General features: G+C 39.5%; 1 protein-coding gene and 1 non-coding gene across 14 annotated transcripts; both read left to right on the top strand.

Moving 5' to 3' along the window:
• The first annotated feature begins 12,482 nt into the window (after positions 1-12,482).
• BICD1 (BICD cargo adaptor 1) lies at positions 12,483-220,441 on the top strand. Of its 13 annotated transcripts, XM_060026145.1 has the most exons (11): positions 12,483-12,695; positions 100,920-101,132; positions 153,618-153,770; positions 160,178-160,603; positions 171,030-172,121; positions 176,140-176,291; positions 178,861-179,178; positions 180,141-180,334; positions 208,143-208,151; positions 216,728-216,803; positions 220,354-220,441. In XM_060026145.1, the coding sequence occupies exons 1-11, from the start codon at positions 12,483-12,485 to the stop codon at positions 220,439-220,441; spliced, it is 2,934 nt and encodes a 977-aa protein (XP_059882128.1). The 13 variants fall into 13 exon arrangements, with proteins under 13 accessions (XP_059882128.1, XP_059882127.1, XP_059882130.1 ...); XM_060026144.1 differs by lacking the exon at positions 208,143-208,151; XM_060026147.1 differs by lacking the exon at positions 208,143-208,151 and having other exon boundaries at positions 178,861-179,068; positions 180,169-180,334.
• LOC132434683 (U6 spliceosomal RNA) lies at positions 175,385-175,487 on the top strand. The gene has a single exon (XR_009521398.1). It is a non-coding gene; the product is annotated as a U6 spliceosomal RNA (small nuclear RNA).
• Positions 220,442-243,793: the final 23,352 nt, after the last annotated feature.

The raw sequence follows: 243,793 nt of genomic DNA on the forward strand, positions 1-243,793 counted from the left end.
TGTGCTCAGGAGAGGTTGGTTACTGAGCCCTGATATCCCATCAGATAGACCTGCACTTGAACAACAACATGTTCACCAGCACCCTAGGGTCTACACCACTTTCTTCTCAGAGATATAGAGATATTGCTCCTTCCCGAACTTGCATTAAATTGATAATTGCCGCACCAGAAGGCATTGCTGACTCCCTCATTCATTACCCTGTATGAGCATCCTCTGTAAACACGCCCTAGGACATCAGTACAGGAGAGGGGTGGGTGAAGGGGGAAAGCTCCTATATCTAGAGAGAAAAGGTTAAACTAGACAAGCTTGAGATTATTTTAATAGTGCTTACACATGTGCACGTGAACGCACACACACAGAGGACACAGAGTACTGGAAAAAACTACACCTCCTTCAGGGATTCCACCTAGTTTCCCCTCCTGCCCTCTGAATACATGTGTTGCCCAGGATCCATTCTCAGCCCTCATCTTCATTTTAGGTAATCTTGCTGGGCTTTTTCGGCTTCCACACAAATTCGGGTGCATATTAGATCCGAAATCTCCACTATGAGCCTTCTTGTAGTTTAATGACATCCATAATAGTTACCACATAAGAAGCACATGTAGTTTCCCAACTATAAACATTTTATCTTTGCTTTTGTCCCTTAATCTCTAAATTCTTGATGAATATTGTTCTACTGTAAGAAGGAGGGTCTTGGGAGGGAAAAAGAAATTACCACTCATAAACCTCGTAACCACTCTATGAAGGAAGTATACTCATTCCTATGTATAGATGAGAAAATTGAGGCTTGGAGCAGGTAAATACCTTGTACAAGATCAAAGAGCTTGGAAGGAAGATGACTAAGGATTAAAGTCAGGTCTATCTATTTACCTAAGAAAGAAGGTTGATGGTTTCATGTTGGGGAATCAAACTTCTTATTCCCAGGATTTGGGGTAGTATGCTAACCAGGAAATACTAATTCTCCCCCCAGGACATGTTAGTGTGTGAGACTAAGTCACCATAAACTTTTAACCTTTTAATACTCAGTAAATGCTGTGACCTTCTAGCTTCATCTACCCTCTGATATACCTGGGACCTCAGGCTATCTGGCAAAAAGTTATATTACAGGACTCACACTGTAAAGAGAAACACTCTTCCTCCTGTGTGTCTCCTTTACCCTCACATTACTACCATACTACTGCACTCCTGACACCAGATGTGTCAGTTTTCCATACATCAAGCAATTCTGCAACACCAGCTGGGTGTCCTACAACTTAACTAATTCTGACACTACCTACCTGGAGATAGCATCAGATCCCACAGGTTAAAGGCTCAGTCCCATAAAACTGTCCTCTCTGCCCCTCATGTCAGACACCAATTGAAAGTCTAGGTTGTTACCCATGCTTCCCACTGTTGCTGAACCAAAGTTCATGCACCCGATGCACAGTGAGGCCAAACAAACTGAAACGTCAGTTTGGAGCAGAGAAAGGGCCTTACTGCAGGGGCCAACCAAGGATAATGGGCCACTAGTCTCCAAAGACTGACTCTCCAATGGGTTTCAGGGAAGAATTTTTAAAGGCAAATTTGGGGTGAGGGCTGCAGGGTATGTGACCTTCTTTTGATTGATTGGTGGTGAGGTAACAGGGTGATGTTCCAGGAATCTCAATCCTCAGCCTTCTGGTTCTGACCAGTCGGGGGTCCACGTACTTATGCTCAGCCTGAAGTTACCATCCTCCACCTGGGTGGGGGCCTTAGTTCCTGTAGAAGAACACAGAGACGTGTGTCAGATTGTTATGTATATCCCTTGAGGAGGAACTAGGGCTCTGTTTTATCAAACTGTTTGAATCTGTCCTGTTTGAACTCATAGAAGGTCTAGGAGGCTGAAGCCTTTTTCCTACAAACAAGAAATAGGGGACATGGTCCTGCTTGGTTTCACCACCAGCTTTACCACCAGGTTTCAACACCAGGTTTCACCACAATTAATTGAGAGTTTAGTTCCCACATCCCAGTCTTTGGTTTGGATTAGTTTGTTAGAGCAGCTCACAGAATTTAAGAAAACAGTTTACTTACTAGATTACTGATTTATTAAAAGGATATAAGAAAGGATACAGATAAACAGTCAGATGAAGAGCTACATAGGGCAAGATCTGGAAGCGTCTCAAACACAGGAGCTTCTGTCCTCATGGAGTTGGGGTGTGCTACCTTCCCGGCACATGGATGTGTTCACCAGCCCAGAAGCTTCCTCAGCCATACCCTTTCGGGTTTTTATGGAGGATTCATTACATAGGCATGATTGATTAAATCATTGATCAACAGTGATTGATTCAACTTCCAATCCTTCTCTCCTCCTTGGAGGTGGGGAGGTAGGGCTGAAAGTTCCAACTCTCTAATTTTGATTGGTCCCCTTAGCAACCAGCCCCCTCCTTAGGAACACTTCAAAAGTCACTTATCTCATTAACATAAACTCAGATGTGGTTGAAAGGGGCTTGTTATGAATTTCAAGACACTCTTTCACCTTCATGGATCTGGAGCTATTCAGGAACTAAGACCAAATACTATAACAAAAGATGCTCCTACTGCTCTTATCACTTAGGAAATTCCAAGGGTTTAAAGAGCTCTGTGAAAGAAAAAGGGACAACCAAATATATATTTCTTATTATAAGTCACAATATGACACATTTCTCATTTCAAAACTTACCATAGAGCAACAATAATCAAGACACCATGGTACTGGCATAAGGATAGACATATAATCCAATGGCATAGAATTGAGAGTTTAGAAATAAACCCATATGTCTATAGTCAACTGATTTTTGACAAGAGTGCCAAGACCATTCAATGGGGAAAAAAATCGTTTTTAACAAGTTGTGCTGAGACAAATGGATATAAAAGATGAAATCATACCCTTACCTCACTCAATATATGAATATTAAATTCAAAATGGATCAAATGTTAGGGGACCAAAACCGCCCGCCCTAGCCAGGCAAGATAGTAGACACTTGCATGTGTTACCTTAACAACAGGAGGTCCTGGTAAGGAATAAGGAACAAGTTACCATCAACTGGAAGAATTCGGGAAAGGTCAAAAGGAGAGGGGAGATGCCAGCCCATATGTCCTACCAACCTCCCAGAATCCTTCTCGCTGGAATCCATCTTGGCTGAGTGATGCATTCACCACCAGAAAGGACCCTGAGTCAGAGTGACTGGCCAGAGACACCCCGGAAACTAACACCATTACCATAAAATCTGAGACTGCAAGCCACATGGCAGAGCAGTTCTCCTGGGTTCCCTTACCCTGCTGCTCTCCACCCGGGTGCCCCTTCCCAATAAAGTCTCTTGCTTTGTCAGCACGTGTGTCTCCTTGGACAATTAATTTCTGAGTGTTAGACAAGAGCCTACTCTTGGGCCTTGGAAGGAGTCCCTCTTCCTGCAACACAAAGACCTAAATATAAGAGCTAAAACTATTTAAATGCTTAGAATAAAACATTGGTCTAAATCTTCACCACCTTTGATTTGGTAATGGGTTCTTAGATATGACACTAAAAGGAAGGGAAACGGAGGGGGTGAAGGACACTTACTGGCAGTTGTACACACTTTTTAAACCCAGTTAGCCAGATCCTAGTCACTGGCAAGTTACTTAATGTACTAACTTAAATGGCCACATTTATTACGTGACCATGCACACAGCAAGAAATTGGAGATGCATTCATTATAGAAGAAGGGAATAGATGTTGAAAGACAGGTAGCAGTTGGCCATATGCCATGATTTAACTCATCAGCTGTCTTTTCATTAATATCCTCAATTTCCTTATCTCCTAGTCCTCTTACACACTCACTGACAAAACTCTAATCCTAAATTGATACAGCTACTGCCATCTCTACTCTTATACTTGGTCTTCTGAAAAAAGCCATAAAACTATGTGGCTTTTAGTGTCTCTATAAATTCATGATTTTTAACTTTGGCTGGGCTTTTTGACTCAGGTGGGTGACAAAAATTTATTCAAAACCAATCTTTATAATTCTTTGATCCACAGCACCTTGTAAAACCTTAGATGGATTTATCACTTTAACTGCTAGCATATAGGTTTTTAAAAAAATTATTTATTTAGTTTTGGTTATGTTGGGTAACATACAGTTTTGCTCATTAAAATGGTCCTCAAAATAAACTTTATAAAAAAGAGGAATTGGTATTCTGAAACAGGTGACTCAGAACATTGCCTCAGATCAAGAAAATCAAGGCTGGTCAGTGGAAAAATTCTAAAGAAAGAATACCTGGTAGTCAGAATTTTTTAGTCTTCTTTTAATGAAAGAATAAGTTATATTAGCCTGTGTGCTGCAGTGTGCTGTAAATTCTTCTGGTTCTTTCCAGCCAAAATAAACAGAGGGTAGATTTAATAATGAAGAAAGAATTAATGAGGTGAAATTGTCCCCCAAAATAGGCAAATGCTGATAACAAAAATGGTAAAAATCAAGAATTTCGAAGAAAACATCATTCAGAAAGTAAAGCAAAAAACAGATGGAAAAATGCAATCCCAACTAAAATTAAATTGAGTGCTATTAGATTACCAGTGCCTTTCTGGTGGGAAGATGACAATTATACAGGCTGTGGCTAAGAAACAAACCCAGAGAATCTGATCGCCACTGATTTTGAAGATATAAAACAGGGTGTGGCTGTTTCCCCCCCCACCCCGACACAAAATACTCCAGCTTTTATTAATTAGCATCATGCATCTTAGAAGAGACAAAAGATGAGGTAGCAGACCTGGGAGAACTCCCTGAATAAACACACAAAACAGAGCAGACGGGCCTTAGGAAGCCATGTGAGCAGAGGGAGGCAGCATCTTCTGGGAGTGGGCCTGGACCCAGGGTTGCTCCAGGATCTGGACCAAGGGCAGCCTCCCAGAAGGCTAGTATTTGAGCTGCTTGAAAATCAAGTCCTGGCTTCAGAAGGCATTGATGGGGGAAAACTCACATCTACCTTTAGTATGCATTTGGCGGTCTCAGTGAGTGAGGTGCTTTTGAAGGGTGGATTTCCCACCAGCAGTTCATAGTAGAGCATTCCAATGTACCACAGATCCACCATCTTATTGTATGTTTTCCACCATCTTATTGTATGTTTACCCCTCCATTGTTTCTGCAGTCATGGAGTTGTCTGCTCAGGCTGTCTCCACATTTGAAACTTCTCTTCACGCTTTAATCTATTACAATCTGGTTTTCACCCTCTGTTCCACACCAGCTACTCTTGCTAAGAACATGCACCTTCGAGGGATGTAATGTACAACATGGTAAATATAATCAACACTGCTGTATGTTATATATGAAAGTTGTTAAGAGAGTAAATCCTAAGAGTTCTCCTTTCAAGAAAAAAATGTTTTTTCTATTTATTAAATTTTGTTTCTATATGAGATGGTGGATGTTCACTAAACTTATTGTGTTAATCACTTCATGAGGTATGTAAGTCAAACAATTATGCTGTACTCCTTAAACTTATACACTGCCAATGTTATTTCAATAAAACTGGAAGAAAAAATAAACTTCTGGGAAAAAATTTTTTAAACGACCTATAATCTGAGAACTATAAAACATTGATGAAGGAAATTGAAGATGATTCAAAGAAATGGAAAGATATCCCATGCTCTTGGATTGGAAGAATTAACATTGTTAAAATGGCCATACCACCCAAAGCAATCTACACATTTAATTCAATCCCTATCAAATTACCCATGACATGTTTTCACAGAACTAGAACACATAATCTTGAAATTTACATGGAACAACAAAAGACCCCAAATTGCCAAAGCAATCCTAAGGAAAAAGAACAAAGCTGGAGAAATCAGGCTCCCTGACTTCAGACAATACTACAAAGCTACAGTAATCAAAACAGCATGGCATTAGCACAAAAACAGACATATAGATCAATGGAACAGAATAGAGAGCCCAGAAATAAACCCATACACCTATGGTCAATTAATCTTCAACAGAGGAGGCAAGAATATACAATGGAGAAAAGACAGTCTCTTCAGCAAGTGGTGTTGGGAAAGCTGGACTGCCTCATGTAAATCAATGAAGTTAGAACACTTCCACACACTGTATACAAAAACAAACTCAAAATAGTTTAAAGACCTAAATGTAAGACCAGATATTATAAAACCCCTAGAAGAGAACACAGGCAAAACATTTTCTGACATAAATTGTAGCAATATTTTCTTATATCAGTCTCCCAAGGCAAAAGAAATAAACACAAAAATAAACAAATGTAACCTCATCAAACTTAAAAGTTTTGCACAGCAAAGGAAACCACAAAATAAACCAGAAAAGACTACGTGCACCCCAATGTTCATAGCAATACTATTTACAATAGCCAAGACATGCAAACAACCTAAGTGTCCATCAACAGACGAATGGGTAAAGAAGATGTGGTGTACATATACAATGGAATATTACTTAGCCATAAAAAATGAAATAATGTCATTTGCAGCAACATGGATGGACCTAGAGATTATCATACTGAGTGAAGTAAGTCAGACTGAGAAAGACAAATATATGGTATCACTTATATGTGGAATCTGAAAAATAATACAAATGAATCTAATATATACAAAACAGAAACAGTCTCACAAACATAGAAAACAAACTTATGGTTACCAGAGGGGAAACTTGGGGGGGAGGGATCAATTAGGAGTATGGGATTAACAGATACACACCGTTATATATAAAATAAACAACAAAGATTTACTGTATAGCACAGGGAACTATATTCAATATCTTATAATAACCTATAATGGAAAAGAATCCAAAAAATATATATGTATAGCTGAATCATTTTTCTGTACAGAATTGTGAATCAACTATACTTCAATTTAAACAAATTTAAAAAAATAAAATAAAGTGTATTATACTGAAAAAAAAAGAAAGAAAAGAAAAAAAGAGAGTACCCTCTTCTGTGTTCCAAATTCAGTGACATTTCTGTGTCCACATCTTACTCGACTTTGATCTCTCAATGGCACTGACTTGGTCCTTATTCTTTCACCCCTCAAACCTTCTCTTCTTTTGTTCCCTTCAGATGTTTCTCTCCTGGTTCTCCTCCTATCCACACTGACTGGTCCCTTCTCTGCAGGCTTTTCCTCTTCAATTCAGCCTTTACTAGGGGTTCCTCAGGGATAGGTCCTGGATGCCTTCTCTTCTCTATTTAAACTCTTTTCCTAGACAATCTCATTCATTTTCTTTGCTTTAAATACCATGTAATGCTAATGATTTCCAGAGGAGAATTGTTTATACCTCCCAAGAAGTCTTTCTTAATTCTGGTCTTACATCCAATTTTCTGCTTAACATTTCTATTCAAATGTCTCAAAACTGTCTTGAACTTAATATGTCCAAAATAGAACTCTTAATCTCCTGAAACTCCCTCCTAGTCTTTCCAATCTAACTAATGGCAAACCATAATCCCAAATGCCCAAGTCAGAAAATTAGAGTTTATTCATGATTCCTTTTTTTTCACTCCATCCTACGTCCAATCTTCAACCAAGTCTTGAGACTTCTTCCATCCCCTCTCCCAATATATCTTGAATCCATCCACTTCTTTTTCCTACTGCCACCACCTCAGTCCAGATCACCATTTTTTTTCTCCTGGACAATCACAGCAGCTTCCTAACTAGTGACCCTACTTCTATCTTTCGATACCTCCAAACTTTTTTACTCATAGTAGTGATAGTCTTAAAATATAAATCAAATAATTTCATTCCTGACTAAATAACCAATAACCTCCCACTGTGCTGAAAATAAAACCCAAATTCCTCTTTTTTGTTTTTTTGGGTTTTTTTGGCTGTTAGGCAAAGGAAATCTTCTGAACAGATTCAGGATCTCTATATAAATTCCAGGGCCATCAAAAACCAAGAGAAGTGGAATATTTTAGCAGAAAGAAGCAATTAAGAATTCTATTCAAGTCTTGAAGAGTTGAGTGCCAGGCCAACCTTAGGCACAAATGTGAATCAGATATTTGTCTTCGGTTTTCCTAGCCTTCTCCTTTTCAACCATTCAGTTCCTTCCTCGGTGTAACTCTATCAGAATCAGGAAAAAACAAAAAGCAAATATAACTGTAAGTTTAAGTTTACTAACTTTTTGCTTTTTAAACTTATTTCTAATTATTAGATGATAGACTTTATTTATTACCAAAGAAGTTTCAGACATCATTGAGGGGGATTAGAAAGAAGGGCAGAGGATTTAAAAAGTCCTTTCTGGGAGGCTCAAAATCACAACTCATGACCTATCAGCTCTTCTGACTTTAAGCCTGATTCAGTTAGTAGGGCTATTTAAAGATTTTTCTAGTACATGCTGAGAAGCTACACAGAAGTATCTTGTCTCCTCTTGTTTCTGTGTGTTGTGAAACTCATTTCCCTTGAAAAGTTTTTTACTCTGTGATTGTTTGCACTTTGAAAGACCAGATTCTTTTTCTTTTAAATTGAGATATAATTGACATATAACATTATATTAGTTTCAGGTGTGCAACAGCCAAATTCCCTATTCTAACCTGCAAGGTAGGCACAGTATCTGAGTGTGTCTCCAGTGTTGCCTATCTCTCTAATGTAGTCTTAGGCCATCTCCCTTTTGCTTAATCAGCCTCCGCCTCTGATTTTTATTCTTTGCACTCACCAAGCTCTTCTCTGCCTTAGGTTTTTACATATGCTGTTTCCGCTCCTTAGAAAGCAATTCCTCTACATTTTGCATATCCCATTCCTCCATGTTCCTTAGATACTAGTATAAAATCACTTCTTCAGAGAGATCTCCATTGATTATCCTGTTATTTCTTTTTTCTACCTCAATTTTATCCTTATTTTTCTTTAAAAAACAAACACACAGATGCTGCTTATTAGGTGTTAAATACTATTCTATTCACAACAATCTCATCTGTAGATTAAATTATTATCCCTTCTTTAAGGATGAGGCAACTGGTGGTCCAGTGGGTAAGACTCCATGCTCCCAATGCAGGGGGCCCAGGTTCGATCCCTGGTCCCTAGTTGGGGAACTAGATCCCACATGCATGCTGCAACTAAGAGTCCACATGCTGCAACTAAGAACCCACATGCTGCAACTAAAAAAAAAAAATGCTGCATGCTGCAACTAAGACCCAGTGCAGCCAAAAATAAATAAATTAAAAAAAAAAAAGAAGGATGAGGCAACTGAGGCACACACAACTAATAAGTGGTGAATTGGGATTTGACCCAAGCAGACTAAGCTTGTGCTCTTAACCACTATGCTGTAACCTGCCTGTCAATGTCACAATTTGGAATTATTGTATTAATTTGTCTTTTTTGTTGTTGCTGTCTGTTTTTTATTCATGTTATTGTCTGTCCCTCCCAGAACATAAGCTCCATGAGTCAGGGACCCTTGAGCACTGACATATTATTGGTCATTGATTTCACAACGCCTAGTGTTATATCTAGGACATAGTGGGTACTTTATAAACATTGGTTTAATGAATGAATGAGAGCAAGAGAAAGCAATATTCATGCTGACAAAGTTGGTGAAAAGTTGGTTTGAGGTGCTAGACCACAGCAATACAATTTTTTCCTAAATATTTGTTAGAATGTTGCATAAATGATTGGAGGCTGCTAGGATAAAGAAATATGAAGGAACCCTGCTTCTAGGAATGATTTAAGAAATTATTTTCTAGATACTTGTCATTGATTTATATACACATATATATGTATGTGTGTATATATGATATGTATGACATATATAGGAAGAAAGAAATATAACTGTGAAGTACTGGAAGAGTATGATGTATAAGGAAATGTTTACTTTTTTTCAAGTTTAATACGAACATAGAAAGGATCAAAGTTGTAATAAACAAAATCTTAAAGTATTAAATAGTGTACATGTCTGAATGAAGTCAGGCTGAATATATTAACAAAAATATATCAGTCAGAAAAATGGGGCAGGATGGAGCATAGGGAATGGGTGGCAATAGAAACTCAGAAAAAGAAAAGTCACAGAAGAAAACTCCATTCTTAGTTCTATCCAAAGGAAGGGGAGACACAAGCAATCTACTCCAAGTGTTATGACCCCTTTGAAGGGCTGTGCTTATACTTTGTGGAGTGAGGGACCGCCAGGGCATCCTGGGAAGAAGACAGTTTTAGCTAACTGCAATTACAGCTTCCTCTCTCTTCAGCAGTTCATGGTCATTCATCATTGTGACAGAGAATGGGCACTATAGGAGCACACAGGGGTGGGGAGGGGCGTCTCAACTGCAATGAGAGCAAGCCTGCACAGGTGGAATGGAATTCACGGTGATCCAAAGTTTCAAGTGTTTTCTTTCTTCCTTTCCCCCTTTCCCTTCCCTTCCCTTCCCTCCCCTTCTCTCTCTCTTTTTTTGATCAATCACAAGAGAATATTCTGTTGTAATTGTGAGCATGTGGAAGGAATCTTTTTTTGTACGTTTTCAGAGACAGTGAAAATCACATCCAGAGAACCTATTAGTCAAGGCTTTGTAAGGACACTGTCATTTGCTCTTCCACACCATCAACCATTGCTTTTTTTTTTTTTTCTTTACCCTGGGCACAACAATGGGAGAGTCCTGCATTCTAACTCAGAAAGAGCGTGTGTGTGTGTGTGTGTGTGTGTGTGTGTGTGTGTGTGTGTGTGTTGAACACCTCTTGGCCACTGAGAAACAGCTCTGTGACAAGTGCCACCAGGAGACAGGGAAGGAACTGGTCAGATCCTTGATCTATTGATCCCACAGCCTACGAGTTACACAGAAATAGTTCTTTTTCTGCTCCTATTGCTTCCTTTCTTCTTGGTTGTTCTCTATGCTCATCTCTTCTTCTTTACCCTCTTTCATTCTGACTTTGCCTTCATCTCCTTTTGTGACTCTTCATCCTCACTCTTTGCATTGATTAAAGTGGTCATTTTACGAGCATATAATATGTAGTTATTGGTTTTGTTTTAGTAATGAGTGAAGGTGAAGCCAACATAATGTTTCAGGTTATGGCTGTGGAGTTACGGTTAAATTTTGGCTTCACCAGTTAAGAGTTGCCTGACTTTGGGCAAATCGCTCAACTTTCCTGTGCCTTTCTTTCACCACCTGTAAATTGAGGATAATGGTTCCTACCTCAAAGAGTTGCTGTTAGGATGGGAGAAATTTCATGTACCATACTTCGAAGAAAGCTTAGCACGTGGGCTCCAGAACTATTAGCTCTTATTATTTTAAGAATATTTATTGTAGGGTACTGTTGATACTGTATAGAGGGAATTTCATGCAGTTTTCCTTTATTGAAGAATCCATAGAATAGAACTACTGGGGCAAGAAATAATTGTACCCAGAGGCTTCTGGGTGCATGCATTATAGAGATCTTTTTCTGAGTAGTGATGTTGTGATAAGCTGGGCACAGAAAGCTTGGGTGAGGGCAAGCAATCTTTAGCAAAGACTGTCCTGTAATACGGTTATTTGGAGAGAGCGTGAGGTGAACCAGGCCATGTAGGGAAAGGAGGGGAGAGATGGGAAGAGGAAGGAGGCGGAAGGGGCGGAAGCGGGAGCGTTGCGCGGGGGCGTCTGGAAGGCTTTGGAAGCACAGCGTTTGGGTGCAGAAGGCCAGGGAAGGATGCCGCGAGCCCAGGGGGTGAGAAGGAGGATGCGCGGGCCCCGAGCGCGTTAGTTACTGTTTGCCTCTCTTTGAGCAAGGCGCCGATTCCAGGCAGCTTCCTGAGCTTGGGCTCACGTCGTAGTGAGAGAGCCGGGCGCCTAAGCCATTCTCCGGGGCTTCGACGCCCACCAGGGCAAAGCCCTGGGAGGAATTCCTGCCGGCGGCGAGCAGGGCGGGCCGGGCCAGGCCTGGCTGGGGGTCCCTCCCCGCGCGCGTCCGGCCGACTAGGCATCGGTCCCGCGCACCCGCCGTGCCGCCCGGCGGGAGGCGCCTCCGGAGGTTTCCGTCTGGTCCCTGCCCCTCCCCCCGCGCCGACTCCGTCCGCCTCCCCGCCCCCCGTTCGGAGCCCCGGCCAGGCGCGGAGGGAGGGAGAGGGCCGACGCTGCATCATTCCGCACCCGCTGCAGCGCGGCCGGACGGAGCAGGTGGAGCGGGCGGGCGCGGCGAGCCGGAGCGCGGGGCCCGAGGAGACTGCAGTGACGCTGCCCGGAGACATGGCGGCTGTGCGTCTCTGAATAAGCAGAATCGGAGCCCCTCGCAGCCTCCGGCCGCCGCAGCCTGGCCATGCCGCACGGCTGTTGACCGCACGCAGGGGCCGGCCCGGAGGACACATGCCGCAGCAGCTGCTGCCTCGCCCCTGATCCTCTCCCCTGCATTCTCCATGTTGCATTTCTCGCCGGTTTCTCAGGCGGTGTAGCCGCGGCTGCCGGAGGGGCAACCGGGGCATTGCTCTGCTCGTACATCCAGCTACACGTTTCTTTTCCATTTTCATCCTTCCCTCCTTAGTTCCTTTTCCCTTCCCCCGCCTGCTTTGCATCCATCTCCCACACCCCGTTACCCCCTCCTGCCTCCATCCGCCGGGGCTATGGCCGCGGAAGAGGTATTGCAGACTGTGGACCATTATAAGACCGAGATAGAGAGGCTGACCAAGGAGCTCACGGAGACGACCCACGAGAAGATCCAGGCGGCCGAGTACGGGCTGGTGGTACTGGAAGAGAAGCTGACCCTCAAACAGCAGTATGACGAGCTGGAGGCTGACTATGACAGCCTCAGACAGGAGCTGGAGCAGCTGAAAGAGGTGAGTTGCCTGTCACCTCTTCCTTGCTCGGCCCGGTCCCCCTCCCTCAACTCCCACTCATCTTTTATAAAGAAGTCGGAAAGGATGCTATTGAAAGGACTGTTTCTTCGTCTTAGAGCTCTTTGTAGATAAGAGAAGATTGAAAGTTCATTGTTTTACCCCCAAGAGAGAATTTGCCCAGGAAATGAATGTATAAGCTGGAATTTGGGAGGCGATGGCTGTTCAGGCTGTGCGGGAGGGAGATTCATAAGAGTCCTCAAGCCTCAGCACTCTAAGGCGACATTCAGCTGGGCTGGAATGCGTAAATCAAACTTCTCAAAACTGCTGTTATATCACGTCCAGGTTTCAGTAACAATCCCATAATCCACAAAGTCGATGAGTGGGTTTGTGTTGAGGACCCACGGTTTCAGGTTGTAGAACCTATGGTACCTCAGCCTTCTGCTGAACATAACCACTCCTTGATGAGATTGGGAACTGTCATTAGGAGAACTCCTTGCCAATCCCATTTGACAAAGACTTGAGCAATCTTCATTCTCCTTGTCTTTAGTTATTCTTGTCATCCGGCAGCAGGAGAAAAACAACTCTACTGCTGGGTGTTGCTGCTGCCTTGATTTCACCTCTGAGTGAGGGTGGGCCATGCCCAAAGTCTTAAAAGGTCACCCTGAACAGGGAAAATTTAATTCCCCTACAAATGGTGTGAAAGAATGGTATATATCAGATGCGTGGGTAGCCGTGCATTTCACATAAGCCTCTTCTGTTTGAAATGACTGTATGTATAAAACCAGAATGTCACAAATGGGCCATGTATATATAACACTTGTCCTCTTTGGTCTTTTGGTATTTGGCTTCTTTTAAAGACTGGCTAATGTATTAGAAGAAAATAAGTAGTGAATATCAAAAATTTAGAAGAATATACATATTGTTGAAGGAACTCAGTCTCTTTTACCCAGTTCCTGGGGTACTATGGGTAGCATAAACGTAAAGGTACACACCGCTTTCTGTGTGGCATGTCTTTATTTTTAGGTGCATATTGGCATTTAAAATATTATTTCTAATTTGCTCTGTACACGTTTTTATTCCTATAATGTACTTAAACAGTTTTTCAAGGGGTGTCTTGTGTTATTACATTTAAAAAACATGATTTATGACAGATCTAATCAATTTGCCTTCTAATTTCGTACATAATATGGTAAGCATTTATAGTTTCAGGTATGTCTTATTTTTATTCTGATGCCTAGATGCCAGAAAATAAACATATGGTGAAAACCCCAATTAGAAATCTGATTTTTTGTGCATTAGGCTGTACCTTTCTAGTTCATTTTGTTGTTGTTTTGTTTTGTTTTACCATGTACACGTCTATTAACTACAGCTGGACTTAATGGTATTTTCCAACTTAGATTAGGTCTTAAACTGGTATGTTTGAATTCAGTGATGCTAAACCTTGTGAAGTCAGGAAGGTGATGGTAATTTTCAGAGATGTTTTGATGTTGTCTACACTTATCAACACTGCTTTACCAAGACAAGGAAGTGCAAACCAGGCAGTGTTAGCTACCACCTCCTTGATAAAGATGGTAGACTTAATTTAATGGAATGGACTTTAACTGTTAACTGGCCTTCCTGCTTGATTCAAACAACCCTACTAGGGTTTTTCTGTGTCATTGTATTCATCGTGCATAGTAAACCTTAATGCAATTGTCTTTTGCCTTCACTAGACCATGAGCTCTTAAGGCAAGGAATCTGTCTTAATTTATATTGCATCCAAAGTCTTTAACACAAAGCCCAGCACATAGTGAGCATACAATAAGTATTTTATGAAAGAATAAATTTATACTGGAAGAAGATATACTTTATCAAGCATTCACTAGTGCATATTGGTTAGTGTCGGAGAAAGACTAAGAAAATTGAGGAGTATAGGAAGTGATTAGTATTAAACACTACCTGTATTACTTTCATCAGCAGTAATAGGAAAAATGACAAAAAATGTTTCGTAAGAATGGTGTAACAGTGTTTTCTTAATAGAGAATAATGCAAATACCAATTATAATTTTTTTCTGTAAAACAGTGAGGTGTATTTTGTTTTGTACAGCAGGAGGTTAATAAAAGTTTATCAGGATTATTTTCGCCAGATGATACTTGTTTACATATGTATTTTGAGTTGCATTTGGCATAAATATAATTTAATTTTATGTTCTCAATGAACTGGCTTATACTATTATATAAAAATGTATTTTAAGGTAATAAAAAATCATTATATTGATTATTTTATAGTGAGACCTGTGATTTTGATCCTTTAAACATGATGTATACTTTAGTTGGGAGTATTATTTAAATGAGCTAAATCAGTCTCAGTAATGTTTCCTGTTTGAAAAGTAAATCCAAAATAATTGTGCGAACTAAGATATTGCAGTGATGATATCATATAGAAGCCATTTTTGAAAAACGCGTTTTGTTAGCGCTCTGATTTTTCAAAAGGAAGTTTTGTTCATTTGCAGGTATATATAGGAAGTGATGTTCTTGCTCTATACTATAAAACCAAGTATAAAATCTTTGGTTTATTTCCAGGCTGTTTCAACAGATATGATTCATTTAAAAGTAATTGGACCAGTTTATGGGAATGTCAACAGAAAAATACTGTGCTAAGTCCAAGCTGGACGTTAGTAATTTGCAGTGTCGCGACACGGCTGTCTCTAAGGTCATGTTGTTTTCAAGAGTCAGCACCCAGCAATGCTGCTGCCCTCCTTCCCAGGCTGTATACAGCTCTGACAATAATGCAGGTGAGCAGTATTGCTGAAGATGTGTAGAATCAAGATGATGAATTCATTAATTTTTTTCTAGTTATTTTCTTCCCTAAGTCTGGATTGCTCTTTGGCTTGGCCTCATATCATTAGGGCTCTGCCCGGTGCCTACATGACTACTGTAATTCTGAAAGAACACACTTGAAAGGAAAGTACTAATGATGTGAAAAGAATGACTTCTGAGATCATCATAATGTTCTCCTTTTCATTATCTTTGGGGAGCTGGACAAAGCACATGTCCACTAGAATATTTAATCACGGCTTTATGATTTCATGAATAATGCTTGCTTTTCAGTGGCCTGGGGGGCACCCATGCCCAGTTATGTTCAGGGCCTGGCTGATTGTATGTTTGGGATATGTGTAAATCAGCACTGTGCCTGTCACCCAAGCCAAAATAGTGTTTGAAGAAAAGTCTTCTCTACGATAATTTGAAACTTAAAAATAAACATTCATTAAAAAAAAAACCCTAGAATTTAAGGTTTTTGTTTTGTTTTTTGTTTTAAAAATGTTTTAAATTTAGAATGTAGTAAAGTTTTAAAAGATCCCCTTAGAAAGAAATGATTCAGCATTCCTGGTAACATTTTAGAAAACACATCCATGTGACAACTTTAGAAAAGTTTTGCAGCTGGGATACAGTGGACTGTCTACTAAGAATCTTCAACTCATTTCCTTGCTCATTTTCTCAACCTGATACTAAGGATAGACACCAGCTGCTAAGGAAGCACTTTGTGGACACAGAGCAGCTTTTCGTCTTAGAGCCAACTTGATGCTTTTTCAGGACTATAGTTAAATCATTCAAGAAATAAACACTGAACTTACATACTTTTAGAGATTGTCACATTAGGGACCTGACAAAAGCCGTTTACCTGAATTCATCTTTAAACAGAACTAATTTTTTTCCTCTTATGCTTAGAAAGATTGTTAGTTTCTCTTCTCTTTGTAAATTCTAAATCATAAAATCATATGAGGAACCCCCCCATATTTCTTTTCCAGTCTATGAATAAACATAGAGAAAGTTAACATTGAATTTATCTATCTAAGCTAGTATTTTTATCTCTTGTTGTTTTTAAAGAAGACATGTTATACTTATCACATTTATTATCAAATTAATTAAAACATCTAAAGTATATGGACATATACTTTTGGAAAGTGTTTATAAGCAACCTCAACAAACAAGCATAATCACTTTAATCATATTTTTTTTTGACCCAGTTTCTCTAACTTGTACCATTTTTCCTTTTTATTTCAACTCAAGGTTTCATCCCTGGCAAAGTTATTTCTCAGATACCATTTAGCAAGATTTTATAATCTCTCATCACATTAATCATATTTGCATGAACATGTACAGCAGCCATGGTTTGAAGATTTTTTTCAGAATTTTATGCTTACAAATATTCTTCCCTATCTTCCCAATAAATACACTTGTACTTTATGGATATTGCATTCCAAATTTGAAAATATGATAATTAACTTGCATGTTGAAATATATAGAAAAGACTTTCTTACACCTAAGATTTTACTTGTAAACATGGCTTTGAAGAAGAGAAGGGCATGAAGCGGTGCATAGTCTGACTGTGCACCTAATTCATTATGCTAGACTTCCCTGGCTCTCCAGTGATTAAGACTCTGTGCTCCCTAATGCAGGGGACACAGGTTTGATCCCTGGTCGGGGAAGATCCTGCATGCCGCATGGCATGGCCAAAAAAAAAACATACAAAAAAAATTCATTATGCTAAAGGAGAAGTAGCAGGAGATGAAATTGGGAAAGTGGCAGTGGCCGTATTTTGTCTTAGGGATGGGGAACCATTAAAAGGAAATGAAAGGAAACAGTAACTGTGTTTGGTGCCTTACATTTTATCGTTTAATCTTCAAAGTAACTCAGAGGCTTATTGCCTTTTTTTACAGATAAGAAAATAATTAAAGTAATAAAGCATTGAACTATGTATACAGCCCCATTTAGGACTAGGCACTTTGTATGCCTAATCGGTAATTCTTATAGCAATCCTTCTACAAGGTAGATATGGCTTGCATCATACAGAAGAGAAAACTTGGTCTTAGAGAGGCTATGGGTCCTTCTCAAGGCCACAAAGCTAAGTGGTGAAACCTGGTTCAGGAAGAAGCCCACTTTCTTTGCACCTTACTACCCTGACATGCTCAAACACCTCAGTCAACATGCAGTTAAAAGGTCATGGTATTGGTCGTAGAGGGTGGATTGGAGCTGTGCAGAGACAGTAGGGGTAGTGAGGGGAGGACAAACCTGAGGGCTGTTTAGGAGGTGTAGGGTGGAATGCGGTGTTGGATGTGACTGGGTGTGGAATGTGAGGAAGAGAGTAGATTTGAGAATATCAGGATGAATTAGAAGGTGGTTCCATTCACAAAGGAAGGTTCTAGGGGGAAAGAGCAGTTTCAGAGGGTAAAGTTGATGCCTGAGTTATATGAGGTTTTTAAGTTCATGTTTTCTTTTAAGGGGAGGAATAAGTTGCATGATAAAATACTCAACTCTCAGTTTAATAAGACAAATGAATAATTTGTGCAATTGGTTGTCATTTTATTCAAACCTAATTTCCAGAATATGGAATATATGAACAGTTTAATGATGTTTTCACAGTTTGTTTGCATTCTTTTTTCTTTTATTTATTTATTTATTTATTTTTGGCTCTGTTGGGTTTTCGTTGCTGTGCGCAGACTTTCAGTTGTGGTGACCGGGGGCTACTCTTCCTTGCGGTGTGCGGGCTTCTCATTGCGGTGGCTTCTCTTGTTGTGGAGTATGGGCTCTAGGCATGTGGGCTTCAGTAGTTGTGGCTTGCGGGCTCTAGAGTGCAGGCTCAGTAGTTGTGGTGCACGGACTTAGTTGCTCCGTGGCATATGGGATCTTCCTGGACCGGGGCTTGAACCCACGTCCCCTGCATTGGCAGGCGGATTCTTAACCACTGCGCCGCCAGGGAATCCCGTTTGCATTGTGAATTGAGAGATGTATAAACTCATAAACAATGGTCAAGAAGCTGGCCTGGCACAGTGAGGAAAACCAGCCCTTGCAGACCTCTAGGGTTAGGGGTGCTGGAAGCAACGTCACTCACCTCCCACTGACTGATACTTGAGAGTACATTACCACTTTTACTTTTTTCTTTCTTTTTTTGGCCGCAAGAGTTTGATTGCCCTTTAAAGGGCAATTACCATTGTGGGGCTTCCCTGGTGGCGCAGTGGTTGAGAGTCCGCCTGCCGATGCAGGGGACACGGGTTCGTGCCCCGGTCCGGGAAGATCCCACATGCCGCGGAGCAGCTGGGCCCGTGAGCCATGGCCGCTGAGCCTGCGCGTCTGGAGCCTGTGCTCCGCAACGGGAGAGGCCACAACAGTGAGAGGCCCGCGTACCGCAAAAAAAAAAAAAAAAGAAATTACCATTGTGTAATTATGACAATTTGTGGCAACAGTCCCAGTTGGATAAAAGCATAGACAAATAAATAGTTTCCCCTTCCTCTCCTCCCAGTTCTGTCTCTATTGCTAATACTTGGTGCGTATTCTCTTATACTTGTTTTAAATAACTTTAAACATGTGAATCCATATGCACGCTTCTTTGTTGTTCTTATTCTTTAGTTTTTATAAAAATGGACTCATGCCGTGCGTATTACTCTGTAACGAGACATTTTTTTTTTTTTTTTTTTTTTTTTTTTTTGCGGTATGCGGGCCTCTCACTGCTGTGGCTTCTCCTGCCGCGGAGCACAGGCTCCGGACGCACAGGCTCAGCGGCCATGGCTCACGGGCCCAGCCGCTCCGCAGCACGTGGGATCCTCCCAGACCGGGGCACGAACCCGCGTCCCCTGCATCGGCAGGCGGACTCTCAACCACTGCGCCACCAGGGAAGCCCGACATTTTTAATAGTATATCCTTTCAAAATACAGATATTTCTAGGACAGGGCTGTATTTTTAAGGCACTGGCGTTTCAAGTGTGAAGCAAATGGGACTGATTAGGGAAGAAAACCAGAGAGCCTCAGGGAGTGTGGTCGGCACTGGAGACCAGGAGAGGTGGGGAGGTGGCCCAGGGTCTGCCCTCGGGATAGCTTGGGTGGCCCTGTGAGAGAGAAAACTAGTGTAGGTGTGTGTGAAAGAAACTGATGGGATTTGTTTGGTTGGCCCATGGCAGGCCTGTGATATACCAAGGGAAAAGATGGGAAGTTTTATGGGTGAACTGGAAGCGATTTTGATTCCTTGTCTACTTGGCTGGTGTCAGACCTACGTGGACACCATAATAGGTGGCTGGTTTCCAGGGCCGGCAAGAGCTGGTCCTGCAGTGTGGCCACATCCTGTCCATGCTGGGTCTTGGGGAGAAGCCAGGATGATGCAGGCAGTTGGGCCTCATTATGTTAGCCCATCTTTGCCCTGTGACAGTTGAGTTTTTTTGTTTTTAACTTTCCATAAAAAATTATTTTTATTATTATACTATTTTGGTTGTAATTGTAAAGATAATTTACTTTTATTGAAGACAATAAAGTATACAAAGGTATGAAGAAAATTAAAACCACCCATAATTTTTATTAGTCCTATATTTTTAATCTACATTGTCAACTATTTTACATTATATAACCAATCAGAATTTTTTTTTTTTTGCTTTAGATTGTCCATTACTTCTTTTTCTTTAAACACAGCCTTCATCAGAGGCATGTCCATTACTTCTTGTTCTGTTACATTTATTCATTCAAAAGTTTTTCTGAGTGGCTGCTATGTTGACACTATGCTGCTTGCTGAAGATAAAAGGTTGAGCAAGACAGACAAGATGGAGCTGCCTGAATGGAGCTTACGGGGAGATAGTCAGAAAGCACACACGCGTGTCAGATGTGAGAAATGCCACGAGTGAAGAGATGGGGGCTGGCTGGGGAAAGCATGATCAGGAAAAGCCTCTCCCAGGAGGTGACGTCTGAGCCCAGACCTGAATGATGAGAACGAGCCAGTCATGTGGAGATTGAGGGAAGTGATTTTTTAGGAAGAGGGACAAGTACAAAGATTGTGGAACTCTGTTGGTAGTTGTTAGGGGAAATGGTGGGTGACCATGCCCTGTAAAAATAACCATTCATATAAAGAAGATGTGGTACAATGGAATACTACTCAGCCATAAAAAAGAATGAAATTTTGCTTTTGCAACAACATGGATGGACCTGAAGGGTGTTATGCTTAGTGAAATAAGTCAGACAGAGAAAGACAGATACTGAATGTTATCATTTATATGTGGAATCTAAAAAATAAAATAAATGAATGAATGTATCAAAACAGAAACAGACTCACAGGTATAGAGTACAAACTAGTGGTTACTAGTGGAGAGAAGGAAATGGGGAGGGGCAAGACAGGGATAGGGATTAAGAAGTACAAACTACTATGTATAAAATAAATAAGCTACAAGAATATATTGTGCAGCACAGGGAATATAGCCAATATTTTATAATAACTTTAAATGGAGTATGATCTGTAAAAGTTTTGAATCACTATGTTATACACCTGAGAACTAATATAATATTGTAATCAATTATACCTTAATAAAAAAAGGAAAATAAAAAAAATCACCATTCATTTGAAAAATGACCATCCATAAAGTAGTGTATTGCCTTTAGATTCTTCACATGAGATTTTGGAACTGGACATCAGAAGTATTTGTGCAGAGCTTAGATCCCTCTGAGGTCTTCTTTTTGAAGAGGTGACTTTCAATACAGATTACTCATTAGGATCAGCTGGGTGATTTATAAAAATACTGCTGCCTGGACCCCACCCTGAGGCAATTCAAACAGTCATTGGAGGTGGAGAGGGGCTTCAGTATATTAACCCCACTTCCCTCATAGGTGCAACTAGGGCTGAGAGCCTCTCTCCTAGAAACTTCCAACTCTAGGAGTAAATGACTCCATAGGAATAGAAGTGTTTGTAAGAAAAGCTGGGAAGTCATGAGCCATGAGGTATGTAAACCTCAATGGCACAGTCGTTTTACTTCTCTGTTTTCTATAAATGAAGACACTTGGGAAAGCCTTTCAGAAAACCAACAAATGTCATCAAAAACTTAACTATGTTAAAATGTAAAATAGATAGCTAGTGGGAAGCAGCTGCATAGCACAGGGAGAACAGCTGGGTGCTTTGTGACCACCTAGAGGGGTGGGATAGGGAGGGTGGGAGGGAGGGAGGGAGACGCAAGAGGGAAGAGGTATGGGGATATATGTATATGTATAACTGATTCACTTTGTTATAAAGCAGAAACTAACACGCCATTGTAAAGCAGTTATACTCCAATAAAGATGTTAAAGAAAACAAAAAAACAGAAAAACTTAACTATGTTAGACAATTAAGATGCATGCTAAAAGTATATAATTTTCGATCCTTCAGGGTTGTTTGAAGCTTCCTTTAAAAGTTATTTGTCTCCTTTGTTGTGTCTGTTTTGTTGCTCTATTCTGTTTGCAGTTGTTTATGCCAGCTTTACAAATTCATAAATAGAATATTAGAAAAGAATTGCTTTGATGGATTGATCTTTAACTTCTGGGGTTATTATCACTTGTTCTTTTGGTTATACATGCTTACTGTTTTCAAATATTATTTTATGGAGAAAAAGCACTACACTAAAATGTAGTATTTATCTGGTATGTTTCTATCTTTATATTTAGAAATGAAAAAAAGAAACCTGTTTACATTTATGGGAAGTACACAGTAACAGTAGCGATTTCCTTAAGAATGTTTTGTTGCGCAGTTTGGTGTGGGTCTGTAAATAGAAGGTTCAGAATGATGGGTCTTTGTTTTTCTCCTGGCATACTGCAGACTAATGTGGAATCAAATGCCACTGCTGAAGAGCTCTTAGCCATCAATTTTTGAAATTGAAAGAGGTTTATATTATAACATGAATGTGCTTTGTTGATAAGCCTCACTGATTGCCATTCTCTAGATAGTTTTAGGAGATTTTTTGAAGTTGACCTCCATGTGAGGTAATTAGATGGAGACAGGATAAGTGTAATCTTGTACATGGCTTCTTTTGATGAACTGAAGACACCACCATCTTACAGATTATCTTTTTGGCATACATGGCCATTTTCCCCCCTTTAAATCATAATCTGACATTCTTTCTGCTAATGCTGGTATGTGTGCTGAGCCTTTAAGCTCAAAACCTCAAGGAAATATAATTAGGAAGAAAAAGCAACCACTAGAGGGAGAGAAAAAAGGATATAACACACTTGAAAACTAATTATAAATGCTTTAAAATTGTTGGCCCTTTGGATTATATTTTTAAGTTGATAAATGTTATTAGTGTTGGTGATTCACAATTAACTATGGTTTAATGATCTCATTCTAATGATCTGAACATCAAAAACCCCTTTCGTTAATATTTTAAAATAATTTAGAACTAGGACCCTTTTTTTAAAAAAATTATTTATTTATTTTGGTTGCACTGGGTCTTAGTTGCGGAAAGGGGGCTCCTTAGTTGAGGCTTGCCGGCTCCTTTAGTTGTGGCACATGTGCTCCTTAGTTGCGGCTGGTGGGCTCCTTAGTTGTGGCATGTGTGTGAGATCTAGTTCCCTGACCAGGAATCGAACCCGTGTGCCCTGCACTGGAAGGCGGATTCTTAACCACTGCGCCACCAAGGAAGCCCCACAATTACACTTTTAGACAATGGTTATAGTAAGACATTTCAGGAAATGACAATGCTAAGAACTGTCATCATTGATCAATTCCAAATGAAAACTTTTTAAGTTGCATTTTAATTTGTGATGCTAATGTGATTTAGAAATATGGACACCAAAGTAAATATCGTGAACAGGTAGGTCATTGCATAAAGCTAACTAAGGTTCACTCATTCTTTTTTACAAAAACAATATATTCAATACCTCCTATGTGTTAGGCACAGATCTAGGTGCTGAGAATACAGCAGAGACAAAACCCAACAGGAATATCCATGCTCATGAAGTTTACATTCTGTGGGAGAATGGAAGGGGAGACAATAAACAAAATGAATAAGTGAAATAGAATGTTAGATGGTCCTAAATGCTATAGAGAAAAATAGAGCGTGAAAGGGGGGAGATGGCCTGTGAAGTGGGGAGGGATCAGAGAAAGCATCCTTGAGAGGGACGGGCAAAGAGGCTGCGTGGCTGGAGGGGTTGGGGTGGGGTGTGAATAGTAGATGAGGTCAGAAAGGGAATGGGTGTCAGTGATGCAGCAGCTTTTAAATTGTTACCAGGACTGTGGCTTTTACTCTTGAATGATAGGGGAAACTTTTGGAGGATTTGAGAACAGGAGACCGTGTCCTACTCCTTTTTTCCCCCACATGTGTGTACATTCAAGGAGACTGTAACCTCCTTCAGGGAGAAGGAGATCAAATTAACCTGGTAGCTCATGAGATTTGTCGCATGCTTCTCCCTGCCTCCCCCACAGCGAGTGTGTAAGAGATGTCTGTGGTATTGCATTCATTTAGGCTGGAAGAAAAAGGTGAAGTAATTAAGACAGTTATTTTGAAAAGAGGTTGAACTAGACTACCTGTTTTAAAAGTAAGCATTTGTTTGACCAATGAAATCAGTTTACTAAAAAAGATACTGTGTTGACTTGCCTGGGTCCTTGAACCATAATCTTTACTTAACTTTCTTCTACTCTGTCCCTTATTCTGGACGATATGAGCCATTTAGTAGACCTTAGTCTAACGTGACGTAAGGACAGTTAAACATTGTATTACTGGTTCTGTGCCACAGTTGATATTCTAGTTCCTGAGGGACTGGAATGGATGCTGGTCATTCATGCATTCATTCATTCATGTATTAAATAGTTAGAGAGCATCAGTTATATGCCAAGTTTATGCTGGGTGTACAAAAATGAGGAAAACGTGGTCTTTATTTTTAAGTTAGTTATTTGCTGTTAGAGGCAAAAGACATGAACAAATGTGATTAAGGTGTTTTATTGGAAAGATCATGGGTTTTTGAGTCAGAACAAACTGTATTTGAATTTGGTTAGTAACTCTGTGATCTTAGGCTAATACTTAAAACCCTACGAATCTCACTTTCCTCCTCTGTGAAATGGAGGGAGATAGTAACTATAGATAGTAACTATATAGTAACTATTAGTAACATAGTTACTAATCCATCTAAAGCATTTAATGCAGTCCCTGACACCTAGTAAGCACCCGATAAATGATGGATGTGATGGTGATAATAATTCATCATAATAACAAAATAGTAAAAATAATAATGTGTTGGCTGTGCTTGATAGGACACGAAAGTGGAGGGCAGCAAACTCAGGCAATCAGAGAAAAGTTTCTGATCAGGGCGACGTGTGAAGGGGCATGGAGAACAAGGAGGGATTTTCCAGGCAGATGAGGGGCAGAGTCCTTCAGGAAGAAGAAACAGCCTGCAAAGGAGGGAGGATTGCAGCGATCGTTGCTCTTCAGCATCTGTGTTGTTGCAGGTGGCATTTGAAATGGGATGACGGGTGGGAGATGGTTTGGGGAGAGGCGATGAAGGGCCTTGGAAGGAGGCTTGTCGGTTCCCCCACCTCGGCTCCGGCGTGGCTGACCATGGCGACGTCTGCCTGGGAAGGCTTTGCCCCTGAGTGCCAGGTCCCAATGACAAGATGAGAAGTACCTCCACCTAACAAGGGGTCTGGAAGTCTCTGCTGCTCCTGTGCCCCGTTTGGTGTGTTTTCGGGTTTGTTTTAGCCTCCTGGCCTCTTGTGAATTGGAGAGTGGCAGGTTCCCAGTCTTACCCCATTGTGACCAGGTTGCCTAGCTGCCCCTTCAGTGAGGGTCCTCAGTGCCACTGTCCTTCCGTGTGGCTGGGCTGCTTCTGCTCCTGAGAGCCCTCATCGCTCACCCACCCTCTGATTCCTGACTCCCTCGGCTCTGAGAGCCACAGGCCCTGAGGTCTTGACGTAGATTCTAACCTGTCGACCAGACCCCGCATGTTGAGCTCTGTCCATACTAGACAATATTTCCTCGCTCGTTGCCTTTGCTGTTTAGGACTCATGGCTGTTTTCCTCCTCTCTTGTCTTTTCTCTCAGTTGCCATTGATTCAGCTTCAACCTCCATTTTGCTGCTTTTCTACGAGTATCTCCCTTATGCCTCTGCAACGGGGTCAGGCCACTTGTGGGACTGCTAAGGAGCTTGATCTATATACCATGGGAAAAGCATCGACAGTGTCAAAGCAGGAGAGTAATATCATTAACTTTATGTTTGAAAACAGTGATTTTTGGCTTTGGATTCTGACTACAGTGGTCTAGGACCTCTGACTAACCCTTCTGCTGGGAACAATGAAAAATGCTAGAAAAAATATAAAACTAGCCTTTAAAATGCATGAATGAATTGACTTCTTAGTAAGAATGCTCAGAGGCTACATCTGAATAAAAGCAAGAACCTTTAGATGTAAGCAGTACATCAACGCTTTTGCCTTGAGTGCCTTTATTACCTGTAGCTCTATAAAAATTCTGCCCTTGGTTATTTTGTTCTTACCAGAGTCATGGGAAAAATAAATTTCTGCACTAATTCCCAATTAACTGGTCTATTTAATAATAAATAATATCATACTCCTGTAAAATTTAAAACTTTTATGGAAAAGGCTCAGATGAAATATTACCTAAGCTGGAATTCATTTCTTTTTATCAACTTATCTTTTTTCATTTTTCATATTATGAAAAATGTAATTCTTCCTCTTCTTAAAAAAAAAACCTTTATAGTGTTATTTGTGTTCAGATAGTTTTAAATCAATAATTTTCTCCTTATGTTTATAGCTTAATTATATTTTCAAGTCAAAACTATTTGAGGTTTTTCCCCTTTATAATCTAATATTAACAATATGGAGTAAAAATTCAGCAATCCAGCATCACATTTAAAACTCCCTGTTTAACATTAAAAAGTAAGACTTCTCCAGTCTCTTTTTCTCCTTGTATACTTTTCTTTCTCATCTTTTATCCCTTCACTTTCCATTAACTTTACACCAGAATATCAAGGATTTAATGGATCATGAAAGAATGAACTCTAATTAGGAGAAAATCCCTGGGAACATTTATTAAATGTCAATGTGGAGGAAATCTTCCTAAGCAAGATATAAAACTTAGAATCAAAAGGCAAGCCTGACACATTTGGTTACATAGAAATTTTTTTGAAAACTGAGGTAGGCACCACAAACCAAAGTGGAATACAGACAACAGATTGGGAAAAAGAAAGAGCAACATGATTGATTTACAAAGGATTATTATCCCTAGTATGTAGCTACCCTGAGTTGATTGAAAACAACAATAATGCCATAGAAAAAGGGGACAGACTATAAGACAAACAGAAGAGGGTTTGCAAATAATCAATAAATGTGTAAAAAGATGCTCGATATTGGTAGTCAGTGAATGCAAATTAAATAATAGTGAGTTTTCACTTTTCTACCAATCAACTTAGAAAAATTTTAAATATTGATAATATACAGTGTTTCCAAGTGTGTGGAAATGTGAACGTTCTTGTACATTGTTTGTGGGAGTATGAATTGCTATGAGCTTTGAGAATGTGATTTGGCAGTTTGTATTAAGATATAAAATGCACACAATACTTGTATACCAGTCCTCAAATACCATGCATCAAAGAGAAGCACTGGTTAGCATTTAGTGTCTAATTAGACCCTATCTAAATGTGTGGAACATAAAAGGAATCAGATTATACTCATTCTTCTTGCATATCCTAACAGATTTCTGTATGTTTAAATAAAATCATATCTTAAAATCTAGATGTAATTCCACACATCCCCTCTTATCACTTCTCCCTTAGCCCATTTCATAGACCTGGTTTGAACTTTTGATTTAGTGCTCTCGGAGTATTTTTTTTTTAACATCTTTATTGGAGTATAATTGCTTTACAATGGTGTGTTAGTTTCTGCCGTATAACAAAGTGAATCAGCTATGCATATACATATATTCCCATATCTCCTCCTTCTTGTGTCTCCCTCCCACCCTCCCTATCCCACCCCTGTAGGGGGACACAAAGCACCGGGCTGATCTCCCTGTGCTATGCGGCTGCTTCCCACTAGCTATCTATTTTCGAAGTATGATTTTTTAAAAATTTATGTTGCAAAAAAAAAAAAAAAAAAATTTATGTTGCATTATTTTTCTACTCTTCTTGGTCTTGAAAATATGTTTGTGAACATTTTTGACAAAAAGTGATGCTTATTCTCTCTTCGGGTGGATTCAGGAGTTGCTCCTCTCACAGTGAAGGGACCACCACCACCTATGCTTATTGTTGTCCTCAGAAGCAGTCATGCCACTGGACTCCTGACCCTATTGGCAGAAGAAGTAACACATATACTCTGAGGTTTACAAAAACTACTCATAGGAAAACCCTCTCTCACATTCTGTGAATGAGTTAAGTGATGACTTGGGAATTTTAAACTGTTACCTCTCCGTATTTATGTATTTACGTAAAAATAAAAGTTGTGGCATGTAAAAACAACTCTTTGAGGGAGAGTCCATTGCAAAAAAGGAAAACGACATGGGAAAAAAATAACTAGAAATGAAGGTTAGATGACACTGTATGTCAAAAAGAAGCTTTTTAAAAGAATTCCTAATCCTAAATAGAAAAATTACTATGGACGTTTATTTATTTCACAGATGATTATTGAACACCTGCCATGTCCCAGGCATTGTAGTTAGGTGCTGGGGGTACAAAGTTCCTGCCCTCGGGGACTTGACATACCAGTGGGGGAGAAAAGCATAAAAGAGTAAGGAAATAAAGAAATAGTTTTGCCTAATGACGTGTGCTAAAAAGTGAAGAAAGCAGGGTAAAGGAATAATAAGACTGGCAGGTATGCTGGGTAGGCTATTTCAGAAATGAGGGCCAGGGCTTCCGTGGTGGTGCAGTGGTTAAGAATCCGCCTGCCAATGCAGGGGACACGGGTTCGAGCCCTGGTCCGGGAAGATCCCACATGCCGCGGAGCAGCTAAGCCTGTACACCACAACTATTGAGACAGCGCTCTAGAGCCCTCGAGCCACAACTACTGAGCCCGCATGCCGCAACTGCTGAAGTCCGTGCGCCTAGAGCCCATGCTCTGCCGCAAGAGAAGCCACCACAATGAGAAGCCCGCGCACCGCAATGAAGAGTAGCCCCCGCTCGCTGCAACTAGAGGAAGCCCACACGCAGCAACGAAGACCCAACACAAACAAAAATAAATAAATAAAATAAATTTATAAAAAAAAAAAGAAATGAGGGCCAGACATGGCCTTTCAAAGGAGATGACATCTCAAGTGATGAGGATGAGCAAGCCTGGAAAAGATTTCAGTGTCTGGGGCTGAAAGTAACTGCAAAGGTAAAGGTAAAGACCTTGAGGTTTGAATGAGCTTGGGGTTACTGGCGTTTTGGGTGCAGTAGTCCTTTGTAGGGTAGAACTGTGCGGTGCATTGTGGGGCTGTGGGGCTCCTGGAGGGTGGTGAGCATCCCTGGCCCTGCCCACAGTATGCCAGCGTGTCCCCACTCTTAGGTCATTGTGATTACAAAAGCACTGTTGCTGTACATCATGGTGACTATAGTTAACAACAGCGTCTTATATATTTGAAAGTTGCTAAGAGAGTAGATGTTGGTTCTCATCACAAGGAAGAAAATTGGAACTATGTGAAGGTGATGGCTGTTGACTTATTGTGGTAATCATTTTGCAATTATACATATAACAAATCATGTTGTACACCTAAAAACTGGTACAATGTTATGTATCAATTATATCTGAATTTAAAAAGTAAAAAATAAAAAATAATAAATAAATACAAAGAATAAACCAAAAAAAACACCCCCACACCTTCCAAACACCTCCTCTCCCCGCAGGGTGGAGCCGTACTACCCTCCATAGAGAACCCCTACAATATGGAGGGAGGGGCTGGTGTGGATGTTAGAGAGGAGGATGGAGCAGTGGACAGCGACCAGGACCTTGAGCCCTGGCAAGAAGTCTGGACTTTATTTTAAGCATAACGGGCAGCCTCTGGAGTGATGTGATCTGATAAATATTTCAGGAACATCACTCTGGCTCTTTCTTGCAGACTGTCGAAGGAGTGAGCCAAGTGAAGAGGCTGTTGCAGTATTAGGTGATGGTGGCTTGGGCTGGAGGAGATCTACTTGGGGGTGAGAGAAGAATGATTCAGGATGCATGACGAAGGACTTGCTAACTAATTGATCGGGAGAGCAAAAGAAAGGGAGAAATCAGGATGGCTCCTGTGTTTCTTTATAACAAGCTAAGAAGAATATAAAGAAATCATATGATGAGGTATGAAAATGAAGGAATAAATAATATTTCATGATTAAATTTAGGAGATGAAATATTTCATATTTATTTGAATTTGAAAATTCTCACGGATCCCGATTTTGATGCTTTGCTTAAAAAAGAATTTTAAAATATGTCTGCCAAAGCATTTAACATTTGGAAAGGATTCATGACTTGGACAGGAAAACAAGCATCATCCTATAGTTATTATACTCTGTGTTGTAATTTACTGGACTTAAGTTGGCTACATTTCATGATACACATTGTGTGTAGTCATATTTCTTCCTTTTATTACGAAGCTAAAATGTTGTCATTTTTCTTCCTAAAACTAAAACAAACTATCCATATATATACACTTCTGACATTCTGTGAAGGCAACCAACCCACTCCATTTACTAAAATGGATGTCAGTATTTTTTAAACTAAAGAGTTAATCATTTATAGGAAGCAATGTGTGTACTCTAGATTAGAAACATGGAGACTGGGGCATAAATATATCCTTAAACTGAAATTAAAGTAAAAAATGTGACTAGTACAAATAACAGCTTTCTTTCCCCTCTGCTGTGGATCTCTTGACTCGCTTGCAGTGCTAGATCACACTGTAGTCCCTGAGGACCAGGGAGGCAAGTGTACCAGACTGTGAAGGAGCTGATGTGACCTTAGTCTGCATTAACAGAAACACTGTCCAGAATGTGATGGTAAACGTCTGTCCATCCGCTCCTGGAATATTGTGTTCTAGGTATAATGATCCAGGCACCAATGGGTGGCAGATACGAGGATACAGAGCTCAACTTAATATGAAGAAGGACCTTCCTTTATGGAAGGCTAAGAGCAGAGGGAAAAGTAGCAGGTTTTCTGAGGAGAGAGACTTCCTTGTTGGCTAATGGAGATGTTTAAGCAGAAGCCAAAAAGCTGTTTGGTAGGGATGTTAAGGAAGTGAGTCAGGCATTGATGGATTTTGGAATGGAGGATGTCTAAATTGTTTTCAGCATTGTAACTCTATCATTAAACATGGCTGTCTTACTAATACTGCAGAATTAAAGTCCTGCTGACAACAGCTGCGCCAGCCCTGCTGTTTGTTTCGCAATCGCTGCTTGGTTGTTAAACTCTGCAGGTGAAATAACAGAGTGACGGAGAGCAGTGCCAGTGAGATGGGCTGCCTCTCATCCAGAGTAGAGATCACAAACCGGTACCCCATAGGCAAAAGCCAGCCCAGTGATTTAGAAACGTCTGGTGCAGGGAGCTTCCTTTTTTACAATAAGGAGAGTCATGTAAAAAAATCTGTATTTCAGAGCTCTCTCAAAAAATTGGAAGATTTCACAAAGCCCTGGGCCCACATTTGTTCATGACATCAGTGGGCTGGAGCTGAGTCCCTCTTCTTCAGAAAGGGCGTGAATCTCCAGTTCACCACAGTCCCCACCATTCCATCTCATCCATAACACCTTACTGTATCATCCGTCGCTTCCTTGTTGACATTTGAGGTTTTATTTTGGCTGTGTGGCTTGTGGGATCTTAGTTCCCCAAGCGGGGATCGAACCTGTGCCCCCTGCAGTGGACGTGTGGAGTCCTAACCACTGGGATGCCAGGGATTTCCTTGACATTTGAGTTTTGACTTCTGATCAAGACACTGACACCCTTGCCCTTCTATGGAAAAAAAATAAAGAAGAAAGCAAAGTCAAGAATGAGAAAGCAGAGGAGTTGGAGGCGGGTCATCATGCCTTACCAAGAGCCCTGGACTTGGATTAAAAGGACGAAATTTTACTCTGAGTGTACCTCTTATATCTCAAAGCCTACATTTCTTCATCTACTGAATAGGAACAGTAAACAGGACTATGTTTATTTTTGAATGAGATGGTAAGTGCAGGACCACCTGGCACATAACCTTGCCCAAAGTACATGTTCTGGTTAGCTGATGTCTCTCTATGCTCTCCTGTAAAACCCAAGGCAACTCTAATACCTTGTTCAGTGATTTTTGATTTTCATGTCTGTTTTCTCTTTGTGTCTTATTCAACTTTATATCACCAAGCACTGAACTTGACTTTTTGATGAATGGAGTGAATTTTTTTTTTTGAACAGGATTTTTAAATAATTAATTTTATATTTGGCTGTGCATGGGCTTTCTCTAGTTGCTGCTAGCAGGGGCTACCCTTCGCTGCAGTACGTGGGCTTCTCATTGCAGTTGCTTCTCTTGTTGCAGAGCATGGGCTCTAGGCGCGTGGGCTTCAGTAGTTGTGGCTCGCAGGCTCAGTAGTTGTGGCGCGTGGGCTTAGTTGCTCCGCGGCATGTGGGATCTTTCTGGACCAGGGATTGAACCCGTGTCCCCTGCGTTTGCAGGCGGATTCTTAACCACTGCTCCACCAGGGAAGTCTCCAAATGGAGTGAATTTTGAGAGTGAGGGAAGAGAGAACAGAGAAAGAGGAGACGACTGGGCATCTCCTTCCTTCCCCGTTTCTCAGATCCCCCTCCCCTCCTTCCTGGATCCTCAGTGTCCTAGTCCTGCCCTGAACTCCAATCTCTCTAAAAGGATGTCCACCCATGCTTACCTGGACCACTGTGTGCCCAGTTTGCACATTCTTAAATTCATAAAGTGGTTCTTTCTTAAACATATCCCAGTTCTTTATTTAAGAGCTTTATTATCAGGTTTGCTTAAGACTCCTGAAATAGTTACTAATACCTGGAGGTATAGCACTGTTTTGGTTTATCATGACTCTGGTTTTCACTGAATACTTAGTATTTTAAAGTGGTTGTTTTACTAACAAGTTGTTTTGCTTTTGTGACCTGAAACAGTACTCTCAAATATTTACTGTGGTGATACCTTACTCAGATATATAATTTTTCTATATTTTTCAAAAAGGAAAAAAATCATAGTAGAAAAAAGAGAACAAGGTAGCATGTTTGGTGGTATATGTTTCAGCAGGAGCATCTGGCCTGATTATCTTACAACATATAAAGCCTTTCCATACCTGATGTCAGCATGTGCAAGCAATGTTACTTTTTGTTACTATGTTATAATAATACTTGGGTGTATCTGTTTGATTAAATGGACTGTTTCTATGTTTCCTAGCAGTGTGGCTGTAGAAAGTGTTCTAAACACTTTTGTCAGGAAACCCCAGTTTTAATTCCAATTCCCTATTTACTGGCTAGGAGCCAAGACCAAACATTTAAACTGTTATAATTGCTAAATTGTGTTCGCCCCGGACCACATACAAGGTAGTCTGCTAAATATGTACTCTGTCTGATCTCAACACCCTCAGTAGTCTACGAAGTAGATGTTTTTATTATTTCCATTATATAGATGAGAATATTGAGTCACAGATGGATTAGGTAACTTGTCTAGTTAATGATGGAACCAAAATTTGAGTCAGGCAGTGTGACTTCAAAACTTGCATTTTTAACAATAATAATAATATCAGCAATAATACTACTGTAAGATAGAAGTAATAGCTTGGACTTACATAGTGCTGGTTGTGTGACAGGCAGTTCTCCAAGTGCTGTACATTCATTTAATTTATTCAACCTCATTGAGCTGTGCTTTCTTAGTTCATAGACTTGTTATGAGTATTAAATATGAATTGTGTGTGCTATAGAAATTGTAAATTAACTCAATTTCTTGGGTGGCATTATTGTACATTCACACATAGGAATGAAGAATTTTATGATTTTTTTTTTTTAATTTTATGATTTTGAGGGGAATTCCCTGGCAGTCCAGTGGTTGGGACTTGGCGCTTTCGATGCCATGGCCTGGGGTTCAGTCCCTTGTTGGGGAACTAAGATCCTGCAAGCTGTGGCGTGGCCAAAAAAATAAATAAAAATAATTTTATGATTTTGATTAATTCACATCCTTTAAAGTGACCAGGAAGGTAGAGTTTGCTGCATGCAGAAAGGCTGCATTTATGTTAATTTAATAAAACAGTATGATAGTAATAGCTTGGTCCTTCTCTAGTAAGTTTGTAGTTAAATTTTCATTTTCCTTAAAACTTTTTACAAGATAGAATTTACTCAGGGCTGTTATTTAGTGACTGTATCATAACTGAATAATTGGAGGGACTAATTATCTGTCTTGTGCCCTAGTCCCTGTGGTTGCTATGGTGACTGCTTTAACAATGTTCAGTTACCTTGACTGCTGAATTAGGCTTCAGTGCATCATCCCTTGTTTAAAGCCATGTTTTCCAGGGTGGAACCACTCTGTTTCTGTAAATTTGTGTTTGTTATCATCTGAAAATTTTTAAGGCCGTCGTTTTATGGCCTCTGCTGTAATTTTGTGTGTGTGTGCAGCATGATGGTAAAAGTGAAAAGCCCTTAAATTAAATCAGAGTTTAATCCATGTCCTTAAACTAGATGGTAAGCTGCTTTAGGCCTTTTCCTATCCCTTACACCTGGTCCCAGCTCAGTAAATCTTTGCTGATTGACTCTCAAGTTAAGGATTATTTTTATAGTAGCATATGGTAGGCTTAAAAAAAAATACTGGTAGTTGAAAACTTGTTGGCATATATCCATTTGCAGATTTTTCTAGGTCTCATAGAGAAGCAGCAGAACCATCTGTCCCTGAACCTAGGGTGGATGTCAGGCGGTCTCCTTTCAGTTGCACTGTCTTTGTAGTGGATTGTCTTGCTGTGCTGTAATTAAGCCAGCCGGTAGGAGTCCCTGTATTGAAGGGGCCCTCTCCCTGCTGGATAAGTACCACTGCCTTTGTGTTACATGCCATGTTATTGTGGAGTGGATAATTTTTTTTCCTGCATGGGTCTTGATTTAATAGCAGGATCCTCTGAGCTTCTTCCAAGAAGCACCACATCTCCCTGAAAATAAATGGAGGATGAATTCTTTCTTGAGATCCTGAAGACTATTAAATAAAAGCTTTTCTTTTTCTCATGTTCAAAAATGCTAAATGTTTATAATTATACTCCCAGTGAGCAACTTGGTTCACTGGCTTCCTTCCTGCTCTGGCAAAGGTAGTTTCTTTTTTTTTTTTTTTTTTAGTTTTTTTAGTTTCTTTTTATGGCAGAGAAATTTTATAAAAATGTAATATTTTAAAAAATGCCTAAAAGTCAAGAACATAACATCTTTATAAGCCTCTCACTATGGGCTAATAAAAGAAAGGCTATATATGAGACTGTTATGCTTGGATTTGAATATCCTTTATTCATCTTTTCTCTTATACTTACCTTCATAAAGCCTTGTGTTCCCTCCTACAGGCAAGCCTCCCTCCTCTCATCCATTCTCTTACCTCCTCACCCCTCTCCTGCCAAACATTCCACTTATCTGTTTGCTGCTCTTCTCCGTGGTAAGCAAACTTTCTTGTATCTTAACCTCCTCCCAGAATATTCTTTCTGTCTCCTCAACTGGGCTTACTTGTCTCCCCTGCAGCCTCCTGTAGAAGATATTGCTTGTTCTCTTCCATATCCTAAAAATCTAAGAATCCAGAGCCAGTGGCATATTCTCCCCCCACCCCACTGCAATCTCCAGACCATTATTCTTCTATCATTGCCTCTATTTTTGCTATGCGTCCTGTCTTTAGTCTGTTTTGACTGAATAATTCAGTGAGAAAGAATAGACTCAAGGAAAGAGCTAAGATGGGGAGACACAAGTGGGGAGTTCTTCAGCAAATATGTTATCGTGTGATGCTTTTAATTTTTTGTGAGAACCTATAACTGCATTCATAAGCACACAATTCTTTTTTATTTTTATTTATTTATTTATTTTTTGCGGTACGTGGGCCTCTCACTGTTGTGGCCTCTCCCGTTGCGGAGCACAGGCTCCGGACGCGCAGGCTCAGCGGCCATGGCTCACGGCCCAGCTGCTCCGCGGCACGTGGGATCCCCCCGGACCGGGGCACGAACCCGTGTCCCCTGCATCGGCAGGCGGACTCTCAACCACTGTGCCACCAGGGAAGCCCATAAGCACACAATTCTGACTACATGGCTGAGTACAAAGCAGCTCCAAGAATAATAATATAAAGTTTGGATATTTAACTTCAAGGTAGAAATAATAATAGTCCATGGGTAAGATGCATAATTTTACCTTGAAATGTGGTAAATCAAGTCAAAATGGACCTCAGTTTTCCAGGAAGCATTTTACAGAACTTTCATTTCTTGCCAGAAATCTTCCCAGGCCTGACCTTTTGAAGTCTGTTATTGCTCTGAGGATGTATCAGTAGAAACAAACATGTGATTAGAAATGTAGATGATTAAAAATGCTGGCATTGGGACTTCCCTGGTGGCGCAGGGGTTAAGAATCTGCCTGCCGGTGCAGGGGACACGGGTTCGAGCCCTGGTCCGGGAGGACCCCACATGCGGCGAAGCAACTAAGCCCGTGTCAATGAAGACCCAACGCAGCCAAAAAAAAAAAAATGCTGGCATTTATTTGTGGTCACAAGTGTTATTGACCTGTACACATAAGAAATAGAAATCTACTGCCTTCTTTTCCAAAAATCCTTACTTATTGGATAAGTAAAACATAGAATGTCATACCATTTTGAATTTTTACATTTTAATGAAGTTGAAGGGACTTCCCTGGTGGCTAAGACTCTGAGCTCCTAATGCAGGGAGCCCGGGTTCGATCCCTGGTCAGGGAACTAGATCCCACATGCTGCAACTAAGAAAAGATCCTGCATGCCCCAGCGAAGATCCTGCGTGTGGCAACTAAGACCTGGCACAGCCAAATAAATAAATAAATATTAAGAAAAAAAGTTGAACAACTTTTTTTCATGTTGTTTACCATTTTAAATTCCTCTTCTGTTAGATTGTTTTGGGGAGGTGTGTCCTTTGCCTTCTTATCAAACTGCATGTCCGTGCTTCCATTGAAAGAAGTGCCATATAGTTTGAGAGGACCTTTATTTTCTAAGAAGACTATGTGATTAAATGTTTATAAGAACTAGATCTACAAATAAGAAGCAAAATGTTGGGTTTTAATTTCTTTGGATAAAAATTTTACACATATTTCCTCATTCTCACAGGGTTACTTTTTTTTTTTTTTTTTTTGCGGCACGCAGGCCTCTCACTGTTGTGGCCTCTCCCGTTGCGGAGCACAGGCTCCGGACACGCAGGCTCAGCGGCCATGGCTCACGGGCCCAGCCGCTCTGCGGCATGTGGGATCTTCCCGGACCGGGGCACAGGCGGACTCTCAACCACTGCGCCACCAGGGAAGCCCAGGGTTACATATTTAAGAGTGTGTAGTTTTGGCATTTGAGGAAGCAGAACTGAAAAAAAAAGACATTAATAACTGCATTAACAGCATGGTATATACCGGAGGACTATAAATGTGGTGACTTAAATTCAGTGATTGGAAATTTAACATTTTTCATTGTAATTGAAATCTTCCTTAGAACATACATGTTTCCTTGACTCAGAAAGGAAAATACGTTGAGGAAATTTCACTAGTTACCTTATAATTCTGTAAAAATCTGTTACCTTTCAAGGGTATAAAAGTTCAGAACCAGGGTTCTCTGTTTTGCTTCTTTGCCCTGAGTGAGTGGTTACCTTTTCTGAGCCCTTGGCTTTCCTTCTGTGAACAGAAGGCACTCCATCTGCTGTTTTAAAGTGGAGATTTACAATTCAAACAAGACAGTGTTTTGATCTTATACTCGTGTGTTCTAAGATAGCCACTTAAAATTAAGAAAATGATATTATTCAAGATCTTACTATCTTTTTTGTAACCTATTCAGAATTTATATTTTTGATTTTTTTTGTCCTGATATGTATTTTTTGACCAATTTGTTGTGTTTTTGTTGTTAAGTTAAACATGTATGAAAAGATGTCTCAGAACAGTATCCTATATTTCTAATGCCCAATGAGAAATTTGATTTGGACCCCCTCCTTTGGACAGACTTTTGAATAGCACTTACCACAATATCCTGTACATGTTGGTTTTCTTACCTTTTTTTACTCCCCATTCTTTGTAAACTTTGTGAGTCAGTAGCCTTGTCTTACTTGTTTTTGTCTCTCTCCAGGGCCTAGCACACAGTAGGTAGTCAACTAATGTTTGTTGAATGAAGACCTAAATCATAGTCTGGTTTTTAAAAGGAATAAATTTTATCATGTTTTCCATTTTGCTGAGGAGATAATGGATTCCTTTATCCTATTATTCCTATATCCCTAATGGGAAGGAAAAGTTAAAATAAAAAACATAAAAGTCTCTTCACCTTCCTCTGCATAATGGTCAACTCTTCAAGCATCACCAGGCAAGACCTGCACCGTGAGCCGGAGGACACAGCTTAGACTGTGGAGCTCACATGTTAGGATGAATTGTATGAAATTGCCATTTTTGTAGATCAAAATGATAGAATATTGTAATTCCACATGGTTCAGCCTAATGTATTAAACAAAAAGGTATGGGTGAGGGCTTAAAGTTTAATCCATTTTGGGAATCTATATTATCTGAGAACAACTGATATACACAAAAAGTCAAAGCAAAATTAATTAACTTAAGAATTAGGACCAACATTTCATAGTGGATAGTCAGGAAAAAAAAAAAAGAATTGATTGGAATTCTTTATTCTTATTTTACATATGAAACTATGCATATATTTGTGAAAATATGTTGGAAAAATAAAAATAAACTAATTCTTCAAATTGAAAATGAATGGTTTATTGTTACCTATGGTATTTTTTCTCCACAAAAAAGGCACATTACAACAGCCTTCACTTCACATCTGACTCTATGAGCATTTCGTTAAAGAGATCTCAAACTAAATTTGAGGACTTCATTAACTTTCCAGGGGTTAAAAAAATGCTTAAATCATTACTTTCTTATGAAGCATCCAAAATATAGTCAGGCTTTCTTATTTTATTTTCTTCAATTGGTAACAGTCTAAGTCTGTAAAATTCTTATCTATCAGGGACTTGGGGTGTTATTGGAGCCCTCTTTTGTGGATTTTATGAAATCTTGCATCTTTTATGGACCTTATGAAATCCTGCACAGTTTGAAATTTTATAGTGAATTCTGTTTGCATTGCCTTTGCTGTGTCCACAGCACCGTTCCATGAGACAAGTACAGAGACACTGATTCTCCAACTATAAATAGTTCTCTCAACTCTACCCATTCCCCTTATCCTGCTTCCTTTTTCTTCGTGGCAGTTATTATCTCCTGATTATATTTTTTGTTTGTCCTTTGTCCCCTCCCATAGTTTCCAGAACATCTAGTTTTATATGTCTGCATAACCTTTTTAAAAAACATCTTAACTGTGAAATATGCTATATATACAGAAAAAGTACACAAACACAAATGTACAGTCTAACAAATAATATAAAGCCACTATTCATGTAGTCATCACCCAGGTGGAAGGAATAGAATATATGAGCACCCCAGCATCTCCCTTTGTGCCCCTCCTCCATTGCAACTCCCCCACCCTAGGTAATCCATAATTTTGGATTTCCTGTTTTATGAAATGCCTATTTAACTCTTTAGCCATTTGAAATATTAGGTTATCTGTTTTTAAAAACATGGTATATAGGAATTCTTTATATATGTTCAGAATTCTAGTCTTTTATCATTTGTATGTGTTGCAAATATCTCCTTGTACACAGTGATTTGTCTTTTCGATCATAAATGATTCTTTCCAAAATGAGTATTAGCATCTCACAATAGGACAATGGCTTTTCTGCTAGCAAAATATAATATTTCCCCTTTCTCTTCATGAAAAGTTTTTTAATACAGTACCAGTGAATATACCAGAGGTATAAATCCATGGCAGGTGTGAATGCCAAAGATTATGGTTTAAATCAGCAAAATATACCTTCTTAGATACTAGAAACATTTTGTCAAATGGCCTCTAGCTTTATGTGGGCCACTTGAAGAATCACCAGGAGATGTTATACAGTAAAGTTAATCCACTTAGGATAACAGCATTTAGTAATTGCTTTCATTAATCAAGGCAGGTTAATTTACTGTCTACTTGCATAATAATGTCAAGAAATCTGTTATCTACTGAAATCTTTTATACAGAAAGTTGTGTCTGTTTCCTTCATTAAGATTAAGGTTCAAATACTAATCCAAATTACTCAGAATCACTTTCTCTTCTTCACCTTTCTGACACCCCCACTCTCGTACAAGAGAGGCCAAACTGCATTATCAGTCATCCCAGAGCTCAGAGCTCTCTTCTTTTGTATTTAGATACCATCCATTTACTTTTATGGACAGTTACCAATGGCATTACTATGGGAGGGGGCACGTGAAATTGTCTCTTATCTAGAAAAAGAGTTGGTTGTCTCCTGATGGTTGAGTGATATACATAGATGTTGAGGGAGACCTAAGTTTTTTGAAAGCAGTATTCCTTAATTCTTGTCAATGTTTTCATCAGTACCACTCTGCATGTATTATCTCTGCATATCTTAGCACTTTGTTTTGGACATTTTGGTCTTTGCTTCTGCTAAGTAAAGCAGAAGCTTTACTTACTTACTGCTTACTTACTGCTGAGTAAGAGAGGAACAAGAAAGTAAAGAAGCCTTGATGCTAAGTACATCCATTCAGTGCCCACAGCTACACAGTATTGAAATCATGAGGAATGCTCTCTGGCACAAGTTAATGGTCATGGATATGACAGAAGTGGTAGAGGAAAAGGCCATGGAGAGGTACAAAGTAGGAGGGATGAAAGGATTCATCCTTGCTATCAAAATCTTATATTTATATTCCTAAATCCCATTTCTTCTTTCTTTTGACTATGATTTACTGATTACCAATTAAATTACCAGATACTATGTTATTCCACAGGAGATCCTGAATATCTTTAAGTAGCTCCTAGTCTTAGAAGAGGAAAGGAGGAGGGAGATGCTAAAATAATTATAATATACTCTTACAATACACGATGTGTTGTGAGCACAGAGAGCCAGTAACTTTACATGGAGAAAATCGTTTTTGAGCTGATCTTAGAGGGCCAGGTTGATAGATTTTGATGTTCAGTTAGATTTGAAGGGTTAGGGAGAGGGAGTTTTTCATTTGTTTGGTTGTTTTAAGGCTAGATGAATATTATTTCTATAAATGACAGAAGTGCTAGAAGACAGCAGATTTCTGTTTTCTGTATATTTATACATTATGACAGTTCACTTACAGACACACTCATCCTTGTACATAAATTATTCATATAATGTTTACCTTTCCCCAGTCTGAGTTGGCAGCTTTGGGCACAGAGATCAGGGAGCCAGCTCCTCCTTCAGTGGGTGTTTGGGTGGAATGCTTTCAAAGAAGTTCCTTTCTCTTGGCTCTTTTTTTTTTACCCCCTAGTTCAAAGATCTTGATTAGACATTTCTACTTGTGTCATACCTTCCTGATCTATTGATGTCCAGGAAATTTGATAACCGACATTTTAGACTTGTTTAATCATTTAAAGGAGCTTTTAAAATAATAAATGACTCTCAAGGCCAGTTTAGTTTTGCTGAGGTGAAGATCACTATTATAATTAGAGTCTTTGATCTAGTGAGGTAGAGAAATTTCTGGTCAAATGATGAACTGAAGACTCAACACATGTGCTCAGAAAGTTTTATTTGTTCCTCTAGACATCTTTCCTTTTTTTGTGGTGGTATTAGACTGATATTATATATTGGCATTCTGTAAGCCTACTTTGATAAATCAAAGTAGAGATAAATTGTGTTTTCAGCTAATTGTGTTAGCAATTGTGTATCCCAGCAGGTGTTTACTAAGTACTTACTATATGTGAAACACTGTACAGGTGCTAGCCATACAAAGATGAGCAAAACAGGTATGGGTTCTGTCTTCATAGCACTTAGAGTTTAGTGGGAAAAAATGGAATTAATCAGTTTCCTATATTTATAATTACAAATGACATACACATACAAATAAAGGCTCTCTCATAATCCATTCGTTCTTCTCTTTCACTCTTCTTCCTAATTATACCATCTGCATAAGTTAACAGTCATTTGTCAGGCTTATTTAGCAACCAACTTTGCAATTTTCTCTAGCACATTTTTGTTAGTAATTGCCGTTACATAGTTACTCTTACATGTTGGCCAATAGTGCTTCAGAACCATGATGGCTTCCAGATATTCAACTTGGGAAAGCATGTGGATGGAGAGGCCATGAACCGAAGTAGAGAACATAGGAGAAAAGATTTGAGACTAAGAAAAAAATGTTTTGAACACATGGAGTTTAAGGGAACTATAAGACATCGGAGTGGAGGTACTCAACAGGCTAGCGCAAATACACTTCTGAGTCTCAAGGCTAATGAGAAAGCAGGAAAATTGACAATAAGGAACCATTAACATGGGTCTTGCTCTGCTTGTGCAATATTTGATGTCCAATTATTGCATATAAGTAGTTCTTGAAGCCATGGGGGTGAATGAGATGAAAGTAGAGGAAGAAGGAAAAGAGCTATGGATGGAGTCATTTTGGATATTTGATTACTTATCAGACAGCTAAACTACTTATTTCTTGGTAGTGAAGATTTACCAAGAAGAATTTCTATGCTATTTAAAGTAAAATGATTTGTGATTAAAATCATTCAAGTTCATTGTTCACTGCTCACTCGATTTCTGTTTTGTTTTTTAACGTCTGCTTCAAGGCTACTCTCTTTATAGTTTCTATGGTGATGATTTTTAAAAAACTTTTTCAAGTTTTCTTGAAACATGAATAAGTACACAATGACTTAGTGAATGTGGGCTGTGAGTAACTGGCTGTACGATTAACAGCTGCCATCTCAGGCAGCACTTACAATGCCAGCAGCATTTTGAGAGCAAGTCTGAATGGACCCACTTGTAATCTGCTATGAAAAACCATTTGTGTATAGTGTGTTTCATTTTTTAATGTGTAAAAATAAATAAAATTAAAGGATTTCTATACAAGTCACATTTGGTTTTAAGTTTTACTAATTTCTATATGTAAAAATATAATGATTATGCAAATTGAACGTTTTTGACGGCAGCTGTTAATGATTGTGCAAATTGAAAAACAAAACAAAACACTTAAAGGGCTGGAGGAGAGAGGGAAAAATCTCAAAGAGACAGCATGGGCAGCAAGCCTTGACAACAATCTTAAGAAAAAATATCTGTATCGACAGCAGCAATCCAAGGTAGCTTTGTTTAAAAAGGGAAGCAAAGGGCTTCCCTGGTGGCGCAGTGGTTGAGAGTCCGCCTGCCGATGCAGGGGACATGGGTTCGTGCCCCGGTCCGGGAGGATCCCACATGCCGCGGAGCGGTTGGGCCCGTGAGCCATGGCTGCTGAGCCTGCGCGTCCGGAGCCTGTGCTTCGCAACGGGAGAGACCACAGCAGTGAGAGGCCTGTGTACCACAGAAAAAAAAAAAAAAAAAAGAATAAAGGCAAGACACTGACCCTATCTGAAGAATTCTGGTCACATGATCACAAGGAACATGAGTAACCAGTTTGGGATTCTGCAGTAGTCCTAGGAGATCACTTTGGCCTGTCTGAAAATTTTCTCTAGAGAAATGAGAGAAAAGCACACATTTTCTTCTTGACCTTGAGAATTTATCCTGGTTTGCTATGTACAAACAGGAAGATCCCAGGAGTTGCCCAGTCAGTTTTAGAGAGGCATGTGGATGAAGATAGGGATTAGAAGAACTGGGCTTTGGGGCTGAACAGGGAGAATGATGATGTGAAAGCACTTACCCAGGAAGATGCTTCTCTTTAGCTGTACCAATGTACTGCTTATTAACATCCCTGAACTCCTGTTTTTGCTTTTCCTTGTTGTAGATAGGTAATTTCCAGGGCTGCTGTGTAGTACAGCTTTGGAGAGTAGTGATGGAAGTGCCACCACTGATGTTATGCAGTGCAGATCTGCACAGCCTGACACAGAGGCCTTGGGTTGGTCCATGATGGTGCTCAGTGTATGATAGTCTAATATCCCACTAGAGTAGAGGTTTTCTCGTATCATATGAAATAGATAAGAATATGCAGGCTGTTATCCAGAGACAGTAGTCGAAAGAGGAGAAACCTTTCCATAGGTAAGGAGGCAGACAAGACTCGTGGTAAATTCACTGACTCTTCTTTCTGAGCATTTCCCGGTCATTTTCATTATGGCCCTTCCTTGTAATCTTAGTATAAACTGTACTCTGCTTCTGGTAAATCTTTGTACTTCAGCAAACATTCCAAAACATGTAGGGTGCACTGGCTTTTGTCCTTCCTGTAGACATCAAAACAGACGGTGGTGGCATTGTCAGAAAGATGGTAGCAGACACAGTTGCCTAAAGATATTAGATTTCCTTGCTGTAAAAGAATACTGAGGGCTTCCCTGGTGGCGCAGTGGTTGGGAGTCCGCCTGCCGATGCAGGGGACACGGGTTCGTGCGCCGGTCCGGGAAGATCCCACATGCCGCGGAGCAGCTGGGCCCGTAAGCCATGGCCGCTGAGCCTGCGCCTCCGGAGCCTGTGCTCCGCAACGGGAGAGGCCACAACAGTGAGAGGCCCGCGTACCGCAAAAAGAAAAAAAAAAAAAAAAGAGTACTGAGATTTATGTGACTGGAAATTCCTGCTCAAAGCATGTGACAGTGTAACATATTCCAATACAGAAGTACAGGGTCCAGCTTTCTCACAGCTCCTCACCACTCATGGAACCTGCACAGATTCCACCAGTGGACAGCGCCTCACTTTCTTCTTTCTTAGGCAGCCTTTTTACCCTGACAGCCCTTCTGACTGTTTTGGAGTATTCTGCTGCATGCCTCCCGCTCACCAGGTACAGCTCATTAATTACTTGTATACAATATGTTGATTGCATTATGGTACAGCTTTGCCTAAATCACGTTTTTCATTCTTATTAATTTGGAGACATGTACGTGCCAACCCAAGCATAGTAAGTTGCACAGTATTTATTGCAAGACTAGATGAATTGAAGGTCATGTTTCCAGGCATCCCTAGGCTTTTAATGTACATTATGGTTACTTTGTATTGGGTAATGACTAGCTAAACTTTATCAGATCCTCCCCCTGGGAGCTTGTGAGACAGGGAGGAAGGAACAGAAGTGCCAGCAGTGGAAGCAGAGGCAGCAGAAGGAAGACGAGCAGAGTCTGAGAGCAACTGAGTCACAAAGTGAGGGATATCTGAGTGGACTCAGGTTGAGGGGGATCCCTGCCTCTGCTTGCACATCTTCTTCTTTCTTCCCTGCCTTTGGTTTGCCGTTTTCTCCTTTCCCTATGGCCATGGTGGAAAGTGGATGCTCCACAGTTCCTGAGATTAGACGTCTTTAGTTTAAGCAGTCAGCAGAGACTAGTGTGTTTAAATCCCAATTGCAGCTGCCAAGGAGAGAGAAATGGAGTGGCCCACCTGGGATCAGGTGTTGCTGTTGGTCCATTTGGCTATAACCAGAGAGATTTATGTGTGCAAACATGGCTGCTGGGACCCGGTTCTGAGAAAACAGAGATATGAGCAATGTGAGAATAAGTTCTCCTATTTAAGGAGTTATTCTATAGGAATATATCCTAATCTTTTATTTATTTTTTCTTTTAAAGAAGTCAGACCTACTTCATATAGTAATAATATTGAATATCATAAAAAAAATGCACAGCTACATCTGGTTAGATTTTTTTTTTTTTTCTTTTTTTTTGCGATACGCGGGCCTCTCACTGTTGTGGCCTCTCCCATTGAGGAGCACAGGCTCCAGACGCGCAGGCTCAGCGGCCATGGCTCACGGACCCAGCCGCTCCGCGGCATGTGGGATCTTCCCGGACCAGGGCACGAACCCCTGTCCCCTGCACCTTGTCACTCTCTTCCTCCAAAGTTCCCCAAATGCTCTTTATCTCCCCACTCTGTGAATAGGGACCCAGGTTAGTCCTTGGCCTCTGCCCTTCTTTTTCACTCTTTTTCATAAGTTTTTCCAGCGTCTTGGTGTCGATGAGGCATGTTTCTAGCCTTGACCTCTCATATAGCCATTTTTTGTTAGACACAGTTGCCAACTGAGTGACAACTCAGTGGCTTCATGTAGCACAATTACTAGTATTCCCATAATTTTGTCAGTGTCAGTGAAATTCTCCCATTTCACTAGGCTTAAACTCATTTATCTTTGGCAACTTTTCCTTCATTGAGTCCCACTACCAAGTCCAGTTGAGTTTTCCTTTGCAGCGACTGTAGGAATAATTCCTTCTTCTCCATTCCTTTTGTCATGACCACAGATTTTCACTGGAATATCTTCAGTATTCTCCCAAGAAGGTTTTTTTTTTTGGCATTTGTTTTGTTTTTTAAAACTTCTGTTTTAATAAGTAGTTCACAGACAGGAATTACTTGAAGAATTACTCCGAGCTCCATAACAATCAGTATCTGAAGTGGTCTGAAAATCTTGAAACATAAAGGCAAGATTTAGTGTAGAAATGTTCCTAGGTGATTCTGATATGTACCCTTGGTTAAGAATTACTGCTCTGTTCTTCCCTCCAGTTCGTCTTACTCCCCATTGTTAGATCAGTTTTTTAAATACCACTGAAATCCTTCCTTTGCCAGCAGCCTCCTCAAGTCTGTCAGCTCAAGGTCAAGCTCCTTAGTCTGAGATTCAGCACTGCTCACTGTTCCTCCAGGAGAGCCCTGAGCTCTGAGCAACTAGTATTTCCTTTATCTGTCATGTTCGTATTCACTCTTGTGACTTTACTGGTCTCAATAAAGTAGGTCTTTCTTAACTTCCTCAAGACCTGCCTTCTCCAAGCATTCCCAATGAATGTAGCTCACTCATATTATTCTTTCCTCTCCCCAAATTCCTGTGGTCTTATGGCCTGTACAGCTTATAACCCAGTACTTAATTATGGACTGTCTTGTATGCATGACATATTTTCTATCAAAGTAGATTTTCAGTTTCTTAAGAGTAGGAAAGTATTTGATATCCTGTACACAGTCCAGTATAGCCTGGCACTATAAATCAACTTAATCATACACTAAATGATGTCTGTACTGATGGATTGTGGATAAACTTCCTGCTTTATCCTGTATCCAATTAAAATGATCCCATTTATGGTTTTCCCCTAATTCAAGCATTTTACCCCATATTGTTTCTGCAGTTAGGCAGAGAGGTGAGCATCTGTGAAATCAACCATTTTGCTTTTCTTACTCAAAATGTGATTTAAAAAAAAGTTGTGGTTTTCTTAAAATCAAGTATCTTGAATGCCATTTATTATTTTTTTTCAGTTAATCAACATATTTTTAAATTTCTTTATCCACAGTGCAGACAGGGCCCTAAAAGAAAATGTGAGCTTTGTCCGCAGCTGTACCCTATCAGCCACTAGCAGTCTGATTGCATTATTTCAAAGGCATAGCAATTATTTACACTCCTTATTACCCAGGGGCATTTCAAACTGTTACTGAAATGCATCCATCCCTGGAGTAACCATCTGTGAATTGTAACACCATAAGGTAGAATGATGAGCAGCTACATCTAATTGATATGCAAAAAGGAGTTTCAGCTGTCCAGCTATGGAGATTAAAATTCATCCTTTAGTAGGCTATTTCAGCCAAATTTTTGTTTATCATATTATCTAGTTCAAGGACCTGTTGTTTTAAGGTTCGCAAAAAGAGAAATACAGCCCTCTTCTCCACTGAGATAAGAACATCTCAAAATGAAAGCATCTTCTTTAACAAACGTTTATTGTAAAAAATTCAAACTCTACAGAGAAAGGAAAGTTCTTGTAAAATGCAAGGAGGTTGCTATCATTGTTGTAGAATAACACAATAGCAGTCAGTACATTTCTTTCATACATTTGCTTGCACTCCAAAATTCCTGAGAGGAAAAAAAAAAAAAAAGCTTTATTTTAATGTTTCAACTGCATTAAAATAAAAGAAACTATTGGGAGGAACATTTGTTAAGATAGTAAGATATATTCCCCATATTAAATGGGTTTTATAACAATGACTTAAAGTCACTGAAAATTTTCTCCCCCTTTATTACAACATGTAACCCTGACAGGGTCTCTTAAATTAGCTGTCTGGCTAGAGGTACTAAGCCCTCCCAGTGACGCCAACCCTTTTGGAATTATCTAGGAATCCTACAGACCAGCTCATACTTCAGAAAAGTTGTTCTGTGGTGATTTATAGTCTGTGTGGAGAATAACACTTTTAAAATGTAGTGAGGTCTTGAAATAGCCCTGCTGTTGCCGCCCGCTGAGAGAGAACTACTCTCCTGAGGTCTGCCCCAGTGGCTGGAAGGAAAATAGCAGCTCCTTGTCAGTCTGTGGCAGGAGTGGATTATCAGACATTTGTAAAGAGACAGCAGCAGACTCAGGCCTTCCAGCAGTAAAATTGCACTTAAATATGGTTGCTCCTCCAGGGTTTCTGTGTGCGGTATTAAGGCACACTGCAGTCCAGGCAGCAGGCAAACAGCTCTCCTTGAATATCTGTGTGTGCAAAGTGCCTGCGCTCGTCCTGCCTATGCCTGCGAGGATGCAGGGCCATCTTCTCTGCTGCTCAGCTCAGCTCAGTCCCAGCCCCTGGGATGAATTAATAATGGGATATAGCCGAGAGCAGCTTTAGCCTTGGCTTGGGTTCCCAGCTATCATGCTGCTGAAGTCTAAGGATGCGCTTAAAGTAATCGAAGCAAAGCACAGCAGGGATGTATTAGCTCAAGATGAGGCACTCTGGGAGATCACTGTTAACAGCGTTGTGGGAGTTATTTGGCACTGGAAACCTAGACCATTTCCTAAAATTTCAAATATTTTTTGGCATTTTGGGCTCCAGATATTTAGTATTCTTTTTGGAAGAGCTGTTAGCGGCCAGGCAGTTTACATTTTGAAATTATGCTGTGATGACATCTCTAAGCTTGTCTTGGTGTTACTTACCACCAGCAGGACATGTATGTATTTCAGAACACGTATGTTTAGATAAACCAGGAGAGCTGCTGTGACACAAACCTGGAAGCAGTCAAAGCAACTTTTTATATTCTTAATAATTTGAAAATTGCTTGTATTCAAGAAAAACTCCCAACTATTTGAATTCTCCTCTGCAAACAGAAAAAATGCTACAAAAATTGTTACGTATACATATATACAAACACACATAAAAATATGAGCGTGTGAGAGATTTTGTTTCCTGTCATATAGTATGTGATAACTGTGTTTTGTGATGTGTATCTGTGGTGCTGTTTACCAATGTGTTTTTGATTCTGTATCTTAAGATTACTACCCATTTTACATATGAACGGGTTTGCAAGGCAGAAATAGAGACACAGATGTAGAGAACAAACGTATGGACACCAAGGTGAGGAAGCGGGGTGGGGGGTGGGATGAACTGGGAGATTGGGATTGACATATATACACTAATATGTATAAAATAGATAACTAATAAGAACCTGCTGTATAGCACAGAGAACTCCACTGTACAGTAGAAACTAACACAACATTGTAAAACAACTATACCCCAATAAAAAAAAAATTACTACCCATTTGACAGTATTGACCCTGTAATGTTGTGATCTAAGAACAAATTTCAGGAAATACTTACATTTTAGCTCTCAAAACAATTTCTCAAAATGATGGTACTGTTTTATACTGAATAAATGTTACTGCCTATTATAGAAACAATAATTTTGACATTTACAAATCAGGTGGTATTTTTGTAATCAAGCTAATTCTGTGACTTAACAGATTACTTTTTACAATCATTTAGTCCTCAAAAGTATCCTGGGGCATAATTGTTATCTTTGTGTTTATAACATTGTAAAAAATTTGCTTGAGGATGCACAGCCAGGAGAAGTAGGACCCAAACCCAGATTTCTCAGACATCAAATATTGTGATCTTTTGTACCATGTTGTCTTCCAAGAAAGAGAGTAGTAGACTCTAGTTTAGACTTTTAAATTATTTATTCCTTAAACATATTCCTTAAATTATATTAGTGTAGTTGAGTGTTTAAGAGCATGGCTTCTAGAGTAAAAATGTATGGGTTTAAGTTTTAGGTCTGTTACTTGCTAAACCGTGTGAAGTTACTTAACATCCCTGTGCTGCAGTCTTCTCATTTGTAAAACGTGTGCGTTACCTTGTGGGGTTTTATATATTTGTTTACTTATCTGTACATATTTATCTGTGTATACATTTACACATCCTTTTTTTCCTCTCTCTCTATAAATGTCTAATAGAGATATATATACACACCCCCACCCCTAGGGGTGTATACCTGTACAGAATGAATTAGTATGTATTCGTGGTTCTTAACTGGGAGGAATTTTGCCCTCTCCTTTCCCATCCCCCACCTTGGGAGACATTTGGCAGTGTCTGGAGACATTTTTGGCCATCCCAGCTGGAGGTTGCTATGGCATCTATTGCATACTAATAAATGTCTTATACTGCATTGGACATCCTTCCAAAACAAAGAATTATCTGACCCAAAATGTCAGATAATTCAGGGCTGAGGTGATTATCTCTGGATTAGTATAAATTAGCTATTGTCAATCTGAATACATTTGTGTGTATGTGTGTATTATATATACGTACATATATAGAGAGAGAGACAGATACACACATATGTATGCTAAATGAGTCAGTAAATACAAAACACTTCGAACTGTTACCTAGAATATAATTACAGTAAGTCCCCTACATATACATAAGTCCCCTACAGAACCTTCAAGTTTTGAACTTTCAAAGATGTGAACATGCATTTGCATGTCCAATCACATAAGTTAGTTCACGTGTCTGGCATACATTGTCACATCCTTTACATGTGGTTGTGCTTTTGTGTACTTTACTGTATAGAGTACAGTAGTACAGTATCTTTATTTCAAGCCCAGGATACCCAGAAGCAAGTGTAAAAGCAGCAGTATGTAGCCGATTGTGTTAGTTGGGTACCTAGACTAAGTTTGTTGGACTTACGAACAAACTGGACTTCTGAACGTGTTCTCTGAACAGAACTCATTCATATGTAGGGGACTTACTGTACTGGTATGTATGTGTTAGTCATAGTTATTGTTTTTCTAAACCAAAGGTCTGGTTTTCACAGGCTTAAAACCTAATAAATATGGATGTTAATTGGCATATGTTTTTAAAATATTAGCTATTGATTCAGCAGATGAAATTCTTTAAATTACTCTTGTCTAGTATTATGATTATTTTGAGTCTAGAGCCTTATTTTTATTTAATTAATTAAATTAATTAATTTATTATTTATTTTTTTGGCTGTGTTGGGTCTTCATTGCTGTGCATGGGCTTTCTCTATAGTTGTAGTGAGTGGGGGGCAACTCTTCGTTGTGGTGTGTGGGCTTCTCATTGCGGTGGCTTCTCTTGTTGTGGAGCACGGGCTCTAAGTGTGCAGTCTTCAGTAGTTGCAGCATTCGGGTTCTGTAGTTGTGGCATGTGGGCCCTTAGAGCACGCGGGCTTCAGTAGTTGTGGCACGGGGGCTTAGTTGCTCCATGGCATGTGGCATCTTCCAGGAGCAGGGACCGAACCCATGTCCCCTGCATTGACAGGAGGATTCTTAAGCACTGCACCACCAGGGAAGTCCCTAGAGCCTAACTTTAGAGATAAGTACTTGATCCCTGCCTCTATGCGTCAATCTGAATTTCCTTTCTTAATGTTTTTTCCTTTTTGTGGTACCCTTTGATGCAAAGGTTAATGAAGGACCCAGGCTCACTCATATGGATGCTAAGGAGTTTACCTTCTCTAGAAGGGATGAGATGTCAATAGGACAAACCTCTTTGCCTAGGAGCAAATTCAGGTGTTGTGCTATTATTTTGGATAGTTTGTATTAATAGATTTTCAGACCTATCTCTAAGCATTTTGGGGGCCTAGGACAAGAGGACAAATGGAAGCTCGCTCAGTCTATATCCAAATATTAAAAGTGATAAATCAGTGGTTCTCCCCACATTTTCTGCTTATTCTGGAAGGAAACAAGATTCCTGGACGCTCAAGGGTACCTATTGGGTGGTACTAGGAGGCATCTGATCCCAAATCTTCTTGCCACCGTTTCTTTATCTTCTCAGTATGACAGTTTATTTCCTAGGTATTCTCTCAGTCTCTCTCTCTTTCTCCTTTTTTTCCTGTCTTCATTGGTCACAGCTTAGTGAATTTCACCTTGGAAATTTACTTTTTCACCTATTCACATTAAAAAAAAAAAAAACGGTTTTCACATATTCACTTCACTGTCATGATTAAGAACATGGGTTCTGAAAACTGACTACCTGCGCCAAATCTACTATCACACTGGCTGTGTGATTCTGGGCAAGTTTAACTTCCCTTTGTGTCAGTCTCTGCATCTGCAAAATGGGGATAATAATAGTACTTCAGAGGGTTGTTCTGATGCCAAATGAAAATATACATGTAAAGTTGGTAATAAGGGTGGCCCCCTACAGCGGCACCTTCAGTACCTGAAAGGCCTTTGGCCAACAGATGTCACAAAGTTTATTTAATATTAATTTGACCATTAATTATTGGGTGCCTTACTATGTGCTAAGGGTTGGGGCAGTGATATAGTTAAGTAGTTAAGGTGTGGGATTTGGAATTAGACTGCCTGGTTTTAGATCCTGGCTCTTCCACTTACTAGCCTTGTGACCTTGGGCATGTTATTTAACTTCTCTGCGGCTCAGTTTCCAGATGTAAAAGGAAAATAAAAATAATAGCAACACGTTAAGGTTGTTGTAAGAACTAAATGAGTTAATATGTGGAAAGAATACCTGTGGCACATAGTAAGCATTCAACAAATATTAGCTATTCATCTTCTTCGAACTCTTATGGTGGCACATTTGGCCCCTGTCCCTGTATGCAGAGAAGTTCATGTACTTTATTTGCAAACAACCCTCCATGAGTCTCGTGAGAGCTTCGCTTGCGACTCTATGCAACTTTCACACTTGTACAGAACTCTGTTACAGCCTCTGTAATATCCCAAAGTGTCATTTTATAGTACCTCCTCTCTGTCCCCACTGGTTTATGAGCTCTTCAAATGCAGGAACTTGGTCTTTGGTGTTCTTTTCCTAGGGCTTTGTACAATGCCTGACACTCTTGATTAAAAATGCTTAAGAAGTGTTTGTTGTATGAGTGAATGAAAAAATGGGACCAGTGATATGGGTATAATTTGTACACCATCAAACAAGTTTGGTTTACGAGTTTTCTAGCATATAGATTAGCTGGTAAGATGTATGTTTTTGGAGAGGCCAGATGGGGAGAGAAGGGGACAGAGAAGTTGCTAGTCAGGCATACTGACAGCAAAAAGTGACTACCAGTAGGAAGGAAGTCAGGGAATGAAGGGAGAAAAACTACAAAAAGTGTAGTGATCTAGGCTATTTATTGTATGTCAGTAATGCTACACATCCCAGTAGCCCTGTTGGGCATTGCTGTAACGTCAGTAACCAAAGTGTCACCTGTGTCCTCCCAGTCCTGTTAGCTTCAGCCTTTACTATTTTTCCATCTGTTAATGCAGCACCCACAACTTGGTCCCAAAAGCCTGTCCTGGCAAGAAGTGTTCAGGGAGAATCAATCCACCAGCAGGTGGGATTCTGGAATTGTCTTGCTGCCAAAGACCCAGTATTTGATGTGTTGCCATCATTGCTGCTTATATATGCCCCCAAGCAAAAGTCCCCATGTTAACCATCCTCTCGCTGGGGACTCTAGGTTGAACTCTGCCTGTTTGCCTGGTGTTTTGACAGTCTTCCCCAATTATCTTGCCATCCCTGTGCCCAGAGAGGAAGTAGGGCAGTTAGTGCCTACCTATAGTTGGGATTCCCCTTCAGCAGGAGTCACACGGCTGCACTCCTTGAACACAGAGCTTTCCTTGTGTAGGATGGTTTGGGCCTAACAGGCTGAGGTTCGAATCCAAGCTCCACCATTTCCCAGTTGTCACTCTTGGAAAGTATGGATCTCTCCGAGCCCCGGATTTCTCACCCACAAAATGGGGACGATATTGCCCAGTTGTAGCGAGTTTAGATGACATGTACATACGTATGGCATCTGACACATACTAAGCACATGGTTTAGTTCGGCACATACTTTGTATTCAACAAAGGGTAGGTTATTGTCCCTCCCGCTGCCGTGTCCCAACCACTAGATTTGCTTGCTCTGGATGTTATCCTCTTCTGGAACCAAGCCTTCCTTTACCAGGCAGCTTTGGCTAATCCCCTAGCAGTAAACGTTTCCAGCATGCCTTACACTGCCCTTTTTGACAAGAGGTGTATAATACCCTGTGTTGTTAAGAAATTGCTTTATCTTTAAAAAGCTAAGCTATCTCAAGCTAAGGTATCTCTTAAAATCTATCATACGCTTTAGTAATATTTCCATAAGTATGGTTAAAAGTAACCACTCTAAAAAAAAAGTAACCACTCTTATTGAGATTTTGTTCATTTATCTTGAAAATGGAAGTGCCTCACTTTAAAAAACATTTTTGGGGGCCTCAGTATAGATTTTGGACAATCAGGAAGCATCAGCTTTTCAATATTAAATCTGGCTAAGAAGAGCTAGCTGATTCAAATTAGTTTTAATTCTTATAATCTGGTATGAAAATCTAAATTGTCTTGAAATACAGTGGTGCCACTAAAATTGTTTTTGTGTTTCATATTCATTCATTCATGCAACAATCTAAGGTTTATTAAGTGCAAGAAACTGAGATGGGTAGATTCTCCTGTTAATGATGAAACATATTTTTGTATAATTAAGTTTCAGATCTTTCTCTCTCCCTTTCTCTTTCTCTCACATACACACATATACATATATGTACTAATTTTTCCTTTTCCTCCTTATATAGTTAAAAGTTAAAACAAATGAAGGTAGATAATATTTCACTTGTACTTAAGCACTATCCAAATTTGCTTTATTTGCAACAAGACTATGATATAACCTTATAAGTATCTAACATCATTTATTAAGAAAAACTTTTTACGGGATAGGTTAACTCTATGACTTGATGAGCAATATGTTTATCTTTTCTCTGGAAGCCTTAATGGTACAGTAATACCCAATATTGCCCATAATCTGCTCAGATCCAGAAAGAAAAATGATTTGAATATAATTATGTCTTCAGATTACCCTAAATCCAATCTTACATGACTTACTCAGCCCCCCCCCAACATGGTAAAAGATATGAGCCTGAAGACACCCGTTGCCAAACCATTACTCATCATAATGCTGAGTAGTAATCCTTCCAAGCTGAAAGATGGCATACCATATGACAAGTGAAAGGGAGCTGACACTAGAAAGAACATTAGTGAAATCAATATTATTCAACCAGAGACATAGACTCCATTAACAGTATGTCAATATGACCAGTTATTTTCCACAGCACTGACATCATGATTGTATTTTTTTTTCTTTGTCTTTAGGAGAGAATAGTTTTGCTTACGGTAATTGTTGAATTGTAGCCATATGCTAGAAGGTCTTCTTGGAAGTTTTGCATTGTCATCATTACTGGTTTGAATTTGTCTTTATTTGATATCTAAACTCCTGATTGTAACTTACCTTAGTTTGAAGGTTAAGATCAATAAACTGGACTAAACATTCAGTACGTTGATGTGAATTCTAGCAATTCTTGATGATTTTCACTGCTCAGGGAATAAGATGAAAGGCAAAACTTTGAGTAATCAGAATTTGTAAATAAGTATTTATTTGTATAATTATTTTGTTAATATCTGCTCCCACAACTAGGCTGTAAGCTCCCTAAGTGTGGGGACATGTATATTTTGCTTGTCATTGTATTCCTATCACCTAGTACTATGTAGTGTCTAGCAAATAGAATGCTCTGGATGAATATTTTTTAATGCATCTGTGACTCTTCATGGATTTTTGTTCAGTTTTCTGATATTGGGAAGCTGTCAGCTTCAGTTATACCACTATAGTACATTATACACCACTATAGTAAAGAAGCCGGCATGATCAGGAAACTGCAGATACTGTTGCTGGTTCCAGAACCATGCCCTGCCTGCTATAATATGCACAGTAAATGGATGCCCCATATCACACCCTTCAACAGCCATGAAGTGAGGGAGTTGACACTGCAATCTCTGGTAGGACTGTAACCGAGAAGGAAAATTCCTCCATGACCATGCTGGATAGCAGAAACAGCTGTAACCTTAGCCTCACTTCCCCTGGCTAAATCCCACACAGGTGTGTCTACGGTGACCCTAAATCGCACTCAAAAACCTACCTGCAATACAGTCTTAGAAAATGCAAATTTTAATATTCCAGCTTCTGCTGGAAAGAAGGCTCATCAGAAAGAACTTAGAATGGGCTTCCCTGGTGGCGCAGTGGTTGGGAGTCCGCCTGCCGATGCAGGGGACGCGGTTTCGTGCCCCGGTCCGGGAGGGTCCCACATGCCACGGAGCGGCTGGGCCCGTGGGCCGTGGCCGCCGGGCCTGCGCGTCCGGAGCCTGTGCTCCGCGGCGGGAGAAGCCGCAGCAGTGAGAGGCCCGCGTGCCGCAAAAGTTAGAATGGATGTTAAGCACCAATCTGCTGTATCCATTGTACTTCTTAAAAGTTTACTTTCGTTTAGCAATCTTTGGAAGAATGCAATGTAAATTATGATTTTTCAATGTCAAAAAATAATTGACATGTATAGGGTAGTGGTTAAGAGTGCGGGCTCCAGAGTCATGCTATCTGAAGTCAAATCCTCTTTCCCCTCTAGGTGTCCAAACTTCCAGATCTGTAAATGGGTATAATCTTGTTTCAAAATATGAATTTGAGGAATGAATAAGATAAAGAATGTGATATGCTTAGCACATGCCTGGCTAATGGTAACTTGCCAATAATGTTACCTGTTATAATTCTAACCCTTATTCATCAAAGCTTTGTCTTCTAATAGGAAAGAGAGATTCTTTGATTAAAAAATAAAATTTGGGGCTTCCCTGGAGGCGCAGTGGTTGAGAGTCTGCCTGCCGATGCAGGGGACACGGGTTCCTGACCCGGTCCGGGAGGATCCCACATGCCGCGGAGCGGCTGGGCCCGTGAGCCTTGGCCGCTGAGCCTGCGCCTCCGGAGCCTGTGCTCCGCAACGGGAGAGGCCACAGCGGTGAGGGGCCTGCGTGCTGCAAAAAAAATAAAAATTAAAAAATTAAAAATTAAAATTAAAAGAAATAATAAAATTTGGGGACTTCCCTGGTGGCACAGTGGTTAAGAATCCACCTGCCAACACAGGGGACACAGGTTCGAGCCCTGGTCCGGGAAGATCCCACATGCCGCGGAGCAACTAAGCCTGTGTGTCACAACTATTGAGACAGCACTCTAGAGCCCGTGAGCCACAACTACTGACCCCGCGTGCCACAACCTCTGAAGTCCACGTGCCTAGAGCCCGTGCTCCGCAACAAGAGAAGCCACCACAATGAGAACCCCGCACACCGCAACGAAGAGAAAGCCGCACTCACCACAACTAGAGAAAGCCCACGTGCAGCAACGAAGACCCAACACAGCCAAAACTAAATAAATAATACATAAATAGATAAATTTATAAAAAAATAAAATAAAATTTGAATTCCATTGTAATAGAATTTTATGTAAGAATGTAACAAATCTCATTTAATTCTTCCTGTTTCCTTTTCATTTCATTCATGCAGTAATTGAGGGTTTATTATGCACAATGTACTGAAGTAGGTTGATACTCTAATTTTATTTGATTGATATAAATTCTTAATACATGCTCATTGTGGAGAATTTGACAATAAAGAAGTATATAGAGAATAACATTAAATTACCTATAATCATACTATACAGAGATAACTGTTGGTAACAAACAGTTACCAACAAAGTTGTTTTCCTGTAGTTTTCTTTAAAAGATAATATATATTCAGTTTGTATCTTGCTTGTTCACTCAAGGTTATATTAGGAGCTTGAAAAACTTTTAATGTCTTGATAATAATATTTAAATGGAATGAAGAAGTTGCTGTTTTCAGTTTTTCAGTATTATAGTAATATCTTTTGAACATGGATTCTAGTGCTTACCAAATACTCCATGTGTCCCTTACATTTACCAACTTACTTTTTTTTTTTTTGCGGTACGTGGGCCTCTCACCGTCGCGGTCTCTCCCGTTGCGCAGCACAGGCTCCGGACGCGCAGGCTCAGCGGCCATGGCTCACGGGCCCAGCCGCTCCGCGGCATGTGGGATCCTCCCGGACCGGGGCACGAACCCGTGTCCCCTGCATCGGCAGGCGGACTCCCAACCACTGCGCCACCAGGGAAGCTCCCCCAACTTCCTTTTTAGTTGAGTTAGGGTCCTGAGACTAGTTTTAGACAATGATCTGCGAACAGAATTTGCTAGTGTCACTTATAAGCCAGCATGTTTCCTTTGTCCCTTTCTTCCCCTAATGAAATGAATTTGGAGAGGTGTGGTTCAGATGACATAGCTGGAGGAGAGCCATCCAATCTACTTTTTACTTAACTGAGTGAGAAATAAACATTTGTTGAGTTAAACCGTTTAGATTTACAGGTTTGTCTATTATAGCAGCTTCTGTTAATTACTCTGATAATTCGTAGAATTTGTCTTGTTTTATCAATAGTATTGATTTACTATTATACTTTTTTTTTTTTTTTGCAGTTTTAATGGCCAGGCTATTATGCACTAATTCTCAGGAGTTCAGTTAACAATCAGTTCTTGGCACTATGTAAACTGAAGATGAATCATAATATATGGTTCAAAAGTGAGACTAAGGATAGTTGACTACCACATAATCTATTTTGTCTTTTTTCTCTTTTTTATTGACATCAAACCAGGTGGTATTTTAGACTACAAAATGTTCACTGCATGGAGGAGGGTAAATGGACTGGGAATCTCCCTGTTGTCAAATGAAAGTTTATGGTATTTGTTATAGAGGTAGTTGGGGTAATTAGAGAAAGCCAAATATAACGTGTCTCTATCTCTGTTCCTTAGTTGTGAGGGTCAAAGTGGGAACACTGCAGTGTGGATTCAGAAACACATTTCAATAGCACGTTGATAAAGAGAAAGATTGTTCTTCAAGGACCTCAAAGGACAAAAGTGAATCCATTAACACTCTAGAAAACAATTTCACTACTGCAGTGGGGAAAAATTCAAGAGGTAAAATGGATTTTAGAAGGTCACTGGAGCTAATTGTCAGTATTTCTGCTCTTCATCAAAATTATTATTATTATTTTTTTTTTTTTTTTTTTTTTTTTTTTTTTTTTTGCAGTACGCGGGCCTTTCACTGTTGTGGTCTCTCCCGTTGCGGAGCACAGGCTCCGGACACGCAGGCTCAGCAGCCATGGCTCACGGGCCTAGCCGCTCCACAGCACGTGGGATCTTCCCGGACCGGGGCACAAACCCATGTCCCCTGCAATGGCAGGCGGACTCTCAACCACTGCACCACAAGGGAAGCCCCAAAATTATTTTTAATGAGCTCCCTGATAGCTGTGCATCCTGACAGTGTAGGTGAAATGGCAAGTCTGGGATCATAGGGGCATAATTAGATGACACTGCCCTGCTTTTGCTGAACCAGGGGAGATCTCCCCTAGAGAAAGATCCAAGGAGGGGGACTATGACAGGTTAGATAAAGCATTCCTTGGGGGCTTGAATTTTACTTCAGACTCAGAGGAACTGCAATAATGATGAATTGGGTTCATGAGTATATATACTCATGGTATCAAATAAATAGAGTATATACACTCATAGAGTATTATGAGAACAAAGACTAGAAATACTAAAAGAGATATTTGAAAAGAGACTGCAGGAATTGACCAGATTTGTATAAAAGTATTTGAGGAGATACTCTTAAAATTTTTTTTTTTTTTTTTTTTTTTGTGGTACACGGGCCTCTCACTGCTGTGGCCTCTTCCGTTAAGGAGCACAGGCTCTGGACGCTCAGGCCCAGCGGGCATGGCTCACGGGCCCAACTGCTACGCGGCACGTGGGATCTTCCCGGTCCAGGGCACGAACCCGTGTCCCCTGCATCGGCAGGCGGGTTCTCAACCACTGCACCACCAGGGAAGCCCCAAAATTTATTTTTTAAGAGGATTTGGCAATTAGCCTCAAACTAATTTATAACTTGACTGATTTGAAGATTTGCAGGGATTCAACTATTCAAAAACAACAGTAAAACGATGCAGAATACCTAGAAACCAGAGAGAACTACATGTGGACCCCTTCAAGAATTCTGAAGGGGCTCTTTGTAAAAGGAGATTCATAGGGCTCTCCTGCTGCGGGAGAGGAGGCCACGGCAGTGGGAGGCCCGCGTACCGCCAAAAAAAAAAAAGGAGATTCATAGATAATCTTTATTGAATTGTTTCTATGAGAAAATTGTTTCTCAGTTAACAGACTAAATCAGGCTACGAGTTTTCAAAGATTGTTACAATTTATGAAACTGCAGTAGCTCTCAGATGGGGGCTGTTTTGTCTCCCCTCCCCCTCCCACAGTGCCTGGAGACATTTTTGGTTGTCACAACTAGGGGAAGGCTACTGGCATCTAGTGGGTAGAGGCTAGGGATGCTGCTAAACCTCCAAACATCCCACATTGCACAGAACAGACCCCACAACAAAGAGTGATTCAGACAACGATGCCATTACTGCCCAAGTTGAGGAATATTGAGTTAAAGTAAACCAGGGAACTTGTGAGTAAATGAAAAAAGGGATAAAATTGGGGGAAGTGAAAGCTAACCACATTTGTTAAGCCTCTACCCAACACAGTGCCTGAAGCGGGGTTATAGATGGGATGCCTGCCTCGTTGGGATCATAGTATCAGCAGTCCCTATAGTCCTAGGTTGGAACCCTTGGCTGCGGTTTCTAGACCTCTCTACTCTTGTTACCAAAAAATTGAGAAGAAGAATAATATTTGCCCTGTAGGTTTTCGTGAAAATTCTATGAGAAAACATAATAAGTGCTTGGCATGGTGTCTTATAATCTTTAAATGCCTGGTAAGTGGTAGCTGGTATCAGCATAGAAATAAATTAAAAAGCTGTACACCACAATGTTTGCATTGGTTATCACCGGGCCATGAGTTTTAGCTTTCTTTTTCTCAGATTGTATTTTAAAAATTTCTACCATAACATGCATTATTTTCATAAGAAAATAATAAACTTGTTTTAAATCAATTCAAAAGGAAGCTTCAGATTCCATATCATAAATTCTAAATATTCTTTTCTTTTTTCCAGAGTCAAGTCTAGGTTATGTAGACCACCAAATAATCAGATATTTTCAGCTACTACCTAATTCGTAAATGTATGAAAGCTGTGTTATTGGAATGAAATGAAAATAAGAAATAAAATTATTGTCAATATTCGGAGATAGAAAAGCAAAAATGCATTTATGACAGGCTGGAGAATACATAACAGGATTTGGGCCTGCTGCAGTTGTTCATATATATTCATGTTTTGCTCAGACTTTAAAATTATTTCTCCTTTTACGGGCACATAGCAATTATAGGGAAGTAGCTGAGAATCATTCTTATTTGACATTGATCTTCCTAATGTCATGTCATATGTGAAACCCAGGAAGAGTCTTTCGTAGTGTTTAAGAGCACAGATTCTGCAGCCCAGCTTCCTTGCATCATATCCCAGCCTTGCAGGACATTTGGTTTTCTCCAAAACGTCCATAAGGCATTTGGTCCATGCCAAAAAGTGCTTGAAATTTGATCCAGAATGTCCGTGAGCATATTCGGTTTGTGCTAAGTGGTTTGAACAGGACCAAACATCAAGGACCTTTTGGTGTGGACCAAATGGCTTATGGACGTTTTGGACAGAACCAAATGTCCGCAAACCAATCTCAGCCCTACCACTCATTAGCTTTTTTTTTTTTTTTTTTTTTTTTTTTTTGCGGTGTGCAGGCCTCTCACTTCTGTGGCCTCTCCCATTGCGGAGCACAGGCTCCGGACGTGCAGGCTCAGCGGCCATGGCTCACAGGCCCAGCCATTCCGCGGCATGTGGGATCTTCCCGGACGGGGGCACGAACCTGTGTCCCCTTCATCGGCAGGCGGACTCTCAACCACTGTGCCACCAGGGAAGCCCTCATTAGCTTTTTGATCTTGCGGAAGTAACAACTTCCTTGTGAGTTAGTTTCCTCACCTTTAAAAAGGAAATAATAATGTACTTATAATATTAAGGTTAAAAGGAGATGGCATGTATTTATATTTATATAAATAAATGTATTTTCTTCCCTCTAAACAACACCTGGCTTATAATAGGGCCTATGTAAGTGTTGGCTGTTATTATTGAAAGTTGGATATATTTTTTAATGTCTATCTTTTATACCTATTACGGAGAAGAAATTCACAATACTAACTGATAAAACAAAGATAAGTTTGATAGACACTCTTCAACGTGTAAATGAGAAGTATCAGACTGCTCTGATACTTTATTAGTATTAATTAATTCAGTTACAGGATTGCATTCTATGGCTTATTCATGCTGTCAGTTACATCAGATTATGTAATGTATTTTAGAACTAGCTACTAACACATGACTGAGCTTTTGCAAGCTATAGTTCTTCCTCACCTCCCACTGTTTCTCAAGGAGGGCCTTGCATTTCCATTTGAATAGTGAGATAAACCTGAGAATGCATACTTTTGTGTTCCTGGTGGGAGAGTGAAGGATTCAAAGTTCCTTTTTTCCTGGTGCAGTTTCTTGTTCCTTGTTTTTCTACTTACCTGGTAGGACTTGGCCTCAGTGAGCCTTCTGCTTTAAAGGGCCCGGTTCGGGACTGAGGAACAAGGCCTGGTGAGGGTCTAAGGGCAGAGAATGGGAACCAGTTGCTCAGGGTGGCTCTATCCTGACCTTGAGAGAGAGGAGTAGGAGGTGCTGCGAGGCAGTCCTTGAGACTGAGGTGAGAACAGTTACCTGGCATTTGGCTGACAGGAACCAGAAAGTCAAAGCAGTGGATGGTCACTGGTAATATCGGTGCTGAAAAGATTTTTAGGCTCAGATTGCGTCAGCAATGCTCAGCAATGTAGAAACTTTGGATGTGAACCAATCACTAGGTCAGGTTCCTGAGTGGATCCAAAACAGATTCGTGAGAAGAATCGTGACTTTGTGCCTGTCTGTTCTGAGGAGATGGGACTGCCTTGCACCTGGATGTGAATCCTGGTCAGGAGCTCTCATTCCTTAACAGAAGATGAACTCTGTTAAGTCTAAGGACCTGGGCTTAATTAGGGCTGCAGGCTCTGTTGGAATTGTACTGGGTACTGTCAATTTTCTCAAAAGTTTAACTGAAAACATTTTTACGAAGAATAATATATAAAACAATATGTACTCTAATACCTAGCAGGAGTATAATATGTATTTGTTGAATTGTTGAATCTATTCTAGGCATTTGAAGTTTTATTCTCTAGGTTAGTGGCTTTTGAACTCTGTCACAGGATCCTTCTGAGGAAGAGAGACAGTGATGGGAAGGAGAGGTGCAGCTTTGCCTCAATCTGCTGTATATACAAGACTTCTCTAGAAGCTTATCTTCTTTGAAGAAAAGTTTTCTCTAGCAACTACATTTTGAAAACCACTCTTGTAGGCAAACGACATCTGATCCTTGGATCACCTAGGTCATTGGATAGCTTTTATTGGAAAACTACCCATGTTGCTTTAGCTTCCCAAAGAAACACCTTCACCAAATTGTGTTTAAAAGTTATGCTTTTAAATTATATTTAACTATGATATGAGAACTACCTTTTCCTGTGAAACCATAGAATATGGGTCCTTCTTACATGAAACATGTCTCTGAGTTTAATCCTAAGAAAAACCTTGTTTCTCTAGAAAATAATTTTTATTCTCTGACAATGCACATTATATAACTATTTTATTTCCAACTTTCCCTTAGACATCCTGAAATTCTGAGCTACATTTTATGCACAGTCCCAGAAATGATACTGACTTTTATGATTGGAACATTTGTTTCTTCTTGTTCGTTACCTATTTCCCCCTATTTTTATTATTTTCTTTCTATTTTTATTATGTATGCCTCTTTGCAAGCTGCCTCAGATGCTTTTGGAATGAGGCAGGATGTAAATTCAATAAATAAAATAGGTCCAAACCACTTACAAACAAAACCTTCTTGGGATGGAGCCTAAATATTACTTATATAAAAAGATCTAGTTCCACACCTTCTACAGGAATACTGTTTGCTCATTTCCCTGTAGTGTACTTTATTCTTTAAATATTACAGTATTTTAGTTAGCATAATAGAAGGTTCATGGATCTAGTTTCTGGGTTTACAGCAAGTGAAGCCTTACTTCCAAAGTGTCACTTTACAGATTATAGTTATTTCCTAGACTGGCATATTTTGTGTGTCTAAAATTTGGCAAAGGGTCTTACTGGTTTGAACATAGATTAGTGGAGCACTGAATTTTAGAATTTGAAGAAACGTAAGAGATCATCTAGCGCAGTGACTCTCAACTAGGGAGACATTTGGCAGTGTCTGGAGACATTTTTGTTATCAGATCCGGGCTGGGTGCTACTGGCATCTAGGAGTGGAGGCCAGGAATGCTGCTAAGCACCCCGCAGTTTACAGGGCAGCTGCCACACCCAAATGTCAATACTGCCGCGGTTGGAAACCCCGATTTAGTCCCATCACATAATATTTCAGACAAATTGAGGCCCACAGAGGTTAAGTGACTTGTCCTTCAAATATAAGATTTAAAATAATCACCCAAATTCATTCTTTTATTTTTTTTTAATTTATTTATTCATTTGTTTATTCTTGGCTACGTTGGGTCTTCGTTGCTGTGTATGGGCTTTCTCTAGTTGCGGTGAGTGGGGGCTACTCTTCCTTGCGGTGGGCGGGCTTCTCACTGTAGTGGCTTCTCGTTGCAGAGCACGGGGCTCTAGGCGCGCCGGCTTCAGTAGTTGTGGCATGTGGGCTCAGCAGTTGTGGCTCACGGGCTCTAGAGTGCAGGCTCAGTAGTTGTGGTGCACGGACTTAATTGCTCCGCGGCATGTGGGATCTTCCCAGACCAGAGCTCGAACCCATGTTCCCTGCATTGGCAGGCGGATTCTTAACCGCTGTGCTGCCAGGCAAGTCCCCAAATTCATTCTTAAAATAGTAAAATGATAAGAAAAAATTTTTTGAGACTGAGATCAAAACAAAGATGTTCTCTATGGAAGACTGTTCTGAAAAATTCCGTACCCTCTCTGTGGGTGCCTCTGTACAGGAACATTGTACATTCCTGCCCTGTTGAAGTCAAACATGGCTCCTTGACTAGTTTGGGCCTCTGAAATGTGAGACAGATGTCCTTTTCAAGTGGGAGACTTAGGGGCACTTGTATGATACGCGGTGTTCTCTCTTCCCTCTGCCAGCATGGTTGGCAGTGCTCCAGGCAGGGCAGGTCTGTTAGCCTACTCTGAGAGCCATAGCCAACCCCTGATGGGGATGTGGTGGGAACTAGAAATTAAGCCTTTACTGTCATTTTAAAAATGTAATCACATCATAGATTAGGTCCCTAGGAAGTGTGATATGCAGTATTCCCACATAGAACAAGATTTTGATGCTTTCCTTTCCTTTATAACTTAACTTAAGATCTTGCACACACAGCATTCAGTACTTTTTTCTTCTTCCACGTTACCTCACCCAGGGCACCCTTTATTCTTACCCATCTGGAGTAAATATAAGGCTTATGTCACAGTTATGGAAGAGCTAGCAATATAAATGCTTTTCTTTTTTTATTTGTATATTTGTATTTTTAAACTTATAGCACTAAAACTGCTGGAACTGAGCACTAGTCCTTAAGACAGATTTTTCCTTCCCTTCTCCCTTCTTTGCATCAGTTTTCCCTACCTTCTTCCTTTCCCTACTTTAATATTTGTTTCTACTTAGGACTGAATGCTAATGTATTCATTACTGGCTGGCTTTTATCTGCCTCCATGTGGTAAGTCTAGAAGGACCATTTACCCGAGGAGGACAGAGTAAGTGGCTGGTGGAGTATCCTGATTATTGTTAGCTGGAGTCACCAAGCTGCTGGGATCTTTGTGAGAGGGAGGGATTAGTTTGCTTTTATTCTGGGTACTGGTGATATAGAGATGAAAAGACAAGGTTTCTTCACCCAGAAACCTTAGAGTCTTTAAGGGAAATAGACTTACCAGCAAGCTACTTTGTCTCCTTATCCTTAAACTCACTCTTGGATCTCTTATAACACTTTTCTTTTAACATCTTTATTGGAGTATAATTGCTTTACAATGGTGTGTTAGTTTCTGCTTTATAATGTAGTGAATCAGCTATACATATACATACCATCCCCATATCTCCTCCCTCTTGCATCTCCCTCCCACCCTCCCTAACCCACCCTTCTAGGTAGTCACAAAGCACAGAGCTGATCTCCCTGTGCTATGTGGCTGCTTCCCACTAGCTAGCTATTTTACATTTGGTAGTGTGTACATGTCCATGCCTAACCCTGGTTTTCTGGCTGGAGGAGTGAGGATGGCTAAGGAGAAATGGGAGGAGTTGAGTTTTTTTTTTTTAAGGGAAACTAGTAAAAATATATTGAAAAAAGTGATGTTAAAAGAGTCTAAATATTTATGTAAAATAATATTATTGGAAAAATTCCATATAATGATAAAAATGTGTAAACAGTATAAATGATTAGCTTAGTGAAATTATTTGCAGCTGTTAAAAATAGTGACATAGATGTGTTTAGAATGTGTATGTATCAAGGGCTTCCCTGGTGGCACAGTGGTTGAGAGTTCGCCTGCCGATGCAGGGGACACGGGTTCGTGCCATGGTCCAGGAAGATCCCACATGCCGCGGAGCGGCTGGGCCCGTGAGCCATGGCCTCTGAGCCGGCGGGTCCAGAGCCTGTGCTCCACAACGGGAGAGGCCACAACAGTGAGAGGCCCGCATACCGCAAAAAAAAAAAAAAAAAAAAAAAAAGAATGTGTATCAAGTAAAAATTCAGATTGCAGAAGTGTATGCATATGATGACCCTGTCTACAAAGTAGATATATGCATATGCTAATGTGATTGTGTGATGATGGGCAGTTTTTGGTTTGTTTTTTTATCTTATGGAGAAAAACAGCAGAAGTTATTTTTACAGGTATCAATTACTAAACCACTTACAGTGTGTATTACCTAAATTATACTCTTCCTGGTATAGCTGTAATTTCATAAGATTTAGTCATATCTTTAATTACATAGTAGGCTGATAGGGGAGAATAATCGCTTCTTATGTGTCACTCTCAGAACTCAGAATAATTCTGATTCATAATATCAAGAGATCACCATTGAACACAGCCTAAATGAGAGAATGGGCTCAGCATCAAAGAGGTCAAAGCATGAGCTTTAAAAAGAACAGGCCATGGTCAAAGTATTGTCCACTGGACTGCAATGCTGGTTGCCTGCCTGTTGCAACTAAACAGGCTTGACCACAGTTCTCGCTGGGACTTAAGCTGCAGTTTCCAGGAAAAGGACAGAAAGGTAAGATAGGACAGGACCAGGGTTAAAGGAAACTAATCTGTTTGCTAGATCAGCAAATCAGTCCCTGATTTACAGAAATTTAAGATTGGATTTGATTCAAATGTGATTAACTTCGGTTTGATTCATGCTGGAGACTCTGCTCTGGGATATCCTGTCTGGTAGACAGACCACCGAAGCAAGAATCTCATGACTTATTAGAAAGTCAGAAATATTAGAAAGGCAGGCAGGTGGCCACTTGTTTGGTTCTCAGTAGTCTCTAAAGCTGTGCAGGAGCCTGGCGACTGACTGACCGGGTAGGTAAAAGGGCCGGCAGCTCTCCCCGCTGCTGTTGTAGGGAGTTGCTCTGTTACCGTTGCTGGCTGTCCTGGCGCACTGCAGGCTGGCATCTGGGGGTCACTCAATTCAGCACCTTCCAGCTGGGATGAGGGAAGTTTTGTCTTGCATTTTAGTATAAGGGGTTTTATTTCCAGGAAAATAGCTGTTCCTTACTTAAAACAGCACTCCACTTGTAACAGATAGCAGCCTCTTCTCTCCACATGGGGATAGGTTTTGGAGAGTGTAAAATATTAACCTAAAGAACGTGAAGTACTTCATAGTTCTTTTAAGGCCACTGAAAAGTAAATAATCCTTTAAGAGGGGGTTACTCCACAAGTGAAGGGACCATGCTTTGCATTTTTTCTGTGTAAAGTAGTCTGTGCCTCTGTAGAAACTGCAGGCCACACCTCGAGTGATAAAGCAATTCTGCAGCGAAACCCATTTACACCAGATTCTGGATGTCATTCCCACCAGAAACAATTCCAAGAACATACTTATATTTTAAATAAATGATAAAAGCAGTTTCTAGATGAAGTGTATATTACGAAGTAGAAACTTTTGTTATTGGTATATTTATCAATCCATATTAACCTAAGTTAAAGCTAATAGAAAAATATTGATCCCTTCTTAAAATAGATAAAACACATTTTGAGGTAAGTTGTTTTTCTTCCTATTTGTGCCAGTGCTTAAAATCTAATGATACGATAAGCTTTCCTCAACCCTCTTAGGGTCCTTGGCTGGACCTGAAAATTAAACTGACAAAGACATTAACAATATAAATTTTGTGTGATACTTTCATCAGGAAGTGAAGACCCGAAGAAACTATTAAACCTGAGTATTTTTATAATACTATTTTGAGCAAATTTGATGAAGAGTGGACATTTGTGGAGAAATATGGTGGGTCAAAGTGTATGAGATTACTGAAGTAAGCTGGGGGAACCTTAGCAAGGCCTGATTCTTTGGATTTTTCTGTGTCCGTCTGTCTCCAGAATGAAGGATGTGCCTTTCTTCTCATAAGAGGAGGGCATGTCTCACATGAGAGTTTTATGACCTTCCTTGCCTCTGTCATTTTCTCAAACTCCTTCATCCTAAAATATTTGATATGCCAAGGTACCATATTTTCGAGCAGCATATCCTGAACCCCAACAGTAGGTTCAATAGTAAAGGAATCTAAATTTCTACTTTCTTGATACCAAAAGCATGGAAATAAGCAAAATATTTTCATAGCTATACTACTGATTTTTCAAAAAATATATATGCAGTTTGTGTGTTAGGCTGAATTCATATTTTTGTAGTAGGATTAAAGGGGAACTTAAAGTGAAGGATTCCCCTGGGATTCCCCAGGCAAAGAAGCAAAGCCCTATTTATTCACTGAGCCCAACTGAGCCCAGACTAGAATTTCTTTCTTAGACATCCTTTCCCTTCTGCAGTGCACAGCGAGTGACGTCCAGACGGGGACTTCAGTGTTTCTGAACTCCTTGGCCCGATAGTCAGCTCTAGTGATCTGCTCAGAGAGCCCTGAGAATTTCTGTCTAGACCTTGCAGTCACCCACTGAGACATGTCTTCTGGGTCTGCTTTCCCACGTTCTTCGTAGATGTGTGGGTGTATTCTCTAATGTCTTCTGGAAGAGTCTGAGCTGCACTTAGCCTTCCATCTAAAGAGGGACTCAAGATGCCTTAAAATAGGCACCCGTCACGCATCTACTTATGATTCTGGAGTAAGGCCTTTCTCTTGATGTTTCCTGCGATCAGATTTCCAAATATGCTTTTCACTTGGGTCTCTTCATTCCCTTCTGCAAAGGGTTTCCTACGCAAGGTTACCCTCATCCTGCTGCAAGTACACGGTCCCCTCGAGGAGTCTAAAATAGAGCCTTTCCTTCAGTAATTCACAACTCTGGTCTCAACAGGTTACATTTTCCTCCTAATATTGTCCTGCTAAATCAAATGTCATGCCGTCTTCCAGAAGATCACCATTTGTAAACATTTTATTAATAATAAAATTTGCATTTATTGGACACTTATTTTTTTAACATACATGATCCCATTTAATCCTTACAGTAATGTTATTAAGGGACATTCGCTTTCTCAGTCTGGGGTGTCAGTGACTCCTCATCCCTGTGTATCCCAGCTTTTAATAGATTGTTGCTGTTGGTTCCTGTCACGTTCTCTTGTATGTACGTGTGTATGTATGTATCTATTAATACATACACATTTAAAAATTTATTCGACTGTAGCTTTAGAGGAGCGTCAGGAGGTAGAAAAAATAAATGTTTTCAATCCATCTTTACGTGGAAGTTGGAATATTACTTTTTACAGTGGAATCACGAATGAATTTAGGAATATTTTTAGCATTTGAATAGATGCATAAAAGAACTAAAGAGTTGTTTATTAAAAATTCCACTTTTTACTAATTTGTCGTATTGAATGCCATGGTGTGTAGAAATTCTGGCTATGAAATGAAAACAGTTATTTTTAGACTTGATTTTTTTTCTAATTAACATTTGAAATCATTTAAAGTTACTATTAGGAGCCCTTCATTTTATGCATATAAATGCAACAAGACAGCTGGTTATCTTATGCATTACAGGAAGGGTTATGTTTTAGCACATTCTCAAAGTCAGCTAAGCTAATTGTCAAAAAATATTTCTCACTCACCGGCTTTTGGAACATAATTCAGTTTTCTTAGCAAATTTTACTTATTATTGGGATATACTTGTTATAATTCTAACAGAAAAAGAACACTGACCTATGTAATTTTAGTTGTCATTAAATTTGTCTCTTTACATCTATATGTACCTCATCAATTTAGCCAAAGCAAAAGCAAATCTAGAAGTCCCTGCACAGCAGATTGCAGGGGAGGAAGTATCTGCTGATGTGTCTGCACTGTAAAACCCTGCTGTCTGGTGGAATTATGATAGTAATTGCTCTAAGATGCATCCTGTTTACAAAGACTAATGTTGCAGCTGTTTTTAATTAGCTGCTACAAGTGAAAACTTGCCAGTGTATGCTTGTTAGAGCTACTTAAACTTATTCCATTCCAAATAAAGGAGAATTTAAAGATAGCATGGTAGAACAGGAAACTGTTCATTAACAACCAAGTTCAGAGAGGTGGTGGTAAATATCTGAATGTATCCTTCTGATTTTATGGCAAGGAGAAAAACTCAATTTCCTGTGGTACAGACAATTATGTTCTGTATTGTAGTTTTCCAGTTTTTTCTTATATCTATATTTCTGTCCTGAGCAGATGAATCATTCTCGAGGAAAAGGCTCTTTGCAGTCCCCACTCTTTGGACTGTGCATAGAAAATACTTACATGAGGTTTGTAGTATTTCCATTCATAAAGGTTTTAGAAATTGTTTTGAGAAAATCAAAAGGTTAGAAATGAAGGAGAGTTAAAAGTGTTATCATGAAGTTTGGTGACTATCATTCATAGAGATTTGTTCAGTGGGTTGGAAAAATCTATGTTAATTTTCTTATTTTCTTTGATTCTACAGGCCTTGAGGCCATTTTGCCATTAGTTGTTTTTTTTTGTTTTTTTTTGTTTTTTTTTGTGGCCTCTCCCGTTGCGGAGCATAGGCTCCGGACGCGCAGGCCCAGCGGCCACGGCTCACGGGCCGCTCCGTGGGATCCGCTCCGTGGCACGTGGGATCCTTCCGGACCGGGGCACGAACCCGCGTCCCTTGCATCGGCAGGCGGACTCTGAACCACTGCACCACCAGGGAAGCCCCAGGGAAGCCCCTACTATTAGTTTTAAAATGGTAATATTGATGCTCATAGTCAGGACCATTGAAGAAAGCTGACATTTTAAAATTTTTTAAATTAATTTATTTTATTTTATTTATTTTTGGCTGCATTGGGTCTTCGTTGCTGTGCGTGGGCTTTTCTCTGGTTGCAGTGAACGGGGGCTACTCTTCTTTGCAGTGTGCGGGCTTCTCATCGCGGTGGCTTCTCTTGTTGTGGAGCACGGGCCCTAGGCGTGCAGGCTTCAGTACTTGTGGCGCACGGGCTTAGTTGTTTCGCGGCATGTGGGATCTTCCTGGACCAGGGCTCCAACCCATGTCCCCTGCATTGGAAGGCGGATTCTTAACCACTGCACCACCAGGGAAGCCCAAAGCTGAAGCCCAAGAACATTTTAGGTTCTTGTAAAGAGTTTAAATCATCTGTGATGGTATCTAATGCAGTGCCTTGCATAGAGAAAACGTATTTATTGATTTGATTTCATGGTACACTGATGACACTGATCTCTTGCTACTCTGTGGCCTTGAATAATCAGTAATTGACTGTCACTGAAGTGTTATATGACAGATGGTTGTTTTCCATCCTAGGTGAAGACTTAATGAGAATTTACTTAAAATAACAGCAAAGAAACTTAGACTTTAGAAAAGCAAAACAAGGATGATAAAAATCCTTTTGCTATAAGACTCCTTTTGCCTGAAACTTTGGAAATAAGTAGATAAATTAGATAGCTAAATTCTCTTTCAGCTTTTGATTACTTGATTTTCATTGTTGTTTGCAAAGTTTATGAAACCTAAATTTTCTTCAATTCACAAAATGTGTTTTATGGTTGAATAGAAGAGCCATAAACTTTTCTATTCCTTTTAGCTACATTCCTGCAGAACCACATTTTTGGTTTTCAATATGATTTGTTGAATTCCAGAAATTTATCTATAAATCATTTGTTAGGAACATGTTATTATGTATAAGTTCCATCCAGATGGAAGTCTCTACCCTTTCATGGGCCTGGACTAATAGTGCCAGAGAACACAGAAGCAGACCCACCCCAGGCACCCCCCTCCTTCCCTGGCCTTCACTCTCTGGCACAGCAAGCAGCGACTCCACTATCTCAAGCCACTGGTAGAGTCCCTTCCCCAGGACCTGGGAAGTAATTTTAGCCCAAGGTAAAGGTTGTGCCTAATTCAAATGATTGCTTTTGTCACATTCTCTACATTCACAGGAATGTTTTATTATTAATCACAAATCATAAGCGATTCCTATTCTTTTAAAATGCTTCTAAAGAGCTACATCCACTGCTATGATTTTGATGCCTTAGTAGTCGCTTAGGCTAAGCTGTGCTCTGGTCAAAAACAACCCCCAGCATTTCAGGGACTTGCAACAGCAAAGGTTTATCTCTCATGCTATACCTCCATTGCAGGGAGCTAAGACTCTATTCCACGTCACTGTCATCCTGAGACATAAGCTGAAGGAGCAGCCCCTCGCTGAGGCTTTGCTAGTCCTTCAGCAGAGAGAGAAAAACAGAGCGGAAACTTACAATGGATCTTAAAGCTTCTGCTTGAAAAGGATGCATGTCATGTCACACACATTGTACAAACCCAGTCAGATGGCCGCTCTGGGAATGTGCAGTCCTGCAGAGAGGGCCACCACAAGCCATGCAGCCAGGCCTGGCGTCAGTGGGGCAGGGTTGTATAATCATTCCATGGTGAGGGGCAAGGAATACTTTTGAATAATGTTACAGTCTATTACAGTTATGAAATCTTGAGACTGGCTGTAAATACATTCTCATGTTTCTGTGATGAGGTCTGAACGTTGCTGACTCCTGGCAGAGATAGCCCTCTGTACTCACCATCCCGTTTTATTCTCTTCCTGGGCCTATAGGAAGATAGCCTTTCTCAACCCCTTTGCATCTGTTTGGGGCCAGGAGACTATTTATACCCAGTGGATTAGGGGAGAAGTGATGTGTGGCATGTCCAGACCTAGCTCCCATGCACCTGACAAAGTCCATTCTCCCTAACTCCCTCCCTCCCTCCTTTCTTCCTTCTCTCTCTCTCTCTCTCTCTCTCTCTCTCTCTCTGTACATTGACTGGGTGAGTACAGAGGGCCCTATCTCTCCAAATCACTGCTCAGAGGCAATGTATCCAGGAGAACCGTCTGTCCAGAAACATCTACTTTCAACTATGGGTTAGAACAAATGAACTTTTGTTGTGTTAAGACACTGAGATTTTGTGGTTCCATGTTTCTGTGTTACCCTGTCCTGATCAATATAACCTTCCTTTTTGGTTTACTAGAGTGATGTACATTTTGTAGTGAAGTGGTCAAATACAACATAACCCCTGAAATTGCTGAATGTACATGCACAGTTCTACTGTGGAAATATAAATACGTGACCAAAGAACTGATTTTAAAATTTTATTTCATTTTAATTAATTTAAATTTAAATGGCCACATGTGGCTAATAGCTACCTTATGCGACCACAGAACCTTGAGAGTAGAAAGTTTTTTTGGCTATGTGATATATTATATAAATCTTCCCACTATCTCAGCAATCCAAACATAAAACCAACACACTGTCTAAATTAGACACTTTCTGGGTGACTAAGAGACATAAAAATGAGCAGCAGAAAATAGCTACATCTTTATATAGTGTTTCATTGGTGATGGTTGCGACATTGGAGTACTAGTCAGAGTTCTTTTCTAGTACAAATTGAGATGAAGGGTTCATGTTAATAGCTTCCAAATATAGAGTGCAGAAGAACAAATGGTGGAATGGACATTTTTTGTCAAAGTATAAGTGTGGTCTTTAATGACATAAAATAAATGTAAAATGAACAAGACTTCACATTCATATCTGAGTTTCTTCATTGTGAAGTTTGTGAGGTATGTTAGAGTTGATAACTTTGCAAATGGTGAGCCTTTGCTTAAATCTGTACTACATTTGCAGAGGTGCTTGCAATGCTGGGAACCACTTACAGGTGTTATAAAAGACTAAGTTTTTCTATGTTTAAAGGACTATTTCAAAGGAGCTGAGTCACGTAATGAAAAGAACATTGGATTCGGAGCAAAATGTCTAGATATTTGTGTTGTCCACTCTCACTAACTGGCTATATGAATTTGGGCAGGTTATTTAAACTCTCTGGGTCTCAAGTTTCTTCCACAGTGAACTTATGAGCTTGGACTACTCACCAATCTCTAAAACTCTATGGCTGAACGTCCCTCTATGTCAGTCCTTTTTTTTCTCCTTAACCATTTGTTGTTCACATGTGGAAAGGAGGTATTAGAATGAGCCCACCCATGTCAACATGACTTAACTCTGCTCCAGGAAATTCTTGCCCAGAAAGATGAGACAGTAAATTAATAAATAGCTTCACTGTTTGCTTCAGGGAATTCTGCAGATCAGTTTATCAGGACAAACAGTTTGCTCATCTGGGCAAACAGCTCTCTTATTAGAATAATATATCATTCACCTGGGCAAACAACTTGACGAGTACATGGAAGAATGACATTATGCATCGTGGTCTTGAAAGTGAATCTGCTATAAATGCTATCTTATTTTACTATCTAACTGGCACGAAAATATCTTAGTATGTGAGTCTAGCATGTATTTCCTATCTAGCATGAGACTCTACATAGTTTGTATATGAATGAGGTTAATTATAACGAAGTTAATGAAATCATAGTCATTGAGTTAATTATAACAAGGTGGGTGAGCAAAATCAGTTTTCTATGTCAAACAGTTTACAACTTTATATAAAACAATCACTTGTCTGTAATATACGTTCTAAGAAATTCAGTTTTCTATGACAAACATACATACTCTTAAAGTTACAGCTTAAAGCCTTTGTAGTTTGAAAGTGCAGACCACAGAGGTTCCCAGACATTACTTACCCAACATTAAGAGCTACTTATTAGTTTAACAAGAGACAGGGCATGTGCAAATTTAAACTTAGAGCAGAAACTTGTGCCTTTTGCTTAAGTGTTCTTTGTTCAATGTGCTCTTTTTGTTGTTGTTGTGGAGTTTTGTTTTTTTTAAACATCTTTATTGGAGTATAATTGCTTTACAATGGTGTGTTAGTTTCTGCTTTATAACAAAGTGAATCAGTTATACATATACATATGTCCCCATATCTCTTCCCTCTTACGTCCCCCTCCCTCCCACCCTCCTGTTCAATGTGCTCTTAAGAAAGTACCCTGAATTCTTAAATAACCTGTGTCCAAGTTCTTTTTCTTGAAGTTTCTCACTAAATACCTTTATCACCCATGAGTTCTCTCATTAATTTTAACTAAGCCTGAATTAAACTATTCTCAAGCTTACGATTGTTATTTCTTCCTGAAGACCAATAGGAAAAGCTTTGTCCTTAGGTTCACAGTTTTACCTCAGGAATTTCAATCACAGATCTGAGAGCAGCTTGTTGAGGATATGAAGTTAGAACTTAGAATGTGCCCTGAGAAAAGGGTCCCGTGACATTCACATCTGTTGCTTTGACATGGCCGTTTTGATGTGGAAGCATTTGATATAGACTGGAAAGGACACAGTTTCAGTCAAAAGAAGTTACCAAATAGTGTACAAAGTGGACACCGTAACCTCCCGAGCCTCCCCCCACTGTTGACCAGCCTGTATGTTGTATTCTTTTTCCCTTCCTCCCACCTGTTCCCCTACTCCCTGCCCTGCCCTGTCCATGTTGGATACTGTGGCGGATCAGAGATGTGGTGAGGCATAAAATCAAAGGGAAGTGTGAGATGTGTTGAGGGTTAACTAACATCTGGCAGGCCAACCACGTGTGACCAACATTAGAAGTTTACCAGCCGTCTTCCTCATCTCAGGAAAAGCCACCTGTCATTCAAAGCAAAGCATCTTCTCCTTTCTGAGGTTTTACCTGTATCTTTGATGTCTGTACCTCAAATTCAACTTCTCTCTTTTCTCCCTAAAAGTTAAAGGTATTGATGGGAGTAGGGGTTAGGGTGGAAATGTTTGGGCCTGTGGAAGAACAATTCATCTTAGTATTGGTTCTAAGAAAAGAATCTGATTATGGTTATCAGATTACTACAATCAGGCTGAAAGGACAAAACCTCTAATGTTTTCTTATTGACAAAGGAATTTTCAGCACTTTACCAAGGAGGGTACATATAGAGACTTGAAGACAGCTTCCTTGACAGCCAATTGGTATGTATACCTTCAAAATTAATGACTATATTTCCCAAGAAATAGGATTAACCTTATGAAGTCTGGATGTCTCAAAGTAACTTGCTACAAACTAGTTAAGACACTTTTATGATGACAAGGTACAGATCAGCCATAGGTAAGAAAGAGCCTTCAACAGCATGAGTTAGGATTTATAGTCTTAGCATCTTCCAGTCCTAGGTATTGTGACTAGCCTCCACCTGTATCATCGAGCTGTAACTCTCTAACACAAATCTCTGAGTAACAAGTATGCATCATATTTTTAAAAATCCTTTATAATGATGATTTTGGGGAAAGGACCAAATATCCTTGAAGTTCTCACAGGCTTTTTAATAACATTTTTTGGGAGGAATGATTATACGAGTAACACATATTGCTAAATGCTCCAAAAATACTGAAAAAAATAGTGAGGAGGCTGAAAGTCCACCATAGTCAGAGTCAGGGTCAGGGATGAATGTTGCATTACTTGATAATAAAAAACAGCAATTGTGCATTTTGACAAGGCTGTCTGAATACCCTTCTTTGTAGCAGGGTACTCCCACTTGTAATTCTGTTTCCCCACCCACGTCCTTCCCATGTGGTGGTTGAGAGGTACCTCTAAGCCTACTTATTTCATTGTCTCACACTTCCCCTTTAGTTCTTTGTACTGCACCAAGCTCTGCTTTTCTTAAATTGGCCCCCACTCTCATGGCCTCTGATGGTCCGTAAACAAGAACTGTTCATCCTCTTCCCCTCCCTCCAAGGCCTTTGCTAAACTTATCACCCTCAGTTTCCTTCTACTTCCTTCTTGCCAGTTCACAGTCAGTGTCTTCCTTTAAGACCAACATCACAAAGGAGACTTCAGGTTTGAGCCGTGGTTTCATCAATTACTGAACCTGTGTTTCTAGACAAGGTTCTTAACTTTAATTCCCCGTGATCTTTTTTCCCTTTGATATCATGGGTCAAGCTATTGCTCATTTCTGCCTTTATTGATATTTCAGTTTTTTTCCATTAACATTATATACTGTGAACCCCATGAAAGGTCAGCATTACTATGCTCCTGAGTAGGACTGAAATTCATGTCTTTAGAAAGAAATGAATTTGATGCTAGTAGGGATGAGTTGTAGAGAGAAGTAAATGGGAGGAAAAAAGGAAGTTATTGTGAATTAGAACAAAATTTATTAAGAGTTCTTATAAATTTCTGGCAAGAAAATGTTGAGGATAATTAAAAGTTTAAAAATTATGTAAGATACTATATCACTTAGAATTAGGATTCAGCAACTTTTCACAGAAAACTCAGACAGGAATTGTTTAAACATAAAAGTCCAGAGGTAAGTAGTTCAGGGCTAATGTGGCAATCCCATAGTCACAAGAGGCCCAGGCTCCTTCTTACCTTCTTTTCTACCATCCTTAGTCCTGGTTTACATGCCCAAAGTCTCCCCATGGTCACAAGATGCTCCTGGTGCTCCAGCCATCATGTCCACATTCCAAGCTGAAAGAAAATGGAATGGCAAAAGTGCACATCTCTCAACTGATTCAGCCCTCTTTGAAAGAGATTCCCTGGTTTCCACCTACTTGACTTCTGCTTACATTTCCTTGAATACCCCTAGAAGCCAAGGAGGTTAGGAAAAGTAGTCTTTAAACTGGGCACATTGCCACTCCAAATAACATCAGCATTTCCTACTAAGGAAGAAGGAAGAGTGCATATTGTATAGGCAACTCACAGGCCCTTCCACAATAGCAAGCTAGGGCACAGATAACCAGATGATGATTTTGCTCTAGTTTAGGCTAAACAAGCTCATATCTTTCTCTGCTTAAGCTACTTCAGTACTTCTTAACTTCCTATAAGTTCACAGCAAAAGTTTCCTATTATTTTATTAGTGCTTCTTATTATATTCCTTAATTCTAATTTCTTGCTGCAGTTCTGCTATACACAGTCTGGGATAGTTGATGACCATTCACTGGGCTTTGAATCCTGGCCATGCCACTTACCAGCTGGTGACTTAGGCAAGTTACCTAAGCTTACGTGCAAAATAGGAAATGTCATTTGTTATTATAAATAATGCTTTTTAGGCTGAGACAATTTTTAATTGATTTTTTATTGAAGTATAGTTGATTTACAATATTGTGTTAGTTTTTGCTGTACAGCAAAGTGATTCAGTTATACATATATACATTCTTTTTCATATTCTTTTCCAGTATAGTTTATTATAGGATATTGGATATAGTTCCCTGTGTTATACAGTACAACCTTGCTGTTTATCCATTCTATATACAGTAGTTTGCATCTGCTAACCCCAAACTCCCAGTCCATCTCTATCGCATCCCCACTCCCCCTTGGCAACCACAAATCTATTCTGTATGTCTGTGAGTCTGTTTCTGTTTCATAAAAAAGTCTATTGTGTCATATTTTAGATTCCACATAGAAGTGATATCATATGGTATTTGTATTTCTCTTTCTGACTCACTTCACTTAGTATGATAATCTCTAGGTCCATCCATGTTGCTGCAAATGGCATTATTTCATTCTTGTTATGGCTGAGTAGTATTCCATAGTGCATATATACCACATCACCTTTATCCATTCATCTGTTGATGGTCATTTAGGTTGCTTCCATGTCTTGGCTATTGTAAATAGTGCTGCTATGAACATGTATCTTTTTGAATTATAGTTTTGTCTGGATATATGCCGAGGAGTGGGATTGCTGGATCATATGGCAAGTCTATTTTTAGTTTTTTGAGGAACCTCTGTACTGTCCTCCATAGTGGCTGCACCAATTTACATTCCCACCAACAGTATAGGAGGGTTCCCTTTTCTCCACATGCTCTCCAGCATTTGTTATTTGTAGACTTTTTTTTTTTTTAACTTTTATTGGAGTATAGTTGATTTACAATCTTGTATTAGTTTCAGGTGTACAGCAAAGTGAATCAGTTATATAATACATATACATATATCCATTCTTTTTTTTTTTTTTTTTTTTTTTAGACTTTTTCCCCATATAGGCCGTTACGGAGTATTGATTTGTAGACTTTTTAGCGATGGCCATTCTGACCAGTGTAAGGTGGTACCTCACTGTAGTTTTGATTTGCATTTCTCTAGTGATTAGCGATGTTGAACATATTTTCATGTGCTGCTTTATGGCCATCTGTATGTCTTCTTTGGAGAAATGTCTACTTAGGTCTTCTGCCTATTTTTTGATTGGGTTGATTGTGTTTTTGTTATCAAGCTCTGTGAGCTGTTTGTATATTTGGGAAATTAAGCCCTTGTCAGTTGCATTCTTTTTTTTTTTTTAATTAATTTATTTTTTCACACACACACACACACACACACACACACACACACACACTGTATTTTATTTTTACAAGAGATAAATAAACTGACACCAAGCATTCTCAATGGATGACCACAGCAAAATCAACAATGATTGCAATTACCAAACATGAAACACACTCATACTATGTCATAATATTGACATTCAGTCCAGTAATCCTCCACTGTAACAGTTCCTTTACTTTGCAGTGAAAATTGATTTGTATATTTTTTGCCTGTGAGTCCTTGTGGGATTTTCCTTTTTTTTTAATTCAAACATAAAGTCACAAAAATTATAATCATCCTCATCAGTTCACTCAGTCCCATGTAATTAATTTTTATTTTCACCTTGATCTTTTGTTAGCACTTTTATAAATTCATCAGTTTTCCATTAGAGTTCTGAAAATGCTTATTCATTCAGTTCAGCAGTATACTCAGTTACCAGAATCCTGTACTTTTCAGAGTCTTTTCCATGAATTACTTGAAGATGAAACCCTTTTATAGGAACACTTTTGCAAAAGCATCAGAGTACACCCAGAACTGTCTGTAAATGACAAAAAACTTAAAAAAAGAACATGGTTAAAGATTTGATGAAAGTTCATAATAATGCAATATACAAGGAAATTTACTTATTTCTGAGATATACATTTTAAAGTAATAACTAGAATTATGACTTATAACATTATACCAAAACATATAAGATTTTTAGAAATTTCATGTAATGTCTGAAACATTTATATTAACATATTTCCATACAAATAACCCAAAGAAATTTTAGTATTAGTTGTTTGTTTGTTTATACCACAGGTTCTTATTAGTCATCAATTTTATACACATCAGTGTATACATGTCAATCACAATCGCCCAATTCAGCACACCACCATCCACACCCCACCACAGTTTTCCCCCCTTTATGTCCATACGTTTGTTCTCTACATCTGTGTCTCAACTTCTGCCCTGCAAACCGGTTCATCTGTACCATTTTTCTAGGTTCCACATACATACGTTAATATACAATATTTGTTTTTCTTTTTCTGACTTACTTCATTCTGTATGACAGTCTCTAAATCCATCCACATCTCAACAAGTGACTCAGTTTCGTTCCTTTTCATGGCTGAGTAATATTCCATTGTATATATGTACCACATCTTCTTTATCCATCCATCTGTCGATGGGCATTTAGGTTGCTTCCATGACCTGGTTATTGTAAATAGTGCTGCAATGAACATTGGGGTGCATGTGTCTTTTTGATTTATGGTTTTCTCTGGGTATATGCCCAGTAATGGGATTGCTGGATCATATGGTAATTCTATTTTTAGTTTTTTAAGGACTCTCCATACTTTTCTCCATAGTGGCTGTATCAATTTACATTCCCACCAACAGTACAAGAGGGTTCCCTTTTCTCCACACCCTCTCCAGCATTTGTTGTTTGTAGATTTTCTGATGATGCCCATTCTAACTGGTGTTACCTCATTGTAGTTTTGACTTGCATTTCTCTAATAATTAGTGATGTTGAGCAGCTTTTCATGGGCTTCTTGGCCATCTGTATGTCTTCTTTGGAGAAATGTCTATTTAGGTCTTCTGTCCATTTTTGGATAGAGTTGTTTGTTTCTTTAGTATTGAGCAGCATGAGCTATTTATATATTTTGGAGATTAATCCTTTGTCCGTTGATTCATTTGCAAATATTTTCTCCCATTCTGAGGGTTGTCTTTTCGTCTTGTTTATGGTTTCCTTTGCTGTGCAAAAGCTTTGAAGTTTCATTAGGTCCCATTTATTTATTTTTGTTTTTATTTCCATTACTCTAGGAGGTGTATCAAAAAAGATCTTGCTGTGATTTATGTCAAGGAGTGTTCTTCCTATGTTTTCCTCTAAGAGTTTTATAGTGTCCGGTCTTACATTTAGGTCTCTAATCCATTTTGAGTTTATTTTTGTGTATGGTGTTAGGGAGTGTTCTAATTTCATTGTTTTACATGTAGCTGTCCAGTTTTCCCAGCACCACTTATTGAAGAGACTGTCTTTTCTCCACTGTATATCTTTGCCTCCTTTGTCATAGATTAGTTGACCATAGGTGCGTGGGTTTATCTCTGGGCTTTCTATCTTGTTCCATTGATCTATGTTTCCGTTTTTCTACCAGTACCATATTGTCTTGATTACTGTAGCTTTGTAGTATAGTTTGAAGTCAGGTAGTTTGATTCCTCCAGCTCCGTTTTTTTCCCTCAAGACTGCTTTGGCTATTTGGGGTCTTTTGTGTCTCCATACGAATTTTGACATGATTTGTTCTAGTTCCATAAAATTGCCATTGGTAATTTGATAGGGATTGCACTGAATCTGTAGATTGCTTTGGGTAATATAGTCATTTTCACAATATTGATTCTTCCAGTCCAAGAACATGGTATATCTCTCCATCTGTTGGTATCAACTTTAATTTCTCTCATCAGTGTCTTATAGTTTTCTGCATACAGGTCTTTTGTCTCCCTAGGTAGGTTTATTCCTACGTATTTTATTCTTTTTGTTGCAGTGGTAAATGGGAGTGTTTCCATAATTTCTTTTTTAGATTTTTCATCATTAGTGTGTAGGAATGCAAGAGATTTCTGTGCATTAATTTTGTATCCTGCAACTTTACCAAATTCATTGATTAGCTCTAGTAGTTTTCTTGTGGCATTTTTAGGATTCTCTAAAAATGACATGTATAGTATCATGTCATCTGCAAACAGTGACAGTTTTACTTCTTCTTTTCCAATTTGTATTCCTTTTATGTCTTTTTCTTCTCTGATTGCCATGGCTAGGACTTCCAAAATTATGCTGAATAATAGTGGTGAGAGTGGACATCCTTGTCTTGTTCCTGATCTTAGAGGAAATGCTTTCAGTTTTTCACCATTGAGAATGATGTTTGCTGGGGGTTTGTCATATATGGCCTTTATAATGTTGAGGTAGGTTCCCTCTATGCCCACTTTCTGGAGAGTTTTTATCGTAAATGGGTGTTAAATTTTGTCAGAAGCTTTTTCTGCATCTATTGAGATGATCATATGGTTTTTCTTCTTCAATTTGTTAATATGGTGTATCACATTGATTGATTTGCATATATTGAAGAATCCTTGAATTCCTGGGATAAATCCCACAGGATCACGGTGTATGATCCTTTTCATGTGTTGTTGGATTCTGTTTGCTAGTATTTTGTTGAGGATTTTTGCATCTATATTCATAAGTGATATTGATCTGTAATTTTCTTTTGTTGTAGTATCTCTGTCTGGTTTTGGTATCAGGGTGATGGTGGCCTCATAGAATGAGTTTGGGAGTGTTCCTTCCTCTGCAATTTTTTGGAAGAGTTTGAGAAGGATGGGTGTTAGCTCTTCTCTAAATGTTTGACAGAATTCAACTGTGAAGCCATCTGGTCCTGGACTTTTGTTTGCTGGAAGATTTTTCATCACAGTTTCAACTTCATTACTTGTGATTTGGTCTGTTCATATTTTCTGTTTCTTCCTGGTTCAGTCTTGGAAGGTTATAACTTTCTAAGAATTTGTCCATTTCTTCCAGGTTGTCCATTTTATTGGCATAGAGTTTCTTGTAGTAGTCTCTTAGAATGCTTTGTATTTCTGTGGTGTCTGTTGTAACTTCTCCCGTTTCATTTCTAATTTTATTGATTTGAGTCCTCTCCCTCTTTTTCTTGATTAGTCTGGCTAATGGTTTATCAATTTTGTTTATCTTCTCAAGGAACCAGCTTTTAGTTTTATTGATCTTTGCTATTGTTTTCTTTGTTTCTGTTTCATTTATTTCTGCTCTGATCTTTATGATGTCTTTCCTTCTGCTAACTTTGGGTTTTGTTTGTTCTTCTTTCTCTGGTTTCTTTAGGTGTAAGGTTAGATTGTTTACTTGAGATTTTTCTTGTTTCTTTAGGTAGGCTTGTATAGCTATAAACTTCCCTCTTAGAACTGCTTTTGTTGAATCCCATATGTTTTGGATTGTTGTGTTTTCATTGTGATTTGTCTCTAGGTATTTTTTTATTTCCTCTTTGATTTCTTCAGTGATCTCTTGGTTATTTAGTAATGTATTGTTTAGCCTCCATGTGTTTGTGTTTTTTACGTTGTTTTCCCTGTAATTGATTTCTAATCTCATAGCGTTGTGGTCAGAAAATATGCTTGATATGATTTCAATTTTCTTAAATTTACTGAGGCTTGATTTGTGAGCCAAGATGTGCTCTATCCTGGAGAATGTTCCATGCACACTTGAGAAGAAAGTATAATCTGCTGTTTTTGGATGGAATGTCCTATAAATATCAAGTAAATCTTTGAGGTCTACTGTGTCATTTAAAGCTTCTGTTTCCTTATTTATTTTCATTTTGGATGATCTGTCCATTGGTGTAAGTGAGGTGTTAAAGTCCCCCACTATTACTGTGTTACTGTCGATTTCCTCTTTTATAGCTGTTAGCAGTTGCCTTACGTATTGAGGTGCTCCTATGTTGGGTGCATATATATTTATAATTGTTATATCTTCTTCTTGGATTGATCTCATGATCATTATGTAGTGTCCTTCCTTGTCTCTTGTAACATTCTTTATTTTAAACTCTACTTTATCTGATATGAGTATAGCTACTCCAGCTTTCTTTTGATTTCCATTTGCATGGAATATCTCTTTCCATGCCCTCACTCTCAGTCTGTATGTGTCCCTAGGTCTGAAGTGCGTCTCTTGTAGACAGCATATATATGGGTCTTGTTTATGTATCCATTCAGCAAGCCTGTGTCTTTTGGTTGGAGCGTTTAATCCATTCACGTTTAAGGTAATTATCGATATGTATGTTCCTATGACCATTTTCTTAATTGTTTTGGGTTTGTTTTTGTAGGTCATTTTCTTCTCTTGTGCTTCCCACTTAGAGCATTTGTTGTAGAGCTGGTTTGGTGGTGCTGAATTCTCTTAGCTTTTGCTTTTCTGGAAAGCTTTTGATTTCTCCATCAAATCTGAATGAGATCCTTGCCGGGTAGAGTAATCTTGGTTGTAGGTTCTTCCCTTTCATCACTTTAAGTATATCATGCCTCTCCCTTCTGGCTTGTAGAATTTCTGCTGAGAAATCAGCTGTTAACCTTATGGGAGTTCCCTTGTATGTTATTTGTCATTTTTCCCTTGCTGCTTTCAATAATTTTTCTTTGTCTTTAATTTTTGCCAATTTGATTACTATGTGTCTTGGCATGTTTCTCCTTGGGTTTTTCCTGTACGGGACTGGCTGTGCTTCCTGGACTTGGGTGGCTATTTCCTTTCCCATGTTAGGGAATTTTTTGAATATAATTTCTTCAAATATTTTCTCGGGTCCTTTCTCTCTCTCTTCTCCTTCTGGGACCCCTATAATGCAAATGTTGTTGCATTTAATGTTGTCCCAGAGGTCTCTTAGGCTGTCTTCATTTCTTTTCATTCATTTTTCTTTAGTCTGTTCTGCAGCAGTGAATTGCACAGTTCTGTCTTCCAGGTCACTTATCCGTTCTTCTGCTATTGATTCCTTCTAGTGTAGTTTTCATTTCAGTTATCGTATTGTTCATCTCGGTTTGTTTTTTAGTTCTTCTAGGTCTTTGTTAAACATTTCTTGCATCTTCTCAATCTTTGCTTCTATTCTTTTTCTGAGGTCCTGGATCATCTTCACTATCATTATTCTGAATTCTTTTTCTGGAAGGTTGGCTATCTCCACTTCATTTAATTGTTTTTCTGGGATTTTATCTTGTTCCTTCATGTGGTATATAGCCCTCTGCCTTTTCATCTTGTCTATCTTTCTGTGAATTTGGTGTTTATTCCACAGGCTGCAGGACTGTAGTTCTTCTTGCTTCTGCTGTCTGCCCTATAGTGGATGAGGCTACCTAAGAGGCTTGATGGGAGGGACTGGTGGTGGGTAGAGCTGACTATTCCTCTGGTGGGCAGAGGCAGTAAAACTTTAATCCAGTTGACTGTTGATGGGTGGGACAACAGTTGATGGGTTCCCTCCCTGTTGGTTGTTTGGCCTGAGGCAACCCAACACTGGAGCCTACCTGGGCTCTTTGGTGGGGCTAATGACAGACTCTGGGAGGCCACATGCCAAGGAGTACTTCCCAGAACTTCTGCTGCCAGTTTCCTTGTCCCCGCGGTGAAACAGAGCCACCCCTCGCCTCTGCAGGAGACCCTCCAACACTAGCAGGTAGGTCTGGTTCAGTCTCCCCTGGGGTCACTGCTCCTTCCCCTGGGTCCCGATGTGCACACTACTTTGTATGTGCCCTCCAAGAGTGGAGTCTCTGTTTCCCCCAGTCCTGTCAAAGTCCTGCAATCAATTCCCACTAGGCTTCAAAGTCTGATTCTCTAGGAATTCCTCCTCCCGTTGCCGGACCCCCAGGTTGGGAAGCCTGGCATGGGGCTCAGAACTTCCACTCCAGTGGGTGGACTTCTGTGGTATAAGTGTTCGCCAGTCTGAGTCACACACCCACCAGTTATGGGATATGATTTTACTGTGATTGCGCCCCTCCTACTGTCTCATTGTGGCTTCTCCTTTGTCTTTGGATGTGAAGTATCTTTTTTGGTGAGTTCCAGTGTCTTCCTGTTGATTATTGTTCAGCAGCTAGTTGTGATTCTGGTGTTCTCACAGGAGGGAGTGAGAGCACGTCCTTCTACTCCGCCATCTTGTTTTCGACATCTGTCTGTCGCATTCTTGGCAACCATTTTCTCCCAGTCTGTAGGCTGACTTTTCACTTTGTTTATGGTTTCCTTTACTGTGCAAAAGCTTATAAGTTGGATTATGTCCCATTTGTTATTTTTGCTTTTATTTCTACTGCCTTAGGAGATTGACCTAAGAAAACATTGATACGATTTATGTCAGAGAATGTTTTGCCTGTGTGTCCTCTTCTTGGAGTTTTATGGTGTCATGTCTTATATTTGAGTCTTTAATAGGCTGACGCAATTTTTAAAAATTCAAGTGAAAGATCACATTGCTTTACATGGGGAGAAGACACATTCAAAACATATGTTTCATTCACTTTGGTAACCAATAAGAACTGTGTCCACGTACAGAGCAAAGGAAACATGTCCAAGAAACGTTTTTCTTTTCTTACTTGATTAGAAATAAAAGTCACTTGATCTTTTCTCTTCCATCCTAGTCACAACTAAGTTTTAAGAAAATCCAGGTCATATTGATAAGTCCAGGTCAATACTGCTTTTTGCAAGATCAGAAATGTTCCCACATTACATTCTTTAGGTTTCAAAAAGCCTACTGTACTTATTCTCCTGGAATAGTGTGAAATAACCCTTTCCCTGAATGAAAAGCTTCTTTCTACAGTTCTTTCTTCTGAAACAAGGCTTTCCTTTTCTGAGCCCTGAACTGGAATAATTTCCTGGGGATCCCTCTTATCTAGGGGGATTGTAGTGAGGTCACTGCCTGAGCTGATTTCAGTTCATTTTTTTGAGATGAATTGTATGAATGCCTTCACAAGTCATCTTTTAAAGGGATAGACTTGCATAAAAATAAAACCACCAGATTTCTTCATACAGTATAATGAGGTCTTGACATTCCAGAGATTTGGTACCTAAATGCATAGACACTCAATGAATGTTTGTTGGAAGGAAGGCTGGTGGAAAGGAAGAAAGGAAGGGAGGGAAAGTTAGAAAAAAATTTTTTTTTCACTGGAGATAGGTTTGATTTTTAATTGGGAAAAGGAATGTGAAATTTATTGTTGTTATACTTGCGAACCCAGAATATAATTTATGATGACTTAGAAGTAATTGCCTTTTATCTACATTTTAATGCAAAAACAGTCATTGGACAAGATGCAGAAAAACAATTTACCTATATTTTATACATGTTTTGTTCAAAACACCAGAATCAAAAAAAAAAAAAAAAACCCAGAATCTATAAGAAATGTTGAAGAATTTCTTTGTGGTTATTATACTCATAAAATGTGTGCATTTGAGTTTTGCTTCTGGACAGACATGTTCTGCTTGACAGTCTCTTTTGAGATCGCTTGCTGAGCACATATATTTTTCCTTTTGCTGATTTTAATGTCTCTGTAGTTTGCTTGGTGGCTGTTGTAGTAAGAGACTAGCTTCTAACCTATCCAAAGGAGGCTAAGATGAACAATCAGAAATAAGATTGACCAAAAACAACAGCTGGGGGACAGTGGCTGTCCCACACTTTTTTTTTTTTAAATAAATGTATTTATTTATTTATTTTTGGCTGTGTTGTGTCTTCGTTGCTGTGTGCGGGCTTTCTCTAGTTGTGGCGAGTGTGGGCTACTCTTTGTTGCGGTGTGTGGGCTTCTCATTGCGGTGGCTTCTCTTCTTGCAGAGTACGGGCTTTAGGCGCATGGGCTTCAGTAGTTGTGGCACACAGGCTCAATAGTTGTGGCTCATGGGCTCTAGAGCACAGGCTCAGTAGCTGTGGCGCACGGGCTTAGTTGCTCCACGGCATGTGATATCTTCCTGGACCAGGGCTCGAACCCGTGTCCCCTGCATTGGCAGGCGGATTCTTAACCACTGTGCCACCAGGGAAGCCCTGTCCCACACTTTTGATCCCAAGATTTCTTAGGGTATGTCTCACTCTGGCAAAAAAAGAAAAACTCGGAACACCAGGAGGGCCAAGGGAGAGGGAACATGGGTGGCTGCCAGCCTGGGCAAATGCATTCCTTTTGGTTGAGCCAAATTCATGAGGGTAGAAGACCAGATCCTAGCTTGAGGCCCAAACCCTGATGAGTCAGAACAAGTGTTCAGGACCTCAAGGGCCTGGTAGGCAATGGTGGGCAAAGATTTGGATGTCCTGAACTTGCCTACATTGTGGAGGTGGGGTGCAGTGGGTAATTTTTTTTCTTTTTCTGCTTTTTGGTATTAACTATATTCTCTTTAATAATCACATACATTACTTACAAAAAGGAAAAAACCCTAGGTTTTATGTATTCACTGACTAAATTTCAAAATCAGTATGGATTTGCTCCTTTTCTAGGAAGTATGGTGTTTTCATTTAATAGATTGCCATTAGTGTACTTTAGAAGCAGCATCCAGTTTGATGCAGATATTTCAAGGTTTAAATAACTTAATGAATAAGGTTTAGTTGATGCAAGGTACCCCTTCTTTCTCAGGGGACTGTTCCTCACCTCAATACCTTATGAATATCAATGGAGCATTATGGGATAGCCTAGAAACAGGCACAGTTATGTCAGTATGATTTACGGCTAACTTGGCACTCGACATCAATGTAAAGGAGGGGCGGGCAGTTCATTAAATGGTGCCAGGGAAATTGATTCTTCATATAGAAAATAAAGTAGATCTGGACTTCATTTCATACACAGAAGTCAATTTCAGGTGGATTAAGAGACATAAACATGAAAGGCAAAACGTTTACACTTATGGGAGAAAATATAGAATAGTTTTACGACTTTAGAGAAGAGAAGGGTATTACATGAGACACAAAAAGTGCTAGCCAGAAAGCAAGAGATTGGTCATTGGACTACCTTAAAATCAAGGACATTACTTCATGAAAAGACATCACTAAAAGAGTTGGGAGAGGCAGAAGCCATGAACTGGGAGAAAGTATTTGACTTACATATAACTGACAAATCATGAGGAAACAGGAAATCATCCTTCAGACAGTGAGACCCCACTTCATCAAAAGATACTGTAAAATGAGTGAAAAATCAGGACATAAATACTAGGGGGAGATATTTGCCATGCATATAGCTGACAAATTATTAAAGGGGGTAAAAAGCACTCTGTAGAAAAATGAAAAAAGCCTTTAATAGAAATTATACAGAAATAGAAATGTGAATGGTCAATAAAAATATGAAAATGCTTAGCTTCATTAATAATCAGGAAAATGCAAATTAAAACCACCAGAGGATACTATTTCCCACTCCCCAGAGTGGGAAAAACTTTAAAGTCAAAAAGTCAAGTAAGAATGTGGAACAACAGGAACTCTTAGACACTGTTGGTGGCAGTGTGAATCAGGTCAGCCACTTTGGAGAACCCTGCAGTCTTGTCAGGAAGTGTTGAAGCTGTGTGTGATCTATAGCCTAGTCATTCAGCTCCTGGCCCACACCTTAGGGCAGTGGTTCTCAACCCTTCCTTATGTTAGAATCTAAAAATGAGCATGTCAGAAATAGGCCTTATCCCAGACGTGTGGTTACCAAGTTGTATGCGTAGGTGCTCAGGGGCACCACCACAAACCCACAGAGGACCGTGGGGTATTTTGCATATTCGAGGGAACACTGTGATACTTGGCATCTGCTGGACACTGTGTGAACTACTAACTCAAGATAGTTCAGTTCACAGTTTCCTTGTTAGACTTGCTCCATTCTTTTCTATTATGCAATATTTTACAAAACTAGATTTTTCAGTGGTTGCTCTAATAAAAAGCAGATAGGAAACCATAGGAAAATCAATGTGGAACAGGAAATGAAAATGGCAGGGTTTGAGAAGTTGTACAGAGCCTAACAGGTGCACCTATCCCATTCGTAAGTAATTGTGGTTATTTAAGAATGAAATTAAAATATTTTTTCTTTCAATTTTTGCACATTAATTTTTCAGACAGCTAATACATCATTTGGACTTAAAGACTTAGTAAGTTGTTTGGAACTAACTATTTAGAAAATGGAATTGTTTGGTATTTCTTTTGTCCTAGGAATGCCATTAAAAAAGTTTTGAGACATCAAGTGGATCTTGAACCAAGAATGTTTGAGAATCTCTGTCCCAAATTAGTTAACTCAGAATATTTGGAGTTGGAGTCTGTGTGTCTTTGTTTTTAAAAACTTCCCAGGTGATTCTAATGGCCCCTAGAGCTGAGAAGCACTGCTAGGGAAACTCTTACACATGTGACTGAGGATAGTGCTATTCAAAGTGTATCTGGAGACCAGCACTGGTTTGCACATTATTTCCTACAGGTCTTCGTCAGGATGTAGTTTATATTAATCACATGTTCAGTGAATAATGGTACAGTTTTTGTAATCCTTTTTTACCCCTATGTTACGTTTGTTCTGGTTAAATTTATTGAAATATAATTTTCTGTCTGTTAAATCTAATAATAAAAAATTGGATAATTGGATTCTGGTAAGGATACAGAGCAACATGAACTCTCGTTCCTTGCTGGTGGGAATGCAAAATGCTAAAGCTATTTTGGAAGACAGTTTGGTGGTGTCTTACAAAACTAAACATACTCTTACCATATGATCCATTAATCATGATCCTTGGCATTTACCCAAAGGAGTTGAAAATATATCCACACAAAAACCTGCATACGGATATTTATAGCAGCTTTGTTCATAACTGCCAAAACTTGGAAGCAACCAAGGATGTCCTTCAATAAGGTGAATGGACAACTAAACTGTGGTACATCCAGACAATGGAATATTATTCAGTGCTAAAAGTAAGTGAGAGATCAAGCCAAGAAAAGACATGGAGGAACCTTAAATGCATATTACTAGATGAAAGAAGCCAATCTGAGAAGGCTCCATACTGTATGATTCCACCTATATGACATTTTGGAAGAGGCAAAGTTCTGGAGACCGTGAAAAAGTCAGTAGTTGGCAGGGGGATTGGAGGGTGGGAATGAATAGGTAGAGCACAGAGAGTTCTTAGGGCCGTGAAACTACTCCATATGATACTATAATGGTAGCTACATGTCATTATGGCTATGTCCAAATCCACAGAATGTACCACACCAAGAGTGAACCCTAATGTAAACTGGAGTTTGAGTGATTATGATGTGTCAATGTAGGTTCATCAATTGTAGCAAAAGCACCTCTCTGTTGGGGGAGGCTATGCATGTGTGTGGGCAGGGAGTATATGGGAAATCTCTGTACTTTTCTCTCAATTTTGCTGTGTACCTAAAACTGCTCTAAAAAAAGTCTTTAAAAATCATTGGGGCTTATATTTTGTGCTTTTCTTCTAATATTTTTCTAGTAATTTACTATTTACACGGTTTTATTAAAATATAATTGACATACAACAAACTGCACATATTTAAAGTGTACAATTTGATGAATTTTGACATAAGTATAATTTGTGAAATTATTATCATGACCAAAATAATGAACTTATCCATCAGTGCCTAAAATGTTTTTATGCCCCATCATAATCCTTCCTTTTTCGCCTCCATACTGCTTCCTCAAGCTCCCCACAGACACACACACACACACACACACACACACACACACACACACACACCCCCTCTCCTGGGTAACCACTCATCTTCTTTCTGTCACTGTAGATAAGTTGTATTGTCTAGAATTTCACATAAATGGAATCTTACAGTATGTACTCTTGTCTGAATTATTTTGCTCAGCATAATTATTTTATGATTCAACCATGTTGCATGTAACAGTAGTAGATTCCTTTTTATTTCTGAGTAGTATTCCATTGTATGAATATACCACTTTTTTTTTTTAATCTATTCACCTGTTGATGGACATTTCAGTTGTTTTCAGTTTTGACTATTACAAATAAAGCTGTGAACATTTGTGTACAAATCTATATGGAATGAAATGGCTGGGTCATGTTGTAGACGTATGCTTACAGTAACCCATTTTTATTGTATTTTGCAAAAGTGTTAGTCCACCAAGGATTGGATATAAAACTGTTTCTTCACAAAATGTATTTTGAGAAATACTAGCCAGGGAGATGTGCAAAAAACTGGATGCAGTGGATCTAATCATCCATTGTTAGGAGAATGGATTATTAAAATGGGGTATATATTTATTCAGAAGACTACTTTATAACAATGAAAATAGATGAACGATAGCTACACTAATCAAAATGGATAAATTGTAGAAATTTAAAGTTGAGTTTAAAAAGCAAATTGCAAAAGAATGCCTATGGAACGATTCCATTATACAAATTTAAAAAATAAACCATATTAAATAATGTTATTTACAAATTCATACATATATGGTAAACTATAAAGAAAAGCAGGAAAATGGTAAATACAAAATTTAGGATAGCGCTTACTTGGGGAGGTTGGGGTGCAGTGAGGGAGATAGGATGGGTAGACAGAAGCTTTTGAGGCTAATGGGTCATGGTCTATTTCTTAAACTACAGAAATTCATTTTGATGTTATTTTTTGTGCTTATACTTTGTTATAAATTTTCTCTTGTGTATATTCAATATATAACAACAAAATTTAGAAAAATCTCTGAAGAGTTGAAAAAGGAGTTTGTTAAGCAAGATGGAAGGTACCAATTATGAACCATCAAGGATAGAAAAAAATCCAGGCTTTAAGTAAATATATATTTGAATGATAGGCTATTAGGTATTACATTTGGAAAAATCAGGGGCATTAAACCAATCATAGAATATTTAGTTAAGAAGTATAGAAAATATGGTATGTTATTTATTAGAATGATGCCTTGTAGCCCTGTAATATGATGATTAAATCAGTTAAGGATATGTGGTAGATGTTTAGAAAAACCTATGGTCAGTCACATCAAGCTAAAAATGCATGTTTTTAATTTTTGTGATAAATGAAAAATGGTTTACAGAATGAAAAATCAAAATCAAAAATTGGTAATGAAATAACCTATGTTTCCCAGATGGATGGAATTAACTGGGTAGGAGTTAGGTTAAAAAAGCCAGAAAAAAAATGGGGGAAGTTAAGAAAGAAAGAGTTGAAAATTCTCACCAAGAGAAGATAAAATGGAATTCTTTGATAAAATCAACCTTAGGGCCTATGCCTTGAGAAATTTCTGTGTTTTGTCTTTTTACATTTTTAATGGCTTAATAAGAAAAATGATACATCAGAGTTCCCTTTCTGGTAAGAAGTTCAGTATTTCAGAAATGTGTGGGAAGCTGCTCTCCATGAAGAGGTGAACGGCCTGCTGAGTCATGCACAGGCCTGGGAGAACCTTCACACGGGGACGCAGCAGCCTGTCAGTGTTGGGTGGGGAGAGAGGGTGGGGACCGATATTAATAAGCATTTACTGTGGATTTTATTTATACCTCTTATCTGATATCCTTACCTTTTAGACCTAGTCTGTTTTTATTTTTTTAAGGTAGACATTATTATGCATTTTCCATATTTGGTAACTGAGACATAGAAATTCAAAACCTTGCCAAAGATTGCAGAGGAGGCAGATTTAAACCCAAATACATTTGATTCCAAAGCTCACCTTTTTCCTACAATTAATAGCCAATACTTACAGTGAACTTACTGTATTTGTACCAAGAACTGCTCCAAGTGATACACAGATTTTCTCTAATCCTCACAACAGCACTATCAGATAGAAATTATTATCCTCATTTTACAGATGAGAACACTGAGGCACAGAATGTTAAGTAACTTCTTCATTGTCATACAGTGAGTAAGTGGCAGAGTTGGTCCAGCTCAGGAGCCAATGTCTTTAACCTCTTTTGCCTCTTATGAGTACCTGTGCCTTTAAAGGATCAGGCTTCGTTCTGTCAGGGAAACCTTATGGCTCCTAATAAGGTTTGAGCCATGTGAGTCATGGAAAGGGATTTCTCCCAGCTGGTTACTTTTCGATTGTCTCACTTACAATGATCCCTTCTTTTCTAATTGGACCATACCCGCTAAGACACTTTGCTGCTGGAATATAGTGGTTTGGGAAATGTTTCTTAGCCAGTTCAAACAAGTTTAGCTAGTTTATTCCTATTTTTTGTGTGTGTGCTTTATGAGGTCCTTTGGGCTCATTGTTTTCCTCCGAATAAGAATGAATCCTTAGTAGAGCTTTTAGTCCTCTTAAACTCTCAAACTTCATTCTTTAACTTGGACTTTCCTTAAGACTTAATTTAAAACAAATGGTAATTAAACATCATTTAAACCATTGATGGGATTATAACTTATATCCTTTCTACTCCAAAAGTATTTGAAGCAGATTAAAACAAAAGAAACCAATACAGTGGGGGTAAATACACCTCAAGAGTGTAGAGAAAACAGGAGATAGTTATACCAGAAACTTAAGTTATTTTAGTTCATTGCTACAGAGCATTTAACGCTGAATTTCCTGGCAGCTGAGGCAACAGAAATACAGTTGGTCAAATGATTTTTATTATATGTTCAAAGAAGATAAAGTAGTTCCTTGGGGAGGATGGGTTTTAGTGATAGGCCGTTTGACAATCCTTTCCTTCCTCCAAGTTAAATTATGTCTAAATATTCCCTGGAGCACTCAGCTCTTAGTGCTATAGTGGAGACTTTAAGGAACTGCCTCAGATAAGTCTTTGAAGACACGCCGTGGCTATGCTGTAATTCTTGCTTAGCAACACTTCAGTTTAGCTTTGCTCCTCTGGGGAAAGGCCAGGTTCTGGCTCACCTCCTCCTTTGTTCGGGTCTCTCCTCAAAGGTCACCCCCTTCTCTGATCGTCCTCTCTAAATGAGGCTCCCTCTGTCCACACCTGCCTGACTATCCCTGCACTGTCCAACATGGAGGCCACTAGATATGTGACAATTAACATTGATTAGATTACATAAAATTAAAAATTTAATTCTTTGGTCATATTGCCCCATTTCAAGAGCTCATTAGCCACACGTGGACAGTGGTTACCGTACTGGACAATACAGATACATCATCGCAGAAAGTTCTATTGGGCAGTGCTGTTTTATACTTTTACTCTGGATTTCATTTTCTTTTTAGAACTTTTCCAACATTATGCTGCATGCTTACTGATTTATGTTCCACTAGAATGCTCCCAAAGGCAGAGATTTTTTTCTAGAATATTGCTAAATCCTCAGTGTCTAAAGCAGCGCCTGTTACAGTTCTCTGTAAGTACTTACTGAGTGAATGAACAAACGAATGAATAAATTTTAGTATTTCAAAGAAGAATGTTTTGTCTAATGTCCTCGAGTGACCTAGTATACTGTTGTCACAATTTTTAAGATGAAAGAATGAAGATTCTGTAACCAAGGATCATATTTTAAAGATAATTTGATATTATTAAATATACTAGCCGAACTTTTGTCTTTCATATTGTGAAGGATAATAAGCATGAAAATTCCACTTAACAGTTAATATATTTTCCTGAACATGAAGGTAAAAAAATACCAATTTTCTTGGGATTAAAAGTCCTGCGGGGCTTCCCTGGTGGTGCAGTGGTTGAGAGTCCGCCTGCCGATGCAGGGGACACGGGTTCGTGCCCCGGTCCGGGAAGATCCCACATGCCAAGGAGCAGCTAGGCCCGTGAGCCATGGCCGCTGAGCCTGCGCATCCAGAGCCTGTGTTCCGCAACGGGAGAGGCCACAACAGTGAGAGGCCCACGTACCGTAAAACAAAAAAAAAAAGTCCTATGAGTAGAATGAGAAAGCAAGGTACTTATTATATAGCTAAATGAACTTACACTGGCGTGTGACTGAAAGCAACTGTGATACATTGTGATGGACTATATTAAAGATGATAATTGTGCAATTATAGCTACACACATGATAGAAATCATAATACATTCTAAAATTGTATAGAAATGTCAGTTTACCTCAATTAATTTCAAATAAAACTATTCATGAAATGACTGCAGTGCCTAAAAGGAATTTGCTATCTGAACAAAATATAACTAGAAGCATGACTGCCCTAGGTTTGCCTATAAATAGACAGCAAAGCTAGTTTTGTGATTTCTGCCAAGTGTGCAGCTTCAATAGCCTTGGAAAAGATTGTCTCTCGTCTCTTGAGTCCAGCTTTGTTAGGAGATACTTGGAATGGTGGTGGAGGAGGGAGGTACCCGGCAGAGCCAGACAGGTCTGGTAAATCAGCTTCAACAATTAGGCAAATGATAGTTGTCAGTTGGCTGTCATGCCCATTCCAGTTACCAACAATTAGGAATTGAGTAAAGAAGGAGTTTTTTCTCCTTCACCCTCCCTTTCTAAAATGCAGATATTTTCTGTAGTGTTAGTTCTCAGCGTATTTGCAAATGCAGATCATGGGGCATCTGTAGCCTGTGCTGGATTGGTATTATTTTTCTATTTCAAGTAAAAAAAAAAAAAAAAAAGCACCATGGTAAATGTCCTTGGATAACCTTACATACTTTCAAATCAGGTCCAGTGAAGGGCCATGTTCCTCATAAAAATAATGACTAGGGGCCTCCCTGGTGACACAGTGGTTGAGAGTCCGCCTGCTGATGCAGGGGACATGGGTTCGTGCCCTGGCCCGGGAAGATCCCACATGACGCGGAGCCATTACCACTGAGCCTGCACGTCCGGAGCCTGTGCTCTGCAACGGGAGAGGCCGCAATGGTGAGAGGCCCGTGTACCGCAAAAAACAAACAAACAAAATAATAATAATGACTAACTTTGGAAACCCCCATGTTCAGTTAAGTTTTCTGAGCTACAATAAATATGAATTAAGGATTCATCAAAATGTTTATATTTTCAATTTCAATTCTTGACTCTACTTTGAAGATCTATTCTGTGTATATATCTAAAATTTTTTATTTCCTTTGGTGCAGGATCCAGAGTACAATTCTTAAAACTTTACATCAAGGGTGGAAAGATAAATTCACTTGCTATTAAGACATTAGGGGTTGTTTTAGCCACCAAGAGAGCATTGCCTGTGTGCTGAGAATAATGTGAGAACCATAGGTTGCCTAAGTCTGTTGATCTTACTTAGGCAGAGTTAAGAAAATGGCCCTGTGAAAGTTTTCTGTTACATAGATGTGGGAAAGTAGTTGTGAAAAAGAAGCAAGTTGACGTGCTTGACACACAGTTCATGCTAATTTGAAATTTTACCAATACTTAAGTATGATAGTCAGGGTTCCTTTGCCAGTGTGAGGGTCTACTGAAGACGTAACCAGGTCACCGTGGGGAGATGTGCTGCCAGATGTCTCCCCTCCAAAGATTTTTTAATGGGTAATGAATTCAGAATTGACCTCACAGAATCTGATCATCACTGATAGAAAAGCAAGGTAAACATCACTTCCAAAGACAATTTTTCATCTGTTCATAAATCTATATGCTTATTATCACATGTAGAAGCTTGGCTACTCAAATAAGAATTTCTTTCTGTCCTGAGACTGAGCAAGCCAAACACCAAGAGTATTCTGCTCTGAATAGATGAACATCAATACTGAAATATTTCTTTCTCAGTTGATGTTTAGGAATCATCTGTTGATTTTGATCCATGTAGAGATTCTAAGGAAGATAGTTTATTGAGACATAGGCTTGCAGGTTATTTTTTAATTTTCTGTTTCTGTAGTATAATTTGGAGATGAATACCAGATTGTCTTTAAAATCACTAAATCATAACTTTATGATGTCCCTTTTAATGATTAACCCAAACCTTTTCTGCCTTCAAGTTTGTAACAAATGTGAAACTGAGTTTCAGAGGTTAATTCCAGCCTTGTTTCTTTATGACCTGTACATAGTCCAGAAGCATCATTTTATGACAGTTAAAATTTTAAAATGTATATCACATCATAAAGCCATAGCACTTCTAATTGAATAGTGACCCTTTGGTGTTCAAGTACACATGTTCTTTATAACTGTATGTGCCAGTATTTTATCAAACCTATCAAATTCTTGAGGGCAAAGACTACATTTATTTACCTAGCTTTTTATTTTGAAATAACTCTAGACATAGAAAAAGTTGCAAAAATACTACACTGAATTTCATGTACCCTTTACACAGCTTCCCCAGATGTTAACATCTTACATAACCATAGTACAGTTATGGAAACCAGAAACTGACATTGCTACAATATTATTATCCGATATAAAGAATGTATTTCGGGACTTCCCTGGTGGTCCAGTGGTTAAGACTTCGCCTTCCAATGCAGGGAGCCATATTGTAACAAATTCAATAAAGACTTTAAAAATGGTCCACATCAAAAAAAAAAAAAAAAAAAAAGAAGGGGGCTTCCCTGGTGGCGCAGTGGTTGAGAAATCTGCCTGCCAATGCAGGGGACATGGGTTCGAGCCCTGGTCCGGGAAGATCCCACATGCCGCAGAGCAACTAGGCCTGTGAGCCACAACTACTGAGCCTGCGCATCCGGAGCCTGTGCTCCGCAACAAGAGAGGCCGCGATAGTGAGAGGCCCGCACACCGCGATGAAGAGTGGCCCTTGCTTACCACAACTAGAGAAAGCCCTCGCACAGAAACGAAGACCCAACACAGCCATAAATAAATTAAAAAATAAGCTTAAATCATATGGGCTTCTAAGAAGACCTCTGCTTAAAACAAAAAAGAAAAAAAAGAATGTATTTCAGTTTTGCCAATTGTCCTAAAGTCTTTTTTTCAGGTCAGGGTCCAATCCAGGATCCCATTCTGCATTTAATTGTCATATTTTCTTAGTCTCATCTAGTCTGGAGGAGTCTTCCTCTATTTCTCCTGACCTTAATACTTTCGAAGAGTCCTGGCCAATAATTTTGTAGAATGTTCCCGTTTGGGTTTCCTTGATGTTTTCTTATAGTAAGAATTGGCCTACTCATTTTTGGCAGAAATACCACAGAAGTGACTCTGTTCTCCCCTCAGTGTGTTATACCAGAGGGTACACGATGTTAGTATTTCTTGTTGCTGCTGAGCTAACTTTTGGTCACTTAGTTAAGGTCTGCCAGGGTACTCCACTGATCAGTTACTATTTTTCCCATTGGAATTAATAAATATCTTGGGAGAACATGCTTTAAGACTATGCAAATATCCTGTTTCTCGTCATAGTTTTTGCCTATTATTTTATATTCCACTGATAATCTTTACCTGCAACTATTATTACTTGGTGTTTGCCAAGTAATATGCTGATGTCAAGTAATGCTGATGTATTTGATTTCTATTAGAATTAAATGATTTGAATCCTACTGTAAAGAAGAGCTATTCCTTCTCTTATTTATTCAGTTATTATATTAATGTGGGCTCATGAATATTTATTTTATTCTATGGATTATAATTCATTACTATAACTATTTTGTTTCACCAAATTATCCCATATTTAGCCCTTGGGAGCCCCTTCATGTAGGCTCTCATTTTTTTTTTTTTTTTTTTTTTTTGCGGTATGCGGGCCTCTCACTGTTGTGGCCTCTCCCGTTGAGGAGCACAGGCTCCGGATGCGCAGGCTCAGTGGCCATGGCTCACGGGCCCAGCCGCTCCGCAGCATGTGGGATCCTCCCGGACCGGGACATGAACCCGTGTCCCCTGCATCGGCAGGCGGACTCTCAACCACTGCGCCACCAGGGAAGCCCCACATCATTTTTTTAAAAGCATTTTGTTACTTACTCTTTGGCACCACATGATGCACCAAGTTCATTTTGCTCCAGTGAGAGACTCCATCATTTCTTCCAAGAGCCCTAGTTCTTTTAACTGGAGATTGATATTTAGAAACAAAATTTGGCTGCAGGGTTTGCTGACAGAGCTAGGAAATCTGTATGCACACACACACACACACACACACACACACACACACACACAAGCACCTTTCTCTCTCCATCTATCGACCTATCTCCCTATTAAAGACTATCCTGATAATTCTAATTACAACCCAGTACCACTAGTTTCCTTCTAGACTTCTCCCTTTCCTTATTTGTAATGCCTTTCTCCAAGAGGGAGAAACCTGTCTTTCATTATCCATAATATATTTACTTATTTCCTCAGCCCTAGTGTACATGTAAAGAAGTTTCAGAATTGTGATTCCATAATCCCTGTGAGAAACAAATTTACTAACTATACTATAGTGTTTGGGTACAGTTCTTTTTGTTTTTAGCTTTACTGTGTATAGCAAAAATACTGATTTCCCCAATCAGTTTAGATCTTTTCTTCTCAACCTTTCAGTGTGGTCCTGTTCTTCATTTGCGGTACAGCTGGATTCATTTGTTACTATTTGTGTTCCATTTGGGTACCTGGACACATAGAGGCTGATTTTCATTATTATTTATTTGGGAGGTATGTGAAACCTTACTGTAGTTTTAAGAGTCAGAGCGATATGAAAAGGCATTCTCAGAAAAGTGTGACTCCTATGAAATGTGATCCCTTGTATAGTGTTTCATTCCCTCATTCTTTCTACCCCATTCCCACTCACCCCCCGTAGCTTACCAATTTCATTACTTTCTGGCTTATTTTTCCGTATCTCTTTTTCCACAGATATGTTTTCTTATACATTGGTTGCATTTGAATGTCTTTTTGTGGTACCGGGCAGTTTGAAAGCTGTTTGGTGATTTTTCTCTCTTAAGGGCATTGTTCATAATTGGTATATTCTTACCACTAATGTATTAGAAAGCTAATGAAACTATTTTCTTTCTTGAAAATTTCTTTTGGGATTTTTTCTGGAATGAAAATGAGAATATGAATTTTGAAGGTCTCATTAGCACTGAACTGTCTATTCCTTAAAAAGATTTGTCTAAAAAATGGTAACATAAAACAAGCAGCAATGTTTTTCAAGTTTTAACCTGTTTTATATATATATATATATATTAGCAAAATAGTTAAAATTTTTCTTTCTCAATTGAATTTGAATTATTTCAAGTGTCAATGAGAGCTGCTAGCCTGTTAGATGAACTATGTACTTTTTGCTTCTGGAAGTCTTGCAGAATACCTTTTCTTTTACACAAAGTAAAACAAATCATGTTCCCAAGTCTGTTGAATAGTGCAGTGGTGCATTTCACTGTGTGCTCTTTTTCTTTCCAAATCCTCTGCAGGCATTTGGGCAGTCCTTCTCTATCCACCGTAAGGTTGCTGAGGATGGAGAGACTCGGGAGGAAACACTTCTGCAGGAGTCGGCATCGAAGGAAGCTTACTATCTGGGGAAGATCTTGGAGATGCAGAATGAACTGAAACAGAGCCGGGCTGTGGTGGCCAACGTGCAGGCAGAAAATGAGAGGCTCACAGCCGTCATGCAGGATCTGAAGGAGGTAAACAAACAACAAACATATTCCCTTTGAGAGAGCTGTGGGAGAGAGAACTAAGATGAAATTCTTCCTAGGAGGGAGGAATAAAACTTTTTCTCTAATCAGAGGAGCTGTATTAAACAAGAAGCACTTGATGCCAATGCTAGCAATTTTTCTGCTTTTTTGGTGAAATGACAGCTTGTTCTGAGATGAGCTTTTCTCTCTCTTATTGTTTGTTAAGAATTAAAGTCTATTTATTGAGTACTTAGGAATTGGCCTTGCTATTTCTGCGAGGTGTTTAAAAAATACAGTGACCCTAAGGTCACTTCCTCCCTTTTACCTGTTTCAATACAATGTGGAGAGGAACAGTTGGCTGTTATGCTCGGTGTCAGCACTAATTCAAAATGAATGTGGTGTTAGACTCTCCTCACTGGGGAGAGAGATCCTGGGGGAGTGTTCTGAGGGGTCTTAGAGTCTGGTGATGCAGAACCATAAACTCTTCTTCTGGCTGTAGACAAGCAGCAAATTATAGCTGGTATGAATCAGGTTAGGAGCCTTCTTCAGTCCCCAGGCCCTCCCTGGACTCACTCTTTCCCTTCAGCTTTTCACGTAGCAGCGTCATATGCCAGATGGTTTCAGAGTGGCAGAGTCATTCTGTGCTGGAGGAAGGAGGTAATGTTGGGGACAGAAATAGCCAAAAGCAGCTTCATCCACCAAACCCTTTTAAGAGCATTTTTGAAAACTTCATATTAAGTCGTTCACTCCAGTTTTTGATTAAGAAAGCTATAGAAGAGGTGCAGATTTCCTCTGATTCCTACACCAGTGCAGTGGAGGTTGACAAACAAATACCGGGTCCACTACCAAGTGGGCTCATTAACTGAGCGGTTTTTTTTTGTTTTTTTTTTAAATTTATTTTTGCCTGCGTTGGGTCTTGTTGCTGCACGCAGGCTTTCTCTAGTTGCAGCGAGCGGGGGCTACTCTTCGTTGTGGGGCGCGGGCTTCTCATTGCGGTGGCTTCTCTTGTTGCGGAGCATGGCCTCTAGGCACGCGGGCTTCAGTAATTGTGGCTCATGGGCTCAATAGTTGTGGCTCGCGGGCTCTAGAGCTCAGGCTCATTAGTTGTGGCGCATGGGCTTAGTTGCTCCGTGGCATGTGGGATCTTCCCAGACCAGAGATCGAACCTATGTCCCCTGCATCGGCAGATGGACTCTTAACCATTGTGCCACCAGGGAAGTCCCTAACTGAGCATTTTGATAATAGAAAAAGGTCAGATGAAAAAATTGTTTGATATTGTGAAATATAACCAAAGTAATCCACTGATACCTTTCTCTCGACATTAGTGACATATTAGAAATAAAGTTTCATTATTATAACATATAAGTTGTCCAAAATTTACTGGAATTTAATCAATAATTTACATTTGCCTGTGTCCATATTACCATGAACTCAGTGAATATTGACAGTAAGGTTTCTGCTTTACCTAGTTCATTGTCTTTGCACATGCCCCAGATATAGAAATATGACTCTGGAGACAAAGAAAGGAGCCAACCAAGGGGAATTTAGTGTTGGGTACCAAAAAGAACATGAGAGTTTTCAGGATGCCCTGCCTCATTTCCCTCCACTGCAAATGATTGTTAAAAAACAGAGCCCATCTCCAGTTCTTCATTTGATGCATCTGTATGTGCTGGGTCTTCACCATCACTTGCTTATCCTTTGGAGTACCAGACCTCCTCCTCCAAGTGGACTCAAGGTCATATAGTGCCATAGGCCACCTTCTTGGATTAAGCAAAGCCCAGAACATCCACAGGCAGAGACCTCAGCAGCCATGGGCAGCAGGTTCACGTGGCAAGTTGGCAGAGAGGCTGTGATATGGGCAACCTGAGGGCCATGGGCACCCACATGCAGGTGGTTTGTGTATAAGGACTGCAATCAATGAGTCAAGCAGTCTTGATGGATCCTCTGAAAGCTACACAGCCCCACTGTGCGCGGCAGTTGCAGCTGAGGAAAGAATAGCAAAGGTTCAGGAAAGGGTACCACAGATGTTTTCCTCTTGGGGCAAGACAGTGGAGATTGATGGAACATCCTCACTTACATACGCCATGCTTGAGTGCAGTTTCCAATGAGTAGATTTATGATAAGTGGCAGGAGTTGATTATTAAGAATGAGGATGCAAGTTAGGAATAAACTGAGGCCACAAAGGAAACAAAATGCTGAGAAGCCCTTCATTCAGATCAGTTCTCAAATTTTAGTGAGCACCAGAATCACCTAGAGAACTCATCAAAACACTAGTCTTGGGGCTTCCCTGGTGGCGCAGTGGTTGAGAGTCCGCCTGCCGATGCAGGGGACACGGGTTCATGCCCTGGTCCGGGATGATCCCACATGCCACGGAGCGGCTGGGCCCGTAAGCCATGGCTGCTGAGCCTGCGCGTCCGGAGCCTGTTCTCCACAACGGGAGAGGCCGCAACAGTGAGAGGCCCACGTACCGAAAAAGAAAAAAGAAAAAGAAACAAAAACAAAAACACTAGTCTTGGGCCCCCTAAAATTCTGATTCAGTGTACTAGGTGGAACCCAAGAATTTGCATTTCTAACAAGTTCACAGCAGGTAGAGACCACACTTTAAGAACCACTAATTTAAACTTCTTTGCCTGGCTTAAAGCTGGGCATGGGGGTATCATAAGGCTCACAATTTGGGGAATTGCTGGATGATCACTTGGTTATAATTCTTCGATTTCTATGCGTTTTCAGTAGTTGATTTGCCGTAAGAGAATAACTTGTTACGTCCAAATTTATGTATTTTTTTAATCTAAAACAGCTCAAGGCAGTTTAGCCATTTGGATTTGTCAATAACTAAAAGAAAACAAACAAACAAACAGGTGGTCAGTTTCCTGGTCTTCTAAGCGTGCCAACAATTTATCTGTTAATATTCTTTCTGATGGGCTGCAAGCTAGTGAGTGGTATTACTATATCCCAGAGCCCTGCTGTTTTTCATGCAGACATTGTTTTAATGTCGCTAATAAAATTATTATTAGCATGTAGGGCTGAGGACATTTGTAAAAGGAGAAAAGGAATAAATTCTATTTCTTGGTATGTTGATACAGACTTTTGATGGCTGATGTTAAGTTCAAATCCCAGATTTGTTTTTATCGCAGGCTTAGTTTTGTTTGTCTTTTTGTATTCTGGGTATTGATTGGTGCATAGTGACTGGAAGAGAGATGATGAAACAGAAAAATCATGACCTGAGGGACCATGAGAAATAGACAAGGATAACCAATAAAAAGCATAGTAAATCATCAGCTTGACAGATGCTGTGTGAATTTTTTTTTTTCTTTTTGGCCGCACCCCACAGCATATGGGATCTTAGTTCCCCTGTCCAGGAATTGACCCGTGCCCCCTGCATTGGAAGTGCTGAGTCTTAACCACTGGACTGCCAGGGAAGTCCCTGTGTGACTTTAATAATTAAATTAATGGAATTATTTTTATTTACTAAAAGGACTAATCTCTAATTTCAGTAGGATCATTGGTACTGGCAAAGGTGCCCGTGTGTGTATATGTGCTGTGTGTGTTATGGAAGCTTTACACTCATATTTGCACACACATATGTGTGTATTTAATTCCACAGTCAACTTCTTTATATGGTATGTATAGGACAGTATAGTGGAAAAAATGGAAACATTTCTGAATTAGAAAATCAATATTCTAGTCTCAGCACTGCTAAAAGTTTTAGAATTATACTCACGGTATTTGTCAAAGATTAGTATATAGTAAATACACAATAAACATAAACTGTTATCATTAATAACTTTCTGCATCCGCCATAGAGCTATTGTTGAAATTATCATTTATTATGTAGATCCATATTCTTAGGTTAAAGAAACATTAGGTAAATACCTCTTTGAATTTATTGCCTTGAAAATTCTTTCCGTTGAGATATGAATCAGGTGGTAGGAATTATAGGGTTTTTTTTTTTTTTTTTTTGCGCTACACGGGCCTCTCACTGTTGCGGCCTCTCCCGTTGCGGAGCACAGGCTCCGGATGCGCAGGCTCAGCGGCCATGGCTCACGGGCCCAGCCGCTCCACGGCACGTGGGATCTTCCCGGACCGGGGCACGAACCCGTGTCCCCTGCATCGGCAGGCGGACTCTCAACCACTGCGCCACCAGGGAAGCCCTATAGTATGTTTTTATTATTGCTTTGGTTGTTAAAAACCTCCAGCACTATGTGTCACTATAAAACCTAACTTAGATTTTTCATATAATTCTCATTTTTAAACATTTTCATCAGCCTTATTGTATATGTGTTCCTAATGGTAAACTGCTTTAAATAAGATTTTTAAGTACAGGGAGTATAAAGAAAAAATGTCACCCAATCAAAGAACCAAATCGGAGTTAATCTTAAACAAGTTAGGGGTTAATCCTACAGGTCTAGTAACAGGCAGGGGATGGGAAGGGGGGAATCCTTGACCAGCATCATTTCGGTGAAAGCTAAATGACAGCAGATCGATTACTGTAGTGCCTAAGCACATATTGAGTAAACAAGTTTGAATTTCATTTTTTTATCTCAACCTATAGGTCTAAAATACTAGAAGATATCCTGAATTTCACTGTACAGCCATGCCACTGTAACTACCAAGAGCACATGGCTTCCTCTTCTGAATCTTTCCTCAAGTTAATGAAATTTCTGGCACAATACATGAAGCTTTAGTACAACAGCTAAATTTCTAACTAGTTGGTAACATTTTATTAAGATATAGCCATTTTATATTTCAAAAGCTGCTTAATCCATATGATCTTTATCACATTTGAAGCTCCATTTTTTTTCCCTCATTGGAATATACAACCAAACTTTATAATCCACCAGCTCAATTTTCAGGAATCGATTATAGCCACATCTAATAAACTCTTAGGCCATGAAGGCCCCTAGTGATTATTTGGTAAAGCCTACTCCCAGATCAATAATTCTTTCTCCAGTAACCTGGAATGGCCATGTAGCCTTTACCCAGACACTTCCATCACTATGGAGATGGTAAACTATGAGTCCTTCCAAGGAAGGGACTGTCTTTTGTTTGTCATTTATCTTGGTATCCCCAGGACTCAGCACAGTGCCTGGTCAAAAGAAGACATTAAAAAAAGAATGTTTGTTGAGTTGAACTGAACAGAAATAACATACTTTAGGAGTTAGCTACCTCTGGTTTGAATTCCACCTGTGCCACTTACCAACTGTGTGATATTGGACAAGTTACATTTGTTCTGTAAGTGTCACTTTCCTCACTTCCGACATGGAGATGGTAATACTAATGTACGGGTCCTATGTCAAATGCCGTGCACAAAGGAGATGTTAAATTACTGTTCATTCCTTGTCTTCCAGATCCCTCCCAAGGCTGCCCATCCTGTTGCTTGGCAGCTCTAATTGTTAAACTGCCCTTTTTTGTTCAGTGAAAATTGACTCCCTGTAATTTTCACCAACAGGCCATATTCCTAGCCTCTGGATCTACAGAGAATACGTTTTTTTGGTTTTCTATTCCACTTCACAATTTTAGCCCATGCCCAACAGCTTCAAATATTTGGAAAGAACTATCTTGTCTTCTCTTTTTCAGATTAAACATATCTAGATCAATTAGCACTTCCTCATGTGACATGGTTTCAGGATGCCTCAGCCAGCATCCTGTTTATTACCTTCTTAGACTGAGATCCAGTGTCTCTTAAATATGTCTGCTTTTTAAAAACAGACTATTGACTGTCTTTACCCCATTGGAAATTTTTGAAAACGTGAACTGTTGGATGAAGGGTTGGAGTTTCTCATCTTAGGGTTTTCATCTTTTTGGATTTTCCACTTTGCAGTCATACATTCATTCATTCATTCAACAGAGGTCTCTTCAGTGCTTGCTATGAGCCAGATGCTTGGGTGCTTGGAAGCATCAGTGAACAAAAAGTCAACAAGGAGTGGTTGTTTTCAATGTTAAAACAACTAAATGTGTTCAGAAACTATTTCCTTCTACTCTTTACTATCTGTGGAGATAGTGAGCTGTGTTTTAAATCTTTTTTTTTTTAACATCTTTATTGGGGTATAATTGCTTTACAATGGTGTGTTAGTTTCTGCTTTATAACAAAGTGAATCAGTTATACATATACATATGTTCCCATATCTCTTCCCTCTTGCATCTCCCTCCCTCCCACCCTCCCTATCCCACCCCTCCAGGCGGTCACAAAGCACTGAGCCGATATCCCTGTGCCATGCGGCTGCTTCCCACTAGCTATCTACCTTACGTTTGTTAGTGTATATATGTCCATGCCTCTCTCTCGCCCTGTCACAGCTCACCCTTCCCCCTCCCCATATCCTCAAGTCTGTTCTCCAGTAGGTCTGTGTCTTTATTCCTGTCTTACCCCTAGGTTCTTCATAACATTTTTTTTCTTAAATTCCGTATATATGTGTTAGCATACGGTATTTGTCTTTTTCTTTCTGACTTACTTCACTCTGTATGACAGAGTCTAGGTCTATCCACCTCATTACAAATAGCTCAATTTCATTTCTTTTTATGGCTGAGTAATATTCCATTGTATATATCCATTCATCCGATGATGGGCACTTAGGTTGTTTCCATCTCTGGGCTATTGTAAATAGAGCTGCAATGAACATTTTGGTACATGACTCTTTTTGAATTTTGGTTTTCTCAGGGTATATGCCCAGTAGTGGGATTGCTGTGTTTTAGACAACATATACTATAGATTTAATATTTGTGTCCCCCAACATTCGTATGTTGAAACCTAATCCCCAAAGTGATGGTGTTTGGAGGTGGGGCCTTTGGGGGTGATTAGATCATGAGAGTGGAGCCCTCATGAATGAAACTCTATAAAAGACACCGCAGAGAGCTCCCTTACCCCTTCCACTATGTGAAGACACAGCAAGAAGTTGGCCATCTATGAACCAGGAAGTGGGCCTTCACCTGACACTGAATCTGCCGGTGCCTCGATCTTAGACTTCTTAGTCTCCAGAGCTATGAGAAATAAATGTCTGTTTAAGCCGTCCAGCCTATGGTGTTATTGTTATAGCAGCTCAAATGGACTAAGACAACATATAACATTTCGTACAGTAAATTACACTCATCTTAGTCTCTCGTTAAAACTACAGATAGGTGGTACCTGCTGTGACTAAGCAAAAAACATCTAAACAGATTAGATGCCATGGACCTCAGCCACCAGCACACAGTCACTTTATTTAAGGAGAGTCCTTCAACCACTCTTTAAAAATCAAATTGCTTCTACTGCATAAATAGGTGGTTTGGTAATAGTGTGGAATTAGAAATCAGGATATCTGAGTTCAGGTCCTAACTTGACCGTTTTACTAGTTCTGTGATTAAACTTCTCATTTTCCATATAAACATTATAATAACGCCTCTTCTACTCCTCATGATTTTTATGAGGAGAAAATATTTTTCATGAAAGTGCTTTACAAGAAGTAGAGGACTATGTTAGTGTTATTTATTGTTTTCACAGTTTGTAATCGGACTTATTCTTACACAGCAAGACAAAAACAACAAATTTAGAAAGATGTATTGGGGTCTACTGTCAGAAGGCCCCAGCACCTTTTGACAGTAGCAAGAAGTAATGTCTGGGGCTTCCCTGGTGGCGCAGTGGTTGGGAATCTGCCTGCCAATGCAGGGGACACGGGTTCGAGCCCTGGTCTGGGAAGATCCCACATGCCGCGGAGCGGCTGGGCCCATGAGCCACAACTACTGAGCCTGCGCGTCTGGAGTCCATGCTCCGCAACAAGCGACGCCGCGACAGTGAGAGGCCTGCTCACCGCGATGAAGAGTGGCCCCCCCGCTCACCGCAACTGGAGAAAGCCCACGCACAGAAATGAAGACCCAACACAGCCAAAACTTAATTAATTAATTTTTAAAAAAAAGAAGTAATGGCTGACACCCTGACACCAAAAGAAGAAACAACACATGTTTAAAAGCCAGTAGGCTGAAAGAGGAGAGCTGTCTGGGTGTTCTTACTATCAGTGTAAATAGCCTTTCGTACCTGGCTGGTTCTCAAAAGGGTCACTGCGTTATTTCTCAGTACAACATCGAATGTGCTTACTGATGGGGAGAGGTTAAACTATTTAAGTCATCCAATAATAAAAAAGCTTTTCTTATATTCTCTGAGGTTCCTGGTTGAATGATTGGTCATTGAGAGCTGTGTTTACACATAGCTGAATGAAATTGACACGTCCAGCTGAATGATGATTTTCCTGTTCTGTAAGGGCATGGCTTGACTATAGCTGCAAAGTTATTTCCCTGGTACGTCCCAGTTTCTACTTGTTGGGAATGGACCTCACACCTCCCTGGAATGATGCAAAGTGTCAAACAGTGAAGAATTATCACTCTTTTAATTGGTTTAAATAACTAACAATAATATCATAGCTAACATTTATGAGAGCTTATCATGTGCCAAGCACAACACTCAGCATCTTACATTCATTATCTCATCTAATTCTCTTAAACTTACGAGGCATGTACTGTTTCTATCTCCCCTTTACAGATGAGGCAGAGAGGCTGACAACTTGTCCAGCAAGCAGTCAGGCTGGTGTCCTAAACCAGGCAATCTGACTCCAGAGTCCCTGCTCTTAACCGTGTTAGTGCCTGCTTATTTGTTTATTGATTCCACTGGAGAGAGCTTTTTTGTCAAAAAGTTCTTTCTAACACTTGCTGAGCTGCAGTAAACAAACATCCCTATTAGCATCATAAAGGAATTTGAAAGCAGTGTAACAATATACAAACAATTCACCTTTGAATAATTGTGATTTGATTGTGCCTTTGGGAAAAATAATTTACATTAATGGGTTTGTTTGTAGAATTAGTTTAAAATTACAGGCTCATAGAATTTTTTTAATGTATGTGCGTATAGTCCTGTGAATTTTAACAAATAGAGATTCATGTAACCACAGTTATGATGCAGAAATTGCATCATCCCCAAAACCTCCCCCTGTGCTGTGCTACTCCTTTGATAGCCTTCCCCACCCCAGTCTCTGATAGTCATCTGGTTTCTATCACTGTAGTTGCGTCTTTTCAGGAATGTAGTGTAAATGGAACCATACAGTATTTAACCTTTGAGAGTGGGTCCTTTCCCTTAGCATAATGCCTCTGAGATTCATCTAAGTTGTTGCACGTCAGTTGTTTCTTCCTTTTTATTGTCAAATACCACTGTATGGATATACTACAGTTTGTTTTTTTTTTAATCAATTCACCTATTGAAGAACATTTGGGTTATTTTCAGATTTTGGCAATTACAAATAGAGCTGCTATATACATTCATGTACATTTATATTTTTATATGAACGTAAGTGTTCATTTCTCTACGGTAGATACCCAGGAAAAGTGGAGTTTGTGGATGCAGATGTGGTACGCTGGCAGATGTGAATGCGGACAGTCTTTGCAAGTCCTCTTCAGGTTGCTTCAGTTTTCTCACTGAAGGAAGCAAGGCCAGCAGCTGACAGGGAAGATGGGGGAGGTGTTGGGGATTTGAGGAGAGAGAAGTGGTGAGATAATCACTTAGAAGAGTGAGTCACTAAGATATGATCCTAGGAATGAGCGGCTGAAGCAGGTGAAGGTCCCTCAAGAGGAATTCCAGGAATTGAGATCACCTTTGTGCATATTAAGAATGCCAGAAATTGAGACCAGGAGTTCTGGAGACATTGGCAGTGAACCAGGAGCTGAAGTCTTAGAGAAATAAAGGGGAATGAGTTGGAGTTTACTAAGTGACAGTAACAGTGCTGAGTAGTGGGTAGTATGCAGTGTCTATGCCTACCCTGCTGCTACCTTGTCCCCGTAGGAAGTTACTGTTAATTTGTTTTGTTTTAATGTACATTTACTAAGTAAAAACAAAAAAATCTCGGTATTCCCTGGTGGCGCAGTGGTTGAGAGTCCGCCTGCCGATGCAGGGGACACGGGTTCGTGCCCCAGTCCGGGAAGATCCCACGTGCCGCGGAGCGGCTGGGCCCGTGAGCCATGGCCGCTGAGCCTGCGCATCCGGAGCCTGTGCTCCGCAACGGGAGAGGCCACAGCAGTGAGAGTCCCGCGTACCGCAAAAAAAAAAAAATCTCATGATGACATGAGATTTAAAGCAGAGGAATTTTAAGGGTGGAGGAAGAAGAGGGTGAATGCTCTGAAAGCAGCCAAGCGGAGCAAGATGGGCACCCATCTCACCTCCAGGCCTGTACTTGAGAGAGTTGCAGGGGAAAGTGTCCCCAAGGGAGAATCAGCTTTCCATTAATAGAGGAGTACATTATACACATCTGTAAAATCACCATGCCTGCTATAATCCCATATGCTCATAGAGTCAGTGAATATTGATTAAAATGCATGCCTTGTAAGGAGTGTATACATTTAATTTCTCTTTTTAAGGGTTGGAAGTACTTTTTTTCCTATGATTTGGAAAGTTGGGTGGTTGTATTTGTCAATGAGAAATAATACAACAGCTTTTGAATAGCTCTCAAAACGTCAGTTGATCTTAGTCAAAAATATCTTTAGCCTTTCTGAGCTTATTTTGGGCAGGCGATAAGGACCTGCATCTCCATAATCCCAAACATTCTGGGGAAAACTTCAAAAATGAAAGCATATGTAAATGTTTCCAACATCCAAAATGTTGGACAGCATTTGGACACAGCTTCAAAATAGTACCATTTTCATTTGTGACTCTCTGCCTTAGACAATGAGAAGGGGCATAAACTTCTGGCCTGATATGACAGTTGCATCAACTTCCTGTGTAATAGCCAGTCACTAAACTAGTGCCAAATGGAGAATTAAACGGGAAACTGCAGGGAAGGTCGAGCTAAAGTTAGAAATGGTGAGAGAGCTTTGCTTGGGGCAGGATGCAGAAATGGCAGTTCTGGAGCTGACATAGGTTAAAAAATAAAAATTTGTTTTTAAAGTATTCATGTGTAGTTTCTTTACTTTTTTTATTAAAGGTAATTTTTATCAGTTATCATTCATCATTTTAAAATAAGCAGCAAAAGGCAGACTACTTTTTAAAATGTGTGGTATATACTTGGTGCATATATCATTTATATATGGATTTTATATATATGGAATATATATAATATATATGGATTTCTTTCCTTTCCTCTCTCCCTTCCTCCTGCCCTTCCTTCTTTCTTCCTCCTACCTCCCCTTCCTCCCTTCTCTTTCCTATCTTGTGAATTAGGGTCAAACACCAGCTTTCTACCTCTTGGAACATAAAAATAAAGATCTGTGCACAATCCATTTTATACACATTGATTCTTGGACTAAAAATAGCTTGATTCAGTTTCAAACTTTTTCTCCTACCCGAAGCTCAGATTTTGCTCCCTGTGCGGACTGGGTGGAAGGAAGAGTAATGCACAATCAGCATTTCTGCTAGAATGCTTAGTGGACAATTTTAATCTTTTTTTACATCTTGACCTCTTTCCAAAGAACATCCTGGTTGGCAGATCTAGCCTGATTAAGATTCTGTTCAGGTATTTAATTCTCCTAAGGGAATTTATAGCTTAATCTAACAATCAACGATACCTGAATCTACTCAGAACTTAATTTCTTGAAGGTTATAGGAGACTTATACTTGAACAAGGTAGAAAGAGCAAACTAATGAGTGAGCTTAGCAATATAATGAGTTTTGATATGTATCTTGAATTATACTTTTTAATGCTTAATCAACAAAGATATTTAAAAAAATACTATAGACTGAATCATACTAGATGCATTAATATACCCAAACTTTAACTTCCAATTTGAATTAAAGTAGAATGCATCCCATAAGAAAGGCTGTCCATTGGTTACCTACTTAAATAGCTTTCTCATCACTTGTTCACTGATATTAAAAGTAAATTAGGGCTTCCCTGGTGGCGCAGTGGTTGGGAGTCCGCCTGCCAATGCAGGGGACACGGGTTCGTGCCCCGGTCCGGGAAGATCCCACATGCCGTGGAGCGGCTGGGCCTGTGAGCCATGGCTGCTGAGCCTGCGCATCTGGAGCCTGTGCTCCGCAACGGGAGAGGCCACAAAAGTGAGAGGCCCGCGTACCGCAAAAAAAAAAAAAAAAGTTAATTAGGGCTTCCCTGTGGCACAGTGGTTGAGAATCTGCCTGCCAATGCAGGGGACACGGATTCGAGCCCTGATCGGGGAAGATCCCACATGCCGTGGAGCAACTAGGCCCGTGAGCCACAACTACTGAGCCTGCGCGTCTGGAACCTGTGCTCCGCAACGAGAGGCCGCGATAGTGAGAGGCCTGTGCACCACGATGAAGAGTGGCCCCCGCTTGCTGCAACTAGAGAAAGCCCTTGCACAGAAACGAAGACCCAACACAGCCAAAAATAAATAAATAATTTTAAAAAAACCCAGTAAATTAGAAATAGTTTTCTGATAGTTTTGGTTTCACTAAAACAATTTTTCAAAAAGCAGAATTATACAGTCTCTTCTGAGGCTCTCACAATATTCATAAACCTTACTGTCTGCATTACATTTTTTTAAATCTATAATATTAAGGGCTTCCCTGGTGGCGCAGTGGTTGAGAATCCGCCTGCCAATGCAGAGGACGCAGGTTCGTGTCCCAGTCCGGGAGGATCCCACGTGCCGTGGAGCGGCTGGGCCTGTAAGCCGTGGCCCCTGAGCCTGCGCGTCTGGAGCCTGTGCTCCGCAACGGGAGAGGCCACAGCAGTGAGAGGCCCTAGTACCGCAAAAAAAAAAAAAAAAATCTAGAATATTAAAATGTGTTTCCTAATGGGCCTTGGCACATAATTTCAAATATGCACATTAATAGATTGACACTATTTGTGGGCCAAATTATTCCTGTGTCGTCTTGTGGCATACGGGAGAGAGTATCTGTCTAAAAATGAAGTCGAGATTTGGCTACTTGTACAGAGAAGTGGCCAGCAAGTGTTTTCTGGATGGTAAATTCAGTTGTTAGAATGAAAAGGAAGCTGAAAGGATAACAATATCTATCTTGTCCCAACTGCTAATGATAATGAAACTGGGCCTTGAGAGTAATAAAAATCTTGCAACTTTATTTGAATCAATCTTTCATTGGCATTGCTTGCCAATGAGATGTTGTTTTACAACCTTTTTTTCTTTTTAACTCCTTAGAGAGTGGTTCAGACATTTTTTTCCCTAATTGCCACAAAACAAAATACTGAGGAATAAGATTTTGTAGGGTAGTGTTGAGCTTGGGAGGATCACAAACCATTATAATATATAAGTTTTTTTTTTGCTTCCCCAGGGATTAATTTTTACCCCCTTGGGGGCTGCTGTAACAAAATACTTCAGATGTGGTGGCTTAAAACACAGACTTACTGTTTTATAGTTCTGGAGGCCAGAAGTCTGCAGTTTAGTAGGCTAAGGTGTTGGCAGGGTCTTCTTCCTCTGGAAGTGCTGGAAGTGTGTCCATTTCCTCTTCTAGCTTCTAGGACTGCACTTCATGCATTCATTGGCTTATGGCCCCTTTCTCTACGTTTCAAAGCCTGCACAGCCTAGCATCTTGTTTCAGTGTCATATTGCCTTCTTCTTTTGTGTCAAATCTTCCTCTGCTTCCCTCTGATAAGGACACTGTGATTACACTTAGGGTCTACCCAGATAATCCAGGATGATCTCTCCAACTCAGAAATCATAACTTAATCACATCTGCAAAGTCTCTGTTACCATATAAGCTACCACATTCACAGGCTCTAGGGATTAGGACCTAAATATTTTTGGAGGCTTATCACAGGGGTGATACCACCCCCTACTGGAAATGCATATTCTACACCATTAAGGAAAAAAAAAAGAAGAATAAAAGATAATAAATATGTAACTTCTGCTAGGAATCAATTTTTTATTATATCCCGATCTACTCGGGGCACTTGCCATTAGAACAGAGTATATGTTTAAAATTAGTAAGATTCAGAAGCCCTAGAGTTGGTGATGCCCATCTTATTACGATGTACTAACCCATCCATTTATTTTGCATCACCCTTTCTGCTGGAGCCAGTCAGCAGAGAAGGGCATGAGTCACTCCAAGGTCAGACAGTGTTATTACCTAACTCTTATTGTAATGGGCAAATCCACCATTAAGCTTCAGACTGAGAGAAATACTATTGAGTTGGCAAAAGCTTTTCATGTGTACGTGCAGATAGTCATATGTAACCGCAATTTTTCAGACTCTGTGGCAAAGAGAAATGAAAAATCTGATTTTTCATTTCTAAATACACAGCCGATTAGAGCCTCTAAATACACAGCCGATTAGAGCCCTCTGAGAAACATTCAGTGGATACCACTTGGCTCTCCAGCCTAAGTATTATTAATTAAAGACTCGATGCCAGGGTCTTCTTTGTTTATTGTAATTGCTATCTTAGATGGCCTTGAAATTGATCAGTTCTCTGTTAACAATCCATGAGTTGTACTCCCATTTGAAATGAGTAGAGGTTATCGTGGAAGTTGAATAATATATTTAATATAATAATAAAGCTTGAAATCAACAAAAATCCTTATGAAGTCCAACTGGATTCTTAGTGCTCTGCTCCAACTGCTTTTGGACTTTCCCTGACACATTCTAGTGAATCATGGGCTTAAAAACAGTTGTAGGGACTTCCCTGGTGGCGCAGTTGTTAAGAATCCGCCTGCCAATGCAGGGGACACGGGTTCAAGCCCTGGTCCAGGAAGATCCCACATTCTGCAGAGCAACTAAGCCTGTGCACCACAACTACTGAGCCTGCACTCTAGAGCCCGCAAGCCACAACTACTGAGCCCACATGCCACAACTACTGAAACCCACTCACCCTAGAGCCTGTGCACTACAACTATTGAGCCCACGCAGTGCAACTACTGAAGCCCACGTGTTCTAGGGCTCCCGTGCTGGAACTACTGAAGCCTGTGCGCCTAGAGCCCGTGCTCCACAACAGGAGAAGCCACCACAATGAGAAGCCCGGGCACCACAACGAAGAGTAGCCCCCTCTCGCTGCAACTAGAGAAAGCCCACGTGCAGCAATGAAGACCCAACATGGCCAAAAATAATAAATAAGTAAATAAACAAACAAATAAATAAACCTTCTTTAAAAAAATAAAAATAATAAAAACAGTTATATTTGCCCTTATTCTTGGGCAAATAGGACCTGAGCATCCTAATCTTTTTTAAAAACAGGATTGCCAGAGAATGTTATTGAAGGCTAGTAATATATCATTTCATGCTGGATAAAGCAGATGCACAAAAGAAAAATTGTATTCAGTAAAATTCCTTACAAATTTTTTACTTAAAACTTTGCAAATAATTGAAGTTAGAAGCTTTGGATTTTGTTTTTAGAGCTAAGTGCAGGTTTTGCAAGTGTATTCATCTCCGTATTTGCCAGGGTTTAACACTGGTTATGCACATAATTAGCTGAATAAACTTACACATATGATTATCCTTTCTGGACCTCAATATTGTTATCTATTAAGTGGAAATAAAAGTAACACCTACCTCTGGCGGCTATTGTGAATGCTTACATGTGATGCACTTGGCACATAGCAGGCAGTGACTCAGAGCTGGCTGCATTATTGCATTGCATTTTTTCATTGCTGTTTGTATACATTTTTAAAATGTATTTAGGATTATTTCTTTTTTTAATTTTTATTATTTATTTTTGGCACGCGGGCTTCAGTAGTTGTGGCACGCAGGCTCAGTAGTTGTGACTCACTGGCTTAGTTGCTCAGCAGCATGTGGGTTCTTCCCAGACCAGGGCTCGAACCCGTGTTCCCTGTATTGGCAGGCAGATTCTTAACCACAGCACCACCCGGGAAGTCCCTAGAGTTATTTCTTAAGAATAGCATTCCAGAAGTAGAATTACTGGATCAAATGGTACAAGGTTTTTTTGTTTGTTTGTTTTAAGATCACACACATAGTTATATTGCTTTTATAGAGGATTAAAGCAATCTATGCTTTCATTAGTAATAGAAGAGAATTCCCATTTCACTGAGCCCTGGCAAGCATTAAGCTCTTTCAGGTTGCTTATTTGATAGCTGAATGGTGACATTTCAGTATTAATTTATAAGATCATTATTGGAAGGGACATGATTTATCTTGTTCATCACTATATCCTAGCATAGAGCTTGGCATATACTAGACACCCAGAAGAACAAATGAATGAATAAGAAACTTGCCACTTTCATTAATTAGGGGAATAATAAATGAATAAATTCATTAATTAAGGGGTAATTTCTGTACCTTAATTTTTTGCACATTTATTAGGTTTTAGTTTTTCTGTTATTTATGTGTGCTCCAAGAAAGTTTTGATTTTTTTTAATGATTTGCTATGAGTATTTCCCCCAGTTTATTTGCCTTTGGATTTTATTTTACTTTTAACATATTGAAGTTTTGGCAGTTCTGTTTTTAAATCTACTGCTTGTTTCCTCTGAGATTCCTTTTAGTGGTTTTAAGCGCAGATGTTTCTTCTTCCTTCTTCTCCCCTTCATTCTTCTCAAAACTATAAAACTGTAATGTTCATTTATATCAGTTTTTATGTTTTAATTTTTACTTTTAATGTTTTAGTCTATATGAGATTCAGCTTCATGTGTGGAACAATGTGAGAGTTTAAATTTAAAATGTTCCCCTAGGACTTCGCTGGTGGTCCAGTGGTTAAGACTCCACACTTCCAATGCAGGGGGCAGGGGTTCAATCCTTGGTCAGGGAACTAAGATCCCACATGCCACATGGTGAAGCCAAAAATAAATAAACAAATAAACTAATAAATAATAAAAATTAAAATGTTCCCCTAAATGGCTAAATGCCCCAACACCATTTATGCCATGAGGCTCCTCTTTTAATAAGAATGTTAAATTCTTATCTATACTTTGTGTTGAAACTTATCAAAACAGTTTAAACTAAGAGAATTGCAATAGATTACAGTCTCAAAAAAAAAAAAAAAAACCCAGAATATTTTTATAATGTTAGAGAGCAAAATAAATGAAAAGAATGAATTATTATTAAAGTTATTTTCAATTCAAGGAATGAAAAATAGGCATATTTACTACATTATTACTATTTCCTATAATATACAACTTTTGTGATTTGACATAGATCTTTAAGACATGATTTATAAACTTACAGAAATGGCATAAGTCCTGGGGTTAAAGGTTTACATTTCTGATGAGTCTCAATATTTTTACTTTGAATATCAGGAAAATACAAGAGTATAATCAAATTTAATCTTATTTTCCCCAGCTGCATTGGTCAGCACTAGGATTTGATGAGCTTCCTGCAACCTAAATATTCAGTAGCCTAAGGGTTTCTTATCAGGTTTTGAATAAATAAAGCATTTTTTTTGGTCTGAGTGGGTTTCTCCATAATTTCCCTTTAATTAAAATTGATTCCTTTTTTTGGGCTTCCCTGGTGGCACAGTGGTTGAGAGTCCGCCTGCCAATGCAGGGGACACGGGTTCGTGCCCCGGTCCGGGAAGATCCCACATGCCGCGGAGCGGCTGGGCCTGTGAGCCATGGCTGCTGAACCTGCGCGTCCGGAGCCTGTGCTCCACAACGGGAAAGGCCACAACAGTGAGAGGCCCACGTACCACAAAAAAAAAAAAAAAAAAAAATTGATTCCTTTTTTAAAGACACTTGTATTTTCTTTTCTAAAAGAACTCCTACATTATTCTGTCTTCACTATATTGTGTTTTTATATCCTCTCTGTCCTATTTCTGGCCTATTTTGTCTTATTTCTATCATATTGTGTTATTCTCCCTACCTATTCTAATGCCAGAGATTCACTTTGTAATTATTGCCATGTAGCAATATGTTAAAGATTACTGGTACTATTTCTCTCTCTCTCTTTTTTTAATGTTTCAATTATTTTGGTCATTTTTAGTTCATGTTTAAATGGTCAGGTTCAGTTTTTAGATTATCAGTATGCCTGTATTCTTGATAGATAGAACAATTTGTAAGACAGGCTCGGGCTCCCCCCCCCCCTTTTTTTTCCTGTGCTGATTTAATTTTTTTTTTCTGGGAGTAACTTTAAAAATCCATTAGTTCACGTGTCTCCAGGTAAGAAGAATCCTCCTTTATAAACTGTTCCAAAATTAAAATCATCGCTTTCATATACATTCTCTAAAATGAAATATGGAAACCAAATGATATTTACAACCAGAAATTTCAAAAATCAATACTAAGATTCTTTTGTATTTGAAATAGAGAACTAGTAATATCTACTCATAGGATTTTCCAATCTAATCTTTTTCCTGCTAATGGATGCTCAGTCTGACAGAACTCTTAAGGACCATTTCACCCTGTGTCTCTCTCTTTGCCCTTCCCCCTTATGCAAATAAGATGACCCTTATATCCAATCAAATCGTCACAACAGGTTTTTCATCATTTTTAATGGAATGTCAGCTTTGCCACCCACTTGCCTGATACCCAAAGCCTTTCCATCTCCCTTCAATCTGCAACAGAGAATAGTCATCAGAGGCTGTCATCAGAGAGAGTTATCTTCAATTGCCTACTTGTTATTCTATTCCTGTCAAACACTCAGCTGACAGATATTCAAGGGTCATAGCCCAAGTGACAGGCAATCTGCCAATTCCCACATTTTCCCTTAAGTTTTAGCCTTCTCTTGATATAAAGTATTAGAAAGCTGTACACAGTTATCAGCGGCATGATGTGATGTTTAAAAATAGGGACTCAGAAGTCAGATAAGGGTTGAGTTCAAATTCAGGCCCCACCACTTACTTTCCAGTGGAATCTTGTCTAAATCTCATAATCTTTCTAAGTCTTGTTTCTTTATCTTTACAATAGGGTTAAAAATAATGGTGAAGGAATATATTTCTCTTGATAAACCAATGATTTTTTTTAAACCAGATAACTAGAATTCAGTGACTCTTTTGTGTTTCCTTTTTTACTTGTTGTCTGGGAAACAGAGAGCTCACTCAGGTTAAAGCTCAATTAAGGTGAGTACTTGGGCTTCCCTGGTGGCGCAGTGGTTGAGAGTCGGCCTGCCGATGCAGGGGGCACGGGTTCGTGCCCCGGTCCGGGAAGATTCCACATGCTGGGGAGCGGCTGGGCCCGTGAGCCACGGCCGCTGAACCTGCGCGTCCGGAGCCTGTGCTCCGCAACGGGAGAGGCCACAACAGTGAGAGGCCCGAGTACCGCAAAAAAAAAAAAAAAATGAGGAGGCCTGGTCAAGATATTGCTGTTTGGTACAGGAGCTATTTGCCCAGGTGAGCAGTCTGTTGTCTAAGATTAATTGATTTTCCTAAAGCAAACAGTGAGTTGAATTACTGATTTTTATAGTCTTATCTGCCCTGAGCAAAGTTTCCCTGGAACAAACAACTAAGTCATGTTGACACAGAGGTCTCAGTTCTCAGTCCCAATAGCTACATCATGTCAGTGCTTGTAGTCATGCTTCTCAAGGATGTTTGCTGCTTTTTTTTTTTCCTAAAATTTCATGTTTTAACTGCCTTATTATGTAGACATATTTTATTGTAATGGCCTCAAAACATTTAAAGCAGAAGGTATAAATAATAATAATTAAAAAAAGAATAAAAATGATAGTATAATCCAAATCATCAGCAGGGGCAAAGAAAGCAAAAGAGGCTGTATAGTGTAATGGTTAAAGCATGGGATCTGGGTCAGACAGACCTGGGTTTTAATCATGGCCCTGAGCAAGTTACTTACCTCTTGCTGTCTCAGTTTCTTAATTTGTTAGATGAGCATAATATTGCCAAATAGGGTTACTTTGAGGATTAAATAAGATAGTGCAAAGCTCTTGGAGTAGTTAAGTGCCCAATAAACAGTAGTGTAAGAAAAAAGACTGAAATCACAACTTGGCACCACAGACATTTTAAAGATTGAGCATTGGGTTGAAGCAAAATTGAGACTTGGAAAGAAAAATTGTCCCCTAGCATTTTTTAATAAAGAAACATGAACTACAGAAGACAAAAAGTGCCTAACTTTAACCTGGCACCTGTTAAGTTTAAGAATTATTTAAAGAAAATCACAAAGCCCTGATTTGGTTAACTTCTCTGAGGTCTAATTCCAAATTCCAGAGCTGGAGATGGACATGGTAATCGCTTTAGTCTTAAAATTAGGACATCCAAAGAGCAGCCAACATTGCTTCCATTTCTCTCTCTAGTAGATGGAAAGACTTTTGCCAGCTGAGTGGCAAGGGTGGAAAAGGAATATTAAAAATACCCACTGGTCTCATTTTATTTTTGAGTCAGAAGGGAAAATTTATGAACTGTTGCCTAACTTGACTTTTCCATTTTAGAGTAGAAGGAATGTTCAGATTGAAAAACAACTACCCACTGGTAAATAAGGCAAATAATACCTTTGAGTCTAGGGACACTTAAATGGCCTTTTAATTTGTAGTTATTTCTCTTCCTTCTCAGGATAACTAGGAGAAGGATGGGGGAGATTAGTCTCTAAAGAGGAAAAGAATTTATTATCTCTACCTTCAGAAATAACACTATAATTACATGGCAGATTTCCACCAAACCACTTTTTAAAAATGCACTTTTCTACTGATTAGGAAGGACTATTAAGAAAGCATCTTTCTAGTTATTTCATATTTGTAGTTTTTTCAAGTGCTTATTGGTTTTGCTTTCCTCCTCCCACTATTCTGCATTCATCAAATATTTATTGAACACATTTTATTGCCAGGTACTCGTGTAGGCACTGGAGATACAGCAAGAAACAAGACAACATCCTTGGTCTTGTAAAACTTATATTCGTGTGAGTCAGATGGACAGTAAACGTAATTATAATATTCTGTCCCATTGTAAAATGGGAAATCTTCATGGAGGGACTGGGTTCATGTGTTGGGGTGGGGTGACATCAAGAGTTCTGTTTTGGGGCTTCCCTGGTGGCGCAGTGGTTGAGAGTCCACCTGCCGATGCAGGGGACACGGGTTTGTGCCCCGGTCCAGGAAGATCCCACATGCCGCGGAGCAGCTGGGCCCGTGAGCCATGGCCGCTGAGCCTGCGTGTCCGGAGCCTGTGCTCTGCAACGGGAGAGGCCACAACAGTGAGAGGCCTGCGTACCGCAAAAAAAAAAAAAAAAAAAAGAGTTCTGTTTTGATCATGTTTGGTTTGAGATGCCTATTAGATCTCCAAGTGGAGAAGACAACAAGTGGAGAAGAAGAAGATAATTGGACATGTAAGTTTGGAGCTCAAGGTAGAGGCTGAGGCTAGAGAAAGGAATATAGGAGCTATCAGTGAATAGATGACAATTCAAGCCATGGGTCCAGATGGGATCACCTATGGACTAACAAGAGTCAGACCTCAGACACTCCAATATACAGAAGTCAGTGAAGAAAAGAATGAGTCATTAAAGGAGACTGAATCCTAGAGATAAATGTGTTTCCAAAAGGAGGAAATGAAGAACTGTGCAAGGAAGATGCAGCTAAGAATTGATCACCGATTTGGCAAGATGGAGGTTGCCGATGACCTTGGCAAGAGATTTCCCTGGAGTGGAGGAAACCAAGGCCTGATTAGAGTAGGCTGCAGAGAGAATGTGAAGAAATGGAGATAGCAAGTGTAAACAAACTTAGTTCAGGATTTTGCCATGAAAGGTAGCAGAGGGATGGGGGTAATATTATTTTTGCTTTCTTTGTTATTAGTTCCTTCTGTGGTGGTGGTTTATTTTAATGGGAGATGTGTGTTTGTTAACTGATGAACTTTAAAGAAGGATAAATTGGTGATGAAGGAGAGAAGTAGGAGGGATAATTGCAAAAGTGAGGTCCTTAAGCAGGTGAGATCTGCTTTCCTGATATGCATAAAGATGCAAACCTTAAAATGAAAAAAAAAAAAGACTGTGCTGATTTCAAGAACTCTAAGTTAGAACAGGGAGAGGATGGTATGGGTAGGGGAAAGGGGGAACTGGGAATCTGAGGAACCTGTATGTTAGTAACATTTTCTAGGGAGAGGAACCCCAGGTGCATAGGGTAGAGTATAGTAACAGCTGGCCAACAAAAAAAAAAAAAAAGGATTTAAACAAGCGAACTTCCTGGTGTCCTGGGATGAAAAAGTGAGCCTGGCAGGAAGCCTGATGTGTACAGGGATCTCTATAAAACAAAATATGGGGCTTCCCTGGTGGCGCAGTTATTGAGAGTCCACCTGCTGATGCAGGGACGCGGGTTTGTGCCCCGATCCGGGAAGATCCCACATGCCGCGGAGCAGCTGGGCCCGTGAGCCATGGCCACTGAGCCTGCGCGTCCGGAGCCTGTGTTCCGCAACGAGAGAGACCACAACAGTGAGAGGCCCGCGTACCGCAAAATAAAAAAAATAAATAAATAAATATATATATATATATATATATATATATATATGTTCTTATATGTGTGTTCTTTGAAATAGTTTAATTGATCCTGTACTGTGGTTAACAATATATAAATCTACTTTAAAGTAAGTTATTGATCTGTCTGTGAATGTGTCTTTCCTCTTCCCTCTTCCTCTCTCATCTAGAGTTAAAATAAGAGAGAGGAGAGTTTCTGGTTTGATTTTCACAGAGGAAGATGATACACATCATTATGGCTGGAGAGGGAGGGAATACTAGGTGTCCCTGAAAACATTCAGATGGAGTCTAAGTTACAATGCTGTGGGTTTGGGACTGTTTTCTTAGAGATCACTAAGGGGTTCAGGAGCCTACAGATGAGTTTGTTTGTTTGCTAGTATTTTAAATTTTATTTGGTTAATTGGCAGCATTGAACTGAAGTTGTTCCATTATTTTATTTTGTTCATTTTTATGCACAAATATCTTCCTATATGACTTGATAATATCAATCATTTGCAAGTGATTCTGTTGCACCACCAGGTTGGGTCCCAGGAATGCTGAAGCATGGGTCCTACAATAGAGACTGGAAAAGGACATAAACGGTATTTAATAATAAATGCTGTCGAGGTTGGTATACCAGACCATTTTGGTGAGTGACCCACTCCTTGAAATAGGAAACACAAGATTGTTCGGAGAGCCTGTATGATAGAGAGGCCTAACTATTTGAATGAAAATACTAAAAAGCGTATCATTTTGTTAATCCCACAGCCTTAGATCTTCGATGCTAAAAGGACTGCTAAAACCAAAGCTTGTCCTACACTACATTAATCACAAAGAAATTCTGTTTAGACATTGAGTCAAACTTTCCTGACTATATTGCATACAGGTAGTATTGTGCACTCTGCAATTTCACCTTTACTGTTCAAATCTGGGCATCACCACTTATTAACTGTGTGGATTTTGGGCAAGTAACTCCTTTGTGCCTCAGAGAAATAGGCACAATAATAGTGCCTACCTTAGTGGGGTATTGTGAAGATAAAATGCAATGCATATAAAACAATTAGAACAATATCAACGACATGGGTTAGATGTTTTTTAGGATTATTGCATTGTGATATAATAAGATGACTGTCTAGAAAACACTGTCAACTTGCAGTGCATATTTATCACTTAGTTAATTTTAAGAGATAATGAAACGATAGGGCAATGATGGCAAACTTCTTGACAACTCAGGGATGAGAAATGAAACTCAGGTGTTATCTTGTTTTTGCCTTTCACTAGGTATTCTGCCTACTTTTCAAAATTGTGTAACTTTAATCTTTATTACATACAGGCATATTCTCAGCAAGTTTAGGCCACCTTATGTAATTGTAAGGATGAAACTGCAAACTCAGTTTCTAGTCCTTTTGAGTTTGTTAGAATCAATACAAAATTTTCCCTCTTTGAATTTTTTCTTATGTTTACCTCATTATTTCTGGCTATAATAGAAAATTTTCTTTAAAATTATTGCCACTACAAAGGGAATTATAGTTCTCAAAATGCCAGTTAAACACAACCCTTCATTGTTGTTTTTATATATTTTTAAAGTTATATATACATGTTAAAATACTTAAATGAAGTGAGATAACATACAAACGAAATCTTTCTTCACACTGCTCAACCTCCAGCCCCACTCTATAGACGTAACCACTTCTATTAGTTTGCTGTAACAAATTACCACAAACTTTGTGGATTAAAAAATTCTTTATCTTACAGTTCTGTAGCTCAGAAGTCTGAAATTCATCTCCCTGGGCTAAAACCAACATGTTAACAGGGCTGTATGTTCCTTACTTGAGGCTCTACGGGAGAATCTTTTTCCTTTCCCTTTTCAGCTTCTAGAGGCCACCCACATTCCTTGGTTCATGACCCCCTTCTTCCATTCTCAACATTGGCAACATCAAGCCAAATCCTTCTCACACTGCCATCTCTCTGGTTCTCTTTCTCTGTCTCTCTTCCACTTTTAAAGACCCTTGTGATTACACTGTGCCCACCTGGACAATCCAGTATAATCTCCCTATTTTATGGCCAACTGATTAATAAGTTTAACTCATCTGCAACCTTATTCCCTTTTATTACCTAGTTTCCCTCTAGTGCAATTAAAAAACAGCAACGACCCAGTAGATAACATTGCTTAAAGAGCAATTTCCTTTCTTGTTCTTCTTGTTTAATTGTCTGCTTTTCTTCACTCTGAGCTCTTGAGAGGCATTTTTTTTTTTCCTACCAAAGCAAAAGCATTAAGATCCATTTAGTGCTTTAATTGAGACTCATTCCCTCTTCCCTAGACTAGATCTTGGCCACTGTATTAGTCTTCTCAGGCTACCATAACGAAATATCACAGACAGGGAGGCTCAAACAATAGAAATTTATATCTCACAGTTCTGGAGGCTGGAAAGTCCAAGATCAAGGTGCCAGCCAATTTGGTTTCTAGTAAGGTCCCTGTTCCTGGCTTGCAGATGGCTGCCTTCTTGCTGCATCTTCACATGGCTTTTCCTCTGTGCTCCCACAGGGAGAAAGTGAGCCAGCTGTCTGGTGTCTCTTACAAGGGCACTAATCCCCAAGACCACAGCCCCATCCTCACAACGTCATCTAACTCTGCTTACCTCCCAAAGGCCTCATCTTCAAATATGGGGCGTTAGGGCTTCAATGAATGAATTTGTGGGGGAAGCAATTCAGTCTATAGCAGCCACAATGGTCCAGTCATCTGGATGGAGTTTGAAGAAGCTCTATCCATGCCAAAGCTGTATCTCTTTTTTAAAATAATAGAGGCATAATTGCTGTGACCCTTTTAATGACCATTTATTCTACAAATATTTCTTGTTTGTGTCATATCACTCACTGGCTTAAAAATCTCCTAATGATGAAAAGCACTGAACTAGAGAACATATCCAGTCTTTCTCCTGTGCTCTACAAGGCCATGATCAGGCACCTTGCTACCTCCCAAGTGTAACATATCACCCTTCTTCACCCATACTGGCTCCCTTGCTGCTTTCTTCCTTATGGCCTTTGTTCTTGCTGTTCACTCTCCCTGCAACGCTTTGCCCCAGATAGCTTATTCTCATCATCCAGGCAGAGAGAAAAGAGAGGTGGCAATGCAGTGAATCACACACAAGCTGTTAAAGCTTCTGCTTAGAGGTGGCAAGCACTTCACTTCCACTCACATTTCATTGGCCCAAGCAAATCATATGTTCATGACTAATGTCAGTGAGAGCATTGTATGATCTTCTACAAGGGAGAGGCTCAGAGGAAAGGGCATTAAATATTTGACCACAAGAGAGTGACCAATAACATCTCTTTCTGCAGAGTAGGTTTATAACAGTATTACTCTAGGATGGAACACCCAAACTGTTTGTCGATGGGCTGTCTTCAACACACATACTTGTGCTGCACCTCTGTTTTGTTTTGTTGAACTAGTTGCCACCATTTAAAAATCATGACATTTCACAAAGATGCAGATTTCTGGCTTCTCTTTGAAATCTAACTTTTTTTTTTTTTTTTTTTTTTGTGGTACGCGGGCCTCTCACTGTTGTGGCCTCTCCCGTTGCAGAGCACAGGCTCCGGACGCGCAGGCTCAGTGGCCATGGCTCATGGGCCTAGCCGCTCCGCGGCATGTGGGATCTTCCCGGACCGGGGCACGAACCCGTGTCGCCTGCATTGGCAGGCATATTCTTTTTTTTTTTTTGCGGCACGCGGGCCTCTCAATGTTGTGGCCTCTCCCGTTGCGGAGCACAGGCTCTGGACGCGCAGGCTCAGCGGCCGTGACTCACGAGCCCAGCTGCTCCGCAGCATGTGGGATCTTCCCGGACCAGGTGAACCCGTGACCCCTGCATTGGCAGGTGGACTCTCAACCACTGCACCACCAGGGAAGCTCTGAATCTAACTTATAGCAAGAACCATTTGGAGCTGAGTGGCATCACCATTCTAAATGGGATATACACTGCAGTGGTGCCTGTCAAACATTTTTGACATCACCCACAATAAACAATACATTTTACATTGCTACCCAGCACTCATGTGCATGCATATGTAGGTGTACACACTTGTGTACAGGTATACACATGCATATACATTTCCAAAGCAGGAGTCCATGAAACAGTGCTTATTGTTTCTGCAGTGCATGCTGATATCATCTATTATATCCTACGTTACCTTTTTCTTTCCTTTTTTCAAAATGTGGAATCAACCCTCTAAATTGATTTCACAAACCACTGCTAGGTCACAGGCCACAAGTTGAAAACATTGCTCTCGATCATATTACTTGTCTGCTGCTCCTCTGAATGCTACTGGTTGGTTTTCTAGACTGAATTTCTGTCTCAGCGCTTCCGGATTCCCAGAACAGTTTGTTGTGTGGGTGAGCAGCAGCTGTTTGCCCTCACAGATTTAAGCCCATGCAGTTACTGGCTTTGCCCATGGGTCTTAAATAAAACTTATAGCCCTTGAATACCTGGAAGTTTCTATTATTACCCTTCCCTTATTCGACTTTCTAGTTCAATTAAAATAGTTTTTTTACTGCCTGGTCAGGGCCGTCGCGGGTAGGAGCCGCAGTCATGCCCGGATATAAAGTCCAGGAAAAGCGTGTGGGCAGCGGGTGCGCGGGCGTGTCTGACTCCGTTTAACTACGTGCTCCAGGAAGTAAAATCCTCTCTGCCGTGTCTGAAGGAAGGAAACTGCAAAGCTTTGAAATATTCATTTTTTTGAGTGTAAAAGATCAATGTTGGATGCCAGATCAAGATTCAAGGAAAGAGGGCTTCCCTGGTGGCGCAGTGGTTGAGAGTCCGCCTGCCGATGCAGGGGACACGGGTTCGTGCCTGGGTCCGGGAAGATCCCCCATGCCGCGGAGCGGCTGGGCCCATGAGCCGTGGCCGCTGAGCCTGCGCGTCCGGAGCCTGTGCTCCGCAGCAGGAGAGGCCACAACAGTGAGAGGCCCGCGTACCACACACACACAAAAAAAGATTCAGGGAAAGAAAAGGGTATTGATACTACTGTGTTGAAACCAGGATGAAAACAACAAAGGGTTTTCTCTGGTCATTAAAACAGAGAAGCCAAAATAAGAGACATACTTTTTGTTACATCTGTTCCGTTGGACCAGTTTTTTCCTCTATGGAACACTGAAGACAATGTATGAGCTCTGGTTTTCAATATGTATAAAGTAAATGATTCTCTTGCTGTAAGTTATTTTTGGAAGAAAAATTTAATTGAACAGTTATGGGGACTTCCCTGGTGGTCCAGTGATAAAGAATCTGCCTTACAATGCAGGGGACGTGGGTTCCATCCCTGGTCAGGGAACTAAGATCCCACATGCTGCGAGGCAACTAAGCCCGTGCGCCACAACTACTGACCTCACACGCCTCAAGCAGAGAGCTTGCATGCCACAAACTACAGAGCCCATGCACCCTGGAGCCTGCGCGCCACAACTAGAGAAGAGAAAACCTGTACGCCACGACTAGAGAGAAGCCTGTGTGCTGCAATGAAGAGTCCACAACTAAGACCCGACGCAACCAAAAATAAATACTAAATAAATCTTTAAAAAAAAAACGGTTATGAGCTGAGGACATAAGAGATGTATTTTAAGAATTGTTCTGAAGCACAGAAAATGGAAAGACTTATTTTCAAACTTGACTCTGCAACCAAATGACACAATCTGTACATCCATTGTGAAGGCCACGTATGGGACTATTAAAATCAACGTGGAACCTGGTGAGAAAATGTCTATCTGGAAGGTTTAGGATAAAACTTTCTTTTATTCAGTCTGTACTATTCAGTTCTAAAATAAATTGTGTTTGATTCCTTAGAGAAGGAAAAAAAATAGCTTTTTAGGCAAAGAGACCTCTGATTCAAAATATCACAACTTCCTGGCTGGGCTAGGGAATAAAAGACAAATGTAAGTGAGTCTTATTGTAGGCGCAGGAAGGAGTATTCTCAGAGGATGAGCGCTGTGAATGGTGACTATTACCTAGGGAGGCCCAAGTACATGGTTTCCACAGATTGATTCCTCTATCTCATGCATTCATTTAACAAATATTTATTGATCACCTGTGTGTCAGGCCCTGTGCTGGGGAACTCATACAAAACTTGTACAAAGATCTCCTAGATGCACACAGTATAGATAGTAATCATTTATTTCTGTGTTCTATGCCTTCCTGTTTCTTGTTTTCTTCCCTTGACCCAGAAATTCATCCATTGTCAGAGGGCAATTCTGGTTAAATGTTTGTCACTCAGATGTGTCCTCCTGCTCAGATCTTTGTTGATTCTTACTGCTGTCTGTATGTATATGTAATGGGTTTATGCATGTTGTTGTAGGGAGAGGGTATGGGGATGATGAGACACTAAGTAAAAGTCTCTCAGCCACTATGACACAAGCAGCATTGCTATAAAACCAAGTGGAAAGAGGTTATGCTAAAAGGAATGAAAACAGTGTCTGCCTGTTTTCATGGAGTTCAGCGAGGCTTTCCATTTTGAGAACCAGTGCCATTTTGATACCGAGAGGATTCCACCACCTCCATGGTGTTGGTCCCTGGAAGAGATTCAAACACCTAAGTAGTATTGGCACCAGGTGTACCCAGCATAACCAGGCAGCAAGGCCTTGTGGGACATGACGGGAAAGGGCTTATCAGGATCTTCCAAGGCAGTAGTAAGGCTCCTTCATCCCAGTTGGGAGGCAGCAGAAGCTTCACAGTGGACATTGCTGGATGGTGCCGGAGCAGGAGAAGAAGGAAATGGCTAACATGTTTGTGAGTCCAGGAGGACAGCTAAAAGAGACTCCCAGAAATAATTATGAGGATGAGGTGAGTTCATACTTAGAGATATTGCAGTAGCTGGTAGACACAAGAACCAGTAATATATAGCTTGTTACTGTTAAATGTGGCCCCAGGTTAAGTCGTGGGTTTACACAGCAAGGTTATTTTTCCTTCTCTATGTATGTGCTTCACCTAAAAAAGGCCTTTTATAGAAGCACGAATGCAGCTCATTACCAAAAATGCTTGAACACTGGCTCCAAACCTTCCCCGTTGCCTTAACTTTTTTTTTGTCTTTCTCTTGTCTCCTTTTCTGCCTACCCTGTTCTTGTTCTCTTGTGTCTCTATCCAAGCCTGAGGAGAGGAGAGTCATGAAATCCTTGGCTGCTCTGTTACCTGTGTCTTCTATTTCTATCTTTTTTCTACTCATCCTCCCATTTCCCTCTCCATCCCCATCCCTTTTACTAGCAAGTCCCTCCCTGATGTCCTGGCCACCCACCCCCTTTAGGTGCCTACCACCCTTAGCAGTAGCAAAACAGCAAAAAATAAGAATAACTGAAGGGGGTATAGTTGACTGAATTATGGCCCCCCAAGTATATGTCACATAACTCAATACATGCTAACCTCTAGTAGCTCAGAATGACTTTATTTATAATAAGGGTCTTTGCAAATGCAATTAAAGATCATGAGATGAGATCATCCTGGATTAGAGTGGGCCTGAAATCCAATGACAAGTGTAGAAACAGATAAGAAGAAAGACAGAGACACAGGGAAGAAGGCCATGTAAAGACAGAGGCAGAAACTGAAGTTCTGCTGACCCAAGACAAGGAACGCCAGGGGCCACCAGACACTGGAAAAGGCAAGGACGGATTCTCCTGTAGTGACTTCAGAAGGAGTGTGGCCCTGCCACCTCCTCAATTGCAGACTTCTGGCTCTAGAACTGTGAGAGAATAAATTCTGTTGTTTAAGCCAGTAAACTTATTGTAATTAGTTATGGCAACCCTAGGAAACTTAGACAGTGGGAGACCAAACAGCACCAAAGAGACATTTATTTCACAATTGGTGAATATTTTAAAATAAGAAAAATATTCTAGAAAGGAATACAAAAATATTTTCAATCATTAATAAATAAAGGAATGCTTGCTAAATAATTATTTGTAGTACATTTATAGAGCCAGTTCTCACCTGGCAATAAAGTGCTCCTAAAGTTAACACATAAACAAATTGTTTGAGACTCATAATACATTTTTTCCTACAGGAGTCATGGGATATGGATATTTTCAGATATTAATCCATAATAATTGTTTTAATTTTAATCATATGTAGACTATAAATTTCCTGAAGCTCGGGATTGTCCTGTACACATATAAATTTCACTGCCTAGCAGACTGCTTTGCATATGATGGGCCCCCCAATAAACACTCCTTGAATTTTTAAGCACCATGAAGTAGTGTTTAATAGCAGCTGTTCTGGAGTCAGATTGCAAGTCTAAAAATCCTGGCTGTGCCACCTATGGAATGTAAGTCATTAAGCAAATTATCTCTGTGCCTCAACTTATTTGTTTATAAAATTGGAACAATAATAATAATAATACCTACCTCATAATGTTGTGAGGAGTAAGTGAATTATTACATATGAAGTGCTTAGAATTAAGAACAGTACTTGCGTACCAGGATTCAATAAATGTTAAATATTATTAGCTCTAAACACGTCTCCCCAACTAAATTACAAACTCTTTGAGATAGAGAAAATGTCCTATGCTTTTTATAATCTCAGAACCTATACAGCTTTTGCATAGTATATTCATTAAATTAGTATTTGTTGAACTAATAAAAGGGATGAATGAGTGAATGGTTACCTGTTTATAATACCTTCTCCCCCCAAAATCAAATACATAATCAGTAAAGTTCTAACATTTGTTTCAGTAAAAATATATTCAGAAATTAAACAATTAAACAATTGTCAAAGAACTACAAATATAATTGAGAAGAAAAGAAAAGAAAATTACTACCAATTGTGAAATTTCTCACTGTATTTCAGCCCCTGGAAGGCAGCGACCTTGTCCTATGTTTCTTTGTAATTCTAGAGTTGTGCATCATGTTTTGTTTCCTACCCAGGAAGAACACAAGGAAGCACGTATACAGATTTCTGGAGGTCTTTCTCTATGTAGATCACTCCTTTCCAGAATTCTACCCTGCAGCTTCCGTCCACCTCAGCTTCCTGACCTCTGAACTCCTCACCTCAGCGGGGCCTCTGAGTTCTCTGGGTTCCCCCTTCCTGCACCTGCAGTCCAGGAATTGACTCCAGGCAGAAAGTTGGGGTGTTAACAGTACTCATCTCATCTGTTTCCCTTCCAGAGATCAGTCTTACAGGCCTCTTAGTGTCTGAAAACAGCTGTTTTGTATATTTTGTTCAGTTTTCAAATTGTTCACAATGAGAGGTTAAGTCTTTGTTGCTTTATCAGGGCTAAAAGTAGTTCTCAAGCAAGTGTCTTGGTTAAAAGAGAAAAAAAAAGGTAACTATAAACTAAGACATTTAAGTTCATTCCGTTGGTTCTTTTGTTGGTTAAGACTTACAGTGCCATTCCGCAGTTTTGAAGAGGTTCTGCTAGGCAAATTTTCAGTCTCGGTCAGCAGTTTGCTTCAAGGGTAGACCCTTCCATCTTCACTTCTGGCTTAAATGAATTAGAGTGAAGAAGAGAATTCTAAAGTACAAAGACTGTACAACGTTGCCTGCCCCAAAGCACATATCTGATAGCTTGTTAGGCAAGATGGTGAGTAAGAATGTCATCTCTCTCCATTTATTTGTGCGTCCATTCTTTTTTTTTTTTTTTTTAATTTATTTATTTATTTATTTTTGTGGTACGGGGGCCTCTCACTGTTGGGGCCTCTCCCGTTGTGGAGCACAGGCTCCGGGCACACAGGCTCAGCGGCCATGGCTCACGGGCGCAGCCGCTCCGCGGCATGTGGGATCTTCCCGGATCGGGGCACGAACTCGCGTCCCCTGCATTGGCAGGCGGACTCTCAACCACTGCGCCACCAGGGAAGCCCATTGTGCGTCCATTCTTATACCCTTAGTCTATTAGGATCCTCTATTGCTTTTCACAAATTGGTTTAAACTTTTAACAATGGTATATACAGATTTTCTCATCTAAGTACAAGGCCATTTCTATTTAGGTTATTTCTGTGCAATCAATCATTTCCCTTCCAAGATCATAGCCCTATAGTTGTGTCATACATAAACAATCCATTTTAATAGAATGCCGTGGGGGATGGGGGGAGGGCAGATAAGAGTCATTTCATCAAAGAAGTGTATTATATCTACTGGAGGGTCTTCTTGTCTGAGAAACTGGAATTATGTTTTTCAAAAATTATGTTTTTATGGAATTATGTTTTTCAAAAATTTCAAATTTTACTAAAATTGTCAATTTTATAACAGATGATTTTCTTTTCAACATAATAATTATCTATTGTGATAGCAACCGGACCACATTCTGAAAATTCATTTCCTTGTTAATTTTGACCTGACTCTTAAAAGCTCCTTTATGTAGCTGCCAGGACAGCAGTTGAACCCCATCAATTAAAAGATATTTGGGGACCACCTATGGTCCAAAATCCAACATAATCACAGCTGGGATAGAAGAATGAACAAGAAGTTAATGAATAATACCTCAGTCACTTCAGGGAAATTAAGCCCTGCCCAGAAAACTCTGGCCCTGAGGCTTGAAATCTGTTATCTACTGACAGGACCCTCCAGTATCCCAGTACCTTCATGGTTCCATTGTGTCAGCACAAGAGTTGCTGGTGACAGAGACTGGCAGGTGTCAACTGTCTAAGGCATTCTGTCTGCTGGGTTGTTTAGTGTCTCTTCCAGGGTAGATGTTTTCCGATAAGTGTTAATATGCAGTACAAAGATCTCCATACTACGTGACTACTACCATAAATCCACCCATACGCCTCTTGTCCAGACCTCCCTGTCCCCAATCTTTCAAACTTTCTTCTGGGCATATATATATATATAATATATATATATATATATATATATATATATATACGCACATACATATTCATATATGTGTGTGTGTGTGTCTATTGTAAGCAAAGCATGTAAGTTCAAGAGAGCAGAGATAGTCATAGTTTGTTGTTGTTGTTTACTATATCCCTAGCACTTATAATAGTGTCTGGCACATAATGGGCACTCCATGAGTAGTTGTTGAATGAATAAATACTAAACACAAGTCTTTGTCAATATGTGTGAGAAGTATATTCCTAGTTAGAGGCTTGCCTTCTCGTTTACTTTATTGTAAGTTATACTTGGAAGAATAGAAGTATTAAATTTTAATGTAGTTAAATGTATCAGTCTTTTTCTCTACAAGTAAGCCATCTTTGTTTCTTATTTGAGAAATTCTCTGCTGCAAGGTCATAAATATATTCTAATTTTTCTTCTAGCCCATCTTTCCCCTATGGATCTGCAGTGACATCTCTGTTGTTTATTAAGTTTCAATATAAATGTGAGTCTGTTTCTAGGCTCTTTATTTTACTCCATTGTTTGTTTGTCTGTCCTATTCATTTATTTGTAAGTGCTGGACAGTTATGTCATTGAGTAGGTAATAGACCAACCTGCTATGAGCATCTCTTTTCTGGATGAACTTCAGCTGTTGTAAATTGATTTTTTTAATCTGGACCAGTGGTTGTCAAACCTAATGTGCATCACAATTGCTTGTTAAAACAGATCTCTGGGAATTCCATGGTGGTCTAGTGGTTAGGATTCGGTGCTTTCACTGCCGTGGCTGGGTTCAATCTCTGGTTGGGGAACTAAGGTCCCACAAGCTGTGTGGTACGGCCAAAAAAAAAAAACACCCAAAAAAACAGAAAAAAAAACCTAGATCGCTGGAGTTTCTGATTCAGTAGGCCTGGGGTGGAGCTTGAGAATTTGCATTTTTGACAAGTTCCCATGTGTTGTTCTTGCTGCTGGTTCTAGGACCACACTTTGAGAACCTCTGTTAGCGATAATATGACTTCAAGGGAATTCCCTGACAGTCCAGTGGTTAGGACTACACGCTTTCACTGCCAAGGGTGTGGGTTCAATCCCTAGTCGGGGAACTAAGATCCCGCAAGCTGTGCAGCCAAAAAAGAAAATAATAATATGACTTCAAGTCGTCATTATTTATTTCTTTTCCCCTAGAATTAATATGTCACTAGATTTAAATAGTATTGTATATTAATATTGAACATCATATTAGGAAGGCAGATTTACTTAAAACATAATATTGGAAATAGACATGAATACATAATATTTTGGACTTAAAGTAAACGTTGCTGTGATTTTTTTTAAAAGAAGTGTAAATATGAGTGCTGTCCTCCCAGACTTTGATAGTAGGAGTTGTTGGGGGTTTTTTTACTGTAAATTATCTTCTTAGACTGAAAATGTAGAGCATATTCCTCTTCAGACCTAAGTACTATATAGGAACTATAAGTTGAGTAATTTAACAGGATATTCTCCATAAGCAAAAAATGACTAGTATCATTTTTACTAGTCTGTAGAGCTTTCTGATTTGATATTATCCAGAAAGAAACAAATTATAGAGAAAACATATCAGCAAAGATAGGTAAATAGTTAGTGCATCATTTTAGTATTTCTAACAGTATTATAGATGAAATTATAAATTCTCTGGATTTATGACACTTTAAACTTGCCTTCTGAATGTCACCATAAATCTGATGGCTGAGACACTGGTCAGTAACTTATCAGGAATACATACTAAAATTATTTGCTTTGATTTTTTATAAATTTATTATTTTTTTTTATTTTTGGCTGCATTGGGTCTTTGTTGCTGTGCGCAGGCTTTCTCTAGTTGCAGTGAGCGGGGGCTACTCTTCGTTGCGGTGCGCGGGCTTCTCATTGGGGTGACTTCTCTTGTTGCAGAGCATGGGTTCTAGGCACACGGGCTTCAGTAGTTGCAGCATGCGGGCTCAGTAGTTGTGGCACACAAGCTTAGTTGCTCCGTGGCATGTGGGATCTTCCTGGACCAGGGCTTGAACCCGTGTCCCCTGCGTTGGCAGGTGGATTCTTAACCACTGCACCACCAGGGAAGCCCCTATTTGCTTTGATTTTTTTAAATGCTATTTAATTTTATGTTTGCTTAAAATTGACTTGTTTTAAGCCAGTCATATGGTGGGCCCCAGGCATATATTAAATTACAATTGTGATTGATCCAAAATATTATTTAGATTTATATCCTCAATTCACTGATGAACAATATTAAAATAATGAATAAAATATATGGGTAATTTAAAATAATACAATATATCTTCAAAATCTGAATATAACTGGTAACATTTGTGTTATGGCTGATTCTTTACAAAAAGCAGTTCTGGTTTACTGAAAAATTCTTATTTTAAAAGTCTGTCAGTCTGATTATTTCTGGAGAATGTGAGCTTTACTGAAAGTATAAAATTTAATAGGAGTGGAATTAAATAACTAAGGTACCACCAAAGAATCAAAGATATCTCACACATACTTTGATTAATCAAATGGTGAGTGGGAACATATTTTATCTCACTATGTAACTCAGTGAAATGTTAAATAGGTAAACAAAGAAGGTAATTATCTGGAGTTTTTAGGTAAGATTAAAAATATATGAAACTCCAACAGAATACTCTTAGGAAATATTCCCCCCACATACACACTGAGTTCATTTGGCTAATAGTGATTCTTAATATATATTTTATAATATTTCTTTGGCCTGGGCCCACAGACTAAATGCAGACATTTCTCAGTTAGTCATTTTCAGGTTTGTTGCCTAAGATGCTAATTGAAATTCAGGACAGGGAAAAATACATCACTGGCTTTTGTGTATCTATGAAGGATCTTCTTATTAGACTTTGTTCCGTAAAAAAGCTTCTCTTCTCTGCAAACTGAGAAGGACCCTATGTGTGAAGTGTGTCCAGTCGTGTCTTCAAGAACAGTGTAGACACCAGTCGCTCACCAGCCGGAAGCCCTCATGCGCTCTCCTCAGCAGTGACCCCTGACCATCAGGTGCCAAAAGAAGATGCTCACTCACCTTCCAAAATTCTTTCCCAGGGCGGGGGGAGGGGGGGGGGGAAGGGAACCATCCTTCGAGCTCCTCTATGGGACTCTGAGTTTCATCCCCCAAACACTATTTTCTCCCTGAATTAGTGTCCTTTGATACGTTGAGCCAAATAAGATAGTACTCAGAGCTTGAGGCTACGGCCCCTTAGTTCTCTGTTTCACAATGCTCCCAGCCTCTTCCCGAGTTTGGAGGCCCAGAAAATGAGGAATTCATTTTGATTTGGAGAGAACTCTTCGTTTTCCCCTTGCACATTTTATTCTTTTTGTTTCAGTCTGTTTTCTTTGGCTTTCTGCCAGAAGCCAGGAGCCGAAGCCAGGGTGTCTTAATGAAAAGAGCTCAGAATTAGGATCTGGGGTACCTGGAGCTATCATTTCCTACTTTGCGACCTACCCCAATTTCCTTTATCTCTTTGGGCCCCAGTTTACTCATTATTATAGTAAAATATACACCACAAGTTCTTTTTATTTATTTGTACCGTATTTAATTACCAACAATTAATATTATATATCAGTTATATATAGTTGAATCATAGCATCCTTTTGCTGTCTTTTTTTATGCCCGAGAAACTTCCTTCCTATGTCTGATAAGTAATATGTAAGCGGCTAAAACAACTTTTATTAAGACATTAAATAATCAAGATTTCCCACTTCAATAGTACTATAATTGATTTAAAAATTCACTTTGAGTGATTGTAAAATAAGTAATGACAATAAAGCAGTAGTTATTTTCATGTAAGAGAGAAAAACCACAAGATTTAGAATCTACTTACCTTCACCTGCCAAGAAGGAAAAATGTTATTGAATATATTGATTCAATGAATGTATATCTTTCCGATATTTCAAATATAAACTGAATTTCTGCCAAGAGAGTAGTATTCAGATATTTCTTTTGTTTATCTTGCCTTATAGTACTTTATTTGGTTTTAGAAGTCTACCTGCAAAGATGCAGCTTGTAGAAAAATATTCTAGTCCAAATGTTTCTTACTGCTACAGAGTGTGTGAAGAAAATGCCTCAGAATATTCTCCTAGGAAGGCAAAAAAATTCCGATGCAGCTTGTAGCCTTGACACCTCTGTTTCCTTTCAGGACTGACTAGTATGATCTGCCTTCTGGTGACTCAGCAGCTCACTCTCATCTGAGTGTGCAGGGTGTGAGCGAGGGGGGCTGCACCTTGTCTTCTGTGTAGTGTCTTCCTGGATGGTTGCTGGAATTTATGATTCTTGCATTCCGCTCTCCTAGCCTCAATTTCTGTTTTTGTTTGCTCTTACTGAAGTTGGAGCAGTTACACAGGATCAGATAATTGAAATGACTCACAAGATTCCAAAGGGTATACTCTTATAAGACTTCGTAGGAGCAGAAAACTTTTTCCTTCTTCGTTTCTCAGTTCTTTGGCAGGTCTCATAATTAAATTGACATAAGACAGATTCACAGGGGAAAAATATAAGGGGACCCCATAAAATATGAGACTCCCCAGCGGCCAGGTAATCGAGGCTTATGTACCATCCTGAGCTAAGAAGGAGGAAGTAGGGGGTCTGGAACTTCAAAGGAGAGGAAAACAATTCACAGAAGCTGAGAAGAGCAAATGTTTGGTAAACAAATGTTTGCCATGCCACGCAGACAAGTTTTCTGACATAAAAAGTTGTATCTGGTAATAGCTCTCTTCCTGGTACAGGCCTCGGATCTAAATTCTTTTAGACAATTAAGAGGGAGGTAAAAAGCTCCCCCTAAGTCTGCTGGACCCCAATGTCTTCAGCTCAAAATAATCCACATCCCAAAATGGCATATACTGGGGTGGCCTATTCTGCTCTCCCTCAGCTTTGATAAGCTAAAGGATTGGTACAGCAGGAAGAGGAAACAAGCAGAGGTCTGACACTTCGAGACACAGCTCCAAGGCCCTTTCTTAATACCATCTGATGTGTCTTGTGTTCATGTTGTGAACAACTAAGATACACGCAAGATACTTGTTTTCAGGGAAGTTTACAGAAGAGTCTTTTATACCTGGCTGCTCTTATAGCTAAAATTAGGCAATATAAACTATGGAGCCAAGTACCAATCATCAACCTATAGATTTTCTATAAATAATGTAGACAAACTAGTAGAATGTGTGTCAAGGGAGTTTCAGATTTAAGCAGCACATTGTAAGTCACTAGTTACTCCATTTCATCCTATCAGGGTCCAGGGTCAGTCACAGATGTCTGTGATCCCTGGAGATGAGCTGAGAATGACCTTTAACTACAGATTAACCCCAACCTTACACAATAGTGCATTTTCTTTGCTAGTATTGCTTTCCTCTCACCTGGACTTTATCACTTTTAAATTTCACTACCTAGGTTTTCACCTATCTCTCAAGTTATCACTCCTGCCATGCCAAAATTCCTTTCTCTAGGTTATTCTAAAGTTCAGTTTCCACTTATTTCAAAGCAAGGGGGAAAGCCAATACCAGGAAGATGTTGGTAAGGAGAGTTCTTTTTGAAACTTTAATGTAGATTGTAAAGGTAGAAAATTGATCACCTTTAATAATTACCTAAAAGATACATCTTGGAATTTCTTAGACTTTTAATATAATTGTTGAAATCAGAATGCCAGTCAACTTAAGAAAGATCAATACTTCAGGGTTTGGAACTTACATTTTAATAAGCACATATACAACTGGATTCCTGTAGCATTCGTTAGCCTGTAGTACTCACACATCCAGAATATCAAAAGCCTTCATAGAGGAAAGATTCTGGAAACAGTGTAACAGTCAGAGTAAAAGTTATAGCTTTGCCTTTGCAATGAGAGCTTTTACCTATGAAACTTAATAGGCAGTGAATGTTCAAAATGTGGGCACCTCTTGCTAATATTACATCATTATCTCCAGAATCAGTTCTGAGGAAATTTTGCAAGAAGTTATGTATTGAAAACAATAAAATAATTTATTTTTCAGAAATAGCACCCACTAACTTATTATACACTGGGGAAAATTTACTAAATCATTTATATTGCTATTCATTCCTTATTTCATAAAGAGAAGGAAACTATAACGTAAAGAGAGAGTTTACAATAATCTTGAATGGATGGATGGCTACATCCATTCAAGCAACAATTCACTTTAATAAGCCATTTTTAAGGAAGCAGGGCTTAGTGGTTAAGAACATGTGTTCTAGATTGAACTCCTGACTCTGCACTTATTCTTGAACTTTGGGGAAATCATTATATAACCTACCCATGCCTCGGTTAGCCTAGCTGTAAAATGGGATTTTACAGCTCATAGAATTGTCATGTGGGTTAAAAGGTTAAAAGAGTTTTATATTTCTAAAATGCTTAGAATGGTCTTGGCACATTGTAAACATTATTTAAGTGCTTATTAAATAAATAAATTCTGGCTTGTAACTGAAGAATGCTATATGAGATACAGATTCTAGTGATATGTATGTGTATCACTAGGCGTGATGTATGTGATATATATGTATATATATACCACATACACATCCACATATATAAGTAAAATAATTTTGTTATGATTAGTCCATTATATAATTGTGTTAACCATGTTCATTTTCATGTGGGAATAAGTTGGTTCTATAGATAAATTTTGAAAATAAGCAAGATATAAAGGAACTCTGAAAGTATACATAAGCTACTAAGAACAGTGGGTTGGGGGTTGAGGGGTGGGACAAGTTGGGAGTGAGATTTTTACTCACTGCATATATTTTTATAATATCTGGCTCTGAGATCAGTATCTCCTCGTTTTTTTTTTAAATTTTTATTTATTTATTTTTGGCTGCACTGTGTCTTCATAGCTGCTTGGTCTTTCTCTAGCTGTGGCAAGTGGGGGCTACTCTTCACTGCAGTACGTGGTCTTCTCATTGCGTTGGTTTCTCTTGTTGCAGAGCATGTGCTCTAGGCATGCGGGCTTCAATAGTTGTGGCACGCAGGCTCACTAGTTGTGGCTCACGGGCTCTAGAGCACAGGCTCAGTAGTTGTGGTGCACGAGCTTAGTTGCTCCGCAGCATGTGGGATCTTCCCGGACCAGGGCTCGAACCCGTGTCCCCTGCATTGGCAGGCGGATTCTTAACCACTGCGCCACCAGGGAAGCCCTCCTCATCTTAAATTATTCATATGATGAGCTAGAAACATGTCTACATGTTGACTGTTTTCTCAAAGAATCTTCAAATGGTTAATGATAAAGAACATTCTGAAGGATCTCCAACACTGTCCTACAAAAGCTTTTTTTGTTTGTTTTGTTTTTCTTGTTTTGTTTTTGTTTTTTGGCCACACCATGCGGCATGCGGGATCTTAGTCCCCTGCAGTGGAAGCGTGGAGTCTTAACCATTGGACTGTGAGGAAGTCCCACAAAAGCTTTTAACTGACTTTTTAAAAACTACCTCTTAATGAGGATGTAGGATGGCTCATTACAGTTTACAAAGTGCTTTTAGAAATGTTTTCTCATTTATTTATGACGACTCTGGAGTTGAGTAGAAAGCTATATTTCTGTTTTATTTTTAATTTTTATTTATTTATTTATTTTTTGGCCACGCCATGCGGCTTGTGCAATCTTAAGTTCCCTGACCAGAGATTGAACCCGTACCCACTGCAGCAGAGTCCTAACCACTGGACTGCCAGGGAACTCCCTATTTTTCTGTTTTCAGAGGTAAGAAAACTAAAAGTCCTGGAAATTTTTTGCTGTAAGACAGCATTCGAATCCAGGTCCATGTCCAGAACTATTTTTACTCTTCCACCCACCTCTTTGTAAAATAGCTGCTTCTCTGAAGCTGTTATTTTTTATACTATTCCATATATTGAAGACTTAATTTGAGTAACTCTATTCACTAATAGTTTAGGCTTTCTTCTTTATTACCAATGTTTGGGCTAAACTTTGTTTCCTGGATAATAAAGGTGTTTTGTAGAAATAAAAATAGACAACCAAGTCAGACCAGCCAGATATCCTGTAAAAGTTTCAGAAACCATCTGGATGAATAACCAATCAGTCAGCCTCTACTATATGCACATACCTAAGGAATAAACAAAAATAGTGTCTCTAATGACCTTTAGTCCCTTAAGGGGTTAACTTGTATCTTCCAATCAAGTTATAAATTATATCAATTCCCCCACTTTCTGTGCAGCGTTTTTTCCTCATGATACTTATCTCGCATTTTGTCATTTTTAATCCCTTCTCCTTTCTCATCCCTCCAAATTTTTTCTTTATTTCAATGTTCACTTCCATTTTTTAAAAAATCACTTTAAGTACACACCATTACTTCCATTTTTGATCACTTCTTTCTCTTTCATGGTGTTTCTTCTCATTAAACATCTTTATATAGTGTGTTCCCATGGTGATAGGCATTAAAATTAATTATTATAATGAATGATTTTGAGACTATTGATGCTGTTTATCTGTTGGGTTAGATCGTTCTTTACAGCAAGGTCACAATAAAGTCTGTGAAGCTGCAGTGAAAGGATATTTGCTAGAGATCGAACTATTTCTGGAATATTTGTGAACTCAGATGTTTATTGCACAATCTAGATTTCAAATCTGTTTAATGTATTATCTAAATTTCCCTTTTCCATTTAATAAATTATTATAGTAATTGTGTAATCAGGGCAGCATGGATATTCATAATTATAAGGAGATACTATCAGTAAAGAAAAATTGTCCTGCCATCTTTAAATTTAAAAAAGAGAAATTTTAAAAAGAAAAATCAAGCAAGTAAGCAAGGGGTAACTAGACTATTTTGGGAAATGATCATGGTTTCCTGACTTCAAGTTTGATTATGGAAAGAAGAAAAGATTCCAGTATTTTATATCTGCAAAAGCTCATTCCAGAACAAATCAGTATATTCAGGTTACAATACCCAGGTCACAAAGCCACACTTTCACTGATTAAAAAATAACTTCCAGTCCACTGAGTGAACTTTAAACGATCATACTACTTTGTGAAACATAATAACTCAATTACTGGATCTGATATATGCTAGATACTGCCAGCACAATTTGCTTATTATCATGTGAAATACATTCATGCTGCAACAAAACTGTCTATAGACTTTGCAAAACAAAGATATTTTATCAGTAGTAACCAAACTATTAAAAATCTTACACATAGTCTCAAAAGACCACGTACATGATTCCATTTATACGAAATGGACGTGGATTTTTTTTTTTTTCCTGTGTCGAGCAGCTTGTGGGGTCTGAGTTCCCCGACCAGAGATCGAACCTGTGCCCTCGGCAGTGAAAGTGCAGAGTCCTAACCACTGGACCACCAGGGAATTCCCTGTAATTTATTTTTGAGGTGATGAAAATGTTCTAAAATTGATTGTGGTGATGGTCACAACTCTGTGACTATATTAAAAACTATTGAATTGTATGCTCTAAATGAGTGAATTTTAGGTATATGAATTATATCGTAATAAAGTTGATACCAAAAAAATTTTTACACAAAATGTTTTCTGTAAAACACATGTTCCACCCAACTAAGATGCAATGTAAATGTTTATTAAGCTATTTTTTTTACTTAGAATAAATATGTATTATTTTAATGTCCTTTTTATACAAGTAAAAGAAGGAAAAAATGATAAATCAGGGTATAAGAAAATCAGTCATATGTTATTTATTTTGTGCCATTTGTTTCAAATGTTTACAATAAAAGGGCGGATTTTATGTTGCTGTTAAGATTTTGCTTATGAGAAATGTTTGAAATGAGGCATTGAAATGTGAACTGCTTGTGAAATGTCTGGTCCTTGATTTCTAATGGAGGCTGATATCCCATGGGAAAGGTGCTGATATTGCTTCAAATTCAGTCAAGGATAGTTAACCCTTCATGGTGCCGCTTTCTTCAGAACAAGATTTGCAGATACCTTCAAAGTGAGAATTACGAAGTCTTGCTTTCGTTATGGCTTTATTACTCTTGTATAGTCATTGCCAGTCAGGACCTGATAATCTTGTTTCACCCCTTTTTTTTTTTTTTTTTTTTTTTGCGGTACGCGGGCCTCTCACTGTTGTGGCCTCTCCCGTTGCGGAGCACAGGCTCCGGGTGCGCAGGCTCAGCGGCCATGGCTCACGGACCTAGCCGCTCCGCGGCATGTGGAATCTTCCCGGACCGGGGCACGAACCCGTGTCCCCTAGCATCGGCAGGCGGACTCTCAACCACTGCGCCACCAGGGGAGCCCGTTTCACCCATTTTTATATCTATTCACTCCTTTGCTTTTAATTTCATGTCATTATTTAAATCTGATGATCCATTCAGCCCTCAGCAGTTGGAAGGGATCTGGAGTTGTGCTATAAAGAGCTTGGTGGTTTACCCCAGTCAGCTGTACAGATACTATCATTTTCTACTGTCTCAGAGTAACATTTTCCAAGAACATGGTCTGTGGATTGATCAAAATGCTCCTTTTAAAAGACGGAGATCTTGTAGTCAAAAAAATTTAGCAAATGCTGCATACCACGTCTTACTCTTACAAAGTCTCAATACATGCTAGCATGTTAAGGGCTCTGAGAAGTCCAGCAGAAAAAAATACATGTGTAACTTTAACTTATATTTCCTAAACTTATGTTTGAGCAACTCCCAGTAACCCTGCACAGAACTAGCCTAATGAAGAGCTCACTATGGACAATGCTGTCCTGAAGTGGTAATCCTCTCCTCCTTTATTACTCTTTCCCAGCCATGGCAAATCTCTTTTTATCCGTTTTCTCACGGAGCATGTTTGTTTTAAGCCACATTTCAAACTCACCTTGTTTGTTTGTCCTAGCTATTTCCCAGTTATTAAGTCTGGATTGCGCTTGGAGATGCTGCCTGTATGGTGCTCTGGATACCTCCTTTTCTTCATCGATAGCTCTCCTGAAGACTGTGAAACCCACGTGACTGCCTGATAGAGCAATTGGTCTTCCCTTATTGTGATTTCGGAAGAAGATCCCAGTGTCCATCAGCTTATTATTGGCCGATAGCATGGAGACATCACAGTGTTGATGTCCCTCATTAACTGTACCCATTCTTAAGAGAGAGAGTATAACAAGTCGTGTCAGTCCTATAGTATATATCTATGTCTGTAGGAGATGTTTATCGAACCCTCTTCTTGGTACAAATTTCCACAGAGATGGGATAAAGTATAAATATGCATGGAATGTGTGTCACCAAAAGGGTTTTTAAACAGTGGAGAATTTTACCTGGGGCCTGCTTTGCAGGTGTGCTTTTTTTTTTTTCCCCAATCTATGAACAGATACGAAATGTACAAATACACCTGAACTTCTTTGGCTATACTCAGCTAAGCTCATCCTTCAGAGACTTCCCAGCTTTCCTCACATTACCACCAGTCCAACTCAGGCTAGAAGTGATGAGTCTGAGCTGTGGGATACAACTACCATGAGTGACGGGCTCCCCTGGATCTGGGGTACTGTGGGGATGAATTACTGACAACTAGTGAAGGACATCTGTTCCTTCTGACATCTAGTGAAGGAAAAATAGCCAATATCCAGCAAACAAATAAATCAAATAGTGATAAACACTTTTCAGACCATTAAAACAGGGTTATGTGAGTGTGACTGGGCAGCTACTTTAGAATGAGTGGTCAGGGAAGTCTTGTGGAGATGACACTTAAGTTGAGATCCTAATGAAGAGACAGACAATGTGAACAAGGAGAAGGAAATCCAAGCAGAAGAGACAGCTGGTGCAAGAACTCTAAAGCAGGACCCAGCTTGAGATGGTTAAAGAACCAGAAGTTTGGGGATCGGGGGCATGATGTGTCCTTGGGAGAAAGATGCAGGATGAGCACTTTATGTGAGGCAAGAGTCAGGTCCCATAGGGTTCTGTTAGCCCTGGTGGGGATTCGAGAATCATCAGCATATCGGTGGTATATCTAAAGCTAGAGGCCTGGATGAGGTTGCCTTTGGAGAGTAGCCAGAAAAGGGAGGGGCTCAATATAGATTTGGAACACTTGACAGTAGAGGTTGAGCTGAGAAGGAGGGGAGGAAGTCAGAAGGGACTGCAAAGAAGCAGCCAGTGAGGTTAGAGTTTAGATGTCTGGAAAGCCAATAGAAGAAAAAGAGTTTCAAAAAGGAGGGAGTGGTAAACGCTGTTGAAGAAGTGGGGTAAGAGGATGGGACTTCCCTGGTGGTCCAGTGGCTGAGACTGCGAGCTCTCAATGCAGGGGGCCCAGGTTCGATCCCTGGTCAGGGATCCAGATCGCACATGCCTCAACTGAAAGATCCCGCATGCTGCAATGAAGATCCCGCGTGCCGCAACTAAGACCTGGCACAGCCAAATATATAAATTTTTTTTTTTTTAAAAAAAGAAGTGGAGTAAGAGGAAAACGCAGGTATGGGCACCAAATCCAGTGGCAACAACGCAAGTCATTGATGACTTTGACAAGGGCAGGTTCAGTGTTTATTGGAATGGATTGAGAAAGGGCGATCATGACTCTAGAAACAAATATGGATGTAAAGGTCAAGTTTTGTTTTAAGACTGGATTTACTATCTTTAAACTGTATAAAGTATTGATAGATTAAAAGAAAGTAACAGGAATGGGAATAGGAGCCATACCTCCTTCTGCTCCACCCCCACCCCAAGTAAATATGAGGCAAGATTCTCAGGGAGAGAAGAGACTGATTGTATGAAGAGAGAAGTAGGAAACTTACTACACTGTGGATATACGGTATGATCACTAGACAGTGCCAAAGGCCTGTTTGAGATTCAGGACTTCACCACTCATATTAGGCACCATTCTGATCCACATAATACCTGGAGGTTATTCCCCTGACAGGAAAAGAAACAGGCATGGAGAATTAGTAACCTTGGCCAGAGTTACTAAGTGTTGGAGTAGGGGTTTGAATCCAGGGAAGTTTGGTTCCGAGCCTGGACTCTTCACCACTACATTCCACTACCTCTTTGTGAGTTGTAGTTGAAACCATGTGGCATGGATTTGTATTTTCTCCAGTTCTGTTTAGCTTTGGGCATAACAAGGCAGAAAGTTAGGCTCTATAATGTGTTTGCAAGACAGTAAGTATGTGATGATAGTATTGGGTTGGCCAAAATGTTAGTTTGGGTTCTCCATAGGATATTACAGAAAACCTGAGCACGCTTTTTGGTCAACCCAGTAGAATCAAACCTGGGTAAGGAGGGAAGTGAAAACCCAGGGTTGCAGGTAATGAGCAAGCTGGAGATCGAAGGATAGCAAACCTTGATGTGGTGGAAGAATGGCTGGGTTGGGAGAACTGGAGATGATTTGGAAGAATAGGAGGTAAGTTATTGGTAATGTGGGTTAGAGAGTAGATCACCTGAGTTGAGGACGCTGAGGACCTGAGAGGTCAGGCAAGAACTATGGTCCACTCCTCTCACCAGCAAAAGAGGAGTTAATCTTTGGCCAAAAGAAGGAAAGTAAAGATTATGTTCTTAAAGTGCCAGAACTGGCCAGCAGTGGCAACTCTCCAGGAGAGAAGTGAGAAAGTCAGTACTGCATACCCCATCCTTTCCCTTCTCCATCTGTCTTCCTTCACTCCACTCACAGATCCAGAAATTCCTGGTTTGACTATCCAAATTAACACTACCTGTAATTATTAATAAGACATCTTTAACTCTCACATTAACTTTATTGTAAAATTTCTTCCTTTCTTACAACTCCATTTTGATACTTTTATCCTTATTAGGCCATTGTTTTTTGCTCTTCTTCTTTTTATTTTTTTCATTTATTATTACATCAATCAGTGACTAAGTCCTGTTCATCCTGAGATGTCCCTCAAAATTCCTCATCCTTTTCCTCAAGTTAAGGGGCTGCTTAGCTTGTTCTCTGTCCACCCTTCCAACTCTCAGAGTGACTTTTTAAAACATAGGTCTGATTACATGGCTACTTTGTTTAAAAGACTTTGATGGTTCCCAAATTCCTTTTTTAATGTAGAATTTCCTGCAAAATCTATCTCAAGTTCCTTTGCTCCAGCCACACCCAGCTGCACTATTTCCTAAACCACAGCCTGATTAAGAACTTGAAAGCTTCCAAGCACTGTAAATATTTTGGTTCCTCCTACTACCTCATAGGTTAACCATACTAGACTGTAATTTAACATTTTATTTTATGAAATAACACCAAATGTAGACATAAGCTGAAAATAATTGGCTATTTTCTAGATTTTTCTGAATTTCTCTCTTCTCTTTCTCTCTCTCTCAGTGCTCCAGCTTCACTGGTGCCCTAAGGAAATGCTTGGTCTGGCTATTGGCTATTTTAGCATTGCCCTCAAACAAATAGGACTCTCCTTTTGTTCAAAAGTTTACCTCTGGCTGGAAAGTCCATCCACCTCTTTACCCATTTAGTCAACTCTACTTGTCCTTCAAGGTTCTACTCAAATGTTACTTACTTTATAAAGCTTTTCCTGACTCACCCAGGAGTAATTAGCAATAGTAATCATTATTCAGCCTTTAGATGTGAACCTGTCTCTGTAAGAGCATGTGTTCCACTGTGTTAAGGAAATTATCTGTGTGTCTGGCATCTCTGCTCATTTCCTCATGTTATATCATTAAATTCTCACAATTACCATATAATGTTAAGTATTAGGATCCCCATTTTACAGATGAGTAAGCTGTGGGCAGGGACCTGTCACCCAGCTCACACAAGTTATTAGTAAGATCTAATAGGCCAATGAATATAATTAAGTTATAAAAGGCTAAGAGCTGTATAACTGGAAGGCACTATATTACTTTTTATACTTTAGTCTTTGTGTGGTAATAAGTGCTTATATTTTCTTACTTCTGGCCAATAGTAGAGGGAATTTATTATTCCCACATAAAGAAATCCTCTTAATGTTTTTTTTAGTTTTTTGGGGTTTTTTTGCACTATGCGGGCCTCTCACTGTTGTGGCCTCTCCCGTTGCGGAGCACAGGCTCCGGACGCGCAGGCCCAGCGGCCATGGCTCACGGGCCCAGCTGCTCCGCGCCATGTGGGATCTTCCCGGACCGGGGCTCGAACCCGTATCCCCTGCATCGGCAGGCGGACTCTCAACCACTGCGCCACCAGGGAAGCCCTCCTCTTAATGTTTCTTAAAGTTATTTATTTATTTATTTGGCTGTGCCGGGTCTTAGTTGCAGCATGTGGGATCTTCGTTGCTGCATGCGGGATCTATTTCCCTGGTCAAGGGGTCGAACCTGGGACCCCTGAATTGGGAGTGTGGAGTCTTAACCACTGGACCACCAGGGAAGTCGCCTCTCAATGTTAATTAAAATAAAACTCTCAGAATGCTGCTATACTCAAGTGCAATGCAAACTGTGAGGATAGTCTACCCCAAACATTTCAGGGAATCCTCTGTCCTCTGAAGAGAAGCTGGGGCTCAGGTCTCTGGAGGCGAAAGGCTAGAGTATCTCCTGGTTGCGCCATTTTCTCCCCTTTCTCTCATGGTTTATTTTTCTCACTTTCATTATTCTTGATGGGGGTTTTTAATAGAGCTCAGCGCCATCTTATCCCAGAAAGAAAAAAGTTGTCAGAGATAAATGTATGATGAGTATGCAAAAAACAAAAATAGAAATTTAAAAAATTTATTATGGAAGCAAAGGACACTGCCCATAAAATTTAATCTTTGGCAGTTCAAAAAAAACCATGGGTTTCAGACTTCCTTGGTGGTGCAGTGGTTAAGAATCCGCCTGCCGATGCAGGGGACACGGGTTTGAGTCCTGGTCTGGGAAGATCCCACATGCTGCGGAGCAGCTAAGCCCGTACGCCACAACTACTGAGCCTGAGCTCTAGAGCCCGCGAGCCACAACTACTGAGCCCACGTGCCACAGCTACTGAAGCCCACACGCCTAGAGCCCGTGCTCCGCAACAAGAGAAGCCACTGCAGTGAGAAGCCTGTGCACTGCCAGGAAGAGTAGGCCCCACTCGCTGCAACTAGAGAAAGCTGGCGTGCAGCAACGAAGACCCAACACAGCCAAAAATAAAAATAAATAAATAAATAAATTTTTAAAAAATGCTTTAAAAAAAGGGGGGTTTCTAACAAAATAAATGAGACCAGTTTTCTTCCCCTGGGTCTTATGTCTGTTTTATTGCTAGAGAGCCTTTCAACTTAACCTGTCTCCACACCAAGCTCTTCCTTTTCCTTAATTAACATCAACAGTTTTCATTAGCTATTTTATGATTTATCTGTTGGTGATCCTCATTAGCTTTGCCATGGTCTTAAATTTGTCCTGACATTTACTATCTTACTATATAAGGTTTTATGACTAATTCTGAGTGTATACGAGCTAGGTTTCTAGTCATTAACATTTTTTACGTTGTATATATTCACATTTTACAGAACCTCTTATATCTTAACGTTTTTGTTTATAATTTTATATAAATGACTGGCATCCAATTTATTAGCTTCCTCATATGTTCATGCATATAAACAAGGAAAACTAAATAACTATACATCACCCATTCAGTTAATGGTAGACCTTTAAGAAACAGAAAAATATATTAAGATTTCCTGTATCTGCAAAATAAAATTTAATGAAATATTGTAATTTGGCTTTGTAACCAGACTCTATTTTTCATTGTACACTTATTGAACACATATGCAAAATATTGTCCAAGGAGCAGGGAATAAAGTAGTGTTTCTGCCTCTAAGTAGCTTGACAGTATATTGAAAAACTGTAATAAGTCCAGTCATTTCACAGATTTAGGTATGTTTATTTCAAAATGTGTTGGTCTCCCTTTGTTCCACACTCTAACAACACAGACAAAAAGCCATAATTCCTACAATAAATTTTTACAATGATTTTTTTTAGATTTTGTGTTTAGCCATTTGTATAACTGTTTTGTTATTCATTCCATGGTTATAAGGGCCTAAAATATGGCAGGTATTAGGGACCCATAGGCAAACACTAAAGGTTCATTATATTCAGATGGAAAAGGAAATTTAATACACGTAAAAAGTGTAAAAGATAAATAAATTACTAATTTCAAGTAATGTTTAGTGCTGTTCTTTCAACAGTTGTTTTCTGAGTATCTACTCTATGCTAAAATTCTGATCTATGAAGGAAATCGTATAGGATGATGTGAGACTGAAGGGCAGGGGTTGGGGAGTTGTCTTATATTTGCTGTTCAGAGAAGGCCTCTCTGAGGAGACGACATTTGAACTGAGACCTAAATGACAAATAGAAGCAGAAGAGTTTCCTAACTTGGGTCCTGGGAGTCTGTGGATAGAATTCAGGAGGCCTGTAACCTTGGAGGGAAAAATAATTACATCTTCATTTTCTCTAAACTCAGACAAAAAATTTAGCATTTTCTTCCATTTGAATGTAGGCCACAAACTTCAGTAGCATTAGCAGCACCTGTTACTTTGTGATCAGTATTTTAATATCACATCGAAGTTCTTGCAGGATCTTGAAATATCATCATTTCTTTGAAATTATGGTATTTCTTAGATCTGCCACTAGATCTGAGTATACATTCTGCTAATAAAGAAGCACATGTATTACTGTATTAGTTACATGTTACTGTGTAGCAAATCACCCCAAATTTAAGGGCTTAAAATAATACCCCATGATTCTATGGGTCAGCTATTTGAGCTCTACTCAGCTGGGCAGTTCTTACAAACTAACATGGGGTCACTCATGTGGCAGCCATCATCTGGCAGCTCAACTGAGCCAAAGAGTTCAAGATGTTTCACTCCCCTGCCTGGCAGCTGGTGCTGATTATGGGCTGGGCCATGTGCTCCAGCAGGCTAGCCTGGGCTTCTTCACATGGTGGCAGTGTTCCAAGAGAGAAAGAACAAGAGCTACAATGCCTCTTATTTACTTATTTATTTGGCTGTGCCATATCTTAATTGTGGCACGTGGGATCTTTTAGTTGCGGCATGTGGGATCTAGTTCCCTGACCAGGGATCAAACCCAGGACCCCTGCATTGGGAATGCGGTGTCTTAACCACTGGACAACCAGGGAAGTCCCTACAAAGCCTTCCTAAAGATAGACCTTTAGCCTTCCAAGCTAAAGCTTCCACTGCATTTTGTGGGTCAAAGCAAGTCAATGAAGCCAGTTCAGGGTTGACTTCAGACTCCACTGCGTGTGGCCATAGGGAAATGTGATTAATTGGGGGCCACTACCATAATCTACCTGATTACCATATCATAATTTTGTAAAATATTATATTAACTTAATTTGAGCATAATCAGTGTCCTTTGTAATCTTGTCTTTTACACTGTAAGGGAGGAAAATTTCCTTCTACCCTCTTGGGTTCTGTGACTGGGATAAAGAATTAAACTGACATAAAACAGATTAATAAGAAAAAAGCATACAAATTTAATTTTTTTACAAGTACATGGGAGTGTTCAAAAGGAAAATGAAGACCAGAAGTCATTAGGCCCAAAAGCTTGTATACCTTTTTACACAAAGAAGGGTAAATTGTGGGGATGTGACAAGACAAAGGAGCTTGGGCTAGGGGCAGTATATCGTGGAACAGTGACTAGGAACTAAATGGGGAAAACTAATGGAAGATCATTTTAGTAGATGTGTTTGTACGGGTCCATTTCAGCATCGATTCCCAGTCTCTTGTGATAAGAACGTTCTCTTCCTGGTACAGGAAGGGCATTTTTCTCAGGGGAAATTTCATGTCCTGCTTTTAGGTAGAAAGGGGGAGGGCAGAGAGCCCTTCCTGCATCTGCTGTTTCTCAGGTGCCTTCAGCTCAAAATAATCAATATACCAAAGTGGCATATGTTGGCATGGGAAGTTCTGAACTCTTTCAGTGCCCTTTAAAATATCATTCTGAGAAGAGCTCCATCGGCTTCACCACGTTGTCAAAGAGGGTCATGGCGCAGATGAGGCTAAGAACCCTTGATCTGGAGACAGGGAGTCGGGGAGGGGGAGTGAAAAAGCCTGAAGGCGGGAATGAGCGGCCAAGTCCAACATGGTAGGGGGCAGAAGGAAGCTTCTGTGGCTGAAGCCAGGTGACTGAGGCCAGAGTGTCTGGACCAAGCCAGGATTAGACCACGTGGCTTAGTTGGAAGATTGTGAAACTTGCAGAGGGACCCCCCCCGGAGTTTGGAAAGTTGGTACTGTATGCATACTAATCTATAACTTTCTTTTATATTTCATAATGTATTGTGGCTCTCTTTGCATTTTAGTGCATAAAGCTCCTCACTCCTTTCTTCTCATTCTTTTAAATAATTTTATAATGCTTCACTAAAGGATGCATAATAATTTATTTCATTGTTCCCCCATTAGCAAACATTTAGACTGTTTCCAATTCTTTGTGTAAATATACATGAATTTATTTTTATTTACCTCTAAGAAAATATGCTTAAGAATGATTTTTAGTTGTAGAATTGCTGGGTCATGTGTATGTGCTTTTAAAGTTTGACAGATATCATTAAATTCTTATTCAAAAAAAGGTGGTACCAATTTACACTCCATGAGATGTTTTTATTATTATTTTTAACTACCAAGACTTTATCTACACTTCATAAAATCTAGAAGTTTTGTATTTACTGTTTATTCTCTTGTTTCAGAACAATGAGATGGTGGAGCTACAAAGAATACGGATGAAGGATGAAATCCGAGAATATAAATTCCGTGAGGCCCGCCTCCTTCAGGACTATACTGAACTAGAAGAGGAAAACATAACGCTGCAGAAACTGGTGTCCACATTAAAGCAGAACCAGGTGAGGTTTAAGAAGATTTTTGGTTACACTCCAGATGGATCTATACCTTCTGACCATTAAGGTTAAATCTTCTATTTATCAGAAAAGAAACTGTCAAAATTTGCCTCAATCTCCCAACATTAATTATGTGCTGAAATTTCCCAACCCTCCTATTTCAGCTAAATTTAAAAGGCAAACCTAGAAGTAGTATAATTACCAAAAAGCTTTATTGGATAAGAAAAATCTTACTTTATACTTTAGCTCTATGTTAATTTATTTCTGGAGTAAGTTAAATGTATGGTAATCAGTTTAACTGCTGACCTCTCATTAAAGCCTGGGTTTGTGAGCCTGTTTTGTAATACAAGCTTAAGGTTTCCCTGCAATCTCTATCAATCTCTCTCTCTGTAAACTGCTTTCAAATCATACGAGGATTATGAAATATAAATCAGTACGAACAACATTATAAGAAAAAAAAGGCCTGATTTCTTTATTCTGCTGTAAGCTGACTAAAAAGATTGCATGTGTACATTTAAATACTTTTGTGGGTAATGAGACTTAGATTGCTTAATTGCTGAATTTTCCTGATCAGTTTGCATTGTGGTTTGTTATAGTTATTAGTAATAGCATTCTTGAATCTGTACTTTTGGTAGAATTTATTTATGAATAAAATTCATAGGTAGTTAAGCAAAGGTGGACTGGATTTCAAGGTCTTTTCAAAGGTGGTTCCTCAACCACAACCCTATTCTTGTCTCAACACTGTTATAACCTCTCAGATCAGGTCATCAAACTGTGCCAGGCACTGTGCTAGGCTACAGAGGTACCAGAATCCAGAGGGTACGATTCTTACCCTCCGTCAACTTAGAGGGCAGCCCAGTTGTATGCTTCCACCTCTCTCCCTTCTCAAGTTGGTATCTCCTTCCAGAACTGTTTCAGTCAGCCCTTCATATCTATGGGTTCTGTGTTTGTAGTTTCAACCAACCACAGACTGAAAATATTCTAAGAAAAGAAATTCCAGAAAATTTCAAAAAACAAAACTTGAATTTGCCGCACACTGGCAGGTACATAGCATTTACATTGTATTAGATATTATAAGTAATCTAGAGGTGATTTAAAGATGAGCCAATGTGCGTGGTTATATGCAAATGCTACAACCACTTTATCTAAGGTTTTTTTTTTTTTTGCGGTACGCGGGCCTCTCATTCTTGCGGCCTCTCCCGCTGCGGAGCACAGGCTCCGGACGCGCAGGCTCAGCGGCCATGGCTCACGGGCCCAGCCGCTCCGCGGCATGTGGGATCTTCCCGGACCGGGGCACGAACCCGTGTCTCCTGCAGCGGCAGGCGGACTCGCAACCACTGTGCCACCAGGGAAGCCCTATCTAAGGGTTTTGAGCACCCAGATTTTGGGGTCTGCCGGGGGCTCCTGGAACCAATACCCCACAGAAACTGAGGGATGACTGTGTGGTTTTGATAGATATAAAGATGAAAAGTGGAAAGGAAAAATCCAGAAGAAAATTGACACAATTGAAATTTTATTATTGATCATTGCCACTTCTCCCCAGCTTTGGAGTGCTGGGGATCAAAATGTGTACTAAGGAGTGCAGGGGGTGGTTCCAGACCATTAAAAAAGGGTTATCTGGATATCCCATGTGTTTTTATCTCATTCCTTCCCCTTTAAGCACTGAATCACTGTGTGTGCTGAGGGCTGGCAGTACCATGAGACCCTAGGTCTTGATTTGTCTGGGGACAGTGAGCTCACAGTGGGGAACATTAGATTTTTTTAAAATATATGTTTCTTAGAAATAAGAAGGGTATTTTTTGTTGTTTAGTTTTTTTGGTCGGTGATGAAGAATGTAGAAGACTTGAAGCAAGTTTATGTGATGTGCAAATATTTAAAGTGGTCATTTCTCCTGATTCCTACAGGTCCTCATTGCTCTCTGCACAGGCAGGGGTGCGGAGAGCATCCATCTACACTGTAGGGTTTCCCATCACTGCATGTGGTAGACTAATTTACTCAGGAGGTTAATTTAGGCCAGTATTAAGTATTCTTGAAAGACTGCCAAGGTATCCTGTGAGTATTCATTAGCCCAGATGCCATTTCTGTGGGAATTTGTACTACTAGCCTGGCTGATTACTGCTTACAGTTTACCCATACCCTCCCACCAGTAATTGAAACATGGAAATCAAATGCTTAACTCAGAAGTTTGAAAAAACAAACAAAAATGTATACATCTTTAAAATTTTATTTTGTAGATGTAATATGGTAATTTTCCCAATTAAGTGTCTAATTAATTAATTTGAAATCATTTTCCTTACAAAGGGCTATTCTGGTTGATTTCCTAACAAATGGGTGCACTGTAGTGTCACAAGTCTCTCCCAATTAAGGAAATACTGGGGTTTGTTTTTTTCTTACTATTGGCCTTTATTTACAGGATTTAGCATATATCGTAAACTCTCTAATTAATGAAGTATTAAATATAATACTTTACGTATAAATACCACAGATTTTTTTTTCAAAGACATGATGATGGCTGGCTTTCAATCTCAAAATTGGTCTGAATGTTGCTTTGTACTGAAGTTTCCTATACAAAATATACTCTTCCAGCCTGGTTTGAGGTTTCTCTAAATAGGAAAGCTACTAGAATTGTAAAATGTTTAGTTCAAAGAACTAGAAGATGCTCTTCTTCTGAAGTTCCATTTTCCTGTTAAATGTTGATTATTTTCTAAATAATTGTTTAAATAGCACTTCTTACTCCATATGTAGCTTCTATATATTAGTTTGTTTCCATCTCTCTTCACTATAGTATAAACACCTAAAACAGGGGCTGGCCCATTGTAGGCATTAAATATTAATAAATACTTGTTGAAATAATGAATAAATGTTTTTTCTTTATCTTACATCCACAATTCAACTTACAGAGGAAACTAAAATTTAAGATTATTATAATTAACCATACCAATTTTTATTCGTGATCCTACACCAAAGAGTTGACTCTGAAAACTTTAGCCACATTCCTCTGTGTGCTGATTTGGTTCTGTGTCTAAAATAAAATTAGACCCAACCTTATAAATGTTTTATACCTTTATACTTTTCAAACCAAAATATCTGAAAGAAGTGCAGTAAGCAGCAGTAGCCATAAAAAAGTGTCAACTGTCAGTTCCCCATCAGAAAAAATCAGAAAAATCTGTTGATGAAACAAAGCTGTTTGTTAGACCTCTTGCAGTAAGATAACAGCTCAACAGAGCCTTAGTAGTATCTCAAAACAGGATGTCAACGGGAAGGATATTCATAGGATTTGAGGATCTGGACTGGTAGGTCTCACATGGTGGGGAAGTGGTTGGGTTAGACAGAGTTTATGACATAGCTTTGAGTTGGGAGGTACAGTAAAGTGAGGGTCTTGATTCAAGTCTTGAGGAAGCTGTTTTAGTTGAGTCTTATCTTCCAGGAGCAAGTTTTTCCGTCAAGCAGCTAAATTTTTTATGCCTAGTCCCAGTATCAGTTAACATAGAGGCAGGACCCAGTACTGCTTTACATAGGACAGGAAATCATGCTCAAGTTTTAGATATGTGATGGCAGGAGAGAGAAATAATAAATTTCATGTCCCTAATAGCTCACATATTGAGCTAAAGCATTCAATATTTGTTATCTAAGCATTGAAAACCCTAGTTTTCAATTAATAATACAATCGTTTTTATTATGAAGAATATTTCCTCTAGGGATATATTTCTATTGATGTATTTCTATCAAGTAATAATATCATAAGAGATATTAAAGATATTATTTCCTGGGATCAATTCAGTTTGATTTCATTTAACCAGTATTTCAGGGGTATCTTTCTATGAGGCCATGTACTTTTTAAGAACAAAAACCGTGGTCACTGGCTCAAAGAGCTCATGGTCCCAGTAGGGAAGGCAGGTAATAAACTCAACCATCCATGTAATTGAAGAGTAAAGCTATGTGTTAGGTTTGGCAATACGGGTCCAAATTAAGATCTTTAGAGTTCTAAATAAAGCCCAAATGGAAAACAGCAAGAAAAAGATCTTTAGAGTTCCTAAACTCTGAAAATATTATGGTACTTATTTCCAACCCTCATTAAAAATAGAATTACCAAACTATGAAGTTGCTATAATGAATCGCAACAAAGTACTGATTTTTCTCATGGTGACTACTTTGATGCTTTCTTTAACATATCAAATACCAATTTTTAAGTGCCTTCTCATTCTATTTCTTGGTGCCTCCACTTTGCTGGGGCTCTAATCATATGATAAAGCCTTGCAATGATGGTACAAGAAAGGAGTGATCTGTTTGCCTGAGTGGGTCAACAAAGACTTCAAATTAGGATCAGAGTCTTGACTTGGGTCTTGAATGATGAATAAGAGTTTTCCAGATGACTGTCTTTGCCTAGGCAGAGAAACATGAAACAGCTGGGTGAATAGGAACCACATGTGAGAGAGTGGAATGAGTGAAGCTGCCCAGCTAGAAAGAGGTCAAGTCCCTAAACACAGTTTATTATTAGTATCTAATATCATAATTGATGTTGTTATGTTTTTTCTATTTTATTTTTTCATTCACAATAGTTTATTCAGCAAATACTTATTAAGAGCAGAATTTTGTTGAAACACTATGAAGGAATACTGAAGCACTGTGAGGGACACCTGGGTGCATAGAAAGTATTTCCTCTAAGTAGTTGTGGAGAATATTTATTAAAAATATTTATTAAAAGGTGGCATGTGGTAAGAGCCATGGAAAAGGCCCCAAAGAAGGCATTTGGGCTCAGAGCCGAGTTCTCTTTCACCTATAGACTTTCACGACCAAGAGAGTGTTTGAACAGGCTCTTATTCGGTTGTAATTCAAGAGTAATTATTGATAACAATATATATGTATTATTTTTCTTAAAATCACCTTTATTCTCACCACTAAAGAACAACTATTATTAACATTTTGTTAAATTTCCATTTGATCTCTTGTATTCCACAGTCGTAATACATTATCCTTTTTCACTCAGTTGTATTTATTTCCTATATCATTACAAACCTATTGTTGACATCGTTTTGATAACTAAGATTATATCATATTCTTAAGAAATTATTTGTTCAAGGGATTATGGCTTTGCTTTTTAAAAAAATTATCTCTTAGGGATAGATCCTAAAGTATGTGATATCTAGGGGTTAAAATAATCCAACTAGGGGAGTGAATGGAAATATAGATGAAAGAAGAGTAGACAGGAGTTGATGACTGTTGAAGCTGAGTGGTGGGCTCCTGGGGGTTCATTGAACTCTTCTTGCTACTTGGGTATTTTTACATTACCCACAATAAAAAGTTTTTTAAGAAAGAAAAAAAAGAAAAGAAAAACATCTCATTATGTGATGGTAAAAATATTTGGTAGATTTAGATTGTTCTAAATTCTTTACTCTCTCCCTCTGCCACGTAACCTGGCAGTGCCCTAGAAAGGGCAGAGTAAATTGGCCAACTCCATTGACCTTGGTCTTAGTCATGTGACTCTCTGACCATTGGAATGTTAGCAGACATGATGGAGCACAGATTTCAGACATACTACCTTGGTTTGACTAATCCCCTTACCTTCATGCCCCAGGAAGCGTGACCCTTCAAGTTTGGTCCTAAAACAAGACATGTGCAGCTGACCTGAACACAGTCTGAAGCCTGAAGCCAAGTCTATCCAACTGGCAGCCTGAAGCAGAGCTGCTGGTGCTGGCACACAATCACCTGGTTATGTGGGGATCTTTCTTGCAGCTTTGCTTGTGTAAGAGATCTTCCGCCAGTTTCCAGTTGGTTTTCTGTGAGAATTGTCCCACATGTAGATGTATTTGATGTGTTTGTGGGGGGAGGTGAGTTCCATGTCCTCCTACTCCACCATCTTGATCCACTTCCATGTATTTTTTTGTTTGGGAGTAATTGGTACTGTTATTGCAGGTTCTATCCTTAAGCACATGAAGTTTTTCTTTGCTTTCTCATCTTACTCGCAAACATATTTTATTGAGATTATATTCTTATTGTGATCATTTAACTAACTTACCCTGAGTTTAAAAATTTCCTCATTATTAATAATTAAATAAAACAAGTAATAGTGATGATAAAAATCTTTTCTTAGATTGTGAATATTCTGATAAACTATTACAAAAAAATATTCTTGATTTATTAAGCAAACAGTGCCCCCTTTTGACCACTGGACTCCATAAAAGAAATCCTGAGAGAGAGGTACCTTTTTCATCTCTGCTAGGAATTGAATTTATATGTATGGATATCTAAAGAAACCATCCTGTGTTACCTTAATGGTGTATATACCGCGTGCTTCTCAGATTTATTTTGTAGCGTTTTAATTTTTAAATGTTAGGTCCACTAGAGTGTTTAATGGCAGTTTTGTTAGACCCAAATTTTAGTTTTATGAATCTTCTTTATCGTATCTGATTCAGGTTGAATACGAAGGCTTAAAGCACGAGATTAAGCGATTTGAGGAGGAGACGGTGCTGCTAAACAGCCAACTGGAAGATGCCATCCGGTTGAAAGAAATCGCTGAGCACCAACTGGAAGAAGCCCTTGAGACCTTAAAAAATGAAAGGGAGCAAAAGAACAGCCTGCGGAAGGAGCTCTCTCAGTACATCACACTCAATGATAACCATATCAGCATTTCAGTTGATGGACTCAAGTTTGCAGAGGATGGAAGTGAACCCAACAATGATGACAAAATGAACGGGCATATTCATGGGCCCCTTGTGAAACTGAATGGAGACTATCGGACTCCCACTCTAAGGAAAGGAGAGTCTCTACACCCTGTTTCTGACTTATTCAGTGAGCTGAACATCTCAGAAATACAGAAATTGAAGCAGCAACTTATGCAGGTAAGAACTTTGTTTAGGGCTGTTAGAGTGAATATTTTGTAAGTTACGTGTACTGTGTTGTGGGATTTCTTATTGTCACATTTTAGTTCCAGATTATTTTTTAAAATATTCTTTAACTAGCAACTTTGAAAGTACAATAGTTTAGAAAGACACAAAAGAGGTGTTGAAGAGAAATCTCTCATTTGCATTGCTTTATGAAATTTATTTCTTAGATAAATTAGATAGCAATGGAGTGTGAAGGGAGAAAAGATAGCATCTTGATGCATTTATCACAAAAGAATTCAAAAGCTTTATACACAAGAGAAATGACAGAAAATGAAGTTTTCTATCACAAGCAACTCTGTGTATAGCTTCAAGATGAATGGTTATACTTCACAGCAATATTTTAAGCTCTAAAAGACATGAAGGACATGACATGGGGAGGGGGAAGGGTAAGATGGGACAAAGTGAGAGAGTATCATGGACATATACACAATACCAAATAGATAGCTATTAGGAAGCAGCCGCATAGCACAGGGAGATCAGTTTGGTGCTTTGTGACCACCCCGAGGGGTGGGATAGGGAGGGTGGGAGGGAGGGAGATGCAAGAGGGAGGAGATATGGGGATATATGTATATGCATAGCTGATTCACTTTGTTATAAAGCAGAAACTAACACACCATTGTAAAGCAATTATACTCCAGTAAAGATGTTAAAAATAAATAAGTAAAAGACATGAAGGACTTTCTATATATAAACTAGCAGGATATCATATGATTATGATCGTATGATTAAAAATACAGAACAGGTATAAATCTGAAACCAAGGATTTCTTCTCCCTACATGAGCTAGGCTTTAAATTTTTAGCATCTTCTAATCAAATGTCTTGGGGAGAGTCCCACAAGCTTACCTCACTGTGAAATGGCTTTCTAATGTAGTCTTGCTTCCTGACTATACGTTAATCCAGTGATGATGGAAATGTTGTCAGAGGAGCAGCATCGCCACCACCATCATCACCTGTGGGCTGCTGAGGGACAAATTGTTGGGCTCCCCACAGATCTACTGAGCCAGGTATCTGCTTCAACAAGCTTGTTAGGTGACAAGTTTGAGGCTTGCTCTTCAGTCTGTTATCCCACCAAGGTTCTTTGCATAAAGCTGATAATTAGAGGCCTTAAGACTCTGGCAATCACTTTTTTTTATAGCAAACAGGGCTTATAATTTTCTTTTCTATTTATTTATTTATTTATTTATCTATCTATCTATTTATTTATGGCTGTGTTGGGTCTTTGTTGCTGAGTGTGGGCTTTCTCTAGTTGCAGCGAGTGGGGGCTACTCTTCATTGCAGTGCGTGGGCTTCTCTTGTTGTGGGGCAGGGACTCTAGGTGCTCGGGCTTCAGAAGTTGTGGGGCGTGGGCTCAGTAGTTATGGTACATGGGCTTAGTTGCTCTGCTGCATGTAGGATCTTCCCGGACCAGGGCTCGAACGCGTGTCCCCTGAATTGGCAGGCAGATTCTTTTTTCTTTTTTTTTTTCTTTTTTTTGCGGTATGCGGGCCTCTCACTGTTGTGGCCTCTGCTGTTGAGGAGCACAGGCTCCGGACACGCAGGCTCAGCGGCCATGGCTCACGGGCCCAGCCGCTCCGTGGCATGTGGGATCTTCCTGGACCGGGGCACGAACCCGTGTCCCCTGCATCAGCAGGCGGACTCTCAACCACTGCACCACCAGGGAAGCCCAGCAGGCAGATTCTTAACAACTGCACCACCAGCGAAGTCCCAGGGCTTATAATTTTCTGCCTCTACAGAAATGATGACTGAAAATATAATTAGCAGAAGTAAATAAGACTAGAGAACCCATGAAATTAATATATTATTAGGCTTATTTTTAATATTATATCAAAAGTTAACATACCCTTTAACTTTTTTTTTTTATACCTTTTTATACCTTTTTTATACCTTTTTTAAAAATATTTATTTATTTTTGGCTGCGTTGGGTCTTCGTTGCTGTGCGTGGGCTTTCTCTAGTTGCGGTGAGCGGGGGCTACTTTTCATTGAGGTGCACGGGCTTCTCATTGCGGTGGCTTCTCTTGTTGCAGAGCATGGGCTCTAGGTGCGCGGGCTTCAGTAGTTGTGGCTCACAGGCTCTACAGCGCAGGCGTAGTAGCTGTGGTGCATGAGCTGAGTTGCTCTACGGCATGTGTGATCTTCCCGGCCCAGGGATTGAACCCATGTCCCCTGCATTGGCAGGCGGATTCTTAACCACTGCGTCATGAGGGAAGTCCACCCTTTAACTTTTAACTTTACCTGCCCAGTGCTTTTGGCTGCTGAAAGAGAATTAATGAGAATTCATTTTCTCAGTGTTCAATTTGAATCAAGGTAAGAGGGTATGGCCACTGGAAGAAAATTAATTTCATATAGATTTATCTGACTGCAAAGTGCAGTTTTGTGTAGGTAATACTTTTCCATGTCTTTTTGCTCACACATTTCTTGTGAAAAAAAATTTTTGTGACATATATTTACAAGAACATATGCCCTCAAATTGAATAGAATTAATGTAAAATTTTTCTTAAACTATCATGTTGGTTTCTTTAGGATAAAAATTTAGTGGGTTGAAGCTTTTGTTTTTTCTTTTTATTTTGGTGGCAGTGTAGAGTATATGAGGAAGAGGGGGTTTTATGTGTAAACAGCTCAGTAGTTTTCAATCACGTCAACTATTGGTTGAAAGCTCAGAGCTGTTCTCAGTTTTAATCCTAAATGTAATCTGAGCTGGGGAATACAAAAGTCCAAAAGAGAGGAGTAGTTTAATCAAAAGAATGGTGGAGAACAAGTTCTCAGCAAGAGAGTGGTTCTCAATGGGAGCCACCTTGCAGCATTTGGGGTGGGATAGTTCCTCATTGTCTGAGTCTGTTTGATGAGTTACAGGAGGTTTAGCATCTCTGGTCCCACACATTTCAAATGTCCCAAGGGTCAACCTCTAGTCGAGAATCATTCTTAGAGGGACAGCACTTTACTCTCCCATAAAATGGGGATACATTTTACCTTCTTCAAACTGTCATGAAGGATTTTGAGTTAATGTACATAGAGTGCTTAGAACAGGGCCAAGCACATGATAAATGCTCAATAATTATGAACTATTATCATTATTTCAACTCCACAATGCCTTTAATTTGTTAAGCACTCCACTTATTTAGCTACTATTAATGTAATTAACTGTTATTGTTGGATGATTAGCTCAAGGATCATCATCTCAGATGGGTGTAATGTGGTTGCTGGTAAGTCTCAGGGTGTGAGACAGTCTGAAAAGGGATATTCATTCAGCAAAAAGTTAGAGTGAGAAAAACTTGGCTGGATAAACCGTCCCTTAATATATGAGAAAACTGTGTACCTTTGAATCTTCCATTAGAACTTAATTAATGCTGACAGTTTATAAAGATGTAGAGAGACACAGGAAGGGCCTTATGTCCCAAAGTTTGCTCTTAATTTAGCTGTAAAAAACAGGCTCCACACAGGAAGGGCTTTGCAGTGTGCAGTCTCACACTTGGAACACTAACTACTAATTTTGTTGTAGGCCAAGTAACCACCTCTTTTCTTTTAACCAGCATTTTTGTAATATATCTCATTCAAATTGTTGAACACAAGTATAGCAGAATGTACCTTCTCATGCATAATTTCTTTATAATCTGAGTTTTTCCTTAGCTATGTGTCCCCTTGTGTTTAATTCATATAAATAAATTATAAAAACATTACAGGAGGGCTTCCATAGTGGCGCAGTGGTTCAGAATCCGCCTGCCAACGCGGGGGACACGGGTTCGAGCCCTGGTCCGGGAAGATCCCACACGCCGCAGAGCAACTAAGCCCGTGCACCACAAGTACTCAGCCTGCGCTCTAGAGCTCGCATGCCACAACTACTGAAGCCCGCGTGCCTAGAGCCTGTGCTCCGCAACAAGAGAAGCCACCACAATGAGAAGCCCGTGCACCACAACAAAAAGTAGCCCCCACTCGCCGCAACTAGAGAAGGCCTGCGCACAGCCACGAAGACCCAATGCAGCCAAAAATAAATAATTTTTTTTTAAATTACAGGATACATTGCATAGAAGTTATTGCAGTTGGTGTTGATGTGAATGAGCCTTGAAAATAATATGACAGTTCTAATAAACAACACTTACACACACCTTGCAGCACATACCATGGCAGTACCATTGTTTTGGACCTTCTGAGGGAGCAATAAAATGCACTTTCACTATGACTATCTGGAACACTTGGGGCCAGATGTATTTTGAAATTAAATATTCAGAATATAGAAAGTTTAGGCAGGGAGAAAATTTCCCCTCTTCCCTTCTAGGTTCTTTGGCTGGCCTAATAATTAAATTGAAGACAGATTAACAAGAGAAAAACAAATTTAATTTCATATGTAGAAGGGCAGAGGCAGGAATGTAACACCCTATACCAGGGAATATGCAGCTTTTAAGATTTTCTTTCATAGGATTAAAGAACCCTTTGAGGGACTTCCCTTGTGGTCCAGTGGTTAGAAATCTGCCTTCTAATGCAGGGGACGCAGGTTTGATCCCTGGTTGGGGACTAAGATCCCACATGCCATGGGGAACTAAGCCTGCAGGCCACAACTAGAGAGACTGTGTGCCGCAACTACTGAGCCCGTGAACTCTTGAGCCTCCCCACCTCAACTAGTGAGAAGCCCGTGGGCTGTGATGAAGAGCCTGTGTGCCTCAACTAGGACCCAATGCAGCCAAATAAATAAATATATATTTTTATGCTTTAAATATACTTTTATTTGTTTTTTTAATCAGTCCAAAATAAATATTTTAAAAAATAAAATAAAGAAACACTTTGAAAACAACATACCTGAGTCAAAGCCTATCAGCCTCTTCTTATCTTGCAAGATTCCATCTATGCATGTAAATTATGTTTTCCCCACTAATGATATTTACTTAACCTGGTTCCAAAAAGAAAAAAACTATGTTTATGCCTTGGGTATCAGGAATGTTGGGTTAATTGCTTCACTTCTCTGAGGTGCATTTATAAAAGGGAAGGTAAAAGGTGATAAATTAGCCCCATCACTAGTCTCTATGATGCCTTTGTTGGAATTAGGGGGAAAAAAAAGTCCCCTTCCTCAAGATATCATACTGCCATCTGCTGGAAAATGGTAATAATATTGATAAATATAAAAACCTACACTGACTACAATTTAAATAGTGCCTCCTAGAATTGGATCACCCTCAAAATCCAGTTATTTCAAATAGGCTATAATAATAATTCTCAGTGACAAGTACTTTAGTTCATTTTATTAGAATGAAAATAAGTAGATCCTGCCTGGGAACACTAAATAAATTACATAATTATTTAAAGGAGTCTCTATGCTTGTGCTAAAATTTCTACCTTTGACAAATAGCCTCTGTTTAACCTCATATCACAGAGAGTCAGACTAAGCAGGAGAAAACTCTTTGCATTGTTTTCTTCAGTATCATACTGGCGATATAATTTCACATGTAATGTGAGAAAATAGTAATATTTCTGTAAAACTGAAATTTTTAAGTTTTGTTGTATCCTCGTGGATGTGGAAGAAATAAAGATCCATATTGTGTTTATAGATATACTATATTTAAAGGCAATTAAAATTTTTCCTATAATGATGGTAAGTGGTCAATTTGCTGCATGTCCCATAAGAGTTAAAAGTAATTTATATATATTTGCTTAATTGGTGGATGCTTATAACCCAGGTAGATAGTGTTATCCCCATTTTACAGATAGGGAAACTGAGGCACAAATATGTTATATAATTTGCTCAAAGCCAAAAGCCTAGGAAGTGGATTGCTACACAGAGAAAGAGAGAGAGTCAAACAAATGAAATATTATCTGTGCTTAACAGAGACTCACAAAATATTTATGAGATGAAATTAGTAAGACAAGATTGGTCAGTTCTTAGTTTTTAAAAATGTGACAAATACAATTTCTTAGGACAAAGTTGACAACTTAAGTTGTCAAACTATTGTAAACTTTACAGTTAAAGATTACCTTTAAAAGCTTTAGGCAGGGCTTCCCTGGTAGCGCAGTGGTTGAGAATCTGTCTGCTAATGCAAGGGACACGGGTTCGAGCCCCGGTCTGGGAAGATCCCATATGCCGCGGAGCAACTAGGCCCGTGAGCCACAACTACTGAGCCTGTGCGTCTGGAGCCTGTGCTCTGCAACAAGAGAGGCCGCCACAGTGAGAGGCCCGCACACTGCAATGAAGAGTGGCCCCCGCTTGCCACAACTAGAGAAAGCCCTCTCACAGAAACGAAGACCCAACACAGCAAAAATAAATAAATTAATTAATAAACTCCTACCCCCAACATGTAAAATAAAATAAAATTAAAATTAAAAAATAAATAAAAAATTAAAAAAAAAAGCTTTAGGCAAACACATTTCTCAGAAGCCTTACTTTTTTTTTAAACCATCTGTCAGTAGCCATAATAAGAGCATCCATAATCACACAACAAGGGATGAGTCCATGTAGTTATTTTTTAAGAACAGCTTTATAGCAATTATTCACATACAATCCACCCAGTTGAAGGGTATAATTTGGTGTTTTTTAGTATAGTCACACAGTTGTGCAATCACCACCACAGTCAATTCATTACACCATAAAGAAACTATGTACCCATTAGCAGCCACTCCAACCGTAGGCAACCACTAATCTACTTTATGTCTCAGTAGATTTGTCTATTCTGGACATTTCATTTAAGTGGAATCACACAATATGTGGTCTTTTGTGTCTGGCTTTTATCACTTAGCATAATATGTTCAATTCGTGTTGTAACATATAGTAGTATTTCATTTCTTTTTATTGCCAAATAATACTCTATTATATAGATATACCACATTTTATTTATTCATTTATCAGTGATGGACATTTGAGTTGTTTCCACTTTTCAGCTATTATGAATAATGCTGTTATGAACATTCATGTACAGGTTTTTATGTGCACTTATATCTTAATTCCCTTGAGCATATACTTAAGAGTGGAGTTGCTGGGTCGTAGGGTAGCTCTATGTTTCACCTTCTGAGGAACTGCCAGACTGTTTTCAAAGCAGCTGAACCATTTCACATCTCCACCAGCGGTGTATGAGGATTCTGATTTCTCCACAGCCTCACAGACATTTATTTGCCACTTGACCATAGCCTAATTGCCCTGACTTCTAGTACAATGCTGAATAAAAGTGGCAGGAGTAAACATTTTTGTCCTGTTCCTGGTCCTAAGAGGAAAGCATTCACCATTAAGTATGTCATCTGTGGGTGTTTTGTAGATGACCCAGCAGGTTTAGGAAGTTCTCTTCTATTTCTAGATTGTTGTCTGTTTTCATCATGAAAGGGTATTGAATTTTGTCAAATGCTTTTTCTGCATACATTGAGATGACCGTGTGGTTTTGTCCTGTGTTCTGTTAATACAGTATATTATATTTATTGATTTTTGCATGTTGTCAACATTGCATTCCTAGGATAAACCCCACTTGGTCAGGTTGTCTAACACATTTTTATATGTTGCTGGATTCAGTTTGCTAGTATTTTGTTCAAGATTTTTGTGTCTATATTCATAAGAGATACTGGTCTATAGTTATCTTTGCCTGGTTTTGGTATCAGAGTAATACTGGCCTCATAGAATGACTTGAAAAGCCTCCCTCCCCTTCTTTTTTTTTTTTTTTTCTGAGTCTTTGTCCAGCTGACTGACTTTTGCATATACATGTGTGTGTGTGTGTGTGTGTGTGTGTGTGTGTGTGTGTGTGTGTAAGAGAGAGACAGACAGAGAGAAGAGATTCCTTCTCACCATGCTCTCCAAAATATATTACCTTCTTTTCCAACTGCTGGATTCCCTCACCTTGTGTTTCTTGGTTGTAGGCTGATCTTTTTTCACAGCTCTCATTCATCAGGGCACAGATTTGCCAGTTCAAGCAGAGAAGAATGTTATTTATTTCTGAGTTCTATTTTACATACTCATACTATGTATAACGTTACAAAAATCACACCAGTCATTCAGGTGTCAAATTGAAAGTCAGATGACCAGGATAAAGACTTTATGGAAATTAATCACTCATAAAACAGCTTTTATTTCTTTTCCTATAAAAGTCCTAATATAAACATGCAAATTCTGCTGTCTTTTCTTTTGTTCCTTCACAAAAGAAGAATCTATCAGTACTCAATACATATAAATGTGTTTATTTAAAAGGTAAACACTCAGCAAAATTGAAAATAATTTCTATGGTGGTCCAGTGGGTAAGACCCCACACTCCCAATGCAGGGGGCCCAGGTTCAATCCCTGGTTGGAGAACTGGATCCCACATGCATGCCGCAACTAGGAGTTCGCATGCCACAACTAAGAATTCCACATGCTGCAACTAAAGATCCCGTGTGCCGCAACTAAGACGCGGCGCAGTCAAAATAAATAAATAAATAAATGGTAAAATCATCCCCCTCCCTCCAACCGTCATTCCAACTGCCTTTAAAAATAATAATAATAATAATAATTTCTATGGGATGGGATTTCGTTGGTGACCCAGTGTTTAGGACTCCGTGCTTCCACTTCGGGGGCACAGGTTCGAAACCTGGCCAGGGAACTAAGATCCCACACACATGCCGCAACTAAGAGCCTGCATGCTGCGTGGCCAAAAAAAAATAATAATAATTTCTATGGCGCATAATTGTAACAATAATAATAATATATTGTGTACTTACACCAGACTACAGAGTTTACAAATTATGCATTCAAGTTTTCTGGCAAAACAACCAACCCTACTATGCAAAGTAAAATCTTCAGTTTCAGATAGAAGACAGAGATTGTAAGAAGAGAAATAAGGCAACTATTCTTAGTCACTGTAGAAGATTATATATTATTTATATATAATTATAGATTACAGTTAACTCAGCAAGTCTCTCTTGAATAAGTTCTTCACAAATGGAGATTAAAATATACACTTAGAATGAATAGTAATTTTAATCTTTAAAGTGCTTTGCATTTAATAATTCAAAGTACCATGTATCTTAAATAGTTTAAGCCCTGCTGTCTGAAATCCAAATACAATTTAAGGTACTTCAAGCCTCAATAGCTGAGGGAAAATGTAATGGCAGAGTTATACAAAATTATTCACAATTTAGTTATCTTTTTTTGGAGGGGGTGGGCAGACCAACCTCAATTGTCCAGAAAAAATATACACACACACACACACCTGTATGTATGTATGTGTGTATTTACATACACACACATACATGTGTATGTGTGTATAAAATTTGGACATCATTCCCTATTCAAATGATTCCACCAGAAATGTATTGAGTGTGGAAATTAGTACTATATGTGGAACATATACATATGAAGGAGACAGTGTTCTATTTAATGTTTTCTGGAGGTGCTATCATGAAGAAATTGGTAGACATACTTTGGGGCTTAGAAAATGTTTATGTTAAATGGGAATTGGCAAAGTCCAGGTTGGAAGCTCTCCTAAAGGCATTATCTCATTTATCATAACACTTTTGCCTCTAAAACAAACCTGAGACACGTTCAGTACATTTTGTTCTCATCCAGTTTTTAGTTTTATCCAAAAGTTTTTCCTATTGAAGAGCTTTTTGAAATCAGCTATGCGTATTGTATTCATGTATACTAATCAAATGATATTTAGATTTTTCAGACCAAATTTACTTAATTTTTAAGAGAAAAAGAAAAAAACCAGTCCATTTCATTGAGATTGTATACAATACCAATAGTAGAATATTTAGGAGATTTTCCATCTCTTTTATCAAAAATTCAAATGTCTTGGCTTTTCATCAAATACTGTGTTGCATAATTACCTGGATTTTCACTTAAAATTATTGCCCAATAGTCTGGATAAGTCAATTCATCTTCAGCTATAAGCAAGTACAATCTGTTATACGTAATGAAACCCAGCTAAGAGGATTTGTATTCAAATATATCCTGACTCTGAGATGAAAGAGTTGCTTTTGCACATACAAATACAAATTTGTAAAGCAGATGTGTTTGCCATGTAGAAGCATTTTGGTCATGGGAATTGGACCACAGTTACCCAAATGTTAACAACAGCTAACATTATAATACCTTGAGCATTAAATTCACTGTCCTACTAAATCATCCAAATGTCCCTATGAGACAGGCATTGTTATGCTCCTTTTATAGATTATTAAACTGAAGCTTGCCCAGATTTGACTTGTGTATAATGCATGAGAATTTGGGTGGGTAAATATGCAGAGCATAATTCTTTTGGAATGATGTACTTTTTGATTGAGTTACCAGAACTGCTGAAATAAGAAAACACTCCAATTCAACTTGTAGTAATGGAAACATGGGCTCTTCTGCATTTTTAAAACATATACATGTCCAAATGTGAATGGGTCAAGCTCATCACTGACATTGCTTTGAAGTCATTCAGAGACTTTCTTTTGCCCTTGCAGGTAGAACGGGAAAAGGCCATTCTTCTGGCCAATCTCCAGGAGTCACAGACGCAGCTGGAACACACCAAGGGGGCACTGACAGAGCAGCACGAACGGGTGCACCGGCTCACGGAGCACGTTAATGCCATGAGGGGCCTGCAGAGCAGCAAGGAGCTCAAGCAGCTGGACGGGGAAAAGGGCCAGGACTCGGGAGAGGAGACCCATGACTATGAGGTGGACATCAATGGCTTAGAGATACTTGAATGCAAATACAGGGTGGCAGTAACTGAGGTGATCGATTTGAAAGCTGAAATTAAGGCCTTAAAGGAGAAATATAATAAATCTGTAGAAAACTATACTGAAGAGAAGACGAAGTATGAGGGTAAGATCCAGATGTATGATGAGCAGATTACAGGCCTTGAGAAGACCACCAAGGAGAGTGGAGAGAAGATGGCCCATATGGAGAAGGAGTTGCAAAAGATGACCAGCATAGCCAATGAAAATCACAATACCCTTAATACAGCCCAGGATGAGTTGGTGACATTTAGTGAGGAGCTAGCTCAGCTTTACCATCATGTATGTCTGTGTAATAATGAAACCCCTAACAGGGTCATGCTGGACTACTATAGGCAAAGTAGAGTCACCCGTAGTGGCAGCCTGAAAGGGCCTGATGATCCCAGGGGACTTTTGTCTCCACGGTTAGCCAGGCGGGGTGTGTCATCCCCTGTAGAAACAAGGACCTCACCTGAACCAGTTTCAAAAGAAAACACAGAGGCCAGCAAAGAACCAAGTCCAACCAAGACTCCCACCATCTCTCCTGTTATTACTGCCCCACCATCATCTCCAGTATTAGACACAAGTGACATCCGCAAAGAACCAATGAATATCTACAACCTTAATGCCATAATCCGGGACCAAATCAAACATCTGCAGAAAGCTGTGGACCGGTCCTTGCAACTGTCTCGTCAAAGAGCTGCGGCACGGGAGCTGGCCCCCATGATTGATAAAGACAAAGAAGCCCTAATGGAAGAGATCCTCAAGCTTAAGTCCCTACTGAGCACCAAACGGGAGCAGATCGCCACACTGAGGGCAGTGCTGAAAGCCAACAAACAGGTGATCTCATTCTACTAATGAGCCATGCTAGCCAACACTTTAGTTTATTCCTAAATGTTTTTGAGTGTCCACCACCATCAGGATGAGAGTTCAGATTCCTGGTCATTAGAGGAATAAAATAAACTGGCCAGAGCCGGATCAGAATGTAATAATCTCTTTGAAGTGCGTGAATGGATGAAACAGGAGAGTAGCTATGCCCCACTAAGTAGAGGTAGAGGTGAGGAAATTAAAGCAGGAACAGAGAAGATCCAGTTGCAGATGTAGAAAGGCAGTCCAGGCGGTACTTACCTGGAGCCCAGCAATCACTGAGTGTAGAAATAGGAGATGGGGGGATGCAGAATAGTCTGGCATGGAAGCTTACACCAGGCAGAGACAGCAAGAAAGGCACCCTGGCAGGCAGCTGGAGCAAACAGAGGGGAGCTCTCTAGAGAGAGAGGTAGAGATAGAGATAAAATAGAATGTGCACTAACTCTGCCACTAACCACATATCTGAAATTTAGGTCCACTTGGGATGTTAATTCACCTCAGTCAGAGCTTAAGCAGTAGAGAATTTTTCCTAACCATAGATCTTGTCCTTCTGGCATAAGTAGGAATGCTACCACATGATCCTACCTAACTCCTAGATCTCCTTGATGTCTGAATTTGTTTTCCACCCTCAAGCTTTTTCTGGATGACAGTGCTATGACATATAGGTGGGAAAATATTTTTAACCTCTGTTATTTTCTCTGGAAAGTGAGACTTGAAAGATACCTTTGAGAAGGGTGCTGAATAAAGGGTATTGATAAAAAGAAGCAACAAAACATCAAATACCTTCCTGCAAATGTGAGCAATGCTAGTGTTGGAGAGTGAAAGTTAATTTCAGATTCAGACTTCCTTTCCCTTTTGCCTTTAACTGGGGGAAACCATACCATTATCATGCCATCTACATTGCAGCTTTCTTCCATCTTTATCTTCAGTTCCCATAAACCTGTTGATAGAATTTGGAGGTCTATACCACAAGCAGTAATAATGTTTGCACTATATAAACATGTTTTTTACAAATCTAAAGGCAAAATAGGACCTTATTTTTGTGCTATCACTTCAGGGAATTAGAAAAGGTTAGGATGAATGAAGAATTTGTGAGAGATGTGACTCCAGTTTGAGGTCAGAATAAAGAATTCGTTACCATATCCTTCCAAAGACCCAATGATTTAGTGGTCATGAATAACTAATACCGTATTAGATAAGGCTTAGAAGACCTTCATCAAGGACATAATATCCTGGGCATTCTTGGTCAAGCCATTCAAATAACTTCTTTGACTTCTTCCTGAAGTTTGAATATTACTGACCTAGAAACCTAGATCTATAGAAGTGTCAAGATGCTTAATTGACATAGAAGTACAGATAAGCATGGTTGATCAGCCAAGAGAGACTAATTTGTAAATAAGCATTCATTGATTCCATATTTCATGGCAGGTAGTAAGTAGGGATGCAAAAACAAATGACTAGTAATCTAGTAGAATTTCAATACATGCCTGTAACTATTTACAAGATAGTACCTATCATCGAGCATTTTAGAGTGATATAAACAGTGCCATAGGAATTCAGAGCAGTTCAAAGCATTCCTGGCTGAATTTTTATTTTCATAGTAGTTTGTGGTACCATTTGCATTACATTAGTGTCACAGCCCATGTGGTCTCAGTAAATTAAAGGTAAACACATTTCTAGCCATGTCTTTAGTTTACATTTTAATGACGTTAGGGCTATTGCTGTGATGCTGTGTGCCATAAATAGCTCAGGTCTCTACAGATGACATCCGCTATATTTAGACATTGTGGAATACTTATTATTAAGGCTAAGCTAAGAATTCTGTCATAGAGGAAAAAAAGAGAATCTTCCTGTTTTTATTAAAACAGGCATTCTGCATTCTCTATGACTTTTAATATACCTTAAGGTTTTCTGTAAGCACAGTGTCTTCTGATGAGATAAGTAAATGTTTACAAAGGACCATCTGTATACTAAACTGTGATGGATGCTAAAGATTCAAAGAAGGCCAATACATGGTCCCTGCCTTCCAGAAAAAGACTCACAGACTTCTGGGGATGTCAGAATAGAAGAGATAATTACAGTTTGATGTTGTACATGCTGTAATCCAATTTGCGGGAACATTGCAAAGGAAGTAACTAATGTATCCTAGATCTAGACCTCTGTGGCTGGAAACAAGATTTTTTATTTAGAAAATCAACTTTGGGAGAATGTGGTGATTGCAGACGTCAGCAAATCTGCTAATGAGTTAGAGATACTTACACTTTCTTAATTCCGAAAAAGCTTTGTGCAGTTTTGTAGACAACAGTCTACAAACATTGCTGAGTCCTTTGGGGGCATTTTTCACAATAAATGAGTTTGTACATCTGTTTCAGATCTTGCTCTCTGTCACTTCCTTCTCTTTTCCCCTTAGATAACTGACCATGTATGTAGCTCCACGTGTTTACAAACTTGTTACATCTACATTTTCACAACTTAAACTTAACTGTCTGTTCTAAATGATCATGTGTCTAAATTTTTAAAAAATCAAACAACTGCCATTTTTCCCCAGGTCGACTTCTGCATTCTGGATAACTTTCTGAATCTATAACATTTCTAAAGTTTCTACTGAGTTGTAGCACTACGGAACATACTAAACTGTTTTATGAGTAACCTCTCATTTTAATCTGAATTTAAATACAATCAAAACTATTAAGTTACATTAAAAATAAAAATTAAAAAAACTATTAAGTTATGACTTTGGAATAAAAACATTAATAAACTACCTTATCCAATAGTGTTTAAATTAAAAAAGAATCCATTTATCTCTATAAATGGATTGGCACTTTGTAGAAGAAAGTTGAAGCTGTCCACTTGAAGCGGAGAAATGTTAAAAAACCACAGTAGTCTTCCTGGGAAATCCCATTACTAATGGATTTTTTTCATTAGTAATGGGCTTTTTTCATTAGTATTGAATATTTTTACACACTCTGAAAACTGTAGTTAACAGTTTGTAAAAATGGTGTGTATCCAGTTTGGCTTCAATATGAATACCATGGGGGTTATGCATCAACTAGGCAGTCCCTAAATATACATGGATTTCATGCATCGATTTAGCCAACATTTTTTGTTTATTTGTTTCTATTTCCTACTGTGTGTCGGGCTAGTTCTCAATTTGAAACATTCTTAATTCCAAGAACTTAAACATGCCCAAATCCCAAATTCAAACAAATACTTTAATTCATTCAATATTTTGGCGCCTGCTTTGGCAGCATATACGCTAAAATTGGAACAATACAGAGAAGATTAGCACGGCCCCTGCACAAAGATGACACGCAAATTTGTGAAACATTCTATATTTAAAATATATGTATATATATTTTTTGGAATCTGATTTTACGGAGATTGTGAAGAAGTTGACTATAATTTATTGTTTTGAAGAAGTTGTATACAAAGACTTAGGAAATAATTGATTCTTTGTTAATTCTTTTCCTTAAATATATAATATGGATTTATAGTTTGTTATACTCATGTTATAAATTGCAATGACCTGTGTCTTTTATTCTATATGTTTCAAACCCACCAAGCACAGGTGACAAAAGAATATTTGAGTTCTATTGTATTTCGACTGGAAGCTGTGCTTCTTCACTAATTTCTCCTTGATAAAACCCTTCTTGTATAAAGTTTCATTTTGGCTCCCTTCATATCTGAAAATCCCATGCTCTCAACAATCTGCATTAAATATTTACTGAACTACTATCATTCCCTTAGCTCTTGATAGTGACTCTGGTTCACAGCTGGCTTCTAGGGCAATTTATCCACATTATAGATTCATATTTATGTTTTGACATAAAAAAAATTGCCCTATGTCCGAAGTTCATATATATGTTTATATAAAATTCAACCTAGACAATTTCACTTTTTATTTATGAAAGAAATAGACCCAGCATGAAGAATGTGTATGATAGATTTTCCTGATATGAAAAGTGTAAGCATTGTGATTTTTCTGCTTTAGACAGCTGAGGTGGCATTAGCTAATCTCAAGAACAAATATGAAAACGAAAAAGCAATGGTGACTGAAACTATGACGAAACTTAGAAATGAACTGAAGGCTTTGAAAGAAGATGCAGCAACTTTCTCATCCCTGAGAGCAATGTTTGCAACAAGGTAATAGTTTTTCTTGCGAGATTAGGTGTGGTACATGGGGAAAAGACTTCAAAATGCCCATGTTCATCTTCGTGCATCGTGAGTGTTACTTAGTCTGCCATCTAAAAGGGCAAGGTGTAAAGAAAATACATGAGATTCCACTCTGACAAGTCTAAGATAAAATCTTTTGTGCTGTTTTCCAGAGCCCTCTACTGGACACACTGGATCAAGCAATTCTTCTACATACAAGTGTTTTTATTTATTAATTTTTAAAAATTTTTAATTTTTTTTTATTTTTTGGCCGTGCTGCACGGCTTGCAGATCTTAGTTCCCCAACCAGGGATAGAACCCGGGCCCCCAGCAGTGGAAGCAGAATCCTAACCACTGGGCTCCCAGGAAATTCCCCATACAAGTGTTTTTAAATTAATATAATAGATATTTTTTCTAGAGCCTTATGTGCCCAAAAGAATTAGACCAAAAAAAAAAAAAAAAAAGAAAAAAAACCACCTCCAATAAGGGGGAAAAAACTCACTTCCTAAAATAGCTAAATATTACATTATCATCACTGACATTTATTTCTGTATATATATAAGTGTTTATCATTAGCAAGTATTTGTGTGAAAAAGATACTTTGTAATGAAGATTAATATTCATCATATGAGCTAATTACTTACTTTAATATAGTGTGAATTAAATTATAATTTCTAAAATGTAATTATATATATCACCAAATTTTTCACACTGCCCAACTAATTATTTAGACAAATATTACTTACTACCTCCCCGCACCAGTTTTGTTATGAAGCACCACTATATTTTATTTTTTAGACTTGAAATGACTGTTAAGAATTATTGATTCAACGTTTTCAAAATCTTGAGGTGTTCAATATAGTGTTGCAGTTTCCTTTTTGCTGTCACAATTCAGTGCCAAAACAAACATAGTTCTATATTTTATATGATGCAAACTTGGTACAAAATTCACAAAGCATAACTATGCTTATGCTTTATTTACAGATTCAGTAAATTACTTACATGTAGCTGATATAATGTAAAAAAAAAATCCTGGGCCCTGGAATCTGTCCAGCTTCCTTTTAGTGTCAGAAGAGAAAAGGCTCAAGCTCAAACTTTGTTATTGACTCTTGGAAATAGCAGTGAGGTGGCCGAGTGCCTAAGAGACCACAAGGTTACAGGAGAACTGAAGGGAACTGACTTCTGGGTCTGAGCACAGTAGAGTTTGGGGAGTAGAATGTCCACACCTCTGGCCACTATGGCGGTGGAGGGCGGCAGGATGGAGAATGGGTTTGGTGCACAATGCCCCCCTCTTTGTAAAGGAAATCAAAACATTTTTAAAGGGACATTTAAAGTCTCGATCTGGTTTATATAAGAATTATTATCCTCAAATAATGCATTTTCACAGAAATTTGTTTTTTCAGGTATATTAACTGCCTTACTCCATAGTATTCTTAAAAATATTTTTATCTAACCAATTAAAATAAATGCAGGGTCCTGAAATCCACATTTTATTTTACTAAGCCCTGATTTTTCTTATGATATTCCTACTATGCTTCTTGACATTCAGTGTTAAAGAAAATGGAACCTGGGAGATTGGGATTGACATATATACACTAATATGTATAAAATAGATAACTATTAAGAACCTGCTGTATAAAACATTAAATTAAATTATATTTTTAAAAAAAAGAAAATGGGACCCACCTGGATCTCAAGTTCTTTCACTACAAAGTCTGTTCTTTCTTTAAAATACCAAAAGTCTTGTGTTAATTTCAAAGTTTGTACAATACATTTTGGGTAACTCCAGAAAGTCATTAACTATCTTCTGATTCATGGAGAGCTCTTACTATCTTAGCAGGTAAATAAATGCAGAAAAAACTCTGAATAATTTTGTGAATAATTCTTCCTTCCAAATGTACATATGCTTAGGTGTTACTTTTGGTAGAAAAAAGACCACCGAGCTTATCCTCCTGCTGCAGCACAAGTATCAAACCTGAATAAAGATGTTCCTGACAGCTGGCTATATCTGTTTTGAACCCTATGCAAATCTTGGTTTGCACCTATTGCTTTATCATCTGTTTGGGAAATCATTGAAGATACTCAGGTTTCTAATTCAGGCAAATCTGCCATATTGAAAGCAATAGCAACTACAATCTGTACTCAATTAAAATAAAACCTATAAATATAGATAAAGAGTACATATTTTCTTTACAAATATTATTATTCTTTTGCATGCTACAGGCATAAACTATAAAGCTATTGTAACACATCCACAATGCTGTGAACATTACCTGAGACTTTACTTTTGGTTCTTCTGCAACCACAATAACTCTGTCTCTGGGGTTTAAGATGCCACCTATTAACAATGTCCCCATATATACTTCATTGTATAGATTAACTATCAGTTATTGAACCTGCTGTTTCCAGTTTTCTACTATAATAGATTACTTCCATTGTGATCTAGGAAGACCAGTGTTCCAAATATCTAAATTCCAGTAAAATTCATTACTTTCAACTTAAGTTCCAAACTTAATTTCACCAAGATTTTCTCCTGACCACTTTTCTGTTGTGGTTCCAGATGTGATGAATATGTCACACAGTTGGATGAGATGCAGAGACAGTTAGCAGCTGCAGAGGATGAGAAGAAGACTCTAAACACTTTGTTACAAATGGCTATCCAGCAAAAACTCGCCCTGACCCAGCGGCTGGAGGACTTAGAGTTTGACCATGAGCAGTCCCGTCGCAGCAAAGGCAAACTTGGAAAGAGCAAGATCGGCAGCCCTAAAGTAAGTGGGGAGGCATCAGTCACCGTGCCCACCATAGACACTTACCTCCTGCATAGTCAGGGCCCACAGACACCCAACATTCGGGTCAGCAGTGGCACTCAGAGGAAAAGGTATGCATGCAGCGATCTTCATAGTATGGTGCAGTGGCCAGATTTTAGTTAACTGCAAAAGTTAATGTGCTCTTATTGTGGAGGATGGAGGAAGGAAAGGAAGGGAAAAACTGGGAGTGGGTGTATAAATGGGCCTTGCCAATGTTGGTTTTTCCAAATTAAAACCTTTGGATACTTGTGTTTATTTATTCCTTTCTGTCCCCCACACCCCATCTCTTGGTTAACCATAATATACTTTTCAAGTGTCTGTTAACATTTTTGCTGTTCCTTGTATGCATAAATGTGCCTCTCCCTTACCTCCAACCTAAAAATTGGTAGACAAAAAGGTCAATATTAAGAATGAAGCTATGTTTTACATGGGTGATAGTTTTAATGGCAATGGTGCTATTTACCAGCTTCTCTCTAAGGAGGCGAGGATATGAATGTGTTCTCTTAGGGGAACTTTTGTCCATATTCCGAAAACTGGTGACTGACTGAAAGGAGATGTCTCTATTTAGGTCAAATAGAATGGAATATGTATAGTCTTTTTCTTAAAAGCAGGTTTTTGTGCTTTTTCATTTGTTATGTGAATATTGTCCAAAAGTCACTTGTATGGTTTTTAATGGCTTGATTTTATGACCTTTTTCCAGAGTCCTGGATGTTGAATTTCTTACCCTGTATATTCAGTTAATAGTAAAGTTTTTATTTTAGGAGTTTTCAGTTAAGAATCAAACAATATAAATATTTTCTATTTGTGGTTCAAACTGACTAACTATAATAAATCTCTTTTCCAGTATCCAGTACAGTTTCCAAATAGGGTTGTATCCTGGTATGGAAACTAAACATTTAGTGAAAATCTTGATTTACTTGTTAAAAAATTTTAAATGCCAATATAAATAATGTTGTCACTGGTGAGGCTTTGAAAGGTAATTAAAGTAAAACTTTTTTGTTTCCTATATGTATTTTCTTGGATCTCCTGCAAGACAATTTTCACCTTCCCTTTGTGATCAGAGCCGTCCCAGGACTTCAGGGGCTTCCTACCTACAGAATTTATTAAGAGTTCCCCCTGATCCCACCTCCACAGAATCATTTCTTCTGAAGGGCCCCCCTTCCATGAGTGAATTCATCCAAGGGCACCGGCTCAGCAAGGAAAAAAGGTTAACCGTGGCTCCACCAGGTAAACATTTTTTCCTTGGGTGCATGTGATGCAAATGATGAGTTGAATAGACAGCTCTCCCCTTCCTTCCAACCACTCACTCCCACCCATCCGCAGAGTCTAACTTTAATGACGGTAAATTCCTACGGTTGAAGTAAAAATGCCTTTATACCTCTTTCGGTTTCCTTCTTTACTCAGCCAATCATTTCTCAGGAGTCTCCAGCGACCTCCTTTTAACAACAGTCAAGGATGGAAAATGAGAGTTGGAAGGAATGGGATAGCTGAAGGGAAACTAGCAACAGGCACAACACAGGACACACACAGTCAGGTCCTATTTGCAGTTTGGTAGCTCATAGCAATTCCATCTTGGTCAAATTTTGTCATTTTCTTCTGATCATTTTTAATGTAATTTCAGTAAAGGGAGCCATCTTTATAAAAAGCCTTTTGGGCTGATCTCCTTTTGTAGTGACTCAGAATGTCTCCTCAGTTACAGAGAATGTAAAAGTAAAATCCTCTAAGGTTTTGCTCCTCAGGAACATTTAAGGTCTTAGCATAATGTTCTTAAGAGTTTGTAAGCCCTTATTGATTTGTGCTTACCAGCATGCTCACAACTTACTTTAGCTTCACTGTTTAGCATTTTTCCTTTTTCTTTTTTTAATATTTTTTATTTTTTCTACGAAAGGCCTCAATTGAAAATGTGACTTCTGGCAGATAAAGATCATCCTTTTAGGAAATCCCTGCCTGCATGCTAACTATAGGTCAGAGGTGGTACACAGGAATTCTGTGAAACAAAATAAGCCCAAAGGCAGCTGTTATTAGGCTATTGCAGGGAATGACAAATTAAAACTAATTCTAGTTAGTTGCCAACAGTTAGAAACTCAGGAGATTTCACCTGAACAGCTGTATTTCTGGGCTCCCTTGAAGGATTCTGAATATCTGGCAGCCCTAAGTCTGCATTCATGCATGTCAGCAACCTGTTGGATCTACGTAGTGCCTGCTGCTTTTAAACAGGGCAAACTGCAGTTTACCACAGGGCCTCTCGCTCCCAATTACTTATATCCAGCCTGCTGCACTTGTTTCTGTTATCTTCCGGCCCCTACTGTAACCTTCGTGTTTGCCACAGAATTTTTCTTTTTTTTTTTTAATTTACTTCAATTTTACCTTAATTCCTTTTTGGAAACCTCAGCCTTTGGATCTCTAATACTGTACTTTCCTTATCTGATTCATAAGTCAGCCTACTGATTGGGATTAAAAGATATGGTGTGGAAATTTATAGCAGAAGTTAAACATTCTAAGAATGTTTGAGGACATAGGTAGTGATAAGGAGTTAGAAGAGCCTTAACAGCCAAAATGTACACCTAAAACAAAAGGCAACAACTCTCCTGGATGTTCCTCCTTTCATAACTCTTATCCTCTTCTTTTAGACCCCTTTGGAAGTATCTGTGAGTCACCAAAGTGGTCCTGTTTCATTAGGACACCTAACTTAAATAAAACCCACAGGTCTTTTTGTGTTCCAACTGGACTTAGTAGCACGATCTTCTAGAAGTTAGAAAATAAATTCTGTGATTAATAAGTAACCCTATTGTATTTTAATTTTAAAAGTGACATATCAATAAGATTAAAATTAATAATAAATATTAATAACTATTTTCATTTTATATATGACTATTTGATGCTTGTTTACATTAATATCTATTTTACATCATTGTCATTACATTGTGGAAACCACTAACAGATATCATAAACTTTTCTATGTTACTGCCTAGTCTTATTTTTATTTTTAAAGGTTGTAGCGTAGATTCTATTTCAGATATTGTTATTGCATTAATCACTACTTCCTCTCTTGTTAGCCTCTGAGATGGTTTTCCATTATTTGTTATAAGATTCTATTAGGAATAGCATGCATTCAACTTCTCATCTATTTCATTTTCTTCTCAAGAGTGAGATCACTGAGTTAAAGTATGAACATCTTTATGTTTTTTGCTCCATTTTGATGTGCTGTCAAAAAGGGCATATCATGTACTAAAAGTCCAACATTTTCACACATTGACTCTTTCTACAACTTTATAGACACTGTACACATCTTGCAACTCTAAGGCTAGTCAGCATACATGAATGAGAATACTATTATGTGGTCTTAAATTCTTTAGTGTTGAATAATGAGAAAATGCCATAGGCCTTAGGAATGATTGCTATATACAAGATTAGAGAGAGAAATAATGTGGAATTCAGAATCGTCATTAGGCCAGAAAATCATTTTAATGACAACTTAGCATATTGATAAACCTTATATTTTTAACCATTTATTTGAAGTTAAAATAATAAAAGCAGGAAGGAAGTAAAGCTGTTATTATAGCCTGAAGAATTTTTAACTGGATATCATGGAACCAATCAGATTAATCGTTAATAAATTCTTAAATCAACCCAGCAACATTTTCTAAAAGGTTCTGGTTAAATGAATTACTATAGAAACTGACTAGCCAGCTACACCAAATTGTAGCTTCTAAAAATATTTGCACTATTGACAATATATATTATTTTTCCTAGGCTGAACTATATTGTATAAAACATATTAAACATTATTTGATGCTTTTACTATATAAAATGTTTTCATTAAGCTGAGGAAGGGAAAATATGCCATATATATTCAGTCCTATGTCCTATGCAAGAAATATCTTAAACCCATGGGAAATAATAGGTTTTATGAGTTTAATATGTTATTATTATAAATTTACTTGCTGGTAACAATATATATTCATCACTTTTTTTTTTCCACACGCGGGCCTCTCACTGTTGTGGCCTCTCCTGTTGCGGACGCGCAGGCTCAGCGGCCATGGCTCACAGGCCCAGCCGCTCAGCGACATGTGGGATCTTCCCGGACCGGGGCATGAACCCGTGTCCCCTGCATCGGCAGGCGGACTCTCAACCACTGCGCCACCAGGGAAGCCCCAAAAATATTTTAATATATCTTTTTAGGTGATTTTAATTATTCTAATCAGCAGTGTAAGGAACGGCACCAAAAACGGAGGAGAGCTTAAACAAGCTTTATTTGGGAACGCTCCCGGGCGAGGTTCACTGGTCAGAGAGAAAGGCGCCAGAGAAGTCGCGCCCGGGTGCGGGCGCGAACAAAATTTATAGGAGTGGACGCAGGGGAGGCGCTTGCTGTGTGAAGCAGCCCCTTTTTGGTAATCTTTCGGGTGTTGTGGCAATGTCAGGTGTCGGTTGCATCAGCCTCAGAGCCGTTGGTTCCGCCCCTCGGGGAGCGGGAAGACTGGGGCCGAGTGGAAAGTCCCGGGTCTGTTTCCTGAGCAGGTGGAAAGTCCCGGGCTGATGCCACTCGTGGGTTCGGCTGCATCAACCACCCTGGCGGGGCTTCCGTGTGACTCCCTGGGCCCTTCCCCGGACCTGCTGGCCTTACATCCCGACTTCTTTGGTGTAATGGGGCGACGTTTGGTCTCTGGCTACTTCCTGCTCTACGGGGGCGCCGGAAGGGAGTCGGGCGGCCAGCGGTCCGGAGGTTAGGGGAGGGCGGCAGCGGGGGGGTTCTGTGGGTAGTAAGGCATATGGGTGGAGGAGCATCTGATTCACCGCCACCCGAGAGACTTCTTGTATACGGCTGTGGAGAAACCTGAGGAAACGGGGCAAGCATGAATAGGATGCAGATAAGGATTAAGGGGCCTAGGATTGGTGTTAGCCAGGTATAGAGGGTGGACCGCCACCAATCGGGGATGGGGGAGGTGGATTGTCGCTGCCTGCGTTGGAGTTCTTTTAAGCGTCGGAGAGCATCTACATTGTCTTCAACGACCCCTGTCTCGTTGATGTAGTAGCAGCACTCTTCCTGTAGGAAGAGGCAGGTACCTCCTTTGCCGGCTGTCAGAAGGTCCAGGGCGCGTCGATTTTGGAGGTCAACTCGAGATACTGAGGTGATCTGGTGCTGGAGGGAGGTGATGGAGGCGGCAGAAGCCTCGATGGCTAGCTGGAGTTTCTGTTCTAGGTCACGGGATGTTGAGACACTGTGTGTTAGGGCTCCTCCCCCGATGCCCGCAGCAACGAGGCGAGGGAAAAGCCTGCGACCATAGGGAGAAAGATGACCCTTTTTTGTCGGCCAAAAAGTTGTGTGGTAAGTGAGAGAAATTCGGCTTGGCCATATAACGTGAGTTGTGGAACAAGGGTGACAGGGATACATGGGAAGGGGGAGGAAGAGTTGACCTCTTTTGTAAGGGAGCCATTACACCAAAAGAACAAGCCTGGTGGGGGCCCCATTGGCGTAGTTACAGGGAGGGATGAATTGCAAGGGAGTGCATCATTAGTTAAGTTTGGGCGGCTGCCATAGCAAATTGTGAGGTTCTTTTTTTCTAAATCAAGAAATATGGGGACTCTTAAAGGGGGAAAAGGTAAGTTCTGGGAGGAATTGAGGAGGGTAGAGGTGAAGGGCTGGTCGAGTGGGACAGCAGTCAATGGTGGTCAGCCAAGTGAGGCACATAGAAAGCAGTCAGAGATGTTGCCTATCCCGGTGTGATTAAGCATTTGCACCCCCTGGCGGATGAGGACCAACCGAGAAAAAGGGTCCATCTTGTGGTCAGGGTGGGGTAGTTGGCGTTCTAGGGCCTGTTCCGTCTCCTGGACCATGGTGGCCTGCTCGCTCGAGTGCTGGATAATTTCAGGGATCGCTCTGACGTATGAGCGGAAGACCCTGATAGAGCCCATGGGGTAGGCATCAGTTGCCCACCGGTAGATTTTTCCTTGTACCCCTTTTACCCATCTTGTGTCCCAGGGATCTTTGATGTTGATGAATAATTGACCCTTGCCATTTCTGGTGAGCAGGTGGGATTGTCGGAGCGAGCTCCTGGTATCTAGTTTTGCCACATGGATGTTACATGAGTGATAGGGGCACCCACCATAGGTCTCATTCCACCATTGACAGTAGTCTCGGGTCTGATCGTAAGTGAAGCAGACAACGGAGGTGGACCATCCCAGGGGAACACCTTCTATGTTAGAGATGGGGATCTGGACTGTTACCAGGGCCTGGCACCCATCTGGTTGGCAGTTTCCCGTGCCCAGGACTCGGGCGTGGGTCCGACCTTTAGCTTGCCATGTCCCGTGGACATGGAAGCGCCATAGGGACATCTGGTGAGTCCTGGGTGGCAGGAGGAGCAGCAGGAGGAGAGACAGGGTGACGGACAAGCCGTAATCTCGTGGGACCCAGTGGTAGGGCCGTCCAAGTCTCCGGAGTTGGGGCCATTTTAAGGCGGGAGACATGGTACCAGGAGGGGTGTCCCAAGAGTTTAGCTGCCGTGGGAGTGGTGAGGATCACCGTATGTGGGCCTGTCCACCGTGGCTTGAGAGATTGGGGGTGTAATTCTTTGAGGAGGACGCTATCGCCGGGTTGTAGAGGGAGAGAGGAAGTTTCAGAGACCGTGACCGTCGGCAGGTTGTGGTCAGTGTGCTCACGTAGAAGGTGGCGAAGCAGAGACAGGTAGGGGAGGTAGGAAGCTAGGGGTGGGTTTTGGGTTGGTAAGTTATGGAAGAGAAAAGGGTGGCCGTAGAGCAGTTCAAATGGACTGAGACTAGTAGGGGTCCGAGGTGAGGCTCGGATTCGGGTGAGGGCAAGGGGGAGCAGGTCGGGCCACGAGATACGGACCTCAAGGGACAGCTTGGTGAGGTGGTCTTTCAAGATTCCGTTGGCACGCTCAATCTTACCGGATGACTGGGGGTGGTAGGGGAGGTGGAGTCTCCAGGTGATCTGAAGAGCCTCGGATATCTGTTGAACCACCTGAGAGAAGAAGACGGGTCTGTTGTCCGACTGGATGGAGATCTGCAGGCCAAATCGGGGGATGATATGTTGGAGAAGGATGGTGGCGACCGTATCCGCTGTTTCTCAGGCCGTTGGGAAGGCCTCGATCCAACCTGAAAAGGTGTCAACGAGAGTGAGCAAATATCGGAAGCGTTTACAGCGGGGCATGTGGGTGAAGTCAATCTGCCAGTCCTCGCCAGGTTGGTGTCTGCGCATCTGGTGAGTAGGGATTTGGGGTCGTAGGCCTCCTTGTGGAGAGACAGACGCGCAAGTCTGGCAAGCCGCGTGAGTTTGTGAGATAGCATCTCTGAGTCCGGGCATGTAAAAGAGGGGATCTAGGAAACGGAACATCGCCTTCGGGCCAATGTGTAGGGACTTGTGGATGTCTGATAGGAGGCTGGCCGCTTGGGCTGAAGGGAGGGCAACTTTGTTGTCCATAAAAATCCATCCTTTTTCGGCCTTGTGGCCCCCTTTGGATAGTAGGGCTGTCTCTTCGTGGGGGTCGTATGCGGGTCGGATTGAGGTGGTGAGGAACAAGATCGGAGCTGGAGGGGCCTCTTTGGTGAGCTTGCGGACCACAGAGTCGGCCTTTGAGTTACTTTGTGCTATTGGGTTAGAGGGAGACTGGTGGCCCCTGCAGTGGATGATTGCCACCTCCTCAGGCAGTTGGAGGACCTCCAGAAGTTTTGCGATGAGGGAGGCGTTGACCACCGGGGAACCCTTGGTGGTCAAAAATCCGCGTTCCCTCCAAAGAGCTGAATGGCTGTGTGCAATCAGGAAGGCATATTTAGAATCTGTATAGATATTGACCCTTTGGCCCTTAGAGAGGTCGAGGGCCCGCATGAGTGCTATCAGTTCAGCCCTTTGAGAGGTTGTCCCTTCTGGGAGGCGGTTGGCCTCGATAATGGTTGAGATGGTTACTACCGCGTAGGCCGCCCGGCGGTGTCCGTCGGGGCCGAGTATTGAGCTGCCATCTACGAAGAGGGTGCGGTCCGGGTTTAACAGTGGAGTATCAAAGAGTCCCTCCCTCGGAGGGCTGAGGGCCTCTAGGACTTGGGGGCAGGAGTGGGAAAGGGAGGTCCCGGTATCAGAGATAGGCAAGAGGGAGGCCGGGTTTAGGCGGGGGGGTGGGGGGGGTGTGGGGGGAGAGGTTGAGGGAGATAGCAGAGTTTTCAATGAACAGCAGGTGGAATTCCTGGATGCGGGAGGGGCCCGAGAGAGAGAGACTTATGGCCAAAGAGGTCGGCCAGTCGGTGGGAGGAAAATACAGTCAGCGGGCGGGCCAGGGTCAGTTTGAGTGTTTGGTCAGCTCGGCTGCTGCTGCCGAAGCTCGGAGGCATGGTTGCCATCCCCGAATGGTTGGGTCAAGTTGTTTGGAGAGGTAGGCCACAGGGCGATAGGAAGGCCCTACGGGTTGGGCAAGGAGTCCGGTAGCTATTCCGATCCATTCATCTGCAAAGAGGTGGAAAGGACGGTCTGGGTTAGGCAGAGAAAGGGGAGGGGAGGATATCAGGGTGTCTCTGAGGGTGAGAAAGGCCCGTCGAACAGTGGAGGGAGAGGTAAGGGGTCCTTGGGGGGTTTCTTTAGCAGCTAAATATAGGGGCTTAGCAAGAAGAGCAAAGTTAGGGATCCAGTGTCGGAAAAATCCTGTTAGGCCCAGAAAGGAGAGAATCCGGTCAGCTGTCTCTGGAGGTTGGAGGTCGCAGATGGCCTGGGTGTGGTCGGCTGTCAGGCTCTTTGTTGTGGGGGTAAGGTGAATCCCCAGGTAGGTTACTGAGGGTGTAGACAGTTGGGCCTTGGTTGGAGAGACCCAATAGCCGCGAGAGCCGAGGAGGTCAGCAGTGTGTTGTTTTGAGAGGCTGAGAGATGGGCTACAGAGGAGGAGGTCATCCACGTATTGGAGGACTATACTGGGGGTGAGAGGGCAGGAAGCGAGGTCCCACGCCAGAGCCTGGCCAAAGAGGTAGGGGCTGTCGTGGAAGCCCTGGGGAAGAACCGTCTAGGTAAGCTGGCGGGAAGCCTGGGTATCCGGATCTGTCCAGGTGAAAGCAAAAAGGAAGTAGGAATCAGGGTGTAGGGGGATAGAAAAGAAGGCGTCTTGGAGATCGAGGACCGTAAAATGGGTGGTGGACGGGGGAATATGGGAGAGCAAAGTGTATGGGTTTGGCACAACTGGGTGGAGGGGAATTATCGCCTCACTGATCAGTCAGAGGTCCTGGACCAGGCGGTAATCTCCTGAGGCCTTGCGGACAGGCAGGATGGGGGTGTTGCAGGGAGAGTCCGTGGGGATGAGGAGTCTGGTGGTCTAAGAGTCTGGTGATAATAGGTCATAAGCCCCTTAGATGAGTTTCAGAAATGGGGAATTGGGGCCTGGATGGAAACTTGGAGGGGTCTTTAAGACGGATTAGGACAGGGGGGTGGTGTGTCGCTATTATGGGTTTTGATGTATCCCAGACCTGGGGGTCTATCGTGTTGGAGGAGATGGGAGGAGGAAGAGAGGAGGGAGAGGGCTCTGCTGCCAGAACGAGGAGGGGGAGCAGGAGTTGAGAGGAGGAGGCCTTAGGATCAAATCTGGCAAGTTGGAGGGAGGCCCCTAATTGGAAGAGAACATCACGACCTAGCAGAGGAACCGGGCAGGACGGTATGACTAAGAAAGAATGAGTGAAAAGGAGCCTCTCGATGTAACATGAGAGGGGGCCGGTCTGGAGCGGGAAGGACGGCTTACCGTCAATGCCCATTACCGAGATCTGAGAAAGAAAAACTGGCCCGGAATATGTAGGCAAGACCGAATAGGTAGCCCCCGTGTCCACCAGGAATGAGCTGGACTTACCCGCTACCTGTAGCGTTACTCTGGGCTCAGCGAGGGTGATGGGGGTCTTCGAGTCCGGGTGTTGTCAGTTGTCAGCCAATCCCAGGAGTTTGAGTGGTGGAGCCGTCGGGTCGGTCCGCCCTCCACGTGGAGGCGCTGAGGGAGGGCCGGCCGTAGGGCAGCCACTCTTCCAATGGCCTGTTAGCCCGCAGCCAGGGCAGGGCTTGGAAGGAGGCCGGGGATTGGGACATTGGCGAGCCCAGTGCCCCTCTTTTCCGCACTTGAAGCAGGCCCCTGGTGGGGTTGCCTTCGGCGGGTCCCGTGGATGTTGTCCATGGGAGATGGCCGGCCGCAGGGCGGCTACGAGGGCTTGGGTCTGGAGGGCCACCTTTTGGTGCATCCGAGCCTGTCGGCTGGACTCTGCCAAATCTTCACAGGCATTGTAGACTTTAAAGGCCATTTTTACCAGGTCTCGGATGGGAGTCTGGGGGCCATCTTCTGCCCGTTTAAGTTTTTTTCTGATATCGGGCTGATTGGGTGATAAAGTGGGTGGCCAAGACCGTTGCGCCTGCGGGGGTGTCAGGGTCCAAGCGGGTGTAGAGTTAGGGCCTCTGTAAGGCGGTTGAGAAAAACGGCTGGATTTTCATTGGGCTCTTGGGTTATCTCTTTTAGCTTTTCGAAGTTGACAATCTTGTGGGAGGCAGCCTGCATACCAGCCAGGAGGCATTGGATCATTAGATCGCGTTTGCGGCGACCGTCTTGGCCGTCCTGATAACTCCAGCCCGGATCGGTGCCAGGAACGGCAGTGGCTCCGACGGGCATAGAGTTATCAGTGAGGTGGACCTGATCTGCGTGGTTTCGGGCAGCAGTTTGAATTCGTTCCCTCTCGTCGGGGGTCAGAGTGGAAGATAGGATCACAAAGATGTCGTGCCAGGTTAGATCGTAAGCTTGAGAGAGGTAGCGAAATTCTTTGATGTAGCGGGAGGAGAGTCGGCAGAAAAGGAGCCTAATCGCTTTTCTATTTGAGAGAGATCTTGGAGGGAAAAGGAACCATGAACCCTAACTAATGCTTCCGCTCCGGCCACCTCTCTTAAGGGACAGAGAAGGTTTGGGTCTTGGGAGTCGTGGTGGTGAGAGCGGGTGTGTGAGCTGATTGGCGAGGAGAGGGGCGAAGAGAGAGAGGTGAGGGAAGGGGAAGCCAAGGGGGAGGTTGCCGGGGGAAGCGGGGGAGTGGTGGGGGGCGCTGGGGTGGGCTCAGGAGGGAGAGGGGCTGGTCCAGGGTAGGGTGGGGGTTGGAGAGGAGCTCTGGAGGGGGGAGAGGCAAGAGATTCGGGTGGGTCGGCTAGTGGAGAGGGGTCATCGTCAAAGGAAATTAGGGACTTGGATGTAGTAGATGTCTGTTTGGCAAGAAGGATCTGGGAAGTGGAACAATCGGCGCAGAGGGAAGGGCGGGAGCGTAAATACCAGAAGGCCTGGACGTAGGGGACCTTGGCCCATTTACCCGTCCTGCGGCAGTAGTTATCTAAATCGCGGAGGATGTTGAAATCGAAAGTCCCTTCAGGAGGCCATTTAGATTGATTGTCTAGAGGGTACTGTGGCCAGGCCTCGGTGGAATAAACTATGAGCCGCCTGCGGCGGAGGTTTTGTAAAGTTGACCAGGAGACACCCCGGGGTACCTTAGGATCTGGTTTGGATTCTGAAGTCCCCATGACCTCTGGTTTGTCCCCGGGTGAACAGAGAAAGAGAGAGACGTCTCTGGTCTCAATCTCTGGTCACGACGGATCGGAGAGCAGTCAGGCGGTTGGGACGTCTCCACAATCGCCCGAGGCTCGGAGGGAGGATGGAGGACTCCCTGACGCGGCCGCGGTTAAGGACAGGGAGTCCGGTGGGTAGGGACCCTGGGGGTCGAGGGGAACGAAGGAGGAACTTACCCCGCTTCTGCCGGATCGGGTGGGTGAGCAGAGGTCCCCGGTCGTTCCCTGGGGGGTGGGGGTGTGGCCCCGCGGTAATTTGTGGGTCTGGGTACCCCTCCTGGGTTTCGGCACCAAATGTAAGGAACGGCACCAAAAATGGAGGAGAGCTTAAACAAACTTTATTTGGGAACGCTCCCGGGCGAGGTTCACTGGTCAGAGAGAAAGGCGCCAGAGAAGTCGCGCCCGGGTGCGGGCGTGAAGAAAATTTATAGGGGTGGACGCAGGGGAGGCGCTTGCTGTGTGAAGCAGCCCCCTTTTTTGGTAATCTTTCGGGTGTTGTGGCAATGTCAGGTGTCGGTTGCATCAGCCTCAGAGCCGTTGGTTCCGCCCCTCGGGGAGCGGGAAGACCGGGGCCGAGTGGAAAGTTCTGGGTCTGTTTCCTGAGCAGGTGGAAAGTCCCGGGCTGATGCCACTCGTGGGTTCGGCTGCATCAACCACCCTGGCGGGGCTTCCGTGTGACTCCCTGGGCCCTTCCCCGGACCTGCTGGCCTTACAAGCAGATATATAGGTTGTTTTCTATTGTGGATCATTGAAGTAATTAAATCAATAAAATGATATTAGTTTGTTTGGATCCTCTGGTTGAGGAATTGGAAGAGGTATAAATCTCATTTAACTTTTAAAACAGTTACATAAACAGAACACAAAATATTATTTACCATATATAAGGAATATTTTCAAATAGATTTCACTTCTATGAGATGGTAAGCAGAAACCACATCTTCAAGGCAGAATTTCTTATTTTCTGGGAAATCAGTTCTAGGATAGGGCATTGATTTTCAAAATTAGTAGAATGTTTTGTGCTAATTTGTTAGTACATTGTACTGATTGATTTCCAATATTACTAAAACCTTGTGGAGGAAAATTCTGGCTATGGCTCTCTCTCTGCTACCTCAGCCCCTGAAATCCCAGAGTTTCCAGCCATGGCTTGTTGACTTTCTTGTTCTTGACTTTATCCTTATCTAGCATACAAACTCCAGCGTCCTCCCCCATGTGCCTCCTAGAGCTTTGGTGAACTTGAATCAAAAGGGGCCCTTCTGATATCAGCAAGTTTGCAATCAGGCAGCAGATAGTATATCTTCATAATATCAGTGGTTATTTTGTAGCCAACATTGTATCTCAATGCCTTCACTACTTAGGCCTATATAATTAATAAAAACTTACAATTTAATCAACAATTTAAATCAGTCTACCAGAATATGTGAAAGGAATCTATGCAGTTCATAGGCCAGAGATGTTATGTCTGTAGTAAAGACCTAAATGCATCATTTGTACAAGTGAATTAGGGACCCAATTGCAACATGGGGGGCGGGGGAGTGCTTCCCCACACCGAGCAATTCTTTAACACCAGCTGGGTGCCCTATGATTCAACTCAATTCTGACACTCTCTACCCGGAGATGGCATCAGATTCCACGGGTTGAGGACTGAGTCCTACAAGACTGCCCCACCCCCCACTTCATACGCCAGTTGCAAGCCCAGGTCATTACATGTGTTTCTGACCCGCTGCAATAGATTGGGCTTCCCACGACCCCTCCTTGGACTCCAGGCGCCAGTCCAAAGTCCAGGTTGTTATCTTACTTCTGAACTACTGGCTATAAATCAGAGGTTCCCATGACCCGCTCTTCAGATTCAATTAATTTCCTACTTCCTTGATCACCAGTTTAGTATAAAAGGATGTAACTCAGGAAGAGCCAGACAGAAGAGATGTGGAGGGCAAGGAATGGGGATAGGCGCACAGCTTTTTTTGCCGGCTCTCCTAGAGCGACACTCTTCCCCCAGTCTCCGCGTGTTCACCAACCCAGAAGCTCTGTGAACCCTGTCCTTTCGGATTTTTATGGAGGCTTCATTAAAGAAGCATGAGTTTGATTAAATTGTTGGCCGCTGGGTGATTGATTCAACCTTCAGCCTCTCCCCGGAAGGTCAGGTGTTGCAACTGCAAGTTCCAACTCTAATTCTGTGGTTGGTTCTCCTGGCAACCAGCCTCCGCCCTTAGGTGGGGTCCTAAAGTCATTTCATTAACACAAGAAGAGACACTTTTGTCATTCTCAGCACTTAAGAAATTCCAAGGGTTTGGGGAGCTAAGGGTCAGGAATCCTGGACGAAGACCAAATATACATCTCTTATAAATCACAATATTGCAACAGGATACAAAGAAATCTGAAACTTGAAAAAGCAAGTTTGAACTCCCTTCTTGAAGTAATAGCCTAAGCAGTTTGCTCCTCGTGAACCTGTGCTTTCCTTGTAGGAGCTTTTTCTCTTGAATGTTCTGCTTCCTGTCCCTCCCTAGCTCTCTCTTTTCCTCGCTCCTTCCCTTTCTCTGAAACCATTACTGAACTAATGTGAAAGAATGGTATTGTTTTGAAATCTGAAAATTTTCTATATTTTAGATCTTAACGATTTTTAAAGCAGCTCATAAATGTATTAACCTTAGTATGTAGTCACCCCTTTAGTAATAGATACAAACACGTTCATTAGTGAAAATTGTCTTTGCGTTTCCATATATTCAAACAGTAAACATGTATTTGTGTTTGTTATATTGCAAAGCCTATGTTCTTAAATATGTACCAAAACCACATTTCTTTCATTAACTCATTTCCTCCTTCGTCAAAATTTAACAAAATATATTGTGCATCTACTATGTGTCAGGTACTTTCTTTGGCTTTTGATATAATGTGATGAATATTCAAGTAAAACATCACCTCTGTTCTCCCCTTTAAGGGGAAGTAGATAAGCAAATAAGTAATGATATTAATAAATGTTCCTGGTAAATAGAAGAGTTGGAGTGGTGAGGAAATCCTCGCAGAAGAAATGCAAGCACTGGTCATGATAGGTAACTATAGACCTTAATAGGCAGAAGGTATGTTACCGAGACCAAGTTCGCTCTGCTTGCCGCACGGCAGACCAGTAAATCAAGAGACGAGGTGTTGAGGCAAGGAATAATAACTTTATTCGAAAAGCCGACAGACCGAGAAGATGGCAGACTAGGATCCCCAAAAAACAATCTTATCGGGGTCTGGATGCCAGTTTCTTTTATGGAACAGAGAGGGGGAGGAGGTGAGGAAGTAAAGTAAAAAGACCATATATCTTGCAAAATAGGAGGGGATGTGTTAATTTCTTCTTTCCTGCAGCCATTCACAGGTGGGCAGGGTCAGATTGTCTTCCTGTGAGTTGAACAAAGGCACTTTACTTGATGTTCAGGCAGAGGGGCAGGGTTCCCTGAGGCAGGCCATTATGCATGATTATAATAACAAAAGCAATGAAAAGCAAAGTTTAAAGTCAAAGAAACAGATCTAACATGGAGTCCGATTTAGCTCTTCCCTGTTACAGTTCCCCACTGTCAATGTCCGTTCCATAATCTTGTGGAAAAGGGGCGATGACCATTCTAACTGTTTCTTGCTGCGTCTCGTCACATGGTTCTTTCTGGGAATGTCCACCATAGGTGCCAGTTGTTTCGAATGTTGAGATTTGTCTTTAAGGAATTTAGGGCTTTTCTATGTATGGGAAGATGCAAGAGGCTGGGCTTACTGAAATCATTCCTTTGATATGTGCCTCATCTATCTAGGGCCTGTATCCTGTATTTTCACATTCTGAGTTTCCTCAGGGCTCACTGTGGGGAGTGGCTGTAGTCTGATGGCTGCTAGATGGCAGGTATTCTTCTCCTTCCCTTTCCTCAGGGCTCGCTGGCTCACCTTGGAGGGCTGCAATCACTGATGCCATTTCTCAGATCCTCCCCTCTTGGTCAGAAATTTGAGCAATATTTGGGAGACATTTCATGATCAAATTTTGTCCCACAGCGCTGGGAAGTTCATCCCAGATCAGGTGAAAATTCTTGATATGCCACTCCAGGTGCTAATTTTTGGATTAGGCCCTATTGATAATTAAAGATTCTCCAGATCCTCTGTCTAATTATGATCCAGGAGACATTTTCCCTTGTTGCTTCTACCCATACCTAGAATCACACTATAATTATTTTGTTATAAATGTGATCTATTTCCTCAAGATGTTTAGGCATAGAGGTTTTGTTGGAGGCCTGGTTACACACTGGGTACTGTAAGAGACAGCAATCTTATAAAGTAGGATATAAATAAATGCAGCTGGTAACACTGACGAAGACATAGTGCAGCAGGGAGGCACAAACAATTTGGAAATAAAGAACACATTAAAACAATGATTAGTATAACTAGTTGTAATCCAGTGGCAAGAACTAGCGACCAAAGGAACCATAACTGATTTAATGAGCCATTTGCAGTTTCACTGTACTGGCCATGTATGCACAGCTTAATCTTTGAGACAAGCATATGCTACTGGCAGGATCAACCAGGTAGAGACAGAAAGATAAATGTTTCATCTTTGTTTACAAAGGCATACTTTTTCAACTTGTTGTAGGTCATAGCATAAGAGAAAAGGTTTTTTTCTGAAAAACAAAGAATAAAGCCAGTATATTTTCCGAAGTCATAAAGTTATAAATCATATTTACCAGTTCATTCAGTCACATATAATTAATTCCTGTTGATCTGGATGAAGTAATCAGGTTTTCCATTAGGTTTGTCATTTGTTACCCAGTCCAGTGATATTATCTAAAGGCTATCAGAAACTAATTGTTAAAAAGTTCCTTTTATGAGTCTTCTTGAAAATCTTCATTTTGTAAAAACATCAGGACAAAACTTAAAGTAGCCTGGTTAAAGATTGGAATACGGACTTCCTTGGTGGTGCAGTGGTTAAGAATCCGCCTGCCAAGGCAGGGAACACGGGTTCGAGCTCTGGTCAGGGAAGATCCCACACGCTGTGGAGCAGCTAAGCTCGTACACCACAACTACTGAGACTGTGCTGTAGAGCCCACGTGCCACAACTACTAAGCCCACATGCCACAACTACTGAAGCCCGTGCGCCTAGAGCCTGTGCTCCACAACAAGAGAAGCCACCGTAATGAGAAGCCCGCACACCGCAATGAAGAGCAGGCTCCGCTCACCCCAACTAGAGAAAGCCCGCTAGTCGCAACAAAGACCCAACACAGCCAAAAATAAACATATAAAATAAATTAATTTTTTAAAAAAGATTGGAATACAATGCAATTAGCAGGAAACTTAGATATTTCTGTGACATATAACATTTTAGAATAACTAGAATTATGATTGATAACATATCAGGATATATCAGATGTTAGGGATTCCATATACATTTTGGAATATCTATATTAATGACATCTATCCATGCACTATAACCTAAAGTTCATCTCCAGTCACTTGACAATATTTTTTAAGTAATTTAACATACCAAATAAACTTCGTTTGACATTCCTCTCCGAGATGTCTCAGAGATGTTCTTTTGAAGTATCTCAGAGTCAGCTGGAGGCTAAAAAGCTTAGTCAGATTTTGATATTTGGGAAGCTTGTTAAAAATATCAAAAAGCTTTTAAAACACAACAGGATCATAGGTCACTGTGAAACAATACTTACTCATTTAACCAAAGTCACAAAATGATTAAAAGAAAACAAATACAGGTCACCTAAGGGGACAGAAACTCATACAATCTGTTATCAAAAGGGAGCACTTATAACAGAGAGAAAGAGATCAAATTCCAATCTTGTATTAGCTTACTTAACAAAATCCATTTACTTAGTTAACTTCAATTTAAATTTAGTGAATCCTGGGCTTGCCTGGTGGCACAGTGGTTAGGAATCCGCCTGCCAATGCAGGGGACATGGGTTTGAGCCCTGGTCCAGGAAGATCCCACATGCTGCGGAGCAACTAAGCCCGTGCGCCACAACTACTGAGCCTGTGCTCTAGAGCCCGCGAGCCACAACTACTGAGCCCGCATGCCACAACTACTGAAGTTAACACGCCTAGAGCCCGTGCTCCGCAACAAGAGAAGCCACCGCAATGAGAAGCCCGCACACCGCAACTAAGAGTAGCCCCTGCACACCGCAACTAGAGAAAGCCCACGCACAGCAATGAAAACCCAACAGAGCCAAAAATAAATAAATTTATAAATAAATAAATTAATAAATTTAGTTAATCCTGACCATATATAAAACTTTCTCAGTAAAATGTAATTCCATTCCTCATACCTTAACTGAAAACACACATTCTACCATACTGAAATGTTTTATTATTTTCAGTAGCTTTAAGTATAAATTAGAATCCCTGACTCTTAAAAACCTTAATTTCTAGTGAAAACCAAGAGGCAAGTAATAGTTACCAAAACCTGGAGAGACTATCTTAGATTATTTTTAGAACATAATTATTCTTATAGAGTTTACCTAAAAGCTCTTATCTCGTTATTTACTTTAAAGTTTCATCATATCAAGTTATTTTTCTTGCTGACAAATTTGCAACAGATATAAGATTTCATTTAACTTCTATTAAACCTAGGTCCAGTGAAAGTATTATACTTAATGTTGATGACTCTAAAGACATGTCTACATTAATTAGATCAATAAACTTAAACAATAATATCAGGTATTAATTTAATACTGAATATTTCTCAGTTCACATGAACCTGAAATTCACTTAGCTTAATTTCTCTTGTATTTAGAATTGTTTGATTTGTAAGCGCTTGCTTTTCTTTAAGCCAATTAAATAGAGCTCATTTACAAGGTAACCTCAGCAATGTTATCCAAAGACAAAGACACACACAAACACACAAACAGAGAGACCTCATGGTTCTCATTTCAAAATTTCAGCCCCGAGTCAGGTACAGCCATGTAAAACCCATCAGTTTACGAGAGTTTGGACTAAAGTTGGGTTTCTGGCAGATGGAAACCATTCAAGCTCCCTTGTCTAGATGGCTAAATCTTAAAAGACACTTAGGATTTCTATTTATCCTTGACAAGTCAATTTCTAAATTACTTTACCCTCTTTTCAAAATTTGCATTTTAAAAAGATGGCAGAGATGAGGGTTCCTGAGAAGACCAAATAGGACATTTGCATCTCAAAAATACAGGCAAGTTTCTCCTAGGATGACTTTGTTTCCTTCTCTGGGGTTTCCACGGGGCACCATCTGTAGGCTTAAAGCTTGCTCCAGTGGGACCCTGATGTCAGGCTGTTCTGGCGAAAAAGTTACTTGAGCATTTAATTTACAAAGGCGACCTCGTTCCAAAACGGGTATTGGACACTCTGGCATATATAAGAAGCTATGTTTCAGGGTGAGGTCCCCTAGTTGGCATTCTAGACGTTTAAGAACGAATGGTTTTGTACTTCTCCAGAAACTCCCGTGACCCAGATAGACTGAGATGTTTTCTGTGCCACCTTCGTGTTTACCACAGAATATGTGGCACCCGTATCTATTAGAAAGTCAACGAACTTGCTTCGCCACTGTCAAAATTATCCGGGGCTCCTGAGGGGAAATTAGAATCAGACGCCTCAAGTCTAAGGGAGTACCCTGGCCACTTACAGGATGTCAGCACAAGGGAAATTGCCCTTCTGTGGAAATGGCTACCAGTCCAAATTGGGTGCCCTGTCGGGTCTTAGATTGATACTGAACCAGGTCCCTGTGCCTCGGGTGTTAACACAGAAAATTTTATTCAATCCCTATGGGTAGGGGAAACAGGAGGCAGTGAAAGGAGTGAATATGTTGGTGGCATGGGGGCAGTTGGAACAACTGCTGGTGCAGCCTGCTTGGCCAGTGGGGAAGTTGTATGAGCCAGAGGAGAGTTTAGGTTTTGGAGTACCATGTCCCCACTCTCATTTTCTCCCTCTTCCCCTTGCAGAACAGGTTCCCCTTTGGGTTTCCTTTTAGATCGCTGCACCATAAGGTGGCAGTCCTCTGACTCCTTTTCCTCCTGATGCAATAGCATAAATGCTTCTACATATGGAATCTCATTTCTTTTCCCTGTTCTTTTGCAAAACACTTCTACTGCGAGATCGTATAACAATTGAGTGAGCCATTCAGGGGCCATAGCTCTTCTGATCCTAACATATATTGGGTCCACACCCTATTACAATAGTATATATGTCTTTCTTAGTCATAGGCTCATGGCTGTGTTTTACCCAGTTATCTAATATATGCCCCAAAGGGCTCTCCTTTGGGATAGATGGAGTATTTCCCATTTTTATATGTTTGATAACACCAAAACACAAAAGACGCAAATTCCAACACAAAAGGCACAAATTCCAACACTGATGCACACAAAACCAAAACCAAACCCAACAAACTGGTTCCCAAAACCATCCAATGACAATTCCTCTCTCCAACAGGGTACCCCAACCAAAGAGATTGGCTTGTCCCATAAAGGAAAAGCCCAAATTGAGGGGTGTAATATATTCCCGGTGTGCACGCCAGAGCGACTTACCCTCCAAAATCGAGCCTGTCAACTCATAGCAGTTTGTCGGTTCCTTGCTTCATCTGCCAAACGCTGGGGTAACCAGTGCTGTTTCAGGGAGTTTTGAAGGAAAGATCCTCAGGACAAATGGTCCCGGCAGCTGCTAGGACCTTGCCCCAGTATTCTCTGACCAGGGCCTTCTAGCCACGAGCAGCAAGGCTCCTGGCTGGCTAAGCCAAATTTGTTACTGAGTCCAATCTCGCTCTGCTTGCTCTGCTCGCTACACAACGGGCCAATAAATTGGGAGACGAGGTGTTGAGGCAAGGAATAATGACCTTATTCGGAAAGCTGGCAGACCAAGAAGATAGCAGACTAGGGTCCCCAAAAAACCGTCTTACTGGGGACTGGATGCCAGTTTCTTTTATAGAGCAGAAAGGAGGAGGAGGTGAGGAAGTAAAGTAAAAAGGCCATTTATCTTGCAAAATTTCTTTTCTGTAGCCATTCACAGGTGGGCAGGGTCAGATTGTCTCCCTGTGAGCTGAACTAAGGCACTTTAATTTAACATTGGGGCAGAGGCGCAGGGTTCCCTGAGGCAGACCGTTATGTATGATTATAATTACAAAAGCAATAAAAAGCAAAGGTTAAAGTCAAAGAAACAGATCCAACATGGAGTCCGATATAGCTCTTCCCTGTTACAGGTGGGGGTGCAGGTGTGGGTAATGAGAAAAGCCTTATAGGAAAGGAAGTCAGCTTGCACAAAGGCCATGAGCTTGGTGCTAGAAACTGCAGCAGGACTTGGGAGTGATGGAAAATGACACTGGAAAGGCAGGCAGGGACTTGAAAACAGAGGGCCAGGTTAGTGAGAGCAGACTTTATTCCAAGGGCACTGGTAACAGTTTTAAGAAGAGGAGCAGATTTTTAGTATATAAGATCACCCTGACAGCGAGGTGGAGAATGGATTAGATGTAGGTAATGTTACCCGAAAAATTGGGTTCACCTCTTGGTGGGTGTCCAGCCAAAAGACACAATCAAGCCAAAGAATGGGAGAAGGAAGGATTTATTACTTGCCACAAGTAAGGAAAACACCAGGGATCTTTCCCAGAGCAGTGTCTCCCCAAACAGCAAAATTGGGGAAGTTTTAACAACAAGCATATTCATGAAGGGGCTTGGTTGAGTCCAAGCTTTAGTTGATTGAAGTCAGGAGGGTCAGAAAAGGTCAACATCATCGTCCCTTAGGTTCCAGTCGATCTTGTGGTTAAGTACTTCAGGCTAATCTTTACCATTGAAGCAAAACTGGGAGTTTTTACAACTGAAATATTATGTTTGCTATTGTTACTTCTCTTGCCTGATAACAGGCAATGTTTCTGCATTCTTTTGTTCCCTTAAGATTACTGAGAACTGTTCAAGGCCAGGCTTAGATCATAAAATGGCTTAGGGCAGGGCTTCCCTGGTGGCGCAGTGGTTGAGAGTCCGCCTGCCGATGCAGGGGACATGGGTTCGTGCCCCGGTCCGGGAGGATCCCACATGCCACGGAGCGGCTGGGCCCGTGAGCCATGGCCGCTGAGCCTGCGCATCCGGAGCCTGTGCTCCGCAACGGGAGAGGCCACAGCAGTGAGAGGCCCGCGTACCGCAAAAAAAAAAAAAAAAAGGCTTCTCTTAAGTCAAGAAAGCCATGCCTGGTTCTCTTTCTCCTGGAAGCCCCTGCCCCTAACTGCTTATAGTAACACCTGACGTAAAGAAGCAACTATAGAGTCTAATGAAATGTGAAATGAGAGGTGGAGGAGACTCGGAATCAAAACTGTGAGGAATATGAATGTTTACAAGTGTTTGAAATCAAAGAAGTTCAGCTCTACGCAAAAGCCAGCGTGTCCTGTGTACATACATCCTGCTCTAACTGCCTGTGCTTCTTCATCCTCCCGTGGTTTGTCTGTGGAAGGAGCTCGGTGAATGCTAACTGAGCTGACTTCCTGAACTAACAGCCTCAGTGGTTTTTTGCCTAAAGTGTGTTTTTTCCTATAGAGGCCTCTCCATTTTTGTGTGTTCCACTTCCCCATATACTTTCGTTTTCCACAGGATTCAATTCTTGAAATAGTAGGAGTGAACAGCATTCTGTTGAAACTTGTAATCGTTTAGGGTTGTATTTGCTTTTAACATAGCTTCTACAGAGTTTTCCCCGGCAGAGGAAGGCTTGAGCATTTTCTCATGCTACAGCATGTTGCCCTTAGTTTGGAATCTGCTAAAACAAAAGTTAATTCAAAAATACTAATTCACAAAATTACCAACCACATGTTTTAAAATACATTTTTCTGTCTTGCCCCAGTGTAATATGCAATCAAAAATTTGTTTAAAAAATTTTGTTCAAATTTTAGTGAATCATGTATGCTGCAAGAGTATTTTTCTCTTCTTCTGGGTTAGCTCTGATTCATTTTACAGTGGAAATTTGCAACACCCTTAAATTTTGTTTCAATTCTTTCAGTGTTTCTTCAAGTAGCAATTCCATTTTTACAGGAAGTCTTTTAGTATAGAATGATCTTTGGTTGGAATGTGCAAAGAATGTCATCTGAGAGTTATATCTCTTCTTTAGATTCTGTCCATCTCTATAATGACAGATAGCTAATTGAAAACTGCTAAATACAGGAATTTATCTCATTTTTTTTCAAATAGCTCCATATTTGCTTTGTTTAGATAAATATCAAATATCCTCCAGTTTAGAGGAGTGTTTTGATTTTCATCCAGATAACTAGTTTCATATAAAAATATTTTGGAATTTTAAGATTTTTTTCCCTTCCTTGTTGTCTTTTGCAAAGGTTTTAAGCTAAATGTCTCATATATACCAGTTTTTCTATCGTGTGCATAAATGCACAAAAATTATAAAGAGTTTTCTGATCCCTTGTCTCCATCGGGTAGAATTAGCCGCTTTGTCCTCTACTCCTCACTATAGACAGTACAGTCACAGTTTGTCTTAAAATCAGATTTCTCTATGAGTCTGTAAGCTTTTGGGCAGAAATCTTGCCTCTTTTAATCCCCAGGATCTTACACTGTACCTGGCACATAGTAGGCCCTCAGTTTATTGGATAATTGGTAATTAGTCCAAATTTTCTACAGTATCTCAAAATATACAGCTTTCATATTCATCTCTATATGTAGTTCTTCTGATATACAGAATTATAGTGCATTTCAGATGTAGTTTAAAGTAGGTGATGTAATAAAATCTATATATAAAAATTGCGTTTGGAAAATTTTCAAATGAGTCATTTCTCTTACTATTTAATATAGGCAGCATATGTATCATTTGAAGTTTCTTTGGTTATTTTAACATATTATGCCTAAAAATCAAGGCAATTATAAGAAAATATTCACTTTTCTTTGGCCACGCCCCGCGGCTCGTGGGACCTTAGTTCCCCGACCGGGATCAAACCTGTGCCCCCTGCAGTGGAAGCATGGAGTCCTAACCCTTGGACTGGTGGAGAATTCCCCTGAAAATATTCACTTTAGAGGGCAAAATTTATGAACCCATGTAATACAGACCAAAATGTTGCATATAAATATATAGGCTTTCCTTACATATTACTTTCTCTTAATCTTTTCTTTAATAAATTTATTTATTTATTTATTTATTTTTGGCTGTTTGGGTCTTCGTTGTTGTGCGTGGGCTTTCTCTAGTTGCGGCGAGTGGAGGCTACTCTTCGTTGCGGTGCACGGGCTTCTCATTGTGGTGGCTTCTCTTGTTGGGTAGCACAGACTCTAGGCGTGCAGGCTTCAGTAGCTGTGGCTCGTGGGCTCTAAAGCACAGGCTCAGTAGTTGTGGTGCACGGGCTGTAGGCGTGCAGGCTTCAGTAGTTGTGGCACACGGGTTTAGTTGCTCTGCGGCATGTGGGACCTTTCCAGACCAGGGCTCGAACCCGTGTCCCCTGAATTGGCAGGTTGATTCTTAACCAGTGCACCACCAGGGAAGCCCTCTTATTCCTTTTTAAGCATATATGATTATATATGCATCTGAAAAGGAATAAGAGAAAGTAATAAGTATATAGTTTTTAAGTATATTTTTCGATAGATAATGATTGTTCAAAAGTCAAAAGGTACAAAAGGGTATACAAAAAGAAAGTAGTTCTCTCTGCCAAAACTGTGCCCAGCCAAACTTGGATATCCTTTCAGAAACACTCTGTACATATACAAGCAAATATATATAAACATATGCATATATAGTCACATATATGTATTTATATATGTATTAACAGTAACACTGGCACAGCAACAAATATCATTATGCATGCTATTTTTTTGTCAATATATCCTGGCTTTTTTTCCCTTTTTATATTAATATTCATCTTTTTGTTTATTTTTAACTAGACATTTGGAGGAGAAAGAAGATATACTTGAACCCTTTAAGAAAGCTTGAAATGTCTTTATGTGCAGAATTGACATATATCTTGTCAAACAATAAAATGACAGCTACAAGAATGTTTCACCATCTAGACCAGAGCTATTCAATAGAAAGATGATATGAGCCACATATGTAATTTTAAATAATCTAGTAGCCATATGAGAAAAAGTAAAAAGAAACAGATAAACTTAATTTTAATAATACATTTTATTTAACACAATATGTCCATAATGTTATGATTGCAACATGCAATCAATAGAAGCAATTATTAATGAGATTTTGCATCTGTTCTTCTTAGTCTTTGAAATTCAGTGTGTATTTTGCACTGACACCACATATCAATCTGAACTAGCCATATTGCAAGTGCCCAATAGCCAGATTTGGCTGGTAGCTACTGTATTGGACAGTGCAGCTCTAGACCTTCTCACTTACCAATGGTTTTAACTGGATATAATTTCTGCATAGAAATCTAATCATTAACATCTAATTTTAAAATAAGATTTAAGGTGACACATGTTTAGGTTTTCTTTTAAAATGAAACATCGGACCAAATGTTTGCTATTACAAATTGATTCTGCTTCGTCTGTCTCTGGTAGCAATATTCTTTTAAACATTATAGATACATATTAAATGTTTGTATACCTTTCTCTATACATCTCCTTTATTTGTTTACTAGGTCTCCTTGCCAGTATAAGAATTTAATTCCTATTGTTCAGATATCCTAGGAAACCATATTTCTTAAATATTCTTAAAATAATAAAACAACTTAATGATTTTTTTTAATTGGTGTCATCAAGCTTGTAAAAAGTCTATGTTATTTATTCAAAGCAGGGAGAGCCTGGAAAATGTTTACAGTGCATCCTGCCAATTTTAAATGGCAGAGTTTAATGACACCATATATAGACTGAAAACACATCAGACTCTTCCAAGGTGGGTTCTGTGTGTTTTCCCATTTCCAAGATAAAAGAAAAGATAAAGACAATACTAAGTAAACCATTCTATGGTACAGATTGGAGCCACTCAATAAATAATGCAATGATTAATGTAACATTTAATGATCACGGTTCTATCAGCATCTTTATTTTGTTTTATTTTTGGGTTTGTCTTCTACTCCCTCCTCTGTCAGCTATACTATCCAGAACTTGCATTTTCTTAAAAGATTTCATATTCAAAACCTGAGCACTATCAGCACAATAAACTATGATAAAATGATGGAATTATTTAATTACTGAGGGATCAACATGAAAACCAACACTGCAGCAGTAATGTGCTTATTAAATTAGATTATATTTTCAATCCATGTTGATTCTTTTAATATAACTATGTCATATAACTCTTTTAGTAGAACTATGCTTTGAAGTCTTTTAAGTTTTATTAAAATTTTAATAAACCCATGGAAATTAAAATTTTTAAATTAAGATCCTCAAGGAAAAAAAACTACAATCTTTCTCTAATATATCCATTAAGTGAAAGAAAATATACTTATTTGATGTTCTTAATTGTTACATATTTAGGGTAAAAGTGATCACATCATGCTTGTGTCCACTAGAGTTCACCCATGTGGTAAAGAGAGAGGCCTCCAGAAGGGGGCTGAGTCTGGAGGGATGATGGGGAGGCACAGGTGGGCTGAGACACACAGGAGGCACAGGACGTTGCAGGCAGTAACTACCTTCCTCCCTTGACCCTGCCCAAATGATACTTCTGGCTCACTAAAAAGTATCGAAAGGCAGGTAGAAAACTCGAAAGAGTCAGGCACCTAGATCATAGCTTCTGATTCAGACTCACTGAAGTGACCAATCTCTGCCACCAAAAGACAAACTAGTTCGAACACTGAATTTTAAAATTGCATGTTATCCCACCACCTTCTACATGTTCATGCCAGAGAACAGAGAACAGCCTTTATTCCACCAAACTGCTGTCAATTACTTACCTACAGCACTTAACCCTTAGTTTCTTTGGTATCCTTTGTGCCAGGGAGTAAGGTGGTACAACCGTCTGCCGTTGGCATGGCCCTGCCTTCAGATCCCAAAGCCTCCCCATGCAAAGAAGAGGTTTAGTACTCTGTTGTGATGGGCAGCTGGGGGCTCTCCCTCGTTGTATTCCAGGGGAAATGGCCATCAGCTATGCTATACTCCTCACACTATTTAATCCAACTTGCTGGCACTAGTCTATTGAATTCTACTGTTTGTCCTCACTATAACTACATAACAACCTCTATTATAAAAATGCTCTGATTATAAGCATTCCTTGGGATGTTATATTCAAACTGCAGCTTTCAAAGGGACGTCTTTTACCTACAAGGAATACTAAGAAAAACATAATTTAAAAAGCCACAGTAGGGGCTTCCCTGGTGGCGCAGTGGCTAAGAGTCCACCTGCCGATGCAGGGGACACGGGTTCGTACCCCGGTCCGGGAAGATCCCACATGCTGCGGAGCGGCTAGGCCCGTGAGCCATGGCCACTGAGCCTGCGCGTCCAGAGCCTGTGCTCCGCAACGGGAGAGGCTACAACGGTGAGAGGCCCAAGTACCGCAAAAAAAAAAAAAAAAAGCCACAGTAGAAACCTGGGGAAGCCAATCTTTAGGTTAACAACTGTAGGCTCTCCTCTGCATTTATAAGGACATGTGGATAGCTATAGTGAAGGAATACTGAAGGAGCTCTCTCAACTCTGAGTCTCTCTGATTCAACGAATACAAATTATTCTCTCCATGACTGGGACTGGAGTTCATTGTGTACAATCCATGTTTCTAAATACACTTGTAAGTAAATATATTAAAATATCTCAGCACCATATAGTATAGTTTCTGTCAAGAAAAAGTAAAATTCCCATTATCTAATAAACAGAGCAAACATTTTTTTGGACAATTTAAAGTGTCTATGTGTTATAAACTGACTGTACAAGTCGGGAAAGAGCAGAGTTCCAGAATTCACGCTGAATTCTTGTAGTGTGCTAATACTTTGCTTTCCTTCCCCAAACCGATGAGGTTCAATTTCCAAAAGTATACCTATATCATTACACTGGATATGGGGGCCACTGATTTCATTGAGAAATGCTTCTCTGGTACCCATTAACATGGCAGCCAACCAGACTCTTCTGAGGCATATTAACAGTTTGGGGGTGGCCTTTGTACACGCTAAACCTGGCTTCAGTGGCTCTCCTGGGCTGTTAGCGAGTTGCGCAGGGTCTGAAGAAGCAGCCGAGTTCTGGCTGGGAGCATGGTGCCAATAATGAGTAATTCTGATGCTCACAGAAAGCCTATGCTTGCTACTTCCTATTCCTTTGTTTTCAATTATGTAGTGAAAATGTAGTTCCTTACACTTATACCTAGACTACTTAAAGTGACCTAGGCGTTGAACCTATACAGCTAATCAACCAGAAAGATTCACAGTGCACTGTACTCATTACACAACAATGAAGCATCTTGCCACCCTCTTGTTTTCTTCTTGCACAGCTATGTGTCGCTTCTTCCACACATCCTTCTCTTTAGTCATCTGTTGATGCTTGTTTGACTTTCTTGGCTGTTTCCCAGTGTATTATGCCTGAAAGGTATGAGAGGAAAAAAAAAGCACGACTCAAAATGGTTGACTTTATTGCTTTCTATTGTTTACTAAAAAAGTAAAGTCATAAAGATGTCATATAACCATTAATTTCATTGTCACCTCTCAGCCAAAAAAAAAGTCATTGATATACTCTCCATATCACAAATTTAAAGTTTTTGTGAACTGTATATGTAAAAGCCAAGTTTGTTTTGGCTATGCTCATTACTGGACTCGAGATTTTCTCCCTCCCTTCCTCCCTTCCTTCCTTCCTTCCTTCCTTCCTTCCTTCCTTATGTTTTTTTTTGTGTGTGTGGTTTTTTGGTGTATACATTGTTTTTATGTCAGTTTAGTGTGTCCAGTTCACAAATCAAGTCTCCTTTTTGGGGACTGCTTCTTGAGCTGGGCCTGTCAATGTGACTGCAGTTGTCAGTGAATGTTCTCGAGAGTTGGACTAGATTAGATTGTTACTCTTAAAATAATTATTTAAAAGAAACTAATATAACTTTAAATATTTGCATTTATATGATTTAAAATTTTATATGAAAATATATACCTTTACTTTGCAAGATAATGATTTAGAGCAGGACAGTCATTTTAATTAAACCTGCTTTTGGTGGATATAAAATTCGTACTTTTTTTAGCTGAAGAAGATATACTTTGGTCATGCTAAGGACTTTTTTGCTGCTCTGATGCTGTTCATCTACTACATTTTTGCTCTCAACTGAGCCTTACCTCCCAATTCTTCATTGCACTTAAGATTTTGTCTTATTAGTAATGGAAAATCAGTCTATGATCAGTTTGGGTCATAAGAACTGAAATTAGAAATTTAGAGTAGAAAGAGGTACCCTATATGGATGCTGCTTAGTTCATGTTAAATACCTATTTCTGGCTTTCCAGGCAGTCCCAGCTCCACCTCTATTCGTAGGATCCTGTAAAAACAAAAAACAAACAAACAAAAAAGTATACTAGAGTCATTTACTCTGAGTAGGTATTTATGGAATAAGCCATTATGACAATAGAATCAGTTAAACATAAATTTTTTTCTCTTTTTATGCACTACTTGACATCAAAAGCAAAAAGAGGTAAGTTGGCTATAAACCTGAGTGAACCTTATTTTCTTTAATAGATTTATTTCTGAAGAGCTTTACTTCAATTAAATTTCTACAAATCAAATACTTTTACATTAGGAAGCTTGTTACTGTAAATCTTTATTCTTTTCTTTGAGAACTGAATAAGCACCTCTGTAAACTTGTATTTTAAAAATATTTAATATTTAAATATATTGCTTTTCCTTTAACGAAGTTATACATATGGTTTAATTTTCTTGTGAGGAATTTTGGTTTAGTTTTGGGGTTTCTGAGTTGTCCCCCCTCCCCAAAATATGGATTACATGTTATAAGTATTTCTTCTTTTCTTAAAAAAAAAAAAAGCCAAGAAACAACTGACATTGGTGATAGTCTATAATTTTCAGATCCATCGCTTTACAGAAGAGGATGCCCTGAACCTCTCAGGATATTTTCTAGTTTTGATTTTTTTGAAATGACTATATATATATATATATATATATATATATATAAAATAAGCAAATCAAACACATTTCACTGAGTGGTGTCTCAAATATTTTTCTTGTTTGGAATATATTTTCACTTGATCTTTTTAGCAGGTTCTTGTTTGTAGTTTAACTTATTTCTCTTTTGTTTCTTTGATGGTGAATTCTGACATTCAAAGGTATAGCTGGTCTTCATCTGATACATGCTATTATTGACGTTGTTTAATGAGAACAGACCATCATACCATCCTGAGTTAACTTTGTGCCAGCTGACATTGTTCTTGGGAAGGTCATTTCAGAACAAAACGTTATTTTCTAAAAGGTACTTAATTGGTGTAAGAATCTGACAACAAAATGTACTTTTACCTCTTGGTGCCACTGTATTTAATTACCCTCTTCCCCTGTATCTTCCATGTCTTCCTACATAGGCTGTTAATTACACACATGCTCATGGTTTAATTGTAAGTTGTCCAGAAGCAGAAAGTTGATGATACTGCAGGGTATTTTTATATTTCTCTTTTGCAAGATTTGAAATAAATATAGACTTTTTAATATTGCTTTGTTTTATCAGCTAGTCATATGATATTCCTCAGGACAGCAAATGGAAAGCTGGGTGAAAGTTTTTGTCTAATCTGTAATGACTGAAAAGTCTACAAATGCTCCTGCTCGTTAGCAAGACATGCTCTGATTCTACATTGTGGAAGACAGTTTTAATGCTTGTCCCCAAAGTATGATAAACTATGCACAGTTGTCATTTATATGAAAGCAGAGCCAGATGTTTTTAAAGATTTGTCACCAAGTCATATTTTTGCATTGTCTACCCTGAAATTTTTTTATGTGTTTCAACAATTCTGTCTGCATCGTTCCCTGGAAATTTTTAATGAATAATGATTGTCTCTGACTATAAAGGATATAAATAAATAATGGGATTTGCTGTGTTAAACACTGATGTTAAGTTAAGGCTGAAGTGTCTGGTGACATAAATTAGCAGATTACATCCCCGAGTAGCTGGAAATTGTTATTGTCTTATCTGTGGGTACTTTCAGAGAAACTCATGTGATATGTTGGGCAAAAAGGGATGAGATAGCAACTCTATGTGTTGATTATAAAATGCTAAAAGTTTTTCACAGCTATCCATTTTTACTAGTGCCAATGTACCATTAAATTCATCATTACGTTTTTGAAAATATTTCAGCTTTTCCTAACTACTGTTTATATTCATGCAAATGTTTCTATCTCATTATTTTTCTTTATATAATGTTCCTATCTTAAAATTTTTCTTATTTTTTTCTTAAATCCTCTACTGTATATGTCTGTTTTTTCAGTTTATGTGTATAGGCATCCATAGGTCTACTTAAGTGTTCCAGTTATTACTGCGAGGAGAATGTATTTTGATGCTTCTTTCCATTAACTCTTCTGTTAATTCACTAACACACTATTAGTCATTTTGTAGATTTAGTGAGGAATAATTTAGTATTGATGTTATTTGGCATATTTTAAATAATGGCAATTATAATTATTTTCAAGATTTATACATCAATGTCTTAAAATTATTGAAGAATAATCAATCACCTTATATCACTAAATTAGCTTTAAAATCTTTATCAGAGAGTATTTTCTCTTTCTTATTCCTTTTGTTAGGAAGATATTGTTATGATGACAGGAATGTCTAAATTGTACTCTTTCTGCCTCAAGTGGATCCATCACACAGTGACATTAATAATGTAACTAATAAACAAGTCTAATGATCCTTCAGGGAAGGCAAAGTCAGTATATTAGCAGGTAGCGTGACTGAGGAATTTAGATACGCTGCAAGAAACGCAGTGGTCAAAAGCTGTGTAGGAGAAATGCTGAAGGAGATGAGATAAGTGCTAACCGAGTTTAGGGGAAGCAGACACTTCCTTCTTGGGTGGTCAGGAGTAAAGACTGAAACTTGTTAGTTCTGAATACTCCAAGAGAAGAGAAGAGCATTTTAGATGAACGTAATAATAGGAGCAAAGACTTGTTGAAATGATCTTATTATATGGTCTATTTGGTCTTTTTAATTTCATTGTTGTTAATTGCAAGGACTTTGTTTCTTGAAGCTGAAAATCTCAAGGTCATCTTGACTCCTCCCTTTAGCGCTCATGTCTTATCGATGACCAGTTCCTGTTCACGGATGTGAAAGAGGATGCTTTCACAAACATCCTCTCACCTGATCTGCAAGATTTATGTTTAATGTCCTCACTTAACAGAAAAGCTGAGACTCAGAATGGTGAAGTCACTTCTTCAATGTCCCTCAGCTACTGGTTGGTGGAGCAGGGATCTAAACATTAAGATCTCTCTGATGGACCTAAATCTTATGCTGACATGGAGGAAAGTTGAAGAGCACAGAAGAAAGGGAATAGAGAATAATGAGGAAGGCAAAGAGACCATAAAAAAATTGCTGCAGAGGCATCGTTGGCAAATGGAAGGAAATTGTGATGTACGCATTATCCAGTCCCATGAATTATTGTGTAAAACCCTCACTTAAGCCCTGAGTGTGTGCATAAGTATGTCAGTAATTAATTGTGGAGAGCACCTTTGTGCTATTATCCACAAATATTCAGAATTTCTGAGTTGGGAAACAAAAAAAATGTTATGCAATTTTTCTGTCTCCACCTCAGTGCATAGTACATAAAAACGTATATTTTCTACTAAAATAATTACTCAAATTTCACATTCTATTGTCAATTTGGTTTCTTCCAAGACTGATTTGACTACTTTAACTTCACTCTAAAATGATTTTTGCCAAAAAGAAAGTCTGCTGAAATTCGAGTACAGATTTTCAGTTAGAATTTGTGCTTCTGTATTCCTTTTCCAGTGGGTTTCCTTAAATTAAAACATATTTATTTATTTCAACCCTTGGCCTGCTTAGAGTTGAGAAGAATCAAGGTCATAATTATCACATTTTCTGACCTGAGAGAGAAAATAAAAGGAAGAGGAAGTTAATATGGTAGATGACAGAATAGAATCTAAAAGATGCATCAGGTAGGAAGAGGTGAAACATTTTAGAGATTAACATAACGTTAAAAGTATATAAAATAGGGCTACCCTGGTGGCGCAGTGGTTGAGAGTCCGCCTGCCGATGTAGGGGACACGGGTTCGTGCCCCGGTCCGGGAAGATCCCACATGCCACGGAGCGGCTAGGCCCGTGAGCCATGGCCGCTGAGCCTGCACGTCCGGACCCTGTGTTCCGCAACGGGAGAGGCCACAACAGTGAGAGGCCCGCATATCGCAAAAAAAAAAAAAAAAAAAAAAGTACTTAAAATATTGCATTGAAATTCCAGACACCATAAGTACAGGATGGAGGAAACATGACTTAACAGCACCATCTTTAAGCAAAGTAAGCCCATATGAGATAGCAGTGTGATGTGGCTGCCCAAAAATGCCACACAGGCTTCTGCTCTTTTAGTAGAATCAGGATGTCTCAGATGAGCAGGACTCTGCCACCCCTGTCCAGCTGCCACATCTTATCACTCATGGTTTCCTCTCTGAGCACCTCATTTTTAGAAGGTTATACACAAACTGGAGCATGGTTAGAGAGCAAAGATGTGGGTGTGAGAGGTTGCGATCGTGTCCTGTGAGGAAGAACTTGGATTGTTTGGCCTGAGGAAAACTCAGGGGACAGAAATCGTTTTCATGGGAACGTGTGAAGCACTTGATGGAGTTTATGGTCATGAAGGAAGGAGATGTGGTATGGAAAATAAGACATCACGAAATGGTTAGGATGCATTAGTTCTCAAGTCAGGAAAACCAGGGGCTGGGGCACAGGCCATTCTGTAGAAGACTGTTAGCCACAGAGAGCTGCTGCTCTGCCCTCCTCAGAACATCCAGGCACCAAGGAAGCCACCCCTGCAGCAGCACACTGTCCTCATCAACTCCCTCCACTGCCATCTGAGCCATGTGTGGAGCCCAAAACATAGAAGTGTTCCTGCCCCCCCCCATGAGGCTCTCCCCCCATCCCAATCAGTCACCAGTGGGCCCATGCAGTCACTAAGGCACTGACTTTTAGAAAATGGGCTAGTTTTCTAAATTGCATCGAAAAGTTTAAAAATAGTAGACGCCTGAGGAAAAACCATATGACAAGACTTTCTCTTCCTGCCAATGAAATTCATTAATTTCAGCTAGCTCTTCATAGAAACTGGATATTATCCCCATTCCTGCACCTTTTATCTTGCTTTGTGTTTTTGAGGTGACTAGTTGCCTTCAAATTACGGTCAACTGTCTGATGAAGTTCTTATGTTTCTTTGACAATATGTGTCTGATAGTTTCTAGAGGTAGCTGGCATCAATTCGAGAGACAAACAGAGTAGTGAGTAGAAAATAGGCCTTAGCATTGGAAAAGTTTAACTTTAAATCTTTGCTCTGCCACTTCTTAGCTGGTGATCATGTATTAACTTAATCAGTGAATGTTTGTGGAGACCGTACTGTGATGCCAAGCTCTGTGTTTGTTTTTGGTGGGAGAGATCATGAAAAATGTCAAAGAAAAAACTAGTCTCAGAATACATGAGATTTTAATATAGTCCCATAGATCAAAAATACTTATTTTCCTTATGATAGGAATAGTGCAAATAACAACTCCAGAGTGTTGCTGAGACTTAAAACTAATATAAAGTTCCTAGGAGAAATTACATTACGTTGATTCACCAAATAATTTCCTTCCTTCTTTCTCACCAGATAATTTCCTTCCTTCTTTCTCCCCTTTCCTACCTTCCTTTCTACTGGAGGCCTTTGTTTAGGGAGGAATGTCAAATAAGTTCCTGTGTATACCAGGACATATAGATGTGTTAAACAATAATATCCCTTATTCACCTCTGCCCTTGAGGCACTAACAATCTCTTGAGTTCTGTGACATTTCTCAGGCCTATGGCCTTATAATATAAATGTACAGTGTTATCTAATTCAGTTCTGAGCATTTCAAGTAAACACTTTAATTTTATAAGATATTTTATTACTATTAGTAGAGGCCATAAAGAGTTTATAGTTGCTAAGAAGTTCTTTTGCTAATTTGCTCATTTGTTTTCTAGGTGTACAACCTAGATGTCACAACCTCCAGGAAGCATTTCCTGACTACTTAGATTAGTGAATTGTTCCTGCTCTGAGATCCCTACATTTCCCTATCATGGGAAGCATTGCAGTGAGGTGTCTTAAAATCTAATTCAGCCCTTGGATCATACAATCCTGGATTCAAATTCCAGCTCCACCTCTTAGTGAACTTTGGCAAGTTACTTAACCTAGGTCCCCCTTTCCTCATTCACAAATTGGGATTAATAAAGCAAGGTTAAAGGAGAGCACACATAGTAAGTGCCTGCACAGTGCCTGGCATATGGTGAGAAGTGAATGAGTGCTCAGTGCTCCCACCACCACATCTCATCATCATCACCATTACCATCATCATCGCCATGACACTTTGTTGAATATGCTTGTCTTTCTCAATTGACCAGGGACCATGTCTTCTGTTTTCCTTTTATCTCTACCACCTCACACAGTTTTAGACACATAATTGGAGTTTAGTAACTTGCTTGCTGAATGGTTGAAACAAATTCTGGTGGCCCCAGATGACAGCAGTGGCTTCTGGTGTTCTGAGATGCCTCCTCCTTAAGTCACATACTTCTCATCTTTTATGCCCTCAAAAGCAATGAGATGAGGCCTAGTTCCTTCAAGAATGAGTCTACCAGAGTAGATCCTACAAAGAACAGGTAAGATCATGTAAAGCCCACAGCATCTCATAGCTGGAAGGGACTTTCTCAATTTCTCAACCCACCCCTTTCATTTTACAAAGTACCTGCTAAATACACATGGGTTAGCCAAGTCCATGACTGGAAGACTGTTGATCACAGAAGAGGAATCTAGAAGACAATTGAGTCAGAGCGATTAGCTATTTTTCAAATTTCTTTTTTTTTTTACTCTTTCGCCATCTTATCTATGGAATTTGTTTTTATTCTTTAAGGATAACACTTAGCTAAGTACTTATAAATAATAAATGCAAAGTAATAAAATAATTAACCAGAGGTGATATAACTAAAGAGGGAAAAACTGATATTCACTACAAATGTAAGAAATATCCACCACATGTTAAACACTTCATTAAGAGAGTCCATTGTGGTCCTGCTCACCTGTTTTCTAAATTTCATCACAAAGCATATTTCAAATGAACAATAATCTGTGACTACATTAGCAAAAAGAAAAAAAAAATCTAATATGAGAGATGGAAAAGAATTTAGGCCATCTAAAAACTCTAATTACTCTAATTCTGGGGCTTGCCATTCCACAGAGGTCAGAACTTTGCTATAGAACAGCTTTATTTATACCTTCCTGGCAATAGGAAAGACAGGCCAGATTCCCAAGTGTTCACATTCATTTGTATTCGTTGCATTTACTCAACTATAACAGAAGAGGGCAGCACACATCTGGTTAACTTAAACATGTCTGGTGGCCACATCAAAATAGTTGTCTAAATTTGCCCAACAATTCCTAAATTATCCCTTAGCACAGCCGTTGAAAAAGGTGAAAAGAGCATAAAGGAATTCATCCTTTAAGACTCCTGAGTTTCTACAAAAGGGAATCATTGAGCTAATCAAGCTGCAAAATGGAAAAACAAAGACTTAAATAAAAAATAGAAAGTATTCTCCAAAGCTAAGAAAATGGAAATATTTTTTACATTTGAAAGACTTTTACTGAGTATGATAATCTGAACACCAGCTACTCAACGAATCAGATCTTGCTCCTCTTAAAAAACAATAATTAATAAGTTACTCTGCAACAAAGGCCACCTTATAAAAGGGTCTCTGTCTTCAGTGATGTTCTCTTGAATTAACTTAAATCAAGCCTATCTTATATTCTACTTTGCATCGCAGACAACTTTAGTGTGTTTGCAATGTCTTATACAAAAGCATGAGCAATTTTCATGAATTTTGGTATTCTGGAGTTATACAAGCAGGTTTTGTTACAATAGAGAACATGTTGGCTTTAGAACAAGTGATGCTTAGATTCAAGCCTTTGAACATAAATTTCAGTACAGGCTCATTAATTCGACTTTAAATCCAGAATTTGTGGTAATTTGGCTTAAATATTACATATATAACATATAGGGAAAGAGGTTTGCTAAGCAAATACATAGTCTAAGCAGTTAGCAAGAGGAAATGCTGCAATTATTTAAGAATAATTGAATTTTTAATTTTAACTTTTTTGCAAAATCTTTTTTGCAGAAATATAATGTGTGCATTTCTAACTAGCTTCGCAGGTGATCCTAGTACATCAGCCTGATACCAGTAAACAGACTGCTCTTTGATTATTTTAGAACACCCAGCACATGGTCTTTCTTGGAGTAGATGAGTAACATAACTGATCAGCTAAAGCCTGAACTTCTACTAGCTAGTGCTTTGTCAACCTAGTGTGAGCTATATTGTATGATTTCTTTTTTTTTTATTGTATGATTTTAAAATGACAAAAATAAAAGTAGATTTCCCATTCAGGTTAGCTTTCTCTGTCAGTTACTGACAATTTAATATATATAAAATAAACATTCTAAGATTTCTAACAATTCTTGCTTTTGATAAATAAAACCTATTTTCAGAAAACTGTAAAGATGATTTCCTTCTCTAATATCCTACTATTAATCATGGAAAAGTTTGTATTGCATGCTTTTCTCAATGTACCTATGGGATTGACAATATGCCGGTGTGTCCGACGATGCGTACCATTTTGGAATAGCAAATCTAACTGCTGAGCAAGTAATTACCATCATGTTCAGGTTCAGAACTTGAAGATCTTTCATTATGTTAATAGATCCCTTATTTTTAGATGTAGCTAAATACCAAATATGAATGGCCACGTATGTCCTAAGGTACTTGACAACTCTCAGCACTAATTTTGTGTCACTAATTTTTAAATACTGTATTTAATTAAGGAAAAAGCCTTGTCTTTTCTATTGGCATCATTCAGGGGAAAAAAAAAAGCTTAATCCAGATGTTTCTGTGTGAATGCACATTCCTCACTAAATCTCTCAGGCAGCTGCTTAAGTTATTGTTACTAACACGTTGCTCTGTTGTCTCTTCGTATACGTGTCTAATTTATCAGTTTCTTATAGATTGTCAGCAGCCTGCTGCCTCCGTACCGCCACAGCGCTCACAACTAGCCGGGGGGCAAGACTGCCCGACTCTCAGGTAAATTCTGATGTCCTCACTCTTCCCACCCAGTTGCACATCAGTTCCATAGACCCCCAAGCTCTCCTTTCCCACATCATGACTGCCTATACATAATTATACTTGCCACATTTTATTTCAATTATGGGCTACACAGACACATACTGGATTCCTGAAGTCCACACATGCCCACTGAAAATGCAAGAGAGGTAGAGTTCATTTTACTGGCCACTGGCACGTAGCCTAAGGCGGCCTTCAGCTCCCCTGTGTGGGTAAATACTTGGTTAGCCCAGCGTTTCATTACCGTCCAAAATATAAAACCTGGAATTGCTTGTCTTTTGTCCTCAGGATGTATTTCCCAGGCAAACAATTAGGAAGGATATAAAGCATATCTGATGTCTGTTCCAAGACAACTTTATGAAAGTGTTTCTGTTTTCTGTCCACTCAGTACCCTCAATGAAACTGAAATTGAAAGGTAGAGAAAACCTTGTAACTGGCATTCAAAAAAAGAATATTTGCAGTGATAGTGCCTTTTATGTAAGATTAACTGAAGAATTTTAAAGGCAGGTCTACATACTCCCTGGATGCTAAACTGGAGAGTTTGCTAAACAATTTCTTTTCCAGTGAAAGCTTTGCAAATCCATTATGAACTTACCTTTATGGTAAATTCCACAGGCGAACTTCCACACATCATCAGAGCACCCCATCAGGACCTAATCATTTTCTTGAAATCCTTCATCTCCAGTTATTTGGCCTCCAGTGGTGACTAGTTTTTATAGTCTGGTTGTGGCTGTTATAGCCTGCTTGTTGTTCTCTCCTTATTTTAATATAACTGTTGCTCTTCTCCCAGGATAAGGCTTCTGTTGAGTAAGGGCAGGCCCAGACATACTTCCATGTATGTCTGAGGAGTAGATGTCAGTAGCAGGCTGCATGTGGTCATGGGTTAGAGCTGAGAGCTGGGGAGCCGCAAGTGCTCCCTGGAAACACAGCAGCAGCCAAAGCCCCGGTGATGACTTGGTCTCTCAAGTGGTTGTGCAGCCAGCTATTTAAGTGGGACATCAAGTGAGCAGAAGTTATGTGATTAAATAGGCTCCAAGCCAGCATCTTCCAACTGATGTCTCAGCCTGCTGTTCCCACCACTTCCAGCAACAGGTTTTTACTTCAGGAAAGTTCTTCATTAACATACAAATGCCATTAGTAATTTCAGTCATTAAGTAACTGAATATAATTATAAATGTTCAAACCCATTTCAGTGGGATCCTACGTGTGTAATGTAGAAGGACGTGGGCTCTTAGCCTGCAGTTCGTTCTCCACAAAGTGCCCCCACCCCACCCAGGGCCTGGGGCAGTGCCAGGCGTGCAACAGAAGTTCAGGGAGTGAATGAGCTCTGGAATCACATTACTGGGTTTGAATCGCGCCTCGCCTCTGACACCTACTAACTGCGTAATCTTGGAAGGTTGCTTTTGCTGGCTAAGATTTCGTTTCCTTACTTGTAAAGTGAGAAAGAGAACGGCTACTGGGAGGATTCAGCAAGGCACAGGCCTGGGCCACAGTGTGCTCTCAATAGCTGTTACTACCACTAACCGTTCTTAGTACCTAACCATTCCTTAAGACAGAAATCTGCTGTCTCTCATAACCTCTCTAATTAGAGAAGGCTACTGTATTAAGTGTTTCAATTAGATAAGAAATGGAAAGGCTAATGAGGAATCTTTTTAAGTTTAATAATTTATTTCACCTTGCTTTTTTTTTTGAGAACCAGTTTGACTAAATGATTAGAACTTATTATGATTAAATGATTATGATTATTATGATTAAATTATTTGACTAGAACTTATCAAATACAGTATTTACATTCAAGAAGTGATTCCAGAATCTGTAAACCAAAAATATGCTTCTGTCACACAATATACACAGTGCAATTGTATTTTATGCAAATTAAAAATAGTAATACTATAATATGAAATATTTATAATCTATCACTTTAAGAAATCTGAAATAATAAAAAAAATTTATTTATCATGAAACGACACAATGTGTTGGGCCGAGGTATAACCCATGATTAAGCCATTACTACACACTTCAGCTGGTCAAACAGAAATGCTTGCCTTCCTTTATCAAGAAGAGTATTGAACTCCATGGGTCTTCAAACACTTACGCCTCTTGTACGATGTGACCACCCTGTGCTACTTGCCGTAACTTATGCTGAATAACATGTTTAGTCCCCTAAAAAGAAACTCATTCTAAATCATGCAGATTTAACAGAAAGAAACTCCATTAGGTCTGTGGGAAAGTCTATCTGCTGCTCTATTTCCCGGGCCATCTGACTCTTTCTGGAGGGTGGAGGAAGAATCCTGTCATGCAGTATTTTCTTAGTCCTTGTGTTGAACCTCTAGCTCTCCCATGTTTACCTATCACGTTTTAAAATAGAAAGGAAAAATCATTTTTATCACTGCTTGTCCTAACTAGTGCAGAATAGCATATCTCCATTTAAACTAAATTTATAGCAGTTCAAAGAGTAAGGGAAGTAAGGGTGACCCCAAGCTGAGCAGTATTGTACATAATTATGATTCTGTATTAAAACTCAAGAGATATACATAGTATACCAAAGATAAAAATTGTTTAGTGCTCATTTTTAATGACTTGAATAATAGTGTTAGTTTTTTTAAAATTATGATTAAATTAATAAATAACAATAATAAACCTTGAATAGCTTTCTTACGTAACACTCCTGGCAGAAATAATTCTATGGTTTCAAAGTATAAAGGAAAAAAGCAGAGTTTTAGAAAAATGCCAATCTTTTTCAATTAAAAAAAAATACCTATAGTGTGATTTTCCCCCTACTAGTCACATTTTAAGAGGTCTGAACCCAAATCTGTTTTGTAGTATTACTTTAGGAAATTCAATGATTTTGCATCCTTATTCTCCAATACTTTTCAGCAAGACGTTGATGAGCCTGAGCATCTCTGTGTTCATTTAAACTGGAGGCTCTCAGACGTGGTCATTTTCGAAGTCTTCATTATATACTTGCTCTTCTGTCATATTTACACTACCAAGCTAAAGCAGGTAGGGGGAGCCCTTAGAGCAGATCAGACTTCCACAGGCAAATTAGTTCTCTTATTGAATCTACCAGAGAACTGTAGAATCCTCTAAAACCGTGGTCCAGCATGTCCGTGTCCCCAGGAACTTCTTTGAAATGCAGATTCTCAGGTCACACCCCAGACCTATTGAATCAGAATCACTCCCGGTGATTGCTATGCAATCATTAAAGTTCGAAAAGAACTGATCTAAAGAAATCTTGCAACTAACCCAGAGACCTAGGGGAATGAGACTGTGTGAAGAAATTGAAAAGAGTGATTGCTGGGGAGGCGTTCACATACTATTTCCCCAGTGCATTTCATTTTTCTTTTTGCAGGCATTTTTTTGAAGAATCTGCAGTTGTCTTAGCATGCTTTAGATTTAAGCCATTTTCTGTGCAAAATTCCTGTGAAAAGAATGTCTGTTGAACCCTTACAACTGTGTCTAGCCCCTTGTAAATGCATTTCTGGCTGACATGCTTGTTTCTCATTTGCAGTCCTGACATAGCTCTGCCCGATGAGCAGCCACATTCCAGCTCTCAGTGCGCCCCTCTACACTGTCTCTCCAAGCCTCCTTACCCCTAGTCTTCATCTCCCGTGGACGAATACCTGGGGTGAACGTTTTGTAGCCACACACAGGATACTGCCCAAGATCCAGCGCGTGTTTTCTTCTCGGTGGTTAGATGTTTGATTGAATTAATGGCCATCATTTTGCAAGATGAGAGGAAGTTGGGAAGAATAACACAAAGCACAGACTCCGGTGTGATAAAACACTTTATGGTTTCTCTAAGTCACAGATAAACTTCTGCAATCAAATGGCTATAGTTCAGTTAAATCAAAATAAATGAAACAGGAAATATGTATCTCAGATGGCTGGCTTTACCTCGATAGCTTAAGAGAGACCTCAGACAATGTAAAATACATATATTGTAAAATCATCTTTCCTTACACTTCAAATTCAGCTACAGAAGTTGATTCTAATTTTTTGGTCATTGGTATTTACTTTGTACTTTATTTGCCACATGATTTATGTCTATAAAAATCATTTCTATGAGAGATGAACTTCATTTATTTTAAAATACACATAATTTGCTCAATTAAGTATGATTTTAATTTAGTCTGAAATCTGGAATTGGCCAGACTGTGGTCATTTTTCTTGCACAAAGTGATAAATGAGGTGCATCGGAATGTTAACAATAACTGTATTTTGCTGCTACACTGATATTGTTTATGCACTTACTTTCTAATCGGTAGCTCATTGTCTGCTGTTTTTTCTGTTTTGTTTTTTTTTTTAACTAGAATTCTTCACTGGACATTATTAAGTAAATCTAAAGAAGAGACTATGTTATGATTCATTGACTTATTCAACTTTTGATGGCATCTTTAATTTTTTTTAAATTGCAGACAAGTAGATGCACTGGTGCTGCTCCTTTGTGTGTGTATATGTGTGTGTGATAATGTTAAAGAAGGCTAAATAACGTGAAGGGAAAAAAATGGTGTGTTTATTTAATGACCAGAATTTTTTTTACTTCTCCCCAATTCAGGGTCTACTATGAGTATTTCTTGTTACAAGATATCAAGTATAAATGGGAAAAATATATGCATATGTAAGTTAGCCTTTGGTTAATTAATTTACCCAGAAAGTGTTCAAATTCTGATTAAAATTGTATGTTCTGTTGTTGTTAGGTTTTTTTCATAATGCATCTTCCTTGCCAAAAAAACAACAGGTAATAAACCTTAGCTCACTGTCTACTTTTGACAAACACTCAGGTGCCTACAATCATTATGTTATATTGAGACAATACATGTTCCTAGTTAATTTACAGATTCTGCTGAGTAACTTTTATGACTTAATTTAAGGCAGTGGATTTTCACAGCAAAATTAATTTTGCACATAATCTGACAAACAAGGAAAACAGCTAATTGAGCTGAAAGGTCTAACACTCTTGGGCTCCTTATATCAAGTGCTGCCCACACACCTGCTCCTACCCTCATTCCTTGTCTAGTCAGGTAGCCTTAACTTGTTTAAAACCATACCGGTTTGACCTTTTCGTGTAATGATATCTGTAACTTCTCTTTAAAACAAAACAATCCTCACTATTAACACAAAAGGTAGTTAACAATGCAGGGCTCTAACAATGGCGATCCAGTAGGAGCCACTCAGCTTACTTAGTGGAAGTGGTGGAACACTAGTAGAGTGGCCCATCAAAGGTGGCAGCCAGTCGGCAAGTCGTAAAGCACAGAGCAGGAGCTCTCATCAATCGTACACCTATTAAGTAGTGGTCACTGTTACCAAAGCAACCAAGGGATTTTGAATTCCTCATATGAGTGCTATTTTCAACAGTGTCATTTATTATGCAACTTGCAGTAGTTGGAAATCTTCACCAAAATAGGGATTCAGGTTAAAATACGGAAAAAGAAACAAAACAAATCTTCATAAAGCCCTGATCATGGCCACCTAAACTTCTGCTCTTTCCACTTGCATTGCCTTGCTATTCTAAACATTTTCTTTATTTTATTGGTGTTGTATCTGCCTGGTACCAGTCTTAGTGAGACTGTGTGGATTTTATTAGAGTTCAGTTAAAGGAAGCTCCCCCACCCCCGTCCCTGCTTTTTCTTTTTCAAGCATCATGTGTTCGGACCTGAGAAGTGGCATAGCTGCTAAGTTGACTTTTAATTAAAAACTGTGCCTGAGGGAAAATATGCCTTTTTAAAAAGTACCTCAGAACATTTTCCTATATTGCCTCATCAGTTTTGTTGGTGGTGCAGGGAATTCAGCAGTGAGTATTGTCTGTGTGTAACTATAGGGCATTTGTGCTCTCTTACGCTATATTTGTGACCAGCTGAAAAGCTGGGTCATAGACAAAACACTTATTTCTTCCAATAAAAAGTTTATAATTAAGTCTATTATATACTAGTTTTATTTCAGTTCATTATATTAACAGAGTGGGAAATGCTTGTTTTGAAATAGTAATTCTATAAAAATGTTAATTTTAGCAAACTTTGCCAGAAAGATATAGAAACTTGGAAATAAATTTCTAATTTTCAGCACAAAACTAGATTGTAGTCCCTAAGCAGTAAGAGAGAGTTCCATGTATTCATACTGTGGCTTCACTTAGTATAGTTTAAACTGGGCCATATCTATATTTATTTATAGGCATTTAAAATGGACAAATATGTTTGTCCATTGATAAAAATCAGTACCTGTAAAGAAACATCAGGATTTAAAAGGAAACTGGAAAACTGAAGAACTAGTGAAAATAAAAAAGAATAAACCTCAATAAGACTAGTTGAAGACAGACTTGGGGAAGAAAAACCAACTATAGAAGTATAATGACAATACTGGCTAATTATTGCAAACACAGTGGGCAAAGATTAAAGATAACTAGCAAGACTTTAAAAAGTAAGCACAATTACCATACTGAAAAGAATAGGATGCAGAAATACTTTACTACTGAGGATTTTTCTTAGTTAAAAAAATAAAATATTTAAAATAAAAAGGAGCAATAAATTGCCTTTGGTCTGGGTGCACAGGGGCATACAGGACCCAGAATTAATCATTCCAATCAACTCATGATTCATCATATCCCTTTTTCATATCCAGTTCTGTTTCAATAAGAGGAATTTGGAGAACTTGGTGAAAATAGAAAGTTATTAAATAATTAAGAAAAGATTTATCAAGATTATACTTTAGCCTAGGGAAGAAGAGGTACAATAGTGATCATCAAGAAAATTTAACAAAGGATAGGTACCAACTATGGCTGCCGTTACGAAGATTAGAATAAAAAAAATGTCTTCGGTCTGAAGGATTTATATTAACTCTTGGAAGGAGACTTTAAACAGTAGGAAATTAATCATCAAAATTGATAATCATAAGGAAGATTTGTTTTTTAAGAATTAAATATTACTGGTGGTCTAGTAAGGATTAAGTTATGTGGCAAGAAATCTTACCATAATGTATTATAATTCTGGGATTCCATAATTCTATGGTTCTTTTATTTAAAATTTAAAAATACATTAAATTTATACTGGTTAGTCATAAAATATTTTATCCCTTGAAAATAGGATAGCAATCTTAATTTTTCCAAGATATTTGGTTAAAAAACAAAACAGCATTGTCAGTATTATTTTTCCTTCCAGCTATTATTTCATAATATCTTTAAAGTTGTCCAGAATGTAGTAATTTTACCATAAAAAGCCTCAATTGTCAGAGTCTAAAAAAACAAACGTCCTCAGGAATACTTCAGAAATAGGTATGCAATCCCTCAGGGGGACAAATTCTTCTCAAATTTTATCTTTTCTTAAAAGGATCTTCAGTCTACAATATTTGCTTTTTCCATGCTTTGAAAAATTTTCCTGTACAGATAGTCTTTCTGTTTCAAACAAGCATGAAACACCAGTCAAATTAATCAACTGTGAATGTGGACATTTCCTGATATTCTGTTTTAAATAAAATCTTTACAATTCTCAATTGGAAATTACAAAATATGAAAAGGAAGAAATGAAATATATTTTCTACTGAGCTAAGAATGGCAAATTTAATGTGTAATTGTTATAATCAATCAGCCAAAAGACATAATCTGTATCTCAGAAAGACACATCATGGGAAACTGATGGATTTCCACCAAGGAACTGTGCTAGTTCAACCCATGATGCCACAAATGTGTTAATATTGTAGATATAAAGTAGGACTAGATTCAAAAGGAACTCTTAGGATAAAGTTCATAATTTAAAAAATTTACCCTCTATGTTTTTTGTTTGTTTATAAACCAGAGTAATTTAAAATAGTCCTTATATTTAAGATTTCAAAAAATTTACAAGAATATGTTTTCATTAAATAGAATACAATTCTTCAAAAAGCTGTTAAATTGAAGATGTGATAGATAACGTGATCAGTACTGATATTGACAAGCAATTTTTATTTTAAAATCACTTTCTGTGGACGTACAAGACCAATCTAGCTCCCGAGTGACCTTTTCCATTGTTTGTAATAATGCCCCCAGATGAGTTGTATCTGTAATTTAATTCATCTTTATTTAAATGACAAGTTAACTGCCACAGTCCTTGATACATTGCATTTGTATCCTGATCCTATTATATTTACATCTGAAAGATTTCATCTAGACATCTCTTTTGTCCTTCTTAAAGAATAACTTAAAAAGATATTTAGTATTAAGATATGTTCCCTAATCAAGGATTTTCCAGAAATAATATTCTACTTATGAAGAAGAGGAGCAATTAACTGCCTTTAGTGTAAGGGTGTGAGTGCATAAAAGTATGCCGTGTAAAATGTTTGCATGAGATATTTCACATCATGTAAGCTTTCCCATATTCATAATATGAACACTATAGAAAATCTTATTTCTCTTGTGATCTCTCCATTAGGAATGTAAGGAGATTCTTTCCTATATCTGGTCTCCTTTCCATATTGAAATGCATGGCTCTAATCCCTGGTGTATTTTCATCCTTTTCCTCTAGAGTTATTTGAAATTTGCCCTATTTAAACTGAAGCCTGGATAAACTGCTGAGCCAGATTATTTCTGTGGTTGGAGTTTAATTGCTATAGAACATTGGTTGAGAACATGTTTTTATTTTAACTTCTTTTTCTTTCAAAATTATTCTGTTATGGTCCTCTAATGAAAACACTGAGAAGTAAATCTGATGCTTTCTAGTATGACTGTTTTTCTTTTTAAAAAGTCATTTTAAAACAAATATCAGAGAACTATAAAGAGAAATGGCATCATTTTGTTGACAAATCATTATTCAGTGATAATGGAGATACAGAATGAATCATTTTGTTGTTTGAGTTCAAAGATATGATTGTGCACCAAATCTTAGAGGAAGTAAATGATTTTAACTTATTGTCACAAAGTTTTCAGCTCAATGGTGTGACTGTTAGTCAATTAAACAATTCTTTGAAAATATTTTATGACATTTTTGTAATCTACTCAGTGTTTTTATTTGCATGATTATGCATATGTGATGAACCATACATAATTCTAACACTGTATTTCTTTCCAGTATTAACACTTGTGTAATGTGTGGCCAACCCTGATTTGTACACTGTATGATTATTGTTGTAATGGTCCTGCTATTCTTACATTTAATTGCAATTTTGTTATTATGCCTTTTGGTGTTAAATGATGTGAAGTGTTTCCACCTAATGATAATACCATATGAAAACTTGACTAAAAGACTGACCTAAGACACTCTCTGTTGCTAATTATTTTTTTAAATCCAAATTTCATAGGAAACTTGTTCTCGAAGACAAATGCCTTTATTTTAAATCCAAAAAATTATTTTATGAATTTATTTTTGCTTGTCCTTTTAAACTTTTTTTGTTGACAATCCTAAGTGAATGTCTCATGGGAGAATCCATACAGTATGTGCTTGTATTTATATTTGATCATGCACTCAATGGTTGGAAAAGGCACTACAGTGCTAAGAAAATAACCGAGGCCAATACATCAATTCTTTTATCTTGGTTTATGTTACCAACCGCATATGGTGTAATGCATAACTCTTTCCAGTAAATAAACTGGTTATCTTTCATTCATTTCATCTATGGTACCATTTTATCAGTTTGAGCAGTGTGTCTGTATTTTATGTTGATTTGTACTTACAAAAAAAGGAAAAATTTATGAATTTCTATGATTTATATATTTACTCGAAGTGAACGCTTATTCAAACTAAAAACTGAATGCTTCGCTTTGACGTTTCTACACAATCTTATTAAGAAATGTGTGTCAACTTTGCTCATTTTCTCCATTTATCATCACTCCTACTTGTAATCTTTTCTAAAAGGTTGTTTTGGCAGGAGGATACGCTTAGCTGAATTAAATTAGAAATGTACCAACATGAAGGAAATGCCTGTTCTTAAAAAACGGAAACAGTATTTTAATGAAAGAAGAATGAAGCTTGTATGCTTTATTTTGGGAGACAATGCTTTGTCCTCTTTCATATGAAGAAACATCAGAGTCTCAAACCTGAGGAAAGTTAATTGGCTAGCCCCCCTCTTCAGATATGTGCTGTGGCAAATGGGCTGCTTTGGGAGCCACCTGCTCTGACCTGGCTTTATTTCTGGAGGCGGGGAGAGCCAGAATATGGACTTAACGTGAGGTTCCAAGGAGTTGAAACCTCTAATGCAATCCTCGTTTTAATGAATCGAATTAACCCACCATGGGCACTGCAACGGTCCCAGCTAAAGTTGCCTGCTTACCTGTTGAATAAATACAACACTAGAAATAATAGTGTAAATTTCCCTAACAATCTTTTTTTGTCTCTGAAAGCTATTGTTTTTCTTTGATATTATAAGTGTATTTGATCCTTGATCTTCTCATATACAATAAAGCTGATAGCCTGCTATATTCAAAAGCTAGAAAAACTGGATCAGCCTCCAGGAACATCGTCTCTCGTCTTCCTACATTTTGTAGGCAACTGGGATAGCACTATACAGAGAGCAATGTGGAGGCTTCCTGCAACCCCACTGAGGAGAAGAGGCCAGAATTGATGGGATTTCATGCAAGGGGTTTTCTTAGTTTTTGGTTATACACACATTGACTAGCGCATTGTAGCAACTCAGTACAATTCCTTGGCTCCTTGCCATCTAGCTTTTCTCATAACACATGTGGAATTGTTATGGAACCTAATGTCACCTACTATAATATGAGCAGGCACTAAATGCCAGCTCACTGGGGGAAATGGTCTTTAAATGAAGTGAATGGCTATTCCTATCATTCTTTCCTTGTCAATCTAAAAACCGTATCTCTAATGCTGTATTTGAAGGAGCCTTAATGTGTACAGTGAAATAATCTGAGTCCGTTCTTAAACATTTTATGAATCAACTATCGCTTAAATACCTTAAGAAGAAACTCAGGATAATTCATCTACAACATAACTGTCAAGGAAGATAAATCTCACTGTAAAAAAATATTGCCGGTTTCAAAAGTAAACAAAATGTATAATGTAATTTAAATGTAAAAAGCAATATAAACAAATCATAACTCTAGTGACATCCTGTTAAATAGTAAAGAAATGTTATAACGGTCTACATAATTTGTGAGACTCAGTGCAAAATTAAAATGCAGATCTCCTTGTTCAAAAATTATTAAGAATTTCAAGACAGTGACAGCAGACATTAACAGGGAGTTCTAGGCACAGGGCCCCGTGTGACTGTAGAAGTCCACATGCCCATGAAGCCAGCCTTTTCCCAGAATATGCTGAAATAATGATTCAGAACCACAATACAATGTAGCTATCCAGAACCTGGGCTTTATTTTTAACAGAATGGATTTTCCAGTTTCTGTGCTTGGAAGAAAAAATAATGTGCTTTTGTTCTGGGAAAAAAAATTAATGCTATTACCTCAAAGAGTTATAAATCAATCTTGCAATACTCCCATATTCCAACACAGTCATACTTTTCAACTCAAAACTTCTGAACTCTCACATACGTACCAAGTTGCACAGAGATTATAAAAATCATTAAAAGAAATCTTCAAAATTGTCAGCAGTAGACATTTTAATTAATGTATATTAAAGTAAAACTAATTTAAGAACCCTACTGATACCTTCATCATTTGACTTCCTTTGAAGTTATAAATTATTAATGTCAGTCAAATGTCACAGGAATAGTCACCTCATTTAAAAGATCTATTAGCCCAAGATTAATAAGTGATTCATATCAACTTTTCTTCTAAATAAATCAAAGGGGAAAAATTATTTACCTCATGAAACCTATTGAAACTGAAAATAAGCTACCCTATGTGTAAGAAAGGGAGAAAATAAAATATATGTAATTTTTCCTGTTTTTGATAAAGTAACAGTGGAAACCTATAGAAATGGTTATCTGTAAAAGAGCAAAGCGTTGGTGTAAGGGAACAAGTGGGGAGCCAGATTCCTCAGTAGGTGAGTACGTTTTTATATTGTTTTCCTATTTCAACCATGGAAATATAGTATCTATGCAAAAATGAAAAAGAAAATAGGTGCTCTCAAACTTCTCACAATGAAGTCAGAAATTAAAATTAGCATAAATTCTAGAGAAATAATTGTTCTAAAGCAGGCTATGTCAGTAGAAGTATTTTCAAAAGCATGGAATTTTGTGCAAATTTTAGCTCTGGCACTTACTTACCAGCTCTGAGACTTTGGAAATGTACTTAACGTCTTCAAGGCTCAACTGTCTCATTTTTAAAAAGAGGATAAAAATGCTTACCTGGCAAAAAAAAAAAAAAAAAATGCTTACCTGGCAAGGTTATTGCCAAGATCAACATACATGACATCTTCCAAACAGTGTTTAGCCTTTGGTAGCTAATATTATTTCCAATAACACAGTGCATAGGCTACTGGAGTCCCATATGAATGAAATTCATTCATTCACTTATACATGCATTAATTAAGCAAATATTTATTGAGAACGTATCTTGTGCCAGATACTGCTCCAGGAGATTAAGATACAGCAGAACAAAACAAAGGAGGTTCATGCCTTTTTGAAGTTTGTATCATTTATGTAGCATTGATGAGGGAGACATACAAAGCCAGCAAACATAATAAATATGGAAATACCAAAGTATGTTAGTGAATCTGTTATGGAAAAATTAAAAAGTAGAACAGGGAAAAGAGATTGTGCTGGGTTGGAGTGGGGAGAAAGTGAAACAGATTACAATATTAAATGGTGTGGTCAGGTTGGGCCTTATTAAAAAGAAGAATAAATAAGATAAAAATCATTCTGTTTACATCATGATTGCTTCAGTTTTAAAAATTATTAAATTACATAGGTTGAAAAAAAATTACATAGGTTGTTCAAATTTCTAGAAGTTACTATTCTAAAATATCAAACAGCAATGTACATTAAGCAATAGGATTTTCAAAAACTAGTCTTAAAATGTTCTAATAATTTGGAGTAACCATTACAACAATATGCATATATTTTATTTCATGACAATGTTGCTTTAAAATTCCAATATTTATTTTACAAATAGATATGCCTTCTTGAAGCTGTAGGACATGTTCATTTGTGCTTCGCCAATAAAAATTTGAGTCAAATAATTTTATTCATCAGTCTTATTAATAATTGTCAATTCTAATGAACTTATAATTGACCCTATAAATAATCCTTAAAATAACTCAAAGTTGTTTTTCAATATATAGTCAGAGATTAAGCTATTCTTTCTTCTGGTCCTTAATTCCAACTCTCTCCTCCTTGAATGACCCTTTCATCCAAATTTTCTGTAAAATCAAGGGCATCTTTTAAAATATATTCTCACAGACTTTCTTCCTAATACAAAGGTAAGAGGGATAGTATCACATTGCTAAGCTTTGCATCAACTTGCTGCTGAGTGTTGCCATTTTTCTTAGATTTATAGAGATCCAGAATTCAAGTTTGGCTATTTCATTAGAATTGACAGAAAGTAATATATATTTAAAACTCAACCTTCTGTCATGAATAGTTGCCCTAATTCTGGGTTACTGTATTAGAAAATAAAGGCCATATAACTAAATATATTTATATAATATGGAAAGGATCTCATCAAATTACATGCTTAGATAAGTATGCATACTTAACAAATATCAAGGATGAAAATAAAATCCAACTGATAAAAATATTACCTATTAAAAGTGTTTATTATCTCCTGTGAACTGTCCTTTAATGTCACTTCTTTCTAGCAGATGCAAAAATAAAGCTGACTTGAATTTTGGTATAATCATGATTATGTGATTTTAATTACATACATCAAACCAAAGGTTATCTTTTATTTTTATTTTTTTAAATTTATTTTTATTTTATTTATTTATTTTTGGCTGCACTGGGTCTTTGTTGCTGTGTGCGGGCTTTCTCTAGTTGTGGAGAGCGGGGGCTACTCTTCATTGCAGTGCACAGGCTTCTCATTGCGATGGCTTCTCTTGTTGTGGAGCATGGGCTCTAGAGTGCAGGCTCAGTAGTTGTGGCACATGGGCTCAGTAGTTGTGGCACATGGACTCTGTAGTTGTGGCTCACCAGCTCTAGAGCGCAGGCTCAGTAGTTGTGGTGCACAGGCTTAGTTGCTCCACGGCATGTGGGATCTTCCCGGACCAGGGCTCGATCCCATGTCCCCTGCATTGGCAGGCGGATTCTTAACCACTGCACCACCAGGGAAGCCCAAAAGTTGTCTTTTAAAAGTGTGCTTTATCTGGAAAGTGGCTGTTCTTTGGACTGGATGATGGCAGCCTACCATTATTTGTAATATCATTTGATTTCCACATCTAATGATTGATGGCAAAAACAAGATTTTTCTGAAATACTCCTTAGAAACACATTTTTATTGGATGTTGAATATTCCAAAGTCCACATTTGAATATGTCATGCACATTACTATATAATTTCTATATATTTTATATTTTAAAAGATAAGTACCTTACATTTAAAAGATATTTTCTTGTTCAATGTACTTCATTAGAACTTTGAAGGTGAGATCAGATCAGTGAAATGGAGTAACTTCTTGTTTCTTCTACTGTTGGAATTAAAAACTAAATGAGCCCTAATGATGTAACTTCTTCTCACTTTGTGTATGAACATTAAAACTGCAGTTTTCTCTTATAAACAATTTAGTTACTACTAAAAGTTCTTATGGCAGTTAGTAGATGAACATTTATTGACTGCATACTACATGCATCAACAGAACCTCAAAGATTTCTTTAAGATTGCAACTGAGCAAAATTATAACAGCTACCAAACAGTAAAAACTAGAACATGTGCTGAAATAATGGCATTCTCCTGTCATTTGCAACCCTACACTGAACAATACTGATGCTTCTAGAGCAGTCCTATTATTTAGGACATATGACTGCAACATAATATACTTCTTATAATATGTACCAGAATACATCTGATAAAGTTTGAAAACAAGCACAGAAAGCCTACGACTGCATCTATTTTCAGGTGGAAAAATGGCGTCTATGATATTGAACAAATTATTCAAGCACTGATTGTGTTCTTAAATATTCTCTAATCAGCAACGACACAGGGTGATAATTGGCTGGGTAAGTGATGATCATACCAGTGAGGCTGTGGAGGCAGTGTCAGCTTTTTAAGTTCAAGATCCTGTTCACAGCCCAGCCTTGCTCATTATACTTGTCCCTGGCAGAGCTTCTCTTTACTTGGATGGGAGTTTCATCTCTCCCTCACTGCCAGCAAGTTTGGGAAAACCTGCTCAGTTCAGGATAAAAAAAACAAATCAGATTATTTTCCTTCAGATTAGTCATTGATGAGTTTCTGCAAACCCCACTCATTTATTTCCAAAATGTTTATTTCTCTTTTCCTAGGTATAAAAGCAACACATGCTTATTGTAGCAAATTTAGAAGATGTGCAAAAGTAGAAAGAAGACAATAAGTTCACCCATAATCTTATCTCTCAGTGAAAACTGCTGTTAACATTTTGGTGACTTTCCTTGAAATCATACTGAATACCTAATTCTGAATCCTGCAATTTTCTCTGAACGTTTTTATGGCGATTTTTCCCCTAAGTTATCAAAAGTTTTCAACTACATTATTATTATTCTATTTATTTAATTATTTATTTGGCTGCACCGTGCGGCATTTGGGATCTCAGTTCCCTGACCAGGGATCGAACCCATGCCCCGTGCAGTGGAAGCACGGAGTCTTAACCACTGGACCACCAGGAAAGTCCTCAACTATATTATTTTTAAGGCTGGCATAATATTCTATGGGATGGATAAATGATACTTTTTAAAAAGAAAATACTGTCCTATTATTGGATATTTAAGTTACTTCCAGACTATTTTAAATAATGATGCCATTAAAATCTTTATACAGAAATTGTCATCTAAATTTCTGACTACTTACAGACCATTCCTTTAGGAGGAATACTGTTAATGGTCATGAATATTTTTCCTTTCAAGCATTTTTCTTCAGTAAATTTCACTGTGTATTTTACTATGTGGAAGTCACTGTGCAAGATGCTACAGAGGATACAAATATGAATTAGATGAATTGCCATCAAGGAGCTTACAATCTAGAAAGGAAAACCAGACAAAGTATATATAACTGTAATACATGGTGGAAAGTGATACATTCCATGAACAAAGGTTTTGATTTGTGCTTTGGAGACTCAAAAATTAGGAGTCTGCTTTCTCACAACGAACTGAAAATCATCCACATGAAAATGTTAATTCCCTGCTTTAAAAATATTTCTGATTGCCCAGTATTCTCATTAAAATGTTATCATATATCTATTTGTGTCTACTTTGAAAAAGGCCTCTATTGGAAGTATCACATAAATAATATCACTGATTTCAAGTTTATACTTTATCTCTTTCATGGGAAATTTTAGGATGTATTGAATATGGTTATTTTCTATTGTAATGATTCAGAGCTATGTGGGCTACTGCAAATGCCTATAGAGGTGTGAGCCTTGTATTAAAGCAATGGTGTCATTGGAGAAAGATATAAATTTATAATTATAGTTTGGCACTAGTCATATAGCCTGTGTGTGTCACTTTCTATTGACATTGTTATGGCATATACATACATATGCAAAATACAGCAGAGCTTAAGTTATAAGTTTTGATAATATTTTGATCATTTTTCAAAATCAAATGGAACTCTTATATTCTTATTTCCATCTACATCAAAAGTCAACAAACTTTCTCTGTAAAGGACCAGATAGTAAATATTTTCAGATTTGCTGTTCATCTGGTCTCTGTCTAAACTACTCAGCTCTGCTGTTGTAATATAAAAGCAGCCATAAACTGTTGGCTGGGCTTCAATGAAACTTTATTTTTGGACATAGAAATTAGTGTTTTACATAATTTCTATATATTATGAAATATTCTTCTTTTGATTTTTCCCCAACCGTTAAAAAAATTAAAACCTATTGTTAAGGGACATCCCTGACAGTCCAGTGGTTAAGACTCTGCGCTTCCACAGCAGGGGGTGTGGGTTCGATCCCTGGTGGGGGAACTAAGATCCTACAGGTTGCGCAGTGGGGCCAAAAAAAAAACTACAAAAAAAAAAACATTGTTAGTTCATGGGCCATACTAAAATAACAGGCTGTGGGCTGGGTTTGGCCCACAGGTCACAGTTCACTGACCTCTTATCTAGATGATATCATTCAAAAACAACAAATGTGGAACTATTACAACATTCCTAATTGGCTATATTCCAATATAAAATAAAAAGTTTAAAAACAACAACAACAAAAAAGAGATATGCATAAATCCTGAAATAAAAGCTTTCCAAGCAATAATAATAAAAACATTAAATATACGGTTTTGCAATGTTACAACATCAAGTGCTTTTTTTTTTGGCTGCTCGCCATGTGGCATGTGGGATCTTAGTTCCCAGAGCAGGGGTCGAACCCATGCCCCCTGCACTAGTCTTGGGGTCTTCCCTGATGGCACAGTGGTTGAGACTCTGCCTGCCAATGCAGGGGACACAGGTTTGATCCCTGGTCCGAGAAGATCCTGCATGTCGCAGAGCAGCTAACCCAATGCACCAAAACTACTGAAACCCATGCAATCTAGGGCCCATGTGCTGCAACTACTGAGTCTGCATGCTACAACTATGGAAGCCCGTGCACCTAGAGCCCGTGCTCCGCAACAAGAGAAGCCACCTCAATGAGAAGCCTGTGCACCACAACGAAGAGTAGCCCCTGCTCGCTGCAGCTAGATGAAGCCCACATGCAGCAATGAAGACCCAACACAGCCAAAAATAAACAACAACAAAAATTAAATAAAATGGTTAATTAAGGGAAAAAAAAGGAGAAGCAAGAAGAACTACAACTCTGCAGCCTATGGAAGGAAAATCGCATTCACAGAGAGATAGACAAAATGAAAAGACAGAGAACTTTGTACCAGATGAAGAAACAAGATAAAACCCCAGAAAAACAACTAAGTGAAGTGGAGGTAGGCAACCTTCCAGAAAAAGAATTCAGAATAATGATAGTGAAGATGATCCAGGACCTCGGAAAAAGAATGGAGGCTAGATCAAGAAGATGCAAGAAATATTTAACAAAGACCAAGAAGAATTAAAGAACAAAGACCTAGAAGGATTAAAGAACTAACAAACAGAGATGAACAAGGCAATAACTGAAATGAAACATACACTAGAAAGAATCAATAGCAGAATAACTGAGGCAGAAGAACGGATAAGTGACTTGGAAGACAGAATGATGGAATTCACAGCTGCAGAAGAGAATAAAGAAAAAAGAATGAAAAAACAAATGAAGACAGCCTAAGAGACCTCTGGGACAACATTAAACGCAACAACATTCGCATTATATGGGTCCCAGAAGGAGAAGAGAGAGAGAAAGGACCAGAGGAAATATGTGAAGAGGTAATAGTCAAAACATTCCCTAACATGGGAAAGGAAATAACCACCCAAGTCCAGGAAGCGCAGCCAGTCCCATACAGGATAAACCCAAGGAGAAACACGCCAAGACACATAGTAATCAAATTGGCAAAAATTAAAGACAAAGAAAAATTATTGAAAGCAGCAAGGGAAAAATGACAAATAACATACCAGGGAACTCCCATAAGGTTAACAGCTGATTTCTCAGCAGAAACTCTACAAGCCAGAAGGGAGAGACATGATATACTTAAAGTGATGAAAGGGAAGAACTTACAACCAAGATTACTCTAACCGACAAGGATCTCATTCAGATTTGATGGAGAAATCAAAAGTTTTACAGACAAGCAAAAGCTAAGAGAATTCAGCACCACCAAACCAGCTCTACAACAAATGCTAAAGGAACTTCTCTAAGTGGGAAACATAAGAGAAGAAAAGGACCTACAAAAACAAACCCAAAACAATTAAGAAAATGGTAATAGGAACATACATATCAATAATTACCTTAAACGGGGCTTCCCTGGTGGCGCAGTGGTTGAGAGTCGCCTGCCAATGCAGGGGACACGGGTTCGTGCCCCGGTCCAGGAGGGTCCCACATGCCGTGGAGCGGCTGGGCCCGTAAGCCATGGCCGCTGAGCCTGCATGTCCAGAGCCTGTGCTCCGCAACGGGAGAGGCCACAGCAGTGAGAGGCCCGCATATGCAAAATAATAATAATAATAATAATAATAATAATTACCTTAAACGTGAATGGATTAAATGCTCCAACCAAAAGATACAGGCTTGCTGAATGGATACAAAAACAAGACCCATATATATGCTGTCTACAAGAGACCCACTTCAGACCTAGGGACACATACAGACTGAGAGTGAGGGCATGGAAGAAGATATTCCATGCAAATGGAAATCAAAAGAAAGTTGGAGTAGCAATACTCATATCAGATAAAATAGGGTTTAAAATAAAGAATGTTACAAGAGACAAGGAAAGACACTACATAATGATCAAGGGATCAATCCAAGAAGAAGATAAAACAATTATAAATATATATGCACCCAACATAGGAGCACCTCAATACATAAGGCAACTGCTAACAGCTATAAAAGAGGAAATCGACAGTAACACAATAATAGTGGGGGACTTTAACACCTCACTTACACCAAGGACAGATCATCCAAAATGAAAATAAATAGGGAAACAGAAGCTTTAAATGACACAGTAGACCTTAGAGATTTAATTGTTATTTATTGGACATTCAATCCAAAGACAGCAGATTACACTTTCTTCTCAAGTGCACATGGAACATTCTCCAGGATAGATCACATCTTGGGTCACAAATCAAGTCTCAGTAAATTTAAGAAAATTGAAGTCATATCAAGCCTCTTTTCTGACAACACTGCTATGAGATTAGAAATGAATTACAGGGAAAAAAACGTAAAAAACACAAACACATGGAGGCTAAACAATACGTTACTAAATAAGCAAGAGATCACTGAAAAAATCGAAGAGGAAATAAAAAAAATACCTAGAGACAAATGACAATGAAAACACGACGATCCAAAGCCTATGGGATGCAACAAAAGCAGTTCTAAGAGGGAAGTTTATAGCTATACAAGCCTATGTCAAGAAACAAGAAAAATCTCAAATAAACAATCTAACCTTACACCTAAAGGAACTAGAGAAAGAAGAACAAACAAAACCCAAAGTTAGCAGAAGGAAAGATATCATAAAGATCAGAGCAGAAATAAATGAAATAGAAACAAAGAAAACAATAGCAAAGATCAATAAAACTAAAAGCTGGTTCTTTGAGAAAATAAAATTGATAAACCTTTAGCCAGATTCATCAAGAAAAAGAGGGAGAGAACTAAACTCAATAAAATTAGAAATGAAAAAAGGAGAAGTTACAACAGACACCGCAGAAATACAAAGCATCCTGAGACTGCTACAAGCAACTCTATGCCAATAAAATGGACAACCTGGAAGAAATGGACAAGTTCTTAGAAAGGTATAACCTTCCAAGACAGAACCAGGAAGAAATAGAAAATATGAACAGACCAATCACAAGCACTGAAATTGAAACTGTGATTAAAAATCTTCCAACAAACAAAAGTCCAGGACCAGATGCCTTCACAGGTGAATTCTAGCAAACATTTAGAGAAGAGCTAAAACCCATCCTTCTCAAACTCTTCCAAAAAATTGCAGAGGAAGGAACACTCCCAAACTCATTCTATGAGGCCACCATCACCCTGATACCAAAACCAGACAGAGATACTACAACAAAAGAAAATTACAGACCAATATCACTTATGAATATAGATGCAAAAGTCCTCAACAAAATACTAGCAAACAGAATCCAACAGCACATTAAAAGGATCATACCCCATGATCAAGTGGGATTTATCCCAGGGATGCAAGGATTCTTCAACATATGCAAATCAATCAATGTGATAGACCATATTAACAAACTGAAGAATAAAAACCATATGATCATCTCAATAGATGCAGAAAAAGCTTTGACAAAATTCAACACCCATTTATGATAAAAACTCTCCAGAAAGTGGGCATAGAGGGAACCTATCTCAACATAATAAAGGCCATATATGACAAACCCACAGCAAACATTTATCTCAATGGCGAAAAAATGAAAGCATTTCCTCTAAGATCAGGAACAAGACAAGGATGTCCACTCTCACCATTATTATTCAACATAGTTTTGGAAGGCCTAGCCAGAGCAATCAGGGAAGAAAAAGAAATAAAAGGAATACAGATTGGAAAAGAAGAAGTAAAACTGTCACTGTTTGCCGATGACATGATACTATACATAGAGAAGCCTAAAAATGCCACCAGAAAACTACTAGAGCTAATCAATGAATTTGATAAAGTTGCAGGATACAAAATTAATGCACAGTAATCTCTTGCATTCCTATACACTAACAACGAAAGATCAGAAAGAGAAACTAAGGAAACAATCCCATTAACCATTGCAACAAAAAGAATAAAATACCTAGGAATAAACCTACATAAGGAGGTAAAAGACCTGTACTCAGAAAACTATAAGAAACTGGTGAAAGATATCAAAGATGACAGAAACAGATGGAGAGATACCATGTTCTTGGATTGGAAGAATCACTATTGTGAAAATGACTGTACTACCCAAAGCAATCTACAGATTCAATGCAATCCCTATCAAATTACCAGTGGCATTTTTTACAGAACTAGAACAAAAAATCTGAAAATTTGTACAGAGACACAAAAGACTCCAAATAGCCAAAGCAGTCTTTTTATTTAAAATATCTTTATTGGAGTATAAGTGCTTTACAATGGTGTGTTAGTTTCTGCTTTATAACAAAGTGAATCAGTTATACATATACACATGTTCCCATATCTCTTCCCTCCTGTGTCTCCCTCCCTCCCACCCTCCCTATATCACCCCTCTAGGTGGTCACAAACCACCTAGCTGATCTCCCTGTGCTACGCAGCTGCTTCCCACTAGCTATCTCAAAACAGTCTTGAGGGGAAAATAACGGAGCTGGAGGAATCAGGCTCTCTGACTTCAGACTATACTACAAAGCTACAGTAATCAAGACAATATGGTACTGGCACAAAAACAGAAATATAGATCAGTGGAACAGTATAGAAAGCCCAGAGATAAACCCATGCACCTATGGTCAACTAATCTATGACAAAAGAGGCAAGGATATACAGTGGAGAAAAGACAGGCCTCTTCAATAAGTGGCGCTGGGAAAACTGGACAGCTACATGTAAAAGAATGAAATTAGAACACTCCCTAACACCATACACAAAAATAAACTCAAAATGTATTAGAGACCTAAGTGTAAGACCAGACACTATTAAACTCTTAGAGGAAAACATAGGAAGAACACTCTTTGACATAAACCACAGCAAGATCTTTTTTGATCCACCTCTTAGAATAATGGAAATAAAAACAAAAATAAACAAATGGGACCTAATGAAACTAAAAAGCTTTCGCAAAGCAAAGGAAACTACAAACAAGACAAAAAGAAAACCCTCAGAATGGGAGAAAATATTTGCAAGCGAATCAACGGACAAAGCATTAATCTTCAAAATATATAAACAGCTCATGCACCTCAACATTAAAAAAAAAAAAAACCCAATCAAGAAATGGGCTGAATACCTAAATAGACATTTCTCCAAAGAAGACATACAGATGGCCAAGAAGCACATGAAAAGCTGCTCAACATCACTAATTATTAGAGAAATGCAAATCAAAACTACAGTGAGGTATCAGCTCACACCAGTTAGAATGGGCATCATCAGAAAATCTACAAATAACAAATGCTGGGGCTTCCCTGGTGGCGCAGTGGTTGAGAGTCCACATACCGATGCAGGGGACACGGGTTTGTGCCCCGGGCCGGGAAGATCCCACATGCCATGGAGCGGCTAGGCCCATGAGCCATGGCCACTGAGCTTATGTGTCTGGAGCCTGTGCTCCGCAAGAGAGCACAATGGGAGAGGCCACAACAGTGAGAGGACCACATACCACAAAAACAAACAAACAAACAAAAAAACAAATAACAAATGCTGGAGAGGGTATGGAGAAAAGGGAACCCTCTTGCACTGTTGGTGGGAATGTAGATTGATACAGCCACTATGGAGAACAGTATGAAGGTTCCTTAAAAAACTAAAAATGGAATTACCATATGATCCAGCAATCCCACTACTGGGCATACACTCAGAGAAAACCATAATTCAAAAAGACACATGCACCCCAATGTTCATTGCAGGACTGTTTACAATAGCCAGGTCATGGAAGCAACCTAAATGCCCATCGACAGATGAACGGATAAAGAAGATGTGGTACATATATACAATGGAATATTATTCAGCTAGAAAAAGGAATGGAATTGGGTCATTTGTAGAGACGTGGATGGATCTAGAGACTGTCATACAGAGAGTGAAGTAAGTCAGAAAGAGAAAAACAAATACCATATATTAACACATATATGTGGAACCTAGGAAAATGGTACAGATGAACGGGTTTGCAGGGAAGGAACAGAGACACAGATGTAGAGAACAAACGTATGGACACCAAGTGGGGAAAGTGGTGGGGGGTGGTGGTGGTGGTGGGATGAATTGGGAGATTGGGATTGACATATATACACTAATATGTACAAAATAGATAACTAATAAGAAGCTGCTGTACAAAAAGTAAAAATAATAAAATTCAAAGATCCAAAAAAAAAAAGAAAGAAAAAAGAAAGTGTGGAGTCTTTACCACTGGACCAGCAGGGAAGTCTCTCAGGAGTTTTTCTTAAAATTTGGATAAACCATTTTTCCTGTATCGGTACAGAAAGCCCCCTACATACAAAAGAGTTTCGTTCTGAAAGCACGGGGTTTTTTTTGTTTGTTTGTTTTTTGCGGTACGCGGGCCTCTCACTGTTGTGGCCTCTCCCGTTGTGGAGCACAGGCTCCGGATGCGCAGGCTCAGCGGCCATGGCTCACGGGCCCAGCCGCTCCGCGGCACGTGGGATCTTCCCGGACCAGGGCACGAACGCGTGTCCCCTGCATCGACAGGCGGACTCTCAACCACTGTGCCACCAGGGAAGCCCTGAAAGCATGTTTTTAAGTCCAATTTGTTCGTAAGTCCAACAAAGTTAGCCTAGGTACCCAACTAACACAATCGGCTATAAAACACTGTACTGTAATAGGTGTATAACACTTTTCACACCAATAATACATAAAAAACAAACACAAAAATAAAGAAAAGATTTTTTATCTTACTGTACAGTACCTTGAAAAGTACAGTAGTATAGTACAACAGCTGGCCTACAGGGGCTTTTATCGAGTGAACAGGCAAGAAGAGTTACTGACTGGAGGAGGGATGGGAGGTGGGAGATGGTAGAGCTGAAGGATCGTCAGCAATAGGAGATGGAGGGCAAGCGGCAATTTCACTCACGCCTGACGTTGCTGGCACAGGTACTGGTCCCTTGCTGGGTTTAATTCTATCTACCCTCTTGAGAAAACGATCCAGTTATATCTGGGTAGTGGCTCTTTTTTTTTCTCGTCATAGATGACACGGTAGCACCGGATTGCATTCTGAATGGCTGCTGCAGCCTTCATGTACCGTTCTACGTTCAGGTCCTGTACCTCAAAAACTAACAGTGCCTCCTCAAATAAAGAAAATTCCCTTCCCGTTTCCCGTGTCGTGAATCTCTTTGGTTCTTCAGTTACTTCTGCTTCCTCCTGTCTTTCTTTGTCCTTTCTCTGGGCCTCCAATTCCATCAGATCTTCATTAGTACAGTATGTTCCTTCATCAATAATTTCTCGAAGCATTTCAGGAAATTCCCAGGCAGCTACCCTATCTGCAGTCACTGCCTCTCCACTTACTTTCATATTGTGAAGGTTGGATCTAGCCTTGAACCAATGAAACCAGCCATGGCTCACAGTAAAAGATGCACCCTCTGATTCTTTCCCCTGTTTCTTCTTCAAGTCTTCATAAAGGCTTTTAGCTTTCTCTTGAATCAGCATTAAGCTGAGCAGGAATCGATGCTGATGCTGATCTGCATCCACACACTGAGAAGTTTCTCCATCTCCTCCATCACTTTTCCACTCTTCTTCGATATTATTGTTGACAAGGCACAGCAGATTTCACATGTTCCATGATCTTGTCCTTCTTCTTCAGAATCGTGCTGATGGTTGAACGATTCATGGTTATAATGAGCAAGGTCTACCATCTTTTTGCCTCGTTCCACTCTCAATTATTTTCACTTTTGTTTCCATCGTTATCTCTTGGTGCTTCTTCTCAGTACCAGCTACATCACCACTGCTTTTGGACATTCTGGGCTTGAAATAAAGATACTGTACTACTGTACTCTATGCAGTACCGTATAGTAAAGTACACAAAAGCACAACCACTTGTAGAGGATGCATGCACGTGACAATGTATGCCAGACACGTGAACTTACGTGATTCGACATTCGAACACACGTTCCCATCTTTGAAAGTTTGCAACTTGAAGGTTCGTATGTTTGCTTTTGGCTACAGGTAACAAAAAAGCCTAACAGTGGCTTGACAATTAGGACAGTTTATCTTGTCACTTATCGAGGATTCAAGAGGCATGAAGTTTCAGGGTTGATTCAGTAGCGTATTAAACATAGCAATGCCCAGGACTCTTTCCATCATTCTGTTCTGCCACCCTCAGTAGATGGGTATCATCTTCCCTCTTGGTCACGAGACGGCTACAGCAGTTCAGAACTTATGTCTGTATCTTTACAAAACCACATCTAAAAGCAGGAGGGTAAGGAGAAGGTGGGTGTGGAGTGGGTTCCTTTTAATAAGTTCTTCTAGTGAGGAAGAAAATCCTTCTCAGAAACCCACAGCATATTTCCTCTCTAGACCCAGAACCAGATCATATGCTCCCCTAAATCAACAGCTGGCAAAGAAAATAAGATCACCGTGACCGCCTGATCTCATCCAGTTTTTCTACGAAGAAGCACAACTTGCCTGACCACATTGATGCCAACATTTGAATGAAACTGGGTTTTGTTAACAAGGAAAAGTGGGGATGGCAGTTGAGTATGTAGCCAAGAGTGCTTGTCACATTCTTTTAATTTGTAATTAATTTTTGAAGTGATGTATTTAAGGTGTATAAAACCAAATAGGAAAAAACACACTTTATTGGATGAGATATGGGCTCTTGTAACTCTGTAATAAATTTTCTGACTTCTTTATATACTCCACCACTAATTCACTCTTGATCAATCCTGGAATATTTCAGCTCAAAGAATATACCTCTTCTAGCAATAAGTAAGTAAATAAAAATAAATAAATTTTGATGAAGGAAATTTATTTAAATCAGGCACATATAGGAAGCTTTAGAAGTGTACCAGAATGTTATTTTAATTTATAAAAGTGCAAAAAAAGGTATTTATACACAAATATATGTATATCACATTTCATCCATCTTAAGACACATTTTTCAGGCTTCCCTGGTGGCGCAGTGGTTGAGAGTCCACCTGCTGATGCAGGGGACATGGGTTCGTGTCCCGGTCCGGGAAGATCCCACATGCCGCGGAGCGGCTGGGCCCGTGAGCCATGGCTGCTGAACCTGCGCGTCCGGAGCCTGTGCTCCGCAACGGGAGAGGCCACAGAAGTGAGAGGCCCGCATACCGCAAAAAAAAAAAAAAAAAAAGACACATTTTTCTTTTTTTTACTTTTTAACATCTCCAAAACTGGGTTGCATCTTATAATCTATGGCATCATATAATTGCTGAAAACCAAATAGCTCCTGATAAAATATATCATTGTGCATGTGTTGTAAACTTGGTCATTGAGGAGTTTTTTTGTAATAATGGTAAAAATACATAGCATGAAATTTACCATCTTAAGTGTACAGTAGTGTTAACTCTCTGCACATTATTGCACAACAGACTCTAGACATTTTTCCTCTTGCAAAACCAAAGCTCTATACCCATTGAACAATCGCTCCCCTTTCCACCTCTCCCAACACCTGGCAACCACTCCTCCCAATACTTGGCAACCACCATCCTACTTTCTGGTTCTAAGAGTTTGACTACTTTATTATTATTACTCTTTATTATTTTTTTGGCTGCATTGGGTCTT

This window comes from Delphinus delphis, chromosome 11 (assembly GCF_949987515.2).
Source record: "Delphinus delphis chromosome 11, mDelDel1.2, whole genome shotgun sequence".
Classification (NCBI taxonomy): domain Eukaryota; kingdom Metazoa; phylum Chordata; class Mammalia; order Artiodactyla; family Delphinidae; genus Delphinus; species Delphinus delphis.

What these genes read in the sequence shown, in the direction of transcription:
- BICD1 (XM_060026145.1), top strand. Translation starts at nt 12,483, where the DNA reads ATGGCCGCGGAAGAGGTATTGCAGACTGTGGACCATTATAAGACCGAG. An exon ending in CCACATTAAAGCAGAACCAG is followed by an intron (nt 153,771 to 160,177) that starts GTGAGGTTTAAG and finishes TATCTGATTCAG; the next exon opens with GTTGAATACGAAGGCTTAAA. An exon ending in AGAGCAATGTTTGCAACAAG is followed by an intron (nt 176,292 to 178,860) that starts GTAATAGTTTTT and finishes TTGTGGTTCCAG; the next exon opens with ATGTGATGAATATGTCACAC.